The 254,594-nt window shown below is 38.4% G+C and overlaps 2 protein-coding genes and 1 long non-coding RNA gene across 5 annotated transcripts; 2 read left to right on the forward strand and 1 right to left on the reverse strand.

Moving 5' to 3' along the window:
* Positions 1 to 2,152: 2,152 nt before the first annotated feature.
* Positions 2,153 to 223,094, reverse strand: fax (failed axon connections). Of its 2 annotated transcripts, none has more exons than XM_067788871.1 (5): positions 222,274 to 223,094; positions 14,825 to 15,163; positions 12,150 to 12,493; positions 8,469 to 8,565; positions 2,153 to 5,331 (listed from the first exon to the last, which is right to left on the reverse strand). In XM_067788871.1, exons 1-5 carry the CDS (start codon positions 222,679 to 222,681, stop codon positions 5,278 to 5,280), a joined length of 1,242 nt encoding a protein of 413 aa, XP_067644972.1. In that variant the 5' UTR covers positions 222,682 to 223,094; the 3' UTR covers positions 2,153 to 5,277. The 2 variants fall into 2 exon arrangements, with proteins under 2 accessions (XP_067644972.1, XP_067644973.1); XM_067788872.1 differs by having other exon boundaries at positions 12,150 to 12,484; positions 222,274 to 223,092.
* An 868-nt stretch (positions 223,095 to 223,962) lies between these two features.
* LOC137233626 (uncharacterized) lies at positions 223,963 to 224,777 on the forward strand. The gene is made up of 2 exons (XR_010947518.1): positions 223,963 to 224,284; positions 224,343 to 224,777. It is a non-coding gene; the product is annotated as an uncharacterized lncRNA (long non-coding RNA).
* A 15,128-nt stretch (positions 224,778 to 239,905) lies between these two features.
* Positions 239,906 to 245,465, forward strand: LOC137253757 (uncharacterized). 2 transcript variants are annotated; one of them, XM_067791185.1, is made up of 6 exons: positions 239,906 to 240,067; positions 240,124 to 240,309; positions 242,889 to 242,944; positions 243,668 to 243,730; positions 244,215 to 244,427; positions 244,489 to 245,465. In XM_067791185.1, exons 1-6 carry the CDS (start codon positions 240,049 to 240,051, stop codon positions 244,654 to 244,656), a joined length of 705 nt encoding a protein of 234 aa, XP_067647286.1. In that variant the 5' UTR covers positions 239,906 to 240,048; the 3' UTR covers positions 244,657 to 245,465. The 2 variants fall into 2 exon arrangements, with proteins under 2 accessions (XP_067647286.1, XP_067647285.1); XM_067791184.1 differs by having other exon boundaries at positions 239,914 to 240,067; positions 244,486 to 245,458.
* The last annotated feature ends 9,129 nt before the right edge of the window (positions 245,466 to 254,594 follow it).

The following is a 254,594-nucleotide window of genomic DNA, read 5'->3' on the forward strand; positions in this document are numbered from 1 at the left end:
TTTGTAATAATTTTATATTTACTTTTATTTAAATAGCTCCTAACGTATCGTGCAAAAATGTATCAACGATGGCTAGCGTAGAAAATTGAACAGTTGATGCGATAGTTAGCGTATGGCAATACCACGATAAACGATAAACGCTAACGATCGGGTTTCACACGCTAGCATTTATTTCATAATATGGTATAACAGATTGCAAGCGTTTATCGTGTATCGTATGAGTTCATAATAGGGGTGAAAGTTGTTAAGAATTGTTTCGAACGGACGGTTGACACTAGGAGTCCATAAAAACTAGCACTTACATCATTTTTAATTGGATTTTCGAAAGCGTCAATTTGATTGTTGGCTAGAAATAAAGTGCAACATATGTTACGTGGATAATGTACTTTTATCAAAAGTAGAAAATTAGTAACGGATGCGACGAGTGATATGTAGCCTATCTGGCGTTTACCATGCAGTTTCTTCTTCGTACGCCAAGTAAGTAACGTTTTGCATCTGTCTAAGCCATAAGGCATTTTCTTACAGGGATGCTCATACGAATGAGAAATCGCAGGCAAAGAGGAATGGATTTACGGTTCTTTGTTTTTATTTACATTTTTAACAATGATGCCACTCCGAATAAAAATTCACGAAACTGAATATGGCGATTTTTGACATACATATCGAAGATTTTATAGTTTCATGATTTAATGCTGATTTTCAAAAAAAACATACCTTTCTCAACCAAATTTTTTCAAAAATATATATAACTGGTCCAAGCAAACAAGAAGTAAAAGAAAAATATACTTTTTAATTAAATTAACTAGTCAAATATTGTATAGCATTTAGGGCACAGTGAAAGCAGAATTTTCCTATAAAATTTGAGGAAATCCGATTTAAGATATGATAATTAAAATTACGGAGGGGTTAGGGCTTGTCTTGCATTTCGCACGTTCCAGGTTCTGTGTATCAGAATCGACCGATTGCGTCAAAATATCAAATTAATAAAAACATTTTTGAGTAATTTCTTTTGAAGTGGAAATAATATTTACCTTCCATCTTCGAAATATGTATGTATATATGTGTATATTAACACTAAAACAAATATTTTTAGCCCTTCCCAACATTTTTAGCAGTTGTGGGTCAAAATAAAGTTTATCGATATTTTTGGCACATTTTTTGTTCTGGCAACAATCACAGATAAGTGAGTGTTGCAGTAAACAAATGGTTCGTATCACATCATCTTTGTCGCAGGCACCTCTTTTATGCGCGCCTGGTGCAATTGTATAAAATGGGATGCGCGGCAAATGAATTTTTTATTGAATGCGCAAAAACTTCATGGATCTTTTTGACTGATTTGTGCTGAAGAAGTAGGCGCCCATAAAAAGTAGTAGTACTGGCGAGCCTGGTGCGGAGGGAGTGTGTTTCTATGTGAAATTCGCTTTTAACTGTAATAAGAAAAAACAAATTCGCCTGAAAGATTAGGCGCGCATAAACACTAAGCGCTGGGTTTTCAAGACAGCAAAAAATTGGTTTTAAAGGCAACAACAAATACAATTCGCTGTAGGAAAAAGAAACATCACGATGCGTTAAGGGACAATTAATGGTGACTTATAACCATAAAACCATAGCTAGATAAAACAGCTGATCGAACCTACTTTATGGAAATCAATGTAATCGATTAATGGTGCCATACCATAACGCTAACGCCATAACCATACCATAGCCAACCAATTGGGTTTTGGTTTCTCGCATTATCCATAACCTAAAAGTATTTGAGTTGGTGAATTTAATAACTTTTTGTAGATTTTATTCATTGTTTTGGATACGTTATGATTAAGAGACTTATTTTTATGGAATATGTTTGTAATTGTTTGCATTTTCTTCATTTTTATGAAATTTTAAAGATTTTTAGGTTAAGGCACACATCACATTGGAGATGGTTATGGATATGGGTATGATTACGACTATGGCGTTAGGGTTAATGAAGTTTAATTAGCCCTTTAAGTTTCACGTGACTTTGTTTTGTTTTTAATATAAGTATCAAAATAATAAATTATGATTAAATTGGATCTACATAGGTGCAAGTTTTTAGAAAAATTTGGACTAATAGTACTTACGTGCAACAAAAGCAGCAAAAAACTTTGTAAACATATTAACAACAACAATAAAATTTTTGATTAAGAAGCATATTTATTAAATAAGATTTATGTTATATATGTTTATTATATAAAACACTGAGCTACAATAGAAATAATGTAAAAACTTATAACATAACCTTTGATACATAATCCATAAAAATACTTGAATATTCTACAATTACATATTTTTTTACCGTCATGTGGATGAAAAATACATACAATGTACTCTGTTCTTATACTTTCATGAATATTTTGTTGTTTTCTTTCATTTTCATGCTTTGTTTATTTTGTGTTTTGTTTTTTTTTTCGGTTTCTTAATTATCAGTTAATTTAATGAATTTTTTAAATGTTTTTTATGTTTATCGGTGTACGCTTCAATTTATACGCAGATCATGTTGATGTTACATACATATGTATATATGTATGTATTTTATTTATTTATTTAATTATGTGTATATATATACCGTATATGTATATATGTATATATATAAACAAATATATAAATATATATCTAATGCGAATGATTTAGTTGCGTGTATGTAATGTATGTATGTATGTATATAATTATGTATGCAGCTTCATTTTTAAATTTATGTTTGCATGCGCATTAGGGTGGGTAAATTTTTTGTTTTCCATTATAGCAGGATTTTAATTGCTTAAAAAACTAGCGCCGTTGACGCTGATAAAGCGTCTGCGCAGTTTTTTTTAGCAATCAAAAAGCTTTAGCGCTTTCATTGGAGCATGAAAAAAATCGACCCACTCTACTGTGCGCACTGGAATAAATATGCGTTAAGAAATAAGGAAGCCAAAGCCAATAGTGCAAACAAATTACATTTTGTTTTACGTATGAGTTTATTTGAAGTATGCATGTATGTATGCATTCGTGTATGTGTGTTTATTTATTTATGATGGCTTATGAAGTGCTAACGTTTTATAAATGCTCATTTATGTTTGTTTATTTGTTCGTTTGCTCAAATATTGTATGTATGAAAACGAAGTGTGGTTGTTATTATTGTAAAGTAGTTCATAAATTTTTAACTATTCATATGTACTAGGGTGGGTCGTATAAAAAAATTTGTTGGTTCTTATCTTGAGATGGAGTTCGTAGTTTATGAAAAAAAAATTTTAAATAAAAAGATGTTTAATGCAAAAAACTGCTTATTTAGAAAAAAAGCAATTTTATTTGTATAGGAAAGAAATTCTGTTTTCTTCGTAGAGTTTTTGGGGGCATATTGCATTGTAAAAGGCACACTTAACATTAGTGGTTTCATCAATATTTTCGATCCAGTGCAGGAATTTCCTAAAAACCATAAAAAGCGGTTAATAGTCGCTAAATAGAATTGATTCAAGTTCTTAAACCCAGCTTTGACTTTATGTGCGATCATTGGTTGCTGAGATATCGATAATCAAAGACAAGAGTGTTCTTTTCCATTTGACCGATTTATCGGCGAGAAGTGAACGTATCATCAAGACGTGCCAAAAATAAATTAACGCTAAGTAAATAAGTTAGCTGATCCTTATAGTAATTAAACAAAAAAAAAAAAAAAAAAAAAAATGTTAACCTTTTTTTTTATCCCTTAATTTTTTTCAGTAGTGTATTTTAAAAAAATATGTTTAACGGAGCAATATCATATTTCCAAGGAAAAAAATTTAAAATTTCGACAATTTAAAAAGAACTTAACTTACATACATACATACATAGTATATGCATATTGCCGTGACAGACGATTTTAAATTGAACAATAAAAACAAGAAAAAATTATCTGCTAGAAACATCTGAACCCTTTTTAATTAACATTTAAACTAAAATGGCACTTTTTGTACTAAAATATATATATTTCAAAACTTTTGTATTTTTAATTGTGTACCAATTTAACGCCATTGATTTTTTATTAAGAAGAGAAAATATAAAAATAAGTTAAAGGATATCAAAAAAAATAAAAAATTGATTTAGAAAAATATACACGCTGACTTTGTGAATTAAACGTTGCAGTAGTTCGATGGCCTTTTTTTAATTTTGTTATTATGCTGTTTGAAACTAAAAAACTTGTTTTTTGAAAAAATACTTAATTGCGTCTCAGCCTGTCATGTCGAAAGGCAGTTAAATTTTATTTCAAAACTAAGTTTTTTTTTGAAAGCCTTGCGTTTTTATTTTATTTCCTAGACCTATGTATCTGCAAAAAAATTTAAAATTTTTGTTTTGAATTTTTCTTTTTAAACTTTTAAATGGCCGCAGTTGGTTGTTTTCACAACTTTTTTAAATTGTCTTACTTAATTTTTTACTCCTTAAATTTCGTTAATTGTTCAATATATGTAGTAAACACTTTAATTTTCTTTTCATATAAACTACAAAGTCCATTTCGTGCTAAGCTATTTTTTTTATTTCGCTCCTTCCTTCTAAGTACTTATGTATTTTATGTGTATAGGCATGTTTTTGTATGCATGTACATATGTATTTCGAATTTTGAGTATTTTTTTTATAATAATAGTTTTTAAGTTTATTTTGCACAATAATGATTTTTCTTTGATTCTCGAAATAACTAATAACTCTTGAAGCAGCGTTTTATTTTTACTTTTTCTTTTCTTCCCTGCTTCTTCTCTTCCTACTTTCCATCCTTTTCTTCTACATACTTCTTTCTCGTTTTAGTCAACATTCAAAACACAATGTTTATTATACGATACAATTTTCATTACATTTTTTTTCATATTTGCACACAAATTAAAATATAAAATATGTATATTATATAGAAACATAAACTTAATTACATTTAGGCTTAATTGCATCATTTTTTTTTATTTTTGTTTTAATTATTTTTTTTTTTTTTCATTTGGAAGTAAACAATATGTGTATAATTATACAATAATAATAATAATAATATTAAAATGAGAAAGAAAAACGAAAATTTAAAATAAACAATGAAAAAATAAGCAGTTAGAACCATCTTTCATCGTCAGAAGTTATTTCGCTTTTAACTAATTGCAATGTCTTATACATTATGTATAATTTTTTCTTTAATAATTTTATACTAATCGTAATATATAAAAAAGGTTTTCTTTTTCAAATTTTTTTTATTATAATTTTGTGTGTGTGATTATTATTTTTGTTATTAAATGCATGTCCTTTACAGTTGTCCTAAGCTTACGATAATCGATATTCTTACTGTGTTTCTTCTTTCTCCTTATTCTCCTCTGTGATTTCCTTTTCATTCGACTGTAATGAGAGTTTTGATAAAAGATTTATTAGCTTTTATTTTTGGAATAATTTTGTTGTATAGTTCCGTATATTCATACGGATGACGTACTAAGACAGCTGGTAAACCTTAACTTTTCCTATTCTAGCGGAGGACCTGATGAAATTCCATCTATTGTGCTGAATTCCTGTGCAAATGTTAGAGATAAGAGGCGATTATGGTGGGTCTTAAGTACATCCAGCTCTACCAGATGGATCGGTTGCATGCTTAATGGCAAAAAGATTACTTGGGGCCTGTACGAGGCCACAAAATCAAGCACGCCGCAGGGCGAGGTATTGTCAACTCTGCTGTGGACACTGGTCATCAACCAAATGCTCAGGTGGTTCGTGGAGAGACCCGTCAAACTTACGGCGTACGTTGTAGTTACCATAAGTGGAAAGTGCCTACCAACAATTAGTTCTTTGATGGATCGGGCGCTTCCGGATATACAAACCTGGGCATCTAATGTCGAGTTGTCGAGGAAAAGCTCAACGTTGAGGAGAGAGTGAAGAAGGCTTCGACGGCACTTTATGCATGTAAAAGATGTTGGGGTGTACGTGGGATCTATCGCCCTCTCTCTCATTGGATATTTACAGCGATTAAAAAGCCCGTCCCATACTATGGAGTCCTTGTTTGGTGGACGGCCACTCATACTTAGCGTAACGGATGCTCTGAAAACAACACCAACAGCTGCATTGTATGCCATTCTGCACATCCACCTGTAGACCTGGTGACGAAGAACATATCGTTAACAACTGCAACGATACTCAATGCATCGAGGCAGCTTGAACGCAGACCATATGGCCATATTAGTATAGCGTCATCAAAAATTTGGCGGACATACTACCTACTTCCCTACCTGCTCTACGTCACGATAGAGTTGCTTTGCGCAAGGGCGCTCAAATGGCAGTCGAGGCGATACATGAGTATACCGATGGTTGTAAAGTTAAGGAAGGAGTAGGGTCTGTGGTGTACTGCACTGATCCCTAAATACACAAGCCCTACAAGCAGTCAGATCACTATAGTAATTCTCAAGCGGAAGTGAAGGAAAATAGCTTAAACTACAGCCGCGCCAAGCAGCAATTAAGGCTATAATCTCTCGTAGCACAACATTTAAAGTGTAAGCAAACCCTAGAAAAAGTCGGAATAAATATACATCTATATGGGGTCTTTGGGCATATGGGAATTTATGGAAAAGAAAAAAGCGGATGGGCTCGCTAAACACAGTACATCGTTCGAAGCTTGTACAGTAGACGTTCTAATCAGATTGTGCGAGATTAAAAGAAGGCGAGAGCTGCACATGATCGACCAAGCAAAAAAGGGTTGGAACCAAGCGAGGGGCTGCAAGGTGTAGAAAATCATGTGCAGGTCTTATAACCTAAAATTAACAAAGTTACTCCTATCATTTAAAATTGGGGGACTGTAGGTTCTTGATGGGTATTCTGACTGGACACTTCCATCTGGCGTCACAGGCTTGTCAGTGATAGCAGATGTAGGAAGTGTGGGTTTGAGGAGGAAACGATCGATGACGTTTTGTGTTTCGTGCCCGTCGCTCGCAAGGCTAAAACCCCAGCTTTTAGGAGTGGCACAGCTATCAGATCTAGAAGCAGCAAGTAGCAAAGGTCCTAGGAAGCTTTTGGTATTTTTCAAGAGGACGGTATTATTTTATAGCATAGATCCTGGTTTCTGATAGTGTTTTTTATTTCTTGGGGGGTGTAAAGGCCTAGAAGGTTGCATGTGGTCAAAGCAAAATTTTCGGGCTTGTACCTTTGTGGTGCTTGTTACAAGAACGTACCGGATCTGCATCCGGCAAAGGACCATCAACATCGATAAGGCCTTCGGGGAGTGTCCTTATCGCTACAACAACAACAACGGGAGTTGCGTGCAAAAACTGACCTTTTTTGAAAATTACGTTTCGAGATTTTCGTGTTTCACACATTTGAGGTGTGATATTATTTTTGTTGTTGTAGTATTTGAAATTTTTTTTTAATATATAGTATATTTCTAACATAATCTTTCCAATGTATATTTTGGCCAAATCCAGTATAGATGTTACCAGGGGCGGAAACTGTTATTCCTTTTATAATATAATTCCGTGCAAAACTATTAATTTTGGACTTTTAATATATTTGGATCAAGATAAAAATTTGTTTCGGATTTTTATTACCTGAGTCCGATAGAACTAGTTAAACTCGGACTATTAAAAATAAAAGTCCGGAAATAAAAGTTAAATCCGGACTTTTACTTTTTAAGGCCAAAATAAAAGTCCGGATTTAACTTTTATTTTTAAAAGTCCGAGTTTAACTAGTTCTATCGGACTCAAAAAATAAAAATACAGATTTTACTTTTATATGTGGACTTTTATGGAAAAAGTTCCAAAAATAAAAAGGATGCATGATTCGACATGATATTGCTATAGGGATACCTGGGAACTCAAACATTTTCACCTAGGACAATTTTTTGACCAGGACTTTTTCGACTCCGAAAAAAAATATTATTTTCCCTCCCTGGATGTTACCGTTTTGCATATAACATAGAAGCAACACAGAAGCGAAATCGTGGGACGTTAATATATGTAGCTGATATGGGAAAGCACACTGTATGGGAGCGAGAGTAAATTTTTTTAAATTTTAGTATTTCATTATTTTTTTAAGAGCAAAGCAAAAAACTCGCACAGAGCTTTATATTCTTCGTTGGCACGAAGTCAGTTTCAGAAATATGTATACAAAAAAAATATTTGGTGTGGGAATTAAACTGGACCTCTTCTTCGTATTGAGCTGTTTTACGGAAAAAGGGTCCTTCTGCCCTTGATCCCTTTTTGCACACAACTCTTCAATTGATAATCAGAAATGAATTTCAGAATATCAATTGTAACATTTCGAATATCAACCCGTAATTTAATATGAGTCGGAACTTTCTGAATATAAACTGAAAACATTGAATTTTACTTTTGAACATAACGAGCATTTCATGGAAAATTATAAATTTTCACCGATTTTCGAATTGCTCCCATTATTAATTTTCAATGTAAAATCTTGAATTTTTTCTTTTGTTCTGTTGCCCATTTGACATAAAAACAAACTCAAAAAACAGAGTGTTAAAAAATGTTCATTCATACCTTATCTTTTTCCAACTCCTTCTCATTCTTATCGGAATCATTTTCTTGCTCGTTTGATTTCTCGGGTTCACCTTCTTTGCCTTCCTTTGTTTCAGGCCTAATTAAAGCGCAAATAAAAAAGTCAGTTCCAGATTTTTTTTTATTTTAAAAAATAAATAATTTTTTATTTAAAAAATAAATAATTTTTTATTTAAAAAATAAATAATTTTTTATTTAAAAAATAAAAATAAATGTAAGGCGCGATAACCTCCGAAGAAATTTTAGGCAGAGCTTCCTTTTTACTTACAATAAGTAATAACATGATTAAACTCAAAAAAAGAAAACATAGATAAAATGAATTAATAATTAAAACAATTTAATAATTCAAAATATTAAAATACACAGTTAAAATAATAATCTCATAGTTAAAAAAAATCAAATAATTACAAATTAAAATTAAATAAAAAATTCAAATTATTAGAAATAACCAAATAGAAACTAATTAAATAATTTAAAAAATCGAATATTCAAAAATAACCAAAAAGCTAGAAATAATAAATTAATGAACAAATATGTATTAAAAAATAGTCCAATAAGTACAAGACACCAGCAAGTAATTACATAATAAAACTAAAAAAAAAAATGAATTTAATAAATAAAACATTTCATTTCATTTATTTGAGTCTATGGTTACAAAACCTTATATTGAAGTTTATAAACCCAAGGAAAAGAATCAATGGAACCAGTTATTATCATCTTTAATTGGCGCTTAATGGCTTAAGCGATTTTGGACGTTTCGTAGCAAGACACGCAAGCTATCCCCGTTTCGCGAAAACTGACGCCAATTGAAAGCACTAAGCGAGGTCAGGCCTTCCTCCGCCTACCTCTCCGGACTCAGTGTAGGTTTCCGCCTTCCTCTGTTTTCAAACTGCGGTGTCGACTAAAATGCTTTTTTAGCCGGAGCGTCACGGATATAGACGAATTGCATTTCTCAAAGAAAAAAGAGGACCAACTATCCAAATCTGCTTTGGAAGATGGCTTCAAATGATTAAAGATAATCAAATATTTGAAAATTATGCAATAATTAACAAGTAAGGAAGGCTAAGTTCGGGTGTAACCGAACATTATATACCCAGCTGCCAAATTACAGCTTGCAAAACTTTTAAATTACCTTCTTTTAAAAGTCCAAAAATTTTACTAATTTTCTATTCTGCGTCATAAGATCAAACCACCTACCAAGTTCCATCGCTTTATCTGTCTTTGGTAATGAATTATCGCACTTTTTCGGTTTTTCGAAATTTTCGGTATAGAAAAAGTGGGCGTGGTTATAGTCCGATATCGTTCATTTTAAATAGCGGTCTGAGATGAGTGCCCAGGAACTTACATACCAAATTCCATTAAGATACCTCAAAATTTACTCAAGTTATCATGTTTACGGACAGACGGATAGACGGACGGACATGGCTAAATGAATTTCTTTTTTCGCCCAGATCATTTTGATATATAGAAGTCTATCTCTATCTCGATTAGTTTATGCCGTTACGGGGTACCGTTATGCGAACAAATATAATATACTCTGTGAGCTCTGCTCAGCTGAGTATAAAAATTACCAAATTTGATTGAGAGGAATAAGGTTGAAGCAGGATTGATTTTTATTTCTTACCATTCGTTGCACGAAAATATACGTAGGTTTTAGCAATCTTATAGTTTTTAACGTTCATTTTATTGTTGTGACTTCACAATCCGCGCAAACCATAAATTCCGTACAAACCGTGCACCGTTTACACCCCTTATATTTTAAACTATGCCGCCATTGTGTAGTGGTAGCGCGCTCCGCCTTCCACACCAAGGGTCCTGGGTTTAACTCCCGTGCTAAGTAACATCAAAAGTTTAGAAAAAAGTTTTTCTAATCGGTCTCACCCCTCGGAAGTTATTTGGCAATCACTCCGCCATGTGTATTTCTACCATGAACAGCCTCTCGGTCGGCATAAAGCATGTAGGCCCCGTACCGCCAATTTGTAGGAAAAAAATTAAAAAGGAACACGACAAAAACTAGAAGGGAAGCTCAGCCTAAATCTCCTCGGAGGTAAATCGCGCCAAGTATTTTTTTTAATATGTATAATTAAGAGTTATCAAACAATTACAATAGATAAATACTTAACCATAACGAAATAATTAAAAAAAACTAGTAATTAAAATAATCAAATATTTGAAAATAATTTAATAGTCAAAAATAATAAAATAATTGAAAATGTTTAACAAATAAAATTTCTATAAAAAAATAATCAAGTAATACAAGTACAGCTTACGATTTCTCGAACTTTTTCGAGAAGATTTCTTGCGCGTCTCGCCTTCTCGCGAGATTCTCGAATCTCGAATGCCTCGTAAGGCTCGCGAGCTTCTCGACATTCAATTTAATCAATTCATCGGCTGTTTTATATAGAGCTTATGATTTCTTCTGTAGCACAAGCCACAACTAAAAACACCAAAATGTATAGAATACTGCCAATGCAGCGACTGAATTGCGTTAAATGTCATTGAGTTAAATGTCATTGGAAAGCAATATAATCCACAAAAAATTCACAAGTAAAAAAAAACCAAGGGGCCTACTCTGTATTGCGATGCGAAAGGCAGTGCGATGCGAAAATAAATTGCGATGCGAAAGGTAATTGGAACTCTGTAGCGCTATCGCATCGCTAACAATGTCGCTTTTTTATTTTTCGCTAATTTTTTGCTTGAGTATGCATCACTGACCAAACTCAAAGAAAGAGAACAAAAGAAACAAGGCGATTACAATTTCGGCAAACGATTAATTTTTGTTGAACAAATTAAAAAAAGGATTCTGTAGCATTATGGAACGATTTAAATGAAGAAAGGATTGATTTAAATGAAGAAATCCTCCCAGTTCAGAAATTGAACTGGAAGAAGTGAACGTGATAAATACAGAAAACGTGGAAAATCATAGAATGGGAAATATTGCTAGTTGTATCAGAGAACAAATAAAAAATGACATGATTTCAAATAGAAATGCTTTATAAAAAAGTGGTTTCGATTTAATTGTTATTTATTTATGCATTTTAAGTCCACTAGGATTACAAATTGTTGCTTTTGTGTTTGTTTTGTTTTTTGAGTTGTCCTATATATTTTTAAATGAATATAAAGATATCAATTTATAAAATCATCAATTAATACTTACATATTTGAACAATGCGAATGCCTATTACTTGTAGCAAGAAAAATGCGAAAATGAATGCTGTTTGACATTCGCTTTCGCTTTACAGAGTGCCGGCAATGCGAAAAGGGAGAAAAATTGCGAATGGGCAAAATGTGAATGCGAAAGTCAAAATATACATGCGAATGTCAAGATACAGAGTACCGATTTTGCGATTTCGCGTATTTTTTCTTTCGCATCGCAATACAGAGTAGGCCCCCAAGTGTATAAATACTGTCCAAACAGCAATTAAGTTTATGTGGAGAAGCTCGCGAGATTTACGAGTACTTCGAGATACGAGAATCTCGCGCGAAGTCGAGTTCTCGATTTCTCGGGTCTCGAAAATCTCGCTTGTGTTCGAGAAGATATCGTAAGCTCTAATTAAAAGCACTCAAATAATTGACTAAGCAAAAATAATCATCCATATATATTTGTAAGTACAAATATTTCTTTCTTTCTGTTAAATAAAAATAAAATAATAAAATACTTACTCTGGCTTTGGAATATGTGCATTCAAATCCAATTTTGTGCAAATCTCATCCCAATCGGGGAAACATCTCTCCTTCATTCGTGACACGTGCCCAACCAAATTAGGACATTTTTCGGTCATGAAATCTCTCAATGGATACGTGATATCTTTCGATAAGTAATGCAGCTGCGATAATATTGCAAATGCAACAACATCCAATGTGGTTGGCTCATCACCAAAGAAGAATGGTTTACAATCCAACATTTCGCTTAATACTTTCAAATCGTTCTTGCCAAATTCTTCAATCTCTTCGGGGCTGTGTACACCGATGCCATGTGCCTTCAATTTTTTTGAACCCTGGAACCACTATTTATGAAAAATCACCATATTGCTAGATTATACAAATGGGGTGGTGGGTGGATTTCATGTTAAAAATAATAAAAATCAGCAAAACATTTTAAAACTTTTAAAAAATTACTTAGCTAACAAAAAAAATGCAAAAAGTCACGAAAACTCAATGATCTACAAAACTGCATACTCAGAAAAATTCTACAAATTCTAAATTTTGCGTAAGATCTTGGGCATTAGTTTATATTAATTTTATTACATACTTGTATATGTTTTTATACAAAATTTTTAATTTTGCTTAGGCAAAACTAGGTGAATATTGCAAAAACATAGGAACGAGTGTACTTTTTTGCTGATTTTTATTGTTTGTGGTTATGATATGAGAAGGCGAAAAGCCATTTCATTTATAATATGCATGGGTTGTATAAAGCATGGGAAAAGCCAATTGAAAATATAGTGCAAGCGTACGCAAGTTAAGTGGCTAATTGTAAATAACTAACTTTTTAATAAAGATTTTTTTTTGCTTTCTTTATGCATTCATATGTGTTAGGATCGATTTTTCAGTAGTTTGCCAAACTAAGTTTGCTTAAGCTCCAGGTAGACTACAAAGCAGTTTTGCAGTCACAGTTTAAGGCCACCTTTAGGTTGGGTTTTTTGTAGACTTTGTTTTTAAACGGTTTTATTTAGCTTGACTTGACAGGCTGGCTGGCTGGCACGAATTTTGTAATTGAAATTTAAGTAACTTCCCGATAAGCTATAAGCTTGAAACTTGGAATATAGTTCAGAACTATGCAATAATAAGAAAAAAAATTCCGATAGGTGGCGCATGGATGGAAATATTTAAAAAAATCGTATTTGTGGTCCGATTTTTTTCATATTTGGAACACATAATACATAAATGAATAGAAAGGGACCTATGAAAAAAAATCACCGCTAAATGGCGCAAGGATCGAGATATTCAAAAAATCCTGTTTTTGGCCCGATTTGGCTCATATTTGGAACACATATTACATACAACAATAGAAAGAGACCTATGAAAAAATCGCCGCTAGGTGGCGCAAGGATAGAGATATTCAAAAAAAAACGTATTTGTGGTCCGATTTGGCTCATATTTGGAACACATAATGCATACATGAATAGAAAACGGCCTGTAAAAAAAATCGCCGCTAGGTGGGGCAAGGATCGAGATATTCAAAAAAATCGTATTTGTGGTCCGATTTGGTCCATATTTGGAACACATAATACATACATGAATAGAAAGCGACCTATGATGTCCGATTTGGCTCATATTTGGAACAAATATTACATACAGTCCGGTAGAAGTGACATCAAAATATTTTAGAGTTGGAGGAAGGACAAGCATACGTGGCGCAGAGTCGAGTAAAGTCTTTGGAAGGATTATGTATTTCGGACTTAGATTGTAACAAATTGTCCTGAAAGAGTCCTTGGAATAATGCCTAGAGAGTTACAAACAAGCATACATATAAGTGAAGCTGATATAAGCGTTTTAACAATGCCCTTATTTGTTGAGAACGGTGTGATTTTCAAGTTGAGCCACAGTTTCGAAACAACGTTCCAGAAGTCAGAAGTATGCTAGTTATCAACATGAGCTCTAATGTCAACAAATTAAATGGGTGTTACAACAACAATTTTAATGCCATTTCGAACGAATGTAAATAACTGATAGGTTAACTAGAGTTCAAAGGGCCAATTGAACTTCCTTAACCCTAACGCCATAGTCGTAACCATACCCATGTCCATAACCATCTCCAATGTGATCGTGAAAATTTCATAAAAATGAAGAAAACGCAAAAAATTACAAACATATTCCACAAAAAATAAGTCTCTTAGTCATAACGTATCTAAATCTACAAAAAGTTAAAAAATTCACAAACTCAAATATTTTTAGGTTATGGATATGGCGAGAAACCAAAACCCAATTCGTTGGCTATGGTATGGTTATGGCGTTAGCGTTATGGTATGACACCATTAATCGATTACATTGATTTCCATAAGGTAGGTTCGATCAGCTGTTTTATCTGGTTATGGTTTTATGGTTATAAGTCACCATTAATTGGACGCGTAGTTTAAAGGACAAACTGAGTTAAACTTGTACTGAAAAACGGGGCATTAATTATGCATTTTATGACTAATGTATATATTTCGTAATTAAATATAAGTAAAGCTGTTATTGAACTGCTCCAAGAAAATGTTCTTATCGAAAAAAATATATGTTTTATGGTGTGTATGATAGATATTCTTATTATTTTAAAACAAAGTCAATTCAACTCCAGCCATGATTAGTATACTACCTAAAAATATGATTGTGATATTTTTTTTTTTACAAACCTTTCGGCCGAAAGTAAATTTGAATACGAAATTCAATATTGAGTTTGGCCAACGTAGTCCAAGTGCATGTTGTAAATTCACTTTATATCCTTTCAGTACATTATCGGGATATTTGGCGCGCCAATAGAAAATTATCCAAATTAGATGATTCTCCAACATAGCAATCATGGCATATGAAACATTTCTTTGCTCTGTTGTTAGAGCAGCATCCAAATTTTTTTCATATCGTGCTGATAACTCCTTAATAATAATGGCTGAGTCAGCAATTTCCTCACCGTTCAATTCGATAAATGGCAATTGTCCCTTCTTCGAACGAAAACGCATTTTGTGATCAACATTCTGTAAGTAGAAAAAAGAACAGATAATAATTATTGAGATTAATCGGGCAATTCACAAGAGTGTCGTAATCATGTATAATTTTAAGATTTGATTAAATTGGAATAAAATTTGATGAAAGCATAACACATACGTCGAATAGCGGACTTTGTGAACTGCCTAAAAATAAAATGAATGTTTAAATGTGTAAACATCTTTGCTCACGGTATGGGGGAATTCGGAATATAAACCTTAAGCATATGCGTAGTCTTTCTAAGTTTTATGCTAAAGGGGGATATTGGTAAACTGTATGAGGTTTAACAGAATGTGTAAGCGTAGGCATAATATGTGGTATTAGTATACTGTATGGAGTATTACATACAGAAAGAAAGAGAGAGAGAATGTAAGCGTAAGTGACGTCACTACACTGTAGCATAATGTGGGAACAAGGTACGTGGTGATTGATATGAGCGAAATCACACAGCAACTCAAGGCAAATACGTCACCTACAGGTAAATGTAAGTCTCTGAGCATATACGCAATTTTTATGCATGCATGTGCACGCAGAGATGCATACACTGCTATTTTGTTGGAAATAAAGAGCTAGAGATATAATGGCAAACATGAGCAAATAATTGATTTTTTTTTACTGTTACACAAAGTGTTTACAAAAACAAATCACTTTTCTTTTTAGGGTTATGTTGGTTATAACATTTTTGTACATTATTTGTTAGATTTGTGTGAATTAATAAAGTGCAAAGAAAGTGAAAGAAAATAATAAAATAAAATAAGCTAAAATAGATTAAAGTAAAATAAAATAAAACAAAAATAAATTAGTATGCAATGTGTAAAAGATTAAAATATGCAAAAAGAAGGCAATTGGGAAAGACTTCACAACAGGCATGACGTAGCTGAATGCGTTTACAACCATTTCAACTATCGTAGGGGTGCGAGTTCGACTCCCACTCCCGGGAGAAAAGGCTTTGAAGAGATTTACAAGGTATAATCGAAACAGCTGTCGCCTTGTCCGTCCTGATGTCACGTTGTTTAAATTTTTCCCAAATTATTAAATAAATTATAAAATTAAAAAATTGCTTCAAATAAATGTTTTCATACATTTAAAAAAAAAAAAAAAAAAAAAAAAAAAAAGCAATATGGGCAATCCCCGATTATTAAAAATCAAATAAATTAAATTAAATAAAACCGATTTTAAATTGTCCGTTTACATTGTAAAATTTTGGATTTATCATCAAAAAATCGTCGATATGTTATCAACATGATATCGATTTGTTTTCGGATTACTATTAATTTCTGTCGGCCACCGTGGTGTGATGGTAGCGTGCTCCGCCTACCACACCGTATGCCCTGGGTTCGCACCCCGGGCAAAGCAACATCAAAATTTTAGAAATAAGGTTTTTCAATTAGAAGAAAATTATTCTAAGCGGGGTCGCCCCTCGGCAGTGTTTGGCAAGCGCTCCGAGTGTGTTTCTGCCATGAAAAGCTCTCAGTGAAAACTCATCTGCCTGGCAGATGCCGTTCGGAGTCGTCATAAAACATGTAGGTCCCGTCCGGCCAATTTGTAGGGAAAATCAAGAGGAGCACGACGCAAATTGGAAGAGAAGCTCGGCCTTAGATCTCTTCGGAGGTTATCGCGGCTTACATTTATCTATTTATTAATTTCTTATCGGAATGCTATCAAAACTTGAACGATTTTTTACCAAAAAGTTATCGTTTACCTACTCAAAAGTTGTTGGTATATCATCAAAAGAATATCAATTTGTTTTCGGAAACTTATGGACTTAGATATGGAACCAAAATTTTTCGATCTCTTTTTTTTTTGTTAACGGTATGTTTTCGTTTTGATCACAACGACTCTTGGGTTTGTTATAAAGCAGATACCTCTAAAACTTCAAAATAAAATCGATGTCACATATATAGCCCATCGACAACAAGCCAATTGAAACGAATGAGAAGACGATGACAAGCTGATAACAAATCAGAAACTCGACAATAATAATTTCCTATCAATAATAAACCGATAAAAAAAACCCCAGCGCGCTAGGGAGCTTAGAACATAACCGCGGCAGGTATGCCTGTCGTAATTGGCGACTAAAATACCAAATTGATTTAAGGGGCAGCGCAACCCTTGCCAGGCTTTGCCAGCGCAAAATATAGCTTATCCAACCCAATTTTCAACCTTAACATCCTGTGGCGAATCCTCTTACTTTAATAGCCGAGGCTCTGGCGACCCCAAGATCCCCTGGGAGGGTGCGATGGCCTTGAAGGTTTCACGTGGTCATACCAAATCCTTCCCGAGATAGTCGGGCTGGTGCTTTAATGGTGCTTGTTACCGGAACGTGTCGGATCTGCATCCGGCAAAGGACCATCAACATCGATAAGACCTTCGGGGAGTGTCCTTATCGCTACAACAACAACAATAAATCGTCGGCATCGGTTGTTACCGATAAGAAGCCAATGAAGCTCTTTTCAAACAGCCCGAAACTATTAGTTTCTAGTAAATTTACCTCTGTTCTGATTTAGTTCCAACCACTGGCCGCGCTTTAGTCAACTTAAAAAAAAATTTTCCAGACGTACACCTGTATGTTTACACACCGAACTTCACGAGTACCTGGTACTCACGCCTTTTTTTTATAATTTTTTCGTAAACTATCTCTAAAGTAGGATGATGAGCGTCACCTGGCAAGAGGATCACAGCGGCTCAAAGAAAATTTAGATTTATCGTCAACGTATGTTTAAACTAAAACTCTTCCAACAAATTTTTTGGGGATAAGATTAGTCTGACTAAGGCAGAGATCGGCCATATCATGCAGAAAATCGTTATATGCCATTTTGGATTAAATTGGTAAGATGTTTCCATACAAGATACTCCAACAAATGTGAGAAAGCTCGAAGTCCCGCAAGCCACTTTATTAAATATTTGTAAAAAAAAAATTTATGCCTCTGCCTTTAATTTAAAATCAACATATTTTAGCATCAAAGATGCTAGAGCTCAAACAAAATCTTTATCTAACGTCTCAAATAAAGTTAGATATGCATATTTAATAAACAAACTTTATAAGCAAAGAATGCATTTATAAACCGATACAATCAAAACAAAAAAATATATATATATAAATATTTGCATAAATACTTCAGGCTATGCAGCAGAGTGCAAAATATGGGTAGGCTTCGTTAAAAAAGTGCGCATTTCCAATGCCATTTTTATTTATATTAGCAATAAAAAAAACTTTATAAGGTTTTCGAATTTCAATTCAACTCAAGTGCGCGCTTCTCAATATATGAAGGGCTCAGAACCAAAAGGATCTAAGTGAAATTTTTTTTAAAATTGAGTTATACCCATATTTGTATATTTAATATAGTGTCTATTTGTTGACAATGCGATCCAAGTCATTTTGGACATTTTAGTGCCATATATGTGCCAGGCCAAAAACGTACTAAATTTTACTGCATTAATGATTGGAGCCAAAAGGATCTAAGTGCGCTCCTCCAAGCAATACAATTTAAGTGCTCGGCCAAAAGAACATGTAGAATTTTTTCGAGTATGCAGTCTTGTAGCCCGTTTAATTTTAGTATAATAAAGTGCTAAACTTAAGTTCGTAGGAAGTCTGACTAATTTTTGGCATTTTTTTTTTTCTGGATCCAAGCGCACTTAGACCCTTTTGGCTCCAAAAATTGTTGCAATAAAATTTCGAACGTTGATTGCTCGGCCAAAATAACATTTAAAATTGTTTCGAGTATGCAGTTTTGTAGCCCGTTTAGTTTTAGTGTAATAAAGTGCTAAACTTAAGTTCGTAGGAAGTCTCGCTGATTTGAAAGAGGTGAAGAAGCCTCTCCCCTCCCTCGTCTGTGCCGCAGACTTGGGCTCAATACTTGACTAAAGTAAAAGCAGGCTTACATGAAAACACATCATCGTATAGTGTTTAGAAAGTCAGCTGTTATTACAAAAAATTTTCATCTAATTCGTGGTATCAAATTTACATATTTTGTGTGCTTACGACATTTTTGCTCAAATTACAGTGATATGAAATGAGTGAACTAAATAACATTATTTCCCAAAAATCAGCGAGACTTCCTATGAACTTAAGTTTATACTAAAATTAAACGGGCTAAAAAACTGCATACTTGAAAAAATTTTAAATTTTATTTTGGCCGAGCAATCAACTTTCGAAATTTTATTGCAACAATTTTTGGAGCCAAATGTGCGCTTGGATCCAGAAAAAAAATTGCCAAAAATCAGCGAGACTTCCTACGAACTTAAGTTTAGAACTTTTTTATACTAAAATTAAACGGGCTATAAGACTGCATACCCGAAAAAATTCTACATGTTCTTTTGGCCGAGCAATCAACGTTCGAATTTTATAGCAAACATTTTTGGACATTTTTGCAATAATTTTTGGAAATTTATAGTTATTTTCCATCTGCAGTAAACATCCTTGGAATTAGTTGACTAACCTGCATTCATTTAGACAGGAATCATTTCAAACGCATTTACCGAGAATTTGCAATAAGTAATTTACATTAACCTTAATTATCTCAATTCAACGTCGATGTTACTTAGATCCTTTTGGTTCTAAGCCCTTCAATATATTTTTCTATATGGTAAAATATTTACATATGTACATGTGGTAAATATATACCTACATACCTTTCTGTATGTAATATTGCGCCGCAAATCAGTAATGAAGGCTAAACAATTTAGTAGTTAGCAGTTTCCTAATAGGAAACAAGTAAGGATGGGACTGTTTTCGGCTATGCCGAAGACTTATACCTTTCATAAATGGGGCTGAACAATAATCTTATCCCATTCGTAATATTCAAATAATCGGCTGTATAAGATAAGAAATATATAGTGAACAGATGTACATACCTAAGCGATTTTTAAGATAAATATAAACTAAACAAGTAAGGAAGGCTAAGTTCGGGTGTAACCGAACATTACATACTCAGCTGAGAGCTTTGGAGACAAAATAAGGGAAAATCGCCATGTAGGAAAATGAGGGTTGGTGTCGAAATTCTGAATGTACAAAATTCTAAAAACAAAATTCTGCTTTCTAAAGTTCTGCTTTCAAAATTCTGTATTACAAAATTCTGTATTAAAATATAATGTTAACAATGTTAAAGAGGTCATGTAATATTTTGAAAAAGTGCGCCATGCACAGTAATTCTGCGTAGAACACCTTTCTGCATAGGCGGCCTTCGACCGCGCTTATAAAAAATAACCCTGGGCTACGCCATGCCGGGTGTGTGGTATAACCGTGGCTACCCCCACGGTGATGTCCTTCTGCGTAGTAAACCCTTCTGCGTATGCGGCCTTAGGCCGCACTTTAAAAGAATAACCCTTAGCCGACCCAACACCGGCTACGCCATGCCATGATTCCGGAATTTTGACTTCCAGAATTAAAAAAGCAGAATTTTTTTGCAATTTACAGAATTTTGTAATACAGAATAATGACACGCTCCCGGAAAATGAAGCTAGGGTAACCCTGGAATGTGTTTGTTTGACATGGATATCAAATCGAAGGTATTAAAGAATATTTTAAAAGGGGGTGGCCATAGTTCTATAGGTGGACGCCATTTCGAGATATCGCCATAAAGGTGGGCCAGGGGGATGACTCTAGAATGTGTTTGTACGATATGGGTATCAAATTAAAAGTATTAATGAGGGTTTTAAAAGGGAGTGGCCCTTAGTTGTATATGTGAAGGCGTTTTCGAGATATCGACCAAAATGTGGACCACGGTGACCCAGAACATCTACCGGGTACTGTTATTTTATTTATATATGTAATACCACAAACAGTATTCCTGCCATGATTCCAGGGGCTTTTGATTTCGCCCTGCAGAACTTTTTCATTTTCTTCTACTTAATATGGTAGGTGTCACACCCATTTTACAAAGTTTTTTCCAAAGTTATATTTTGCGTCAAAAAGCCAATCCAATTACCATGTTTCATCCCTTTTTTCATATTTGGTATAGAATTATGGCTTTTTTTTTGCATTTTTCGAAATTTTCGATATAGAAAAAGTGGGCGTGGTCATAGTCGGATTTCGCCCATTTTTAATACCAAGATAAAGTGAGCTCAGATAAGTACGTGAACTAAGCTTAGTAAAGATATATCGATTTTTGCTCAGGTTATCGTGTTAACGGCCGAGCGGAAGGACATACGGTCGACTGTGTATAAAAACTGGGCGTGGCTTCAACCGATTTCGCCCATTTTCACAGAAAACAGTTACAGTCATAAAAGCTATGCCCTTACCAAATTTCACAAGGATTGGTAAATTTTTGTTCGACTTATGGCATTAAAGGTATTCTAGACAAATTAAATGAAAAAGGGCGGAGCCACTCCCATTTTTAAATTTTCTTTTATTTTTGTATTTTGTTGCACCATATCATTACTGGAGTTGAATGTTGGCATAATTTACTTATATACTGTAAAGATATTCAATTTTTTGTTAAAATTTTACTTACATTTTTTTTTTTTTAAGTGGGTGTGTTCGTCATCCGATTTTGCTAATTTTTGTTTAGCACACATATAGTAATAGGAGTAACGTTCTTGCAAAATTTCATCATGATATCTTCAACGGCTGCCAAATTGCAGCAGGCAAAACTTTTAAATTACCTTCTTTTAAAAGTGGGCGTCGTCACGCCCATTGTCCAAAATTTTACTAATTTTCTATTCTGCGTCATAACGTCAACCCACCTACCAAGTTTCATCGCTTTATCCGTCTTTGGTAATGAATTATCGCACTTTTTCGGATTTTGGAAATTTTCGATATCGAAAAAGTAGGCGTGGTTATAGTCCGATTTCGTTCATTTTAAATAGCGATCTGAGATGGTACCCAGGAACTTACATACCAAATTTCATTAAGATACCTCAAAATTTATTCAAGTTATCGTGTTTACGGACGGATGGACGGACGGACGGACATGGCTAAATGAATTTCTTTTTTCGCCCAGATCATTTTGATATATAGAAGTCTATATCTATCTCGATTAGTTTATGCCGTTACGGATTACCGTTATGCGAACAAAATTGATATACTCTGTGAGCTCTGGTCAGCTGAGTATAAAAATAGATAGGTGAAGCCTCTAGCTGTTAAAATGGAGCAGAAATTACGAAAAGATAATTATCTGAACAATCGATTGTATAAGATATATACTATATATACCACCGATCTATACAATTTTTCCAGACAACAATATGTGCAATATACGAAAGCATACGGTGAAGTTTGTAGTTTCAATCAGATAAATTGAGGAAGATATAACAAAAATCCTCTTTTCAGAAAAATTGGTTGTATGGGGGATATATGCTATAGTGTTTCGATCCAGCCGGTTCCGACAAATATCTAATGGGACACCTAAATATACCCGCTCACCAAATTTTATCAACATATCTCAAAAATTGAGGGACAAGTTTGCATACAAACAGATAGATAGACATGGCTAAATCAACTCAGCTCTTAATTCTTATCATTTCGGTATACTTATTGGTGGGTCTATCTATTTTCCTTTAAGGACTTACAATTTTGAGATTCGTGACAAAGTTAATACATACCATTTCATTTACATGAAAGGTATAATAAATAGACGTACATATAGAACTTCACGAGTTTTTGGTACTCACGCCTTTTTAATCTCACTATAAAAATTTAAATTTATGCGGTGTGATGGTAGCGTGCTCCGCCTACCACACCGTATGCCCTGGGTTCACACCCGGGCAAAGCAACATCAAAATTTTAGAAATACGATTTTTCAATTAGAAGAAAATTTTTCTAAGCGGGGTCGCCCCTCGGCAGTGTCTGGCAAACGCTCCAAGTATATTTCTGCCATGAAAAGCTCTCAGTGAAAACTCATCTGCCTTGCAGATGCCGTTCGGAGTCGGCATAAAACAAGTAGGTCCTGTCCGGCCAATTTGTAGGGAAAATCAAGAGGAGCACGACGCAAATTGGAAGAGAAGCTCGGCCTTAGATCTCTTCGGAGGTTATCGCGCCTTACATTTATTTCTTTTTTTTATAAAAATTTAAAATAATTATTTTTGAGTGTCTTTTATCGCCCGCAAACGAAAAGTTATTTTTTGAAGTTTCTATTATGTTCGAAAAGTAATTTTTAGTTTAATAATTAAATTTAATCTTTAATATTTATAGTAATATATAAAGTTGTTTCGATCCCTGCACGCTATTTAGAGACGTACAAGTAATTTCCAAGTAGCTTAAAAATGTCAATCATGTTATATTAAAAAAAGGAAGTTCCACCCAAAATTTTTTGACGTATTTGGGGATTTTTGAAGTTTCATAATGTTTGTTGTTTTGCTAGTAGCGTTGCCATACCGCTGCTGATTAAGGATTGAGTCGCGTACCTGAAGCTGACCCCGCCGATGCGGACAACCGGTGGGAGATTCCCTGACATACCTAAGACATATTTATTGGCACTTCTCTCAACACAGGCTTGAACATGCATCCAGCCGTCTTCTATGTTGCGTCCTTTCCGAAACCCAAACTGCCTATTCGACTGATTACCCCCAATTAGCTCCTGAAGTCGCTCAACCATAAACCTCTCCAGTACTTTGCCAAGCATTGGAAGAAGGCTGATACCTCTATAGGATCGAGGATCAGACCTTATTTTGTCAGGCGACCTCAGGAGAACGACAACCCTAGCCGCTTTCCACTGGAGGTATGGGTACCTCCTTTGCAAGGGGGGTACCTGGACCTCTGCCCTAGGAAAGAACCCTTCAATTAGCAGCTCCGAACATTCCCTCCATGTTGATAGCGTTCTTTCGCCGACACGGAGGGAATTAACTTCTGTCTGGCGGCGACCCCTACAGATCTTGTCGACCTGACCTCAGTTCAAGTTTTCAGACACGAAGTTGCGCCATTCTTCTTCTTTTACTTCCACCATCATCCTCACGCATTTCCACACTTAGTTGACTCCTGAGCTGAGAATCGGAATCAATCTGCCGGGCGCGTTGAAACTGACGCCTCAGACGCCTGGCAGATCTCCTTCTTTTGGTTAGCTCATGCGTCGACCATCTGACACGATGAAATCGCTGCCTCTTCCACCTTTCAAACATGCTGTCATTGACCTGCCAGATACAAGCGTTTAGTAGGGCAATCTGCTCACCTACTGGAAGCTCTGCAAATACGTCGAGCGGTGTAGCAGTCACCTCCTGATCGACGTATAAACCGTACAGAGTCCAGTTTGCCTCGGCAGTACACCACGCCATTACAGGAAGCGTACCAAGCATATCCGATATGGTTCGGGGAGCGATCATAATTTGGATCCTTACTCTCCATCCGCAATTGAATACTCTCGCTGCTGACTCATTCATAAGAGTGACATCTATGTCTCTTACCCATGGGCCCATCGAATGTGTACCACCACTCACTCGCTTCGTTCACAACGTGAACGCGAGCGGTGAGTACCCACTCGCCCAAAGCTTCCCCCCGTCCATGACTAGCGTATCCAGGGGAGGCCCTGGATATTTTGCTATGCCATATAGGGGATACAGCATTGGCATCCATACATATGATAACTGGCGTGCTACTCGCGAGTAGTAGCACCGTATCGAGATGGTGGATATAGGGTTCCATGGGTTCACCAAACTTACAATATACGCTTGCAAAGATGGCTCTTCCAAAACATTCAAGAATCAACAACAAGCATTCATAATTCGGCTCATTCACCACAATTGCAGCATTACCCCGAAGATCGCAAAAGGACCTAAACCTTCCAGGGGACCTCTCACCACATAGATGTAAGAAAATAAATATTTATTTCTTTAATTTTTCAAATTTGAACTGAACTTTATTGACTCTGTTGACATTATTATTCTACACCTCATTACATATTTTATTATTTCGTAATTTCCTTTGTACGAAGTCCTTATGAAGAAGGTGGAATTTCCCAAAATCTTTTGCCTCTAAGCGATATTATTGACTATACGTCTACCTCCTCACTCCATTCTTTCCTTTGTTCTCGGGTGGTGGATTAACTGGTCCACTTGCAGAATAAGCACCTTTACCCGGATATGCCTGTGAAGTCTTGGTGCTACCACCACCAGCGCAAGCACATTTACTTAAAAGAGGACCTCTAAAACGTGCAGCAGTACCATCCCGTAGTTGATTAGGGTCCTTACCACGTTGAGAAGGATCCTTTGCAAGGTCAGTTTGGCGAGATGAAACCTGGTTCACCACCAACACCAAAGCTACTAAGGCAACTAGTAAAGTCGTAAGAGCTCTCATTTCTATTTAGAGACAAAGTTGAACGAAGTTAATATATAACTGTAAAAGGCTTGACAGCAATGGGCCTTTTATACGAAAAATTATGACTCCAAATTTTATACGCACAACAGAATTTACTTCGAAAAGATATAAAAGTATTGAAATATGTTTGTCTATTAATTAAGACTGGTTATTCAAGATTGCAAGATAACGAGCGAATTAAAGATTTAGCTTTAATTTTGAAGTTGTTTTTCTGATAACTTAAACAAACAACGTTTGCTTATTATTTATTCACATGACACAATGGAAACCTTAATTAATATTTTGTTAGCAATTGTTTTGTTCGCTTTTCAGTTCAATGAATAAATGAAACACTGATAAACATCACGTGGCAGCCAGATTTTATTTAGGTTTTAATAACGAATTTACTGCAAATCCTCTTATTTACATCCTTCTGCTAAGTTCGAATCACTAAACTATTGAATAAATAACTCCAATATTTAATAATGCATTTTTTTTTTTTTTATTTAATAATGCAAAACGGCCTTTATTGCTCGGCAGATAGCGTGCTTAACCGAAACTGATTCTCGCGCCTCTACTGTTGTCGCATTTTATACTGTTTGGTTTATTCGTTGACATTTCTAGGCGGTTCTGTTCTAGAATCTACTAGTTGGTTATCTGATATAAGTTTCTCAGCTATCGTGCCGATCAGACAAATCTCTCGATCTAAACGCCGCTAGCATCTCCAATTGTACCACTCTTCTACTTCGTGGTTTCCCAATTATTTGTATGAGGTAGATGGTATCACCAATCTTCTTCACAACTTTGTACGGGCCTTCCCAACTTCACCGAAATTTGGATGGAACACCTTTCCGCCGGTGAGGGTTGTATAACAGTACCAAATCTCCCGCCAAGAAACCTTCCGAATTATTGTTCTCATCGTACCTGCGTTTCATCTTACTACTCATTATCCTGGATCGTTCCCTCGCACTCTGTTGTTTGACCAATGAACTACTTCGCAGAGCTTGCGCTTGACGGATTGGCTTCGCATAATCAGTATCGTTCCCACGTTTCACAACAGTGGTGCGCCCTGGCTTGAAACTATACTTCTGGGAATTTCTTTCCTTCGTTTTCGTGCGTCCCTTTGGTTTTGTCAATGCCAGTGTTTCTATCGCAGGTACTTTTGATTTCGACCTTTACCGTTGCCTTCCGTGGTCTTTGTCGAGTCTTCTCCCTAGACTTGGTTATACTCGCCTGTGGCCGTACGCAACCTTGCTCCAGGTAATGGCTTTACTCTCCTATTGACCAAATCAGATCGGATAAAGGAGTAAGATGCGCCCGTATCTACAGTCAGTACACGCTCCTTGTCATCCAGCTTTCCTTTGACGGCAAGACTGCTCGATTTTCTTCCAATTTGCGAGATAGATATCACAGGACATTCAACAGCTGGGGCTAGCTCTTGATCTTTACATCTGGCACGCTCTTGCTCATTTCCTCCAGCTTTGTTATTAAGTCCACTCATGCTGTTGCAACCACTAGGATCAAGATCGCAATGAGGTGCAATGTGACCGGGCTTCCCGCATTTGAAGCATTTGATACTCTCTCACTCCGCTTTTGCGATCCTTTCAGCGCCTCCAATATTGCGTCTACCCACTCTGGCCTTTCTACTTCCACACGGCGTGCTTTGAAAACTGGCTTACACAGAAGCGACGCTGTTTCCTGAATCAGAGCTTGTGAAACCGTTTCTGCGAATGTTGGCTTTGGGTTTGCGTATGTAGCTCGCTTTGTTTCGACGTCCCGTATGCCATTTATAAAGCTCTGAATCTTTACCCTTTCAGTGTATTCGACGGGTGCGTCCGCATTCGCTAAATGTGCCAGCCTTTCAACATCCGACGCAAACTCTTGCAATGTTTCACCAGGCCTCTGGAAGCGTTCAGTAACTCCATTTGGTATATCTGTCTCCTATGCTCAGTTCCGTATCGTCTCTCTAGAGCACCCATCAATGCTTCATAACAGTTCCGTTCACCCTCTGGAATGGTTTGTAAAATCTCAGCTGCAGGCCCTTTCAATGTCATGAACAGTGCAGCAACTTTATCTTCAGCATTCCAGTTGTTCACTGCTGCGGTCGTCTCAAACTGTAGCTTAAAGACCTGGAATGGAACAGAACCGTCAAAGGATGGTGTCTTTACCTTCGGATTGCTTGCTGAAACAGCTGGCCGATTTAGTTGTAACTGCTCCATACGAGCTTTCAAATCATCTACTTCTGCCTGAAATTGCGCCATTTTTTCATCCTGCGCTTCCAGTTTTGATGATACCTGTTCCAAAATTTCTGCCGACATTTCAGATATACGCGCCTCTTGCGCTTCCAATTGAGATACCATATATGTCTTTTGGTCTTCCAGTTGAGATGACACTTGCGACGTCATTTCTGAAATACGTGCCTCCTGTGATTCCAGTTGGGATGCTATATATGTCTTCTGTTCTTCCAGTTGAGTTTCCATCTTGGATGTAATCTGTGTAGACATTTCTGACATACTCGTTTCTTGTGCTTCAATCTTCGATGTTATACGTGTCTCCTGTGGTTCCAGTTGGGATGCTATTTGCGACGACATTGATGTTACTGTCGATGTTTGTGCATATATTGCAGCCAATATCGTGTTCAAGTCTGTGCTCGTAACTGTCTGCGATGTTTCATTTTTCTCCTCCAATTTTGTTGTCTCATCGCCATCAAGATGAAAGACATACTCTTCATGCTGGGCATACTCTACGTTAATTCCTTCTAATTCCATTGCCTATAGTAGTCGTTCCTGAAGTTCTAGTATAATTCCGATTGTATTCAATCCACGGCTCTCAACTCCTTCTTCAGTTGCTGGATTTTCAATTCACTTAACTTTGCCATATCCAAGTTGTATTCGAAATCTCCAGAATTTATTCAACAATTCCTCTTATGACACCAATTGTAACGAATTTACTGCAAATCCTCTTATTTGCAACCTTCTGCTAAGTTCGAATCACTAAACTATTGAATAAATAACTCCACTCTTCAATAATGCAAAATGGCCTTTATTAAAGTACTTCACAATAATACTTATACTTCGCTTACTGATAGCTTGCTTAACTCAAACTGATTCTCGCGTCTCTGTGGAGATTTAAACCACGTTTTAATTTATAAAAACTTTAAACTATATTTATTAATACGCCTTGATGTATGCGTCTATTTTATTTTTTTATTTTTCACAACAATGAATATTTTTGAAAATTGAAAAATCAATATTGAAAATTAAAATATTGATAATACATTTAAAAATTACAAAGTTCAAAGTAACTAAAATGTAAAGTTAAATAAAAATAATAAGAACCCTACATTCCTTTTTTATTTTTCACAACAATGAGAATTTTTGAAAATTGAAAAATCTATTGAAAATTAAAATATTGATAATACATTTAAAAATTACAAAGTTCAAAGTATCTAAAATGCAAAGTTAAATAAAAATAATAAGAACCCTACAGCCTCTACTGTTGCTGCTTTTATACTGTGTGATTTCCTCGTTGCATCTTCTAGGCGCTTCCAGAATTTACTTAGTTACTGGTATATAATTATAACTACAGATGCATGTGTGTAGCTCTTATATGCGCGTGCATTTGTGAGCGACACTTCCACAATTATAATTGCATACTTTAGGGAGCATCTCAGATAAGATATCTGTATGTGTTTGTGCGTTGCTTCTCCGCTGCGTGTACGTACATATGTGTAGACATAATGACTGAATTAGTGATGTGTATCAAGTCACTGCTTAGCATCGGTTTAGAGATGACAGTACCCCTTAGTGTGGCTAATATTCGTAACAATATTTTGTGCAGAGTAAGTACAGTTACCATGTGCCATAGGTCTATGCTCAGCTAGCTTGGGACGAATTGAATTTTTAGGTAATCAATGGTCTAAGGTCACAAGATCAGTATTTCTCCAAATTTCCCGCTTTATCAGACTATCCCACTTTACATTCTCCTAAAGTTACTTCACAGCACTGCTTTCATGAGGTCAACAGAAATGTTGTTACTGTGTGAAAACTCCCGGAATGTTTGAACTTGATTACATTGTTGGCCTGAACAAACGCGCTGGGAGTTCTGCCTTGTCGGTATTAGATAAAGAACCAAACAAGTGGGTCTTGTGGTAAATAGAGACAAGACTTGCTTAATCCAAGATCGTTATATTCGCGCCTTGGAAGTCACTTCACTGTTGATGTAAATTCGAGATTGTGAAGGATTTCGTCTATTTGGTAACTAGCATTAGCAGTAAAAACAATGTCAGCTTAGAAATCAAACGGATAATAACTATTACCGACAAATTGGCGCCAGTTATCACTAAACAGAGATAGCAGGGGGACTTGTTAAGAAACGGCCAAAATCAAATCAAAAATGATGATGATGTTCCGGATCATTCCAAGTTTTTCAATGTACTGCCAATAAAAAAGAGTTTCACCTCTTTTAATATTTTAATTCACACAAAAAAATAAATTGCAGTGCTTACACTAATTTTGGAGTCAGCGCTGTTGCTCGTATTGGTTAGATTAGGTTGTTTTGCTGCGCTTGCCCGAAAAGAATCTTTTTAGGACGGTCACACTCTTGTCAGTGTGTCACGTGTAAGGGATGGTTGCATCTGACGGGGTGTTCTGGGCTAGACCACGTAACCCGACGTCCTCGTATCTTTTACAAATCTTTTGTGGCTCCTTGCTGTTCACGCCCAAGGGCGTCCCGTAGTCTGCGCATGTACTCTATTTGATCCCGACATCGGCCGCAGGGACATTGTCCTGGAACGTCAAGGCATATCTGTCCGGTCAGGCGATGTATATTTAGAAATCATCAACATCTACATCCCTCCTGTCACCTGTTGCCCCAGTGGATACTGCTCTGACATCAGCGCACAACTCACTGGCTATAATCGCATTATCTTAGGCGATTTCAATGCCCACCACGATCTACGGCATTCTAACCTACAGGCGGACAGCAGGAGTGAGATGTTGGCGGACCAAATAGAAGAAACGACGTTCTGCACGATAAACCGAGACGCCCCCACTCGTATGGTATGAAGCTGTAAACTGCATCAACTGGCAGCCGATGGTAACATTGGCATCCGACCACCTACCCATACTGATTTCGCTCGGGCGATCTGCCGACTTCATGACCACTGAAAAACGCATTTTCATCAATTTTAAGAAAGGAAAGTGGACGATTACAAAACTTATACTGACAATCGTTTTGCTGCCCTTCCTATTCCGACTGATGCCCGCCAAGGGGTGCGTGATTTCCGCAAGGTCATTGAATCCGCTTCGGCTCGCTTCATTCCCGCCGGAAGAATTCCGGAAATCCGACCACATTTTCCTGCGGAGGCCGCAACTCTAGCGAGAGAACGTGACCTTATAAGATAGTACGACCCCGGCGACCCCCAAGTAAGGGATATAAACCAACGCATCAGATTGCTAGTGGATGAACACAAGCGGGCGAAATATAACCTCTCTGCCGGTGTAGGTAAGCTTTGGTTCACCGTAAAGTCCCTATCGAGCCCGGCTAAGCACAATGACAAAATCTCCATCGCCTCTGGCGATAAAGTGCTGTCGGATGGGAAAAAATGCGCGAGCGCTTTTTACTGACAATATGTAATGCCTTTTACGGTTGAAAAAGTCAGACGGCGGAACAACAGACGCGCACACAAGCATAAATACAGCGCGTCCCCAATTACCATCACCGCCAAAGAGGTTGAATATGCCATCGTTCATGCTAAACCATCTAAAGCAGTAGGCCCAGACGTCATAGCAATGCCGATGCTTAAAAAACTTGGCAAAGAGGGATTTAATTATCTAGCGCATGTCTTGAATCTGTCCCTGTCCACTTCGTCATCCCCGAAAAATGGAAAATGGCCAGGATGGTTACGCTGTTAAAGCCTGGGAAACCACATACGAGATTCTTATCGTCCCATTTCTGCCCTATCGCCAGTAGCCCAGACACTTGAAGCCATTTTGCTTCCCTATTTCACTGCAAATTTGCGTCTTGCCAATCATCAGCATGGATTTCGTAAACTACATAGCACTACCACCGCGCTAAACGCTATTAACATACAAATAAATTGTGGATTAAATCAAAACCTCCACCATAGGACAGTGCTCGTTGCGTTAGACCTGTCAAAAGCTTTTGATACGGTCAACCACAGAATGTTCCTGCAAGATCGGGAAGGGTCCTCCCTTCCCCCAAGTCTCAAAAGGTGGACCGCAAATTATCTGTCTGGTCGTCAGGCATCGGTGCAATTAAGGAATATAATATCCAAACCAAGAAGAATTAAATAAAGGGTACCACAGGGTCAACTACAAGATAACGCAAAATTACAATAACAATAGTAACAGACTATCTCTCAACAACAATAATAGTGAGCAAAGCTACAGCAATAATAACAGAGAACTTGACTACAACAACTACAACAGTCATAAATTTAGCAGCAACAATGGTGCTCAAAATTTCAACAACAATAGTCATACACAATTCCTCGGCAATAACATTAATGGACAAACCTACAACAGCAATGACATACAACCTTTTTCCAACAACAATAGAGCTTTCCAGCCGCATCAAAATTTTTCAGCACAGTCGAAGCGTAGTAATAATAACAACAGACAACCATTAAATAATTTTCAACCAAACTTTTATGATAACCAAAATCATGAAAATTCACTAGTTCAACTAATGGAGGTAGGTGTTAACGAGAATTTGCAAAATTTTCAATATGCCGGCGAAGAAAACTATCCTATATAGTGTGACGAATATTCACATCACTAAGTGATACTAGCATCCCTAATCAGATACTAAGCAGCCACTTGTATGTACGTAAACAAATCAATCATTTACACATGTACATACAAGGCAGCAGAGAGATATTCACAGCTTCCGTTTGGAATCGGCATAAAACATATGGGGAAATCCGCCAAACTTTGGTTGTCGGAAATTTCGTATATTTGCCCCATGTACAAACATCAATAACTTTCCTTGCGTGAATATTCCAAGATGAGGCAATTGATGGTATACCACTGTGGTGTAAAGAAAAAATGAAAGAACGGTATGAAGTAATAAAAGTAAAATTGTAGCTGTGCCCACAAAAAAACATGCTCCTGAAAAAAATTTACGCAACCAAGTGCTTCCACTTTTCTGCCTCTACCTTCAAAACTGAAAGGCGCACATCGTATTTGAAACCCCAGGTATTTTTAGGCCCTGATAGGCTATTATCGTGCATAATCCAAATTTGACTACTCAGTTGCCTCAAAAAGCCATAAACAAAAAAATGGTCAATATTGAAAAAGACAAAAAAAAAGTATCGCTACTTTGATTGATGATAGTTTTGAGTATTGGAGGGGTACATAAATTTTGCTCATACTTTTAGAATCTCCGTCTCAAAAACAACATTCAGTTTAAATTCCATAGCGTTTCAGCGATGCCTCAAAATTTTATCGAAAAAATTCAAAAACAAAAATCAAGGGTATCGCTTGAAAAAGTGTAAAAATCGACGTTTTTTACGTTTCGAAGTTCTGCAAAAACTTACTATCAATTTTCTTGATTTTTAAAATCATCAGATCGGATAGTCTAAAGGTCAATCTCCTTCTACTTTTTTCTGGCTTTAAGTTTTTTGCCCGTGTGTAAAACCCGAGTATCCAAAAAAGTTAAAGTTTTGGCGATTTGCCCATATACATATGTCCCATCTGCCAAGTTGTAGGGAAAATCAAAACGGAGCAAGACGCAAATTCGAAGACAAGGTCGGCCTAAATCTTCGTGGAAATAAATAGCACCAAGCACTAATTATTATTTTTTCTTTTTAATTTTTTATGGTTAATGCGTCAAGCGTAATACAAATTCTAAATCAGTTAAACAAATAGCTTTTGTTCTACCAAAATAACAAATAAAAGATTGTTATGTTTATTCCAGCAAAATTAAATTAGTGTGTATATTCTATTATTTTTCAAAGGAAAATTTAATTGTGCTTAATTGCTCGTTTCTATATTTGTACAGTTGAATTGTGTGCAATATGACCGTATTTTTAACCCTTTCACGCATATGGACCCGGTGTCGCATAAATATTTCCTTGTATAGCGAGAAGGTTAGCAATATTTTACAAGTTTTTTCGTTAGAAGTTACTTAGGTTAGGTTATGTTGAACTGGCCGGTCCGTGATGACCTCACATAGACTGAATGAGTCCGTAGTGTTACCAGAAGTTTTGTTTTAACGACCAAACTGAAAAAAACCTATCAAAAACCAGGACCTATGTTATAAAATAACTCCGCCCTCTTAGCAAACACTAGAAGCTTCCTACGACGTAAGCCATTTGCTGCTTTTAGATCTGACGCTGTATCACTCCTAATAGCTGGAGTCTTAGCCTGGCAAGCGCAGGGAACTAGCACTTCCTACATCTGCTATCACTGACCAAGCCTCATTTAAAGGCATGTGACGACAGAAGGCAGTGTCCAGTCAGAATACCCGTCATGAGTCTAAAGTCCTCTCTTTTTAATGATAGAAGCAACTTTGTTAGTCTAAGGTTGTAAGACCTACACATAATCTTCGACACTTTACAGTCCCCCGCTTGAACCCACGCCTTTCCCGCTTGGTCGATCATGTGCATCTCCCGCCATCGCTTAATCTCGCCCAGTCTAACTGGGACGTCTACGGAGCAAGCTTCAAGGGATGCGCCCTTTTCAGCTAGTTCATCCACTTTTTCATTCCAATCTATTCCCATATGCCCTGGGACCCAATATAAATGTATGCTTCTCCCTGTCCCGATTCTCTCCAGAGACTGCTTACACTCTTTAACACGCATTTAGATACTGTGCTATGCGAGATTATTGCCTTAATTGCTGCTTGACTGTTAATATAAAAGTTAACACGGTTGCAGCTTAAGCTTTCTCTTCCAGGGTTTCTACTGCTTTGGTTACGACTAATATTTCCGCTTGGAAAACGCTACAGTAATTCGGCAGTCTGTAGGATCTGTTTATTTACGGATCAGCACAGTATACCGCAGACCCCACCTCTTCCACTACCTTGGAACCATCTGTGTACACATGTATCGCCTCGTCCACCATTTGAGCACCCCTGCGCCAACCGTCCACCTGTATTGGGGCCTTAAGATCTCCCTCGAAGCGCAGATAGGGAATCACGTAGTCTGTTCGTCTTGTGATTGATGACGCTATACTACTATGTCCATATGGTCGGCGGTCAAGCTGCCCCCGTGCAGCCGTCGGGGTTTTTTTCAGGGCTTCCGTAATGCTAAGCATTGATAGTCTGCATACCCCCTCTAATTTTTTGAGGTAGGTTGTTTTTTTGTGGCTTTCCACCAAACAAGAACTCCATAGTATAGAATAAGGCTTACAATCGCTGTAAAAACCCAATGAGAAAGAGAGGGCGATAAGCCCCACGTACACTCCAGCATTCTTTTACATGCATAAAGTGCTGTTGAGGCCTTCTTCACCCTCTCCTCCACGTTGGCTTCCATGACAGGTTGCTGTCTAGGATGATTCCTAGATTTTTGTGCAAGGTTTCTCCTGTATGGTCACCGCTCCTAACTTAGGCGTGGTCCAATTTGGGACGTTGTACCTCTTTGTAAACAAGACCATATCCGTATTCTCCGCGGTGACTTTCAATCCGACATTAGATTCCCAGGTATGAATATCCCGAAGCATCCGATCCATTAAAGAGCTAATCGTTGGAAGGCACTTTCCACTTATGACAATTGCAACGCCTGAGCAGTTGGTTGATGACCAGCGTCCACAGCAGAGGTGATAGCACCCCTGCCTGCGGCGTGCCCCTGTTTACTGATTTCGTGACCTCTAAACTAATATAAAAGAGATAAAACAATTCCTTGGTATGACATGGTACTATAGAAAATATATACGGGACACGCAAAACTAGCTTACCTCATGGTTCGATTTTTAAAGAAAAATGCAATACTTTTGAAGATACACATTTTTAAAAGCTTTTAATACTTTAAAAAACTTATTACAAGTGAACCCGTCTTGCAGCCACCAGACTTCAGTAAAGAATTTGTGCTTACAACCGATGCGTCTCAGTTTGCGATTGGCGCTGTACTTGGCCAAAATAATCATTCTATTTGCTATGCATCTCGCGCTTTGTGTGATCATGAGATAAGATACTCTACCATTGAAAAATAAGCTCTGGCTATGGTATGGGCTGTAAAGCATTTTAGAACTTATCTTTACGGACGAAAGTTCATTATACAAACAGACCATAAACCACTTACTTGGCTGCATAACCTAAAAGAGCCCAATATGAAGCTACAAAGATGGCAGATTCTTCTAAATGAGTATGACTTTCAAATACCTTACATAAAAGGAAAAGAGAATAACGTGGCAGACGCGTTAAGTAGATATTTTGAGCAATACAATAAAAATAGTGAAGTGGTTAATATGTACAATAATATTGAGGACAATAAAATGGAAATTACCGACGAAAAGTTTGGTAATATGGATACAATGTCTGTAGATACGGTACACAGTGCACTTGAGGATAATCTGTACTAATATATATTTTGAAAGCCGTTTTTTTCTGGACCGCAAAGCTCGAGAACGGCTGAACCGATTGAGATGAAATGTTTAACATAGATTTGGTGGTGGCTCGACATAGTTATAGGCTAAAAAAACTGCAAAAGGTTTAGAAACGTTTTTAAGAAATCGACCAAAATGTGGACCAGGGTATCCCTAAAATGTGGTCATGTGATATGGGTATCAAACAGACCTGTTAAATTTGAATTAGCAATTAGTAATCAATTAATTATATGCCTATTTTAATGGTCAGTGATTATTTCAATTGTTTTCCGTAAAAAGCAATTAATAATTGATTACCATTAGAAAAAATCAAAAAAAAAAAAAAAAATCATGATTTTTACCGATTATTGAAAAAATCAAAAAAAATCTAAAATAATCAGAAAAGGCCTTTTTGATTACTTTGGATTATTTTTGATTTTTTCGATTACTTTGATTTTTTTGATTATTTTTTTTTTGATTGATTTTTGATTATTTTTAATTATTTTTTTGCTTTGTTGAAAGAAAAATTCTCGTTTGTTGCAAGCACGGAATAATTTCTACATACAAGTACATTTTAGGATGCAATATTAAATCGTAACCGCTTATCGAGGCAAATATATACATGCAAGATATAGGGCGAATGGTAAATGAGCGTTGATCTAAACATATTCTCCGGTAAGTATGTATATACACGTGCATAATTTGCTACACTCATTATATAAAATAATAACGATGCCCTTATGGTTCATACTAAAGTCAAGCCAATTTTGTTTTGTATACAAAATTAATATATCCACTATTTTGGATCACGTTATGGCTATGCACTGATTGTTTTGTACATACAAGTACATTGGGGGATGTACCGGTATATCGTGAGCGCTTATCTAGGCATATGGGTACATATGTATGTACATACTAGAGGTTTACGCCGGTCACTTAATCAGCGGCGGCGGCGTGGCCGGCGCGCCGACAAAGTGATCGGCGTAAACCGCTGAATTGAATGGCTGGACTTCAGAGTATCACATTGTCCACAACTAATGAATATGGAAACATACTACTGACGTCAATGGTATTTTTGACGATCTGAAACAATATCATTAACTTGCGGATAAGTATCTGGGAGTCTTGTAAAGCGAAAATTTAAAAAAATAATATTTGGAAAGGTTTTGTTTATATGTATTTAAGGAAGTCGACGTTTCGGCAATTTCGGAGATTGTTCAAAAAATTTCGGGTAGCTCCTTGCGGAGAGAGGGAGTAATACTTAAAATGGTCACACTTTTGTAGCGTAGTTTCACCGAAGGAGATGTTCTGGGCTAACTCTAATACAGGTCGTCGCCACGATTTCTTTACATCATTTGTCATGCACAAAGGCGACTTGCGGTTGCTATCAATTATCTACTAATAGTCATGACTCTCGTGGCACAGTTTTAACGATTAGCATCAATGCTGGCTTATTGTTGATCGCGCCAAAGGGCGCCTTCAGTTTTTTCGGCTGTTTTTAAGAGCTACAAGCCCGACCATCGGTCGCTATCACGCATCCTGGCCCTTAAACCATATGCCAGCACAGAAGCCATAGGACTGCGACTTCGAACTCATACCTTCGTCTACGTCACTTTCCTAGAAGTTCTAGGTGTAGCTCCAAAGACTTTCTAACGGATGTTTTTGTCGCGCTATGCTTCCGAGTTACACCAAAAAAAAACATCTTGAAACCTTAGGGAGCAACTATTCGGTCAAGGATACCGCCCTCGAAATCATAAGTAGTCTAAGTGAATATCATTACGTAACTCATAGGTGAAAATCGTATAATCCTTGGCGCATCTATATAATTTAAACTTTACAAGGACCGTGGATAAAAGTTTAAAAATGTAGACCAAAATTTGCAGACGTTTATGTTCGATACATTGACCGCAATAGTCTTCGTTTCCGGACTTATGATATAAGAGCTCATTATGGATGACCGCCTTCAGTTTTCAGACAAGTTCGACTATCCCCTACGTTAGGGTAGTAGAAAACCCGGTAATTTATTCGACTGTCTTGAGAAAGCTTTTGCTTCACCACTTTGAGTGTTCTTGCGAAGGACAAAGCCTCACCTGGTAAATATATGTGCCTACGTATTCACATATGTAATAGGAGCTGAAACGTGTAGGTGATATTTAAACATGGTTGATAGGTTCATATCGAATGTGATTCACTCCAAGTGACTAGTTGGGGATAGGGCCGCCAACTTTAGGAAATGTCAAACCGGGAGACGTGGATGTTGAATGATGAAGTGTGAAAATCAAAATTAAGATTTCAAACGCTATTGTATAGTTAAGCAAATAAAGTGATTTTTCAAACCCTTCTCATACGTAATGAAGATATATGCAACTTAAGTATAAGCTGAGAATCATTTCAAAGCATAATTCAAACCACTGGAGCCTACTAAAGGAGTTTGCATCACTGATTTCGCTTATTCTTTCAGCCAATCGGGATATAAAATTGGGCACCTTTTTTGGGTAACTTGCTTTTTTAACAACTTGAGGACAATTTGAAAACATGGTCGACTTGGGACATTTTATTTAAATTCAGTGTACTTTATTCTTTTAAAAAATTATGCGAAGTGAGCATTTAAATTTTTCTTTAAGTGTTTTGTTTTAATAACTTGGTGAATTCGGTGATACGAAATCCGTGTTAAGCTGGCATTGAAATCGCCTGTTTTCTCAAATAACTTTTGAACGGTTAGAAAGTGTTAAATTTCGTAATTGAATTTTTATAACTGGCAGTGATGCGCATCCCTTGATACCCCTTTCGACCATATCGCACCAATTTTCGAGATGAACAATAAATGGCCTAGACAGTCTAAAAAGAGTAGAAAATATAGTAACGCGCCGAACGCCGCCGCCGCGCCGATATTTTTCACATTCGGTGGCGGCGTGCGAAAAACGTTGCAAATCGGCGGCGTATACCTCTAGTACATACCCACCTACAAATTATCGTGCCTATAAGTGTTTACGATGAATACCTGGGGAGTGCGTATTGTTTTATGACAAAACAATATGCTCAAACAATATGTATGAGTAATACTACTTAGGTTGATAGCTTCACTTCCAACTGGACCGATCCTCTAAGTTGAAATTCATCATCATGATTAGTTGTCTAATCAAAGGTTGTTATATCCCAGATAAATTTATTAACATATGTCCATGTACATTAGATTAAAACTTCTTTTTATTTCTTTATGATTACGTCTAGGATATTTTCTATAAAATCTTAAGTTTTGCATAGTGAGCCATATTTTTAGTATTAACAACGGAAATTACAGAAAAGTGAAGTTTCGTCCCAATCTAATGTACAGGTAGAAAATGTAAATTTTAGTAATTTCATGTTATTTTTTATTAATTTTATATATATGTGACCCGGCCTATGAAAATGTGGCTTATGACTAAAAAAAATATTTCCACTTTTCTTCTGTTGCACAAGTTGATGTTTTAAAATGAAGTGGTGATGTTATGAAATGTGCATCTAATTAGTAATTATTTGCATCTAATTAGTAATTATTTGCATCAATTAAAAATTGTTTCATTAAATTAAAATTGCCAAAAATAACGATAGTCCGATGGAAATCAAAACTTAAAAGAAAGTAATATAAGAGGTATTTATGTATATTCATTATCTAAAAGTTGTTTTAGTCATTATAACAAATTTGCATTTGCTGTCAATAAAGTCAAGGTTTCGAATGAAACATCCGACAAAGACTGACGCCTTGGACTATTTATAATTCCTGCAAAGGAAAATAGTCGCTCAACAGGAGAAGAAGAAGCTAAAGGCGTGTTGAAGAGTTTTTGCAGTTTCTTTCAACGCACTTCGTGTTTTCCAAATGTCCATGCTAGCACATGAATCACTCAGACAGCTATACAGCTCATTTTGTACCAAATTTTTCAGCCCGCCTTTTGTTGGAGAACAATGCCCCACACTGGCGATGATATTAAACCAATATTACTACAATAAAGCGAGCAATATGATAAACTTTGATTACAAAACAATCAGTACATATCCATAACGTAATCCAAAATAGTGGATATATTAATTTTGTATACAAAACAAAATTGGCTTAACTTAAGGATGAACCATAGGGCATCGTTATTATTTTATATAATGAGTGTAGCTAATTATGCACGTGTATATACTTACCGGAGAATATGTTTAGATCAACGCTCATATACCATTCGCCCTATATCTTGCATGTATATATTTGCCTCGATAAGCGGTTACGATTTAATATTGCATCCTAAAATGTACTTGTATGTAGAAATTATTCCGTGCGTGCAACAAACAAGAATTTTTCTTTCAACAAAGCGGAAAAATAATCAAAAGTAATCAAAAAAAAACCAAAAAAAATTAAAAAATAATCGAAAAAATTAAAAATAATCAAAAAAAGGCCTTTTTGATTACTTTTTATTTTTTTGATTACATGATTTTTTTTTGATTATTTTTTTAATTAATTGAAAAGTAATCATTAAAAATAGAAAATAATGGCAAGTAATCATTAAATGGCGTTTAAAGAAAATAATCAATGGAACGGCTAATCATTACCATTACTAATCATTATTTAACAGGTCTGGTTTACACACATTTTACTTTTGTATATGCAATTAAAAATAAGTCGGATGTTTTTAAGTCAATGAAGGAGTACGAAGCAATATTATCAGCAAAATTCGACTCTTCAATTTCGAAATTAACAGTTGATCAAGGACGGGAGTATTGTTCGAAAGAACAAGAAGCTTGGTATAAGCAAAAGGGCATTCGGGTTGAACCAACGATTGCGTATAGTCCTCAACAAAATGGTGTTGCGGAACATGAGTTGAAAAAGTTAGATTGTTGTTTGAAGCCAATATGCCGAAACGGCTGTGGTGTGAGGCTGTGTATACAGCGGTTTATTTAATCAATCGAAATCCAACAAAATCATTGGATAAGTCAATAACGCCTTCGGAGATGTGGTATGGTACTAAGTCGGATGTTAGTAAATTTCGAGTTTTTGGTTGTAAGGCATACGCATGGATACCTAGTCAAAAACGAAAGAAATTAGAAAAAGCCGTAAATCAGTTTTGGTTGGGTATCCTCCAAATGGATACCGACTTTGGGACATAAATGCGCAGAAAATTTTCATTGCTCGTGACGTAAAGTTTGACGAGAATGTTTCCCGTTTGAAAAAGAAATATCTAAGGAGACACAAAATGAACAATTGTATATCAGATGCAGCCATGAGCGAGAAGGGGATGATGATAATGATGTCCTCATGGAGGATGGAGTTTTAAGTAATGCAACTACAAGTTCTGAAAATTTAATATGCGATGAAAGCCAAGTTGAATCTGATGATGAAAAAGAAGAAGCTAACGATTCATATGGAGATGTAATAAATGAGGATGATATCGTAGTTGTGCTCCCTTAGTATAACAGTGAGTCTCTGCCTGAAGCTTCTGTAAGACGTAGTGAACAGGAGCGCCGGCGTCCATGTAAGTTTATTGATTACTTTACTGGGTATAGAGCAACTTCTGTTGCTTGTATTGCAACAGATCATCCCGAAGCTTATTCAGAAATCGCTAGTAGGAGAGATGCTGCAAAATGGATGGAGGCCGTTAGGGATGAGCTGAAGTCAATGAAGAAAAATTAAGTCTGGGACGTAATATATCCACCAAAAGGTGTAAAACTACTCAAGACAAAATGGGTATTTAGAATAAAGGACGATGAAAATGGTTTACCAACGCGCTATAAAGCACGTCTTGTGGTAAAACGTTTCCTACAAAAAGAAGGGATTGACTACTCGGAAACCTATGCTCTTGTTGCAAAACTTACAACGATACGGGTTGTACTGGCAGTTGGTGTAAAAGAAAAATTATTGTTTAACCAACTAGATGTAAAAACTACTTTTTTACATGGTGATTTGAATGAAGATTTGTATATGGCAATACCAGAAAGGGTTGACGCGGAGTCAGGTAAGGCATGCATACTCAGAAAATCTCTTTATGGGTTAAAGCAAGCTCCAAGATGTCGGAATCAGAAGTTTAACAAATACTTGCTGCAGCTTGGCTTTACAAGGTCAAATCAAGAGTATTGCCTATGCACAAAATTTTCTAGTGATTGGTAATTATATGTATGTTGATGATTTACTTATTGATTGAAAAGAAATTTCCTCAATTAACTGGTTAGAATGACCTTAAGCGAGAAATTCGAAATGTCTGATTGTGGAGAACTAAAATTTTTCCTTTGCATAAAAATTGAAAATTTCAGTGATCATATTGAGTTATCACAAACCGCAACTATTGACAAAGTATTAACAAAATTTGGTATGGCAGATTGTAATCCTGTGAGAAGTCCAATGGAAAAAGGATTGCAGCTATTACAAAATAATGAACCAGATAATCTCGATAAACCTTTTAAAGAAATGTTGGGAAGCCTTATGTATACAATGATGGGCGCAAGACCTGATATCTGTTATCCTGTTGGATACATGGGCAGATATCAACAAAATCCAACGGAGGAACATTGGCAGTGTCTTAAAAGAATTTTAAGATATCTTAGAGGAAGTAAGGGAAACAAATGGGTATTTAAGAAAACTTCAGATAAACCTCCTATTGGATTTGCGGATGCAGATTGGGCTAGTGATGCAACAGATCGTAAATCAGTTAGCGGATATATATTTCAAGTATATGGGTGTATTGTTTCATGGTCAAGCAAAAAGTAAGTAACTATTTCTCTCTCCTCAAGCGAATCAGAGTATGTTGCCTTAAGTGCGGCTGTAACAGAAGCTATTTGGTTACATGGTTTGCTGAAAGATTTACAACAAGTTAATAATCAACCAGTTGAAATATTTGAATAAAATAGAGGCTGTATTGGAATGGCGAATAAATTTGATTCAAGAAAAGCTAAACATATTGATATAAAGCACCATTTTATCAGAGATGCAGTTAAAAAAGGCTTAGTAAAACTGATTTCAATACCTACAGAAGATCAACTTGCAGACATATGCACAAACGCACTAGATGCAATTAGAATGAAGAAATTATGTTTCAAGATAGGATTGCAAGATTGAGAAGGGGTGTTGAAATTAAAGCAATTTTTGCTTTTTCAATTTTGAATAAAAAATATATTGTCATATTTTTTCATTACGTGATTTTTCTAGTGCGTGTTAATACATATTTTCTTCAATAAATTTTAACTGTGTAATAGAAAGTTAATAGTTAAACAAAAGATTTTGATCTACCAAAATAACAAATAAAAGGTTGTTATGTTTATTCCGGCAAAATGAAATTAGTGCGTATATTCTATTATTTTTCAAAGGAAAATTTAATTGAGCTTAATTGTTCGTTTCTATATTTGTACAGTTGAATTGTGTGCAATATGACCGTATTTTTAACCCTTTCACGCATATGGACCCGGTGTCCCAAAAATATTTCCTTGTATAGCAAGAAGGTTAGCAATATTTTACTAGTTTTTTCGTTATAAGTTACTTTAAGTTTGGAGAGGTTGAACTGGCCGGTCCATGAGGACCTCGCATAGACTGAATGAGTCCCTAGTGTTACCAGAAGTTTGTTTTAACGACCAAAATGAAAAACCCTATCAAAAACCAGGACCTATGTTATAACTCCGTCCTCTTGGCAAATACTAGAAGCTTCCTACGACCTAAGCCACTTGTTGCTTTTAGATCTGACAGCTGTATCACTCCTAAGAGCTGGAGTCTTAGCCTGGCAAGCGCAGGGCACGAGCACAGAACGTGCTCGTTCGTCTCCTCCTCCAACCCGCACTTCCTACATCTATGACTGACCAAGCCTAATTTAAAGGCATGTGACGCCAGAAGGCAGTGTCCAGTCAGAATACCCGTCATGAGTCTACAGTCCTCTCTTTTTAAGATGTAAGACCTACACATAATCTTCGAAACTTTACAGCCCCGCGCTTGAACCCACGCCTTTCCCGCTTGGTCGATCATGTGCACTTCTCGCTTTCGCTTAATCTCGCCCAGTCTAACTGGGACCTCTACGGAGCAATCTTCAAGGGATGCGCCCTTTTTAGCTAGTTCATCGCCTTTTTCATTCCCATCTATTCCCGTATGCCTTGGGACCCAATATAGATGTATGCTTCTCCCTGTCCCGATTCTCTCCAGAGACTGCTTACACTCTAACACGCATTTAGATACTATGCTATGCGAGATTATTGTCTTAATTGCTTCTTCACTGTCAATATAAAAGTTAACACGGTTGCAGCTTAAGCTATTCTCTTCCAGGGTTTCTACTGCTTTGGTTACGACTAATATTTCCGCTTGGAAAACGCTACTGTAATTCGGCAGCCTGTAGGATCTGTTTATTTCCGGATCAGCACAGTATACCGCAGACCCTACTCCTTTCACTACTTTGGAATCATCTGTGTACACATGTATCGCCTCGTCCGCCATTTGAGCACCCTTGCGCTAACCGTCCACCTGTATTGTGGCCTTAAGATCTCCTTCGAAGCGCAGATAGGGAATCAGGTAGTCTGTTCGTCTTGTGATTGATGACGCTATACTACTATGGCCGTATGATTGGCGCTCAAGTTGCCCGGAGGCACCGAGCCTGGTTGCAGTTGTTAACGCTATGTTCTTGCTACCAGGTCTACAGGTGGAATGTGCAGAATGGCATACAGTGCAGCCGTCGGGGTTGTTTTGAGGGCTCCCGTAATGCTAAGCATTGATAGTCTGCATGCCTCCTCTAATTTTTTGGGGTAGGTTGTTTTTTGTGTGGCTTTACACCAAACAAGAACTCCATAGTATAGAATAGGGCTTACAATCGCTGTAAAAACCCAATGAGAAAGAGAGGGCGATAAGCCCCACGTACACCCCAGCATTCTTTTGCATGCATAAAGTGCCGTTGAGGCCTTCTTCAACCTCTCCTCCACGTTGAGCTTCCATAACAGCTTACTGTCTAGGATTCCTAGATATTTTGTGCAAGGTTTCTCCTCTAGGGTCACCCCTCCTAACTTAGGCCTGGTCCAAACCCTCTCCGTAATATTAGTAGTTTCGTAACAAATTCATTTGATATACATTTCAATTTCAACAGAATCGAGAAATCTTTCGCTCCATCAATAATTTTCATCGGCAGGCAAGAAATAGCTTCAGGAGGACATCGCGATTCTGGTCCTATATCCCGCGAGACTCCTCCCCATAATGATGGTAACTTCAGATCTTTATTAAGATTTCGGATGAATGCTGGTGACCAAACATCGAAGCAGCATTTACTTCAAAGTGTCACATTGAAAAATCAAAATCGTGCCACATCTTACAAGAGTCCACAGATTCAGAAAGAACTCATCGAAATTTGCGGGCACATAATTCTTGAAAATATTGTTGCAAAAATCAACGCAAGCGAATGCTGCACTATACTCGCAGATGGGACAACCGACATTAGTGGCGTGGAACAATACTCACTTTGCTTCGTTATACTGAAAAAACTGCAGATGGTATAATTTTGAGAGAAGATTTTCTACAGTTCATCCCGATTGAAGATTGCACTGGTAGAGGACTTGCTTCGTCATTGATAAACATTTCAAAGAAGCTGAAGATCAGCCTGGAGTTTTTGGTTTCTCAAGGATACGACGGTGCAGCTGCAATGAGTGGAGAATATAATGGTTGTGCTGCTGCAGTGATGGAGAAGTATCCGTCTGCACTTTATGTACATTGCGCAAGCCATTCCTTGAATTTGGCGGTTGGTGAAGCGTTCTCCATTTCTCTCATAAGAAACTGTTTTGGGTCCATAAAGCAGATAATTTCTTTCTTCAGACCTTCAGCAAAACGCGCGTCGAAACTTTGAATAATTCAACAAAGAAAGAACGTTTGAAGCGATTGTTTGAAACAAGATGGACGGAAAGACTAGATGCTGTGATCTGCTTCAAAGAAATGTTTGCTCCCATTTATTTTAGTTTAGAAAAAATTCATGACTGTGGAAACGCTGAAAGTTTTAGAAATGCGTTCAGTTATCTACACACTTTGAGGACTGGAGGATTCATTGTGGCAATGGTTGTTATTAAAGAAATTTTTTCTTTGGCTCAACCATTAACCTCTTACCTTCAAGGGAAAAGTGTTGATTTTCTGCAGCAGTTTCAGCGGCTGATGATCTGGCTGTTTTGTTGAAAGAAATGAGGGAAAAGGCTAAGTCAAAGTTCAAAGAAATGCTTCTTGATGCTAAAGGATTAGCTGAATCTATCGGAGAGAAGATTGAAGTTCCTAGGATTGTGGGTCGTCAAAAAAATCGAGAAAACTACGAAAACAGCTCAGTAGGAGAATATTTTCGCAAATTAATATTCATCCCTTTCATCGATCACTTCATATCTTCGGTGTCTAATAGATTCATCAAGCATAAAAACACATTGTCTATTACTGAAAATGTCATTCCCGATAAATTGGTCAGAAAAGTTGTTGAAAACGTAACTGAAACTGTCGAAATAATAATGGATCAGTGGCCAGCACTTACTGGGACAGCGGTATCTATGGTGAAAAATGAAGTCCTACTATGGAGACAACGTTGGGTTGGATCAGAAGAACGCTCAAAGACATTCATCGACCCATTAAATCTTTGTAATGAAGAACTGTTTCCACACGTTTTCAAGTCTTCGAAGATTGGAGCCACGTTAGCTGTAACCATTGCCAGCAGTGAACGAAGTTTTTTAACCTTGATGCGTTTGAAAAATTGGATAAGGAATTCAACCGGAGAAGATAGGCTGAATGGACTTGCCCTATTAAGTATCAATAGAAATATTTATATCACATTGGAAGAAGTCATTGGCCGACTCGCTCAAAAACAGAGGAAAATCAATTTGTAATTTTGCTTTTTACCATTAATTATGACAACATTTTCAATAAATGGATCACTGAATAAATACAATACTATTTCCTCCCAATAACATTATTCCACACAATAAGTACTTATCATCACTTAACAAAATTTTAATTTTAAATTTTGTGGCCCCCTCCCCGAATAATTCTTTTTCTACGCCACTGCGGCACACAGTGCACTTGAGGATAATCTGAAGTATATTTTTATCACAGAAAAAAGTTTAAATTTTTATAAAATCATATATATTCAGCTATGGCGAAAGTGAAAATTTTTTTTATAAAAATCATTAACAAAAAGTGCCAGACTCATATAGTATTAACAAAAGATTCGAATTTAAAAGAGATCATGGGAAGAGTTTTGATAAACAATGGGACCATGTGTATTTTTTGTGAGGATGATGAACTATTTACGAAGTTTCAATATATATATGCAAATTTTTTTTTAATAAAAATCTCACTTAGTACAAGTCAAATCACGTTTGAAAGGAAATCACAGACAAAAATGAAATAATAACAATAATACAAAACGATCATTTGCGTTATAGCCACAGCGGTATACAAGATTTTTTTACCCCAAATTGTACAAAATAATAACATACGTAATCAATAACTGTCCAGTTTGTCAAATCGCAAAATATGACAGAAATCCAGCAAAAATTGCATACCAAGTCACTGAAACTCCTACCCATTTTAATGATATAGTACATATCGATAGTTGGTTTCCATATATAAATGTAATGTATCAATAATACAATTCATTCGACAACAAAGAAAAGACCCATTGATTTTATTATAAAAAATTTTGATAAAGAAAACATTGAAACACTATGTAAAACGTATGAAAAAGAGAAAATGGAAAGAATTGAGAAGATTAACCAAAAAAAGGACCGAATACCTACTGAACAAGTAGATAATATTGTATCTAGGTAAAAATAAACCCAAATACAAAAAACTGATTACTTATAGTAAAAATGGAAATTACGTTACTGATACATCAAATAACCGCAAAACTAAATATTATAAAAAAAATAAATAAATGTAAGGCGCGATAACCTCCGAAGAGATCTAAGACCGAGCTTCTCTTCCAATATGCGTCGTGCTCCTCTTGATTTTCCCTACAAATTGGCCGGACGGGACCTACATGTTTTAAGCCGACTCCGAACGGCATCTGCAAGGCAGATGGGTTTTCATTGAGAGTTTTTCATGGCAGAAATACACCCGGAGCGATTGCCAAACACTGCCGAGGGGCGACCCCGCTTAGAAAAATTTTTCTTCTAATTTAAAAACCTTATTTCTAAAATTTTGATGTTGCTTTGCCCGGGGTGCGAACCCAGGGCATACGGTGTGGTAGGCGGAGCACGCTACCATCACACCACGGTGGCCGCTCAATGTAAACGGCGTTACAAATATCAAAATTAAAAGTTAATAAAATTATGTTAAAAACAAGTAAGGAACCGAACATTATATACTCAGCGTGAACTTCAATTGTACATTTCATTTCAGATAAATTACTTTTCTACATAACACGTGGCACCGCCCGTTAAAAAAAAAATAATGTCTCCACATTTCCTCTTACAATAAAACTTGATAAGTGAAATATCATTGATTCAAAACTATTTTTTGCTAAGTTATAACTTATTATTCTAGTCTACGACCCTTTTCAAAATCTTTTATATAAAAGTTGCCGTGGTCTTTAGCCGATCCCGTCCATTTTTACTAGAAATATTTTCTGCTATAAGGCAAATATGTGTACACAATTTCGATATGTTAATTTTTCTTCGAGTTATGGCTCCCTATAGTAAAGGCAACCTCTGTCGAATTTTGTTACGATATGTTTAACGATTTTTGATTTATGATTATTTAATAATATTTGTAAAATTGATTTAAAAAAATTTTTTTTAATTTTTATCAAGAGTCTCAATATCAGTCAAAATGTCAAATTTCAACATTCTAGGTGTATTATTTACTAAATAATTTTTCTTCGAGTTATGGCTCCCTATAGTAAAGGCAACCTCTGTCGAATTTTGTTACGATATGTTTAACGATTTTTGATTTATGATTATTTAATAATATTTGTAAAATTGATTTAAAAAAATTTTTTTTAATTTTTATCAAGAGTCTCAATATCAGTCAAAATGTCAAATTTCAACATTCTAGGTGTATTATTTACTAAATAATCAGGTTTTCTTGTTTTCCAAAATTTTAGATAATTAAAAAGTGGGCGTGATTGCCATCCGATTTCGCTCATTTTAATACCAATCTATTCTGGGTTCAGATAATCTTGTGTACCAAATTTGGTGAAGATATCTCAATATTTACTCAAGTTATCGTGTTAACGGACGGACGGACATGGCTCAATCAAATTTTTTTTCGATACTGATGATTTTGATATATGGAGTCTATATCTATCTCGGTTCCTTTATACCTGTACAACCGACCGTTATCAAATCAAAGTTAATATACTCTGCGTGCAAAGCATGTTGAGTATAAAAACACACCAATATTCTTTCTTTTATCGTTGTTTTAATTTTAATTTACGAGGCCCTAAATATCTTGTGGGTGGAGCAGTCACATACTAATTCTTCTACTACCAACAACTCTTAATGTTACGGTATTTACTCTCTATTCTTTTTATTTGTTAGTACATAAAATTCATTTACCACTTACATATTTCTAGATTAAGCTCTTTCATTACAATAACAACAACATTGTATTTACTCATTTTTATTACAGTTTTAAGTTATTAATACTACAACAAGAACAAACTCCCTTGCTACTCTATTTATTGTACATTTAAGTTGTCATTGTTAATACATAGTTATATTTTTAAAATATACTCGATCATTAATAAAGTTACCTTCGTCAAGTAAGAACTATCTTTTCTATATATATATGTACAAGAAAGTGGTGTTAGTTACTATTTATAACTCAAGAACGGATGAACGGATTTGGCTGGAAATTGGTGGAGATGGCTTAGAACAAGGAGACGGACAAAGGGATACTTTTTATCCCGTTCTGGCTAGGGTCTTGAGATCAAAACGTGGACCTGGGTAATCCTGGGATGTGTTTGTACAATATGGGTATCCAATGGAAGATGTTTATGAGTATTTTGATACGGGGTATTTTTCGTACCGCTGGATGACTAGGGTCTCGAGATATAGGCCAAAACGCGGATCAAAGTAACACTAGGATGTGTTTTTGTATTATGGGTATAAAATTGAAGCTGTTGAATTGTGCTTTAGTACAGAGTATTTTTTATACCGCTTTGTGACTAGGGTCTCGATATATAGGCCAAAACGTGGACCCGGATACCCCTAGAATGTGTGTGTAATATGGATATCAAATGAAAGCTGTTGCTGAGAGCTTTAAAGCAATATTCATTGTGATATTCGATTTATTCGCATCAACCTGGCAAAACTGATAAATATGCATGTGAACCCGAAATAAAGACATGAATTAATAATACCCACATACCTATTTACATACGTCCTATTCGATTTGCCTGAAATTTGGTATATAAATTTGCCTATATTAGTTTTTACGATCCTTTTTCCGGGAAGTAGACCAGAGACGGACTGGGACTGGGATTAGGACTAGGACTGGGACTCGGAATGGGACTGGAGAAAAATACATCCCACCCTCTGGGACTGGCAATAGGGATGAAGAAGAATGAGAAGAACTTGAGAGAAGGGGAAAGAGGGAAGGAGAAGGAGACTGAGAAAGAGAGAGAGTGAGACGAAGATAGAGATAGATGAAACGAAAAAGACGGAGGGAGGAGTGAATAAAAGGATTAAGAAAAAGTGAAGAGGGGACAGGGCATAGTTAGAGAGAAAAAGCTTATTAAAATGTATGCAGATAGACCAAATTTAGGGCAGAACAATGTCTGCCGGGTCTGCTAGTATTATTATATAAACGTATTGAAATATGTATGTTTGTCTATTCATTAAGAATGTTTATTTAAGATTGTAAGACAATGAGCAAATTAAAGATTTAGCTTTAATTTTGAAGTTGTTTTTCTGATAACTTGAAGAAACAACGTTTGCTTATTATTTATTCACACGACACAATGGAAACTTTAATTAATATTTTGTTAGCAATTGTTTTGTTCGCTTTTCAGTTCAATAAATAAAGGAAATACTTATAAACATCACATGATAGCCAGATTTTATTTAAGTTTTAATAAACAAAATATTTTGTGCAGAGTATGTACAGTTAACGTGTGCCATAGGTCTATGTTCAGCTAGCTAGGGACGAATTAAATTTTTAGGAAATCAATGGTCTAAGGTCACAAAAATCAGTATTTCTCAAAATTTCTCGCTTTATCAGACTATCCCACCTTACATTCTCCTAACGTTACGTCTGAGCACAGCTTTCATGAGGTCAACAGAAATGTTGTTACTGCGTGAAAAGCCCCCGGAATGTTTGAATTTGATGATATTGATAGTGTTGGCCTGAACAAATGCGCTGTAAGCTCTGCCTTGTCGGTATTAGATAAAGAACCAAAAAAAGTGGGTCTTGCTGCAAATAGAGACGAAGTAGTTGCTTAATCCAAGATCGTCGTATTCGCGCGCTTTGGCAGTCACTTCACTGTTGGCGGATGTGAATTCGAGACAGTGAAGGATTTCGTCTATTTGGTAACCAGCAATAGCAGTAAAAACAATGTCACTAGGAAATCAAATGGATAATAACTACTACCAACAAATTGGCGTCAGTTATCGCTAAACAGAGATAGGAGGGGGACTTGTTAAGAAACGGCCAAAATCGCTTAGGCGGTTAAGCGCCAATATATGATGATGATGTTCCCGATCATTCTAAGTTTTTCAATGCACTTCCACTAAAAAACAGTTTCACTTCTTCGAATCCGTCCTTTGGGGCATTCTTTTGTCTACCTGCGGACTTAGAAAACTAATTAAATGTTTTTGAAATCAAAAACTCTATTTCGCTCGGAAGCAGTTTCGAAGCAGATGAAACAGCCAATCAAATCGAGTGGAACCATAACGATATTAGGTTGATGTTACTTTAATAAAGTTACTACGCCTCGATTTCTGCCTCCCATAATGCAAGCATTATCTGCTCCTTAGCCCTCAAATTTTCAAAATCTAGCTCGAATTCATTCACTGTTCTAAAAATAAAAAGAGCTAAAAAATTTCTGAAAAAAGCTTAAAGCAAAATAGCAAAAAAGCTAAAATGCCAACACTGAGCATGAGATACAACTGTTCTAGAAGGGATGTTCGTGAAACATCTAGACCTTTGGAGAAATGGGCAAACGAGGTAACCGAGAGTATAAAAGTAGCGCAATCTGAAGAATCAGTTATCTACATATTTGATTTAAACACGCTTTGGTGAATTACGTGATAATTGTGAAGTCAAGTTGTAAATAAAGACCGTTTTGCCATACTGAATATTGGAGTTATTTATTCGACAGCTCAGCGATTCGAACGTTAATAGAAGGTGCATAGTAATCAGAAATTCCCAAAATTCGTTACAACAGGGCTAATCACATTCACGACGGCGGTGTAGCCGCCACATCTGCCATATTATTTTTACACATGTTCTTATGAGTGTCGTTATTTTCAGCGCGACAGGGCTGCACTGCAATCAATCACGAAAGCCGTTGTAGCCAGATTAAACCTAATTCTGTTTTCGGGAAGCGACAATGAGTGGCGTCCTTTTTATTTTGTCAATAAAAACTAAAATAGAAGTAAACAACCGATAATAAAAGCTAAAATCATTATTTTGGACTCTTTTTTTTAAATAACTGAAAATGTTTTTCTAAATTTTTCGCCACTGTTTGCTGTAACTTACATTGGTGGCTGCCGCTTTCAAAGTAATCAAGAAGCCAATGCTTGGCTACGGTTGTCGTCCAGCTTTGCTTTATTGTGGTTGTGGTCTGTAGACGCCATATTAAATATGATCAGCCCTAATATTATAAGACTGTTTATAGAATCCCCCAGCGGGTTAGGGGGATCAGAATATACCCGCGGTAGGTATGCCTGTCGTAAGAGGCGACTAAAATACCAGATTCAAGGGGCTGTGTAGCGCAACCCTTCAGGTTGCCAACGCAATATATAGCTTCTCCAAACCCAATTGTCAACCTCACCTATCCGCGGCGTAACATGTTTCACTAACAGACGAGGCTGTGGAGCTTGGGGGTGGGGAGGGAGGGATGGCCTGAAGGTTTCATGTGGCCATATAAATCGTTCCCGAGATGGTCGGGCTAGCACCTTAATGGTGCTGTGTTACCGGAGCGTACCGGATCTGCATCCGGCAAAGGACCATCACATCGATAACACTCCCCAAAGCCTTCGGGGAGCAACCTTATCGCTACAACAACAACACAACAACGGCCAGCAATAGAAATTGTCAAACTGGCGGTAGGTAGTTCACCACATTACCTAGTTCAAAATTAGCAAAAAACGCGGTGTTTCCTTAAAATTTCACAAAAAAGTTATTAAAAACGTTAAAAAACAATTAAATTGAGGTTAATATACCAAAACAAAATTTTTCTAGCGTTGGAATTGACGAATTTCAAGCCACATTTCCTCAGTGGTGAATGACCTACCCGTTTCCCACTATACGTTCTATTGGCGGTTCGCTCTCTGGTTTACTATAAACAAAAATTCTGCACCTTTAAAATTTTATGCTGTTCCCAAAACGCCCTATTTGAGAATATGTTTCTAAAATCCTCTATCTCAGAATTTGTTTCAAAAACGCCCTATCCGAGCTAAATTCAATTTGAGGTGAGCTTAGCTATTTATGAAAAAATTCAGAGATGGCGTTCTTCAACCGAAATCTGAGATAGGAGGCTTTTGAAATACATAGTTCTCAGATAGGGCGCTTTCGAGCTGGCAGACGAGATAGAATGATGCTCCATGCAGCCGTTAATTAGGTTTTGAATTCAAATATTTCTTTTTAAAACGGTTTTTTTAACCTTGACTCTGTGTAGCGAGCGTTTCGAATTTTGTAATTGAAATTTAAGTAACTTCTCGATAAGCTACATGTTTGAAACATGGAATATAGTTCAGAACCCGATGACAATGCAATAATAAGAAAAAAACTCCGATAGGAGGCGCATGGATCGAAATATTTAAAAAAATCGTATTTGTGGTCCGATTTGGCTCATATTTGGAACACACATTACATACATTAATAGAGCGATATATCAAAAAAATTGCCGCCATGTGGCGCAAGGATCGAAAAATCGCATTTGGGGTCCGAGTTGGCTCATATTTGGAACACATATTACATACATGAATAGAAAGCGACATATGAAAAAAGTCGCCGGCAGGTGGCGCAAGGATCGAGATAGTAAAAAAATCGTATTTGGGGTGCGATTTGGCTCATATTTTGAACACATATTCCATACATTAATAGAAAGCGACCTATGAAAAAAAATCGGCGCTAGGTGGCGCAAGGATCGAAATATTTCAAAAAATCGTATTTGTGGTCCGATATGGCTCATATTTGGAACACATATTACATACATGAATAGAAAGCGATATATCAAAAAAAATTGCCGCCATGTGGCGCAAGGATCGAAAAATCGCATTTGGGGTCCGAGTTGGCTCATATTTGGAACACATATTACATACGTGAATAGAAAGCGACATATGAAAAAAGTCGCCGGCAGGTGGCGCAAGGATCGAGATAGTCAAAAAATCGTATTTGGGGTGCGATTTGGCTCATATTTGGAACACATATTCCATACATTAATAGAAAGCGACCTATGAAAAAAAATCGGCGCTAGGTGGCGCAAGGATCAAAATATTTCAAAAAATCTTATTTGTGGTCCGATTTGGCTCATATTTGGAACACATATTACATACATGAATAGAAAGCGACATAATAAAACAAATCGCCGCCAGGTGGCGCATGAATAGAAAGCAACATATGAAAAAAAAAATAAAATAAAATTTTAGTTAAACGGTTTTTTGAAAACAATACTTACATTAAGTAAAAATAATACTAAAAGATAGAAAATAAATTAGGTTGGCCCTAGGTACTAGTCATCACACTCCTCATCAATGTAGGGCACTGATCAGACAAATAAATAAAAGTAAACCGCTCATATATTCACAAATCATATTGTCATATATGTATAAGTAGGACCAACTGAACCTTAATCAGGTTACGCTACACCTCACGTTTTTAGAAATTTCACGCGCCTAACGCTTTTTTTTATTTGTCTGTTCAACGCCCTGGATTGATGAGGAGTGTGATGACTAGTACCTAATACCTACCTAATTATTTACTTTTAGTATTATTATTACTTACTGTAAGTACTGTTTTAAGTAAAACCGTTTAACTTAAATATTTTTTAAAATTATTTTATTTCTGACAATTTTTTCTTTGTGTGCGAAATAACAAGGGCATGGATCTTTGAGATGAAACAGTATTGTAACGAATTTAGGGAAATTGCGCTTTTTCCACCTTCTGCTAACGTTCGAATAGCTAAACTGTTGAATAAATAACTACAATATTCAATAATGCAAAATGGTCTTTATTAGACTACTTTGAGGGTACTTCACAATAACACTTATACTTCACAACCAATAACGTGCTTAAATCAAACTGATTACTGTCTACTCATCTTGTGCTGCTTTTATACTCTCTGTTGCCTTGTCCGCATATTTCTCCAAATGTCTAGATGTTTCTCCTTCTAGAATCTACTACTTGGTTATCTATATGCACGTGTATTTGTAGTTTATAGCCTCTCGCATAGCCTTATGCGTGTGTATATGTGAGTGCTACTTAGGCTGATAATTACATGTGTTTGCGAGTATCTCTTCGTTGCCTTGTATGTACATATGTGTGTAAATGATGATCGATTTGTTTACGTACCAAGAGTGGCAGCTTACTTTATTGTTGTTGTGCCTTTATTTAATAGCCGCTTAGTGATGTGAGTATCACTTAGTGATACTAATATTCGTCACAGTATGAAATAAAATAGTTGCAAAAGTCCGCTTTAAAATTTCAACTTTATTTGCTGTGTGCTTTATAACTGGAACATGGTAAATTGTCCTTTTGAGCTCTGCTGTCGTTTTCACGCAGCCGTGTTTTCAAAGTTGGGGAAACTAGGAGCTTTCTTTTAGTCTACTACATAGCACCACAGATTTGAAGCATTGAGGTCAAAGTTCACATTTCTCCTATAGAGCACTTGGGATCTTTTTTGGTGATCTCATTATAAAACTGATAGATATGGAATAAATTTTTCGCTACAGGACATTAGTAAGCCCACGAAAAGAGACCTAACAGATCGACTAAACCTATTTTCGAATTTATAGGGAAAAACCTTAAAACCTTCAAATAGGGTTGCGCTATACTTGGTTATATTTGTAAATTGGATCAAAGTATTTTAAAGTTATTCTTTTCGACCGCCATGACACCCATGCATATCACAACATATATGTATGTCCTATTAGATTCTTCTCTTCCATCAATAGGATCCCCATTTTTAAAAGTAATTATTGGAAATAAGAGTAGCTCACTCAGAGATCTCCCATCTCAGTTTTCATGAGCGATTGTAAAATAGCATGCGGAGTGTGATCGGCAATCATGTAATTCACTTGGCCATGCTTATACATCCAGGGCCAGCGAAAGGCGTGGATATGGTACGTAGGACTAACCACCCTGGAATTAGAAAGGTGGGTAATTACTCACCCAAAAACTCATCATGGGTTAAATGAATTTGAGTTTTTATGTGTTCGAGTTGTTCGTCCTTCTGTCCTTCTTATTCCATGGTGGGTAGGACTTTCCAAATATACCTATTCATTTTGATGTGACGATTCTGAATTCGCTCTCAGATTGGAATTGTCGGTCTTAGTTCAGCTCTAAGCTGCAAAACCGCTCAATCGCTAATAATTTTTAGCGGTTTTCCGAACTACGGCCAAACCACAACGCGTTAGGCCAATCAATATCAGATTCGCCAACTTTTAGCTGAGAGATTTTTTCTGTATCTGACCCCTTATAATATCTTAAAACAAATATCTTGAAACAAAAAAAAAAAACAGTTCAAGTATGGAGAATACAGGCCACACCACTTTTTATATTTTTATTTTTTAAGCACGAAGATGAAAAATGTTAGTGTAGGGTCCGATTTCAAAATGGCCGGAACGGAATCTACATATTTTATACCGACTACGAGCGGCAGCTGTAAGCCAGATGCAATGTCACAGAGAAGCTTTTCAGAGCAGAAATACACTCGGAAGTGTTTTCCAAACCACTGCGGAAAAAACTTTTCTAAATATTTGATGTTGTTTACTAGGGACTTGATCTCAGAACCTTCGGTATGGTAGGCGGAGGACGGTACAACCACGACGGGACATCATGACGGGAGATTCGTTGTTGATGGTCAGTCTCTTATAACTGTAAATGTGCCCGTTAGTTTGGAGTTCAAAGCTTAAAACTGGAACTCCCTAATGTACCAATGATCACACACGTATGAATGTTTGAACTATTTTCGTCCATTGTGCTAATAATCCTAAAACAATATCATAGATAAAGCGAAGTTGTTGTTGCCACATTCTCCTGCTCAGGGAAGGTATCGAACCCAATCCGAGACCTGTGCCTGATCCCGGTCCAGAGAATTGGTTTTGCTGCGTTTGCCCGAAAAGAATCTTTTTAGGACGCTCACACTCTTGTCAGTGTGTCACCACGATGCTCCCAAAAGGGGCCTACCTCAATTGAGCAGCTCCGTGGGCTATCTGCTCCCCGCGGTACCACTTTAGAGTCTTGGTCTGACTTTCGCAGCCGAAGCCATTTCCGGTTGAGTATCCACCTACTCCGGACCAGCCGCCTAGGGGTGAGGTGGGATTAGAACCACGGACACGCACGCAATTACTCCCCACGATCGTCATTGGTGATCCGCCGTCTCCTCCGTCTAGGAGTGACATCTACGTCACTCTTACCCATGGGCCCATCGAATGCGTACCACTCAATCGGTTCGTTCACAACGTGAATGCGAGCGGTGAGTACCCACTAGCCCAAAGCTTCTCCCCGTCCATGACTAGCGTATACAGGGGAGGCCGTGGATATTTTGTTATGCCATATAGGGGATACAGCATTGGCATCCATACCTATGATAACTGGCGTGTTACTCGCGAGTAGTAACACCGTATCGAGATATTGGATATAGAGTTCCATGTGTTCACCAAACTTACAATATACGCTTGCACAGATGGCTCTTCCAAAAGACCCTCAATGCTCACACATATTCCCCAGTCAGCGCATTCAACAATCACCAACAAGCATTCATAATTCGGCTCATTCACCACAATTGCAGCATTACCCCGAAGATCGCAAAAGGACCTAAACCCTCCAGGGAGACCTTTCACCACACAGATGTAAGAAAATAAATATTTATTTCTTTAATTTTTCAAATTTGAACTGAACTTTATTGACTCTGTTATTCTAAACCTCATTACATATTTTATTATTTTATAATTTCGTAATTTCCTTCTTTTTTTTAATTTAATTTCCTTTGTACGAAGTCCTTATGAAGAAGGTTGAATTTCCCAAAATCTTTTGGCTCTAAGCGATATTATTGACTATTCGTCTACTTCCTCCTTCCTTTATTTCCTTTTTCCTTGGGGTTTGATGGTGATCCAATGAATCCGCTAACATCTGCGCTTGGAGGCAATTTTGGTAATCCGTCATTTTTACCATCTTTATTACTTTTACCATTGCTATCACTAAGGCATTTAGTTAATAAACCACCTCTAAAATGTGCAGCAGCACCATCTCGTAGTTGATTGTCGTCCTTACCACGTTGAGAAGGATCCTTTGCAAGGTCAATTTGGCGAGATGACACCTGGTTCACCATCAACACCAAAGCTACTAGGGCAACTAGTAAAGTCGTAAGAGCTCTCATTTCTATTTACAGACAAAGTTAAACGAAGTTGAATATATAACTGTAAATGGCTTGACAGCAACCGTCCTTTTATACGAAAAATTATTACTCCAAATTTTATGCGCACAAAAGAATTTACTTGGAAAAGATATAAACGTATTGAAATATGTTTGTCTATTCATTAAGACTGTCTATTTAAGATTGCAAGACAATGAGCAAACAAAAGATTTAGCTTTAATTTTGAAGTTGTTTTTCTGACAACTTGAAGAAACAACGTTTGCTTATTATTTCTTCACACGACACAATGGAAACCTTAATTAATATTTTGTTAGCAATTGTTTTGTTTGCTTTTCAGTTCAATAAATAAAGGAAATACTGATAAACATCACATGACATCCAGATTTTACTTAAGTTTTAATAAACAAAATATTTTTTTGAGCTAGCTCAATGGTCTAAAGTCACAAAAATCAGTATTTCTCAAAATTTCTCGCTTTATCAGACTATCCCACTTTACATCCTCCTAAAGTTACGTCTGAGCATTGCTTTCATGAGGTCAACAGAAATGTTGTTACTGCGTTAAAAGCCCCCGGAATGTTTGAATTTGATGATATTGATATTGTTGGCCTGAACAAACGCGCTGTGAGTTCTGCCTTGTCGGTAGATAAAGAACCAAAAAAAGTGGGTCTTGCGGTAAATAGAGACAAGACAAAGTACTTGATTAATGCAAGATCGTCATGTTCGCGCCTTAATTCACACAAAAAATAAATTGCAGTGCTTACACTAATTATGGAGTCAGCGCTGTTGCTCGTTGTATTGGTTAGATTAGGTTGTTTTGCGGCGTTTGCCCGAAAATAATCTTTTTAGGACAGTCACAATCTTGTCAGTGTGTCACGTGTAAGCGATGGTTGCATCGGACGGGATGTTCTGGGCTAGACCCCGAAACCCGAGGTCCTCGTAACTTTTACAAATCTTTTGTGGCTCCTTGCTGTTCGCGCCCAAGGGCGTCCCGTAGTGTGCACCTATAATCTATTTAATCCCGACATCGGCCGCAGGAACAGTGTCCTGGAACGTCAAAGCATATCTGTCCGGTCTACCCTGACATCAGAGCACTGCTCACTGGTGATAATCGCATTATCTTAGGCGATTTCAATTCCCACCACGATCTACGGCATTCTAACCTACAGGCGGACAGCAGGAGGGAGATGTTGGCGGACCAAATAGAAGAATCTGCACTATAAACTGAGACACCCCCAATCGTATGGTAGGAAGCTGTCACAGTTCGCCAGATTTATCAGGACTAATAAACTGTGTCAACTGGCAGCCGATGGTAACATTGGCATCCGACCACCTACCCATACTGATTTTACTCGGGCGATCTACCGACTTCATGACCACTGAAAAACGCACTTTCATCAATTTTAAAAAAGGAAAGTGGAATGATTACAAAACTTATACTGACAATCGTTTTGCTGCCCTCCCTATCCCGACTGATGCCCGTCAAAGGGAGCGTGCTTTCCGAAAGGTCATTGAATACGCTTCGGCTCGCTTCATTCCCGCCGGAAGAATTTCGGAAATCCGGCCACATATTCCTGCGGAGGCCGCAACTCTAGCGAGAGAACGTGACCTTATAAGATAGTACGACCCCGGCGACCCCCAAGTAAGGGATATAAACCAACGCATCAGATTGCTAGTGGATGAACACAAGCGGGCGAAATATAACCTCTCTGCCGGTGTAGGTAAGCTTTGGTTCACCGTAAAGTCGGATGGGAAAAAATGCGCGAGCGCTTTTTGCCGACAATATGTAGTGCATTCTATGGTTGACAAAGTCAGACGGCGGGCCAACAGACGCGCACTCAAGCATAAATACAGCGCGTCCCCATCACCGCCAAAGAGGTTGAAGATGCCATCGTTCATGCTAATTCAGCTAAAGCAGTATGCCCAGACGGCATAGCCATACCGATGCTTAAAAAACTTGGCAAAGAGGGATTTAATTATCTAGCGCATGTCTTGAACCTGTCCCTGTCCACCTTCGTCATTCCCGAAAAATGAAAAATGGCCAGGATGGTTACGCTGTTAAAGCCTGGGAAACCAGCTAACATAGGAGATTCTTATCGTCCGATATCTCCCCTATCGCCAGTAGCCAAGACACTTAAAGCCATTCAGCTTCCCTATTTCACTGCAAAGTTGCGTCTTGCCAATCATCAGCGCGACTTTCGAAAACTACATAGCACTTCCATCGCGCTAAACCCCATTAACACACAAATAAATTGCGGATTAAATCAAAACCTCCACCATAGGACAGTACTCGTTGCGTTAGACCTGTCAAAAGCTTTTGATACGGTCAACCACAGCATGTTCCTGCTAGATCTGGGAGGCTCCTACCTTCCCCCAAGTCTCAAAAGGTGGACCGCAAATTATCTGTCTGGTCGGCAAGCATCGGTGCAATTCAGGAATATAAATCTAAACCAAGAAGAATTGAATAAAGGATACCACAGGGTCAACTATACAATATGATCTAGGAATGTACTTCCAGGGGGTTTTACTTCATTATTTTACGTATATATTTGATTGTAACATGATGTAGGCAGGGTGCATTTATTTTGATTTTTACCGATGGCCAAAAAGGCAAAACGTTCTCCAGAAAAAATTTCGATTATGCAACAAGTAAGGAAGTCTAAGTTCTGGTGAAACCGAACATTACATACCCAGCTGTACACTTGAAACACTGTTGTTGTTTGTTTTGTGTGCTTAATAGCAGGGCCGAAACTCCTTTTATAATATAACTAGCCTTTACCCGCGGCCCCGTCCGCAAGGAGAAATTTAAATATATGGGCTATTCGCGTTAGCCTGCTTATCAAGTTATCTGTTTAAAATTTTGTTTTCTGTCTAATGCATTTTATTTTTGTAATTGAGTAAAAAAAAGAACTAAATGAGCTGATAACCTGATAGGATCCCAAATGATCCCGAAATTATCCAGAAAAAGCTACGAAATGACCCCCACGCTATCGTGGACGGGTCCCGAAAACCATCCAGAAATGCCCGAAAGGGTCTCCAAAAGCCGAAATGACAACGACACGATTCTAGACGTATCCAGAGAACCACACAGAAATGATCCCTGAAGGTGTTCCAAAATGATTCCGAAAAGGTTCCGAAATGAGCCTGACGGGCTCCCGGGCGGATCTCAAAAACCATCCAGAAAATATTCAGGAAGGGTCCCTAAATTATCCCGACATACTCCAGAAAAAGTTCCGGAATGGCTCCGAGGCGATCCACGACAGACCGCGAAAACCATACAGAAATGATTCCGGAAGGATCCCAAAATGATCCCGAAATAGTCCGGAAATGACCCAGATGGGATCCCGCACAGATCCAGAAATGATCCCGGAAAGGTCCAAAAACTATCCCGGAAAAGTAACAAAAAATCCCGAAATAGCTCCTACGGCATCTCGGACGGATCCAGAAATGATCTCGGAAGGGTCCCAAAATGATCCCGAAATGACCCTGATGGATCCGGCAAACCATCAAGAAATTATGCCGGAAGGGTCCCCAAATGATCCCGAAATAATACAGAAAAAGTCACGAAACGACCCCTAGAGGATCCCCAAATGATCCCGTATTAGCCCCGAAAAGGTCCCGAAATAACCCCGACGGTATCCCGGACAAATCCCGAAAACCATCCAGAAATGATGCCCGAAGGGATCCCAAATGATTCCGAAAAAGTCCCGCAATGATTCGACGGGGTCCCGAACGTATACCGAAAACCATCCAGAAGTGATGCCGGAAAGGTCCTCAAATGATCACCTAATAGTCCCCAAATAACCCTTAAAGGATCCTGGACGGATCCATCCAGAAATGATCCCGATATAGTCCCGAAGAAGTCCCGAAATGACCCTGACGGGATCTAGAACGCATCCCTAAATGACCCTGACGGGATCCCGGACAGATCCCGAAATCCATCCAGAAATGATCTTGGGAGGGACCCCAAATGATCCTGAAAAAGTCCCGCAATAATTCCGACGGGATCCTGAACGGATACCAAAAACCAACCAGAAGTGATGCCGGAAAGGTCCTCAAATGATCACCTAATAGTCCCAAAATGACCCTGACGGCATCCCGGACTGATCCCGAAATCCATCCAGAAAAGATCTTGGGAAGGTCCCAAAATAATCCCGAAATAGTCTCGGAAAAGTCCAGAAATTACCCTGACGGGTTCCCGGACGAATCCTGAAAGCCATCCTTAAATGATCCCGAAAAAGTCCCGAAATGATGCCGGAAAGGTCCTCAAATGAGCTGCTAATAGCTCCGAAAAGACCCTGACGGGATCCCGAACGGATCCCGACAACTATCTAGAAATGATGCCGAAAGGGCCCGCAAATGATCCCGAAGGGATCCTGAACGGACACCGAAAACCATGCAGAAGTGATGCCGGAAAGGTCCTCAAATGATCATCTAATAGTCCCAAAATGACCCTGACGGCATCCCGGACAGATCCCGAAATCCATCCAGAAATGATCTTAGGAAGGTCCCAAAATGATCCCAAAATAGTCTCGGAAAAGTCCCGAAATGACCCCGACGAGATCCCGGACGGACCCCGAAAACCATCCAGAAATGATGCAGAGATAGTTCCAAAATGATCCCGTATTAGTCGCGAAAAATTCCCGAAATGACCCCGACGGGATCCCGGACGGATCCCGAAAACCATCCAGAAATGATGCCGAAAGGGTTCCCAAATGATCCCGTACGTCGCGAAAAAGTCCCGAAATGACCCCGACGGGATCCCCGACGGATCCCAAAAACCATTCAGAAATGATGCCGGAAGAGCCCCCAAATGATCCCGAAAAAGTCGCCAAATGACCCCGACGAGATCCCGGACGGACCCCGAAAACCATCCAGAAATGATGCTGGAAGAGCCCCCAAATGATCCCGAAAAAGTCCCCAAATGACCCCGACGAGATCCCGGACGGATCCCGAAAACCATCCAGAAATGATGCCGAAAGGGTTCCCAAATGATCCCGTATTAGTCGCGAAAAAGTCCCGAAATGACCCCGACGGGATCTCCGACGGATCCCGAAAACCATCCAGAAATGATGCCGAAAGGGTTCCCAAATGATCCCGTATGTCGCGAAAAAGTCCCGAAATGACCCCGACGGATCCCAAAAACCATCCAGAAATGATGCCGGAAGAGCCCCCAAATGATCCCGAAAAAGCCGCCAAATGACCCCGACGAGATCCCGGACGGACCCCGAAAACCATCCAGAAATGATGCCGAAGAGCCCCCAAATGATCCCGAAAAAGTCCCCAAATGACCCCGACGAGATCCCGGACGGATCCCGAAAACCATCCAGAAATGATGCCGGAAGAGCCCCCAAATGATCCCGAAAAAGTCCCCAAATGACCCCGACGAGATCCCGGACGGATCCCGAAAACCATCCAGAAATGATGCCGAAAGGGTCCCCAAATGATCCCGTATTAGTCGCGAAAAAGTTCCAAAATGACCCCGACGGGATGCCGGACGAATTCCGAAAACCATCCAGAAATGATGCCGGAAGGGTCCTCAAATGATCGCGAAATAGTCCCGAAATGATTCCGGAATAGTCCCGAAAATGTTCCAAAATAACCCCGACGGGATCCCGGACGGATCCCGAAAACTATACAGAAATGATCACGGAAGGGTCCCAAAATGATCCCGAAATAGTCCCGAAAAAGTCCCGAAATTAAACCGACGAGATACCGGACGGATCCCGAAAACCATCCAGAAATGATGCCGAAAGGGTCCCCAAATGATCCCGTATTAGCCGCGAAAAAGTCCCGAAATGACCCCGACGGGATGCCGGACGAATCCCGAAGACCATCGAGAAATGCCTAAAGAGTCCCAAAATAACCCCGAAAAAGTCCCGTAATGATCCCGGAAACCATCAAGAATTTATCTCTCGAAGGTACGCAAATGATCCCGAAAGTACCCCGACGGGTTCCCGGACGGATCCCGAAAACCATCCAGAAATGATGCCGGAAGGGTCCCCAAATCATCGCGAAATAGTCCCGTAATGATTTCGGAATAGTCCCGAAAATGTCCCAAAATAACCCCGACGGGATCCCGGACGGATTCCGAAAACTATACAGAAATGATCCCGGAAGGGTCCCAAAATGATCCCGAAATAGTCCCGAAAAAGTTCCGAAATTAAACCGACGAGATCCCGGACGGATCCCGAAAACCATCCAGAAATGATGCCGAGAGGGTCCCCAAATGATCCCGTATTAGTCGCGAAAAAGTCCCGAAATGACCCCGAAGGGATGCCGGACGAATCCCGAAAACCATCCAGAAATGATGCCGGAAGGGCCCTCAAATGATCGCGAAATAGTCCCGAAATGATTCCGGAATAGTCCCGAAAATAACCCCGACGGGATCCCGGACGGGTCCCGAAAACTATACAGAAATGATCCCGGAAGGGTCCCAAAATGATCCCGAAATAGTCCCGAAATTAAACCGACGAGATCCCGGACCGATCCCGAAAACCATCCAGAAATGATCCCGGAAGGGTCTCGGTATGACCCTTACGGGATTACAAATAAGGTGAAGCTAATTATAAACTGTATGTGCCAGATACCAAAAACTATTGATTTAGGAGAAAATTTATATTGAGTTATAACAACTTATAGATTTTACACCAGAGGGAGGGATAAAGGGGGGGCCGGAGTGTGTCACTGCTTACTTTGTAAGCCCTCGACTTATTTGACCCCTTGAGTCTGTGATATTGGTGAAGGCCAGTATACGTAAAGTTATAATGTGTAAAAATTATTAAAAAGTAATTGCTCGAAGGGGTCGTGGGACCCCCACCCATCTTTCCATGTTCGAAAAAAATTTCGCCAGTAGACTACTGTCTGTGTCCCAAATTTCATCAAAATCTGTGTAGCCGTTCTGGCGTGATTCAGTCACAAAGACGAAAAAATATAATAATTAAATTATAACTGTTCCTAGGGGGCGGTGACCACGCCCCTTTTGAAAAATATATAGCTAGTAGATCCTTCTAGACTATTGGCTATATGTGTGCAAAATTTCATCCAAATCGGTCCAGCCGTTCTTGCGTGATTGAGTCAGAAAGACAAACGTCTGGACAAACATCCAAACATCCAAACTTTCCCATTTATAATATACTAGCCTTTACCCGCGGCCCCGTCCGCAAGGAGAAAATAAAATATATGTGCTATTCACGTTAGCCTGCTTATCAAGTTGTCTGTTTAAACTTTTTTCTGTCAATGTATTTTATTTTTTAATACAGTAAAAAAAAGAACTAACTGAGCTGATGGGCACGCTTACATGAATAGAACAATACACTTTTTTCGAATTAAAAAAAATACATTTTGTTTCTAAGTTAAATTAATTGATATGACAGTGGTGAAAGAATTACTACTCATAGAACAAAGGAGTGAAACTACAATTAGCTAAAACCAAAAAGAAGTTTTTAAATGAAAGCAGTGTTGCTTTTTCGGGTATTTAGTTGGTTAAAATATTACAAAAATTTTAATTATAGTTGTAATAGTTCGTTACAGGATTCATTTAAAAATAGAACGAAAAAGCTGTGATATATTAAAGATAAAACATACCGAATTTTAATTACGAATAATTTGCCGTAAATCCACGGCCATGTGTGCTGAATTACCGGTTTCGAAGAGACCTAAAATGATCCCGGAAGTGTCCCTAAATGACACCAAATAGTCACGAAATGATGCCGACGGGATCCTGGACAAATCTCGAAAACTATCCAGAAATGATGCCGGAGGGTCCCAAAATAATCCCGAAGTAGTCACGAAAAGTGCCGAAATGACCCTGACGGGATCCCGGACGGATCCCGAAAACCATCCAGATTTGATTCCTGAACGGTCCGCAAATGATCCCGATATAGTCCGAAAAAACTCTGACGGGATCCCGGACAAATCCCGAAAATCGCCCAGAAATTATCCCGGAGGAGTCCCAAAATGATTCCGAAATAGTAGTCACGAAAAAGGCCCGAAATGACCCTGACGGGATCCCGAAAACCATCCAGAAATGACTCTGGAGGGATCCCCAAATGATCCCGGAAAAGTCCACAAACCATCCAGAATTGATCTCTGAAGGTTCCGCAAATGATCCCGAAATAGTCCCGAAAGTCACGAAAAACTCAGACCCATCCCGAAAATCATGAAGAAATTATCCTGGAAGGGTCCCAAAATTACCCCGAAATAACTCCGACGGGATCCCGGACAAATCCCGAAAATCATCCAGAACTGAGCTCTGAAACGTCCGCAAATAATCCAGAAATAGTCCGGAAAAAGTCCCGAAAAAACTCCGTCGGGATCCCGGACAGATCCCGAAAATCACCCAGAAATTATGCCGGAGGGGTCCCAAAATGATTCCGAAATAGTCCCGAAAAAGTCCCGAAATGACCTTGAGGGGATCCCAGACCGATACCGAAAACCATCCAGAATTGATCTCTAAAGGGTCCGCAATTTATCCCAGATAAATTCGCGAAAAAACTACGAAGGGATCCCGAACAGATCCCGAAAATCATAGAAAAATTATCCCGGAAGGGTCCCAAAATGATCCCGAAATAGTCCCGAAAAGGCGCGAAATAACCCTGACGGGATCCCGGACGGATCCCGAAAACCACCCAGAAATGATGCCGGAAAGGTTCCCAAGTTATCCCAAAATAGTCCCGAAATTACCCTGAAGGTATCCCGGGCGGATCACGAAAACCATACGGAAGTGATGGCGAAAGGGTCCCCAAATGATCCCGCATTAGTCGCGGGTTCCGAAATGACCCTGACGGGATCCCCGAAGGATCCCGGAAACTATCCAGAAATGATGCCGGAAAGGTTCCCAAGTTATCCCCAAATAGTACCGAAATTACCCTGACGGTATCCCGGATGGATACCGAAAACCATCTAGAAAAGTGGCCGGAAGATACCCCAAATGAAAAAGTCCTGAAATGATCCAGACGGGATCCCGGACGAATCCCGAAATCTATCCATCTAGGTACCCCAAATGATCCCGAAATAGTCCCGAAATGACCCCGCCGGGATCACGGGCGGAACCCGAAAAAGTCCAGCACGGATCCCTAAAACTATCCAGAAATGATGCCGGAAAGGTCCCCAAATAACCCCCTAATAGTCCCGAAATTACGCCGACGGAATCCCGGACGGATCCGGAAACCATCCAGAAGTGATACCGGAGAACCCCAAATGATCCCGCTAAAGTCCCAAAATGACCCCGACAGGGTCCCGGACGGATCCCGTAAACCATCCAGAAATGATGCCGGAAGAGACCCCAAATGATCTCGCAAAAGTCCCAAAATGACCCCGACAGGATCCCGGACGGATCTCGTAAACCATCCAGAAATGATGCCTGAAGAGACCCCAAATGATCCCGCAAAAGTCCCAAAATGACCCCGACAGGATCCCGGACGGATCCTGAAAACCATCCAGAAATGATGCCGGGAGAGACCCCAAATGATCCCGCAAAAGTTCCAAAATGACCCCGACAGGATCCCGGACGGATCCCGTAAACCATCCATAAATGATGCCGGAAGAGAACCCAAATGATCCCGCAAAAGGCCCAAAATGACCCCGACAGGATCCCGGACGGATCCCGTAAACCATCCAGAAATGATGCCGGAAGAGACCCCAAATGATCCCGCAAATGTCTTAAAATGACCCCGACAGGATCCCGGACGGATCCCGAAAACCATACAGAAATGATGCCGGAAGAGACCCCAAATGATCCCGCAAAAGTCTCAAAATGACCCCGACAGGATCCCGGACGGATCCCGTAAACCATCCAGAAATGATGCCGGAAGAGAACCCAAATGATCCCGCAAAAGGCCCAAAATGACCCCGACAGGATCCCGGACGGATCCCGTAAACCATCCAGAAATGATGCCGGAAGAGACCCCAAATGATCCCGCAAAAGTCCCAAAATGACCCCGACAGGATCCCGGACGGATCCCGAAAACCATCCAGAAATGATGCCGGAAGAGACCCCAAATGATCCCGCAAAAGTCCCAAAATGACCCCGACAGGATCCCGGACGGATCCCGAAAACCATCCAGAAATGATGCCGGAATTGACCCCAAATGGTCCCGAAATGACACCGACGGGATCCCGGACGGATACCGAAAACCATCCAGAAATGATGCCGGCAGGTACCCCAAATTATCCCGAAATAGTCCCGAAATGACCCTGACGGGATCGCGGACGGATTCCGAAAACCATCCAGAAATGATGCCGATAAGGTCCCCAAATGATCCTGTATTAGTCGAGAAAAAATTCCGAAATGACTCCGACGGGATCCCGGACGGATCCCGAAAACCATCTAGAATTGATACCGGAAGGTACCCCAAATGATGCCGAAATAGTCCCGAAATGACATCGACGGGATCCCGGACGGATCCCGAAAACCATCCAGAAATGATGCCGGAGGAGACCCCAAATGATCCCGCTAAAGACCCAAAATGACCCCGACAGGGTCCTGGACGGATCCCGTAAACCATCCTGAAATGATGCCGGAAGAGACCCCAAATGATCCCGCAAAAGTCCCAAAATGACCCCGACAGGATCCCGGACGGATCCCGTAAACCATCCAGAAATGATGTCGGAAGAGACCCCAAATGATCCCGCAAAAGTCCCAAAATGACCCCGACAGGATCCCGGACGGATCCCGAAAACCATCCAGAAATGATGCCGGGAGAGACCCCAAATGATCCCGCAAAAGTCCCAAAATGACTCTGACAGGATCCCGGACGGATCCCGTAAAGCATCCAGAAATGATGCCGAAAGAGACCCCAAATGATCCCGCAAAAGTCCCAAAATGACCCCGACAAGATCCCGGACGGATCCCGTAAACCATCCAGAAATGATGCCGGAGGAGACCCCAAATGATCCCGCTAAAGTCCCAAAATGACCCGACAGGGTCCCGGACGGATCCCGTAAACCATCCAGAAATGATGCCGGAAGAGACCCCAAATGATCCCGCAAAAGTCCCAAAATGACCCCGACAGGATCCCGGACGGATCCCGTAAACCATCCAGAAATGATGCCGGAAGACACCCCAAATGATCCCGCAAAAGTCACAAAATGACCGCGACAAGATCCCGGACGGATCCCGTAAACCATCCAGAAATGATGCCGGAAGAGACCCCAAATGATCCCGCAAAAGTCCCAAAATGACCCCGACAGGATCCCGGACGGATCCCGTAAACCATCCAGAAATGATGCCGGAGGAGACCCCAAATGATCCCGCAAAAGTCTCAAAATGACCCCGACAGGATCCCGGACGGATCCCGAAAACCATCCAGAAATGATGCTGGAAGAGACCCCAAATGATCCCGCAAAAGTCCCAAAATGACCCCGACAGGATCCCGGGCGGATCCCGTAAACCCTCCAGAAATGATGCCGGAGGAGACCCCAAATGATCCCGCTAAAGTCCCAAAATGACCCCGACAGGGTCCCGGACGGATCCCGTAAACCATCCAGAAATGATGCCGGAAGAGACCCCAAATGATCCCGCAAAAGTCCCAAAATGACCCCGACAGGATCCCGGACGGATCCCGTAAACCATCCAGAAATGATGCCGGAAGAGACCCCAAATGATCCCGCAAAAGTCCCAAAATGACGCCGACGGGATCCCGGACGGATCCCGTAAACCATCCAGAAATGATGCCGGAAGAGATCCCAAATTATCCCGCAAAAGTCCCAAAATGACCCCGACAGGATCCCGGACGGATCCCGTAAACCATCCAGAAATGATGCCGGAAGAGACCCCAAATGATCCCGCAAAAGTCCCAAAATGACCCCGACAGGATCCCGGACGGATCCCGAAAACCATCTAGAAATGATGCCGAAAGAGACCCCAAATGATCCCGCAAAGGTCCCAAAATGACCCCGACAGGATCCCGGACGGATCCCGAAAACCATTCAGAAATGATGCCGGAGGAGACCCCAAATGATCCCGCTAAAGTCCCAAAATGACCCCGACAGGGTCCCGGACGGATCCCGTAAACCATCTAGAAATGATGCCGGAAGAGACCCCAAATGATCTCGCAAAAGTCCCAAAATGACCCCGACAGGATCCGGGACGGATCTCGTAAACCATCCAGAAATGATGCCGGAAGAGACCCCAAATGATCCCGCAAAAGTCCCAAAATGACCCCGACAGGATCCCGGACGGATCCTGAAAACCATCCAGAAATGATGCCGGGAGAGACCCCAAATGATCCCGCAAAAGTCCCAAAATGACCCCGACATGATCCCGGACGGATCCCGTAAACCATCCAGAAATGATGCCGGAAGAGAACCCAAATGATCCCGCAAAAGGCCCAAAATGACCCCGACAGGATCCCGGACGGATCCCGTAAACCATCCAGAAATGATGCCGGAAGAGACCCCAAATGATCCCGCAAATGTCCCAAAATGACCCCGACAGGATCCCGGACGGATCCCGAAAACCATACAGAAATGATGCCAGAAGAGACCCCAAATGATCCCGCAAAAGTCTCAAAATGACCCCGACAGGATCCCGGACGGATCCTGTAAACCATCCAGAAATGATGCCGGAAGAAACCCCAAATGATCCCGCAAAAGTCCCAAAATGACCCCGACAGGATCCCGGACGGATCCCGAAAACCATCCAGAAATGATGCCGGAAGAGACCCCAAATGATCCCGCAAAAGTCCCAAAATGACCCCGACAGGATCCCGGACGGATCCCGAAAACCATCCAGAAATGATGCCGGAATTGACCCCAAATGGTCCCGAAATGACACCGACGGGATCCCGGACGGATACCGAAAACCATCCAGAAATGATGCCGGCAGGTACCCCAAATTATCCCGAAATAGTCCCGAAATGACCCTGACGGGATCGCGGACGGATTCCGAAATCATCCAGAAATTATGCCGATAAGGTCCCCAAATGATCCTGTATTAGTCGAGAAAAAATTCCGAAATGACTCCGACGGGATCCCGGACGGATCCCGAAAGCCATCTAGAATTGATACCGGAAGGTACCCCAAATGATGCCGAAATAGTCCCGAAATGACATCGACGGGATCCCGGACGGATCCCGAAAACCATCCAGAAATGATGCCGGAGGAGACCCCAAATGATCCCGCTAAAGACCCAAAATGACCCCGACAGGGTCCCGGACGGATCCCGTAAACCATCCAGAAATGATGCCGGAAGAGACCCCAAATGATCCCGCAAAAGTCCCAAAATGACCCCGGCAGGATCCCGGACGGATCCCGTAAACCATCCAGAAATGATGTCGAAAGAGACCCCAAATGATCCCGCAAAAGTCCCAAAATGACCCCGACAGGATCCCGGACGGATCCCGTAAACCATCCAGAAATGATGACGGAGGAGACCCCAAATGATCCCGCTAAAGTCCCAAAATGACCCGACAGGGTCCCGGACGGATCCCGTAAACCATCCAGAAATGATGCCGGAAGAGACCCCAAATGATCCCGCAAAAGTCCCAAAATGACGCCGACGGGATCCCGGACGGATCCCTAAAACCATCCAGGAATGATTACGGAAAGGACCCAAACTGACCCCGAAAAAGTCCCGTAATGATCCCGGAAACCATCAAGAATTTATCTCTCGAAGGTACGCAAATGATGCCGAAAGTACCCCGACGGGATCCCGGACGGATCCCGAAAACCGTCCAGAAATGATGCCTGAAGGGTCCCCAAATGATCGCGAAATAGTCCCGAAATGATTCCGGAATAGTCTCGAAAATGTCCCAAAATAACCCCGACGGGATCCCGGACGGATCCCGAAAACTACACAGAAATGATCTTGGAAGGGTCCCAAAATGATCCCGAAATAGTCCCGAAAAAGTCCCGAAATTACCCCGGCGTAATCCCGGACCGATCCCGAAAACCATCCAGAAATGATCCCGGAGGGTCTCGATATGACCCTTACGGGATTACAAATAAGGTGAAGCTAATTATAAAACCATGTTAATAAGGCAGCAGGCGCATTGGAGCGAATAAAAAGTTACATAGAAACATACAGGTAAAGCTAATAAAAGCGTGCTAATAAAAACAATTGATGGAGGGCGGATGGCGGGAGTAGAGGAGAGGACCACTGATCGTTCCTCGAAAATTGTCTAGATCTCGTTCTGTATGTACCAGATACCAAAAACTATTGATTTAGGAGAAAATTTATATTGAGTTATAACAATTTATAGATTTTACATCAGAGGGGGAGATAAAGGGGGGTGGGCGGGCGGAGGATGTCACTGCTTACTTTGTAAGCCCTCGACTTATTTGACCCCTTGAGTCTGTGATATTGGTGAAGGCCAGTATACGTAAAGTTATAATGTGTAAAAATTATTGAAAAATAATTTCTCGAAGGGGTCGTGGGACCCCCACCCCTCTTTCCATGTTCGAAAAAAATTTCGCTAGTAGACTACTGTCTGTGTCCCAAATTTCATCAAAATCCGTGTAGCCATTCTGGCGTGATTCAGTCGCAAAGACGAAAAAATATAATAATTAAATTATAACTGTTCCTAGGGGGCGGGGACCACGCCCCTTTTCAAAAATATATAGTTAGTAGATCCTTCTAGACTATTGGCTATATGTGTGCAAAATTTCATCCAAATCGGTCCAGCCGTTCTTGCGTGATTGAGTCACAAAGACAAACGTCTGGACAAACATCCAAACATCCAAACATCCAAACATCCAAACATCCAAACATCCAAACATCCAAACATCTTCACATCCAAACTTTGCCATTTATAATATATATTAGATACTAGCCTTTACCCGCGGCCCCGTCCGCAAGGAAAATTTTAAATATATGGGCTATTCGCGTTAGCCTGCTTATTATCTGTTTAAAATTTTGTTTTCTGTCTAATGCATTTTATTTTTGTAATTGAGTAAAAAAAAGAACTAAATGAGCTGATAACCTGATAGGATCCCAAATGATCCCGAAATTATCCAGAAAAAGCTACGAAATGACCCCAACGCTATCGCGGACGGATCCCGAAAACCATCCAGAAATGCCCCGAAAGGGTCTCCAAAAGTTCCCCGAATAGTCCCAAAAAAAACCCGAAATGAGAGCGACACGATTCTAGACGTATCCAGAGAACCACACAGAAATGATCCCTGAAGGTGTTCCAAAATGATCCCGAAAAGGTTCCGAAATGACCCTGACGGGCTCCCGGGCGGATCTCAAAAACCATACAGAAAATATCCAGGAAGGGTCCCTAAATTATCCCGACTAACTCCAGAAAAAGTTCCGAAATGGCTCCGAGGGGATCCACGATGGATCGCGAAAACCATACAGAAATGATTCCGGAAGGATTCCAAAATGATCCCTAAATAGTCCGGAATTGACCCAGATGGGATCCCGCACAGATCCAGAAATTATCCCGGAAGGGTGCAAAAACTATCCCGGAAAAGTAACAAAAAATCCCGAAATGGCTCCTACGGCATCCCGGACGGATCCAGAAATGATCTCGGAAGGGTCCCCAAATGATCCCAAAATGGTCCCGAAATGACCCTGATGGATCCGGCAAACCATCAAGAAATTATGCCGAAAGGGTCCCAAAATGATCCCGAAATAATACAGAAAAAGTCACGAAACGACCCCTAGAGGATCCCCAAATGATCCCGTATTAGCCCCGAAAAGGTCCCGAAATAACCCCGACGGGATCCGGGACAAATCCTTAAAACCATCCAGAAATGATGCCGGTAGGAATCCCAAATGATTCCGTAAAAGTCCCGCTTTGATTCCGACGGGATCCCGAACGGATATCGAAAATCATCCAGAAGTGATGCCGGAAAGGTCCTCAAATGATCACCTAATAGTCCCGAAATGACCCTTAAGGGGTCATGGACGGATCCGATAAACCATCCAGAAATGATCCCGATATAGTCCCGAAGAAGTCCCGAAATGACCCTGACGGGATCTCGAACGGACCCCTAAATGACCCTGACGGGATCCCGGACAGATCCCGAAATCCATCCAGAAATGATCTTGGGAGGGACCCCAAATGATCCCGAAAAATTCCCGTAATGATTCCGAGGGGATCCTGATCGGATACCGAAAACCATCCAGAAGTGATGCCGGAAAGGTCCTCAAATGATCACCTAATACCAAAATGACCCTGACGGCATCCCGGACTGATCCCAAAATCCATCCAGAAATGATCTTGGGAAGGTCCCAAAATTATCCCGAAATAGTCTCGGAAAAGTTCAGAAATTACCCTGACGGGTTCCCGGACGAATCCTGAAAACCATCCAGAAATGATGCCGGAAGAGCCCCCAAAATGATCCCGAAAAAGTCCCCAAATGACCCGACGATATCCCGGACGGATCCCAAAACCATCCAGAAATGATGCCGGAAGAGCCCCCAAATGATCCCGAAAAAGTCCCCAAATGACCCCGACGATATCCCGGACGGATCCCGAAAACCATCCAGAAATGATGCCGGAAGAGCCCCCAAATGATCCCGAAAGAGTCCCCAAACGACCCCGACGATATCCCGGACGGATCCCGAAAACCATCCAGAAATGATGCCGGAAGAGCCCCCAAATGATCCCGAAAAAGTCCCCAAATTACCCCGACGAGATCCCGCACGGATCCCGAAAACCATCCAGAAATGATGCCGGAAGAGCCCCAAATGATCCCGAAAAAGTCCCCAAATGACCCCGACATACTCCAGAAAAGGTTCCGAAATGGCTCCGAGGGAATCAACGACGGATCGCGAAAACCATACAGAAATGATTCCGGAAGGATCCCAAAATGATCCCGAAATAGTCCGGAAATGACCCAGATGGGATCCCGCACAGATCCAGAAATGATCCCGGAAGGGTCCAAAAACTATCCCGGAAAAGTAACAAAAAATCCCGAAATGGCTCCTACGGCATCCCGGACGGATCCAGAAATGATCTCGGAAAGGTCCCCAAATGATCCCAAAATGGTCCCGAAATGACCCTGATGGATCCGGCAAACCATCAAGAAATTATGCCGGAAGGGTCCCCAAATTATCCCGAAATAAAACAGAAAAAGTCACGAAACGACCCCTAGAGGATCCCCAAATGATCCCGTATTAGCCCCAAAAAAGTCCCAAAATTACCCTGACGGGATCCCGAAAGGATTCCGAAAACAATACAGAAATGATGCCGGAAAGGTCCTCAAATGATCCCCTAATAGTCCCGAAATGACCGTGACGGGATCCCGACAACTATCCAGAAATGATGCCGAAAGGGTCCGCAAATGATCCCGTATTAGTCGAAAAAAAGTCCCGAAAGGACCACGACGGGATCCCGGACGAATCCCAAAAACCATCCAGAAATGATGCCGGTAGGTATCCCAAATGATCCCGAAATAGTACCGAAATGACCTCGTCGGCATCCCGGACGGATCCCGAAAATTATCCAGAAATGATGCCGGAAAGGTTCCCAAATGATCCCCTAATAGTCCCGAAATTACCCTAATGGGATCCCGGACGGATCCCGAAAACCATCCAGAAATGATGCCGAAAGGCTTCCCAAATAATCCCGTATTAGTCGCGAAAAGTTCCCGAAATGACCACGACGGGATCCCGGACGGATCCCGAAAACCATCCAGAAATGATGCCGAAAGGGTTCCCAAATGATCCCGTATTAGTCGCGAAAAAGTCCCGAAATGACCCCGACGGGATCCCGGACGGATCCCGAAAACCATCCAGAAATGGTGCCGGATGAGCCCCAAAATGATCCCGAAAAAGTCCCCAAATGACCCCGACGAGATCCCGGACGGATCCCGAAAACCATCCAGAAATGATGCCGGAAGAGCCCCAAAATGATCCCGAAAAAGTCCCCAAATGACCCGACGATATCCCGGACGGATCCCGAAAACCATCCAGAAATGATGCCGGAAGAGCCCTCAAATGATCCCGAAAAAGTCCCCATATGACCCCGACGAGATCCCGGACGGATCCCGAAAACCATCCAGAAATGATGCCGGAAGAGCCCCAAAATGATCCCGAAAAAGTCCCCAAATGACCCCGACGATATCCCGGACGGATCCCGAAAACCATCCAGAAATGATGCCGGAAGAGCCCTCAAATGATCCCGAAAAAGTCCCCAAATGACCCCGACGAGATCCCGGACGGATCCCGAAAACCATCCAGAAATGATGCCGGAAGGGTCCTCAACTGATCGCGAAATAGTCCCGAAATGATTCCGGAATAGTCCCGAAAATGTTCCAAAATAACCCCGACGGGATCCCGGACGGATCCCGTAAACTATACAGAAATGATCCCGGAAGGGTCCCAAAATGATCCCGAAATAGTCCCGAAAAAGTCCCGAAATTACCCCGGCGTAATCCCGGACCGATCCCGAAAACCATCCAGAAATGATCCCGGAAGGGTCTCGATATGACCCTTACGGGATTACAAATAAGGTGTAGCTAATTATAAAACCATGTTAATAAGGCAGCAGGCGCATTGGAGCGAATAAAAAGTTAGATAGAAACATACAGGTAAAGCTAATAAAAGCGTGCTAATAAAAACAATTGATGGAGGGCGGATGGCGGGAGTAGAGGAGAGGACCACTGATCGTTCCTCCAAAATTGTCTAGATCTCGTTCTGTATGTACCAGATACCAAAAACTATTGATTTAGGAGAAAATTTAGATTGAGTTATAACAATTTATGGATTTTACACCAGAGGGGGAGATAAAGGGGGGCGGGCGGAGGGTGGCACTGCTTACTTTGTAAGCCCTCGACTTATTTGACCCCTCGAGTCTGTGATATTGGTGAAGGCCAGTATACGTAAAGTTATAATGTGTAAAAATTATGAAAAATAATTTCTCGAAGGGGTCGTGGGACCCCCACCCCTCTTTCCATGTTCGAAAAAAATTTCGCTAGTAGACTACTGTCTGTGTCCCAAATTTCATCAGAATCCGCGTAGCCATTCTGGCGTGATTCAGTCGCAAAGACGAAAAAATATAATAATTAAATTATAACTGTTCCTAGGGGGCGGGGACCACGCCCCTTTTGAAAAATATATAGCTAGTAGATCCTTCTAGACTATTGGCTATATGTGTGCAAAATTTCATCCAAATCGGTCCAGCCGTTCTTGCGTTATTGAGTCACAAAGACAAACGTCTGGACAAACATCCAAACATCCAAACATCCAAACATCCAAACATCCAAACATCCAAACATCCAAACATCTAAACATCCAAACATCCAAACATCCAAACATCTTAACATCCAAACTTTCCCATTTATAATATATATTAGATATATTAGATATTAGATTCCTTGCAAAACTATTAATTTTGGACTTTTAATATATTTGTATCAAGATAAAAATTATTTTCGAATTTTTATTTTTTGAGTCCGATAGAACTAGTTAAACTCGGACTTTTAAAAATAAAAGTCCGGAAATAAAAGTTAAATCCGGACTTTTATTTTTTCAGGCCAAAATAAAAGTCCCGCTTGATGAAAAAGAAACGGCTTATCCGAAACAAACAATTTTTTTTAATTCGGATAAGCCGTTTCTTTGTTATCAAGCCGGACTTTTATGTTGGCCTTAAAAAATAAAAGTCCGGATTTAGCTTTTATTTCCGGACTTTTATTTTTAAAAACTAAATATTATAAAGCTCAATGTAAACGGCGTTATTTAAATTAAAAGTTAATAAAATTGTGTTAAAAACAAGTAAGGAAGGCTAATTTCGGGTGTAACCGAACATTATATACTCAGCGTGAGCTTCAATTGTACATTTCATTTCAGATAAATTACTTTTCTACATAACACATGGCACCGCCCGTTTAAAAAAAAATGTCTCCACATTTCCTCTTACAATAAAACTTGATAAGTGAAATATCAACGATTCAAAACTATTTTTTGCTAAGTTATAACTTATTATTCTAGTCTACGCCCCTTGTAAAAATCTTTTATATAAAAGTTGCCGTGGTCTTTAGCCGATCCCGTCCATTTTTACTAGAAATATTTTCTACTATAAGGCAAATATGTGTACACAATTTCGATATGTTAATTTTTCTTCGAGTTATGGCTCCCTATAGTAAAGGCAACCTCTGTCGAATTTTGTTACGATATGTTTAACGATTTTTGATTTATGATTATTTAATAATATTTGTAAAATTGATTTAAAAACATTTTTTTTAATTTTTATCAAGAGTCTCAATATCGGTCCAAATGTCAAATTTCAACATTCTAGGTGTATTATTTACTAAATAATCAGGTTTTTTGTGTTTTCCAAAATTTTAGATAATTAAAAAGTGGGCGTGGTTATCATCCGATTTCGCTCATTTTAATACCAATCTAGTCTGGGTCCAGATAAGCTCGTGTACCAAATTTGGTGAAGATATCTCAATATTTACTCAAGTTATCGTGTTAACGGACGGACGGACATGGCTCAATCAAATTTTTTTTCGATACTGATGATTTTGATATATGGAGTCTATATCTATCTCGGTTCCTTTATACCTGTACAACCAACCGTTATCAAATCAAAGTTAATATACTCGGCGTGCAAAGCACACCAATATTCTTTCTTTTATCGTTGTTTTAGTTTTTATTTACGAGGCCCTGAATATATTGTGGGTCGAACAGTCACATACTAATTCTTCTACTACCAGCAACTCCTAATGTTACGGTATTTACTCTTTATTCTTTTTATTTGTTAGTACATAAAATTAATTTACCACTTCCATATTTCTAGATTAAGCTCTTTCATTACAATACCACAACATTTTATTTACTCATTTTTATTACAGTTTTAAGTTATTAATACTACAACAAGAACAAACTCTCTTGCTACTCTATTTATTGTACATTTAAGTTGTCATTGTTAATACATAGTTATATTTTTAAAATATACTCGATCATTAATAAAGTTACCTTCGTCAAGTAAGGACTATCTTTTATATATATGTGACCCTGACTATGAAAAGGTGGCTTATGACTCAAAAAAAAGAAAACTACTAAGAAACTGAAGAAATGCATTGTTTATCTTTAACAGCTGTTTCTCGCAATTTCTTTTTTGAGTTATAAGCCACCTTTTCATAGGCCGGGTCACATACATAGATAAAAGAAAGTGGTGTTAGTTGCACTATTTATAACTGAAGAACCGATGAACCAATTTGGCTGAAAATTAGTGGAGATAGCTTAGACGGACACTTTTTATCCCGTTCTGGCTAGGGTCTTGAGATCAAAATGTGGACCTGGGTAATCCTGGGATGTGTTTGTACAATATGGGTATGAAATGAAAGATGTTTATGAGTACTTTGATACGGGGTATTTTTCGTATCGCTGGGTGACTAGGGTCTCGAGATATAGACCAAAACGTAGACCCGGGTAATTTTTATAGAATATGGATAACAAATGAAAACTGTTGATGAGTGCTTTAGTAGAGGGTATTTTCCATACCCCTGGGTGACTAGGGTCTCGAGATATAGGCCAAAACGTGGATCAGGTAACACTAGGATGTGTTTTTACATTATGGGTATCAAATTGAAGCTGTTGATGTGTGCTTTAGTACAGAGTATTTCTAATACCGCTGGGTGACTAGGGTCTCGAGATATAGGCAAAAACGTGGACCCGGATACCCCTAGAATGTGTGTGTAATATGGGTATCAAATGAAAGCTGTTGCTCAGATAAACCAAATTTAGGGCAGAACAATGTCTGCCGGGTCTGCTAGTATTATTATATAAACGTATTGAAATATGTTTGTCTATTCATTAAGACTGTTTATTTAAGATTGTAAGACAATGAGCAAATTAAAGATTTAGCTTTAATTTTGAAGTTGTTTTTCTGATAACTTGAAGAAACAACGTTTGCTTATTATTTATTCACACGACACAATGGAAACTTTAATTAATATTTTGTTAGCAATTGTTTTGTTCGCTTTTCAGTTCAATAAATAAAGGAAATACTTATAAACATCACATGATAGCCAGATTTTATTTAAGTTTTAATAAACAAAATATTTTGTGCAGAGTATGTACAGTTAACGTGTGCCATAGGTCTATGTTCAGCTAGCTAGGGACGAATTAAATTTTTAGGAAATCAATGGTCTAAGGTCACAAAAATCAGTATTTCTCAAAATTTCTCGCTTTATCAGACTATCCCACCTTACATTCTCCTAAAGTTACGTCTGAGTACAGCTTTCATGAGGTCAACAGAAATGTTGTTACTGCGTGAAAAGCCCCCGGAATGTTTGAATTTGATGATATTGATATTGTTGGCCTGAACAAATGCGCTGTAAGCTCTGCCTTGTCGGTATTAGATAAAGAACCAAAAAAAGTGGGTCTTGCTGTAAATAGAGACAAGACCAAGTAGTTGCGTAATCCAAGATCGTCGTATTCGCGCTTTGGCAGTCACTTCACTGTTGGCGGATGTAAATTCGAGACAGTGAAGGATTTCGTCTATTTGGTAACCAGCAATAGCAGTAAAAACAATGTCACTAGGAAATCAAATGGATAATAACTACTACCAACAAATTGGCGTCAGTTATCGCTAAACAGAGATAGGAGGGGGACTTGTTAAGAAACGGCCAAAATCGCTTAGGCGGTTAAGCGCCAATATATGATGATGATGTTCCCGATCATTCTAAGTTTTTCAATGCACTTCCACTAAAAAACAGTTTCACTTCTTCGAATCCGTCCTTTGGGGCATTCTTTTGTCTACCTGCGGACTTAGAAAACTAATTAAATGTTTTTGAAATCAAAAACTCTATTTCGCTCGGAAGCAGTTCCAAAGCAGATGAAACAGCCAATCGAATCGAGTGGAACCATAACGATATTAGGTTGATGTTACTTTAATAAAGTTACTACGCCTCGATTTCTGCCTCCCATAATGCAAGCATTATCTGCTCCTTAGCCCCTCAAATTTTCAAAATCTAGCTCGAATTCCTTCAATGTTCTAAAGATAAAAAGAGCTAAAAATTTTCTGAAAAAAGCTTAAAGCAAAATAGCAAAAAAGCTAAAATGCCAACACTGAGCATGAGATACAACTGTTCTAGAAGGGATGTTCGTGAAACATCTAGACCTTTGGAGAAATGGGCAAACGAGGTAACCGAGAGTATAAAAGTAGCGCAATCTGAAGAATCAGTTATCTACATATTTGATTTAAACACGCTTTGGTGAATTACGTGATAATTGTGAAGTCAAGTTGTAAATAAAGACCATTTTGCCATACTGAATATTGGAGTTATTTATTCGACAGCTCAGCGATTCGAACGTTAATAGAAGGTGCATAGTAATCAGAAATTCCCAAAATTCGTTACAACAGGGCTAATCACATTCACGACGGCGGTGTAGCCGCCACATCTGTCATATTATTTTTGCACATGTTCTTATGAGTGTCGTTATTTTCAGCGCGACAGGGCTGTTTTCGAGAAGCGACAATGAGTGGCGTCCTTTTTATTTTGTCAATAAAAACTAAAATAGAAGTAAACAACCGATAATAAAAGTTAAATCATTATTTTGGACGCTTTTTTTAAATAACTGAAATTTTTTTTCTAAATTTTTCGCTACTGTTTGCTGTAACTTACATTGGTGGCTGCCGCTTTCAAAGTAATCAAGAAGCCAATGCTTGGCTACGGTTGTCGTCCAGCTTTGCTTTATTGTGGTTGTGGTCTGTAGACGCCATATTAAATATGATCAGCCCTAATATTATAAGACTGTTTATAGAATCCCCCAGCGGGTTAGGGGGATCAGAATATACCCGCGGTAGGTATGCCAGTCGTAAGAGTCGACTAAAGTCGCCGGCAGGTGGCGCAAGGATCGATATAGTCAAAAAATCGTATTTGGGGTGCGATTTGGTTCATATTTGGAACACATATTACATACATGAATAGAAAGCGACATAAAACAAATCGCCGCCAGGTGGCGCATGAATAGAAAGCAATATATGAAAAAAAAAATAAAAAAAAATTTTAGTTAAACGGTTTTTTGAAAACAATACTTACATTAAGTAAAAATAATACTAAACGATAGAAAATAAATTAGGTTGGCCCTAGGTACTAGTAATCACCCTCCTCATCAATGTAGGGCACTGATCAGACAAATAAATAAAAGCGTCGGTCGCGTCAAATTTCTATTGACAGTCAACCGCTCATATCTTCACAAATCATATTGTCATATATGTATAAGTAAGACCAACTGAACCTTAATCAGGTTACCCTACACCTCACGTTTTTAGAAATTTCATGCGCCTAACGCTTTTATTTATTTGTCTGTTCAACGCCCTAGATTGATGAGGAGTGTGATGACTAGTACCTAATACCTACCTAATTATTTTTGTTGCGGCAAAGGAGCGTTGCGACAGATTACCTTGGCAGATGCGGGTGGTAGATGGCTTGGAGGCAATGTTGCGGGTGGTAGATTATTTCGGGTGTGGACTGTATAATGCGGTTTTTTACTTACGCAAAATATCCGGCTGCAACTGATAAAATGCTGGCGTGATGTTGTGCAGTGAATACCTTGACGTGTACAAATAACTTTCGGTTAGTTTGTGCGAAAGCACTCCAAGTGAATATAATACAAAATGATATTGCTCGATTAGCACTAACAACTTTATTTAACTATATAATTCGATGGTTTCACAATTTTTCAATTAATTTAGTGGCGGGCGGTGAAAAAATGGCACGTTTCAATCTTGCATTTGCTAGCGAATTCAACCAAAATATAACAAAACGTCGAAATCCATTAGTTGCTGAAGGCAACTAATGGGCACTACTTTACCGGCACAAATGTACTGCCTTATCAGCAGATAATCAATCATAGCGCCTAATTGGGTACAATGCATTGCATGATTCATCATACCGCCGCCCTTGAATTATCTGTGCATGTATACAAGATAGGTTCAACTAAAACTTATGAATACTTACATGGCGTTTGAAACTTAATATTGAAAAATTCACAAATTTTAATTTCTTTAAATATTCAAACGTTACGTTAATTTAACAACAGTTCGATCTTTAAATAGATTTCAAATTTCATTAAATATGCAAAATTTACTTTAATTTTACAATGACTAAAACTTCGAACAGACTTCACATATTTAAGTTTACTTATAATTAATTATACAAATATAATTATAAAGCTGGATGTCACAAATATAAAAATTTTTCTTTTTTTTCCAAATTTCGAACTTCAAAGAATGTGGACTTAAAAAAAATATTAAGTTTAATTATAGTTACTTAAATATAATCAAACAGATTGATAATTATAAATTTTACAATTTGTATTTGCGATATACATATATATACATATGCAGAAGAATTCTTAGTTAGATGCATACCAAATGTGGATGTAATTGTGCAACCCAGTACGACTCGCAGAATAGATCTCCTTTGGTAGGCAGAAGGCACAATCTGTTTATAGGTCGCACGTATTCCCCATTACTTGTTCTCACTGTTACGACTCGCACATTTCCATCGTTCCCAGGGTGACAGTGAATTACCCTAGCAAGCGTCCACTTTGTAGGTGGAGTTCGTTCATCAAACAGCGCGACAACATCTCCTTCTTCGTAATTGCGTGAAGATTTGAGCCATTTCGTTCGGCGTTGCAAGTTTAAAAGATATTCTTCTCTCCATCGGTGCCAAAAATGTTTTCGTATTTCGGAGATTAGGTGCCATCGTTGAAGTAGATTTCCACAGAACCCTTGACCCTCAGGTTCTGGGATCGACTTCAATGGCTCACCGATGAGAAAGTGACCAGGCGTTAAGGCTTCAAGGTCGGTCGCGGTAGTTGGATTTGCGCATAGAGGGCGCGAATTAACGCATACCTCAACTTCAGCTAGCAATGTACTGAACTCTTCGAAGGATAATAAGCTCCCCTCAAGAATGCGTTTAATGTGGTATTTTACGCGCTTTACACCGACTTCCTAATATCCACCCATATGTGGCGCAGTTGGTGCGTTGAAATGCCACTCGATGTTGGAGTCGGCGAAAAATGCTCGTAGTTTATCATCTGCCATACACTTCTGATATCTCTCCCGAAGTTCTCTGTCAGCGCCAACGAAGCTCGTGCCATTATAGGAGTACATGGCCTTACAATACCCTCGACGACTGATAAAACGTTTGAAAGCATTGAGAAAGGCGGCCTACAAATTCCAAGTGCATTGCGCCCGTACACATGCAGATCAACGAGCAAATGTAACCTTTCGTGGACTTTGACCCTCTACCATGTGCAAATTTATACGTGTATGGACCAGCAAAATCTACAGCAGTTCGTGTGAAGCAGCGAACATACGTAGTACGAGACGGCGGCAGGTCGCATATCGACTGAACGGAAGTGTTGCGGTTCAAGCAAGTACATTTAACACACTTATGATATACGCTTCTAATTAGATTGCGGGCGCCAATCACCCAATAGCGATGCTGTAGAACTACTGCCATTATGCGAGGCCCTGCGTGTAGGGTATACTGATGTATGTCAGAAATGATCAATTTCGACAGCGGAGCGCTTTTAGGTAAAATGATAGGATGCCTTGCATCAAGCGAGACGTCTGCTGATTTTAGACGACCTCCAACCCTCAAAACACCAGACGGATCAAGATACGGTTGCAGGCGCAACAAGCTACTTCGCAGGGGGATGGGTTTTTTCTCCCTGCAATGAAAAATTTCGTTAGCAAAATAAGTACGTTGAGTATACTTAATCAATCTTAGTTCGGCCTCGGCCAATTCCTGACAGTTAGGGGTGCCACTCGTTCGTTTAGGCGTGTGATTCCTTTTGGCGCGAGTATTGTGTGTAAACCTTAGCACATAAGCCATAACCCTTCGTAATTTTGAAAACCTAGAATATTTAATTATGACTGACCAAGTGTCCTCGGTTACTGTAATATGAACGGCGACCCTTTTACGTAGGCCCAGGTCAGTTAAATGCGGTTCTTGCGAAGCTTGCTTCCAAAATTGATCTTCGCCATGCAAAAAATTTGGACCAGACCACCACAACTGATGTTGAACGAGTTCTCGAGGTGTTATGCCTCTCGATGCACAGTCTGCAGGGTTCTGTTCGGAGCGTACATGTTGCCAGCACTCAGACGGTAAAACTCCTTGAATATCGGCCACGCGATTTGCGACGAACGTTTCCCATCTGCTACTGTGATTTGACCGTTACTATGGACTGTCCGTGCGTAGATAACCGCGGCGTAAGCTCGTTCGGACGCATCCGAAAAAACGTGCAGTTCGCTTGATGACTCAGAGGCGTTGCAACCTACCCAACGAAGCACTTTCAGCTCGGTTAAACTTTGTAGCTCAGAGCGATGTTCAGACCAACGTGTTGCAATTGTTTCCGGTACGAGCTCATCCCAACCAACCTCGGCGCGCCAGATGTCCTGAAACCATATTTTAGAATTAATCGTAGTGGAGGCAAGCAAGCCCAACGGATCGAAAAGCGTGCTAGCGTCCGACAGAAATGCTCTCTTCGACAAAATTTTAGGCCGTTTCTTGAGGTTGATTGCGAAAGTGAAATAATCCTCATCCGTATTCCAAACGAGACCTAAAGCGTGCACATCTTTCCCTTCAGCAAGGTAGTGAGAAATATTTTCCGAAGCGCTGGATATCCCGTTCCTTAGCGGCACGCAATTTGAAGCCCACTTGCGAAGTTCAAACCCACTTTCGAGAAGTATTTCGGAGACATTTTTTTGCAGCAACTGCAGCTCATGCTTACTTGAAGCACCGGTCAACAAATCGTCCATATAAAAATCGCGTTGAATGACAGCCGCAGCCTTTTCGCAATTACTTGATGAGTACCGTATACTTTCTTGCAGCGACTTGACGGCCAAATGAGATGCGGCAGCGACGCCGTACGTCACCCGTAGCATTCTGTAATCTTGGATTGGATGTGACGGATCACTTCGCCAAACAATCCGTTGCAGGTCGATGTGCTTCGGTGAAACACATACCTGCCGGTACATCTTAGCAATGTCAGCGGTAACGGCATACGGGTGGGTACGGAAGCGCAGAAGAATGGATACCAAGGTTTGTTGCAGTTGCGGACCAACAAACAGTGCATCGTTGAGCGAGTACCCAGTCGATGTCTTAGCGGACGCGTTGAATACGACTCGCAATTTGGTCGTAACACTCGACTCCTTTATAACAGGATGGTGTGGCATGTAGAAGGTCGGACTTGTCGTTGCGGATGCGGCTTCCATGTGATTCATGCAGATGAGCTCCTGCATAAAGTCGTTGTATTGCAAACGTAAATCAGTATCGGCGGCAAGCTTCCTCTCTATACGTAAAAGATTACGAACTGCCTGGTTCCTAGAGTCTCCCAACGGTACCTCAGATTTTAACGGCAATTCGACGACGAAACGGCCATCTGGAGATCTTTTATGCGTTTCCTGAAAATGCTGTCGCAAAATTGTTCCTCCCTAGTTTCGGCAAAATTAATGCATTTACTGAGTAGCAATCATTCGAAAAGTTGGACAGAAGCGAAAGCGAAACCTGACCTCTAGCGCGCCCTCCTTGAGACGAACCAATACCGGTGATGATAGCAGCAGACGATTTCCTCGGTAAGCCCAGACGACGAACGCACGACTCAGTCACGAAGGAAGCGTGCGACCCAGAGTCAAACAACAGACGAGCTTGCTGAAAGCGACCAGCACAGTCTCGAATCCTTACCAGAGCAGTAGCCAGCAAAATTGTCTTACTCGTAGATAATGGGTCAGAATCGGTTTTTAGGCACGAAGATACAGATTCAGGGGCGGGTTTGACTGCCGAAGAAGTGGTCGCAGAAAGAGCGGTTGTATCGTTCCCTGAAGTAGTACCTGCGTCGGCGTAGTTCGAGCTGGTTTGCTTGGTTTCGGCGGAGTTGCTGATGTTGGATGCGGCTGGAGTCCCATGGAGTAAGGTGTGATGGCGTTGGCGACAAAGGCGGCACGACGACGAACTATTGCAACGAGGCTTAAAATGTCCCGAGCTCAGACAGTTCAAACAGAGACTCGAGTCCTTCACAAATTTTGTTTTAGCGGTGGCGTCCAGACGACTGAATTTTTCGCAGCTATAAATCTTATGATCCCCCTTGCAAAAAGGGCAACTAGCCGTATTCTGGGTGGATGTGGCATGAAGAGATTTGGTGGGCTTGGTAGCAGTAACAGCTTTGCTTGGCTGTACCGGAGTAGCTGCCGATAGCATCGAGAGTGATCTGCACCTAATTTCTAAAAATGTTACTAGCTACTCGAAAGTTGGGGGTTCGTCGCTAACAAGTGACAACTCCCATTGCTTCCTGGTTTCGAATACGAGTTTACCTACTACTTCATGAACGAGCCAGTCGTCCCAGAAATCGACGGGTCGGCCTAACGCTTTCAGTTCACGTATGTGCTGCTGATATGGGTTGAGGACACCTTTTACTGAGCTGGCGGTGTCGCTTGTTGCTTTGCGGATATCGGCCATAGCTTTGAAATGCGATTCGACGATGACGCGCATGATCTTGAAACGCGACATAAGCAAGTCCCATGCCTCCTTGTAATTTGCATCACAAATTTGGAAACCGCTGACGACTTTTAAAGCTTCACCCTTTAAGCAACTCCGTAAGTAGTGCATTTTCTGTCCGTCAGACAGCGCGGTATTACTGTCAACCAGTGAACAGAACGAGTCGTAAAAGCCTACCCATTCAGTTGAGTCGCCTGAAAATGTGGGTCGCTCCATTTTGGGTAAACGAATGGAGGCAGACACGGTTGTAGAAACATTTGTTGGTCGGGTTACATTCGGGGATGAGGCTTCGGTGTGACACTTTTTGGCACGGTTAAAATTTGCTAAGGCCATAGCGTACCAAGTCTCGGCTTGAGTTCGTGTACTCTCTTCCACTGCAACGTTATCGGCACCACAAGCGACGTCCACCTCATCCTGTGCAGCGTTGAATCGAACCCACTGTTCGTCCATGAGTTTCAAATAACTCTCAACTTGGTCGGTATCTAACAAAAATGTACCATCCATGCCTTTTGTCATGTACCTTTTTATTGCGTTCAACGCAGTCCCGTGTTTTCACAGAGGCTGACATTTTTGTAGTTGTTGTTTTAGTTTACAGTACTTGCAGAGCGAGGAAAAAAACAAATTCTATAAATGTACGTATGTAACGCTATTCGTAGAATGCCGATTTGTTACAAAAAAAATGCGAAAATGTAACTTTTGTATCAAAATTGCATGGGGGTATAAACGTATAAGCGGAGTCTGCTATTTAGTATTGAATGCTCGCTTAGAGGGCAAATGACAGTCGAATAGAAATGGCTTGAATTGTTGGTATTTTTCCAAATATGTATGCGTAGCGGGCGAAAAAAAATTAAATTGATTTGTAAATTTTCCAACGGAATCAAATATGCGATGTATATATAAATTAAAAATATTAAAATTGCGAGCGATGCGGGCGATCCGGCTCGAAGGACCAAAAAAATGTTGCGGCAAAGGAGCGTTGCGACAGATTACCTTGGCAGATGCGGGTGGTAGATGGCTTGGAGGCAATGTTGCGGGTGGTAGATTATTTCGGGTGTGGACTGTATAATGCGGTTTTTACTTACGCAAAATATCCGCCTGCAACTGATAAAATGCTGGCGTGATGTACTGCAGCGGATACCTTGACGTGTACAAATAACTTTCGGTTAGTTTGTGCGAAAGCACTCCAAGTGAATATAATACAAAATGATATTGCTCGATTAGCACTAACAACTTTATTTAACTATATAATTCGATGGTTTCACAATTTTTCAATTAATTTAGTGGCGTGCGGTGAAAAAATGGCACGTTTCAATCTTACACTTGCTAGCGAATTCAACCAAAATATAACAAAACGTCAAAATCCATTAGTTGCTGAAGGCAACTAATGGGCACTACTTTACCGGCACAAATGTACTGCCTTATCAGCAGATAATCAATCATAGCGCCTAATTGGGTACAATGCATTGCATAATTCATCAATTTTCTTTTAGTATTATTATTACTTAATGTAAGTACTGTTTTCAGTAAAACCGCTTAACTTAAATAATTATTTAAAATTATTTTATTTCTGACAATTTTTTCTTTGTGTGCGAAATAACTAGCGCATTTCAGGGCTTGGATCTTTGAGATGAAACATTAATGTAACGAATTTAGGGAAATTCCGCCTTTTCGACCTTCTGCTAACGTTCGAATCGCTAAACTGTTGAATAAATATCCAATTGCACTCACAAGCCAGAAGATCTGGTGAATTTTCGGAATATAATACGGTTGCGAAGTATTATAAGAAACTAATCAAAATTAGAAAAATTAAGTATATGGAGAAAAATATTGCCTTAAATTCTTCTGATAGGAAATTAATGTGGAAACACCTCAAGCAAGCAGCAAACTTAACTGAGGTGCGTGACAATATCCTGACAGTGATTGTAAATGGTATAAGATATGAAACACCCGAGGATATAGCTCAAGCATTGAATTCCTTCTTTGTTGATAGTATTGGTGACATAAATCGAGAAATCGAAACTTTGGATAGTGGCGACAGTGTGCAATACACGGTTAGCACATGTCTGAAATTCCAAGAAGTTACGGTTGATGGTGTCATATTGGTAGCTAAAAGGTTAAAAAATAAAATCGGAGGAACAAATTTACTATCAGAAGGATTCGGTGTCTTACATGGGACATTTCTATGCGGATATCATAAATAAATCATTAGTAGAGGGAATAGTGCCTGACGCATGGAAAATATCAACAATAGTGCCAATAAAGAAGGTAAAAAATTCATTAAAGGCAGAAGATCTGAGACCGATCAACACGTTGCCGAATATCGAAAAAATTCTAGAAACAGTAGTAAAAGATCAGCTCATAAGTTACTTGGAAATAAATAAAATACTAATTAAAGAACAATCCGGTTTCAGAGAAAGCCACTCTTGTGAAACGGCTTTAAATTATGTAATATAGAGTTGGAAAGAAGAACTAAATCAAAAGTAAAGTATACTTGCGGTTTCTATCGACTTGAAGAGAGCATTTGAAACTATAGACAGAAATATAATGATTAAAAAATTAGAAAAAATTGAAATTAGGGGCAACGAGCTGCAGTGGTTTCAGAGCTTTTTAGGTAACCGAAGACAAAAAACAGCCATTGAGTCGGTTGTCTCGGAAGAGGTATTGACAGGAATTGGATTGCCACAAGGATCGGTTTTGGCACCGGTCCTATTTAACATATATATAAATGATATATCTTCGGCGCTAAAACATAGTTAAATAAGGCTGTTTGCGGATGACGCACTGCTCGAAGTAAGTGAACTTGATATCATGTTAGCTAGGAGCAAAATGCAGGAAGACTTGAACACCCTATACAGGTGGCTTAGTAACAATAAGCTTAAACTTAATGTTAATAAAACCCATTTTATGGTCATATCTAGAGCGATGAATAAGGAATCTTGTAATATCGAGCTAAAAATAATGAACTCAAACATTAACGAAGTTAAAACTTTCAAGTACTTAGGGGTTCAGATTGATAATAAATTAAAATTTAATGATCATATTGATTATATAGTTGCCAAAATAGGCAAGAAAATTGGCTTTTGGAAAAGGTCATGCAAATTTATCAGTAGAAAATACAAACTGAAAGTGTATAAATCCATCATAGAGCCGCATTTCATATATTGTCACACAATATTCTTTATGGCCAATGTAACTCAGGTAGATAAGCTACAAGTTATGCAAAATAAAGCTATGAGATTTATATTAAACATGAGGTATGATACTCCCATTAATAACATGATAGAACCACTAAACTGGTTGAGTATAAAACAGCTCATATTCTACCACAGTATGAAATTTGTATTTAATATTAAGCACGGTAAATTACCAACATATCTCAGCGAAAAGCTTAGATATGTAAATGATGCACATTCATACGTAATCAGAGAAAACAATAATTTTAGATTACCTCTTTTCAAAACAGAAGTGGACAAGCAAAATATATTTTATAAGGGCCTGAAATATTTCAATGAACTTCCTAATCACATAAAAAGTAGTAATAACTTCAATACCTTTAAAAAAAAGTTTATTGGAGCATTGTAAAACCCTTCCAATAAGATAAAGTTTTTTTCTTTTATTTTTTACATGACATACCGATACTGGAGCGCGAAAAGGGAATGGTAATACTGGTAGCAGCAAAATACAATGCACCCGGCCCTAAGGAAAAGAAAATCAGTCGCCACCTGTAACTCCAGACAGTTCCAACAATAAATGTCGATGGAATTCGGTATTTTCAGCCTATATTTACTGTTGCTGATCGGGATCACTCGCATTCCGACAGCATTAATATAACAATAAAATTATATGATGTGTAACCAAAATAAGGTCAAACAAAAGTTGGAGCAGGGGGATTGGAAACACGTCATTTCAACCTCCCAATATATTTTGAGATGTGCTGATCGGAATCTTCATGCGTTCCGACAGTGTCTTTACTAAACAAAGTTGAGGGGTGATTGGGTACACTTCAATTTCCAACATCCAAAGACATGTTTAGCTGTGTTGATCGGAGACCAATACATTCCGACAGCTTAAAATACAAATATAATTGAAAAATATAAGTTCCAAATTTTGTTGCCTAAAGCTGGGAGCCCTGGAGGATTGGAAACGCGTCCTTTCCAACCTTCCTTAAATGACTGGCTCCCAGACTCGTCCGTTTGTTACGCCAGTAAATATGCTGATCGGAATCACATGGCATTCCAACAGCATATTCAATAGAAATAAATGATATAATAATGAATTGTACTTAGTAGTTTAAGTTTTAGGCCTAAACAGCCGTAGTAATAATAAAAAATAACTCCAATATTCAATAATGCAAAATCGTCTTTATTAGACTACTTTGAGGGTACTTCACAATAACACTTCTACTTCACAACCAATAACGTGCTTAAATCAAACTGATTATTGTCTACTCATCTTGCGCTGCTTTTATACTCTCTGTTGCCTTGTCCGCATATTTCTCCAAATGTCTAGATGTTTCTCCTTCTAGAATCTACTACTTGGTTATCTATATTCATGTGTATTTGTAATTTATAGCCTCTCGCATAGTCATATGCGTGCGTATATGTGAGTACTACTTCGGCTGATGATTACATGTGTTTGCGAGTATCTCTTCGTTGCCTTGTATGTACATATGTGTGTAAATGATGATCGATTTGTTTACGTACCAAGAGTGGCAGCTTACTTTATTGTTATTGTGCCTTTATTTAATAGCCGCTTAGTGATGTGAGTATCACTTAGTGATACTAATATTCGTCACAGTATGAAATAAAATAGTTGCAAAAGACCGCTTTAAAATCTCAACGTTATTTGCTATGTGCTTTATAACTGGAACATGGTAAATTGTCCTTTTGAGCTCTGCTGTCGTTTTCACGCAGTCGTATATTCATAGTTTGGTGAAACGAGGAGCTTTCTTTTAGTCTACTACATAGCACCACAGATTCAAAGCATTGAGGTCAAAGTCCACATTTCTCCTATAGAGCACTTGGGATCTTTTTTGGTGATCTCATTATAAAACTGATAGATATGGAATAAATTTTTCGCTCCAGGACATTAGTAAGCCCACGAAAAGAGACCTAACAGATCGACTAAACCTATTTTCGAATTTATAGGGAAACAAGTAAGGAAGGCTAAGTTCGGGCGTAACCGAACATTACATACTCAGTTGAGAGCTACGGAGACAAAATAAGGGAAAATCACCATGTAGGAAAATGAACCTAGGGTAACCCCGGAATGTGTTGTTTGTACGATATGGGTATCAAATGAAACGTGTTAATAAATATTTTAAAAGGGCGTGGGCTTTAGTTCTATAGGTGAACGCCTTTTCGAGATATCGCCATAAAGGTGGACCAGGGGTGACTCTAGAATTTGTTTGTCCGATATGGGTATCAAATGAAAGGTGTTAATGAGTATTTTAAAAGGGAGTGGACCTCAGTTCTATAGGCGGACGGCTTTTCGAGATATCGCCATAAAGGTGGACCAGGGGTGACTCCAGAATTTGTTTGTACGATATGGGTATCAAATGGAAGGTGTTAATGAGTATTTTAAAAGGGAGTGGGCCTTAGTTCTATAGGTGGACGCCTTTTCGAGATATGGGCTTAAAGGTGGACCAGGGGTCACTCTATAATTTGTTTGTACGATATGGGTATCAAATGAAAGGTGTTAATGAGTATTTTAAAAGGGAGTGGGCCTTAGTTCTATAGGTGGACGCCTTTTCGAGATATCGCCATAAAGGTGGACCAGGGGTGACTCTAGAATTTGTTTGTACGATATGGGTATCAAATGAAAGGTGTTAATGAGTATTTTAAAAGGGAGTGGGCCTTAGCTCTATAGGTGGACGCCTTTTCGGGATATCGTTATAAAGGTGGACCAGGGTTGACTCTAGAATGCGTTTGTACAATATGGGTGTCAAACGAAAGGTGTTAATGGGTGTTTTAAAAGGGAGTGGGCCTTAGTTCTATGGGTGGACGCCTTTTCGAGATATTGCCATAAAGGTGGACCAGGGGTGACTCTAGAATTTGTTTGTACGATATGGTTATCAAATGAAAGGTGTTAATGAGTATTTTAAAAGGGAGTGGGCCTTAGTTTAATAGGTGGACGCCTTTTCGAGATATCGCCATAAAGGTGGACCAGGGATGACTCTAGAATGCGTTTATACAATATGGGTATCAAACGAGAGGTGTTAATGAGTATTTTAAAAGGGTATGGGCCTTAGTTCTATGGGTGGACGCCTTTTCGAAATATCGATATAAAGGTGGACCAGGGGTGACTCTAGAATTTGTTTGTACGATATGGGTATCAAATGAAAGGTGCTAATGAGTATTTTAAAAGGGAGTGGTCCTTAGTTCTATAGGTGGACGCCTTTTCGAGATAGCGCCATAAAGGTGGACCAGGGGTGACTTTAGAATTTGTTTGCGATATGGGTATCAAATGAAAGGTGTTAATGAGTATTTTAAAAGGGAGTGGGCCTAAGTTCTATAGGTGGACGTCTTTTCGGGATATCGTTATAAAGGTGGACCAGGGTTGACTCTAGAATGCGTTTGTACATTATGGGTATCAAACGAAAGGTGATAATGAGTATTTTAAAAGGGAGTGGGCCTTAGTTCTATAGGTGGACGCCTTTTCGATATATCGCCATAAAGGTGGACCAGAGGTGACTCTATAATGTGTTTGTACAATATGGGTGTGAAATTAAAGGTATTAATAAGAATTTTAAAAGGGAGTGGTGGTAGTTGTATATGTGAAGGCGTTTTCGAGATTTCGACCAAAATGTGGACCAGGGTGACCCCCAACATCATCTGCCGGGTACCCCTAATTTATTTATATGTAATACCACGAACAGTATTCCTGCCATGATTCCAAGGGCTTTTGATTTCGCCCTGCAGAACTTTTTCATTTTCTTCTACTTAATATGGTAGGTGTCACATCCATTTTACAAAGTTTTTTCCAAAGTTATATTTTGCGTCAATAAACCAATCCAATTACCATGTTTCATGCTCATTTGGTATAGAATTATGGCATTTTTTTCATTTTTCGCAATTTTCGATATCGAAAAAGTGGGCGTGGTCATAGTCGGATTTCGGCCATTTTTTATACCAATACAAAGTGAGTTCAGATAATTATGTGAACTGAGTTTAGTAAAGATATATCGATTTTTGCTCAAGTTATCGTGTTAACGGCCGAGCGGAAGGACAGACGATCGACTGTGTATAAAAACTGGGCGTGGCTTCAACCGATTTCGCCCTTTTTCACAGAAAACAGATATCGTCCTAGAATCTAAGCGCCTATCACAAGGATTGGTTGTTGCACCATATCATTACCGGAGTTGAATGTTGACATAATTTACTTATATACTTTAAAGATATTAAATTTTTTGTAAAAATTTCACTTAAAAAAAAATTTTTTTTTAAAGTGGGCGTGGTCGTTCTCCGATTTTGCTAATTTTTACTAAGCATACATATAGTTATAGAAGTAACGTTCCTGCCAAATTTCATCATGATATCTTCAACGACTGCCAAATTACAGCTTGCAAAACTTCTAAATTACCTTCTTTTAAAAGTGGGCGGTGCCACGCCTATTGTTCAAAATTTTACATATTTTCTATTCTGCTTCATAAGTTCAACCCACGTACCAAGTTTCATCGCTTTACCCGTCTTTGGTAATGAATTATCGCACTTTTTCGATTTTTCGAAATTTTCGATATCGAAAAAGTGGGCGTGGTTAAAGTCCGATATCGTTCATTTTATATAGCGATCTGAGATGAGTACCCTGGAACCTACATACCAAATTTCGTCAAGATACTTCAAAATTTACTCAAGTTATCGTGTTAACGGACGGACGGACATGGCGCAATCAAATTTTTTTTCGATCCTGATGATTTTGATATATGGAAGTCTATATATATCTCGATTCCTTTATACCTGTACAACCAACCGTTATCCAATCAAAGTTAATATATTCTGTGAGCTCTGCTCAACTGAGTATAAAAACTTAAATCCTTCAAATAGCGTTGCGCTATACTTGGTTATATTTGTAAATTGGATCAAAGTATTTTAAAGTTATTCTTTTCGACCTCCATGACACCAATGCATATCACAACATATATGTATGTCCTATTAGATTCTTCTCTTCCATCAATAGGATCCCCATTTTTAAAAGTAATTATTATAGTATAAGAGTAGCTCACACAGAGATCTCCCATCTCAGTTTTCATGAGCGATTGTAAAATAGCATGCGGAGTGTGATCGGCAATCATGCAATTCACTTGGCCATGCTCATACATCCAGGGCCGGCGAAAGGCGTGGATATGGTACGTAGGACTAACCACCATGGAATTAGAAGGGTGGGTAATTACTCACCCAAAAACTCATCATGGGTTAAATGAATTTGAGTTTTTATGTGTTCGAGTTGTTCGTCCTTCTGTCCTTCTTATTCCATGGTGGGTAGGACTTTCCAAATATACCTATTCATTTTGATGTGACGATTCTGAATTCGCTCTCAGATTGGAATTGTCGGTCTTAGTCCAGCTCTAAGCTGCAAAACCGCTAAATCGAGAATAATTTTTAGCGGTTTTTCGAACTACGGCCAAACCACAACGCGTTAGGCCAATCAATACCAGATTCGCCTACTTTTAGCTGAGAGATTTTTTCTGTATCTGACCCTTATAAAATCTTAAAACAAATATCTTGAAAAAAAAAAAAACAGTTCAAATATGGAAAAAAGACAGGCCACACCACTTTTTATATTTTTATTTTTTAAGCACGAAGATGAAAAATGTTAGTGTAGGGTTCGATTTCGAAATGGCCGGAACGGAATCTACATATTTTATACCGACTCCGAGCTTCAGCTGTAAGCCAGATGCAAGGTCACAGAGAAGCTTTTCAGAGCAGAAGTACACTCGGTGTGTTTTCCAAACCACTGCGGAAAAAACTTTTCTAAATATTTGATGTTGTTTACTAGGGACTTGATCTCAGAACCTTCGGTATGGTAGGCGGAGGACGGTACAACCACGGCGGGACCTCATGACGGGAGATTCGTTGTTGATGGCCAGTCTCTTATAACTGTTAATGTGCCCATTCGTTTGGAGTTCAAAGCTTAAAACTGGAACTCCCTAATGTACCAATGATCACACACGTATGAATGTTTGAACTATTTTCATCCATTGTGCTAATAATCCTAAAACAATATCATAGATAAATCGAAGTTGTTGTTGCCATATTCTCCTGCTCAGGGAAGGTATCGAACCCAATCCGAGACCTGTGCCTGATCCCGGTCCAGAGAAATGGTTTTGCTGCGTCTGCCCGAGAAGAATCTTTTTAAGACGGTCACACACTTGTCAGTGTGTCACCACGATGCTCCCAAAAGAGGCCTACCTCAATTGAGCAGCCCCGCGGGCTATCTGCTCCCCGCGGTACCACTTTAGAGTCTTGGTCTGACTTTCGCAGCCGAAGCCATTTCCGGTTGAGTATCCACCTACTCCAGACCAGCCGCCTAGGGGTGAGGTGGGGTTAGAACCACGGACACGCACACAATTACTCCCCACGATCGTCATTGGTGATCCGCCGTCTCCTCCGTCTAGAAGTGACATCCACGTCACTCCTACCCATGGGCCCGTTGAATGTGTACCACTCGGTTCGTTCACAACGTGAACGCGAGCGGTGAGTACCCACTAGCCCAAAGCTTCTCCCCGTCCATGACTAGCGTATACTGGGAAGGCCGTGCATAGTTTGCTATGCCATATAGGGAATACAGCATTGGCATCCATACCTATGATAACTGGCGTGCTACTCGCAAGTAGTAGCACCGTATCGAGGTATTGGATATATATACGCTTGCAAAGACGGCTCTTCCAAAAGACCCTCAATGCTCACACATATTCCCCAGTCAGCGCATTCAACAATCACATTCATAATTCGGCTCATTCACCACAATTGCAGCATTACCCCGAAGATCGCAAAAGGACCTAAACCCTCCAGGGAGACCTCTCACCACACAGATGTAAAAAAATAAATATTTATTTCTTTAATTTTTCAAATTTGAACTGAACTTTATTGACTCTGTTGACATTATTATTCTACACCTCATTACATATTTTATTATTGTATAATTTCGTAATTTCCTTTGTACGAAGTCCTTATGAAGAAGGTTGAATTTCCCAAAATCGTTTGATTCTAAGCGACATTATTGACTATACATCTACTTGCTCTGTCCTTTCTTTCCCTTTTTCTTGTTTTCTGTTTTCGTAAGTGGTCCAGTATGTTCAACATGATCACCGCTACCATCTGAGTGTCGAGGTATATTTCGTATTATTTCATCACCACCTTTATCACCACTATCATCGCTAAAACATTTACTGAAAAGACCACCTCTAAAATGTGCAGCAGTACCATCTCGTAGTTTATTATCGTCCTTGCCACGTTCAGAAGGATCCTTTGCAAGGTCAGTTTGGCGAGATAAAACCTGGTTCACCATCAACACCAAAGCTACTAGGGAAACTAGTAAAGTCGTAAGAGCTCTCATTTCTATTTAGAGACAAAGTTAAACCAAGTTGAATATATAACTGTAAATGGCTTGACAGCAACCGTCCTTTTATACGAAAAATTATTACTCAAAATTTTATGCGCACAAAAGAATTTACTTGGAAAAGATATAAACGTATTGAAACATGTTTGTCTATTTATTAAGACTGTTTATTTAAGATTGCAAGATAATGAGCAAATAAAAGATTTAGCTTTAATTTTGAAGCTGTTTTTCTGATAAATTGAAGAAACAACGTTTGCTTATTAGTTATTCACACGACATAATGGAAACCGTATTTAATATTTTGTTAGTAATTGTTTTGTTTGCTTTTCAGTTCAATAAATAAAGGAAATACTGATAAACATCACATGACAGCCAGATTTTATTTAAGTTTTAATAAACAAAATATTTTGTGCAGAGTAAGTACAGTTATCGTGTGCCATAGGTCTGTGCTCAGCTAGCTCAATGGTCTAAGGTCACAAAAATCAGTATTTCTCAAAATTTCTCGCTTTATCAGACTATCCCACTTTACATTCTCCTAAAGTTACGTCTGAGCATTGCTTTCATGAGGTCAACAGAAATGTTGTTACTGCGTGAAAAGCCCCCGGAATGTTTGAATTTGATGATATTGATATTGTTGGCCTGAACAAACGCGCTGTGAGTTCTGCCTTGTCGGTATTAGATAAAGAACCAAAAAAGTGGGTCTTGCTGTAAATAGAGACAAGACGAAGTAATTGCTTAATCCAAGATCGTCGTATTCGCGCCTTGGCAGTCACTTCACTGTTGACGGATGTAAATTCGAAACTGTGAAGGATTACGTCTATCTGGTAACCAGCATTAGCAGCTTAGAAATCAAATGGATAATAACTATTATTTATTTAAGTTTTAATAAACAAAATATTTTGTGCAGAGTAAGTACAGTTACCGTGTGCCATAGGTCTATGCTCAGCTAGCTCAATGGTCTAAGGTCACAAAAATCAGTATTTCTCAAAATTTCTCGCTTTATCAGACTATCCCACTTTACATTCTCCTAAAGTTACGTCTGAGCATTGCTTTCATGAGGTCAACAGAAATGTTGTCGGGGTCGCCAGAGCCTTGGCTGTTAATGAAACAGGATTCGCCACGGGTAGGTGAGGTTGACAATTGGGTTGGATAAGTTACATAATGCGCTACACAAGAAACCACTCATCAGTAAACATCAATTAAATAGATGCAACGCTGAGACTTAGAGCGTCGAAGATTATTATAGAATCGCATTCTATATTCCATTCCTTGATGCATTCATAACTCATATCAAGAGCCGTTACATGAAACACCAACTAATTTTCGAAAATTTAGGTGTTTTGTTCCCCAAAAATGAATACAACTCTGAAAAATGCAATAAACTGCATGAATTTTATGAAAGTCTTGTGAATTGTTCAAAACCGAGGTTGCAATGGAAGTCAAAATGTGGAGAAGGCGAGTCGATAATCAGAATTATAAAAACGTGTTTGATGCCCTTGGGATGGGTACAATTTTGATAATTACCTACAAAATTTGTATGCTATATTTCTTATTTATCTTATTTTTTGAGATGGTGAATCCAAATGCTTTCGAACATGTAAATAAGATATTGCGCATATTAGCCTTTCTACCAGTTTCGACAGCAACACCAGAACGCACATTTTCTGCCCTCAAAAAGTTAAAATCATACTTGCGGAGTACAATCAGTCAAGAGCGTTTGAATGGACTCGCCTCATTGAATATCCGTATTGATACACCACTTTCGGTAAACGAAGTACTAGAAGAGTTTTTTCGTTCGAACTTTATTGTAACACTTTTTGGTAGACAACGTTTTTGGTTTTTCCATCTTTCGTGTAAATGAATAATGACGATGGTTTGCCTACTTGTGAGCAAGCTACAAACAATTGTCTATGAGAAAAAATTGGGTATTCTAAATTATTACCGCACATTTGTAGAGACTACCCTTGCGCCTTATTAATTGTCATAGCGAAGGCAAGGCGAATAGGGAACTGCAAACGTTTGAAATCGAATGGTAGATCCGTCGGAATCAGTGGAATTTTGGGTATCAAAACGTCTTCTCCTTTGTACTTTCCTTTCAAAATTGTTGCTTCGATAACGTTACCATTAGCTTCTTCACAGTGAGTCTGGCACCGTTGCAAAGTCGTGGCACATTAATGTTGCGCAGCATAATAAGCGGTGCTCCAATTTTTAATCGCAAATTATGAGGTGCAGGCCTGGCAAATCGAGTGAGTTTAAGAATTCAGTTGGATAATTTACGACATCATCTTGATCAGTAATAGTGTCCATTGACTTATATGCAGCTATGTCACCAGGTATTTGATCCAGAATAGCTGAATTTATATCATTTACGTCCTTTTTTTCCCATAAAATTGATTTTTCGCTGAGCCAATCATAGTTTTTGTAATGTTGAACTATGTTTGGAAGTACACTCTGTATCAATGCCTCTTTAGACTGTGCAAAGGTGCAGGAATTGTTAGGCTATGTAATCATTCCTGTTGGATTGACAGACATTTGGTCATTTCCAATTTTCAGTAATTGCTGTGAAAATTCAGCTGCTGACGGATGGGGGGGAACTTTTTTGTATTGACTTTATAAAATATATAATACTAATCTACATAGTAATTTCTTCACACAACGGATTTTTACTAATTTTTAATTTTTATTGCTTTTTTACGTTATTATTACAGATTAGTAGATTAGTATTATATACTTCGTTACAGTCAATACAAAAAAAAGGTTCAAGTTTTGACCTATATCTCAAGATCCTAGAAATTTTTTTAAATTTCTTTTGCTAAGGACCTTCCCTTTTTGATCCCTATAATATGAAGCGACCACCGTGGTGTGATGGTAGCGTGCTCCGCCTACCACACCGTATGCCCTGGGTTCAAACCCCAGGCAAAGCAACATCAAAATTTTAGAAATAAGATTTTTCAATTAGAAGAAAATTTTCCTAAGCTGAGTCGCCCCTCGGCAGTGTTTGGCAAGCGCTCCGGATGTATTTCTGCCATGAAAAGCTCTGTGAAAACTCATCTGCCTTGCAGATGCCGTTCGGAGTCGGCATAAAACATGTAGGTCCCGTCCGGCCAATTTGTAGGGAAAATCAAGAGGAGCACGACGCAAATTGGAAGAGAAGCTCGGCCTTAGATCTCTTCGGAGGTTATCGCGTTTTACATTTATTTTTTTTTTATTTAATATGAAAAAGAACGAATAAAATTGGCCTCGTATCGGCCCCAACACATGGACAGGAACGAACATCATTTTATTTTTATATATGTATATAGATGTGTTTAAAGCTTGAATATGCAGCCATATTTTACTGACCGATTTTGGCACGAACCAATTTTCATGTCATAAAAAGTATATTAACTTTGATTGGATAACGGTTGGTGTCACACAGAGTATATTAGCTTTGATTGGATAACGGTTGGTTCTACAGGTATAAAGGAATCGAGATAGATATAGACTTCCATATATCCAAATCATCAGTATCGAAAAAAAATTTTTTTGAGCCATGTCCGTCCGTCCGTCTGTCCGTTAACACGATAAGATAACTTGAGTAAATATTGAAATATCTTCACCAAATTTGGTACATGAGCTTATCTGGACCCAGAATAGATTGGTATTTAAAATGAACGAAATCGGATGATAACCACGCCCACTTTTTATATATATAACATTTTCGAAAACACAAGAAACCTGATTATTTAGTATTATAATAAATAAAAATTTAAAATGGGCGTGGCACCGCCCACTTGTGATAAAATCAATTTTACAAATACTATTAATCATAAATCAAAGATCGTTAAACCTATCGTAACAATATTCGGCAGAGAGGTTGCCTTTACTTTGAAGAAAAATTAACGAACTCGGTTAAGGACCACGCCCACTTTTATATAAAAGATTTTTAAAAGGGTCGTAGACTAGAATAATAAGCTATAACTTAGCAAAAAATAGTTTTGAATCAATTATATTTCACTTATCAAGTTTTACTGTAAAAGGAAATGGGGAGACATTTTTCTTTTAAACGGGCGCTGCCGCGTGTTATGTAGAAAAGTAATTTATCTGAAATGAAATTTACAATTGAAGCTCACGCTGAGTATATAATGTTCGGTTACACCCGAACTTAGACACCTTTACTTGTTTCGTTATAGGTTACTTAACGTTGTCTGAATGAATACATCCGAACCGATTTTCATTAAAGTGTTTATTTTTGTGTATTTCTACTATGCAAAGTTTTTCAGTGAAAATGCATCTTCCTTGCATCAGCTTCCGTTTGGAACCGGCATAAAACATATATGTCCCATCTGTCAATTTGTAGGGAAAATCAGAAGGGAGCAAGACGCAAATTCGAAGAGAAGTTCGGCCTAAATCTTCGTGGAGATAAATCGCGCCAAAACACTAATTATAATGCGTCAAGCGTAATACAAATTCTAAATCAGTTAAACAAATAGCTTTTGTTCTACCAAAATAACAAATAAAAGGTTGTTATGTTTATTCCAGCAAAATGAAATTAGTGCGTATATTCTATTATTTTTCAAAGGAAAATTTAATTGTGCTTAATTGCTCGTTTCTATATTTGTACAGTTGAATTGTGGTATTAATTTCATATAGGCTAAGTGATACGTGTACCTACAATATGACCGTATTTTTCACCCTTTAACGCATGTGGGACACCGGTGTCCCAAAAATATTTCTTTGTATAGCAAGAAGACTGTCAATATTTTACTAGTTTTTTCGTTATAAGTTACTTAGGTTAGGTTAGGTTGAACTGGTCCATGAGGACCTCACATAGACTGAATGAGTGCGTAGTGTTACCAGAAGTTTGTTTTAACGACCAAACTGAAAAACCCTATCAAAAACCAGGACCTATGTTATAAAATAACTCCGTCCACTTGGCAAATACTCGAAGCTTTCTACGACTTAAGCCATTTGCTGATCTATCAATCCTAATAGCTGGAGTCTTGGTCTGGCAAGCTCAGGGCACGAGAACAGAACGCGCTCGATCGTTTCCTCCTCCAACCCGCACTTCCTATATCTACTATCACTGACCAAGCCTAATTTAAAGGCATGTGATGCCATCATGAGTCTACAGTCCTCTCTTTTTAATGATAGAAGCAACTTTGTTAGTCTAAGGTTGTAAGACCTACACATAATCTTCGACACTTTACAGCCCCGCGCTTGAACCCACGCCTTTCCCGCTTGGTCGATCATGTGCACCTCTGGCCTTCGCTTAATCACGCCCAGTCCAATTGGGACGTCTACGGAGCAAGCTTCAAGGGATGCGCCCATTTCAGCGAGTTCATCCACTTTTTCATTCCCATCTATTCCCATATGCCCTGGGACCCAATATAGATGTATGCTTCTCCCTGTCCCGATTCTCTCCAGAGACTGCTTACACTCTTTAACACGCATTTAGATACTGTGCTCTGCGAGATTATTGCCTTAATTACTGCTTGACTGTCAATATAAAAGTTAACACGGTTGCAGCTTGAGCTTTCTCTTCCAGGGTTTCTACTGCTTTGGTTACGACTATTATTTCCGCTCGAAAAACGCTACAGTAATTCGGCAGTCTGTAGGATCTGTTTATTTACGGATCAGCACAGTATACCGCAGACCCTATTCCTTACACTACTTTGGAACCATCTGTGTACACATGTATCGCCTCGTCCGCTATTTGAGCACCCTTGCGCCAACCGTCCACCTGTATTGTCGCCTTAAGATCTCCCTCGAAGCGCAGATAGGGAATCACGTAGTCTGTTCGTCTTGTGATTGATGACGCTATACTACTATGTCCGTATGGTCGGAGGTCAAGCTGCGCCGAAGCACCGAGCCTGGCTGCAGTTGTTAACGCTATGTTCTTTGCTACTAGGTCTGCAGGTGGAATGTAGAGAATGGCATACAGTGCAGCCGTCGGGGTTGTTTTCTGGGCTTCCGTAATGCTAAGCATTGATAGTCTGCACACCCCCTCTAATTTTTTGAGGTAGGTTGTTTTTTTTGTGGCTTTCCACCAAACAAGAACTCCATAGTATAGAATAGAGCTTACAATCGCTGTAAAAACCCAATGAGAAAGGGAGGGTGATAACCCCCACGTACACTCCAGCACTCTTTTACATGCATAAAGTGCCGTTGAGGCCTTCTTCACCAAAATGCCGTTTTTGATTACTTTTGATTTTTCGATTATTTTTGATTTTTTTGATTTTTTTTTTTTGTTTTTTGATTATTATACTCAGTTGAGCAGAGCTCACAGAGTAGATTAACTTTGATTGGATAACGGTTGGTTGTACAGGTATAAAGGAATCGAGCTAGATATAGATTTCCATATATCAAAATCATTAGGATCAAAAAAAAATTTTATTGAGCCATGTCCGTCCGTCCGTCCGTCCGCCCGTCTGTCCGTCCGTTAACACGATAACTTGAGTAAATTTTGAGGTATCTTGATGAAATTTGGTATGTAGGTTCCTGAGCACTCATCTCAGATCGCTATTTAAAATGAACAATATCGGACCATAACCACGTCCACTTTTTCGATATCGAAAATTTCGAAAAACTGAAAAAGTGCGATAATTCATTACGAAACACGAATAAAACGATGAAACTTGGTAGGTGAGTTGAACTTATGACGCAGAATAGACATTTGGACAATGGGTGTGGCACCGCCCACTTTTAAAAGAAGGTAATCTAAAACTTTTGCAAGCTGTAATTTGGCAGTCGTTGAAGGTATCATGATGAAATTTGGCAGAAACGTTACTCCTATTACTATATGTATGCTTAATAAAAATTAGCAAAATCGGAGAACGACCACGCCCACTTTAAAAAAAAAATTTTTTTAAGTCAAATTTTAACAAAAAAATTAATACCTTTACAGTATATAAGTAAATTATGTTAACATTCAACTCCAGTAATGATATGGTGCACCAAATTACAAAAATAAAGGAAAATTTCAAAATGGGCGTGGCTCCGCTCTTTTTCATTTAATTTGTCTAGGATACTTTTAATGCCATAAGTCGAACAAAAATTTACCCATCCTTGTGAAATTCGCTAGGGGCTTAGATTCTGGGACGATAACTTATTTCTGTGAAAAAGGTCGAAATCGGTTAAAGCCACGCCCAGTTTTTATACACAGTCGACCGTGTGTCCTTCTGCTCGGCCGTTAACACGATAACTTGAGCAAAAATCGATATATCTTTACTAAGCTCAGTTCACGTACTTATCTGAACTCACTTTGTATTGGTATAAAAAATTACCGAAATCGGACTATGATCACGCCCACTTTTTCGATATCGAAAATTACGAAAAACGAAAAAAATGCCATAATTCTATACCAAATACGAAAAAAGGGATGAAACATGGTATTTGGATTAGTTTATTGACGCGAAATATAACTTTGGAAAAAACTTTGTAAAATGGTTGTGACACCAACCATATTAAGTAGAAGAAAATGAAAAAGTTCTGCAGGGCGAAATAAAACCCTTGAAATCTTGGCAGGTATTACATTTATATATAAATTAGCGGTATTCAACAGATGATGTTCTGGGTCACCCTGGTCCACATTTTGGTCGATATCTGGAAAACGCCTTCACATATACAACTACCACCACTCCCTTTTAAAAGCCTCATTAATACCTTTAATTTGATACCCATATCGTACAAACACATTCTAGAGTCACCCCTGGTCAACCTTTATGGCGATATCTCGAAAAGGCGTCCACCTATAGAACTAAGCCCCACGTCCTTTTAAAATACTCATTAACACCTTTCATTTGATACCCATATCGTTCAAACATATTCTAGAGTCACCCCTGGTCCACATTTATAGCTATATCTCGAGAAGGCGTCCACCCACCCGGCCCACTCCCTTTTAAAATACTCATTAATACCTTTCGTTTGATACCCATATTGTACAAACGCATTCTAGAGTCACCCTGGTCCACCTTTATGCCGATATCTCGAAAAGGCGACCACCTATACAACTACCACCACTCCTTTTTAAAACCCTCATTAATACCTTTAATTTGATACCCATATCGTACAAACACATTCTAGAGTCATCCCTGGTCCACCTTTATGGTGATATCTCGAGACGGCGTCCACCTATAGAGCTAAGGCCCACTCCCTTTTAAAATGCTCATTAACCCCTTTCATTTGATACCCATATCGTACAAACAAATTCTAGGGTCACCCCTGGTCCACCTCTGTGGCGATATCTCGAAACGGAGTCCACCTATGGAACTATGGATCACTCCCTTTTAAAAGAATCATTAACATCTTTCATTTGATACCCATATCGTACAAACAAATTCTAGAGTCAGCCCTGGTCCACCTTTATGCCGATATCTCGAAAAGGCGACCACCTATACAACTACCACCACTCCTTTTTAAAACCCTCATTAATACCTTTAATTTGATACCCATATCGTACAAACACATTCTAGAGTCACCCCTGGTCCACCTTTATGGTGATATCCCGAAAAGGCGTCCACCTATAGAACTAAGCCCCACGCCCTTTTAAAATACTCATTAACACCTTTCGTTTGATAGCCATATTGTACAAACACATTCTAGAGTCACCCCTGGTCAACCTTTATGGCGTTATCTCGAAAAGGCGTCCACCTATAGAACTAAGCCCCACGCCCTTTTAAAATACTCACTAACACCTTTCGTTTGATACCCATATTGTACAAACGCATTCTAGAGTCACCCCTGGTCCACCTTTATGCCGATATCTCGAAAAGGCGACCACCTATACAACTACCACCACTCCCTTTTAAAACCCTTCTTAACACCTTTCGTTTGATACCCATATTGTACAAACGCATTCTAGAGTCACCCCTGGTCCACCTTTATGGCGATATCTCGAAAAGGCATCCCCCTATAGAACTAAGCCCCACGCCCTATTAAAATACTCATTAACACCTTTCGTTTGATACCCATATAGTACAAACAAATTCTAGAGTCAGCCCTGGTCCACCTTTATGCCGATATCTCGAAAAGGCGACCACCTATACAACTACCACCACTCCTTTTTAAAACCCTCATTAATACCTTTAATTTGATACCCATATCGTACAAACACATTCTAGAGTCATCCCTGGTCCACCTTTATGGTGATATCTCGAGAAAGCGTCCACCTATAGAGCTAAGGCCCACCCCCTTTTAAAATACTCATTAACACCTTTCGTTTGATACCCATATTGTACAAACGCATTCTAGAGTCACCCCTGGTTCACTTTTATGGCGATATCTCGAAAAGGCGTCCACCTATAGAACTAAGCCCCACGCCCTATTAAAATACTCATTAACACCTTTCGTTTGATACCCATATTGTACAAACAAATTCTAGAGTCAGCTCTGGTCCACCTTTATGCCGATATCTCGAAAAGGCGACCACCTATACAACTACCACCACTCCTTTTTAAAACCCTCATTAATATCTTTAATTTGATACCCATTTCGTACAAACACATTCTAGAGTCATCCCTGGTCCACCTTTATGGTGATATCTCGAGAAGGCTTCCACCTATAGAGCTAAGGCCCACTCCCTTTTAAAATACTCATTAACACCTTTCGTTTGATACCCATATCGTACAAACACATTCTAGAGTCATCCCTGGTCCACCTTTATGGTGATATCTCGAGAAGGCGTCCACCTATAGAACTAAGCCCCACGCCCTTTTAAAATACTCATTAACATCTTTCGTTTGATACCCATATTGTACAAACGCATTCTAGAGTCACTCCTGGTCCACCTTTATGCCGATATCTCGAAAAGGCGACCCTCTATACAACTACCACCACTCTCTTTTAAAACCCTTCTTAACACCTTTCGTTTGATACCCATATTGTAGAAACGCATTCTAGAGTCACCCCTGGTCCACCTTTATGGCGATATCTCGAAAAGGCATCCACCTATAGAACTAAGCCCCACGCCCTTTTAAAATACTCATTAACATCTTTCGTTTGATACCCATATTGTACAAACGCATTCTAGAGTCACTCCTGGTCCACCTTTATGCCGATATCTCGAAAAGGCGACCCCCTATACAACTACCACCACTCTCTTTTAAAACCCTTCTTAACACCTTTAATTTGATACCCATATCGTACAAACACATTCTAGAGTCACCCCTGGTCCACCTTTATGGTGATATCTCGAAAAGGCGTCCACCTATAAAACTAAGCCCCACGCCCTTTTAAAATACTCATTAACACCTTTCGTTTGATACCCATATCGTACAAACACATTCTAGAGTCATCCCTTGTCCACCTTTATGTTGATATCTCGAGAAGGTGTCCACCTATAGAGCTAAGGCCCACTCCCTTTTAAAATGCTCATTAACACCTTTCGTTTGATACCCATATTGTACAAACGCATTCTAGAGTCACCCCTGGTCCACCTTTATGCCGATAACTCGAAAAGGCGACCACCTATACAACTACCAACACTCTCTTTTAAAACCCTTCTTAACACCTTTCATTTGATACCCATATCGTACAAACAAATTCTAGGGTCACCCCTGGTCCACCTTTGTGGCGATATCTCGAAACGGAATCCACCTATGGAACTAAGGATCACTCCCTTTTAAAATAATCATTAACATCTTTCATTTGATACCCATATCGTACAAACAAATTCTAGAGTCAGCCCTGGTCCACCTTTATGCCGATATCTCGAAAAGGCGACCACCTATACAACTACCACCACTTCTTTTTAAAACCCTCATTAATACCTTTCGTTTGATACCCATATTGTACAAACAAATTCTAGAGTCAGCTCTGGTCCACCTTTATGCCGATATCTCGAAAAGGCGACCACCTATACAACTACCACCACTCTCTTTTAAAACCCTTCTTAACACCTTTCATTTGATACCCATATCGTACAAACAAATTCTAGGGTCACCCCTGGTCCACCTTTGTGGCGATATCTCGAAACGGAGTCCACCTATGGAACTAAGGATCACTCCCTTTTAAAATAATCATTAACATCTTTCATTTGATACCCATATCGTACAAACAAATTCTAGAGTCAGCCCTGGTCCACCTTTATGCCGATATCTCGAAAAGGCGACCACCTATACAACTACCACCAATCCTTTTTAAAACCCTCATTAATACCTTTAATTTGATACCCATATCGTACAAACACATTCTAGAGTCACCCCTGGTCCACCTTTATGGTGATATCTCGAAAAGGCGTCCACCTATAAAACTAAGCCCCACGCCCTTTTAAAATACTCATTAACACCTTTCGTTTGATAGCCATATTGTACAAACACATTCTAGAGTCACCCCCGGTAACCTTTATGGCGATATCTCGAAAAGGCGTCCACCTATAGAACTAAGCCCCACGCCCTTTTAAAATACTTATTAACACCTTTCGTTTGATACCCATATTGTACAAACGCATTCTAGAGTCACCCCTGGTCCGCCTTTATGCCGATATCTCGAAAAGGCGACCACCTATACAACTACCACCACTCCCTTTTAAAACCCTTCTTAACACCTTTTGTTTGATACCCATATTGTACAAACGCATTCTAGAGTCACCCCTGGTCCACCTATGGCGATATCTCGAAAAGGCGACCACCTATACAACTACCACCACTCCCTTCATTAATACCTTTAATTTGATACCCATATCGTACAAACACATTCTAGAGTCACCCCTGGTCCACCTTTATGGTGATATCTCGAGAAGGCGTCCACCTATAGAACTAAGCCCCACGCCCTTTTAAAATACTCATTAACATCTTTCGTTTGATACCCATATTGTACAAACGCATTCTAGAGTCACTCCTGGTCCACCTTTATGCCGATATCTCGAAAAGGCGACCCTCTATACAACTACCACCACTCTCTTTTAAAACCCTTCTTAACACCTTTCGTTTGATACCCATATTGTAGAAACGCATTCTAGAGTCACCCCTGGTCCACCTTTATGGCGATATCTCGAAACGGCGTCCACCTATGGAAATAAGGATAAATAAAATAAATAAATGTAAGGCGCGATAACCTCCGAAGAGATCTAAGGCCGAGCTTCTCTTCCAATTTGCGTCGTGCTCCTCTTGATTTTCCCTACAAATTGGCCGGACGGGACCTACATGTTTTAAGCCGACTCCGAACGGCATCTGCAAGGCAGATGAGTTTTCACTGAGAGCTTTTCATGGCAGAAATACACCCGGAGCGCTTGCCAAACACTGCCGAGGGGCGAACCCGCTTGGACAAATTTTCTTATAATTGAAAAACCTTATTTCTAAAATTTTGATGTTGCTTTGCCCGGGGTGTGAACCCAGGGCATACGGTGTCGTAGGCGGAGCACGCTACCACCACACCACGGTGGCCGCCAATAATAATGAAATAAGGATCACTCTCTTTTAAAATACTCATTAACACCTTTCGTTTAACACCCATATCGTACAAACAAATTCTAAAGTCAACCTTTATGGCGATATCCCAAAATGGAGTCCACCTATAGAACTATGGCCCACTCCCTCTTAAAATACTCTTTAATACCTTTCACTTGATACACATGTCATACAAACACATTCCAGGGTTACCCACGGTTCATTTTCCTACATGGTTATTTTCCCTTATGTTGCCACCATAGCTCTCAACTGAGTATGTAATGTTCGGTTACACCCGAACTTAACCTTCCTTACTTGTTTTTAATTAATTTTCTGCTTTGTTGAAAGAAAAATTCTCGTTTGTTGCATGCACGGATTAATTTCTACATACAAGTACATTTTAGGATGCAATATTAAATCGTAACCGCTTATCGAGGCAAATATATACATGCAACATATAGGGCGAGTGGTATATGAGCGTTGATCTAAACATATTCTCCGGTAAGTATATACACGTGCATAATTTGCTACACTCATATAAAATAATAACGATCCCCTATGGTTCATCCTTAAGTCAAGCCAATTTTGTTTTGTATACAAAATTAATATATCCACTATTTTGGATCACGTTATGGCTATGCACTGATTGTTTTGTACATACAAGTACATTGGAGGATGTACCGGTATATCGGCGTAAATTGCTGAATTGAATGGCTGCACTTCAGAGTATCACATTGTCCACAACTAATGAATATGGAAACATACTGCTGACGTCAATGGTATTTTGACGATCTGAAACAATATCATTAACTTGCGGATAAGTATCTGGGAGTCTTGTAAAGCGAAAATTAAAAAAAATTATATTTGGAAAGGTTTTGTTTATATGTATTTAAGGAAGTCGACGTTTCGGCAATTTCGGAAAGATTGTTCAAAAAATTTCGGGTAGCTCCTTGCGGAGAGAGGGAGAAATACTTAAAATGGTCACACTTTTGTAGCGTAGTTTCACCGAAGGAGATGTTCTGGGCTAACTCTAATACCCGTCGTCGCCACGATTTCTTTACTACATTTGTGGCTACATGCTGGTCATGTACAAAGGCGACTTACGGTTGCTATCAATTATCTACTAATAGTCATGACTCTCGTGGCACAGTTTTAACGATTAGCATCAATGCTGGCTTATTGTTGATCGCGCCAAAGGGCGCCTTCAGGTTTTTCGGCTGTTTTTAAGAGCTACAAGCCCGACCATCGGTCGCTATCACGCATCCTGGCCCTTATACCATATGCCAGCACAGAAGCCATAGGACTGCGACTTCGAACTCATACCTTCGTCTACGTCACTTTCCTAGAAGTTCTAGGTGTAGCTCCAAAGACTTTCTGACGGATGTTTTTGTCGCGCTATGCTTCCGAGTTACACCAAAAAAAAAACATCTTGAAACCTTAGGGAGCAACTATTCGGATTTGCATTTGCTGTCAATAAAGTTAAGGTTTCGAATGAAACATCCGACAAAGACTGACGCCTTGAAGTATTTATAATTCCTGCAAAGGAAAATAGTCGCTCAACAGTTAACAGTTGATCAAGGACGGGAGTATTGTTCGAAAGAACAAGAAGCTTGGTATAAGCAAAAGGGCATTCGGGTTGAACCAACGATTGCGTATAGTCCTCAACAAAATGATGTTGCGGAACGTTTCAACAGAACATTAGTTGAAAAAGTTAGATTGTTGTTTGAAGCCAATATGCCGAAACGGCTGTGGTGTGAGGCTGTGTATACAGCGGTTTATTTAATCAATCGAAATCCAACAAAATCATTGGATAAGTCAATAACGCCTTCGGAGATGTGGTATGGTACTAAGCCGGATGTTAGTAAATTTCGAGTTTTTGGTTGTAAGGCATACGCATGGATGCTGTAGGGTTATCTACTTTGTAAAATATACTTTAATTTTGTAAATTATTTTTATGTTATATTACTTTTAATTTTATTTCAAAATGAAAATTTTCTAGTTAGTTAATTTTAAAATTTTTAAAAGTGAAAATAAATTTATTTAAATATATAGTTTAACACTATATATTTATGGCGATCCTACAATCGAACCAAAGGAATTATATAAAAACAATTTTTCGTGTTATTTCTTAACGACTTTTCCTTAAAACTGATCCATCTGTGATGACAACATGCGAGAAATTCATTCAACAAAATGAAGGTCGCTATGGTGTGCGCCTGAATTGGAATGTGTGGCCATCGAGTCGAATCGATGCGGAGCGCTTGGTTGTGCCGCTAACATGTCTTTACCAGTCAATTAAGGAACACCAGGATCCACCGCCTATGCAATATTCGATAATGTAACACGTCAGTATAGAAGAAACTGGGACATTTCTGGACTAAGAGAACAATGTAAAGAATTTGATGTCGAAGAAAATTATCAGATATATGTATATGACTCCGTTGCGTTCAAATTAATTAACCAACTTTTTGGAATACTTATTTGTTTCACGGCTGCTACAATTTTATCTCCTAATGTATGGACAACGACATTATCACGTTCTATTTGGATCTTACATTCAATCTCAATATCAATTTATGATTTTAACTCCAGCATCTACCTGCCCTCAACATTTGGTGAGCAATTTTGTTCAAAATTTAACATTTTTTGAAAAATAGTACATATACATATATATTTTTTTTTTTTTTTAATAAAGTTCGTTGTCTAAATCTTTCGTTGAACCAATTTATAAACAAAATATTCAGTATATATTTTAATACAAATTATTGATAAAATTATTAAATATATACAAAAATGTAATTCATTTTTCTAAATTATAGTTTCGTTGAGTACATTTTAATTATGTACACTCCTTCTCCAGTTTATTTTCAAAAATATTTATACACAATCATTATCATTTTACAACAACGACATACAAACTCCACAATACAAATAGATTCATATTCAAATAATAATCTCATTTTCAATTCGAAAATAACACAAATCACTACAAAACAAAGCAGTAACTTTGATTTTTAAAATAAAATCAAACGAATTTTTACAATTTAAAAAAATCTCTAAAGATTTCTTAAAATAAATTTTATCGACATATTTTCCAAATATCAATTATTTCATATTGAAATTAAAATCATATAAAAACTCAATATTAAACTCATTAACATGACACGAATCATTGACAATTTCATATCACCCTCAAACGAATTAAGGAATCAACTTTTCATTCCTAATCAACAACTTGGACATGCATTATGAACATATATTCTGCATAATACAAGTTTTTAATTTTTTAATGATTGTACACACAAAGTTGCCATCTACTATCATTCAACCTCATTATAATTTCTTCAAAAAAATTATTATAATTGACAATATTTTACAAACAGCTATTAAGTAATTTTTAGCCTCAACAACATAGCAATAACACAACCAAATATTAATATACATAAAATATTAATACAACAAGTAAACAATAACAACAACTAAAAATCAGTTATCAAGTACATCAAATCATCAAAAAATTGAGTACTTACATCAATACCAACGTAAACATAATACAATTACATAAACATTTTTTCAAAATTCTGACAATTAAAAAACAAAGCATTACAATATATCTACAATACAAAATTCAAACGTTTTTCAAACTACAACAAAAATTCTTACAGTAATCAATATACACTGTAAATTAACATTAAAAATAATAAATTTTTCGTTTCACTGGAGGGGGAGTATATGTAGGGTTATCTACTTTGTAAAATATACTTTAATTTTGTAAATTATTTTTATGTTATATTACTTTTAATTTTATTTCAAAATGAAAATTTTCTAGTTAGTTATTTTTAAAATTTTTAAAAGTGAAAATAAATTTATTTAAATATATAGTTTAACACTATAGATGCCTAGTCAAAAACAAAAGAAATTAGAAAAAGCCGTAAATCAGTTTTGGTTGGGTATCCTCCAAATGGATACCGACTTTGGGACATAAATGCGCAGAAAATTTTCATTGCTCGTGACGTAAAGTTTGACGAGAATGTTTCCCGTTTGAAAAAGAAATATCTAAGGAGACACAAAATAAGCAATTGTATATCAGATGCAGCCATGAGCGAGAAGGGGATGATGATAATGATGTCCTCATGGAGGATGGAGTTTTAAGTAATGCAACTACAAGTTCTGAAAATTTAATATGCGATGAAAGCCAAGTTGAATCTGATAATGAAAAAGAAGAAGCCAACGATTCATATGAAGATGTAATAAATGAGGATGATATCGAAGTTATGCTCCCTTAGTATAACAGTGAGTCTCTGCCTGAAGCTTCTGTAAGACGTAGTGAACAGGAGCGCCGGCGTCCATGTAAGTTTATTGATTACTTTACTGGGTATAGAGCAACTTCTGCTGCTTGTATTGCAACAGATCATCCCGAAGCTTATTCAGAAATCGCTAGTAGGAGAGATGCTGCAAAATGGATGGAAGCCGTTAGGGATGAGCTGAAGTCAATGAAGAAAAATTAAGTCTGGGACGTAATATATCCACCAAAAGGTGTAAAACTACTCAAGACAAAATGGGTATTTAGAATAAAGGAGGATGAAAATGGTTTACCAACGCGCTATAAAGCACGTCTTGTGGTAAAACGTTTCCTACAAAAAGAAGGGATTGACTACTCGGAAACCTATGCTCTTGTTGGAAAACTTACAACGATACGGGTTGTACTGGCAGTTGGTGTAAAAGAAAAATTATTGTTTCACCAACTAGATGTAAAAACTGCTTTTTCACATGGTGATTTGAATGAAGATTTGTATATGGCAATACCAGAAGGGGTTGACGCGGAGTCAGGTAAGGCATGCAAACTAAGAAAATCTCTTTATGGGTTAAAGCAAGCTCCAAGATGTTGGAATCAGAAGTTTAACAAATACTTGCTGTAGCTTGGCTTTACAAGGTCAAATCAAGAGTATTGCCTATGCACAAAATTTTCTAGTGATTGGTAATTATTATGTATGTTGATGATTTACTTATTGATGGAAAAGAAATTTCCTCAATTAACTGGTTAGAAAGACCTTAAGCGAGAAATTTGAAATGTCTGATTGTGGCGCAACTATTGACAAAGTATTAACAAAATTTGGTATGGCAGATTGTAATCCTGTGAGAAGTCCAATGGAAAAGGATTGCAGCTATTACAACATAATGAACCAGATAATCTCAATAAACCCTATAAAGAAATATTGGGAAGCCTTATGTATATAATGATGGGCGCAGGACCTGATATCTGTTATCCTGTTGGATACATAGGCAGATATCAACAAAACCCAACGATATTAAAAGAATTTTAATATATCTTAAAGAAAGTAAAGGAAACAAATTGGTATTTAAGAAAATTTCGGATAAACCTCTTATTGGATTTGCGGATGCAGATTGGGCTAGTGATGCAACAGATCGTAAGTCAGTTAGCGGATATATATTTCAAGTATATGGGTGTATTGTTTCATGGTCAAGCAAAAAGTAAGTAACTGTTTCTCTCTCCTCAAGCGAATCAGAGTATGTTGCCTTAAGTGCGGCTGTAACAGAAGCTATTTGGTTACATGGTTTGCTGAAAGATTTACAACAAGTTAATAATCAACAAGTTGAAATATTTGAATAAAATAGAGGCTGTATTCGAATGTCGAATACATTTGATTCAAGAAAAGCTAAACATATTGATATAAAGCACCATTTTATCAGAGACATGCAGACATATGCACAAAGGCACTAGATGCAATTAGAATGAAGAAATTATGTTTCAAAATAGGATTGCAAGATTGAGAAGGGGTATTGAAATTAAATCAATCTTTGTTTTTTGAATTTTGAATAAAAAATATATTATCATATTTTTTCATTACGTGATTTTTCCTGTGCGTGTTAATACATATTTTCTTCAATAAATTTTAACTGCGTAATAGAAAGTTAATAGTTAAACAAAAGCTTTTGATCTACCAAGAGGTTGTTATGTTTATTCCGGCAAAATGAAATTAGTGCGTATATTCTATTATTTTTCAAAGGAAAATTTAATTGTGCTTAATTGTTCATTTCGATATTTGTACAGTTGAATTTTGTGCAATATGACCGTATTTTTAACCCTTTCACGCATATGGACCCGGTGTCCCAAAAATATTTCCTTGTATAGCAAGAAGGTTAGCAATATTTTACTAGTTTTTTCGTTATAAGTTACTTAGGTTAGGAGAGGTTGAACTGGCCGGTCCATGAGGACCGGGCATAGACTGAATGAGTCCCTAGTGTTACCAGAAGTTTGTTTTAACGACCAAAATGAAAAACCCTATCAAAAACCAGGACCTATGTTATAAAAAAACTCCGTCCTCTTGGCAAATACTAGAAGATTCCTAGGACTTAAGCCACTTGCTGCTTTTATATCTGACAGCTGTATCACTCCTAAGAGCTGGAGTCTTAGCCTGGCAAGCGCAGGGCACGAGCACAGAACGTGCTCGTTCGTCTTCTCTTCCAACCCGCACTTCCTACATCTACTATCACTGACCAAGCCTAATTTAAAGGCATGTGACGCCACAAGGCAGTGTCCAGTCAGAATACCCGTCATGAGTCTACAGTCCTCTCTTTTTAATGATAGAAGCAACTTAGTTAGTCTAAGATTGTAAGACCTACACATAATCTTTGAAACTTTACAGCCGCGCGCTTGAACCCACGCCTTTCCCGCTTGGTCGATCATGTGCACCTCTCGCCTTCGCTTAATCTCGCCCAGTCTAACTGGGACGTCTACGGAGCAAGCTTCAAGGGATGCACCCTTTTTAGCTAGTTCATCCACTTTTTCATTCCCATCTATTCCCGTATGCCTTGAGACCCAATATAGATGTATGCTTCTCCCTGTCCTGATTCTCTCCAGAGACTGCTTACACTCTAACACGCATTTAGATACTATGCTATGCGAGATTATTGTCTTAATTGCTTCTTCACTGTTAATATAACAGTTAACACGGTTGCAGCTTAAGCTATTCTCTTCCAGGGTTTCTACTGCTTTGGTTACGACTAATATTTCCGCTTGGAAAACGCTACTGTAATTCGGCACCCTTGCGCTAACCGTCCACCTGTATTGTGGCCTTAAGATCTCCCTCGAAGCGCAGATAGGGAATCAGGTAGTCTGTTCGTCTTGTGATTGATGACGATATACTACTATGGGCGTATGATTGGCGGTCAAGCTGCCCGGAGGCACCGAGCCTGGTTGCAGTTGTTAACGCTATGTTCTTGCTACCAAGTCTACAGGTGGAATGTGCAGAATGGCATACAATGCAGCCGTCGGGGTTGTTTTCAGGGCTCCCGTAATGCTAAGCATTGATAGTCTGCATGCCCCCTCTAATTTTTTGGGGTAGGTTGTTTTTTGTGTGGCTTTACACCAAACAAGAACTCCATAGTATAGAATAGGGCTTACAATCGCTGTAAAAACCCAATGAGAGAGAGAGGGCGATAAGCCCCACGTACACCCCAGCATTCTTTTGCATGCCTAAAGTGCCGTTGAGGCCTTCTTCAACCTCTCCTCCACGTTGAGCTTCCATAACAGCTTACTGTCTAGGATTCCTAGATATTTTGTGCAAGGTTTCTCCTCTTGGGTCACCCCTCCTAACTTAGGCCTGGTCCAAACCCCCTCCGTAATATTAGTAGTTTCGTAAAAAATTCATTTGATATACATTTCAATTTCAACAGAATCGAGAAATCTTTCGCTCCATCGTCGAAACAATAATTTTCATCGGCAGGCAAGAAATACCTTCAAGAGGACATCGTGATTCTGGTCCTATATCCCGCGAGACTCCTCCCCATAATGATGGGATTAATGCTGGTGACCAAACATCGAAGCAGCATTTACTTCAAAGTGTCACATTGAAAAATCAAAATCGTGCCACATCTTACAAGAGTCCACAGATTTAGAATGAACTCATCGAAATTTGCGAGCACATAATTCTTGAAAATATTGTTGCAAAAATCAACGCAAGCGAATGCTGCACTATACTCGCAGATGGGACAACCGACATTAGTGGCGTGGAACAATACTCACTTTGTTTCCGTTATACTGAAAAAACTGCAGATGGTATAATTTTGAGAGAAGATTTTCTACAGTTCATCCCGATTGAAGATTGCACTGGTAGAGGACTTGCTCCGTCATTGATAAACATTTCAAAGAAGCTGAAGATCAGCCTGGAGTTTTTGGTTTCTCAAGGATACGACGGTGCAGCTGCAATGAGTGGAAATGGAATGCTTGTGCTGCTGCAGTGATGGAGAAGTATCCGTCTGCACTTTATGTACATTGCGCAAGTCATTCCTTGAATTTGGCGGTTGATGAAGCGTTATCCATTTCTCTCATAAGAAACTGTTTTGGACCCATAAAGCAGATAATTTCTTTCTTCAGACCTTCAGCAAAACGCGAAGCTATTTTCAAGGATGCCGTCGAAACTTTGAATTATCCAACAAAGAAAGAACGTTTGAAGCGATTGTGTGAAACAAGATGGACGGAAAGACTACATGCTGTGATCTGCTTCAAAGAAATGTTTGCTCCCATTTATTTTAGTTTACAAAAAATTCATGACTGTGGAAACGCTGAAAGTTCTAGAAATGCTTTCAGTTATCTACACACTTTGAGCACTGGAGGATTCATTGTGGCAATGGTTGTTATTAACGAAATTTTTTCTTTGGCTCAACCATTAACCTCTTACCTTCAAGGGAAAAGTGTTGATCTTTCTGCAGCAGTTTCAGCGGCTGATGATCTGGCTGTTTTGTTGAAGGAAATGAGGGAAAAGGCTAAGTCAAAGTTCAAAGAAATGTTTCTTGATGCTAAAGAATTAGCTGAATCTATCGGAGAGAAGATTGAAGTTCCTAGGATTGTGGGTCGTCAAAAAAATCGAGAAAACTACGAAAACAGCTCAGTAGGAGAATATTTCCGCAAATTAATATTCATCCCTTTCATCGATCACTTCATATCTTCAGTGTCTAATAGATTCATCGCGCATAAAAACACATTGTCTATTACTGAAAATGTAATTCCCGATAAATTGGTCAGAAAAGTTGGTGAAAACGTTACTGAAACTGTCGAAAATACAATACTATTTCCTCCCAATAACATTATTCCACACAATAAGTACTTATCATCACTTAACAAAATTTGAATTTTAAATTTTGTGGCCCCCTCCCCGAATAATTCTTTTTCTACGCCACTGCGGCACACAGTGCACTTGAGGATAATCTGAAGTATATTTTTATCACAGAAAAAAGTTTAAATTATTATAAAATCCTATATATTCAGCTATGGCGAAAATGAAAATTTTTTTTATAAAAATCATTAACAAAAAGTGCCAGACTCATATAGTATTAACAAAAGATTCGAATTTAAAAGAGATCATGGGCAGAGTTTTGATAAACAAAGGGACCATGTGTATTTTTTGTGAGGATGATGAACTATTTACGAAGTTTCAATATATATATGCAAATTTTTTTTAATAAAAATCTCACTTAGTACAAGTCAAACCACGATTTAAAGGAAATCACAGACAAAAATGAAATAATAACAATAATAGAAAACGATCATTTGCGTTATAACCACAGCGGTATACAAGAAGTTTTTATGGAGTTAAAAAGCAAATTTTTTTACCCCAAATTGTACAAAATAATAACATACGTAATCAATAACTGTCCAGTTTGTCAAATCGCAAAATATGACAGAAATCCAGCAAAAATTGCATACCAAGTCACTGAAACTCCTACCCATTTTAATGATATAGTACATATCGATAGTTGGTTTCCATATAGAAATGTAATGTATTAATAATACAATTCATTCGACAACAAAGAAAAGACCCATTGATTTTATTATACAAAATTTTGATAAAGAAAACATTGAAACACTATGTAAAACGTATGAAAAAGAGAAAATGGAAAGAATTGAGAAGATTAACCAAAAAAAAAGGGACCGAATACCTACTGAACAAGTAGATAATATTGTATCTAGGTAAAACTAAACCCAAATACAAAAAACTGGTTACTTATAGTAAAAATGGAAATTACGTTTACATCACATAACCGCAAAACTAAATTATATAAAGCTCAATGTAAACGGCGTTATTTAAATTAAAAGTTAATAAAATTATGTTAAAAACAAGTAAGGAAGGATAAGTTCGGGTGTAACCTAACATTATATACTCAGCGCGAGCTTCAATTGTACATTTCATTTCAGATAAATTACTTTTCTACATAACACGTGGCACCGCCCGTTTAAACAAAAATGTCTCCACATTTCCTCTTACAATAAAACTTGATAAGTGAAATATCATTGATTCAAAAATATTTTTTGCTAAGTTGTAACTTATTATTCTAGTCTACGACCCTTTTAAAAATCTTTTATATAAAAGTTGCCGTGGTCTTTAGCCGATCCCGTCCATTTTTACTAGAAATATTTTCTGCTATAAGGCAAATATGTGTACACAATTACGATATGTTAATTTTTCTTCGAGTTAAGGCTCCCAAAATATATATATATTGCTAAGTCATAAAAGGGGTGGTGCCACTCCCATTTTAAAAAATTTTAGTGTTTTCCAATTTAATGTTATAATTTAATTTAGAAAGTAAAATTCTATTGATATAAAGCACTTTTTTGCAAAGATATAGCTTATTATTTTCGTCCACGACCCTTTTAAAATCTTTTATATAAAAGTGAGCGTGGTCCTTAACCAATTTCGTTAATTTTTCTTCAAAGCATTCCTTATAGTAAAGGCAACCTCTGTCGAATTTTGTTACGATAGGTTTAACGATTTTTGATTTATGATTATGTAATAATATTTGTAAAATTGCTTTAAAAAAATTTTTTCAAATTTTTATTAAGAGTCTCAATATCAGTCCACATGTCAAATTTCAACATTCTAGGTGTATTATTTACTAAATAATCAGGTTTTTTGTGTTTTCCAAAATTTTAGATAATTAAAAAGTGGGCGTGGTTATCATCCGATTTCGCTCATTTTAATACCAATCTGTTCTGGGTCCAGATAAGCTCGCGTACCAAATTTGGTGAAGATATCACAATATTTACTCAAGTTATCGTGTTAACGGACGGACGGACGGACATGGCTCAATCACATTTTTTTTCGATACTGATGATTTTGATATATGGAAGTCTATATCTATCTCGATTCCTTTATACCTGTACAGCCAACCGTTATCAAATCAAAGTTAATATACTCTGCGTGCAAAGCATAAAAACACACCAATATTATTTCTTTTATCGTTGTTATTAAGCGGTTTTATTTAGCTTGAGTTGATAGGCAGGCCGCACGGCCTTTGTGAACGAATCTTGTAATTGAAATTTAAGTAACTTCCCGATAAGCTACAAGCTTGAAACTTGGAATATAGTTCAGAACCCGATGACAATGCAATAATAAGAAAAAAATCGCCGCTAGACGGCGCATGGATCGAGATATTCGCAAAATTCGCATTTGTGGTCCGATTTGGCTCATATTTGGAACACATAATACATGCAAGAATAGAAATCGACCTGTGAAAAAAATCGCCGCTAGGTGGCGCATGGATCGAGATATTCACAAAAATCGTATTTGTGGTCCGATTTGGCTCATATTTGGAACACATAATACATACAAGAATAAAAAGCGACTTATAAAAAAAAATCGCCGCTAGGTGACGCAAGGATCGAGATATTCACAAAAATCGTATTTGTGGTCCGACTTGGCTCATGCTTGGAACACATAATACATACAAGAATAGAAAGCGACCTATCAAAAAAAATCGCCGCGAGGTGGCGCAAGGATCGAGATATTCACAAAAATCGTATTTGTGGTCCGATTTGATTTGGTCCATATTTGGAACACATAATACATACATGAATAAAAAGCGACCTATGATGCCCGATTTGGCTCATATTTGGAACAAATATTGCATACAGTCCAGTAGAAGTGACATCAAAATATTTTGGAATTGGAGGAGGGACAAGCATACGTGGCGCAGAGTCGAGTAAAGGCTTTGGAAGGATTATGTATTGAGGACTTAGGTTGGAACAAATTGCCAGGAAAGAGTCCTTGTAATAATGAGTCACTAAATGAACTAAATAGAATGAGAAATAATAGGCAATTAAATAAAGACTAAAAGCTTGAAAATAAAATAATTAAAAAAAATGTTTAAGTTAAACGGTTTTATTGAAAACAATACTTACATGAAATAATAATAATACGAAAAGCTAGAAAATAATTAGGTAGGTCCTAGGTACTAGTCATCACACTCCTTATCAATATAGGGCGTTGGTCAGACAATTAAATAAAAGCGTTGGACACGTCATATTTCTATTGATAGTCATAAGTAAAACCAACTGAACCTTAATCAGGTTATGCTACTCCTCACATTTTTAGAAATTTCACGCGCCCAACGCTTTTATTTAATTGTCTGATCAACGCCCTAGATTGATAAGGAGTGTGATGACTAGTACCTAGGACCTACCTAATTATTTTCTAGCTTTTCGTATTATTATTATTTCATGTAAGTATTGTTTGCAATAAAACCGTTTAACTTAACATTTTTTTTAAAATTATTTTTTTAGTTTTAATTTACGAGGCCCTGAATATCTTGTGGGTGGAGCAGTCACATACTAATTCTTCTACTACCAACAACTCCTAATGTTACGGTATTTACTCTCTATTCTTTTTATTTGTTAGTACATAAAATTAATTTACCACTTACATATTTCTAGATTAAGCTCTTTCATTACAACACCACAACATTTTATTTAAATAAATAAATAAATAAATAAATGTAAGGCGCGATAACCTCCGAAGAGATCTAAGGCCGAGCTTCTCTTCCAATTTGCGTCGAGCTCCTCTTGATTTTTCCTACAAATTGACCGGACGGGACCTACATGTTTTATGCCGACTCCGAACGGCATCTGCAAGGCAGATGAGTTTTCACTGAGAGCTTTTCATGGCAGAAATACACCCGGAGCGCTTACCAAACACTGCCGAGGGGCGACCCCGCTTAGAAAAATTTTCTTTTTATTGAAAAACCTTATTTCTAAAATTTTGATGTTGCTTTTCCCGGGGTGAGAACCCAGAGCATATGGTGTGGTAGGCGGAGCACGCTACCATCACACCACGGTGGCCGCCTTTGCTTGCTACTCTATTTATTGTACATTAAGTTGTCATTGTTAATACATAGTTATATTTTTAAAATATACTCGATCATTAATAAAGTTACCTTCGTCAAGTAAGGACTATCTTTTATATATATGTGACCCGGCCTATTAAAAGGTGGCTTATGACTCAAAAAAAGAAAACTACTAAGAAACTGAAGAAATGCATTGTTTATCTTTAACAGCTGCTTCTCGCAATTTCTTTTTTGAGTCGTAAGCCACATTTTCATAGGCCGGGTCACATACATAGATAAAAGAAAGTGGTGTTAGTTACACTATTTATAACTGAAGAACCGATGAACCGATTTGGCTGAAAATTGGTGGAGAGATAGCTTAGAACCAGGAGACGGACACTTTTTATCCCGTTCTGGCTAGGGTCTTGAGATCAAAATGTGGGCCTGGGTAATCCTGGGATGTGTTTGTACAATATGGGTATGAAATGGAAGATGTTTATGAGTACTTTGATACGAGGTATTTTTCGTATCGCTGGGTGACTAGGGTCTCGAGATATAGACCAAAACGTAGAACCGTGTAATGTTTATGGAATATGGATAACAAATGAAAGCTGTTGATGAGTGCTTTAGTAGAGGGTATTTTCCATACCCCTGGGTGACTAGGGTCTCGAGATATAGGCCAAAACGTGGACCGTGTACCCCTAGACAGTGTTTATACAATATGGATATCAAATGAAACCTGTTGATGAATGCTTTAGTACAGGATAGTTTTCATACCTATTGGTGACTAGGGTCTCGAGATATAGGCCAAAACGCGGATCAGGTAACACTAGGATGTGTTTTTACATTATGGGTATAAAATTGAAGCTGTTGATGTGTGCTTTAGTACAGAGTATTTTTAATACCGCTGGGTGACTAGGGTCTCGAGATATAGGCAAAAACGTGGACCCGGATACCCCTAGAATGTGTGTGTAATATGGATATCAAATGAAAGCTGTTGCGCAGAGCTTTAAAGCAATTTTCATTGTGATATTCGATTTAGTCGCATCAACCTGGCAAAACTGATAAATATGCATGTGAAGCCGAAATAAAGACATGAATTAATAATACCCACATACCTATTTACATACGTCCTATTCGATTTGCTTGAAATTTGGTATATAAATTTGTCTATATTAGTATTTACGATCCTGTTTTCCGGGAAGTAGACCAGAGACGAACTGGGACTGGTATTAGGACTACGACTGGGACTGAGACTCGGAGAGGGACTAGGACTCGGAATTGGACTGGAACAAAATACAGACCACGCTCTGGCACTGGCAATAAGGGATGAAGAAGAATGAGAAGAACTTGAGAGAAGGGAAAAGAGGGAAGGAGAAGGAGACTGAGAAAGAGAGAGTGAGACGAAGATAGAGAAGAATGAAGCGAAAAAGACGGAGGGAGGAGTGAATAAAAGCATTAAGAAAAAGTGAAGAGGGGGAGAGGGCAAAGCTTATTAAAATGTATGCAGATAGACCAAATTTAGGGCAGAACAATTTCTGCCGGGTCTGCTAGTATTATTTTATAAACGTATTGAAATATGTTTATCTATTCATTAAGACTGTTTATTTAAGATTGCAAGACAATGAGCAAACAAAAGATTTTGCTTTAATTTTGAAGTTGTTTTTCTGATAACTTGAAGAAACAACGTTTGCTTATTATTTATTCACACGACACAATGGAAACCTAAATTAATATTTGGTTAGCAATTGGTTTGTTTGCTTTTCAGTTCAATAAATAAAGGAAATACTTATAAACATCACATGACAGCCAGATTTTATTTAAGTTTTAATAAACAAAATATTTTGTGCAGAGTATGTACCGTTACCGTGTGCTTTCTTGCGTTATCAGACTATCCCACTTTCCATTCTCCTAAAGTTACGTCTGAGCACTGCTTTCATGAGGTCAACAGAAATGTTACTGCGTGAAAAGCCCCCGGAATGTTTGAATTTGATTATATTGATATTGTTGGCCTCAACAAACGCGCTGTGAGTTCTGCCTTGTCGGTATTAGATAAAGAAGCCTGAGTTGTGGCCAGTCAATGTGACGATCTGCCACTTCCGTTTTTTTCAAAAAGACGCAAAACTACAACAGCGGACTTAGTTCATAGTGTCAATCAGATGCCATGCAAATATATCAATATCTTTTTTCAAAATGTTTCTGGCCTTAGAAGCACCTATTTAGTTCTTTATTGGAGTATGATGTATTTGTCATCATTGAGACTTGGCTGAATAGTAATTTCTTAAATGCTGAATTTTTTGATCCTAAGCTTTATCATTATTCCCGTAAGGATAGAGATGCAACAAAGACTGGCCTAAATAGAGGAGGTGGTGTGCTGATTGCCGCCCGGTTCGGTCTCCAGGCCTCGCTTATTTCTTTAACTGTTAGTGACACGCTTCTGGGTCAACTGCTCATTTGTGCTTCATACATTCCGCCGTCCAGCCCAGAAAGTATTTATAAGGCTCATGTAAATAATATCTTAAATGTTAAGCGAAGTTTGGGAGAAACCCAGCTATGTGTACTGGGGGATTTTAATTTAAGTAATGTTAGCTGGATCTCTCTTGAAAACAATCTCTATTTAACTCCTACTAATATTAACAGCTCATGAATCGTATCTTATCGATAATTTTGGCGGGTTGGTTTATCTCAAATTAGTAGTTTCCATAATTCTTTACATCGCACTCTTGATTTAATTTTTGTAACTAACAATATTAGTTTTGTTATCTCGGAACCTGCGTCTTCAAATTCGCCACCAAACTTGCATCACCTGCCCTTAAAGCTTTAAATTCAGTTCTTTGAGTATTTCTGTATTCCTACATCAAATATGAAAACATCGTTCAATTTTCGAAGATGTGATTTTAATCGTTTAAATTCTGCTTTACGTGGAGTTGATTGGGATGCTATGCTTGGCGAAAGTGAAGTTGGAAAGCCTTTCAATGTATTTAAAAATGAAATTCATAATATTTGCGAAAAAATCGTACCGGTATATAAAAAGAAAATTTATAAATCTCCCTGGCACCATAGTGAGCTCAAACATCTAAAGAATTTGAGAACCAAGTTCTTTAAAAAATATAAGTTTACTAATCAGCGTCGATTTTATGATTTGTTTATTGTTTATAAGAAAAAATTTAACAATCTTAATAAGTCTTTATATGCTCAGTACGTCAGAAATTTTGAGGTAAACATCAAGAGCAATCCGAAGAACTTTTGGAATTACATAAACTCCATGAAGAGCGTATCTAGCATACCGACATCAGTATGCTACAATAATATTATTGCCAACTCTGTTAATGAGGCTGCTAATCTCTTTGCTGACTTCTTCTCGGCGAACTTTATCATAGATAATGATTTAACTATGGAAGATACAGATAACATGCACAAGTTAATTAAGTCTTCCTCCGCTAATAATTTTGGGTCACTTACTCTCACTGAGTCTGCCTCAGTTGAGAGTATTATAAAACTTAAAAATTCCTCCAGAACTGATGTTGACAATCTTTCATTTATTCTATTGAAAAATTGTCCTTCGCTAGTACGACCGTTAATGATTATATTCAATAAATCATTGGCATCGGGTATTTTTATTGATGACTGGAAACAAGCATCCGTCACTCCCATTTTTAAGTCTGGCAACAAAAGTAACTGTTCTAATTACAGCCCTATTTCAAAATTGTCTACAATTTCGAAGCTTTTTGAATGTGTTGTCAATGACAAGCTTTACTTTAGTATTAACCACCTGATTTGCGCCAATCAACATGGTTTTGTCTCGGCCAGATCCACATTAACGAACCTCGCTGTCTTTTCTGAGGATTGCTACGCGGCATTTGTGCGGGGTTTTCAGGTTGATACTTACTTAGACTTCTCAAAGGCATTCGATAAAATTTCTCATAAAATTTTAATTGCGAAATTAGCTTGTTATGGGTTCAACTCTACGTTCCTACAGTGGATTAAATCTTACCTGCACAACAGAAGTAATGTTGTAAATATTGACGGTGTTTATTCGAAACCATTTTGGGCCACCTCTGGAGTGCCCCATGGCAGTATTCTGGGCCCTTTACTATTTATCTTGATCATTAATGACATTAGCTCTTGCTTCTTATCTACCAAATTTCTGCTTTATGCTGATGATCTCAAGATCTATTCTGAGATCAGTTGTTATAATCTCGTTGTTCTTCAATCTGAGATTAATAAGCTTTACATCTGGTGCGTTAAGAACCGTCTTTTTCTTAATATAAGTAAGTGCCACACTGTGACGTATGGTAAACTGCTGAGGCCACTTCATACCTCCTATCATATTGCAGACACTTTTCTTCGAACGATTCTTGAAGTTAAAGACTTGGGGGTATACTTCGACTCAAAGTTTAATTTTAACACTCACGTCAGCTTCACAATTTCTAAGGCGCTTGCTGAATGCTTGCTTTTTTCAGACGCCATTCCGCAAACTTCTCTGACCCCTACACACTCAAAGTTTTATATACGTCTTTTGTGCGGTCCAAACTTGAGTATGCGGCTTTCATTTGGCGGCCTTACCACGCAGTTCACATCAACCGCCTGGGGCGGGTTCAAAAAATCTTTATGCGCTTCGCGCTTATTTCATTACGATTATCTGAACCGATCCCATCTTATGAGTCTCGATGCCAACTAATATCCTTACTATCCCTAAACAATCGCAGAATCCTTTTGGCCTCGTTTTTCATTTTCGATCTTTTCACGGGCAAAATTGACTGCGCGTTGCTTCTTGAAAGACTATGCTTAAATACTCCCTGTAGAAACCTCCGCCACTTTGAAATCTTTCTCATAGGGCTGAGTAGAACTGTTTATAGCTCAAAAGAGCCTATTAACAGAGCCCTATCAGAAATTAATTGCTTCTCAAGTGTTTTGGATATTGATTTCTCCGACTCAAAATACGCTTTTCAACTTAAACTAAACAATTACTTAATCTGTAATAATATAAATTCTTTTTGCTAGTGTTTTCCATAGCTTAATATAAGCTGGTTTCTGTAATTTAGTCATAAGTGTCTGTACTAAACATTTGTTACTAGACTAAATAAATAAATAAATAAAAAAAGTGGGTCTTGTGGTAAATAGAGACAAGATGAAGTACTTGCTTACTCCAAGATCGTCGTATTCGCGCCTTGGCAGTCACTTCACTGTTGACGGATGTAAATTCGAGACTTTGAAGGATTTCGTCTATTTGGTAACCAGCATTAGCAGTAAAAACAATGTCAGCTTAGAAATCAAATGGATAATAACTATTACCAACAAATTGGCGTCAGTTATCGCTAAAGAGAGATAGCAGGGGGACTTGTTAAGAAACAGCCAAAATCGCTTAGGCGATTAAGCAACAATAAATGATGATGATGTTCCCGATCATTCTAAGTTTTTCAATGCACTCCCACTAAAAAACAGTTTCACTTCTTCGACTCCGTCCTTTAGGGCTTTCTTTTGTCTACATGCGGACTTAGGTTAGGTTAGGTGGTAGCTGCCCTGATAAGGATAGCTCACTTGGACAACATGAAGGTCCGTTGTGATGCCACATACACAAAAAATAACGGTGACTTAGATCTAGCTACTTAGAGAATAGTTGGGTAGCAACGATAAAGCTCCGAATGATGCCGATCTCAACTTTGGATAAATCCTCGGGAGATCCAAGTGAGTCGCGACCGAAGTACTTTCGCCTAGTTCTGGCAAAAGTTGGGCAATCAAGCAGAAAGTGATTTGGCGATCCCACCTCATCATCCTCCATACAGCTGCAGCAGGATGGAGTTTCCAGTATATTGAGACGTACCGCATGGATACCCATGTGACAGTGCCCTGTCAAAAACCCCAATGACCATTGATAGGTGAGCCTTGGTGAACCCAATTATTTCAGCAGACCTCCTGCCATCCACTTTCGGCCAGAAAGATCTTGCTTCCCTGCAAGACGTGGTGTCCGTCCAACGTTTGCTGAGCTGACTCGAGGCCCAGCTATGGAGAAGCAATCCACAGGTGGCCAGCGGGATCCCGAAATCCGTACAGCCATCTTGCGGACTTAGAAAACTAATTAAATGTTTTTGAAATCAAAAACTATATTTCGCTCGGAAGCAGTTTCGAAGCAGATGGAACAGCCGATCGAATCGAGTGGAACGATAGCGATATTAGGTTGATGTTACTTTAATAAAGTTACTACGCCTCGATTTCTGCCTCCCATAATGCAAGCATTATCTGATCCTTAGCCCCTCAAATGTTCAAAATCTAGCTCGAATTTCTTCAATGTTCTAAAGATAAAAAGAGCTAAAAGTGTTCTGAAAAAAGCTTAAAGCTAAATAGCAAAAAAGCTAAAATGCCAACACTGAGCATGAGATACAACTTTTCTAGAAGGCATGTTCGTGAAACAACTAGACCTTTGGATAAATGGGCAAACGAGGTAACCGAGAGTATAAAAGCAGCGCAAGCAGAAGAATCTGTAATCTACATATTTGATTTAAACACGCTTTTGTGAAGTACGTGATAATTGTGAAGTCAAGTTGTAAATAAAGACCATTTTGCCATACTGAATATTGGAGTTATTTGTTCGACAGTTCAGCGATTCGAACGTTAATAGAAGCTGCATAGTAATCAGAAATTCCAAAAATTCGTTACAATAGGGCTGATCACATTCACGACGGCGTGGTAGCCGCCACATCTGCCATATTATTTTTACACATGTTCTTATGAGTGTCGTTATTTTCAGCGCGACAGGGCTGCACGGCAAACAATCACGAAAGCCGTTGTAGCCAGATTAAACCTAATTCTATTTACGGGAAGCGACAGTGAGTGACGTCCTTTTTATTTTGTCAATAAAAACTAAAATAGAAGTAAATAACAGATAATAAAAGCTAAAATCATTATTTTGGCCGTTTGTTTAATAATATTATAAGACTGTTTATAGAATCGACAACGACGGCCAGCACTGGGGGTAGTAATTCACCACATTACCTACTTCAAAATTAGCAAAAACGTGGTGTTTTCGTTAAAATTTCACAAAAAAGTTATAAAAACGCGAAAAAACAGTTAAATTGTGGTTAATATATCAAAATAAATTTTTTCTAGCATTGGAATTGACGATTTTCATGTCACACTTCCCCAGTGGTGAATTACCTACCCACGTTTTGATGGTTTACTGTTTCCCACTATTCGTTCTGTTGGCGGTTCGCTCTCTGGTTTACTATAAAAAAAAAAATTCTGCACCTTTAGAATTTTATGCTGTTTCGAAAACGCCCTGTTTCAGATATTTTTATAACCCTCTATCTCAGAATTCGGCTGAAGAACATCCTATCTCAGAATTTGTTTCAAAAACGCCCTATCCGAGCTAAATTGAATTTGAGGTGAGCTAAGCTGTTTATGAAAAAATTCAGAGATGGCGTTCTTCAACCGAAATCTGAGATAGGAGGCTTTTGAAATACATAAGTTCTCAGATAGGGCGCTTTCGAGCTGGCAGACGAGATAGAATGATGCTCCATGCAGCCGTTAATTAGGTTTTGAATTCAAATATTTCTTTTCTTTTTTAAAGGGTTTTATTTAGCTTGGCTCTGTGTTGCGAGCGTTACGAATTTTGTAATTGAAATTTAAGTAACTTCCCGATAAGTTACAAGCTTGAAACTTGGAATATAGTTCAGAACCCGATGGCAATGCAATAATAAGAAAAAAACTCCGATAGGGCGCATGGATCGAAATATTTCAAAAAATCGTATTTGTAGCCCGATTTGGAACACATATAACATACATGAATAAAAAGCAAAATATGGGAAAAAATAATAAAGAAAAACTTTAGTTAAACGGTTTTTTGAAAACAATACTTACATTAAGTAATCATAATACTAAAAGATAGAAAATAATTAGGTAGGTCCTAGGTACTAGTCATCACACTCCTCATCAATCTAGGGCGTTGATCAGACAAATAAATAAAAGCGTGGCTCGCGTCAAATTTCTATTGATAGTCAACCGCTTGGTTTTATATGTAAATTGGATCATAGTATTTTAGAGTTATTCTTTTCGACCTCCATGACCTCCATGACACCCATGCATATCACAACATATATGTATGTTCTATTAGATTCTTCTCTTCCATCAATAAGATCCCCGTTTTTAAAAGTAATTATTGGAAATAAGAGTAGCTCACTCAGAGATCTCCCATCTCAATTTTCATGGGCGATTGTAAAATATCATGCGGAGTGGGATCGGCAATCATGAAATTCACTTGGCCACGCTCATACATCCAAGGCCGGTGAAAGGCGTGGATATGGTAGGTAGGACTAACCACCCTGGAATTAGAATGGTGGGCAATTACTCACCCAAAAACTCATCATGGATTAAATGAATTTGAGTTTCTATCTACGCGTTCGGAATAAGATGTGTGGCTAATTACTCACCGAAAACCTCATCATGGGCTAAATGAATTCGAGTTTTTATGCGTTCGACTTGTTCGTCCTTCTTATTCCAGGGTGGGTAGGACTTCCCAAATATACCTTTTCATTTTGATGGGACGATTCTGAATTCGCTCTCAGATTGGAATTGTCGGTCGCAGTTCAGCTCTAAGCTACAAAACCGCTCAATACCAAATTTGCCAAGTTTTAGCTGAGTGATTTTTTCTGCATATGACCACTTATATAAAAGAAAAACAGTTCAAATATGGAAAAAAGACAGGCCTCAGCATTTTATATTTTTTTAAGCACGAAGATGAAAAGTGTTAGTGTAGGGTCCGATTTCGAAATGGGCGGAACGGGATATACATATTTTATGCAGACTCCGAGCGGCAGCTGTAAGCCAGATGCAATGTCACGGAGAAGCTTTTCAGATCAGAAATACACTCGGAGTATTTTCCAAACCACTGCGGAAAAAAATGTTTTCTAAATTTTTGATGTTGCTTGCTAGGGACTTGAACCCAGGACCTTCGGTATGTTAAGCGGGGGACGGTACAACCACGGCGGGACCTCATGAGGGGAGATTCGTTGCTGATGACCAGTCACTTATATCTGTTAACGTGCCCGTTAGTTTGGAGTTCAAAGCTTAAAACTGGTACTCCCTAATGTACCAATGATCACACACGTACATATGTATGTTTGTTTGATCTATTTTCGTCCATTGTGCTAATAATCTTAAAACAATATTGTTACGAATATTAACAACACTTAGGGGTACTGTCATCTCTAAGCCGATGCTAAGCAGTGACTTGTATGCACATAACCAAATTAATCATTATGTCTACACATATGTACGTACACGCAGCGGAGAAGCAACGCACAACGACATGCATATATCTGAGATACTCCTGAAGGTATGCAATAGTTGTGCAAGTATTACTCACAAACACACGCGCATGAGCTATGAGAGAAGCTATAAAAATTGTGCATCTATAGTTATAGCTGAGAAATTTATAGCAGATAACCAACTAGTAGATTAGCGCCTAGAAGATGCGAACGAGAAATCACAGAGTATAAAAGGCAGTGGCAGTGGTTGGTGGCCACCGTGGTGTGATGGTAGCGTGCTCCGCCTACCACACCGTATGCCCTGGGTTCACACCTCGGGCAAAGCAACATCAAAAAATTTTAGAAATAAGGTTTTTCAATTAGAAGAAAATTTTTCTAAGCGGGGTTGCCCCTCGGCAGTGTTTGGCAAGCGCTCCGGGTGTATTTCTGCCATGAAAAGCTCTCAGTGAAAACTCATCTGCCTTGCAGATGCCGTTCGGAGTCGGCATAAAACATGTAGGTCCCGTCCGGCCGATTTGTAGGGAAAATCAATAGGAGCACGACGCAAATTGGAAGAGAAGCTCGGCCTTAGATCTCTTCGGAGGTTATCGCGCCTTACATTTATTTATTTTTTTTTTTTTTTATAAAAGGCAGTAACAGTAGAGGCACGACAATCTGTTTTTTTTTAAGCAAACTATTGGTTGTGAAGTATCAGTGTTATAGTGAAGTACTTTAATAAAGGCCATTTTGCATTATTGAATATTGGAGTTGTTTATTCAACAGTTTAGCGATACGAACGTTAGCAGAGATTTAGAATAAGCGGAATTGCAGTAAATTCGTTACAATTGATGTCAGAAGCGTAATTGTTGAATAAATTCTGGAGATTTCGAATATAACTTGGACATAGCAAAGTTAAGTGAACTGAAGATCCAGCAACTGAAGAAGGAGTTGGAGAGCCGTGGATTGAATACAACCGGCATTAAACTAGAACTTCAGGAACGACTACGACAGGCAATGGAATTAGAAGGAATTGACGTGGAAGAGTATGTCTTTAATCTTGATGGCGATGAGACAACAAAATTGGAGGGGAAAAATGAAACACCGCCATAAAAAGAAATGTGTTTGCCATTGACACAGACCTGAACATTATATTCATATTCATATTCAGTTTATTCAGTCTATGATTTACAGACAGATTTAGAGACATCCGAAGAGATCGGGATGGCATCAATATTAAAAAGGGTAATGACGAGCGGAACATGATGCCTATCAGGTTCCCACAACGGAAAAATGCTTTCAGAGAGGCTAAAAATAGAATTCTCATCAACAAAAACAAGATCTAAAAGCTTAGCAAGTGCATTAAATACATTATTAATTTGAATGAGATTATAACTTAAGAGGCTACCCATAAAATTTATATAAAGGGTACGCGTAACATTAGCCGGAAACATAATACCATTATTTTGGAGATCTAACCAAGTAAAATCGGGTAAGTTAAAATCCCCGAGAATACAAAAATGAGCATCACAGTTAGTTTCGCAAATATTAACAATGTTTGAAATGTGAGAGTTATATATATAAGCTTTCCGCACTATTTGTTGGAATATAACATACACAAATGAATGTAGATCCAGCGGAACCGATTATGCGAACACAGAGTTGGTCAATTAACGAATCATTGTGTTAAAAGTTGATATTCCGAGTAGCGTAGATTTCTTTTTATGGCGATAAGAACTCCACCTCCTTTTCGGTGCCCAGTCTTTACAGTCCCTGTCTTTCCGAAAGGTAAGAAAAAGACAAGGATCAAAAAACTCTTCGTCGAAAAAGTCACTATTCAGCCATGTTTCAACGAGGACGAAAACATCATACGTTACTAACAGAATTTCTTTAGATTTTGTGTGCATACCACCCATATTTTGGAAGTAGCATTTGAGGGAGGTATCATCCACAATAACAGGAACATTAAGATAATTATTAGGATGTGATCCAATTGCACTACATGTCGCTGAATTTACCTTGGAATAAACGAAATGGCCGAACAATAATATCAGCCGGCCACACATTTGGATTCAAAATTTTGTCATAGAAGGCCGTAGTAACTCCAAGCTTGAAATTCACGCTCTCTAAACTATCCAGCGGAACACCACTTTTTATTAACTTGCAGCAGGATAAATGGCTCCGGTCAACACCGGCATACTTCGAAACATAATCAATGACGTTCAATTCAGAGACAGTTGGTTTGAATGAGGAAACATGCAGCCATTTCTTCTTAACAACAACGAGCTCAGCATTTTCATTACGGCCATAAACGCCCCTGATGCCCCTCAACTCATTGCCATTATTGACCCACACAGTGTTATTATGATTGTAGGGAATAGTAGTAAGAGGCGCAGAGGTAACAGTAGCAACACGAATAGTAGCAGTATCACTATCAGATGGGGTGGCCATGCAACTAGCATAAGATAAGTTGTTAGACGGCGCGACTGCGGGCGTAGAGGAAACAGCAGATAGAGAGATAGTCGAGGTAACACTGTCAGCTACGGCAGAGTTGGCTATGCTATAGATTGGAGTAAACGTCTTAGAGGCATAAATACTGTCAACAGTGCCAAAAATACTCTTTGTGACCGAATCTATATCAGCTGTATTTTTAATAGACAAGTTAGACAAATGGAACAATGTATGTAACAACGTTGAAAAAATAACCAGAGAGGCTGACTCAAGCACAAATCGATTATTAATAAATTGATTGTTTAAATATCAAATTGTTTTATAATTTCATGCATTTGTGTTACACAAAATTGATTGTATCAAGTTTAAATTTGCAATTAGTAATTCGCAATACACAAATTAAACAGATAGAGCAAACGAAAAACAAAGGCACAGAGCTCGAGTAAAAACACGTCCGTACACGGCAAAGACTGTTGTTGATATATGCTGCAATATCGGCACAAATGTCCGAAATGTCATCACAAATATCCACCAACATGTCATCACAATTAGAATCCCAGGAGAACCGTATAACATCCAAGATGGAAGCACAGGAGACACGTATATCCGAAATGTCGTCGCAAATGTCATCTCAGCTGGAATCTTAGAAGAACCGTATAACAGCGAAGATTGAAGTACAAGAGGCACGAATATCCGAAATGTCGGCGCAAATTTCAGCACAGATATCATCGCAGATCTCTGCTCAACTGGAAGAGCAAGAAGGCCGTATTTCCCCGAAGTTGGAGGCGCAAGATACAAAAATTTTACAGTTTGAGGAAAAAATCGAGGCCGAGGTGGATGCTCTGAGAGGACGTATTAAGCAGTTGCAACTAAATCGCCCAGCAGTTTCAACGAGTAATCCAAAGGTAAAAACACCATCCTTTAAAGGTTCTGTTCCTTTCCAGGTCTTTAAGCTACAATTTGAGAAGGCCGCAACAGTGAATCACCCAGCGGGTAAGGGGGTAAGAATATACCCGCGGTAGGTATGCCTGTCGTAAGAGGCGACTAAAATACCAGATTCAAGGGGTGTGTAGCGCAATATATAACTTCTCCAAACCCAAATGTCAACCTCACCTATCCGCGGCGAATCCTGTTTCACTAACAGACGAGGCTCTGGCGACCCCAAGCTCCTCATGGAACTTGGGGGTGGGGAGGGAGGGCATGGCCTGAAGGTTTAATGTGGCCACATAAATCGTTCCCGAGGTGGTCGGGCTAGCACCTTAATGGTGCTGTGGTACCGGAGCGTACCGGATCTGTATCCGGAAAAGGACCATCACATCGTTAACACTCCCCAAAGCCTTCGGGGAGCAACCTTATCGCTACAACAACAACAACAACCGCAACAGTGAACAACTGGAATGCTGAAGATAAAGTAGCTCTACTGTTCATGGCATTGAAAGGGCCTGCAGCTGAGATTTTACAAATCATTCCAGAGCGCGAACGGAACTGTTATGAAGCATTGATGGGCGCTCTAGAGAGAAGATATGGAACTGAGCATAGGAGACAGATATACCAAATGGAGTTACTGAACCGCTTCCAGAGGCCTGGTGAAACATTGCAAGAGTTTACGTCGGATGTTGAAAGGCTGGCACATTTAGCGAATGCGGACGCACCCGTGGAATACACTTAAAGAGTAAAGATTCAGAGCTTTATAAATGGCATACGGGACGTCGAAACAAAGCGTGCTACATACGCAAACCCAAAGCCAACATTCACAGAAACGGTGTCACAAGCTCTTATTCAGGAAACAGCGTCGCTTCTGTGTAAGCCAGTTTTCAAAGCACGCCGTGTGGAAGTAAAAAGGCCAGAGTGGGTAGACGCAATATTGGAGTCGCTGAAAGGATCGCAAAAGCGGAGTGAAAGAGTTATCAAATGCTTCAAATGCGGGAAGCCCGGTCACATTGCACGTCACATTGCAATATCATAGATCAAGCGAAGTTGTTGTTGCCATATTCTCCTGCTCCGGGAAGGTATCGAACCCAATCCAAGACCTGTGTCTGATCCCGGTCCAGAGAAATGGTTTTGCTGCGTTTGCCCGAAAATATTCTTTTTAGGACAGTCACACTCTTGTCAGTGTCAGGTGTAAGCAATGGTTGCATCGGACGGGATGTTCTGGTCTAAATCCCGAAACCCCACATCCTCGTAACTTTTACAAATCTTTTGTGGCTCCTTGCCGTTCACGCCGAAGGGCGTCCCGTAGTCTGCGCCTATAATCTATTTGATCGCGACATCGGCCGCAGGGGCAGTGTCCTGGAACATCAATGCATATCTGTCCGGCCAGGCGATGTATATTTAGAAATCATCAACATCTACATTCCTCCTGTCACCTGTTGCCTCAGTGGATACTGTCCTGACATCAGCGCACTACTCACTGGCGATAATCGCATTATCTTTGGCGATTTCAATGTCCACCACGATCTACGGCATTCTAGCCTACAGGCGGACAGCGAGTGTAAGTTTTACGTAAGTACTTGCCGACGTCGGCCTAACCTCACGGATGCACCAAGTACACGAGTCAAAGCAGGTTTGACCAGCCCCCAAGGCTCGCTTACCTTGGTACCAGTCGAGTGGACACACCATCACCTTGATGGGGTTGGAAGCCTATCCCTCCCAAAAGGGGTCTACCTCAATTGAGCAGAAACGGAGCAAGCTCCGCGGGCTATCTGCTCACCGTGGTACCACTTTAGAGTCTTGGTCTGACTTTCGCAGCCGAAGCCACTTCCGGTTGAGTATGCACCTACTTCGGACCGACCTCCTAGTGGTGAGGTGAGGTTAGAACCTCCCACACATTCACGGGCACGCACACAATCCCCACGATCATCATTGGTGATCCGCCGTCTCCTCCGCCTAAATACCTCCAAAGCATGCCTATTGAGCAAGTCAATAGTCCGACTAGTGGAGAGCGCCCCACTTACATTCACCCTTTCCCCTTCAAAACTCATTCCCCAACTGCCCATATCCCTGATGTCCGAGTACTCCGGACACTTACACAACACATGCACCCAGTCCTCACGCAACGCACCACATACACACCCCTCCGATTCGCTCAAGCTACTCTTATGCAGGAATGCATTAAGAGGAACATGACCCGTTAGCAGAAAGCCCAGACTCAGATTAAATGTGAAGTCTGGACTTTCCGCCACAAATGAAACGTCCCGGATGTACTCGTACGTTACCCTGCCGTTGGGACTATTGTCCCAACGCTCCTGCCACTTCCCTCTAACCTCCCCTTCTAACCGACGGTTATCTGCCAACGATCCACTCTCCACATTATCGTGGCGGCCCATTCAGCCTCCAACAGCGGCAAAATTGCCCTTCTTCTCAGCCTGAAAGAAACAGCAAGCTGTTTAAATATCAGGTCGAGAGGGGGTGCACCAAGAAGCACCTGCGTCGCATCCGTTGACACGGTACGACACAAGGGCAAGCATGGGAGCATCATGCACCTCTGTATGCTTAGCACGCGACTCACACCATGAGCAGTCATGACCGTTCGGTACCATATGGCGGCCCCAAAATTAGCGCAGGCTACGAATAGGCCACGATATATTGTACGAACGGCGCGGCGACTCAAGCCCCAGTCACTCCGAATGAGGCGCCGTAACTGCCCCGAAACATTTTGCATCCTGTCCCTGACAGCATCCAAGTGTGGTAGGAAGTTCACCCATTGTCAGCGCCAGGTATTTGACTTGAGTCGCATACCTGATGCTGACCCCGCCGATGCGGACAACCGGTGGGCGATTCCGTGACAATCTGCCCTTAAACAGCATCGTGACGGTTTTGTCCACCGAAATCTCTACTCCCACGTGAGCGCCCCAACCAACCACTATTTCACATAGAGACTCGCTGGTGGGCTCAACGCTGGCGCGAGAATCCCCCTCTACTAATAAGAGGTCATCCGCATATGCGCAGAATTTGCAAAGATGCTCGAGTTGTCTTAGCAGGGAGTCCATCATCATGTTCCATATATATGGACCAAAGATGGATCCCTGCGGACAGCCTCGAGCCACTTCCCTTTGCACACTTTCACAGGTACCAACAACAGAAGCTCGTCTGTCCGAGAAATAGCTCCGTCAAAGAGCGATTTCTGGGCAGCCGAGTTCCACTAACCGTTCCATAACCCTGTCCCAACGCAGGAAGTCAAACGCCCGCTTGAAGTCAATAAATATGCCTAAGACATATTTGGCACTTCTCTCAACACAGTCTTGAACATGCAGCCAGGCGTCTTCTATGCTGCGTCCTTCCCGAAACCCAAACTGCCTATTCGACTGATTACCCCCAATTAGCTCCTGAAGTCGCTCAACCGTAACCCGCTCCAGTACTTTGCCAAGCACTGGAAGAAGGCTGATACCTCGATAGGATCGATTAGCCCACGCCATTACAGCAGGCATACCATAATTGGGATGAAATTATGGTAGCTTAACCCCTCAACCCCCCCCCCCCCCCGCCCCCTCTTCATCCGCAATTGAATACTCTCGCTGTTGCCTCATTCATAAGATTGGCATCTATGTCACATGTCACTCTTACCCATGGGCCCATCGAATGTGTACCACCACTAACTCGATGCGTTCACAACGTGAACGCGACCGGTGAGTACCCACTCGCTCAAAGCTTCTCCCCGTCCATGACTAGCGTATACAGGGGAGACCCTGTATATTTTAATATGCCATATAGGTGATACAGCATTGGCATCCATACCTATGATAACTGGCGTGCTACTCGCAAGTAGTAGCACCGTATCGAGATATTGGATATAGGTTTCCATGGGTTCACCAAACTTAAATATACGCTTGCAAAGATGGCTCTTCCAAAGCAACCCCCGATGCTCACACATTTCCCCAGTCAGACGTATTCAACAATCAACAACAGGCATTCATAATTCGGCTCATTCACCACAATTGCAGCATTACCCCGAAGATCGCAAAAGGACCTAAACCCTTCAGGCAAACCTCTCACCACAAAGATGTAAGAAAATAAATGTTTATTGCTTTAATTTTTCAAATTTGAACTGAACTTTATTGACTCTGTTGACATTATTATTCTACACCTCATTACATATTTTATTATTTTATAATTTCGTAATTTCCTTTGTACGAAGTCCTTATGAAGAAGGTTGAATTTTCCAAAATCGTTTGGCTCTAAGCGATATTAGTGACTATACGTCTACGTCGTCCCTCCTTTATTTCATTTATTCTTGGGTTTTCCCTTGGGTTTTCCCTTGGTTGTTGGTGGTACAATTGGTCCACTTTTAGAAGGATAACCACCACTACCTGAATATGCCTGTTCAGGCATTGGCTTAAAGTTACCACATTTACTTAAAAGAGGACCTCTAAAATGTGCAGCAGTACCATCCCGTAGTTTATTATCGTCCTTGCCACGTTGAGAAGGATCCTTTGCAAGGTCAGTTTGGCGAGATGAACCCTGGTTCACCATCAACACCGAAGCTACTAAGGCAACTAGTAAAGTCGTAAGAGCTCTCATTTCTATTTAGAGACAAAGTTAAACGAAGTTGAATATATAACTGTAAAAAGCTTGACAGCAACGGTCCTTTTATACGAAAAATTATTACTCCAAATTTTATGCGCACAAAAGAATTTACTTGGAAAAGATATAAACGTATTGAAATATGTTTATCTATTCATTAAGACTGTTTATTTAATATTGCAAGATAATGAGCAAATTAAAGATTTAGCCTTAATTATACTCAGTTGAGAAGAGCTCACAGAGTATATTAACTTTGATTGCATAACGGTTGGTTGTACAGGTATAAAGGAATCGAGATAGATATAGACTTCCATATATCAAAATCATCAGTATCGAAAAACAATTCAATTGAGCCATGTCCGTCCGTCCGTCCGTCTGTCCGTTAACACGATAACTTGAGTAAATTTTGAGGTATCTTGATGAAATTTGGTATGTAGGTTCCTGGGCACTCATCTCAGATCGCTATTTAAAATGAATGATATCGGACAATAACCACGCCCACTTTTTCGATATCGAAAATTTCGAAAAATCGAAAAATTGCGATAATTCATTACCAAATACGCATTAAGCGATGAAACTTGGTAGGTGAGTTGAGCTTATGACACAGAATAGAAAACTAGTAAAATTTTGGACAATGGGCGTGGCACCGCACACTTTTAAATGAAGGTAATTTAGAAGTTTTGCAAGCTGTAATTTGGCAGTCGTTGAAGATATCATGATGAAATTTGGAAGGAACGTTACTCTTATTACTTTATGTCTGGTTAATAAAAATTAGCAAAATCGGAGAACGACCACGCCCACTTTTTAAAAAAAAAAATTTTAATTCAAATTTTAAAAGAAAAGTTAATATATTTACAGCATATAAGTAAATTATGCCAACATTCAACTCCAGTAATGATATGGTGCAACAAAATACAAAAATGAAAGAAAATTTCAAAATGGGCGTGGCTCCGCCCTTTTTCATTTAATTTGTATAGGATGCTTTTAATGCCATAAGTCGAACCAAAATTAACCAATCCTTGTGAAATTTGGTAGAGGCTTAGCTCCTAGGACGATAACTGTTTTCTGTGAAAAAGGGCGAAATTGCCCAGTTTTTATACACAGTCGGCCGTCTGTCCTTCCGCTCGGCCGTTAACACGATAACTTGAGCAAAAATCGATATATCTTTACTAAACTCAGTTCACGTACTTATCTGAACTCACTTTGTATTGGTGTAAAAAATGGCCGAAATCCGACTATGACCACGCCCACTTTTTCGATATCGAAAATTACGAAAAATGAAAAAATGCCATAATTATATACCAAATACGAAAAAAGGGATGAAACATGGTAATTGTATTGGTCTATTGACGCAAAATATAACTTTAGAAAAAAACTTGGTAAAATGGGTGTGACACCTACCATATTAAGTAGAAGAAAATGAAAAAGTTTTGCAGGGCGAAATCAAAAGCCCTTGGAATCTTGGAAGGAATACTGTAGGTGGTATTACATATGTATATAAATAAATTAGCGGTACCCGACAGATGATGTTCGGGATCACCCTGGTCCACATTTTGGTAGATATCTCGAAAACGCCTTCACATATACAACTAAGGGCCACTCCCTTTTAAAACCTTCATTAATACCTTTAATTTGATACCCATATCGTACAAACACAATCTAGAGTCACCCCTGGTCCACGTTTATGGCTATATCTCGAAAAGGCGTCCACATATATAACTAAGGCCCACTCCTTTTAAAAAAACTCATCAACACCTTTCATTTGATAGCCATATCGTACAAACAAATTCTAGAGTCACCCCTGGTCCACCTTTATGTCGATATCTCGAAAAGGCGTCCACCTATAGAACTAAGGCCCACGCCTTTTTAAAATACTCATTAACACCTTTCATTTGATACCCATATCGTACAAAAAAATTCTAGAGTCACCCCTGGCCCACCTTTATGGCGATATCTCGTAAAGGCATCCACCTATAGAACTAAGGCCCACTCCCTTTTAAAATACTCATTAACACCTTTCATTTGATACCCATATCGTATAAACAAATTCTAGAGTCACCCCTGGTCCACCTTTATGTCGATATCTCAAGGCGTCCACCTATAGAACTAAGGCCCACGCCCTTTTAAAATACTCATTAACACCTTCATTTGATACCCATATTGTACAAACGCATTCTAGAGTCAACCCTGGTCCACTTTTATAACGATATTCCGAAAAGGCGTCCACCTATAGAACTAAGACCCACTCCCTTTTAAAATACTCGTTAACACCTTTCATGTGATACCCATATAGTACAAACAAATTCTAGAGTCACCCCTGGTCCACCTTTATGGCGATATCTCGAAAAGGCGTCCACATATAGAACTAAAGCCCACGCCCTCTTAAAATACTCATTAACACCTTTCATTTGATACTCATTTCGTACAAACAAATTCTAGAGTCACCCCTGGCCCATCTTTATGGCGATATCTCGAAAAGGCGTCCAACTATAGAACTTAGGCCCACTCCCTTTTAAAATACTCATTAATATCTTTCATTTGATACCCATATCGTACAAAATAAATTCTAGAGTCACCCCTGGTCCACCTTTATGGCTATATCTCGAAAAGGCGTCCACCTATAGAACTTAGGCCCACTCCCTTTTAAAATTATCATTAACACATTACATTTGATACCCATATCGTACAAACAAATTCTAGAGTCAGGCCTGGTTCACCTTTATGGCGATATCCCTAAATGGCGTCCATCTATAGAACTATGGCCCACTTCCTCTTAAAATACTCTTTAATACCTTCCATTTGATACACATGTCATACAAACACATTCCAGGGTTACCCTAGGTTCTTTTTGCAACATGGTGATTTTCCCTTACTTTGTTTCCACAGCTCTCAACTGAGTATGTAATGTTCGGTTACACCCGAACTTAGCCTTCCTTACTTGTTTGGAAGTTGTTTTTCATAACTTGAAGAAACAACATTATTTATTCACACGACACAATGGAAACCTTAATTAATATTTTGTTCAATAAATAAAGGAAAGATAAACCTCACATGACAGCCAGATTTTATTTAAGTTTTAATAAACAAAATATTTTGTGCAGAGTAAGTACCGTTACCGTGTTCCATAGGTCTATGCTCAGCTATCTAGGGACGAATTGAATTTTTAGGTAATCAATGGTCTAAGGTCACAAAAATCAGCGTTTCTCCAAATTTCTCGCTTTATCAGACTATTCCACTTTACATTCTCCTAAAGTTACGTCTGAGCACTGCTTTCATGAGGTCAACAGAAACGTTGTCACTGCGTGAAAAGCCCCCGGAATATTTGAATTTGATGATATTGATATTGTTGGCCTGAACAAACGCGCTGTGAGTTCTGCCTTGTCTGTATTAGATAAAGAACCAAAAACCGTAGGTCTTGCGGCAAATAGAGACAAGAGGAAGTACTTGCCTAATCCGAGATCGTCGTATTCGCGCCTTGACAGTCACTTCACTGTTGACGGATGTAAATTCGAGACTGTGAAGGATTTCGTCTAATTGGTAACCAGCATTAGCAGTAAAAACAATGTCAGCTTAGAAATAAAACGGATAATAACTATTACCAACAAATTGCCGTCAGTAGAGTTGTGCTTTTTCCTTCATTTCAGAGATTCGATTCTTTCGTTCTTTTTCTGATGAACGAACAAGTTGTTCTTTTTGTTCATCTGTTCCTTTTTGTTTTCAAGCAAATTTGTTCACTGCTGTTCGTACCCGCGAAAAAAGCCATTAAATATATAGGGGGGTGTGTATGGAGCAATGCTTTGTGTAGGTATATTTAAATGTGTTATGAATAAATAAGTTAATATATAAATGTATAATTAACTTCAAAAAAAGTTACAAATTTCGGAAGATCCAGGAAATTGAAAGAGTACAGACACAAATTGTAAATATGAACTTTTCAAGTTTAATAAATGTAATAATTAGTTTCTTACAAAAGATGTTTTTCATTAATGTATACAGTTTCGAATATATAATTTGATCGGACTAAAATACAAAGGAAATTAAACATAAACGTAGATGAAATCGCTTACATATTATTATGTGAAAAAGTTAGTTGTGACAATTTTTCAGGTAATAAAGGGGTTCTTCTGTCGTTAATAATTTGACCAGCGACTGAAAAAATTCTCTCGCATGGTACAGAAGTTGCAACCACACACAGTCGTTTCATAGCAAAGGTATGTAAGCGGGGATATATCTTTTTCCGCTTACACCACCACTTCAATGGATCATTTCCTCTACTAATATATTGCTCGTTTAAACACTTATCAAGTTCTCGTGTTGCTGCTACGGTTTTATTCGTCGAAGAGGTTATCAAAGCAAATTCAGACTCATACTCGTCAGAAATGCTCTGGCCCGGCTGAACAGTGCCCACGTTCTGTTGAAATATTTCAACTTCTTGAACCGTGGTGCTTTCTGTTTGTTGCATTGATGCAAATTTTTTCTTAAAGTCGTCTAATGCTTTTTTGTATGCAACCTCATTCTTAAAACCATGTCTTTTGAATCGAGGGTCGCGTATTGTACTCTCTGCTTATAAAAAGGTAGTTTTTATTTTGGAAAAAACGTGTCAGCATCTCTGATTGTAATGCTCTTAAGACACCACCAGCATGATTGCCTTTCGCTACTATTTTAAGAACCTGAGGGTCAATTAACTCTACTTTGCGAGTTGGAGGTGGCCGCTGAATAAAATTAGTAATTATTTTTTGGCCAGTAATAGATACCATCGCAGAACTTGACGCTGCCTGCTGAGGATTCAACGATGATATTTCTTGACGAACGGCTTTATCTTTAAATGCCGGGCCAGATTACTTTGTGAGCCACCTGAAATGCTCAATGTAGATTTTCAATAAATGCACTTTCCACTTTTCCCGTCTTCGCAAACAATAAAGTGGTTCCAAATCTCAGAACGCTTTCTTTTTGCAGCCATGAAAAATATTTTAATTTTATGTTTATTATAAACACATAAAAGAAAATTTTTCAACATAACTGTATCTTATAAGTTATAACTGCAGAACACAAGTGTTGTCAAAACATTTTTAGAGAATTATTTGTTACCACACATATCTTTTTGTAGCAGTGCCACACATATCTTTAGTGTAAGTGGCATCATCGACATTCGTGTTCACTATGAAATTCTACGTACATATATGTATGTATGAATTTACAATGTTCGCGAACGAGAAGAGAGAAAGAATAACATTAAATAAAACGAACTAAAAGAACAAATGAACTAAAAGACCAAATAGAACCGAAATCGAAGATCTAGTTCACTTGTTCAGTTGAGAGACCCGGTCAATTGAACAAGTTCAGAACGAAACGAACCAACTCTAGCCGTCAGTTATCGCTAAACAGAGATAGCAGGGGGACTTGTTATGAAAAGGCCAAAATCGCGTAGGCGGTTAAGCGCCAATAAATGATGATGATATTCCCGATCATTCTAAGTTTTTCAATGCACTCCCACTAAATGAAACAGTTTCACATCTTTTAATATTTTAATTCACACAAAAACAAATAAATTGCAGTGCTAACACTAATTTTGGAGTCAGCGCTGTTGCTCGTTGTATTGGTTAGATTAGGTTGTACTGACCGATCAATAAAGACCTCACATAGACTGAATGTGTCCATAGCGTTACCAGAATTTGTTTGACGACCAAACGGAAAAACCCCAACAATTTGGTTAATTAATTTACAGTGCTAGCCAGGAATTGTAAATAACATAGAAATAGTAACAATAGAATTAACAAGTAAATAAAACAATACAACAATAATAATAGTAAAAATAAAAACAATAGGGGGAAGGGAAAAAAGAAAAACAAGATGACGAGATAATAAATTTTAATTAGCAAAAATACAGAAATTTTTTCTGCTTAAAAATCATTATTATTTGTCTTAGTCTTGCGGGAAGAGCGTTCCAAATTGTACAAAATAATAATATATGTACGTAACCAATAACTGTTCAGTTTATCAAATCGCAAAATATGACAGAAATCCAGCAAAACTTGCATACCAAGTCACTGAAACTCCTATCCATTTTAATGATATAGCACATATCGATAGTTGGTTTCCATATAGAAATGTAATGTATCTAATCACTATTGATAAATTTTCGAAATATGCTACTTTTCACAAAATAAATGATAGAAATTGGGTGGCCATATGAGAAGCTATTAATCCGCACATACTTTATTTAGGAAAAATTAATAAACTAATATTTGACAACGACCGATGTATATTGCATAGCGCAGTACGTTTATTTTTAAAAGAGCAAAATATCGAAACGCACACCACTACAGCGTATTACAAAACCGGAAACTCAGCCATTGACATTAAATGAGCCTTTAAGCAGGGCGGATTAACCCTCAACGGGGCCCTAGGCAACCTTCACTTTGGGGGCCCTTTTTTCACGTCCGTTCCCTTCTTTTTTCGATTAAAAAATACAAACTTATATCTTTCATACAAATTTTATTGTCACAATGTAATAATATCAATAAAATTACTATCTACATTTTAAACATGTCGTTTTCTACATTTGTTTTCGGCAAATTCATCAATTATATAATCAATATCGATTTTGCTCAATAAATCTGACTCAATGCAAAGTATACCTAACATCTCGAGTCGCTCTTGTCGCGTTGTAGCTCTTTCAGCAGCTTTGATTCTTTTTAATTACGAGAAGAATCGTTCGGCAGAACAATTTGTGATCATTAATGTTAAAAAATCGGAAGAGTTATGTTTGTGCTAGGAAATACATCGGCTAATTGATCTTCCATTAGAATCTTATACAAATGACTATGAGTTTTTTGTGCATCAGTGTATCTGAAGTTCACGTAACTTTGGAATTGTTTCATTTCAATGAAAAATTCTTCCAAATCTCTAGAATAAAAACGAACTAAATTATTTATAGCTTCGTGGAGGTCTCCATCACTTAGAGAAAAGCTGATGGGAAATGCAAATCGCTCTGAAACTTCCATATACACTTCCGCACGTCGGTTGATTTTACTGTGAAGATTGTCGATGATTTCGAGTACACCTTTTGTCCTAAAATCATCGCGAGGCGAAAATTCTACTTCTGGAGCATTTCCGTCATTAGGTTGGTTTTTTCTACGACGAGTACGTTTTACGATTTCTGTATAACCTACACCAGGTAACAATTGTTTTGTTTTTTCCTCGAAATCATTGAACCTTTCACGGAATGAAACTAAACTCTCTTCTAACAATCCGTACAAAAAACCACACGTTTGCAAATCTGCTTTTTCACTTTACAATGACTTACTCACTGAACGCATAGCAGTCAAAATAGAGTTACATAAAACCAACATGAAACCAAATTCGAATTTTTGCATTTTATTCGCGATAAACATCGCCTCATAACGAGTATCAGTATTTTGTGATTCATCATCAGCACTGATTTCTAGAGCCTCTAATATAATATCAAATGAATCGTAAACTGCATTCGTCTTATTCGAATGTGCTTCCCAGCGTGCAGTTGACAATGTGTTCAAAGTTTTCTCATTGTTTATTTTATTTTTTAATACGCCCCAACGAGAGGTGGAAGTGGAAAAAAATTATATAATGTCTGCATAATGGCGAAAAAATCTACTGCATAAAAACAGCACTTAACAACATGCTCTCCAAACAAATTAAGGGAATGCGCGGAACAGGGAATATAGATCGCAATCTCATTCAAACTCAATATTCCTGCTTGCACACCTTTATACTTCCCGGACATGTTTAATGCATTGTCATATTATTGTCCTCTACAATTTTGAATAGCTAAACCACAGTCTTCAGTAAGAAACTTTAAAGTTTGATTCGATAGACTTTCACCAGTATGACTATCCAACTGAAGAAAATTAATAAACCTTTTTTATTATTCAATATACTGTCCTTTCACTTCGATACACTTCTTTGCACGCTCATGCAATTTGTGAAATGAGTCGGAAATGTCCTCTTTAGGAACCTTGTATAGTTTGTCGGTCGTCACCTTTTGAATTTATTTATTTGAGTAAAATTTATTTTCACTTCTGATTATATTGTTTTTAACTCTCTAGAATTTTATGTTTGTAAGAAAATTTTAGAAGTATTTTTCATTTTTCGGGGCCCCCTAAAATCGGGGCCCCAGGCAACTGCCTATTCTGCCTACCTAGGGCCGGATTGCCCTGCATTTAAGACTGTTAGAAGTTGAAAAAGAACCTAAAAGCTAACAATTAGACGAACAACTTTTTAAAATGTTCACTTGTTATAATAATACAATTCATTCGACAACAAAGAAAAGACCCATTGATTTTATTATAAAAAATTTTGATAAAGAAAATATTGAAATACTATGTAAAACGTATGAAACAGATAAAATGGAAAGAATTGAGAAGATTAACCAAAAAAGGGATCGAATACCTACTGAACAAGTAGATAATATTGTATCTAGCAGAGATATAGGTAAAAATAAACCCAAATAAAAAAAACTGGTTACTTATAGTAAAAATGGAAATAACGTTACTGATACATAAAATAACCGCAAAACTAAATATTATAAAGCGCAATGTAGACGGCGTTACAAATATCAAAATTAAAAGTTTATAAAATTATGTTCAAAAAACCCCAATAATCTTTGTTTTATCGTAGTTTTAGTTTTAAATATCTTGTGGGTGGGCATTCTCCTACTACCAACAACTCCTAATGTTACGGTATTTACTCTCTACTCTTTTTATTTGTTAGTGCATAAATTCTTTTACCACTTACATATTTCTAGATTAAACTCTTTCATTATAATAACAACAAGATTTTATTTACTCATTTTTATTACAGTTTTAAGTTATTAATACTACAACAAGAACAAACTCTCTTGCTACTCTATTTTATTGTAGATTTAAGTTCTCATTGTTAATACATACTTATATTTTTAAAATTTACTCGATCATTAATAAAGCTACCTTCGTCAAGTAATTACTATCTTTAATATTATATAAACGTATTGAAATATGTTTGTCTATTCATTAAGACTGTTTATTTAAGATTGCAAGACAATGAGCAAATTAAAGATTTAGCTTTAATTTTGAAGTTGTTTTTCTGATAACTTGAAGAAACAACGTTTGCTTATTATTTATTCACACGACAGAATGGAAACCTTAATTAATATTTTGTTAGCAATTGTTTTGTTTGCATTTCAGTTCAATAAATAAAGGAAACACTGATAAACATCACATGACAGCCATGTGTCCCCACATGACACCAACCATCTCTTCAATTGTTATGTGGAACCGACGCCTCTAACATCCAGCTCACTATGGTCCACCCCTATTGAAACAGCAAGTTTCCTTGGACTTCCGTTAGAGGACATTGATGACAATTTTTGATCGGTTGCACCTATTGGATGGGGCGAAGACTGCTACAGCAACAACAACAAGTGTAGTAGAATGCATAGAAGCATTATACATATATAGGTAGCCCTTTTTATCATAAGCCACTGACAACTGAAGTTCCGATTCAGTGATTACCAGAGGATGCCAGGCAGTGGATATAATTTAAAAATAATAAAATTCGATTAATTCGCGAATTTATGCAGATGTAAGAACATAAATATTTATTTCTTTAATTTTTCAAATTTGAACTGAACTTTATTGACTCTGTTGACATTATTATTCTACACTTCATTACATATTTTATTATTTTATAATTTCTTAATTTCCTTTGTACGAAGTCCTTATGAAGAAGGTTGAATTTCCCAAATTCTTTTGGCTCTAACCGATATTATTGACTATACGTCTATATCCTCACTCCTTTATTTCCGTTTTTCTTGGTTGTTTTTGGTAGTGGAATTGGTCTACTTGCAGAAGGAATATCACCGCTACCATGATGTGCCTGTGGAGGCATTTTGTCAATTTTATCACAAGCAAGACAGTTAAGACATTTACTTGGAAAACCACCTCTAAAATGTGCAGCAGGACCATCTCGTAGTTGATTAGGGTCCTTACCAAGTTGAGAAGGATCCTTTGTAAGGTCAGTTTGGCGAGATGAAACCTGGTTCACCATCAACACCAAAGCTACTAAGGCAACTAGTAAAGTCGTAAGAGCTCTCATTTCTATTTAGAGACAAACTTAATTGAACTTGAATATATAACTGTAAAAAGCTTGACAGCAACGGTCCTTTTATACGAAAAATTATTACTCCAAACAAAAGAATTTACTTGGAAAAGATATAAACGTATTGAAATAGGTCTATTCATTATTACTGTTTATTTAAGATTGCAAGACAATGAGATTTAGCTTTATTTTGAAGTTGTTTTTTATACGATTTTCTGATAACCAGATATGGTTCACGTTTCATTGGACCACGAGGAACGCGTGCTTATTATTTATTCACACGACACAATGGAAACCTTAATTAATATTTTGTTAGCAATTGTTTTGTTCAATAAATAAAGGAAACACTGATAAACATCACATGACAGCCAGATTTTACTTCAGTTTTAATAAACAAAATATTTTGTGCAGAGTAAGTACAATTACCGTGTGCCATAGGTCTAGGCTCAGCTAGCTAGGGACGAATTGAATTTTTAGGTAATCAATGGTCTAAAGTCACAAAAATCAGTATTTCTCATAATGTTTCCCTTTCTCAGATTATTCCACTTTACATTCTCCTAAACTTACGTCTGAGCACTGCTTTCATGAGGTCAACAGAAATGTTGTTACTGCTTGAAAAGCCCCCGGAATGTTGGAATTTGATGATATTGATATTGAGTTCTGTATTGTCGGTATTAGATAAAGAACCAAAAAAAGTGGGTCTTGTGGTAAATAGAGACAAGACGAAGTACTTGCCTATTCCAAGATCGTCACTTCACTGTTGACGGATGTAAATTCGAGACTGTGAAGGATTTCGTCTATTTGGTAACCAGCATTAGCAGTAAAACAATGTCAGCTTAGAAATCATACCAACAAATTGGCGTCAGTTATCGCTAAACAGAAATAGCAGGAGGACTTGTTATGAAACGGCCAAAATCGCTTAGGCGGTTAAGCGCCAATAAATGATGATGATTTTCCCGATCATTCCAAGTTTTTCAATGCACTCCCACAAAAAAAACAGTTCCACTTCTTTTAATATTTTAATTCACACAAAAAAGTAAATTGCAGTGCTAACACTAATTTTGGGGTCAGCGCTATTGCTCGTTGTATTGGTTAGATTAGGTTGTACTGACCGGTCAATAAAGACCTCACATAGACTGAATGTGGCCATAGTGTTACCAGAATTTTTTGACGACCAAACGGGAAAACCCCAACAATTTGGTAAATTAATCTACAGTGCTAGCCAGGAATTGTAAATAACATAGAAATAGCAAGGGAAGGGAAAGTAAGAAAAACAAGATGACGAGATAATACATTTCCATTAGCAAAAATACAGAAATGCTTAGATTCGGCTTACAAATCATTATTGTTTGTCTTAGTTTTGCGGGAAGAACGTTCCAAAGGCGTATAGAAGTAACGAAGAACTGCCGTCCAGAGGTTAGCAAACGGTAGCTTATGTGCGTGAGAATAGGCACTGATCTCGATGAATGAAGAAACGTAAGCCTCCGATAAAAGTAGACAATCACGTTCCTTTGTATATATAATTTTGTGAAGGATAATCAGTGTTTTAACTTTTAAAAGATTGCGAAAAGAAATATTTAGCAACCTTTCAGCGTGATATGAAACGTGGTGAAGTCTTTTCAACCCAAATGTCCAGATCTAGCAATGTTATTGTAAGCAAGATTAAATTTATTCATATACACATAGTCATAATTTGAGTAAATCTCACATCCATAAAGGAGCGTAGGTATTAGGTACGCTTTCCCCTCGCGTAGGGCGGGCATCATGCCGTGATGCGAGGGCTTAGTCGCTGACCACGGGACTATGCCACCCAGTAGGATGCAGGTTCATATGGATCTCCATGACTGCGGTGGCCTAGTCCTAGGGTGAGCGATGACCAAGATCTGCCCCCTACCAATCCAGGGTGTTATGCGGCACCGTGCCCATTGGATGGTTTGCAGCCGGGAGGTTAATCTGGCTGTATTTGTACGGAGCCTCTCTGACACCGGGCCGCCTCAGGGTGTAGAAATGGTCTTACCGCGGTAAGGGGCTCTGCCGCGGCGGACGACACTTTTCCCCCTTTCAACAAGGTGATCCTAAGCTGGCCTTGTCTAGCAAGGGGTCGTACGAACAAGATGAACAAGAAAAACAAACAAAAAGAAATAGATACTTCGTCCTCCTCCACAGGGATAAGGACAACAGCATTGGCATCCATACGCCCTAGTGAACGAGGGAGGGCTGCCAATGCTACCAATGCTAAAGGGAAGAGCGACTTGGTGGGCTTCGGCACTAGTATGGCGGCGAAGGGAGTTGCGCTGGCAACGGCGAACCCTGATGCGCCTGCTGTTGCCGGACACCGACCAAGCGCCGGAACTGCAACCATTTTTCCCACGGCTGTGGCAGGGGTCTCTGGACCTGGCCACTCCGAGTCAAGGGAAAACGGGGCCGCAACAGCTACTTTAACCGGGGGAGCGACTGCGTTGGAAACGACGGGTCGGCTCCCCATGGACGATAAGAGGGCAACCTCAATTAACACAGTCTTAGGTGATCGGACGGGGGCAAGCACCAGTATGGCGGTGAAGGTTCGGTGTTCTCTGCCAACAAGCGCAACCCCATATAAGCGTCAAAGGTCTGATGAGGATATCAAGCCACCGCCGAAAAGGACCGAGGGAATGACCGTGGTGCAATCCCTAAAGACCAGTGGCCGTACGTCCGGAATGAAATCGGTAACGCCGTTCTCGACGTGCTGATGGAGTCTCCGGGTAGTCCGCCGCGAGGTTCTGATGCAGGATGGTACCAGGGCCAAATCAAGGTACTCGCTTGCGAGGACGCAAGGTCTGTTGCGCTGTACAAGGCAGCAGCCGCAAAGCTGGGACAAGTCTATCCCGAGGCGATTATCGAGGTCGTCGACTGGAAGGACATTCCGGCTCGGCCAAGGGCCAGGGCATGGGTTCCAGCAGTTCCAGCAGAACCTGAGAGAATTCTCCCAACACAGGACTGGAGTGTCATCCAAGTCGAGGACGCTGTAGGACCTAGGAGACAGGTCGTGTTAGCCCTGAATAAGGAAGCTCTCGAGCCCCTTAGACGGAGCAAAGGAAGAGTGTTTTACGCCCTCGGCGAGGTCGTAATTCACGTATACCGTGGGGACGCACAGCGCGCATCCCTTTCGAGTGCCTCTTTGGACACGGACATTGAGGCACCCGAAGTGGAAGCGGAAATCTCCGACGCCGAAAGCCTGGTTTCCGCCACGTCAAATTGCGCAGGGGCTCTGGGCAATTTGTCTATGGAGGATACTCTGCTGGATAGCGACGGAGAGGATCCCAACATCACGGTGATGGAGGCAGGGGAGTCTGAGGCGACGTCGAAGTGGTCCTTATCCAATAACCCTGAGTGAACAACTCAAGGATTTGCGGATTGGGGGCCATTGGGTTCAAGCTCATCCGAGCTGCAGATGAAGGTAAAGTGATAACATGCATTTTAGTAAAGTCTGAGCTAAATATCTTTCTCTTACCTAATTATAGCAATGGTGACGTTACAGCGGCCAGCTTGACAAGCGGAGGCAACCAATTAACGCTAGCCTCCGTTTATATGCCGTACGACGCAGAGGAACCTCCTCCGCAAAAGACGGTAAAGGATCTGGTGACCGACTCAAGCAAAGGCCATCTGCTAATCGGGACAGACGCAAACGCCCACCACGTGCAGTTGGGTAGTTCCGACATAAACACTCGTGGTGAGTCACTTTTTGAGTACCTTTTAACAACTAACCTTGTAGTTTGCAATGTAGGTAATGAACCAACTTTTATTACTAAAAACCGTAGAGAGGTTATTGACCTCACTATTTGCAGCGAAAGCGTCTATGGGTGGGTTAAAAAATGGCGTGTTCATGAGGAACATTCCTTTTCAGACCACCGGTATATTGAAGTAATGTTAGAGTTCTTCGTCGATCAGCCCATTGCGAGACGTAACCCACGTAATACAAACTTGGAACTACATAATGAGCTGTTAGCAAGAGAACTGTCAGAACTGCCCCCACAAAGCCCATCATCAACGATGGAGCTAGAGGGTCTGGTAGAAACCTTCACATCGGCATTCTCAAATGCCTTAGAACAGGCCTGTCCATTGCCAAAACCACGCGGTAAGCGCAAACCTCACTGGTGGTCCCATGATCTGGACCTACTTCGTAAATCCTGTAGAGAACAGTTTAACAAAGCCAAATTCTTTGATAACGGGTCACAATGGCTAGAATACAAGGACAAACTAAGGACCTACAAGAAAGTCCTGAGACAAGCGAAGAGAACTTCATGGAGAAATTTCTGCACTGGAGTCGAACGTGTCGTTGACACATCCAGACTACGGTGCGTGCTTTCTAAGACGCAAACAGCTATTAGCTTTCTGCGGAGACCGAATGGTACCTGGACCAGCACAGAAGGGGAAACTCTAGAGCTGCTCCTGGACACACATTTCCCGGGAAATATGACCAACGCACCGGAAGTACCTGCAGCAAACCAAGCTGTGAATATACCCTTCACTGAGGAGAGGGTGAGGTGTGCAGTCAAAAGTTTTAAACCTTTTAAGGCTGCTGGACCAGACGGGATTGTTTCCGCTCAACTTATCTACTCTTTGGAGTTATCAGCCAACTGGCTGAGGCACATATATACCGCTTGTTTGGCTATGAACTATATTCCGTGTGCGTGGAGGAGCGCCACGGTCATATTCATTCCTAAGGCAGGCAAAGCCTCTCACTACGAGCCGAAGGACTACAGACCTATCAGTCTTTCATCCTTCGTACTCAAGACCCTAGAGAGAATAGTTAGCGATTTTCTCACTACAAGCATTGATAGGAATCTCATTTCGGGCTATCAACACGCGTACACCAAAGGTAAATCTGCGGAAACTGCGCTACACAGCCTAGTCTCTACTATAGAAACATCCTTGTTCGAAAAGGATTATTGTCTTGTGGCCTTCCTAGACATTGAAGGAGCATTCAACAATATAAGTCCAGACGCCGTTAACAATGCTTTAACTGATCTGGACGTAAATAGACCCCTAGTGGGACTGATTGATCAACTGCTCAGGGGAAGGAAAGTGCTTTCCTCACTGGGAAAGGTTGATATAACACGATTTGTCGCAAGGGGCACGCCCCAGGGTGGTGTCCTTTCCCCTTTACTATGGAACCTAACGGTAAACTCGCTATTAAGAGATACTAGTTGGGGAAGCGGGAAGGAGGTGGCATATGCTGATGACCTAGCGATTGTCTACAGAGGCAAGTTCCCTCAAACTGTATGCGACTTGATGCAGGTAGCATTGCGAGAGGTTTCCTTGTGGGCTTCCCGATGTGGACTCAGCGTCAACTCCGATAAAGTAGAGCTTGTCTTATATACCAAACGATACAAAATACCATCGTTGAACCTACCATAGATGAATTTCATATCAAAGGCTGAAAAAAACGTACATTTTGAACCCGACCCCCTCATAATTTGATGAAATTTTGCATGGGGTTACATCTTACCCACCCAAACACAACCTCATTTTTAGAAATTGCATTTTCGAAAAATTGTGGGCGTGACAAAGTATCGAAATATCCGAAAATATTAGAAAAATTACGATAATAGGTACTTTTAAAGTGTGATTAAACTTCAGGCACGGCTACGAGAGGCAATGGAAGCAGAAGGAATTGATGTGGATGAGTATGTCTTTTATCCTGATGGGGACGGGACAACAAAAATTGAAGAGAAGAACGGAAGTCCGAGTCCAGTCGCAAGCAGCGAGAATAATGCGATATTGGCTTTGTTATCACAGATATCGGCAAAAATGGAAACCCAGGAAACACGCATAACAGAAATGTCATCACAAATATCCACAAATATGGCATCCCAACTGGAATCGCAAGAGACACGCATAACATCCAAGATGGAAGCACAGGAGGCACGTATTTCAGAAATGACGTCGCAAGTGTCATCTCAATTGGAAGATCAAAAGACATATATGGCATCTCAATTGGAAGCGCAAGAGGCACGTATATCTGAAATGTCGGCAGAAATTTTGGAACAGGTATCATCAAAACTGGAAGCGCAGGATGCAAAAATGGCTCAATTTCAGGCAGAAGTAGATGAATTAAAAGGTCGTATGGAGCAGTTGCAACTTAATCGGCCGGCTGCTTCAGCGAGTAATACGAAGGTAAAAACTCCATCTTTTGACGGCTCTGTTCCTTTCCAGGTCTTCAAGCTACAGTTTGAGAAGACCGCAGCAGTGAACAACTGGAATGCGGAAGATAAAGTTGCTGCACTGTTCGTGGGATTGAAGGGGCCAGCAGCGGAAATCCTACAGACGATTCCCGAAGGAGAGCGGGACAATTATGAAGCATTGATGGCTGCTGTAGAACGACGTTATGGAAGCGAGCATAGAAAACAGATATTCCAAATTGAGTTGCAAAACCGCTACCAAAAAGCAAATGAGACATTGCAGGAGTTTGCTTCAGATGTTGAAAGGTTGGCTCATCTCGCAAATGCGGACGCACCCGTGGAATACACCGAGAGGGTAAAAATCCAGAGTTTTATAATTGGCATACGAGACGTGGAAACGAAGCGAGCTACATACGCGAACCCAAAACTGACATTTGCTGAAACGGTATCACATGCATTGACTCAGGAAACTGCCTCCCTATTGAGTAAACCAGCATATAAGGCTCATCGTGTAGAAGTAGAAAGGCCAGAATGGGTAGACACAATTTTGGAAGCACTGAAGGGATCACAACAGAAAAATACCGGAGTTATTAAATGTTTCAAGTGCGGCAACCCAGGTCATATTGCACGACATTGCAGCACCGGGGCCAATAGCTCCAACAATGTGGGTGGCCGTAAACGCAGAGCTGAAGGAGATGAGCAAATCTCCAAGTCCAAGTCGTTAAACTAAAGCGAGTCAGCCGAAAGGGGCGACAGCTGGCTCCCTCAATTGAATGCCCCATAATCTCTATCTCACAAATTGGAAGAAGGTCAAACAATCTTACTGTCGGAGGACATGTGGATGGAAAGGAACGTTTACTGACTGTAGATACGGGTGCATCTCATTCCATCATTCGAGCGGATTTAGTCAACAAGAAGATAACACCATTGCATGGAGCAAGATTGCGTACAGCCACTGGAGAAGACAGCACGGTTCTAGGAGAAGTATCATGTGAAGTCGCAATTGGGAACGTCACGGTAGTACACAATTTTATAGTGGCAGAGATTGTTGACAAAATCATAATTGGACTGGACTTCTTAATCGACCAGGGCATCAAGATCGACATGCAAAGCAAGACGATGCGATATAAGAACATGGATGTACCACTTAGTTTCGGCTACGAGAGAGGCTACAGCAGTAAACGAGTGCTGGTGGAAGAGAGTCAGCGAATACCACCAAAATCCGAAGCAGTCATCTGGGCAAAGGTTGCTGGAGATTGTGGGACAAACAAATTGTGGGTTGTCGAAGCAGCAAACAAATCAGCAATGAACATACTTGTAGGAAAAACCCTGGCTATGACAAAACAAGATGGACGTATTCCGGTAAGAGTACTCAATGAGTTCAATTCACCACTCAAACTGACTACAGGAGCTATTTTGGGAAGATGCCAAGAGGCTGAAGTAGTTATTAACTGTGAACAGCTCCAGGAACACGTTTCAGCTAGTAATACTAGTCTTTCAAATGACATCACGGCATGGACGCAGGGGCTAGAGGAAGCATATCAGAGTAAGGCAAAACAACTGCTCCTAAAGTACGCGAACATATTTGACCAGGATGGTTCTAAACCAGGCCGCACCAACGTTGTGAAACATCAAATTGACACTGGAGATGCGAGGCCGATCCGTCAAGCTCCACGTAGTGTTCCACTGGCGAAGCGGGAAGTTGTGAGTCACATTATACAAGAAATGAGCGACAGCGGCGTCATCGAACCATCAGCTAGTCCCTGGAGCTCACCGGTAGTACTTGTAAAGAAGAAGGATGGAAAAATGAGGTTTTGCGTGGACTACCGGAAGTTGAATGACGTTACGAAAAAGGATAACTACCCATTGCCAAGAATTGACGACACTCTGGACTCGCTCTCTGGTACGAAATGGTTTTCCACACTGGACTTGAAAAGCGGCTACTGGCAAGTGGAGGTAAAGGCGGAAGACAAAGAGAAAACAGCCTTCAGCGTCGGAGATGGTCTTTGGCAATTTACAGTAATGCCCTTTGGACTATGTAATGCACCAGCTACTTTCGAGAGACTCATGGATCAGGTATTGAAAGGACTATATTGGAAAACATGCTTGGTGTACCTGGACGACATCATCGTATTGGGCAAGAATTTCGATGAACATCTTAAGAACTTGGAGGAAGTTTTCCAAAGAATAGCTGGCGATGGTCTGAAGTTAAGTCCCAAAAAGTGTGCGCTGTTTAAAAAGGAAGTAAATTATTTGGGTCACAAGGTAACGAAAGAGGGCATCTGCACTGCGAACGAAAAGATAGAGGCTGTAAAGGATTGGCCAAGACCACAGAACCTACAAATTGTAACGAATTTGCTGCAAATCCTCTTATTTGCAATCCTCTGCTAAGTTCGAATCACTAAACTGTTGAATAAATAACTCCAATTTGTAATAATGCAAAATGGCATTTATTAAAGTACTTCACAATAACAAACTGTGCAACGAATAGCTTGCTTAATAACCACACTGATTGATAGCTCAATGAAACTCTACTATTCAAAATAACACTGCTATTGCTCGCTAGATATCGTCCTAACCAAACTGCTTGAACTCAAATCAAACTGAATTACTTCTTACTCACTTGCCCCGCTTTTATAGTTTACGCTGCATACTTCTAGGCTCTTCGATTTCCAGAACTTTGCTACAAAATCGCCAGCCACAACTACGTGCACAAATTATTGCCCTCTCTTGTGACCACTGAGATAAGATATATGCATGTGTTTGTGCATTGCCGCTCCGCTGCTCGTATACGTACATATGTGTAGACGCAATTATTTATTCGTTTATGTAGATACATAAAGATTGAATTATTGATGTGAATGTTTGTAGTTTACAGTCTCTCGCGCGCACATAGGCGTATAAGTAAATGCATCTGTGTGTGACATCTCTCTGGGCTGCCTTATATATGTGTATACTTGATTTGATTATTAACGTAAATACTGCTTGGAATGGCCTTAGCATCGCCTTAGTGATGGGATAACTTAGTGATGGTAATATCCGTGACAATATATAACATATCTGAAGAAGGGTGTTTTTTTTTCTTTTTTTAATTTATTTAAGTAAATGCATCTCTTGGTTACTTTCTGATATTTTGATATCACGCGTAAACTAATCAACCGATTTCAAAAATTTTTATACCGTTAGAAAGGTATTAAAATCCTCTTTGAAAAAATACACTGTATTTCAGTGGGGTGCACCCCAGCTAACATCAAAACAACGGCTCGAATACTTCACGTACAAGGAAAAGGTCGGCGGCTCAATGTACTTGAGAACATGGAAATATACAAGTTAAAAACATTTGACGGCAGGATAATAAACGAACAAACCAACACTATCTCTGACGAAATATTTGAACCCTTAAAACTAGTTTACAAAAAACAGCACAAGCCAGAAGGTACAGCAACCAAACACGTAACAATGAACAAGCAAAAACGAAAAATTTACCAAACGGCAAAAATCACCGATTTCTACCTACCTCAACCTACCGCTTAGCTAACAAGCGGTATGTCTAGATACCTACAAAAACAACCCTTGGAAAAGGTAACAATTCATCGTTGCCGTATTTGCGAAAGTTGTCGCTTTAAACTTAAGGATGCTATCAAGATTGCTGATAATCAGCGTCCTACTGAAACGGAAAGTGAAGAGGCACAAGAAATCTTGACTAGCGGTGAATTGTATCAAGAATATAAGGAAGTTCCAATATGCAGCAGCTATACTAAATCACTCGAACGCAACGAACTCGTCGACAATATAAATAAGCATGTTATTCCTCATCTTGGAAGCCATCCATCGCCAATGAAGCGAAAATATTTAGAAAGGGATTCATACTGCAAAAAAAACACAGCAAATTGCGCAAAGTATTTCGGATTCACTTGGAGGTGGTTCACTGTCAACTTTATCAGAAGACCTAAAGAAGATCAAAGCTTACTACGAATAAATTTTGGAGAACATGAAATATCAAATCGAAAACTGCTCAAATAATTTGGATAAGCAAAAAATATTATCTCTATTACCAAACACCATGACATCTAAGGAAATTAAAGACATTTTTGGGCATGATTTATCTTACGAATTGATAAAAATTAGCAGATATACAAAAAAATAAAACAAAGTTTTCGGACGTCAAACGCTCTAGCATGGACAGGCGTAGTTTACCTGAACAAACTAGTAAGTAAGCAAATATTCAGAAAGTCAGCAGTATGAGCAGCGCAAAGTTGTATATTAAATCTAAATAAATAAAAATAAAAAATTAACTTTGTCAAGTGTATGTCTATTTATTGTGCGTGTCTGAAAAATTTGATAATACGATTCTTGTTCGAATCTATTAGAATACTTAGTCATAGTATCTGTATCTGTATAACTTCCAAAGTATAGCTAGGTACCATTTTTGTCACACAATAATAGCAAAATAAAAAAAAAGTTAAAAGAAAAAAAAAAACACCATTCTAGTTTTTATATTAAATCGACCTTTCTAAAAATTTTTTTTTTAAATCGCTTGGTCTTTGAAGTGTTTTCCCAGTTTGAAAAAAAAATATGGAAAAAAATTAAAAAAATTTTTTTTTCAGTGTAATATAGAATCTTTACAGTATATGTTTTCAAAGGTGATTTTAATACCTTTCTAAAGGTATAAGAATTTTTGAAATCGGTTGATTAGTTTACGCGTGATATCAAAATATCAGAAAGGAACCAAGAGATGCATTTACTTAAATAAATTAAAAAAAAAAAGAAAAAAAAACTCCCTTCTAGTTTTCAGATATGTTATATATATTAAATCTACCTTTCTAAAAAAAAAATTTTTTTTTTTAATCGCTTGGTCTTTGAAGTGTTTTCCCAGTTTGAAAAAAAAAATTTAGAAAAAAATTAAAAAATTTTTTTTCTTTCAGTGTAATATAGAATCTTTACAGTATATGCTTTCAAAGGTGATTTAAGTACCTTTCTAACGGTATAAAAATTTTTCAAATTGGTTGATTAATTTTTCGCGTGATATCCAAATATGGGAAAGTAACCAAGAGATGCATTTACTTAAAAAAATTTAAAAAAAAAACCCCATTTTAGTTTTCAGATATGTTATATATATTAAATAGACATTTCTAAAATAAAATTTTATTTTTCAAAATCGCTTGAGCTTTGAAGTGTTTTTTCAGTTTTAAATTTTATTTAAAAAAATTTTTTTTTCAGTGTACTAAAAATGTTTACAGTGTATTTTTTGAAAGCTTATTTCAATACCTTTCTAATGGTATGACGATCTTTGAAATCGGTAAAGCCATTCCGTAGTAATCACACTTTAAAAGTACCTATTATCGTCATTTTTCTAATATTTTCGGATATTTCGATACCTTGCCACGCCCACAATTTTTCGAAAATGCAATTTCTAAAAATGAGGTTGTGTTTGGGTGGGTAAGATGTAACCCCATGCAAAATTTCATCAAATTCTGAGGGGGTCGGGTTGAACGCATATTGGATTTGATATGAAATTCATCCATAACTAAATGGGGTGCGCCTAAGCCTGGCAGATAAAGCGAAATTTCTAGGCGTAGTTCTAGACAAAAAGCTGAACTGGAAGGACAACGTTATCCAGCGACAAAAGAAAGCGTACATTGCATTATATACGTGTAAAAGAGCCATTGGCAAAAAATGGGGACTCACCCCCAACATATGCAGATGGATTTATACCGCGATTATCAGACCCATACTGCTGTATGGGGTAGTCGTATGGTGGCCAGCCTTGAGCAAGGCGTCAAACCTAAACTTGTTGGGTAAAGTCCACAGATCCAGCATGATAAGCATAAGCGGGGCTCTAAGAACAACGCCTGGCGAAGCTCTTCAGGTCATTATTGACATCCTTCCATTGCATCTGGCTGGTCATCAAGCAGCGGCAACGTCAGCCCTGCGTCTAAGGGAGTTGTCGTGTTGGAACACCAAGACCACAGGACACTCAAGTATACTAAACAAATACAGTTTTCTCCCTCCTAGCACGGATCGCTGTGCGACCACAACAGTTGCGGAAACCAACTTTAAGATAAACATACCCAGCAGGGATGACTGGACGGAGTCGGATAAGTGCCTTGCTATGAGCAACAGCATATGCATATACACGGACGGCTCCAAGCTAAACGGTAGAGTTGGAGGTGGAGTATAATCAAGGGACCTTGACCTCCAGCTCTCATTCAGACTACCCGACCACTGCAGTGTATTCCAGGCAGAATTTGCAGCCATAATGGAAGCCGCAGCTAGGATAGGGACATACAATGTCGGCAAAGAAATTTTTATCTTCAGCGACAGCCAAGCTGCCATAAAATCTCTGGGCTCCCACTCGTTCAATTCTGAACTAGCACTAAACTGTCGCCGATCTCTTCAAGAGATGGCTCAACAGAATCGTGTACACCTCACATGGGTCCCTGGACATAGGGATATCGAGGGAAACTGCATTGCAGATGAACTCGCTAAGCAGGGTACAACCAAGTAGGTTCTTCCTGGACAAGAACGCTTAGGTATGCCCCTGTCCACATGCAAGCTAATGCTAAAAGAGCACATCTACCGTCAAGCCGACGAAAGATGGCTACAAACACCGGGGTGTCGAACATCGAAAGAAACCTGGCCTAAATGGGATCCTAAAAGGTCCCATCACGTGTACAACCTAAGAAGGGATACAATTTCCACACTTTTGGGGGCACTAACGGGTCTTTGCCTCATAGGTAGGCATGCAGAAAGGCTAGAAGCGCCTTATCGTCGTTGCTGTAGGAGTTGTAAAGAGGATGAGGAGGAGGAAACGGTGGTTCACCTCATTTGCAACTGCCCAGCACTAAGCGGAGCACGGCAGCGCTTTCTGGGAGCTCCATTATTTGATAATATGAGTCAGGTTGTGGAGCATGATGTCAATGACCTGGTAGCTTTCATCAGGTCCTCAAAATGGTTCGAAGAGGAAAGGTAACGGTGTTTTTCGTGGTATCACAACGGAACTAATACTACTGGCCTAAGTGTGCCCTCGGGCAGCCACCCCAACCTAACCTAACCTAGGTACGCTTTCGCTAGAAGTAGTCTAATATGTAGGGGAGTGAACTCTGTCTGATCATCAACAGATGTCAAGGTACGAATCGTGTTCCACTCGACCGACTGAACTGATTAGACAAGGGAACAATAATCAATGTTTCTAAAATACCGATAGGTCAATGAACAAGGTTTGCTTGACGTTTGAAAGTCGTAGATTAAGAATATTAGGTCATGTTTAGAAAAGCTACAGGCAATTAGTTGGGTATAGTGAAGCACTCTCTGAAGATCATTCACGAAGAATAAATCTAAGAGTGAGGAGCTTGAGCTTGTGAAATGCGTTGGTAGAGTATAGTTGGTGGGAAAGAGTCCCAGAGATTCCATACTCAGTTTCAAACTGACATCCCCAAGCAAATTACTATTAAAATCACCAGCGATGATAATAGTATCATAACTCATTAGTAGCGGTTGAAGAAAATCAAAGAGATCCGAAAAGTTTACGTGGCGATTTGGTCTGTATACGCAGCCGATAAGAACTTTGTTGTTATTCTCGGGAAACACATCAACGAACACATATTCAACAGAATCACCAGGACTAGAACTGTAACACAATTTACAGGACAAAGCACTTTTAACATAAGTATATCGCAACACCACCACCATGACCACTTCGATCAGCTCTGAAAAGTTGGTATCCATTAAATTTCACTAGATCATTATTATGACAAGAAGAAAACCATGTTTCAGAAATACATATGATGTCAATATTGGAACCTTCAGACATACATCTCAACTCCTCGAGCTTTTTGAAAAGACTTTGCGCATGTATATGTACAAGCTTTAGACCTTTAGCTTGCCTACTGGCTATGCGCGACAGTGCATTTAAGCAGTTCTTCGAGCTCGACAACTCACAACCGGAACCCAAATTATAATAGACAATAGGGTACATGCATTTCAATACAATTCACTAACGACACCATGTTCAACCATTTTGAGACATTGCAAGCCATGGAAAAAAACAAGAGATGGAAAGATAAAGAAGAAATAGAGTGGTATACCGAATGCGATACATAGATTGAGAGGGTCAATTTGGTCCTTGGTGGTATTCCTGAACGGTGTTTGAATCCAGTGCGCCGTCTTCTCGAAAGGAATTTTCATTTCCTCCAAGGCCATCAAGAAAATTTAGGTCCGGTACAGCTTCGGGTAGGTCGTTGGTTTTACGCTTCACTTGCACCAAACCCCTTTTTATGAAAACCGAATAAACTTTTTTTTTTTCTTTTTTTAAAGCGGATAGCGGATAGCCTTGAAGATTTTATAATTTTGCTTTGACAGCGATGCGTTTACAAAGATCGGTGCATCGGAACTTATGCCCACGTGAACTAGTCGCAGCCCTTTGAAATTTGTATCACTTTTGTTTTGGCGCCTGAACGTAGAAATTGATGGCAGCAATTTATTTCTATCAGCCGGCGATTGAAATTTAGATAAAAACGTTTTTTTAGTGGGGGTGTTTGCATGCTTAAAGCGAAGCACATATGGTGATACATGCTGGTTAAATTGTCTCCTTCCTGAGAGGGTATACCATGGACTCGAACGTCGCATGCAGCATTTTGGCTTTCTTGCTTTGATAAGCTCTGTTTTATGTCGGCTATCTCGCTTTCAAGGCGTCCGATGCTGTCAATAGAGTTTTTCTGGTATAGGTAGGTTTTACGTTAAACTTGCGACAAATCTGTAAATCCGCCAAATGAATGCCAACAGTGCCATACAGAGTTAGGCAACGTGCATACTCGCATGCATAGTAAATACAGCACACTGGCGTACACAAATTATCTTTATTCACATTTATTTATTCTTAATTGATAAGCATTGTTAGAACGAGACATACCGTATCTTCTACCTATTTATGGATTATCGACGCATTGCGATACGCGTTTGAATGTTAAATATATAAGTATGTACATAACTATTCGCTTTACTGAATTTGATTTTCGACCAATAGCAAAAACAAATACACAAACATACATACATACAATGTACATATAAACTTATTTTTATGTCAGTATGTTTAAAAGGCAATTTACAAATTTAACTGATTAACAAAGGAAACGCCATAATTGGCAAAATGTGAAAACAGAAACGTAGGATAAACAAGTAAGGAAGACTAAGTTCGGGTGTAACCGAACATTATATACTCAGCTGCCAAATTACAGCTTACAAAATTTTTAAATTACCTTCTTTTAAAAGTGGCCGGTGCCACGCCCATTGTCCAAAATTTTACTAATCTTCTATTCTGCGCCATAAGCTCAACCCACCTATCAAGTTTCATCGCTTTATCCGTCTCTGGTAATGAATTATCGCACTTTTCGGTTTTTCGAAATTTTCGATATCGAAAAATCGGGCGTGGTTGTAGTCCGATTTCGTTCATTTTAAATAGCGATCTGAGATGAGCGCCCAGGAACCTACGTACCAAATTTCATCAAGATACCTCAAAATTTACTCAAGTTATTGGAACCTACGTACCAAATTTCATCAAGATACCTCAAAATTTACTCAAGTTATTGTGTTTACAGACGGACGGACATGGCTAAATGAATTTATTTTTTCACCCAGATCATTTTGATATATAGAAGTCTATATCTATCTCGATTAGTTTATGCCGTTACGGATTACCGTTATGCGAACAAAGTTAATATACTCTGTGAGCTCTGCTCAGCAGAGTATAAAAATGTTGGAAATTTGAGTTTCAAGTTTGGTTACACATGAATTAGGGTGGTCTAAAACACAAGAAGTACCTATACCCTAACTTAATTTAAGAAACGTAAGACTGGGGACTATTCGATTGTTGTCTTTATGAAATTTTTCTTAGCTATCTGTAATAAAATATGCGTAGACAATTACGTTGTCCTAAGTGCATCCTTTACATTTCTGCCAACTAAATGTAAGCAGACATTCCACTGTGCATCATGTCAGTGCCCCTTATTAAATTTCTTTTTTTTACAAATAGCCTGGTGTTATGTTATTACTCAAATGCTCATGCCGCCCACTGTCAATATTCTTCTTTTGGCGGGCATATTCTGTTGTACTTTCCATTTCCTTGCATATGGCAAAAGATGTCAATGTGGCAGAGATGAACGGTTTTACACACACAAACAAAATCATTTCGCAAATGAAAACCCAGTTCAATGTGAACACAAAAGTTTTAACCGACAATCATAGTTTGCTTTGCGTGTAAATGACCTGAATGCAATCCCCAGCAAATGTTTTAAAAAAAAGAACAATTTATATCTACATATGTAAGCAGAGTGGGTCAAATTTTGTAGGGCCCTAGGTTAGTTTGATAGAGCGTGTATGGGACCGTCACACAGTGTGGGCAAATTGAACATTTCGTTTCATTAATCTTTGCAGGTTATAGTTTTTAACTTGGTTTATTTGGGAACAAGCATTAACAGAAACAACAACGCCAGCTTTGAAATCCAGCGAAAATCACTTTTGCAAATAAATGTAAAGTAAAGTCGTCTCTCTGCAAACGAAAAGCATGCTCTGCAAGTCGCTTATTGTACCCTTCCTGATATATGGCGCACAAGCCTGAACACTGACAACAGCTTGTGTGGCGGATCTGGGAGTGTTCGAGAGAAAAGTTCTTCGAAAGATTTACGGACCTTTATGCGAGTACCGAAGAAGAATTAAAACAATTATGAGAATGAAAGATGATGCTCCGGCCAAAAAGGTATTCTTATCGGAACCCGCTCCAATGAAAGGACCAGGTGGAAAACGATTTAAATTCCCTGGGTGTTAGCAATTGACTCCAGCCCAATAAAGAATCGACTGGCGCGACACAAAAAATTTCAAAATCGATTAAAAATTACGACCTGCAAGGATTAATGAAACAAAATGTTTACTTTGTGCCCGCTGTCTGCCCCACACTTCCACTTTTCTCATAATTTTTACATTGTGAATGCCATCAGTAAGTGACGGGAAGGGGCACGTTCGTCCCACCATGCTTAAACACGGATTGGAGATAAGGCCTATTTTTTGCAAAAGGTATCGGAAACAGCAAAAAAAAGAACAAATAAAAAAATTTATTTAAAAAAAGGGGCACTACATTATTTTGTTTTGGACTCCAAGATAGAAAAACTGGCGAAATTTTATCGGAACATCAAATTACAAGAACAATTTCGCACAAGAGAAAGCGAGACCAATAGTCCCTCAAAATAAATGAATTTGACATGTTATTGTTTATATTTCAAATTTTATTTTGCATCAACTTTTTTCACAATAAAAACAATGCACATAACACAGCGATCTCTTGGTTTACTTATTTCTCAAAATGTTCAATATCATGATTGAATTTCTAGAAGTTTTTTCTCCAATGATGACAGAGCTTTGACACTCCCAAATTTAAACATCTGGATGGGTTGCTTAATTGATAAAGAGTTATGTTTGCTTGGTCATTCCTTCAGGGTGTCTTTGAAGAAAGCCGTACATCAGAATTTTATTAAAAAATACACTATTCAAAATTTGTTTCAAAAACTCCCTCTCTGAGCATAAGTTCAATATATTTTGACATAAGAGGGAGTTAATGAAAAGTATTCTGATATAAGGCGTTCTTAAACTTAATTCTGATATAGGTCGTTTTTGTGACAAATCCTGAAATGGGAAATTTTTTAAAATATTTTGAAATAGGACGATTTTGAACAGGCAGCCGGCATGGGTGATACTATTCTCAGTAGCCGCAATGAACTGACAAAAAAAAATGGATTATTGTCTTAGAACTTTATATTCCGGCCTTGACTTTGACAGAAGAGTTAAGCTTTTGTGCGGTCCTGCTACACAGAGAGTGTTCATCTTTTTATTCTTAAATTTCGGAAAGCTCTTTTCCTTTAAGTATTCATGGCAGTGTTCCGGAAAACCGTTAATTTAGAATATTCGAAACACGTTCGTTTGATACTACCTCACGAAGTGCCAATATTCCAAAAAAGTATATACATAATATTTAAAATATAAACAGATTCCACAAATTCTTAAGGAATGAACAAGTTAACACGCTCAATGAGTACATTTCGTTATGGCATCTCCATTTTTTACTAACGAGCCGAACCCGTGCGCATCTTGCGCAACCAATATAAAAGTCTCTTATCTAATATCAACAGAAATCAGCTGTTAAATCAATCAATTGAAATTGTGCTACAATCTGGCGTGTGGTAGCAACTGCCGGTAATGTAGTACAAATATTCACAATAGTTCCATAGTACAAATAGATTTCTTTGTGTGCTCACAATCGTTTATTTTTAACAAATTATTTTAATAAAATATAGCTAAACAAAAGCACTACGACCAAAATTGCCCAAAGCTCGCTAATAGCCCGAATCTCCATTTTTACAGCCAAAACTTTATTTATAGGTTTGGAATCCAAATAAATTAGAAATAATATATATGATAAAAAACTTATTTACCTAGGTTTACGCGCTAAAATTTCAAGCTGAACGCAATACTCTAATTTCAGGTTTGACAATTTGAGTAGTTTAAGAGGCTTGCTCATTGGCTCATAGCATAGCAGCGAGTTGTTTCTGTGACGAGAGCTGTGTTTGACTCTTTGATTGTAAGCGTGATTGCGAATGGGTAGCAGATGCTGTCATAGTCAGTCAGCCACGGTTATTCCTTCCCCTAGCTATCGCTGAAGCTTAATGTGATCTTTCAAAAGCTGTGACAAAAACCAAGGTACATGAATATTATTGGACAACTCTAAACAGCAAATTCTGAGACCGGGTACATTGACATGCCATATGGCTGCCAGCGACTTTGCCAAAGGGTATCCATATATGAATGCATGTACTATCCGTCCCTGCATTTACATATGTATGTATAGCTAACGAGTGCATTGGCACTACCATCCACAGGTATAACAACAATGCTAACAGTCATTAATTCGGTTATTGTCATTTGAGATGTTGAAGGTGTGTTCCAATGCTCCGCTGTTTCTTGTACTTCGTTGTACGACTATTACTACAGTTGCATTAGGAATTAACTATATGGAATTTTCTCGTGCAAGGTAGAATGATTTGTGTTCTTGTTATAACATTCTCAAGGCCGTGCAAGAAATTGTTATGTTTTAGCCACAAATATTTACCACATATGTACATACATACTAGAGATATACGGCGCCGATAAACGCCGCCACCGCCGCCGGTTTTCGCGGAATTTAGCTCAATACTATATTTTCTATTAATTTAAGACCGTCGAGGCAGTTTATTGTTCATGCCGAAAATTGGTCCGATATGGTCGAAAGGGGTATCAACGGATGCGCATCACTGCCAGTTATAAGAATCCAATTGCGAAATTTCACTCGTTCTAACCGCTCAAAAGTTATTTAAAATAATAGGCGGTTTCTATGCCAGCTCAATATGGATTTTGCAACACCGAATTCACCAAGTTATTAAAATAATTATTAAATAAAAATAAAATAAAAAAATTTTAAGCACTTCCTTTATATAAATGAACAAAAATTTTTAAATTTTGACACAGAAATTGTAAAAATATTTACGAGAAGTAAAAATATAAAAGTGGAGCACACATTACTTGAATTGGAAAGTTGGTAAGAAAGGAGATATTATTAGTCAATCAATTGCGCTCCACCTATATATTTTTACTTCTCATAAATATTTTTGCAATTTCTATGTTAAAATTTAAAAATCAAAGTTTACAAGGATATGTCTTTATATAAGGAGACATTTTTCCCTGATTTTTGTGTATTTATCTAAATGTTTAAAATTTTTGCTTAAAATCTCTTTATTTTATTTTTATTGTCTCCTTTTCTTATATTTTTCTCGGTGTCTTAACCTATCTGTTAAGTTTTACGCTTGTAGCTCAATGAGAACTTACATAAAAATCAATCCCAAAATTCCCTCCGTTTCGTTTGGATTTTTCTAAATATGTCATCCCGTGCGCCCCCTAGTGAATCTTTTTGTATCGTGTCATCGGCTGCCATCGACCTCTGTATTAAGTTTCAAATTTCAAGTCTCTAGATCATCAAGAAGTTACTTAAAACCCGGTTTCAAATTTCCAAATTATTATCTAATTTTTTTGATCCGTGCGCCACCTAACGAAATTTTTTCTCCTTTTGTTCCTTTGTCACGGTGTCTTAACCTGTCTCTGAGGTTTCATGTTTGTAGCTCAATGAGAAGTTACTTTAAAATCGATCTCAAAACACCAAATTTCCAAATTCTTATCTAAATATTTCGATCCGTGCGCCACCTAACGGAATTTCTCTCCTTTTCTTAAATTTTCTCGGCGTCTTATCCTATTTGTGAAGTTTTACAGTTGTAGCTCAATGAGAACTTACATAAAAATCAATCCCAAATTCCCTCCGTTTCGTACGATTTTTCTAAATATCTCATCCCATGCGCCCCCTAGCGAATCTTTTTGTATCGTGTCATCGGCTGTCATCGACCCCAAAATTAAGTTTGAAATTTCAAGTCTCTAGCTAATCGAGAAGTTACTTAAAAGCTGGTTTGAAAATTTTCAAATTCGGATCTAAATGTTTCGATCCGTGCGCCACCTAGCGGATTTTTTCCTTTTGTTGCATTTTCACGGTGTTCTAACCTATGTGTAAAGTTTCTTAAATTACTTAAAAATCGATTGCAAGATTTGTATGAAAAGCGGACAAACATTCAACCGACCTAATATAAAAGAAGTAAAAAGCAAGTTATACAAAAATTCCATATCCTTATTGACTAAAAGAATAAGCGAAATCGGTGATGCAAAATCCTTAAGTGGGTTCCAGGGGTTTAAATACTCCTTTGAAATGATTCTCACCTCATACTTACGTTGAAATGTACAATGTACGTATGAGAAGGGTTTGAAAAATTACTTGGCCTTATATTCAAACCTCTGTTGTTTATTTTCGAAACTATAAAAGAACGTCTGAAATGTTTTTTCATACTTCATCATTCAATACCCAAGTCTCCCGGTTTGACATTTCTTAAAGTTGGCGGCCCCACCCACAACTAGTCCCTTGGCCTACACTTTACGGCTCCTGTTACAAATGTGAGTGCGTAGACACATATATTAACCATGTGAGGCTTTGTCCTTCCCAAGAAGGCTCAAAGTGGTAAAGCAAACGCTTTTCCAAAACAGTTGAACAACCTAACATAGCAGGGTCGGAAAACTGAAGCTACGCGGTTGTTCGTAATGAACTATTATATCATAAGGGCAAAAAACAATAGTTTGGACTGAGCATATAACCGTATCATCTTTCAACTTAAAATCGGTCGACTTTCATTCTAAAATATGGTTTTGTTTTAACGCAGACTATTCAAATCAATGTTTCGAGCACAAACGTCTGCAAGTTTCGGCCTGCATTTTGGAAATTTTATCCAGTGTCCTTGTACAATTTAAATTATGGAGATGCGCCGAGGATTATACGATTTCCACTCATGAGTTACGCAAATATATCCACTTAGACAGCTTATGATTTCAAGGGCCGCCGAATAGTTACTCCCTAACGGCAGCATAGCGCGAGAAAAACGTCTCTCAGAAAGTCTTCGGAGCTACACCTAGAGCTTCTAGGAAAGTGTCGTCGACGAAGGTATGGGATCTAAGTCGCAGTCCTATAACTTATGTGCTGGCATATGGTGTGAGGGCCAAGAGGCGACTGGTGGTCGGGATTGCTACTGTTCGTACTTCGGAAATTGTAACTCTTAAAAACAGCAAAAAAAAACTGGAAGCACCCTTTGGCGCGATCAATAAAAGACCAGCAATGATGCTAATCGTTAACACTGTGCCCCGAGAATCATGACTATTAATAGGCTATTAATACCGGCCGTAAGTCGCCTTTGTGCGTTAACGGAAAGGAGGCACAAATGACTTAAAGATCTCGTGTCGACGACGAGTATTAAGTAGGAGTTAGCCCAGAACATTTCCATCGGTGAAACTACGCTTTGCCCGAGACATACAGACAAAAGTTTGACCTTTTTAAGTATTTCTATTTTATTCGGCAGATTCAGCAGTACCAGTCCCTTAGAACAGGGTTAGGTTCGGTTAGGTTAGGTTTTTAGCGATCCGCGACATTTTGAGGCAAAAACCCGGCTCTTATCGAAATGACCAAAACGTCGGTTTCCTTAAATGCATATTAACAAAACCTTTCCTAAATATTATTTTTTTAAATAGAAAAATCAAGTTTTTTTTTTTAAATAGGTACGCCGGAGCGTCGCCACGCCAATATACAATGGATCCTGCGCTGCCGCCGCCGATAAACTGTGCATCCAATTTTCAAATGTTTTCTTTAATTAAAAAAGTTTGAAGAGATAACCAACGAGTCTGATATCGAAATTTGTATTTTTTGTATAGAAATTTATATTGAAAAGTAGGAAGAAATTAGAAAATTCACAGAAACTCTATTATCCTGCTCCTGAAAATAGATGTATTTTTTTTTTGATATCAAAAACGCGTTAGAAAATATTTTTTACATCCAGGTAAGGTTAAGTTGAATTGACCACTTAGTGACGACCTCACATAAACTGAATAAGTTCATATAGTGTTACCAGAAGGAAGTTTGCTCAGCGGCCAAACTGGGAAAATCTATCGGAAACTAAGACCTGTTTTTTAAAATAACTACGTGCATGGCAGGGAATATAGTTGTAAAGATGGAGATTCGGGCTGTTAGCGAGCTTTGGGCAGTTTTGGTCTTAGTGCTTTTGTTTAGCTATATTTTATTAAACTAATTTTTTTTAAATAAACGATTGTGAGCACACAGAGAAATATGAACTGCATTATCGGCAGTTGACCCCATACGCCAGATGACAGCACAAACTGTTTGATTGATAGAACAGCTGATTTCTGTTGATATTTGATGAGAGACTTTTATATTGGTTACGCAAGATGCACACGGGTCCGGCTCGTAACTTATAAATTATAAGAAATTAAATAAAAGTAAACTTATGCATTTAACAATTTAAATTGAATCAGAGAGAATATCAAACTATAAAATATCAGGTCAAATAAGAAAGTATCAGGCTATTTAATGCAGGAAGCGAATATTCGATACTTATACATTTATACAAGTCATTGTAGTGCGCACACCAAATCCGCAGAGGTTCACTTTTTGCGAAGTTTAGGCGGCATAGCGTTAAAATAAAAGGCACGTAGTGTCTCGACGTCCTAGCGAGAACAGCGAAATTAAGCCGAGCTAGCAATTCGGAAGGGTCAATCTCACCGATGACCAACTTATGGATGAACAATACCACAAGTAGAATTCTAAGGTTTCAAGAGAAATAATAATTAAAAAATAAGAAAAATAATAATTAAAATAAAATTTATTAAAATTAAATTTAAAAACCCAAATAAAATATAAAAATGAATACATGTACATACATTTGCATGTATACATTTTCAGTTAAAAATATACTTAGATAAAAAAGAAACACAAAAAACTTCAATAAATAAAAAAATTAAAATATAAATATTTCATTAATTTCAATGAATGTTAGCTGGAAACATACCTACGTAGTAATTATAAAAACATTATCAGCCCAATTCTAAACGAAAATTCCGTGCGAGTTTTTTCCCTTCTCCCATTCCTCGTATTCTAAATAAAAATTCCTTGAGAGTTTTTTCACTTCTCCCTTTCCTCCTATTCTGAACAATGTTCGAAAAAGAGGAAACCGGTTATGGGAGAAAAGTAGGTATTATGAATGTGAGGGGGAGGGAGATTTCTTTGCCATTTCATAGGAGTTTTTTCACTAGTTAAATTAAAGGGAATGCATCAAAATAGTTAAAGGAAATTGGTTCTTTTAAGAAAGAACACTTATTTGTACAAATTTGCGCTAAAATATGTATTTACATTCTACCACAATATTCTCACTGTTAATACAACAACAGCAACAATATTCTTTATTTTAAGTCGAAAAGTATATCATAAGCAACGGAAGAGCTCTTTGTATATTTGATGCATCCATCCAGAAATTGCGCAAGGATTTTTAAAGAAGGCTTAATTAGATTTTGGCATATGGCGAAAGGCGAACTCAACTCGACGTGGCCGCCAGAAAATTGCTTTGCAGAATGAAAGCAGGTAACTCCGGCGGATTTGTGTTAACCCGCCGTCTTCTTCTTATGCTCCTCTGTTGATGTTGCTGTGACACCAATTCATTACTCATTTCAGTGTATACCACATGAAATGCAATAATGTGCATTGTTTATACCTTATTTCTTAATTTCAAACAAATTCGCAACAATAATTAAACTTTTCAATTTTTTAAACAAAATAAGAAATGCGCAACGAAATTTCAATTGACAAAACATCTGACTTCGAAAATTCGAAATTCCTATTCCCCAATTTTTCTTCTCCCTAGGAGAAAAGAATTGGAGGAATTTTTCCGCGGGAATAAAAAAATCCGCGAGAACAAAATTCCGTGACAATATTTAGAATTGGTCTGTATATAAAAAGGGCACAGTCAGAGACTGCTTCGCAACTTTGCTCATCCTCTTCTCGGTGAAAACTGAAGTCTCAGCGTTAGCTCCCTTTAGTATCATCGATTAAGCTGGAGTCTGATTGTTATCTCTTTTTAGCTTATTAACACTTGTGCCTTTGCTTCTCAAGCCATTATTGCCTTCCTCTTCCTGTATTACAGCTTTTGAGGTACATGGCTTTCCAGTACTTTTATTTCCCTCTTCGATCCGCTTTGCAGATATTGAGGTTTGGTTCCTGTCATTCCGGCTAATTCGCTTCCTGGTTCTTGGACTGGAGCGTTTACCCTCCCGCTTCTGCCTCTTAAAAGCAGGTTTGTCAGGTTTCAGCCGATCGCTATCTGTTGCCTCTAGGGGCTTCTTCCTCTTCGATGCGATTGCAAAATTGAGGGTTGCTCGCAGCAAAGCTTTCGTCTGTGAGTCGTCTTCGACCACTGGGCTCAAGCGCTGCATAATTCTTAATGCAGCTCGATATTTTGAGAGGGTTCTCTTAAGTTCCCTATCTCACTGTTCCCGTTCTAACCTTAATTCTTTGTCCGAGCTAGTATGCCGCTCCTTTACCGAGCGCACTGACTGCACACTATCATCGCTATCCGCGTCGGAGTCATCGCTGATAGCGATTTGCTCTTCTCCGGCTTCCGACGTCATCATCACCTCTTCCTTCGCATCCTTACATTCTCTTGCAGTTTTTGAGTTCATCTTGGTCTTAGGCGGGCTCAGCGGTCTAATGTTAAAAATGGGGATAAAACCCGTCCGCCAAAACAGTGCCCCTTATTGTGGTAAGGCCATCATTACTTCGCGAGGCGGCCCGGCATCGGAAAGGCTCCGTTCAAATACAGCCGAATATATCCGCTGGCTGCAAATCGTCCGCATAACACCGGTGATTAGGGATTATCACATATACTATAATTAATTTTAATATAAACAAATTATTAAAAATAGGGATAAAGAAACAGCATGTCCGGATACTAGAATTGTGCGGTTGTTAACTATTTCTAGTAACCGGACACTTTGTCCGGATTGTGGAAAACACTATTAAGCATTTTTATTCCAGTATCCGGACAGGTGCATTTACAAAAATATATATGTACATATTTTCACAAATTTTAAACTGTTATCACGTATTTTTGTCAATTATTTATAGAATAACAGTCATTTGAAACACTTTTTCCAACCAGTTATTAGTGAAAACTCACCTGATAGAATTGAAGTACAACTAGCAAAAAAATTTAAAAGTACTTCACTTCACACACGTAAACTAAAAGTGAAACAACAAAGCTTCTTTTAAAAATAAAGCAAAAGGCAAACTGCGAAACCGTTATAAATGAGTGGCTTCTTTCAATGAATTTTTCGAATTTTAAAATAAGTCAACGATTTGCTTATTTCAAACGATCAAAGTGAAAAATGTCCGGTTACTGGTACATCTACCCTACATAAGTACGTACCAGAAACGATATAATATAGGGACATTGCATAGACGAAAAATCGTGTGAGGCAAGCTTCGCAAAATTCTAGTAGGTCACATTCACCACTTACCACAGCAGAATTTGTTAAACTACCACTGTCTGTATTTGTTATTTAATAATTATTTGTGCACTTTTTATTCAGGTAATGTGTTCAGAATTTTAACTTTTACTCTCTAAAACTCCAATCAGTGTATTTCTGTGCTTAAATTATGTTAAAAATTGTGTTAAAATTTTTGGTGTGGAGAAAGTGACCTACTAGAATTTTGTTACGCTCCGCTGCTTTCCACCGAAGTTCGCGCATGCAATATCTTTATATTCAAAAATTTTTGTACGTACTAAACACACATACATATTAGGGCTATGAACTGCATCCGGATAAACCAAATATTCGAATAACCGAATAGCTAAGCAAAAAATTCGGCTATCCGGATTCATAAATGGGAAATACGTAAACGGAAAATCCGGATATCCGTATGGCCGGATACTGGAATATAAAAGTTGTATATCTGCATATCAGAATTGAACGAAGCAAATATCGAAAAATTATTCACAAAATATGTTTGTAGATTATTAAATTAACGTCAAAAATTAAAAAGCTACAATTTTACAAACAAGTGAAAATAAGAACAGTGCCATTTGTTTATATTGTGCAAAAACGCTGTTAATTGATTTAAATGACCCACGAATACATATATTGTTATTAATGTTAAATAAACATACATATATGGTACATCAATTTGTTGCTTTCACTGGATATCCAAAAATACGGTTATTAACCCGATCTTCATAAATCCGGATATCCGGATAGTTTCACAAACGAATATTAACCGGATATCCATGCCGTCCGGATTTTATCCGTGACAACGGATATCCGGATATTCGAATATGCGGATAGTCCCAGCCCTAATACATACGTACATATGTGCATCCATAAGTATATGCCTACACAAATTTCAAAAGTCCAGATATACATACATATGTATGTATGTACATATGTACTACATACATATATGTACCTAATTTAATCTCAATAAAAATTATTAAAATTTAAAAAGAATATATGAGATAAAATTAAAAGTCGATAATCATCAAAGCCAAGGCAGGGAGGAATGAATGTAGGTGGATTATCTCTTGTAAAGTAAACTCAACACAAACTCTCTCACAATTGCATTATCCTTAGATGTCACTTAAACCTCCCGATTCATCTGTTCCATAAAATACAAGAAATTCTCTCTGCACAGCCAGAGCGCGAGCAAAGAAAGCAGGCTTTTCGCCTGCTTTTCATACTTACTTATATACATATCTATAAATGTATTATCAGCCCATGTGTATGGGTGTGGTTGGCGTTTTTATCATTTTCCAGAATTTCAAAACCGACTCGCAACAGGGTTGGGCCATAAATTTCCAATGATACACAATTCAAAGCACCTACATACATATCTAAGTATGTATCCATCCAATTACATACATATAAAACCACTTTAAAAATATATTTGTCATACATACATACATACTTACATTTACAGAGTATATAAGTAAATACAAATTTTATAGAACGCCTTAACTGGCAACAAGAATTTTTCTTTATTAATTCATTGCGCCAATTAAGCATTTGCATTCCCATTGCATTCTTGTAGTTAAATTTTTTTTAATTCACTTAATAATATGTCCATGTTTTTCTTGAGTAAGACAATAACACAAAGTTTCGTCGCATAGCTCTTGTGTGCACTTAATCCAGTGAACAAGGCTTATAAAATTATTGTTATAATTCAGATTATAGTGCCGAGCAGCATATTGAGCTTTTCGTTGCAGCAAAACTTCTACATATATACATACAGACGTACATGCATACTTTCAAGGGCGTAACTAAGGGGTACAGGAAGTGGGGGACGCGCGCAGAGTATATATAACGTCCCCACGTAGGTTAGGTTAGGTTGAACTTGCCGGTCAATAAAGATCTCACATAGACTAAATGTGTGCATGGTGTTACCAGAATTTGTTTGACGAACAAAACGGAAAACCTCTAATTAGACACCAGGACTTATGTTATGGAACAACTTCATTCTCTTGGCAAATACTATAAGCTTTCTAGGACCTAGCTTATATGCCGCCCCTGGAGTATTGAGCTCGGGAGAGCAGCACACGAACACAGAACGTGCTCAACCGTTTCTTCCTGCAGCTCGCACTTCCCACATCTGTTGTTACAAACGAGACCTAACTTATAAGCATGTGACACCAGAAGGCCCTGTCCAGTTAGTATGACCACGGTGAGCCTCAAGTCTTATCTCTTTATAGATATGAGCAACTTTGTGAGTGCTGCACCCTACTTTATCAGCTCGTCGGCTTTTTTGTTATCTTATATCCCTTTATGACCAGGAACCCAGTGTAGATGTATGATCCGGCCTCAGCGAAGTTTCTCCAATGCTTCTTTGCATTCCAGGACACTTCTTGATGAGGTACTGTTTGAGGTTATTGCCTTGATCGTCGCCTTACAATCAATTTATATATTGACGTGATTGCAACTAAGCAGGCTTCCTCCAGAATTTCTTGTGCTTTCCTTTGGGGTCAGTAAGTATTGATAAAAAGTTCTAGTTCGCTACCACAGTATTAGTTCGATAGTAACTAGATTTTCCTTAATTTCTCAAAAACCGACGGTTTCCGTTTTCATACTTAATATTTGACATATACATATGTATTTGGCAAATATGCCATCTACACAAAAAAAAACTGCGACTACCTTTAAGGAGCTTTGACTTTAAGTATGCCGTCTTTCCCCTCAGTTTAAAGCCTTCCCTTACGTAAACACTATACCGCATATTTATAAAAGCAAATTGGCAGGAAAAAGATTCTACTACGGGATTTATTTCGCTACGAGCCTGACCCGTGCTCATCTTACGCAACCAATATAAAAGTCTCTTATCAAATATCAACAGAAATCAGCTCTTCTATTAACTTACAGCTTGCGATGCCATCTAGGGTATAATAGCAACTGCCGCAAATCAATTAAAACATACAGCTTGCGTAGCCATCTAGCGTACAATGCAGCTTGCGCTGTCATCTAGCGTAATGCAGTGGAAATATTCACAATAGTGCCATAGTACAAATAGATTTCTTTGTGTGCTCACAATCGTTTATTTTTAACAAATTATTTTAATAAAATATAGCTAAACAAAAGCACTACGACCGAAATTGCCCAAAGCTCGCTAATAGCCCGAATCTCCATCCTTACAACCAAAACTTTATTTAAAGATTTGGATTCCAAATAAGAGCGAAAAAGGGACCAGTATATAAAAACAGCAATTGGAAATAATATATGTATATGATAGATTCTAGATAGTACAATTAAACAATGCGAAGCCTAAGTCCAAGATAGGGCAATTTCGAAAAAATTCAAAATGGGTTTTGTAATACAATCTGTGGAAAAAGCTATCGGTAAAATATTTCGAGTAATCAATCGCCTGGATCACAACTATGGGTATACCAGTTTCATGTACCTTATAAAGTACACCATAGGTCTAGACAGACCTATACACTTTTTTAAAATAAGTTAAAAAATAATGTGATGAAAACAGTAATTTAAACATTTATACTTTACTACTAAAACAACACTTTTCTCAACTATACATAAATATAACGGTATTTTTTATAAATTTTCTGCAGTAATGCGGCTTTGCCTTTTGTGCCTTTCCAACAAAAACTATACGATTTTGTGACCACACTTTAGCACAGTAAGAAAGCAGCTGGGAGAATATATCTTTGAAACTGTAACAATTTTTATTTTTCTTGGTCTATGTACCGTTGATTTTCAAAGTAAAGGCGCATAGAAAGTCACGAATTTTATTGATTTTACACTAATAATCTTATAAGTCTGGCTGGACCTTTGGTGTACGGTTAAGGTATAAGTTTTGAAATTTTGTAATAAAATCTTAATTTATAAGTATTGTTACGAATATTAGCAGCACTAAGGGGTACTGTCATCTCTAAGCCGATGCTAATAGTGACTTGTATGCACATCCATAAATCAATCATTATGTATCTACATAAAGAAATCAATCATTATGTATGTACGTACATATGCACGTACACGCAGCGGAGAAGAGATGCACAAACACATGCAAATATCTTATCTGAGATGCTCCCAAAAGTATGCAATTGTAATTGTGGAAGTGTCGCTCACAAATACACGCGCATATGAGAAGCTATCCACGTGCATCTGTAGTTATAATTATATGGCAGTAACTAAGTAAATTCCGGAAGCGCCTAGAAGATGCAACGAGGAAATCACAGAGTATAAAAGCACCAACGGTAGAGGCGCAAGAGTCAGTTTTGATTAACACGCTATCTGTCGAGCAATAGTGGAGTTATTTATTGTGAAGTACTTTAATAAAGACCATTTTGCATTACTAAATAGTGGTGTTATTTATTCAACAGTTTAGTGATTCGAACTTAGCAGAAGGTTGCAAATAAGAGGATTTGCAGTAAATTCGTTACAATTAGTGTCAGAAGAGGAATTGTTGAATAAATTCCAGAGGACGAGAAGATCCAGCAACTGAAGAAGGAGTTGGAGAGCCGTGGATTGAATACAACCGGCATTAAACTCGAACTTCAGGCACGACTACGAGAGGCAATGGAAGCAGAAGGAATTAACGTGGAAGAGTATGTCTTTCATCTTGATGTCGACGAGACAACAACAAAAATTGGAGAGAAAAACGAAACATCGCAGACAGTTACGAGCACAGACTTGAACATGATATTGGCTGCAATAACTGCTCAAACATCGACAGTGGCATCTCAACTGGAATTGCAGGAGACACGTTTAACATCCAAGATGGAAGCACAGGAGACACGCATTTCAGAAATGTCGTCACAAATGTCATCTCAACTGGAAGAACAGAAAACATATATGGCATCTCAACTGGAATCGCAGGAGACACGCATAACATCGAAGATTGAAGCACAAGAAACGCGTATTTCAGAAATGTCGACACAGATTACATCAAAGATGGAAGCACAACTGAAAGAACACGAGACACACATAACAGTATAACTCGAAGCGCAAAGGGCGCGTATATCATCAAAATTGGAAGCGCGCATGGACTAGAAAATAACGCAGTTTGAGGAAAAAATCGAGGCCGAGGTGGATGCTTTGAGAGGTCGTATACAGGAGTTGCAACTAAATCGGCCAGCTGTTTCAGCAAGCAATACGAAGGTAAAAACTCCATCTTTTGACAGCTCTGTTCCTTTCCAGGTGTTTAAGATTCAGTTTGAGAAGACCGCAGCAGTGAACAACTGGAGTGCTGAAGATATAGTAGCTGCACTATTTGTGGCATTGAAAGGATCTGCTGCTGAAATCCTACAGACTATTTCCGAGGGAGAGCGGAACAACTACGAAACATTGATGAGCGCTCTAGAGAGGCGATACGGAAGCGAACACAGGAAGCAGATACACCAAATAGAGTTGCAAAACCGCTACCAAAAAGCTAATGACACTTTGCAGGAGTTTGCGTCAGATGTCGAAAGGCGTGCACATTTGGCGAATGCCGACGCACCCGTGGAATACACCGAAAGGGTAAAAATTCAGAGCTTTATAAATGGCATACGGGACGTCGAAACGAAGCGAGCCACATACGCAAACCCAAAGCCAACATTTGCAGAAACGGTATCACATGCATTGACTCAGGAAACTGCCTCACTATTGAGTAAACCAGCATACAAAGCTCATCGTGTGGAAGTGGAAAGATCAGATTGGGTAGACACAATTTTGGAAGCACTGAAGGGATCACAACAGAAAAATGCCGGAGTTATTAAATGTTTCAAGTGCGGCAACCCAGGTCATATTGCACGTCATTGCAGCACTGGTACCAATAGCTCCAACAATGTTGGTGGACGTAAACGCAGAGCTGAAGGAGATGAGCAAATCTTCAAGTCCACTCAATCGTTAAACTAAAGCGAGTCAGCCGCAAGGGGCGACAGCTGGCTCCGTCAATTGAATGCCCCATAATCTATATCTCGCAAATTGGAAGAAGGTCAAACAATCTTACTGTCGGAGTACATGTGGATGGAAAGGAACGTTTACTGACTGTAGATACGGGTGCATCTCATTCCATCATTCGAGCGTATTTAGTCAACAAGAAGATAAGACCATTGGAGCATGGAGCAAGATTGCGTACAGCCACTGGAGAAGACACCACGGTTCTAGGTAAAGTAGCATGTGAAGTCGCAATTGGGAACGTCACGGTAGTACACAATTTTATAGTGGCAGAGATTGTTGATGAAATCGTAATTGGAGTGGACTTCTTAATCGACCAAGGCATCAAGATCGATATGCAAAGCAAGACGATACGATATAAGAACATGGATGTGCCACTTAATTTCGGCTACGAGAGAGGCTACAGCAGTGAGTGCTGGTGGAAGAGAGTCAGCAAATACCACCAAAATCCGAAGCAGTCATCTGGGCAAAGGTTCATGGAGATTGTGGGACAAACAAATTGTGGGTTGTCAAGGCAGAAAACAAATCAACACCGAACATACTTGTAGGAAAAACCTTGGCCATAACAAAACAGAATGGACGTATCCCGGTAAGAGTACTCAATGAGTTCAAGTCACCACTCAAACTGATCAGAGGAGCTATTTTGGGAAGATGCCAAGAGGCTGAAGTAATAATCAATTGTGAACAGCTCCAGGAAGAGGTTTCAACTAGCAATATTGATCTTTCAGATGACATCATGACATGAACAGAGGGACTAGAGGAAGACTATCAGAGTAAGGCAAAGCAACTGCTCCTAAAGTACGGGAACATATTTGACCAAGATGGCTCCAACCAGGCCGCACTAACGTTGTGAAACATCAAATTGACACTGGAGATGCGAGGCCGATCCGTCAAGCTCCACGTAGTGTTCCACTGGCGAAGCGGGAAGTTGTGAGTCAAATCATACAAGAAATGAGCGACAGCGGCGTCATCGAACCATCAGCTAGTCCATGGAGCTCACCCGCGGTACTTGTGAAGAAGAAGGGTGGGGAAATGAGATTTTACGTGGACTACCGCAAGTTGAACGACGTCACGAAAAAGGATAGCTACCCATTACCAAGAATTGACGACACTCTGGACTCGCTCTCTGGTACGAAATGGTTTTCCACACTGGACTTGAAAAGTGGCTACTGGCAAGTGGAGGTGAAGAAGGAAGACAAAGAAAAAACAGCCTTTAGCGTCGGAGATGGTCTTTGGCAATTTACAGTAATGCCTTTTGGACTTTGTAATGCACCAGCTGCTTTTGAGAGACTCATGGATCAGGTATTGAAACGACTGCATTGGAAAACATGCTTGGTATACCTGGACGACATCACCGTATTGGGCAAGAATTTCGATGAGCATCTTAAAAACGTGGAGGAAGTTTTCCAGGGAGTAGCTGGCGCTGGTCTGAAACCAAGTCCCAAAAAGTGTGCGCTGTTTAAAAAGGAAGTAAATTACTTAGGTCACAAGGTAACGACAGAAGGTATCCGTACAGCGAAGGAAAAGGCAGGGGCAGTAAAGGATTGGCCAAGACCACAGAACTTGCATGAATTAAGAAGTTTCCTTGGGCTGTGCACATATTACCGGCGATTTGTACCAAACTTTTCCAGCGTAGCCCATAGCCTGCATGAACTTACAAGAAAAAATAAAGCTTTTGAATGGAAGAAGGAGCAAGAGGTGGCTTTCCAAGAGCGTTTGTGCACTGCCCCAATGTTGGCATATCCGATTCCAGGAGCAACCTTTATTCTAGATACAGATGCGAGTGGATATGCTATAGGAGGCGTTTTATCACAACTGGTCGATGGACAGGAGAAGGTAGTTGCATACTACAGCCGTTCGATTGGGAAACCAGAGAGCTGTTGGCATTGGTAGAGTGCATTAAACATTTTCACAAATACCTCTACGGCCAGCGATTCCGCGTCAGGACAGATCACGCAGCGTTGAAATGGCTTCTGCAGTTCCGTAATCCAGAAGGACAATTGGCACGGTGGATCGAGCGGCTACAAAGCTATGACTCTTCCATTGAGCATCGGAAAGGTAGTACCCATGGGAATGCCGAGGCAATGTCACGAAGACCATGTAGTTTGGAATGCAAGCGCTGTTCAAAGGCCGAGGCTAAAGAAGACATTATAGATGTCCGGTTAATGGCTATAACGTGTACAGATGAATGGGACAAGGAACAACTAAGAAAGTGTCAGCTAGAAGATACAGATCTGTCACATGTTATGCAAGGGCTCGAACGAAACAAAAGACCAAATAGAGAAGAGATGTCAGCAGAGAGTCCCATTGCGAAGTCATATTGGGCACAGTGGAACAGTTTAGAATTGATATCCGGTTGCTTGCATCGAGTAAGGGAGAGTGAGGATGGTCAATGCAAGAAGAAGCTGATAGTTGTTCCCAGAAAGAGGATTCCTGACGTGCTCAGCGAGCTGCATAATGGTCCAAGCGGAGGTCATCTTGGAATCATGAAGACGCTCGAGAAGATTAAACAGTTCTATTGGGTTGGTTGCCGTCAGTCGGTCACTGAGTGGATTGCGAACTGCGAGATTTGCAGCAGAGCGAAAGGGCCCAAAAACCCGAAGTCATGGCCAGATGAAGCAATATAACTCAGGTGCGCCATTTGAAAGGATCGCTATGGATGTCGCAGGTCCATTTCCTACTAGCAACTGCGGAAACAAATATGTACTGGTGGTTATGGATTATTTCAGCAAATGGCCAGAGGTATACCCAATCCCAAATCAAGAAGCGGAAACAGTAGCAGAAGTGTTTATAAACAATTGGGTTGCAAGGTATGGTGTACCAATGGAGTTACATTTTGACCAAAGCAGGAATTTCGAATCAGCTGTGTTCCGGGAAATGTGTAAATCATTGGGAATTCGAAAAACACGGACAACTGCATTGCATCCTCAGTCCGATGGTATGGTAGAACGATTCAATAGAACATTGGAGGAGCATTTAAGGAAAGTAGTAGACAAGTACCACAAGGAGTGGGATACACATATATCATTATTCTTGATGGCTTACCGATCGGCAGTGCATGAGACAACGGGCCAAACTCCCGCAAAGGTAATTTTTGGCAACGACCTTCGACTGCCAGCTGATTTGAAGTTTGGGATAGATGCCGATGCAGAGAGAAATGTCAAGAAATCGACTGGTGTCTTGGAAGAAGAGCTGAGAGAGATATACGATCTTGTAAGGCAACGATCAAAGATTATGAGTGACAAGATGAAAGCGAGGTACGATAAAGCAATTAATTCGGAAGGGTTTCAGGAAGGAGATTTGGTGCTGTTATACAACCCACAACGAAAAAAAGGTTTGTCCCCGAAATTGCAGTGTAATTGGGAAGGCCCATACAAAGTTGTAAAACGGATCAACGATGTAGTGTACCGCATACAAACCATTGGCAAACCACGAACCAAAATGAAAGTGGTTCATTTGGAAAGGCTGGCAGCGTTTAGAACAAGAGATTTGTCTGATCGGGACGATCAGACTTAGGTGGAGGGCAGTGTTACGAATATTAGCAACACTAAGGGACACTGTCATCTCTAAGCCGGTGCTAAGAGTGACTTGTATGCACATCCATAAATCAATCATTATGTATCTACATAAACGAATCAATCATTATGTATGTACGTACATATGTACGTATACGCAGCGGAGAAGAGATGCACAAACACATGCAGATATCTTATCTGAGATGCTCCCAAAAGTATGCAATTGTAATTGTGGAAGTGTCGCTCACAAATACACGCGCATATGAGAAGCTATACACGCGCATCTGTAGATATAATTATATGGCAGTAACTAAGTAAATTCTGGAAGCGCCTAGAAGATGCAACGAGGAAATCACAGAGTATAAAAGCACCAACGGTAGAAGCGCGAGAGCCAGTTTTGATTAAGCACGCTATCTGTCGAGCAATAGTAGAGTTATTTATTGTAAAGCACTTTAATAAAGACCATTTTGCATTACTAAATAGTGGTGTTATTTATTCAACAGTTTAGTGATTCGAACTTAGCATAAGGTTGCAAATAAGAGGATTTGCAGTAAATTCGTTACAGTATTTTAAAAAGAATTTTGCTTTAAAACTGCAGATAATTTATATCTTGAGGATATCGTTGGATCTTAGATTTGTAGCTTTACCATTCTGTAAAAGAAATTTAGTTAAAGTTCGTATAGGTCTGGCCAGACCTATGCATAAGCATAAGAGTTAAAATGAAAGTTGATATTTTCCAAGCAGATATTTATGGTGTCGTTCGGAACTGTTGAACAAGGGGATAAAATCGTAATAGAAGCAAGATTTTTAATGTCGGTCTGGTTTGGAACCAACGAAATAGTACCAACAAACGAACTAGATCCAAACCATATATGCTCACAAACATGAGAATGACGATATATTGTGTATGGCCTTAAAAAGTATGACCACATCTCTACATGGAGGTGCATAGTTCTAGGATGCAGTATTTTTATACTCAACTGAGCAGAGCTCGCAGAGTATATTAATTTTGTTCGCATAACGGTGACCCGTAACGTCATAAACTAATCGAGATAGATATAGACTTCTATATATCAAAATGATCTGGGCGAAAAAAGAAATTAATATAGCCATGTTCGTCCGTGCGTCCGTCTATCTGTAAACACGACAACTTGAGTAAATTTTGAGGTATATTAATGAAATTTGGTATGTAAGTTCCTGGGCACTCATCTCAGATCACTATTTAAACTGAACGAAATCGGACTATAACTACGCCCACTTTTTCGAAATCGAAAATTTCGAAAAACCGAAAAAGTGCAATAATTCATTACCAAAGATGGATAAAGCGATGGAATAGAAAATTAGTAAAATTTTGGACAATGGGCGTGACACCGCCCACTTTTAAAAGAAGGTAATTTAAAAGTTTTTCAGGCTGTAATTTGGCAGCTGAGTATGTAATGTTTGGTTACACCCGAACTTAGCCTTCCTTCCTTCTTGATTATATTGTTGCACGAAACTGTATATTTTTTTTTTTCAAACTTATTGGCGCATAATCATAGTCAAAATAAAAAAGATTTTAAATTTAGTTGCAGCTTTTTGACATAATTTTCTATGAGCTATCTGTCAAAAAAGCTGAAACTAAATTTAAAACCTATTTTATTTTGACTATGATTATGCGCTATTGAATTCAAAACACCAAATTATGTTTACGAAAAATTACAATTTTCCAAGTCTTCTAGACACCGCAAGCTAATAATAACACGATATTTATATTTGTCCTCATCGAGGCTGTTTTTTGTTACTGCTGTAAGGCTCTGGAACTATATTCCTGATTCTCTCAAGGTTGATATGGGTAGGAGCAACTACAAAAAAATAATTCATCGTTACTTCAATTCAGTGTGATTAATGTGGTTACAATATAATTTCATCTACATATATTCTATTCTTTCTTTTAATTTAAAATTATTTATTTTGTTTTTTAAACTTGCCGATGTACTTAAAAAAAACCTTTTTCTTACAGATACAACCACTATGTTAAATAAATAGATAAATATTTCTTGGTTTTTTGTATTACATTTGCATATGTACATTAGACTGGGTCGATTTGTATGGACGAAAGTTAACCTATATCGCGCAATTGATTTTTCTATAGGATTTGGGCTCAGGAAAAAAAGTTCCACTACTCATACCCAAAAAAATAATTTTTGAGCCTGCAAAATTTCAACGATTTTTTCGATTTTTTATACATTTTTTCATTTTCAAGGCTCCAAATCAATTTATATGTATTTTTTTCGTGTCAATTGGCAAATGCAAAATTGGTAAATGCAGTTTTTTGAAAAAAAAAATTTCTTTTATGGAGATTTAGAAGAATTTTGGTCGAAAAATCGATTTTTGTTTTGCAGGCTCAAAAATTATTTTTTTGGGTATGCGTAGTGGAACTTTTTTCCTGAACCAAATTCCTATCGAAAAATCGATGGAGCGATATAGGTTAACTTTCGTCCATACAAATCGAGCCAGGTTAATGTACATACATGTGTTGGAATTTTTGCCAAAAACCATAAAGCAATTTATACAGGTTCAAATTCACTTCCCAAAAATCCCGGGAGGCAAAAGTTCCCGAAAATCGTCATCTCCAGTGGGGAGATTACTATGTAGTATCGATTTTCTACTGGAAAGGTATGTACGTGTCAAATTGCAAGCAAACTGGATAGTTTTTTTCGGAGTAAGCACGAATGGTTTCCAAACTAGGTGCTCGAGCGCCTTCTTCCAAATAAATTTTACTATGACTATATCCTTCCTCCAAGTTCAGGCAATGATTTGAAGAAGTTTTAGTCTTAAAGAAAAAATTTCAAACTGGATACGCGGCATATATATTTATGTTTGAGTCACTAACTAACTGGGCACCAAAGGATGTGTAACTATTTTTGGGTCTTTCAAATGGATCTTTCATTTGCTTCTATTGCTGGGTTCCGATCGAAATACCTTCTGATCCGGAGCATCTTCTTTCCCTAGCATAACTTTATTTAGCCGGCGTAGCTCTTAGGTTTTTAAATCGCAGAACCATATAGCCCATTTTTTAATCTTCTTCGTTAACATCACTATCACTGCATCACTGGGCCAATGTTTATCTCATATGATTTAGACAACGCCCATTATTCCGAACAATACATCACGACAGGTCTGATATGAGGATTACATATAGAGCGTAATTTTGGTTTGCTATTTCGAATAAAAATAAAGCCCACACTTCACAAACTTTTTGCTCGGCCAATTTTATGATAACCTAGCTACGCCCATGAACGCATGCACGAGGTGTACGAGAGTGGGCGCGAGAGTGCCGACGTCAAAAATGATCGCTCATTACAAGGCATGAGCGATGTACATAAGGAGCTATAGTAGAGGAGCTGTTGATAGCTTATGCTGGCGAAACGACACCAAAATTTATACATACAAAGTGTTTCCTTTCACACATTCGCATACATAGACGCGCATATAAATGAATACACACATATATAGATTTTATTCCAGTGGATTCCAATCCTCTTTGTTGTCTATATTTCCAAGAGGCACGCCGTTGTCGGTAGCTGCTCAATCGCAGTTTGTGAGTAGTCAAACTGCATAAACGCAATATGCGAAGTCACATCGTTACACAAAGAAACTCATGTATACACACAACCAAAAATGAAAGCATTTTGTGTTTGCATGTCGTACAGATTTTTTTCTTTAAGTGCATAATTGCACTGTTAGCGGACAAAGAGTTTGTGACTCATTTTCCCACCACCCCACCCTTTTTTAAATTTTATTAAATGCTTTCCGTTTTTTCTTTTCTTTTGCGCTAGCGCGTAAATTTCACTGTGTAAACACGCTGTTGAAGAGTGAAACCAACCAACATATTAACGGCGACTAAGCCAGTTCTTCGAAAGGCCGGTGCATTACACCGTACCATAATTTTGGTAGGGGGACACTTTTGATGTCGCCCCAGGTTGCTTCACTTTCTGTAGATGTGAAGCCCTTTCCACTTTTCTTCTCGTATACTTTCACTTTTCTTTTCATATTACCTACTCTTTGTTCTTCTTCTCCCTCTTCATCTCTGTCTATGTTAATAAATAAATTGAAATTATCTATTTTCTTGTATGAGGCGTGGTCTCGGTCTAACTCACTTTCCCAAGATGATAAATAACCAAATTTTCCTAGATTGTCCCTTACATTGCTTCTAATTCCGTTTTGCTTTTTGTTCACCCCTCCTCACTTCCCTCCCCATTCCACTCTCCTTCTGACCATAAATGTACATAATGTATATTGGCCCCTAATGTTGGTAAGATGAGAAAATAACTGATATTTCCGGTCCTCTAAAAACAATAAGGTAGGTCAAGTCATTTCTTGATTTTGCCCTTCTTTTCTCTTCTATCACCAGCGAGTGTCGTTAGCAATACTTTCTTAGCCAAGGAATTTTCATTTGTTCACATAACGGAAAATCCGGCTGATGGCTGCAGATTTCCATATTATAGGAGGCAAACTTCTGCAGTAACAATAATAAGATGGTACTTTAGTTAGAGAGAAATTATATCTAAAATACTCCAAACGTCGAACAAAAACAGATTTTGCAAGCAGGATTGTTTTTCAGGCGGGAGTAGTAGCTGTGACTAAATCAGTCGAAACATTAGAGAAAATTGCTTAAACTGCAAGGGTGTAAATTTTTACATCGACAATCATAGCGGAACCAGAAACAGGCGAGCGCCGGAAATCAGCTGATTAGTCCTTTTTAATATGATTTGGCACTTCAACTTCCGGCGCAGTACGATTTTGATATCAGTCCATCGACTTAAAAAAACAAAGTGCATTAAACTTGTATATAAGTGCTGCCACCTTGCATGGAAATCCGTGGCAATAATCGGGATAGAAGGAAATATACATCCAAATTGGTTCCCTGGGCATATGGAAATGAAAAAGCGGATGACATTGTGGATAAAACAAGTGTGATAGCTTCTGCATAGACGTCAAAATTACAAATAGAATGGAACACCTGATTTTTATTTGACTATCGCTTTCTCATTCTGTATCTCTTTCTATCAACCGCTGAAGAAAGCTGACCTTATGCGCCGCCATATTGAACACTCTGTCAAAACGCTGCCAAAATGCGAAAAAGTAGCCACATTGAACATCCTGTCAGGCAGTTGACGGATAAGATATCACACTTGTTTTATCCACAATGGCGAATCCCAATCAGATTGGGGAAAGAAATAAAGGCGAGCGTTGCGCATGATCGACCAAGCAGGAAAGGCGCGGAACCAATCGCGGGGCTGCAAAGTGTAGAAGATAAGGTCTTACAGCCTTCGACTAACAAAGTTACTATTATTATTGAAAAGACAGGACTGTAGGCTCTTGATGGGAACTCTGACTTTGCACTCCCTTCTCACATGACATGTTTTTAAATTGTTGGTTTTGCATTAAAAAGTGAAATTTTCCGAAATAATTTGATGTTAGTTGTTTCGTTTGGTTTGTTGGGCCAGGACATAACCACTGAGTGGGCCGGTCACCCCAATTCCTTCCAATTTTGTATAAGAAGATTCATTTATTTGTAGCAGTCTAATGTGCTTAGCTACATTTTTACACACATATGTAGATATATATGTACATTAGGGTGGGTCGATTTATTAACCGATATCGCGCCATCGATTTTTCGATAGGATTTGGGCTCAGAAAAAAGTTTCACTACGCATACCCAAAAAAATAATTTTGGACCCTGCGCAATTTAATTTTTTTTTACTTTTTTCCACTTCGATTTTTAAGGGTTTTTTCATGACCTACGAAAAAAATGTTCATGTATACCCTGTCCGACCCAAAACTGTCCGCTAAAAACGTTGTCGAAAAATATATTTTTTTTTTGTTCAAAACTTTTAGCGGACATTTTTGGGTCGGACAGGGTATACATCTGAAAATTTTTTTAGTAGGTCATGAAAAAAACCTTAAAAATCAAAGTTGAAAAAAGGTAAAAAAAATGAAATTTCGCAGGCTCGAAATATATTTTTTTGGGTATGCGTAGTGGAACTTTTTTCCTGAGCCCAAATCCTATCGAAAAATCGATGACGTGATATCGGTTAACTTTCGTCCATACAAATCGACCCACCCTAATGTACATACTTATGTCCCAAAGCGCGTACGCTTGCACTCGGCCCTGCGATGGGTTGTAGTCGCGTTTTTCGTTATTGTCTTCTCTGTTTATGAATTTTTCCGGCCGGCGAAGACGATTACGATAGTAACAATAAAAATTATATGGTTAAATATATACATATCTACCTACACATGGTGTATGTATATGTACAGTTGCGGTCAAAATATTAGTAGTGCTTGTGGTTCATTTAATTTTAATTGGGCAAGAATTTGGCTTGAAAACATACAAAGGCTTAATAAAAGGCCCTAATACAGCAGCAGTATCTTATAAAAAGGCATTATATACTTTTGGCCCATAAGCCTTATAATTAGAATTGTATATTATTCCCAATGGTTTAAATTCCTTATGTAAGCCTTATTTTATGAAGGCTATATGCCTTATAAATAACGTTATCTTTCAGATAATCCATATGCGTGATTACATAAGTACAGAAAAATAAGGTGTGTTATAAGGCGTAAACAACTAATATTCCTTAAGGGCTGGGCAAGTTGCCATAGTCATTACAACATAGTCATAATCATATTTTTACCTACCCATATCAATTTGCATCGGTTGTTGGTGATTTAACCTAAAATATGTGATAATTTCATAAGAAATAAGATAATGCTAAACTTACAAACAAATTTCACAACTAATAAGTACCTTTTCAAAACGTATCCATGACAAAAAATAAACATCAAACAAGTAAGGAAGTCTAAGTTCGGGTGAAACCGAACATTACATACCCAGCTGTACACTTGAAATGCTGTTGTTGTTTGTTTTGTGTGCTTAATAGTGTTACAGGGCTGCGCAATAATACATATACATATGGTTCTATTCTGAAATAATTTTTCTTAGAGTTATGGTTCCCGAAACGTAGAAAATTGCTTAGTAATAAAAGGAGCGCTGCCACGCCCATTTTTTTAAATTTGAAGTTTTTCCTATTTATTATTATAAACCCACTTGGGAAATGAAATACGATTGATATAAAGCTCTTTTTTGAAAAGAAATAGCTTATTTTATTCGTCCACGACCCTTTTAAAAATCTTTTATATAAAAGTGGGCGTGGTCCTTAACCGATTTCGTTTTACTTTTGCAATGCATTCCTTATAGTAAAGGCAACCCCTCTACCGAATTTTGTTACGATAGGTTTAACGATTTCTGATTTATGATTAATAATATTTGTAAAATTTATTTTATCACAAGTGGGCGCCACGCCCATTTAAAATTTTTTTTTTTAATTTTTATCCAGAGTCTCAATATCAGTCCACACGTCAAATTTCAACATTCTAGGTGTATTATTTACTAAATAATCAGATTTTTTGTGTGTTTCCAAAATGTTATATAATAAAAAGTGGGCGCGGTTATCATCCGATTTCGCTCTCTTTCAATACCAATCTATTCTGGGTCCACATAAGCTCGTGTACCAAATTTGGTGAATATATCTTAATATTTACTCTAGTTATCGTGTTAACGGACAGACGGACGGACGGACATGGCTCAATCAAATTTTTGTTTCGATACTGATGATTTTGATATATGGAAGTCTATATCTATCTCCTTTATACCTGTACAACCAACCCTTATCCAATCAAAGTTACAATACCCTACGTACAAGTACAGCTGGGTATAAAAAGTTAATGAATTCACCAAATGAAATATTTATAGGTAATGGATATGGAGAAAAACAAAAAACCAATTGGTTGGTATGGTATGGTTATGGTATGGCACCATTGACTAACAACATTGATTTCCATAAGCTTGGTTGGGTCAGCTGTTTTATACGGATATGGATATGTCAACTCGGCCAGGGATTTGTGGATTAAAAGGCCCATTGCTGATACTTAGCATAGACTTGACTTGACGTGGCGTAAACTTGGTAACTTAGTCACGATTATACTCCACTTAGCATCATAATCAGCTGTTTTCCAGGTTTGAAATTTATTTTTAAATAAACGTCCATTTGTATGAGAAAATATCAAAATGAAATGGCATCTCAAAATGTAAACGTTACTTAGAACTTACATAGAAAATCAAAATTCAACAGATTTCTAAGTCAAGTTAAGTGTTGCTAAGTTTTGAGTAATCAGTAACATGCAATGTTCATTTAACAGAACTGTAAGTGACAGTTCTCAAGTCAAGTCAAATCAAGTCTATGCTAAGTATCAGTAATGCGCCCTTAACTTAAGGCCTGATGAAATAAGCCTTTTGGCCATATTAAATAAGCCTTATATAAGGTTCAAATTTTTTGCTGGGTATGTATATCTACATATATACATACATATAAAAATTTTCAAAATGCATTTATTTAAACCTCAACAAATTTAGAAAAAAATTGCTAGATTTTCTCACACATTCTTCGCATGTCATTTACCCAAAGAAAAAAATGTTTGGCTTTCATCAATTTAATTGGAATTGATGAGTAATTTTGAATACATTTTAAATTGACATGCGATAACAATGCATGCATAGAAACCATATCACCAAAAACATTCATCCCTTACGTACATTACAACCCCTAAACAAATTATTCACAGAGGCACTCCGTTTTTTATCAAGCGAGTGGATTTATTAAGCCTACAATCGAATATAACAGCAAGAATAACAAAAAAAAAAGATAAAAATAAGCACCAAACGAAATGAAAGACATTGAACAGCAGATTAGTTTGCCATTACTCATATTTTTGTTGTACAGTCGATGAAAAACCAGAAAATTGTGTACATTGTACAAAAAAAGAATATATTTTCTGCATGTAAAATGCAAGTAAAATGGAAGCAAATAGGCAACGAGCGGGTAATGATACGTTCATATAACCCCATTGTATTTCTGTAACTGAATCTAAGCTTGAGAGTAATAAACGATTCATATTTTTTTGTACGGTGAAGTAATGAAATAAATAACATGTACTTGGCGCGATTTTTCTCCGAGGAGATTTAGCCCGAGCTTCTCTTCCAATTTGCGTTGTGCTCCTTTTTAATTTTCCTAACATTTTTTATGCCGACTCCGAACGAATCTGCGAAGCAGATGAATTTTCACTGAAAGCGGATAATAAAACAAGTAAGGAAGGCTAAGTTCGGGTATAACTGAACATTACATACTCAGCTGCCAAATTACTGCATGTAAAACTTTTAAATTACCTTCTTTTAAAAATAGGCGGTGCCACGCTCATTGTCCAAAATTTTACTAATATTCTATTCTGCGTCATTTTGGTAATGAATTATCGCATTTTCCGGTTTTTCGAAATTTTCGATATCGAAAAACTGGGCGTGGCTATAGTCCGATTTCGTTCATTTTAAATAGCGATCTGAGATGAGTGCCCAGGAACTTACATACCAAATTTCATTAAGATACCTCAAAATTTACTCAAGTTATCGTGTTTATGGACGGACGGACGGACATGGTTGAATGAATTTCTTTTTTCGCCCAGATCATTTTGACATATAGAAGTCTATCTCGATTAATTTATCCCGTTACGGGGTACCGTTATGCGAACAAAATTAATATTCTCTGTGAGCTCTGCTCAGCTGAGTATAAAAAGTGCTTGAGCGTTTTCTTATGATCTTAATACCGAGCTTTAGGCGGAAATTAAAAATTCCATACAAAAAATCGCGCCCAAGAAATGCTTAAGAGGAACATATTTCTGCTACCTTTTTCTAAAGATATTTTAGCAAACATGTGCAGGGGAGCCCTGGTTCTTCCAAGAAATATAGGTGCGTCTTATTATTTTTTGACCAACCGCCCCGTGATAACACAGTCGGTCAAATACTAAGGGTAACAGTGGCTGTATTTATGAGTTTTTTTGAAAGGAATTTGCTTTTAAATTTGAGCACAAGTGTTTTTTCCTTGCTTGGTGTATTCTCTTTAACTTATGTGTATTTTCAATTCGAATTTGCTAATTTTTAACAAATTTTCCTCTAATGCATTGCTGCATCTGACCTTTGTGCTTGCAGGGAAGTGACGCCGCTTCACATAGAGCAGAGAAATAAAGGAAATGTCAAAATTGCTATTGGCTACTACTATTTTTCACACAAGAAATATATACGAAATTGTTCTTGAGCATTTTCTTATGATCCAAATCGATAACTAAATAACTATACTACCCATATAAATTTTCTCTTTGATAGTCGGTAACATAATTTATAAATGCTGATTTTATTCCTTGATCTAGAACCGTCTCTAGGGTGTCTTCTCTAGATGGAAGCACAAAACAACAGAGAAACGCAGATAATAATCTTGTTCCTAGACATGGGACATATGAGAACGCCTAGATTAACTAATGTGGATTTATTGTAAACTAGTGCATGTGTAAACGTTGGCTTAGAGATGATGGTTGTATATAAAGCTCGGATGTTGATATAAAAATAAACTAAATTAAAATTCAGGACAAACGGCTATACCGTAAAAAGTCCATTTATGTGTGCTGCATTTCAAAAAAATTAATTTATTTTTAACACGCTTATATTAGCTTCGCTAGTATGTTTGTAACTCTCTAGGCTAGGTGCGAAAAAGGAGAAAATAGCGTTTGCGGTAGCACTTTATAATAATCTTATTAGATCTGTAGGTCATATATTGGTATTACTTTATAACGAGCCGGACCCGTGCGCATCTTGCGCAACCAATATAAAAATCTCTTATCAACAGAAATCAGCTGTTCTATCAATCAATTAAAACAGCTTGCGCTGCCATCTAGCGTATGGCAGCTACTGCCGGTAATGCAGTGCACGTATTCACAATAGTCCCATAGTACAAATAGATTTCTTTGTGTGCTCACAATCGTTTATTTTTAACAAATTTTTTTAATAAAATATAGCTAAACAAAAGCACTACGACCAAAATCGCCCAAAGCTCGCCAACAGCCCGAATCTCCATCTTTACAACCCAAACTTTATTTATAGATTTGGATTCAAAATAAGATCGAAAAAAGGGTCCGTACATAAAAACAGCAATTAGAAATATATATATGATGATTCTAAAGAATCTTTCGAACCTGCAAATTAATATGTTTTAAGCAGTCTAATCTAGGTCTGTATTTGTGTGAAATAAATATTCCGTTCTGCTCTGCTCTGCTCTATTAATCCTTTCAGAAATTTCTTTGACATTTCATCAGAGATGTAGTTTCACATATCCATACATATGTGTATGTATGCATGTAGATATGTACAAATGTATGTTTTTAAACTCTCACGCATGGCATGATTCAGTTGCTTAATAACCCATGCTTTACTGTACAAATTCTTCTCATTTATAGTTGTTTTTATACTCAGCTGAGCAGAGCTCACAGCGTATATTAATTTTGTTCGCATAACGGTACCCCGTAACGACTTAAACTAATTGAGATAGATATAGACTTCTATATATCAAAATGATCTGGGCGAAAAAAGAAATTCATTTAGCCATGTCCGTCTGTCCGTAAACACGATAACTTGAGTAAATTTTGAAGTATCTTAATGGAATTTGGTATGTAAGTTCCTTGGCACTCATCTCAGATCGCTATTTAAAATTAACGAAATCGGACTATAACCACGCCCACTTTTTCGATATCAAAAATTTGAAAAAACCGAAAAAGTGCGATAATTCTTACCAAAGACGGATAAAACGATGAAACTAGGTAGGTGGGTTGACCTTATGACGCAGAATAGAAAATTAGTAAAATTTTTGACAATGGGCGTGGCACTGCCCACTTTTATAAGAAGATAATTTAAAAGTTTTGCAAGCTGAAATTTTGCAGCTGAGTATGTAATGTTCGGTTACACCCGAACTTAGCCTTCTTTACTTGTTAATATTGTCGCTGTTGTTGTTGTATGCCTTTCAAGCGTGTTTGCGTTCAGAACGGGGTGGAGTACTCATTTAGCAAATACGTACTTACATACATTTTTATTTAGCACTGACGCATCGTTTTACTACAGCTACTCACAATAAAGTTGGAGCTTGGCGTATGTATACCTACTACCTTCTGAAGTGATTCGAAAGGAAATTTACAAAAGTTCACCACATAATTCCGCTTATTTGAAACCTTCTGTTAACGTTCGAATCGCTAAACTGTCGAATAAATCGCTCCAATATTCTGTATTGCAAAATGGTATTTATTAGATTATTTTGGGGTAGTACAATTATACTTCACAATTATACTTCACTTCGCAACTGATAGCGTGTTTAAATCAAACTGATTACTGACTACTCAGCTTGTGCTGCTTTTATACTCTCCGTTGATTCATTCGCATATTTCTACTAAAGTCTAGAGGTTTCGCCTTCTAGAACTGCTGCATCTCCTGCTTGGTAATTGAGCTACATACATATACATATGTATGCGTGTATGTGTGAGTAACAAACTTTGGCTGATGACTACATCTGTGTGTGAGTTATCTCCTCGTTGCCTTTTATATGTGTGTGTAAATGATGATTGATGTGTTCATGTATATACGAGTGGCTGCTTCATGTCTTTTATTGTTGCGTGATTATTTATTTAGTATCAGCTTAGTGATGCTAATATTCGTCACAGTATGTTGAAAGATTCTTGGTAAAATATGTATATTTACATATACCCAGCATGTACTTGCACACAAGGTTATTATAACTTTGATTGGATAACGGTGTACGTAATAGCTTAAAGATATAGAGATAGAAATAGACATCAAAATTAAAAACATCAAACAAAGTTTTGATTCAGCAATATCCGTCCGTCCGTTAAAAAGGTAACTTGAGTAAAAAATTAGAAATATTTACGAAATTTGATATGCTGGCTTATCTGGACCCAGAATAGATCGATATTGAAAATTGGCGAAATCGAACGATAACCACGCCCACTTGTTCGATATCGACAATTTCACAAAATGGAAAAATTTGATAATTCCATATCAAAGACGAACTGCGAGTATATGACGAACAGAAATTTGGTAAAATTTTGCAAAATGGACGTGTCACTGTCCACATTTGAATGAAGAAATTTGAATGTTTTTCATTCCGTTGAAGATATCGTGTTCAATTTTGACACGGAAGTTGTCCTTGCCACTATATGCACATACACTTTATCGAAATTAACAACATCGGCGTCCAACGCCCCCTTAAGAAAAACAGGTTTCAAAAAGTGGAAAAAACTCGATAGATCTTTAACAAACACGGATAAAGTGATGCAATTTAAACGTGGATTGACTATATGACGAAAAACAGAAATTTGGTAAAATTTTGGAAATAAGCGTGGCGTAACCCACATTAAAAGAAAATTTAAAATTTTTTAAGCCGGTGAAGATATAATGGCATGGATGTTGTCGTTGCTATTATATGCACGCCATGTGAAAATTAACAAAATCGGTTGACGTCCACTATTAATTAACAAAACAAATTCAAAGTCGAACGGTAACAAAAAAAATTTTACACTTTTTCGGTATATGTATAACTAAATTATACGGACATTTCACATCAATAGTGAAATTTAAAAAATTTTTAAAATTGGTGGGAAAAGGTAATCTCTTTAATACTATTATTGCATAATTCAAACGAAAAACGAAATTTGGTGCAAGGATTGTTTTTATGACAAAAATTGTTTCTTGTAAAAACTGGCGAAATCGGCTGAAAGTCATGACCGCTTTATATACGAAGCCGTACGTTTTCCTTTACATTCGACCAGTAACACGATAGCACGAATTGAGACATCTTAACCAAATTTAGCTTATCTGAACTCAAAATATATTTGTATTTAAAAAGGCCTAAACCAGATAATAACCAGGCCTACTTTTTCGATTTAAAATACTGGCAAAGTGTTGAAACTTAGCAGGAGGATTAGTTTCATAATGCAAAATATAAATTTAGTGAAACTTTGAAGGAGAAGAAAACTTAGAGGATGTCCACTCTTTTGAAAAAAGTTTCATAAAGTTTTAACTATCACAAAATCAGCTAAATATTTATGACACATATGTAACTACAAGCCTCTCAGTGAAAGCTCATCAACATGTAGGCCCCAACCCGCCAATTTGTGGGAAAAATGAAAAGAAGCACGACGCAAATCGGAAGAGATGCTCGGCATAAAACCTCTTCGGAGGTATATCGCGCCTTGTCTTTATTTATTTTAATTTTTAACAATAATATGGATAAGTACATAAGTGCCAAAATACGAAAATTAAAAAAAAAAACATGTAATAACCAAGTCGAACAAAAAACGACCAAATTTTACGATATTTGACAAGAACATTGTTTTCATGACAATAACTGCTTTCCGTATCCTAAATATATTCATACGAGCGGGACCCGTGCGCATCTTGCGCGACCAAATATAAAAGTATCTTATCAAATATCAACAGAAATCAGCTGTTCTATGAATCAATTAAAATACAGCTTGCGCGCCATCTGGCGTGTGGTAGGAACTGCCGGTAATGCAGTGCAAATATTGACAATAGTGCCATAGTACAAATAGATTTCTTTGTGTGCTCACAAACGTTTATTTTTAACAAATTATTTTAATAAAATATAGCTAAACAAAACCACTACGACCAAAATTGCCCAAAGCTCGCTAATAGCCCGAATCTCAATCTTTTCAACCAAAACTTTATTAATAGATTTGGATTCCAAATAAGAGCGAAAAAGGGACCGGTACATAAAAACAGTAATTAGAAATAATATAAATGACAAGAGCATACACTGGCTACATAATGTTCGGTTTCACCAGAACTGAGACTTCCTTACTTGCTTCTAAGTACTTTAGTGTTCAACTACTGGATGTACATATATATATATAAATATTTAATGCAACGGCATACAGTAAGAACTATGGCGATAAATGACTATTGGATATGGAAAGTAAAAAATGCTGTTTTGAGTTCAAAAGCTATGAGAAGTGTTGGTGATTGTAACAGTGTTGGGGTGGTGTTCGAAAGACGTCAGTGCCAGTAAAGTGGCCGTCACTGCTGTCAGTTAATTATGTTCCCTTTTCTTTGTCCCGCCTTGTTTCAAAAGATAACGCATTGCGCACAAGGGACAAGCAGCCCATCAATAAATGCATGCATAAACAACAACATATGGATACATATTTTCAAAAATTCATCACATGTACATATGCATATATGTATGTAGGGTAGTTGCACCTATGACCGGATAGGTATAGAGCAGTACGTCCCAAAATTGTTAGTTCCAAATAAAAAAACCGTTGCAAAACTTTAAAATTTAAATCAAATTAGACATTTAGGAAGTTTGAGCTCTTGCCTTCAAGCTGTACGTTGGACTGAGTAGGCAATTGAAAAGTAAAGTCCTCTCAGGACGAACAAGAATCCAGCTCTATTAATCTTTTATCACATCTGTCTGATGTATGGCGCAAAATCATGGGCAGTGCAATATCCGGCATTGAAAAATTTCATTATTAGTAAATCACTAAGATCTAGGGCTTTGTGTTTTTGTTACTTTAAAAAATTAAAAGAAACTTAAAGAAAGTCGACCATAATTCAGATACTGAACTTATTAAACAGAATTTTAACCAAGAATGTATGTGTTTTCCAGAAGAATGAGTGTACTCCTACCTCCTCTGGCCCATTAGTCTGTCTACATTATTTCTGGGCTCATGTACTAATTTTTGTCAACGTGGCTGACTGAGAAATTATCAATGTACCTGTCTCCTATCCTTATCAGGCAGCCATAGTCTCAGAGCCGATAAAAATATGCCACGACGTACTGAAATGTGTACAGATGTTGTGTAGTAGCCTATTCCCGCCGAAAGCATTGCGTGTCGTGCAATACTAGGCAAGAATTGTAAGTAAACTGGGGAATACGTGCTATAGTTCTAGCGTACGCACTTACTTAATTCATTTATCCAAACGGAACTACGTCAATCGGTGGTAGACGCACTATGGTACCGCCCAAGCAGAGAGTTTTGAACTTCTTTAGATTTTTTCAGCTTCCATAAGTGTAGATCACCACGTTCGCTGTTTTTTTCCTTAGCGGAGCGAGGGTCCTTTCTTGTAAAGTTCCTCTATGTACAGTCTGTAGTGTTAGTAATTTTTCTGGTCAAGTTAGCGAATTTTTCTAATGCCTAATTTAAATCACGCAAGTAATCCAGCGACTGACGCTCCTTGTTGGATGGCAGTAAGAGACTAAGTGCAGCAATGAGAGTGACCCCAAATGATTGAAGCGGTTGTAATGCGCAACCATTTCAAAGGGTTGCCAGCGTAATTAATAGCTTCTCCAATCCAATTGTCAACCTCCGGCAACGGAAAATCAACATCGATAACACTTCCCAAAACCTTCGAGAGTGTTTTTATCGCTACAAAAACAACAACAGCAGACACTTTGAGCGAACACATTTAAGTTAACGGCCACATTACCCTTGACGCTGTCGTGTCCAATACGATGACCGTTCGTCTGTTTGTAGCACGATTAGATATACGACAGGCAAAACGATAACAGCGAAAACGGTGTCAGAAACAAAGGACGAGAACAAAGACAGTTGCTTTCGTGCAGTTGACGAACAACGTAAAGCTAGACGATACAAGAATACGTAAAGCTGCAGTTATGCGCCGACATGTGTAACGTACGTATACGTATGCCCTACGTACACACAATTTATGCCCGTAGTGACAACGAGGAAATGTTGTCATTCAGCCCAATAACGCAATCCATCGTAGACTGTTTTTTCAGGATTCGTAACATTGCTACGGGGGATTGTGTGATTGAGCTGTTTGTTTTAAATATTTTTCGCGTTTCGTTTCGTTTCATTCTCCGTTGGCAAGAACTTGTCTTAGAAAATTTCAAATAAACGTCAAAAGTTTACGTTCCGAGTGAATTCAACGATGCCACTGTACGAATTTCGAAATTACTTATTTACTTTCGGAGACGTTCGGAAAACGGTCAAATTGCATAATAGCAATTGCGTGATTGGGCTGATTATCCTGTTTGAATGCATGCTTATGGTAACATCAACTTTTTCTATTTTAATTTTTGATGTTGTAAAATACTGGAATTAATATTAAATAAGTATAAATAGTTTATATATTTATAATCTGCACTTTTACATAATTATTTCGAATTATTTCCACAATATTTCAAACTTTAATTAGGTGTTTTTGCATAAAAACTGCAAACGGTCAAAACTTTGTGCGCAGAAGTTTACTAGGCAACTCTGTCTAGTGAGAGAGCGATCATCTGACACGTTCTTACGGAAAAAATTTAAATTGTTTTGATTTATACGTTCCGGGCTACGTATGTACGTGCGTTGAACGTCGGTGAGTTTTCGTTTACACTGCACATTCATAAGATAGGTCGTGTCAGCTGACACGTTTTTTTGTACGTACGTTCGTGGGTAACTGCAGCTTAAGCTTCAGAGTCCTATTAGCAGAAGATATCACCTACGCACGTATCGTTCGTTAAGCTTCTCGTACGTCAGATAGAGGCAGTAAATGTCCATTCTTTGCTGCATAGATGAATTGATTTGTGACACTTTGTTTCGAGAGAGCGCTGTTAAAATGCACATTTTTTATAACATTTGTCAACGATGCCACTCCAAACAAAAATAAATAGATCTGAATATGGGGATTTTTGACATACATTTCGGCTATTTTATAGTTTCAATCATTTAATACAATGATTTTCGAAAAATATTCATTTCTTTAAACTTATTTTACAATAATATGACTAGTTCGAGTTAGATATAAACAAATCTAAGTAAAATTTACATTTTAATTTAATTAATTAGTCAAATATTGTAACGCATTTAACTAACAGTGAAAACCAAATCTTCTTTTGAAATTTGAGTAGATCGGACCTAGGATATAATAGTTAACATCATTTAGCAGATAGGGTTTACCTTACATGTCTGACGTTCCAGGTTCTGTGATCAAAACAGGGGTGCACCTTAACGTTAAGCTAATCGTTTATCAAAAAATTTCCACAGTTTCCGTTGAAACACTTCGAAATATTATCGATAAAGAAATTATCAAGATAAATTGTATCTCGTTTTTAACCGAAACGAAAAGCTTTCGTTAACGTTAAAAACGTTAACAAAAACGTGATACTTTATGTTTGAATTGTGCTGGCAATGCTATAGCCATGGTGAAGCTGTAAGGTGTCAACAGCGAGCGGACATACACACACAAACTCCATGTAATTTGTTTGTGTAATTCGTTGGTGGTAATGTCAAAAATACTTTGCGAAATGTTCGTACTGTCAAAATTCATGAGAAAAGTTGTAATCAGTTTGGCTAATGCTTTCACCTTTAATGACTTCGCCATCAATCAGCTTTGCCAGCATAGTTTGAAATTAATAATCAACATAAACGATTTGATTTCGTTTTGATATGGCAGAAAACGAAACGAAATCATTTCGTTAATTTGACGTTCTTAACGTTAATAAACGAAACGAAATGACTTTGTTTCGTTTATTAACGTTAATTATCGTAACGAAATGATATCGGTTCGTTGGTTAAGCATGCCTGGATCAAAATCGACTGGTTTCATCTGGACTTCATATTTACAAAACCTGTTTTAGTGATAACTTTTGAGTGGGAAATAATATTTACCCTTCGCCTTCGCCCTAAATATATTTACACTAAAACAAGTATTTTTACCTTTTTTTCCATAATTTTTGAACGCATTTCTACAGTTGCAGTTCAAACTAAAGTTTACCGAAATTTTTTACCCCTTTTTCGTTTTAGCTGGCACATTTTTTGTGCTGGCACCCGCTTTAGCTGGCGCGGGGGATTTATCTGTGATTGTTGCCAACACAAATTTGAGATATATCCCTCGGAGAGCGAAAAAAATGAGAGCGTAAACAAATGTTTTGTATCAAATCATCTTTGGCTTCAGAGTCCTATGAGCAGAAGATAGCGCCAACGCAAACAGATAGAGGCAGTAAATATCCGTTCTTTGCTGCATTTACCCTATTTATTTAATAAACTCATCATGACCGTTACATTTCTTGGCTTTTATGTATTGTTATTTTTATAAATATGATCCATTGCAGTAGTATACCGGCTACCAATTAAGCGTATGACAAATGCATGTATGCATATATACGATATACTTTTTATACTCAGTTGAGCATAGCTCACAGAGTATATTAACTTTGATTGGATAACGGTTGGTTGTACATATATAAAGGAATCGAGATAGATATAGACTTCCATATATCAAAATCATCAGTATTGAAGAAAAATTTGATTGAGCCATGTCCGTGCGTCTGTCCGTTAACACGATAACTTGAGTAAATTTTGAGGTATCTTGATGAAATTTGGTATTTAGATTCCTGGGCACTCATCTCAGATCACTATTTAAAATGAACGATATCGGACTATAACCACGCCCACTTTTTCGATATCGAAAATTTCGAAAAACCGAAAAAGTGCGATAATTCGTTACCGAAGACGGATAAAGCGATGAAGCTTGGTAGGTGAGTGGAACTTATGACGCAGAATAGAAAATTAGTAAAATTTTGGACAATGGGCGTGGCACCGCCCACTTTTAAAAGAAGGTAATTTAAAAGTTTTGCAAGTTGTAATTTGGCAGTCTTTGAAGATATCATGATGAAATTTGGCAAGAACGTTACTCCTATTACTATATGTATGCTTAATAAAAATTAGCAAAATCGGAGAACGACCACGACCACTTAAAAAAAAAAAATTTACGTCAAATTTTAACAAAAAATTTAATATCTTTTCAGTATATAAGTAAATTATGTCAACATTCAACTCCAGTAATTATATGGTGCAACAAAATACAAAAATAAAAGAAAATTTCAAAATGGGCGTGGCTCCGCCCTTTTTCATTTAATTTCTCTAGGATACTTTTAATGCCATAATCCGAACAAAAATGTACCACTCACTTTGTATTGGTATAAAAAACGGTCGAAATCCGACTATGACCACGCACACTTTTTCGATATCGAAAATTACGAAAAATGAAAAAAATGCCTAATTCTATACCAAATACGAAAAAAGGGATGAAACATGGTAATTGGATTTAGTTATTGACGCAAAATATAACTTTAGAAAAAACTTTGTAAAATGGGCGTGACACCTACCATATTAAGTACAAGAAAATGAAAAAGTTCTGCAGGGCGAAATCAAAAGCCCTTGGTATCTTGGCAGGAATACTGTTCGTTGTATTACATATATAAATAAATTAGCGGTATCCGACAGATGATGTGCTGGGTCACTCTGGTGCACATTTTGGTCGTTATCTCGAAAACGCCTTCACATATACAACTAAGGGCCACTCCCTTTTAAAACCCTCATTAATAACTTTAATTTGAAAAAAGGCGTCCACCTATAGAAATAAGGCCCATTCCCTCTTAAAATACTCATTAACACCTTTTATTTAATACCCATATCGTACAAACAAATTCTAGAGTCACCCCTGGTCCACCTTTATGGCGATATCTCGAAAAGGTGTCCACTTATAGAACTAAGGCCCACTCCCTTTTAAAAAAAACTCATTAACACCTTTCACTTGATACCCATATCGGACAAACAACATTTTGAGGCACCCATGGTCCACCTTTATGGCGATATCTCGAAAAGGCGTCCACCTATAGAAATAAGGCCCATTCCCTTTTAAAATACTCATTAATACCTTTCATTTGATACAAACAAATTCTAGAGTCACCCCTGGTCCACGTTTATGGCGATATCTCGAAAAGGCATCCACCTATAGAACTAAGGCCCACGCCCTTTTAAAATGCTCATTAACACCTTTCATTTGATACCCATATCGTACAAACAAATTCTAAAGTCACCCCTGGTCCACCTTTATGGCGATATCTCGAAAAGGCGTCCACCTTTAGAACTAAGGCCCACGCCCTTTTAAAATACTCATTAACACCTTTCGTTTGTTACCCATATTGTACAAACGCATTCTAGAGTGAACCCTGGTCCACCTTTATAACGATATCTCGAAAAGGCGTCCACCTATAGAACTAAGGCCCACGCCCTTTTAAAATACTCATTAGCACCTTTCGTTTGATACCCATATCGTACAAATAAATTCTAGAGTCAGGCCTGGTCCACCTTTACGGCGATATCCCTAAATGGAGTCCACCCATAGAACTATACTCCCTCTTAAAATACTCTTCAATACCTTCCATTTTATACACATGTCATACAAACACATTCCAGGGTTACCCTAGGTTCATTTTCCTACATGGTGATTTTCCCTTATTTTGTCTCCATAGCTCTCAGCTGAGTATGTAATGTTCGGTTACACCCGAACTTAGCCTTCCTTACTTGGTTAGTTTAAGTTTTGTGTGTGTCCATTCTTATCAGCGCAACGCCATCAATTTTTCATGTAAACTTTGTAAACTGAGAAAAAATAATTTAATAAACATCCCGTCCGTGTCATTGTATCATAATTGAGTCTCATTAAAAGCGATAGGAATTTCAAGTACAAATACATAACAATTCCAAATAAAAAGTTGCTATTGAAGAATTACTTCTTTATCTCTATGCGCTTCGATCAGCAGAATCTTGATTGCACACACATATATACATATGTATGTACTTTTACTTAAATCAAATATTTTTATGTTCAAACTTCCCTGCAAAAAATCGTACGATTAATCCCTAAGGAGAGCGGTCTGCGATTGATCTATTTTGTACATATTGGGGTATAATTGATCTCCTCTAGTCCCTTTTGGCTATATTTGGCATCAGTCAGTTTGAAATTTTTGTAGCCAATTGAAAAAAAAAAAAACAGCAACGAAATTAATAAAATAAAAATATTAAATGTGATTGAATAGAATTACTTAAGACCTAAAATACTAGGATATCCGTAAGAACAAAGAGGATATGTCCGACAGTACCCGTACAAAGAGGACGCGACGAACAATACCCGTAAGGGAATAACGGAGAGTAGAAAAAGGATCTGTCGGAAAACACCCGCAGGGGTACAAAGAGGGCGCGTCGAACAGTACCCGAAGCGGCACAAGAAGGAAGTGTCGAACAGTACAAAAAGGATCTGTACCCGTAAGGGTATAAAGGACCAGTCCGAAACTACCAGTTCAGGCATTAACAGGTACAATTGGGCTCTCCATAGGACATGATCCAACAAAAGGGCTCACTCCAAACCATATAAAGAGATCTGAACTGGCTATAGTCGCATATTCCTTTGCGACTCATCCCGGATTCATCTTAGACTAATCGCATTTTTTGCAAGGTTATGAACATATGTATGTATGTATTTGTATTTGGTTTGGCTTAACTAATAATCTAGTAGCGGATGTTGACATCGGCTTGCTCAAATTCAATACAAAAATTTCGAACAATACAAGAAAGGGAAATTTATACAATACGATATGAATCATGACAAAGTACATACGTACATATGCATGTGTATACTTACGTACATATATGTATCTATTGTGATAAATTATTTTTGAAGATCCCCTGACTCATGTAATACCCGATGGGAGCAAATTGACACTGTTACTCTCTTTGTTTACTTGCATACATTAGGTTGGAGCAAATTATGCGACCGAAATTTGGATATTGGTTTTTGGCTTTCTATAAAAAACTCTTGAGGTGCCAAATTTTAAATTTCCACAAAATATTTACAAGAAAATTCATTGGAAATCCCGTATTGCAATTACGTGATGCAATGGCTCCTACGTTCAGAATCTTACCGAATTTTGAGGTGTCCATTGTGGAAACAAGGAACCCATATGCACCGACGCTGACTCAGATGTCTGGTTCACGATTGGATCAAAATTTGATGATAAAAAAGCGGGAGCTGGCATCCATGGGCCGAACTTCAACAAGTCGATACCAACGGGCAACTACCCCACTATTTTTCATGCAGAAATCCATGCAATAGAAGCTTGCGGTAGAGAATGTCTACTAAGAGGCTTTTACTCAAGGAGTATCCTCATTATGTTATACAGCCAGGCAGTCTTATATACCTTGCAGTCTTACACAATTACTTCTAAAATAGTGGATGAATGCATTGGAGTTCTAAATGATCTAAACAAGGTTTTGCTATGATAGGAAGCATCAGGGATATGAAGGTAATAAACAGCCAGACTACGTAGCTAAGCGGGTTGCTTTAGCAGCATTCTTGGGTCCAGAGCACTTGTGTGGACTCACAAAGGCACACACTAGAGAAACCATAAGTAGCTGGCAAACAAAGCAGTTCAGACAACACTGGATTAAATGCCCTGCGCAAATCAGGCGAAATTGGTTATACTACCAGCAACGAGAGTATCAGACTAACTTATTAATATAAGCAGAGAGGACCTACGAACTCTCACTGGATATAGGCCACTGTAGTCTGCGATATCACCTAAGTAAGTTTAATCTATCAGATTTACAAATCTGTCGCTTTTGTGAGCTGGAGGATGAAACGCTGGTTCACATTCTATGCGAATGCGTGGCTCTGGTAAGGCAGAGACTCTCCCATCTAATGGCGTAACTCTTAATTCTTTCGTTATATGAAGTAAAATGCCTGACGAGATACTTGAATAATTATAAGCCTCCACATATAATAATAGGCTGAAAGTACGTGTACACATTAAAGCTAGCAACACTTATGTAGAAGATGACGAAGAGCTATCTCACACACCCAGATGTCATATGACAATAGTCATAAGAACAAAGTACCGAACGCTGTGAGTGTAAGTTTTTCTTTAAAATTATCTGATGCCTTTGCATAATACTTTGAGTTGTTCGCTGTTGAATTGACAAATGAAATCAGTTTTTTTTAACAACAAAATTTGTGAAATTAATTGAGAATCTGTCATTTTTACAGAATAATATTAACTTGAGACCAACAGTTTGTCTTCTGTTGAAATAATTAAACAAATTTCATTTCTTGACAAAAAATCGGTTGATTTGACCATAAAGCTAACAATTTTACTGATTGTCTCTTAACTCAAGAACGACAAAACTGATTTATTGATTTTTTAGCTTTATTTCATATATGCCTCAATCTACGAAAAAATGGGATTTTGGGCCTTACCTTTGTGTTCGAAATCCTGATTTTATAAACTCGACTAGACTGACAATTTAAAATCTGTATAACAAAAATGATATTCAACTTTTCAGTGTAGTTTGCGCCGTTGAAATTCAATTTCGCCCTAATGTATACGTATGTGTGCATAGGTCCTACATATGTGTAGTATATGTTTATATACATACTTACGTATGTGTGTACCTATTTGCTGTCAATGACCGGAAAACTAACTTACTACAATTCAATTTTAATCAGTTCAATTTCAAAATTGTTATTAATTCGTTAACACAATTATCTTACAATACATTTCTTTGGAATTTATTTCTTCCCTATAGAATTTTCGTTATTAATCAAACATTGCTTAATAATTTAATTAAGCTTTTGTCAAACACATTTTTGTAGAATATTCTATTGTCTTGATACATTGTATGATGTTGTGGTTCCGAGTGTTTAAAAAATTGGGCTTTCAAGTTCCCGGGCATATACATACATATTTTGTTTGACTAGTTATATTTCCGGTAGATAAAATAACAAAGAAAGAAAATCGCCCAGAAAATCAAGCCACTTAAAGGCAGCTTAAGTACACCGAAATAAATAAAGCTAGTAAAATCAAGAAATCATGTTTGTTGTTTCTGAATTAACAGACACCCAGTAAAATTTATCGCTCTAGCTGCACGGGAGCTGAACTCGAATCTTCAACATGCATACCAGTGTAAATGCAGATGCCTTTAACCACAGCCATATGAATGCCTCGCTGCTCGCTTTGAAATTGGTCTCTAAGTATTGCCTTTGTTCCTATTCCTTTTATTCACCTGAGTGGTTAAAGGCATCTGCCTTTACACCGGTATGGATGTTGGAGATTCCAGTTCAATACTCAGCTCCCGAGAAGCTAGCTGATGAAAAGTGAAATTCTGAAACATGTCCTAGTAACCATCGCCGTTTGTAAACTTTGCAATATTTCTCTAATATCAATAACAAAACGATGGTATAGAGCAATATGAGCAAGTCTCGCTAATTAAATACAGATGATCGTTCCATAGTTGGTCTCACGTTAGCAATATTCTGCAAAAATTACAGATTCTCTATCAATCTAACTGATTTTTCTGTTAAAATAACTGATTTCAGTAGTCATTTCCACAGCGAACAACTCTCAATATTATGCAAATGCATCAGCTAATTTTAAAGAGAAACTTACGCTCACGCCTCTCATTGCTCCTTTAACTATCGTGCCACAAAAGACCGCTGATATCACAGACAGCCGCTGTTATTCTAATGTTTACGTAAATCTGTGATTAAAACAGTTTTCATTCATATTCTATGTTAGTTAAAGTTAGGCGGCCTCGGGGTTCAAGACCTGGAAAAGCAGCATCAAAATCTTTACAGAAACGTTTTTTCAATTAATATCTTTTTTTCTAGCAGGGATGTGGGTTTCATTTGATGAACTCTTTTTTGTTGATTACACTGTTGAAGCATTCAATTCAGAACCAACAATTCGTGCAACGTTGACTCAACAGCGTGTTGGGGGCTTATAATATACCCGCGTCAGGTATGTCTGTCGTAGAGGCGACTAAAACACCCAAATGATTCAAGGGGTTGTATAGTGCAAGCCTTTCAAGGGGCTACTAGCGTAATTTATAGCTTCTCCAACCCAATTGTCAACATCACCTACCCGTGGCGCATTCTGTTTTTTTAGCAACCGATGCTCTGGTGACCCCAAGTTCCTCATTGAAGTAGTGGGTGGGGGAGGCATGGCCTAGAAGGTTCAATGTGGTCATATTAAATCGTTCTGGAGATGGCAGGGCTTGTACCTTAATAGTGCTTCTTACCAGCACGTACCGGATCTATATCCAGCAAAGTACCATCAACGTCGATAAGACTCCCCAAAACTTTCTGGGATTGTTTTTATAGCTAAAACAATAACAACATAGATAAATATTGACAGAAATGTCGGTTGAATTGGCCCGTAATTTGGTAGATTGTAACAGGTTTTTTCTCTCAGTGTATTTGCGTAAGCTCAGAAGGATTCTATTTTCTACATTTTGCATTAATATAACATTTTTGGCTCCAAAATTCATTTATAGGTATTTGATACTGTGGCACTAAAAAAACTAAAAATGTTAAACAAAAAGAAAATTGTTTTTTAAAGTTTTTCGTACGATATGCTACACTATAAAAGTTTCACATTTCATATTTTTGCTTGGAAGTCATATTCTACGTTGTTAATCAATTTATATACTAAAACATATCTTCTTGTTGCAGTTGTTGTAACGTCAAACTTTTTTTGCCGTTTAAAAGTTTAGATAAAAAGGACAAATGTGTAATTGATATTTTAATATAGATCAGGGGTGCTCCGCATATTTAACTAATGGATCAAATAGCAATTTATATCCTTTGTCTTGACTGAAAAAATATAAGGCAGACGGAAGAGCAGTCAAACTATTGTGGCGAATATAAGCAATTAGACACATCACTATGCCGCTAATAAAGTATGTAAATGCTGTACATCCAAAGGGGATAAAATTTAATTTAATTAAAACGCACTTACTACTGAGCAGCGTCAAAAATTCGCTTGGAGTCATTGCATCAATGAGCTACCATTGAGCTGGCACTGGCATTGGCGCTGGCGCCATGCAATTTACATACTAAAATTGCGCGAATGCCCAGGCTTATGACTTTTTTAATCCAGATGGTGAAAACGAAGCAGGAGCAAAACGTATGGTGAGTTCCTCCCAGATCCGTTCTACTGGTTATACACCTACCACTCTACTATGCTCCCTCTTATTAATTTTATTATCTTTGTTGTTATACATAGGACTTAGGCGGTTATTCCTTATCACCATTTAACGAAGGTTGGAATTCGGGGGAAGGTTCATATCGCGAACACCATAAAAAATTTGAAAATTCTTGGCCCCCATCATGTGAAACAATCCGTGATCGAAAGAAATTTTTTAAATCGCAATAGCTCTGAAATGGTTAATCGAATTAGAGAAATATTTGAAACGGTTGCTATCAGTACTCATTAGATCCATAACTTATTAACTATTATTTTTACGAATCTTTTGGCTGTTTCTTATTTATCGTTTGAGTGAAATTGATTTTCGCTACGTGATCGTATAGCTCGATAGGGACCCTGACTCCGAATTCAGATTCAACGTTGCGAAAGCCTTTATAAAATTATAGGCTGGTTTCTGGGTACAACATCCCTGTAAAAAATTGTGCGATTAATCCCTAAAAAGATTGGGCTCCGATTGATATCTTTTGTCTGCATTTGGGCATAATTGATCCCTTTTAGTCCATTTCGGGTACAGTTGGGATTAAGTCAGTTTGAAATCTATGTAGCTCATTTTAAGAAATATTATAAAAACGGCAACGTAATGAGTAGAATAAAAAAGATGACAGGGGATTGAATCGAATTATTCAAGAAAAATGCCTAGCCTTATACCGAACCTAAATTACTAGGACTTAACGACTACGCCAGAGTTAGGGTAAAATTTTCGGAGAATATTTTTTATTCCATTTTGAAAAGCGGGCGAACGGCTTGCATCAAATAGATTTGGTGGCTTGGAGAATAATTAGTCTCTTCATAGGACATGCTCAAAAAAAGGGAACAAACAGTTCAACTCATTGGTCGCATACTCCTTTGCGACTCATCCTGGATTCATCCTAGACTAATCGCAGTTTTTGCAGGGATATGGCGGGATGTGTCGGGCTGTGTGGTGCAATGCTGTAAATGTGGATTTACACAAACAAGTTGTTCTCTTCATTGTTATCTTAAGGCGCTCTCAAAAAGAATCAACGCGATTAAAGCGTTTATGTGAATCCGTTTAAAGTTGCATTAGTTTATTTTATACACTTAGGCCGGTGTTTTCAGTCCGAGTTTAAACTCGTGTTAAAGTTGACTAGAGTTTAATCCTGCCATTTCGGCCGCTTAAGCTGAGATGAGCGTAAAAATTTTATGTTATCGATCAAAATGGCAAGGTTAAACTCTAGTTAACTTTAACTTTAACTAGAGTTTAAACTCGCACTGAAAAACCAGGCATTAAGATAAATATGTGCCCAAAAATTTATTTTGCTAAGCGCCATAACCTCGTTGAACCGGCTCTGCGTATAATCGATCTAATTTAGTTGAATACTTTTGCGGAAAACGAGTTATAAATATGTATGCATGTATACAAATATGTATTTACACGTATATAAGCATGCATGCACATACATGTACATGCATTTCTATGCACGTAGATATTTATGATGCATGCCTAAAAGTTACTTGACTTCTATATGTACATATATTGAACTGTTTTATGTCCCCTGGTGCGACTGATCCTTAATTACATTGTACATTAGGATGTTTTATTTTTAGGCTATAACATTTCATAAACATACATACTAAGGCATCGAATTCGGAAGATCTTTTGCAATTCCGCGATTTTGAGCTTTGAAAATGACGATCCCGGGATTTTTCGGGATTATCCATATAGTTATTTCTGAATTTTGAGTCAAACCACAAAAAAGCTGAATCGACATAGATTTTTTTTTTTCAATTTTTGAGGTTAGGACCGAACCACGATATTTAGGACAATGCATTTTGATGCGATGAATCTGAATCCATCATCCCAATAAGCCTAGTTACTATATCCAAGTAAAACGAAAAAAAAATTTATAAAATCGTAAGCGATTGAGCGTACTACCGTTAGGGCCTTAATTGAAGCTGGAGGATAAAGAATTATATATCAAACTCAACTAAGAAATGAAGGCAGACCACACCTACACTTTTACTATTTTCATATCTTTCAAATCAAATGGTATATTAAGTTTGGTCCGAAATCGAAAATTGGTTAATCCTTAACGGCGAAGAGATACACCCACCGATGAAGCTGGGTAATCCGCTTGTCTACTTGAATGCAAAATTGGCCTTCAATGTTTGAGATATGTTGATGAAATTTTGTGGGTTGGTATATTTTGGTGTCCGATTAGACATTTGTGGGAACGGACCGGTTCGGGCCACTATGGCATATATCTTCCATACAACCAATGTTTCAGATAAGAGGATTTTCGCTATTTTTCCCTCATTTTCACAGTTAGAAGCCTGAATATTCACCGGATGCTTACAGGTATGGCAAGCATTGTAGGCTGATACAATTATTAAGATCGGTGCATATATACATGTGTGTATAATATACATATATCCCATACAAATCGATTGTTCAGATGAGAGCACTTTCGCAATTTCTCCCTGATTTTAACAGCTTAAACCTTGAATTTTCACCAAATGTTTACATACATACATATGTATATGGCATACGTTATTTTCTGGAAAAATCGTCAATATCGGTTATATATATAATATATATCCCATGTAACTGATTTTTCAGATAAGGGGGTGTTCGTCATTTTTTTTCTCGTTTTACGCGCTAGAAGTCTGAAATTTTAACAGATCCTTTCATATATGTCACGTCCTTACTTGTTTGAATCCCATAAAATATATCATCATTTTTGAATTCGGTTCATTTGAATAATTTTTAGAAGAATTTGATTTACAAGAACCGTAGACAAATAGATAACCTAAAAATAAAACACCCTAATGTTCAAGCATAGGTAAATACAAAAGTACTATTAGCATATAACAAGTTCTTTGTTATAAGTAGATATTTGCATTTCAATTTAAACAATTGTTTGCACCTGACTTTAAAAATGCATTGTACCTATTTATTTGCTTTGTTATTATTTTTTTGCTTTTTTTTTTTTTTGTTAATTCCAAATATAAAGCGCTGCAGACTAGCATTTTCAGTTTTCATACAAAAAAAAAAAAAAATTGCTAAGCCTTGAACATAGAAATGACATATGTACATATTTACATAAATAAAAAAATATTTCCCACGATATGCTCTGAAGAGATTTTAGGCCGAGCTTCCCTTCCAATTTGCAACGTGCTAATTATTTAATTCTTCCTACAAATTGGCCGACTCCAAACGGCATCTGCAAGGCAGATGAGTTATTACTGAGAAGATTTACATGCATGGCAAAAATACACTCGGAGTGCTTGCCAAAACACTGCCGAGGGGTGACCCGGTTTAGCAAAGCTTTCTTCTAATTGAAAAAACCAGGCTCTAAATTTTTGATGTTGCTTTGCGCGGAACGTGAGCCCAGGATCCTCGGTGTGGTAGGCGGAGCAAGCTGAGAGGTTAAATTTAAAGAGATAACGTTACCACAAACAAACAGTTTCGGGCTTTTTGAGAAGAGCTTCGTTGGTTTCTTATCGGTAACAACCGACACCGACAAGTTCTTGTTTTAATATCGGTTTATTAATGATAGCGAATTATTGTCGTCGAGTTTCCGATTTGTTATCAATTGATGACAAGCCTCGTCCTCTAATTGCTATCTTATCGGTTTCGTTATCGAAGGGTTACATATGTGACATGGATTTTAAGTTGAAATTTTATAGGTATCTGTTTCAAAATAAATCGAAAAGTCGTCGTTACCAAATCGATAACATTCCGTTAAGAAATCGATTATAAGTCCATACATTTTTGATAACGAAATCGATAGATTTTCGATAACACGCCGATAACAAATAGGTAACACTCCGATAACAAATCTCCAAGTTTCTGAAAACTAATTGATATTCTTTTGATGACATATTTATAACTTATCGGTAAGTAATCGATAACTTTTTGATAGCAAAACGTTAACTTTTTGATAACACTCCGATAAGAAATTGTTAACAATCCAATAAAAAATTATTAATAACAATCCGATAACATATCGATGATAAATCCAAAACTTTACGATACTAAAAGGATAACTCGTTGATTAAAAATCGATTTTATAGAGTTAAAATTTTTTTTTATTATTATCTTTTAGCTTTGCTCAAAACATTTTTGTGAAAAAATGTTTTTTTTTTAAATCTTTGACAAGAGCCCATAAACTTACAAATAATTAAAACATCTACAGATTTTGCTTCTGAATTCTCCCATTTGTATTCACTAGCAGTCAATTTTCTTGATTGTGGAACCCTCGCTATCCCATGTGAAATTCCTGCGCACTGGCCTACAAAACACACACATACATACGCATCTCATAATAACTTTATTTAAAAACTAAAATTCCTGTTTTTATGCACCACGTACTCACGTACTCGTATGTACATACATATGCATGTGTCTGGGCCTTGCCCACCACCATTATAGAATAATGAGCGCTTAGAGACTCAAAACATTGCACTGTTCAGCAGCTTATGTTGCGGGGCATAACAAAATAATGAGTAGCACTGAGTGCCTTTGTGTATATGAGAATATGTGGGTGTGTAATAAATTGCATACATAGCCGGCTAGTATAGCCACACTGGAAGTGTGGTGCTGCTTCCAGTCTGAGCAACTGGAACTCATAGCAACAGAGACAATGTTCCGCTCAGCGCAAGGAGAGGAGTACATGTTTGTGTATGTAACAAGGAACAGGGCAAGGCAACTGCCCTTTTTTCCAGCCAGCGGAAACAGTGTATTTGTGTGAGAATATTGAATATGGCGAGCAAGTTTCGAATAATCCGTGGGGGTATGAGACATAGAGTATATGCGGTGGCGGTATTAAAGTAAAGTAGGCATCTACGTACGTATGCATATACATATATCCATACATAGTGTGTGGATATGTGTATCACCATAAGTATATTTTAAAACATGGGTGTAGCCAAAACCAAAATTAAAAGAGGACAAATTTGCTGCCGCTAAATGTAGTGGCGTGGAACTCGACGGGATTCAAGGGGTTGCCATGCAAAAATCGCGAGTACATTCATGTATGGAGTACTCGCTATGGACAAAGCGAGTGCTCCAAAATTAACCACAATTCACACAAAAAATATGGTCCAATTAACACTGCGATGTCCTAGGACTGGACCATATACTCCAGCTCAGCATTACATCAGAGTACCCAGTGTGACACAATTAACATTGCGATGTCCTAGGACTGGACCATATACTCCAGCTCAGCATTACATCAGAGTAATCCATGGAGTACTACAGTATGACACGCGTGGACCACATGATCTAACGATTTTTGCAGGGTGATAAGCGAAATTCATAGCTTCCGCAACCCAATTGTAAACATAACCTACGCGACGCGAACCCTGGAATAAGAATAAGGAATAGGCAAGAAACGACTTTTGAAAACCGCAATATAGACAGGTAACGAGAAAGTTCACAAAAAATGTAAGCTTTAGTGACAACGGCGGCCGCTGTGGTGTGGATGTAGCGTGCTACGGCTACGCTCGCCCCACAAATTTGTATATATATATTTTTTTCGCCCTATTCACTCACGCCTTTCTGTCCCTGCTTTTTTCTTCCTATAAAAGCGTCTCCTTCCTTTCTCAACCCACGGCATTGTTCATCGTACCAATTGTTTTTCCATGGTCGGCTAGTTGCAAAATCACTCGCAGTCTGTTGCGATTGCAGCATTTCGACGTCTATGTAGCTTTCCTTGTGTTTTTTGTTCCTTGGCTTTAGCCGCACAGAGGCAGGCGCGTAATTTGAATGCGACGAGATAGCGATCGATAGAGTTGATGTTAAGTCCTCGAACCGTGCTAACAACACTGGAGGCATGCCGTCCGTCTATCACAGCGTGGTCGATCTAATTACGTGTATTTCTATCAATGGGCAGCCATGTACCTTGATGTATATTATTATGCATGAACCTAGTGCTGGATGTGACCATGCTTCGAGCACCGACAAAGCGATCAGCCTCAGTCAATTAGGCAAGGTTTCATTTTGTAGACTAAATTTTCAGACCGTGGGCCAAAAACACCACTCTGTTGTTAAAGTCGCCAAGTTAGACTTCTATATTTTGGCAGGGACAGCGCTCGTATGTGCGTTCTAAGCATTCATAGAAAGCATATTTCACTTCCTTACTCCTCTGTCGGTACATGGACGCAGCTGAATATATTAACAAATTTTGCTTTTATTCGGATAGCGCCGAGGCGTTCGTCCATAGACGTGAAGGTCAGTACTTGTCAACAAAGTCTCCCTCCCACTACGAATCCGCCGACACTCATATCGATGTCAGAATTTTTAATCGTTCTCCTCCTTGCTTCCTCTATCGCATTTCTGGAATGGAGGTGATGTCGAATTTTGCTTTGACGAGGCCAACAACCAGCCGGGCATCTGCACCAATCCCATTTAGGGAACGGACATTCCAGCTACATGCCCTCAAATCATTTTCCTTGAAACGTTTGCCATGATCGTCATCAGTTAAGCGTTGTATTATTATCCGAGGCTTGTTTTGATTTTTCATTGATGCGTGGTTTGACGCGGCGGGTCCCAAGCCCAGCGTACAATCCGCTCAGCGGCGATGAAAATATTATTTGTACGTTTATATAGCGAGCCGCTTGATCCAAGGCAGACGCCGGCCTTATGGTGGACAGACGCTGCCGATGAAAATCCCCAAGCTAGCCCTTAAACTGAGTATGTTAAGAGTGGCTTAGCCAGGTTGTCCCATTCTCACATTAGCTCACCACTAAAAGGATGCTCAGTGGCTGCCCAGAGGATACTTGGCCGCAAGCCATCGGAAGAAGTGAGCTGCTTGAACCGCATGCAAAAGAATCGCTCTGGCCATTCCCCACTTGCGTGTCATGAAAAGCTTTTCAGTCAAAAATGATCTGCCTTGCAGATGTCGTTCAGACTCGGCGTAAGATATGTAGGACCCGTCCTGCCAATTGGGAGAAATTAAATGTATGAGAAATTAAAGGGCACGACGCGAATTTGAACATAAGCTCTCCCTAAAATCTCTTCGTAGGTTATCGCGCCTTGAATTTTTAAATTAATGACGTAATTTCCCACAGTTAATGTAGTAAGGTAAAAGTCTTAAATTTCTTTGTTTAGTGTTACATGTAATTTGTTCTTTGCTATTTTGAAAAACTAATTGTTTTTTTTTTTTATTCTTATTGTTTTTGAAAAAATAATAAACAGAAGTGCCCTTTAAAAACCAAGGAAAATTGGTGAAACGTCGTCATAAGGTCAAGAAAGCTGCTAAAACAACAGCAGTAGTTGATCGAGAAAGTCGAACGGAAATATCTTGAAAAAGGATAGAGGATATTTCTCCATAAAATGTGCGTCAAGCTGCTAGCAGAAGGAAATATATTTATCAAAAAAAATATTGCCAGGTGGTTCTAAAGTCGAATTTTAAACAAACCTCTTTGTTATAGTAGCATTTAAGAATTTTACACAGACTTCAATTTCTTAAAAATCATGAAAATAGCTATTACAGTGAAATAATTTTCTTAAAAATTTAATTTTTTCTTTGGTTACACGAAGAGTTTTCTTAAGAATATATAAATTTGTATTAAACAAATAAAATCAAATATGCACCAGTCACGGCAGTGGTTTTTTAGTCAAGGTCTTCAATTTCACAGTCGATTGCTCTAGCCACAGAGCTATCTAGTACATGTTACTATTGTGAGAAACATTCAATCAATTTTTTTTTTTTTTGGTATGAAAAAATTTTCCTAAAATGATTGAAAAATGTATACAAAAATAAGAAATTCTGAGTCATTAATTTAAAAAAATAAATATTGTGTACCTATCTGTCATCGCAGTTGATTTCTAGTCGAGGTGCTCAACTTTACAATCGACTGCTTCTATTCACTGAGCTAACTCGTACATATATGTAAATATTGAGAGAAATATTCAATTTTTCCCTCAAATTAATAAAAGTTTTATACAAAAACTAGAAATTCTAACTCATTACATTGAAATTTTCCTCAATTAAAAGAAAATGTTTTTAAGTAATGTTTTCCTTATTTTTGGTAAGATTTTTTTTTTCTGAGTGTGTTATTAAATATAGAAAAATGGTAACTAAACATTTTTAATGAAAAGGATATAATCACATAAGATAATAATATAGTTATTTTTCAAACATCTTGGAAATTGTCCCTCGCCTTGGCTACGCCCATGGTAGGGATATGTGTATGCATACGAAATACGGTATTACCCTACCTAAATCGTATGTGATTTTGTTTTCAAATTTTTTAAATTGGTATCTTAAACTGTTTTATGTGTGGATTATATTTTCATTTTTTTAGTTTGTTTGATTTTTTACCTTGTTTTTGTATATGCGGTAGTATGAATACTTATGGGTGATATACATACATATAAACATATGTGCATATAGTATATGTGTATGTAATTATATATGTTTTGTCTTACCTCGTACTTAAGACCTGCCAGACGTAGCCAGGTTTCAACTTTTAAACAATATGGAGATAGCGATGGCAACAAAGGAGTGCGGGAAAATTGATACAGATATATAACATCCTTCTCAAAGTTCGTTTTATGCACATTGAACTTAGGTGCTGGTTCGGCTTTGCTGTTAGTAGCTGCTGCTGTAATAGTAGCATTGTTGTCTCCTCCATCTTTCTTTGTATCATCAGCGGCCGACGCCTTTGTGTCGTCGCTGGCTTTCTCCTGTGTGTTCGCTGTATCGGCACCATTGCTTTCAGCATTATTCTCCTTGGTAGCTGATTCTGTAGCGGTTGTTTCTGGTTTGGTTACAGCCGCCGCCTCTTCAGCAGCCTTATTTTCAGTGACTGGAGTCTGACTTACTTCGGATGCCATTTTTTTCTATGTTAGTTTTTTTCTTAGTTATTTTTGTTTTATTCTTTTTTTGTTTTAGTTTTTACTAATAACTTACTTTTGTGATTTTTTCTTTGAATTTCCACAAAATTAATTATAATTCACTATAAGATCTTTGTATATCCCAATTTTTATCTGGGATAAGTAATGACTTTCCACTGCAAACGTTACAGCACTAAGTGTACACACAATGGAATAAACAAGTATATGTATACTACATATAAATATAGACAGCTTAAAAAATCCTTATGTACTACTACTTCACTTAAAAAGTCACAAAATGCAAAATCGGCACGACCACACACACCTTTTCCCGACGAAATCACAAACAAAACTGAAAGAGAAAAGAGAATTCACTTTGATAAACCTCAGTTCAAGTCGTAAGCAAACTAGTCGCCGCAGAAAAAGTCTATTCAATGTGTATAAATGCAAAATTTTCCTACCTTTCCAATAACTTTCCAGTGAAAAAGTGTATACATGAAATGCAACTCAAATTTAGTATCTACTTTCCATTTAAAATTGCGGAAAAATAGTTTTATGCAACCCTTAGTTACATACGTACAAAATGCGACCTTTGTCTTACAAATATTATATTAAAACGCTTAAGTCAAAATTATTGAATCTTATAATAAAATGAATGTATGTGTGTGTTTGTGTGTTTTATAGGCGTCCAAAGTACTCAACCGATTTTCACAAAATGTTCAGGGTAGACTCACTTGGTCACTGGCTACATAAAATTTTGAAAAAGTAAGCGGTGTCAGCCCCTGTAAGGAAATGTTCAAATTCGCTATATCTCCGCATTATTCGAAGCAGGTATCCAATATTTGGTATAGAAATTCTACATTTAACAAGTAAAGGTGTCTAAGTTCGGGTGTAACCGAACATTATATAGCTCATTTGCTGCAACGTCGTCATAACTCAAAAAACACAATTTTCCAGGAGACCCATTCAAAGATTTTAACTGCCATATGTTGCACATATAAAGGTATATTTTCATTTTTATAACACGTGCAAAATTTTTAGCTGATCACGAAGATTTTTTTATACAACATAAATCACGATATTGGGTATGTTTATATGTTATTAACTCAAAAGTCATGTTTTTTGAGTTATGACGACGTTGCAGCAAATGAGCGATATACTCAGCGTGAGCTTCAATTGTACATTTCATTTCAGATAAATTGTTTTTCTACGTAACACGTGGCACCGCCCGTTAAAAAAAGGTATCCCCATTTCCTCTTACAATAAAACTTGTGCCCCTATTACCGTTTACAACTCAACTTAGTTGGGTTGTAATTAAAACAACTCAACTTTAATACAACTCAACTCCTGTTTGGTATTACGAATTACAACTTATTTCAGTTGAAATTGAATTGAGTTGCCAACTTCAGAAAGTGATGATTTGACAGATAAATAAACAGCTGATCAATTTGTGGCAGAAATTTAAGCATTTTCAAATGTGATTTTTTTATTAATATTATATGAAATCTATTTTATAATGACAAAAATGTTGGTGATTGACATTTCGCGAATACGGAAAACATTCGCGTGATCATTCCAATCCCTTGGAACTACCAAGCACCAAGTAAGAAAATGTTTAAGTGACAAACAAATAATGTGTTTCATATGAAGTTATTTTTCAGATTTGAAAGGAAGCATTTTACTCAGTACTAAACAAAATTAAGGACCATTTCCGCATACGCGTTCGTATTTTAAAATTATGCGCCATACTCCGATTCCTTGCTGACGGCAGCTATCAAATATGATGTGGAAATGATTTTGGTGTTGGACTGGTTTTAGATATTATTGAGGAGAATATTTGTGTGAAGTAGATTAAAACCCAAACAGAAAAAACTGTATTTTACTCAAATAGGATTCCCAGGAGTAGTGATAAGTATCAATGGGACTCGCATATTTATTTCACCTATTTTGGCTGCATCCGAACTGCGGCCAGCCTCGTCCAACTAAAGTCAAAAAGTTATTCAATGTAATTCGTTTAAACGTTGTTTTTTTCTAGAAATGTGTACAAAATTGTTGATTATTGTTTGATTAAAAAAGGTTTAACTACCGGCTTTAAATTTTTTGCTTTTTTTTGGTAACGTTTTATAAGCCCGTGCACCATCTAACTCTTATCAAAGGTGGTATCAAAAGACGGGTTTCCATCTCCGTTTTTAGGATTCGAGAGCGGAAATTAAAAATGTTATTTCTTTTGAAAGATATTTACAAAGACCCACAAAATGGCCCGAGAGAGTACGAAATATGAGGCCCGTTCCACAGTTTTTTTTGCACAGAACATCTTTCTGCGTTGGCGGCCTTTGGCCGCGATTCGTAAAAATAACTCTGGTTGGGTCCAACACCTTTCTGCATAGCTGTGTACAAAAAATCTGGCAAAATACAACAACCACATGAAATTAGATTTTATTAGAAATACAATTTTTAATTTTTGTGGTAATTCTTTACGACAGCATGACACTGCTAATACGTGTCCAAAAATATCGAGAGAGGTATTAAACGATGCGTATTGGCATCAGTATTAATAATCCGAAGGCGGAAAATAAAAATTTTAACTCCTTCAAAAGATATTAAACAAAAACCGAAAAAAGACAACAACATTACAACAACCACATGAAAATCGCCAACTTCAACTACAAATATCTCCGGACAAGAGATAAAATGTTTCTTTTCCGCCTTCGGATTATTGTTCTCGAGATTAATACGCGTCTCGATATTTTTGGACGCGTATTAGCAGTGCCATGCTGTCGCAAAGAATTACAATTTTTGTTTTCGGATTCTTAAATCGGAGGTCGAAACGTGTCTTTTGATATCAACTTTGAACATCTTTGTTAAAAATTAGGTGGTGAACCGTCTTCTAAAACGTAACATTTTATCAAAACAACTGCAAAATTGCATGAGACAACTGCTAGTAAGCAGTTGTAAGATTTTGACGTCTTTGACAACTACACCAACACAAGGTTGTAAACGGCAATGCCACAAAAAGTTGTAAGACTAGACAACTCAACCGAAATTTTTTTTGACAGGTTGAGTTGTAATCTGTAATACCAAATTACGAAATTTCAACTCAACCAGAGTTGAGTTGTAAACGATAATAGGGGCATTCATAAGTGAAATATCATTGATTCAAAACTATTTTTTGCTAAGTTATAGCTTATTATTCTAGTCTACGACCCTTTTAACAATCTTTTATATAAAAGTGGGCGTGGTCTTTAACCGATCCCGTCCAATTTTTCTACAACTTTTTCCTGCTATAGGGAAAATTTGTGTGACAAATTTTATTACGATCCGAAATTTTTTCTTCGAGTTAGAGCGCCCGAAACATAAAAAATTGCTTAGTCATAAAAGCGGCGGTGGTGCCACACCCATTTTCAATTTAGAAAGTAAAATTCTATTGACACAAAGCTCTTTTTCGCTAAGGTTTAGCTAATTATTTTCGTCTACGACCCTTTTAAAAATATTTTATATAAAAGCGGGTGTGGTCTTTAACCGATCTTGTCCATTTTTCTAGAAATATTTCCTGCTATACGGAAAATTTGTGTACCCAATTTTATTACGATCCGTTAATTTTTCTTCGAGTTATGGCTCCCGAAACATAGAAAATTGCTTAGTCATAACAGGGGCGGTGCCACGCCCATTTTTAAAATTTGAATTTTTCCCTATTTATTGTTACAAATCCACTTGGGAAATGAAATACCATTGATATAAAGTTCTCTTTTGCAAAGATATAGCTTATTTTATCCACGACCCTTTTAAAAATCTTGTATATAAAAGTGGGCGTAGTCCCTAACCTATTTCGTTAAATTTTCTTCACGGCATTCCTTATAGTAAAGAAAACCTCTCTACCGAATTTTGTTACGATAGGTTTAACGATTTTTGATTTATGATTAATAATATTTGCAAAATTGAGGTTATCACAAGTGGGCGGTGCCACGCCCATTTAACAAAAAATTTCAAATTTTTATCAAGAGTCTCAATATCAGTCCACACGGCAAATTTCAACATTCTAGGTGTATTAATTACTAAATAATCAGGTTTTTTGTGTTTTCCAAAATGTTATATATATAAAAAGTGGGCGTCGTTATCATCCGATTTCGCTCATTTTCAATACCATTCTATTCTGGGTCCAGATAAGCTCGTGTACTAAATTTGGTGAAGATATCTCAATATTTTTCGATACTGATGATTTTGATATATGGAAGTCTATATGGGGTATTCCATCCCATTTCGACCAATTTTGAACCCGACCCCTTTAGAATTGGCTGAAAGTTTTTCTTCTTTTTCTAGCTTTCGAAAGACGTTTTTCAGAATTTTTTCATCCAATTCAAAAAAAGAGATGAATTTTTAAAAAAACACCGTTTTTGTTTTCAAAATGCTATAACTTTTTCAAAAATTTACCGTTTGGGATCTTTTTTTATTAAATTTGTTTTTAAATGTACTTTTCGGAAAAAATACAAAAAAATGTTTTTGATAAAGTTATAGCATTTTGAAAACAAAAACGGTATTTTTTTAAAAATTCATAACTTTTTTTGAGTTGGATGAAAAAATTCTGAAAAACGTCTTTCGTAAGCTAGAAAAAGAAGAAAAACTTTCAGCCAATTCTAAAGGGGTCGGGTTCAAAATTGGTCGAAATGGGATGGAATACCCCGTATATATTCTGTATACGAACTTATTTAGGTGGAAGAGGTAGAAGAGGTGAGGGTGGAAGTGAAAGTGCGAATGAAAGTAGAAGTGAAACAAAAACTTGAATTCGCTATATATAGGGCATATACAATACGACCGCCGTGGTGTGGTGGTAGCGTGCTCATGGGAATGAGGGTGGGAGTGTTAGTGGGAATGACTTCGTGAGTGAGATTGAGAATTAGAAGGGAGTGGAGAGGAGAATAAGGAAAGGACACTAATAAGAAGGAGAAACGGAAGAAAAAGGAGTAAAGTATAGTCTATTCGATGATATAGATAGTGATACAGGGAACGGAAGTCCACTTCTTAAATATAGGGCAGGACAACGTCTGGCGGGTACGCTATTTAGTTATAAATTATATACTTATTTTTATAGCCAGTACTAGCGTATATGTACATATTGTAACGAATTTTGAGGAAGTCCGCTTATTTCAAACCTTCTGCTAACTTTCGAATCGCTAAACTGTTGAATAAATAACTCCAATATTCAATAATGCAAAATGGTCTTTATTAGACTACTTTGAGAGTTCTTCACAATAACACTTATACTTCACAACCAATAGCGTGCATAAATCAAAATAGTCATGCCTCAGCTTGCGCTGCTTTTATACTCTCGGTTTCCTCGTTCACCCATTTCTCCTAAGGTCTAGTAATTTTGCGAACTTCATGTTTGGTTACCAGGCATATACATGTATATTTGTAGTTTGTAGCCATATGCGTGGGTATGTGTACTACTTCGGCTGATGATTACATGTGTTTGTGAGTATCTCTCCGTTGCCTTGTATGTATGTCCGTAAATGATTTTTGCTTTGTTTACGTACATACGAGTGGCTGCTTAGTATCAGCTTAGTGATGCTAGTATCACTTAGTGATATTTCGTCACAATACGTATCTACTATAACATATTTGCTTACCTCTAAAAGGATAAGAATAAATAACTTCTTATGCAGATCTAATTCCAAATCCGTTTAAACATTAAAAAAAAAACGTTTTATGCTGCTAGTTCATAATTTTGTTTAGTAAAAACCACCTTATCTGTCCCAGCCAGATTAACAGTAACAAACCTAGCAATTTTCTCGGAGTATTGGTATATGGGATTTAGGAGGAGAGTTCAAGACGATGCAATATATCCTCAACAAACACAGAAGTAAGGCAAAGATACCTAATTATCAAACCGAGAAATTATAGTTTTCCAATCGAACTCTAATGTGTTTTTCCGATGGTATCCTAATGTGAATTGAATTTTCAGTAGTTCTCAAATCATTCTAGACTGGATTAGTAGTGCAGTTTTCTACCAACTTTCTCGAGTCAAGATTACACAAACTATATAACGTGCCTACAGAAATATTTTCTAATGTTAGAGATTGTGTTTGCTTGACCCAGATTTCTCTAAGGCTTTCGACAAAATTTTCCATATAATCTTTATCACGAAGCTAGCCTGTCATGGTGTCCACTCTAGTTTTCTGCATTGACTTAAGTCTAACTTTTATAACAGAATTAATATTGCTAAAATTGACGGAGTTTACTTTCAAACGTTCCTGGCTACTTCAGGAATGAATCAGGGCAGTATTCTGGGCCCTCAGGGTAGTATACTGTTTATTGTTGATAGAGAGTATTTTTATCGGAACCCGCCTATGAAAGCAGAGGAAGTGGGCGGCCCCCACTCTGTTGGAAGGACCAGGTGGAAAACGCTTTAAATTCTCTTCATGTTACCAATTGGCGCCAGCTAGCGCTGCGAAGAAGCGACTGAGATTCCTTGTTGGACAGCCAAACCATTCAAACGGGTGAATAAGAAAGTTCTTGTTTTTCAATGCCGGTGAACTGAAAATCTGTACATTTGGTGCGTAAGGAACCATTTCGTCCTCAATAAAAGTGATGGTCACACTGTGACATATGGCAAACTTCTTAGATCATTACGATTGGGCGAGATTAAAAGAACGCTAGATTAAGAGAAGGCGAGAGTTGCATGTGATCGACCAAGCGGGGGAAGCGTTGACCTAATTGCAGGGCTGCAAAGTGCCGAAGATCACGTGTAGGTCTTACAACCATAGACTAACAAAGTTACTCCTATCATTAAAAAGAGACGATTGTAGACACATGACGGTTATTCTGACTGGACAGTGCCTTCTGGCGTCGCATGTCTTTAAATAAGGCGTGGTCAGTGATAGCAGATGCAGGAAGTGCGGATTTGACGAGGAAACGATCTAACGCGTTTTCTGCTCGTGCCCCAGCTATTAGGAGTAATAGAGCTGTCAGATCTAGAAGCAGCAAGTGGCATAGGTCCTAGAAAGCTTCTAGTATTGTCCAAGAGGACGAAGTTCTTTTATAACATAGGTCCTAGCTTTTAATAGGGTTTTTCAGTTTTGTCGTCAAACAAACTTCTGGTAACACTGCGGACTCAGTCAAAATATGTGAGGTCCTCACACCAACACGCAGGTTTTGACAATCTGAACAAAGCTATGTTATTGCTGTAGAGATGAGCCAACCATATAGTTGAACCATGGTCAGCAGTTGGAAAATTTAAAATTATTTTCATTGCGGAAAACGTCATGGATATTAGACCAAACCAATGAATGAAAAAAATAAATTATAAAAAATATTAGGAGCGTGAAATTTCGAATTTTGAAAGTTAGTACCCAAGAATGTTTTGGGGGCTAACTTCCAAAAACAAAGAAATCACGTTTTTGCTTATGGCTGGATTTCTTAAAAAAATTGTTTGGTTCGATACCTAGCCGATTGAAACAATTACGCTTTAGTCATAAACAAACTGCCCAAATAATAAGTAAATTAGTAAAAACAAATCCAAAACAAAAAGCTAAAAAGCTAAGGCATTATGTCATGGCGCCATTGAACATAATCTTTGAGCGAACATAATTTTTGTTGATACGTTGCAAACATGTTTCAGTCAGTTGAGTGATAGAAATTTTGTTTTATGAACTATGAGTTGAGCCAACTGCCATGAAATAATTATCCTTTAATTATAAGAAAAATATCTTCTGATTATTTTCGGCCTTAGATTTATAAATTTTAAATATTTAACGAGCTCGGGGCCATATACATATATATTCAGATTAAAACCCGGATAGATTTTATATATATGTATATATTTAAAATTTTATTTAGTCGATATTTCGACCTCAATCTGAGGTCATTCTCAAGACTGTAAAAAAACAAACATGAAACATTAAAATCATAAATAATATAAAAACCTATTTATAAACTTACACTCTTGGGTGTAGCTTGTCGACTAATTTAACAATATTAAACATAAGTACAAGAAGGCAATATAACCGAAAAAGTAAACATCCAAAAAATATACAGTAATGGTAAACAAATTTTTACACAAACAGCAATACATTAAACTAACTAAATAATAGGCGAAACTCTCATAGTGCTCTCCTGTTGCTCCTGTTGATCAGTTGGCGGTATGCCGACGCGCATTTTTCCGTATCTGCTTTGTAGTTCATTCGTTTCTCTCTCGGTTCGTTAATAATAAACAACATCTCAAGTGTGTATCTTTTGTTGTAATGCTTCTCCTGTTGCATTATTGCTACGTTCTCAAAATCTGGAGTGTGCCCGGTTTCTCTGCATTGCTGACTTAAAGCTCTTTTGTTTTCATTAGGGTGGTCGCGATTTTTTAAATTTGATTTATGAGCGGAAATCCTTGTTTTTAATCTGGACTTAGTTGTACCAACATATACCTTCGGGCATACGTAGGACCCGTCATTTTTACAAGGAATCCGGTATATAACGTCCGATTTGTCATATTTTTCTATTTTGCTTTTTGTATTACTGAATATTTTCTGGACGGTATTATTATAAGTAAATGCTATTTTAAATCTCTCACGGTCATACATTTTGGAATATTTCATTCTATTTGATAGCCCCGGAACATGCGTGGATGTCTTATATATTTTATTAGTTTTGTCATTAAAGGTTTGATTGGTGTTAGCTTTTGTAAAATAGTCGTGAATATAGCCTCTTATTAGACCTAAAGGAAAATCGTTGTCTTTCAGAATTTTCGTAATGATTTCTATATTTTTTCCATGGTATATCGTATCACTGATTGATAAAACTCTCTTGATAAAGTTTTTGGCTGTGTTGACTATGGTTGATTTGTCGTGCTTTGAATAAAAATTTATCAATCTGCCCGATGCAGTGGGTCTTTTGTACCAATCAAAGGATAACTTATTATGCTTTCTTACTACCAGCGTATCTAGATATGGTAGTAATCCATCTTTTTCAATTTCAAATGTAAATTTGATAGTTCTATTGTAGCTGTTTAATAGATTTATCATGTCTTCCACTGAATTCGTTTTCACAATGGCAAACAGATCGTCAACATATTTTGTTAGCAAACGGGGCTTTTGAGACGCATCCTCTTCAAATTTTGTTAGCAATTCCTCCATTACTATGTCTGCTATGACCGGCGATGCCGGTGACCCCATCGGCATTCCTACACGCTGTTCATATATTTTATTGTTGACTTTAAAATACCTATTTTCTTTAATACAAAAACGCACGACTCCCAAGAACAGTTCTTTGGTCAGAGTTGTATGGGGTTCTATCAGATTCCATTTGGACGATATAATTTCCAAGGCATGATCCACAGGAATACTGGGAAATAGCGAAACAACATCGAATGATACTAGACTCTCATCATCAAATATGTGCGTGTCTTTTATTTTATTCTTGAATTCAATAGCGTCTTTGACATTATATTTTGATGATTTCGTAATATTTTTGAGGACGTTAACAACATATTTACATAAACTGTACGAAGGGGAGTTAACAGACGAACAAATGGGTCTTAGGGGAACTCCTTCCTTGTGGATCTTTGGGAGACCATATAATCTTGGCGCGTTAGCCGTTTTACTCAAAAGTTTATATCTCTCTTTTGTATCTATCATTTTATTCTTGAATAATTTCTCAACAATTTCATAATTTTTTTCTTGTAACTTATTGGTAGGGTCACGCTTCAAAATGCGATATGCAGAAATGTCATTAACCATTTGCTGCACCTTCATTTCATAATCTGATTTTTTCATCAAGACTGTAGCATTACCTTTGTCGGCATTCAGAACCAATAAGTCGTTGTTCTTCTTAAGGAACATCTTTGCCGATTGTAGGGTATCTAAAATAAATCTGTCACGCTCACTGATTTTCGGTTTTTTTAAGTGATCCCTTATTAGTGAAGTAAAGTTATTTCTCTCAATTTCTTGCTGTTCCTTGTCTTGGATGGTCTGAATACAGTCCTCTCCGTCTGCTATTAATTTAAATAGTGGGAACTCTTCATTTATCTTTGGTAAAGAGACCTTGGGACCTAAAGAGAGAAGCCATTGGCTTCTAATAAGGGATCACTTAAAAAAACCGAAAATCAGTGAGCGTGACAGATTTATTTTAGATACCCTACAATCGGCAAAGATGTTCCTTAAGAAGAACAACGACTTATTGGTTCTGAATGCCGACAAAGGTAATGCTACAGTCTTGATGAAAAAAAAAAAATCAGATTATGAAATGAAGGTGCAGCAAATGGTTAATGACATTTCCGCGCTGCGAAGAAGCGACTGAGATTCCTTGTTGGACAGCCAAACCATTCAAACGGGTGAATAAGAAAGTTCTTGTTTTTCAATGCCGGTGAACTGAAAATCTGTACATTTCGTGCGTAAGGAACGATTTCGTCCTCAATAAAAGTGATGGTCACACTGTGACATATGGCAAACTTCTTAGATCATTACGATTGGGCGAGATTAAAAGAACGCTAGATTAAGAGAAGGCGAGAGTTGCATGTGATCGACCAAGCGGGGGAAGCGTTGACCTAATTGCAGGGCTGCAAAGTGCCGAAGATCACGTGTAGGTCTTACAACCATAGACTAACAAAGTTACTCCTATCATTAAAAAGAGACGATTGTAGACACATGACGGTTATTCTGACTGGACAGTGCCTTCTGGCGTCGCATGTCTTTAAATAAGGCGTGGTCAGTGATAGCAGATGCAGGAAGTGCGGATTTGACGAGGAAACGATCTAACGCGTTTTCTGCTCGTGCCCCAGCTATTAGGAGTAATAGAGCTGTCAGATCTAGAAGCAGCAAGTGGCATAGGTCCTAGAAAGCTTCTAGTATTGTCCAAGAGGACGAAGTTCTTTTATAACATAGGTCCTAGTTTTTAATAGGGTTTTTCAGTTTTGTCGTCAAACAAACTTCTGGTAACACTACGGACTCAGTCAAAATATGTGAGGTCCTCACACCAACACGCAGGTTTTGACAATCTGAACAAAGCTATGTTATTGCTGTAGAGATGAGCCAACCATATAGTTGAACCATGGTCAGCAGTTGGAAAATTTAAAATTATTTTCATTGCGGAAAACGTCATGGATATTAGACCAAACCAATGAATGAAAAAAATAAATTATAAAAAATATTAGGAGCGTGAAATTTCGAATTTTGAAAGTTAGTACCCAAGAATGTTTTGGGGGCTAACTTCCAAAAACAAAGAAATCACGTTTTTGCTTATGGCTGGATTTCTTAAAAAAATTGTTTGGTTCGATACCTAGCCGATTGAAACAATTACGCTTTAGTCATAAACAAACTGCCCAAATAATAAGTAAATTAGTAAAAACAAATCCAAAACAAAAAGCTAAAAAGCTAAGGCATTATGTCATGGCGCCATTGAACATAATCTTTGAGCGAACATAATTTTTGTTGATACGTTGCAAACATGTTTCAGTCAGTTGAGTGATAGAAATTTTGTTTTATGAACTATGAGTTGAGCCAACTGCCATGAAATAATTATCCTTTAATTATAAGAAAAATATCTTCTGATTATTTTCGGCCTTAGATTTATAAATTTTAAATATTTAACGAGCTCGAGGCCATATACATATATATTCAGATTAAAACCCGGATAGATTTTATATATATGTATATATTTTAAATTTTATTTAGTCGATATTTCGACCTCAATCTGAGGTCATTCTCAAGACTGTAAAAAAACAAACATGAAACATTAAAATCATAAATAATATAAAAACCTATTTATAAACTTACACTCTTGGGTGTAGCTTGTCGACTAATTTTACAATATTAAACATAAGTACAAGAAGGCAATAGAACCGAAAAAGTAAACATCCAAAAAATATACAGTAATGGTAAACAAATTTTTACACAAACAGCAATACATTAAACTAACTAAATAATAGGCGAAACTCTCATAGTGCTCTCCTGTTGCTCCTGTTGATCAGTTAGCGGTATGCCGACGCGCATTTTTCCGTATCTGCTTTGTAGTTCATTCGTTTCTCTCTCGGTTCGTTAATAATAAACAACATCTCAAGTGTGTATCTTTTGTTGTAATGCTTCTCCTGTTGCATTATTGCTACGTTCTCAAAATCTGGAGTGTGCCCGGTTTCTCTGCAATGCTGACTTAAAGCTGTTTTGTTTTCATTAGGGTGGTCGCGATTTTTTAAATTTGATTTATGGGCGGAAATCCTTGTTTTTAATCTGGACTTAGTTGTACCAACATATACCTTCGGGCATACGTAGGACCCGTCATTTTTACAAGGAATCCGGTATATAACGTCCGATTTGTCATATTTTTCTATTTTGCTTTTTGTATTACTGAATATTTTCTGGACGGTATTATTATAAGTAAATGCTATTTTAAATCTCTCACGGTCATACATTTTGGAATATTTCATTCTATTTGATAGCCCCGGAACATGCGTGGATGTCTTATATATTTTATTAGTTTTGTCATTAAAGGTTTGATTGGTGTTAGCTTTTGTAAAATAGTCGTGAATATAGCCTCTTATTAGACCTAAAGGAAAATCGTTGTCTTTCAGAATTTTCGTAATGATTTCTATATTTTTTCCATGGTATATCGTATCACTGATTGATAAAACTCTCTTGATAAAGTTTTTGGCTGTGTTGACTATGGTTGATTTGTCGTGCTTTGAATAAAAATTTATCAATCTGCCCGATGCAGTGGGTCTTTTGTACCAATCAAAGGATAACTTATTATGCTTTCTTACTACCAGCGTATCTAGATATGGTAGTAATCTATCTTTTTCAATTTCAAATGTAAATTTGATAGTTCTATTGTAGCTGTTTAATAGATTTATCATGTCTTCCACTGAATTCGATTTCACAATGGCAAACAGATCGTCAACATATTTTGTTAGCAAACGGGGCTTTTGAGACGCATCCTCTTCAAATTTTGTTAGCAATTCCTCCATTACTATGTCTGCTATGACCGGCGATGCCGGTGACCCCATCGGCATTCCTACACGCTGTTCATATATTTTATTGTTGACTTTAAAATACCTATTTTCTTTAATACAAAAACGCACGACTCCCAAGAACAGTTCTTTGGTCAGAGTTGTATGGGGTTCTATCAGATTCCATTTTGACGATATAATTTCCAAGGCATGATCCACAGGAATACTGGGAAATAGCGAAACAACATCGAATGATACTAGACTCTCATCATCAAATATGTGCGTGTCTTTTATTTTATTCTTGAATTCAATAGCGTCTTTGACATTATATTTTGATGATTTCGTAATATTTTTGAGGACGTTAACAACATATTTACATAAACTGTACGAAGGGGAGTTAACAGACGAACAAATGGGTCTTAGGGGAACTCCTTCCTTGTGGATCTTTGGGAGACCATATAATCTTGGCGCGTTAGCCGTTTTACTCAAAAGTTTATATCTCTCTTTTGTATCTATCATTTTATTCTTGAATAATTTCTCAACAATTTCATTATTTTTTTCTTGTAACTTATTGGTAGGGTCACGCTTCAAAATGCGATATGCAGAAATGTCATTAACCATTTGCTGCACCTTCATTTCATAATCTGATTTTTTTTTTTTCATCAAGACTGTAGCATTACCTTTGTCGGCATTCAGAACCAATAAGTCGTTGTTCTTCTTAAGGAACATCTTTGCCGATTGTAGGGTATCTAAAATAAATCTGTCACGCTCACTGATTTTCGGTTTTTTTAAGTAATCCAACATTATCAGTGATTTGCACCAGATGGCGCAACGCTGAATAAATATGGTTGGTAAAAAGGAATAGAAGTAGCAAATTTGCCAGTCAAACACACCACCGCTGTATAGCTAAATGGTTAGCACAGCATGCCTAAAGCGTACTGATGATGAAGGCTTAGCACCCTTCGAAATGGATCTATCTGCGCAGCTATGGCAGGTTGTCTGAAAAATTTTCTACTTACTATTCCAAAAACAAAAATACAATTTTTCAAATTTAGAAAAATTAAAAAATAACAATAATTATCATTAGAAAAAAATTATTGTTCTGGCCTTGAGCTCGAATCGAACCTTGAATCATTTATCAACAGGCCGATAAAAACAAAAAACAATTGTTAATAAACCATGAGCACTTGGGAATGTCAAACAAAGTAATTGACAATAAACAAAAATCCAACATTATCAGTGATTTGCACCAGATGGCGCAACGCTGAATAAATATGGTTGGTAAAAAGGAATAGAAGTAGCAAATTTGCCAGTCAAACACACCACCGCTGTATAGCTAAATGGTTAGCACAGCATGCCTAAAGCGTACTGATGATGAAGGCTTAGCACCCTTCGAAATGGATCTATCTGCGCAGCTATGGCAGGTTGTCTGAAAAATTTTCTACTTACTATTCCAAAAACAAAAATACAATTTTTCAAATTTAGAAAAATTAAAAAATAACAATAATTATCATTAGAAAAAAATTATTGTTCTGGCCTTGAGCTCGAATCGAACCTTGAATTATAAGAAAAATATTTTTTAAACTTCACCATCAAGGCCAAGGCGAATCTATACCAGGTGGTGGCAAAGCAAATTCCATCAACTCGCCGTGCAGATGAATGTCAAGTCAAAAGAAAATTTTTGTAGAAAAATAATAATTTCCAATGCGACTCTGTATTGATAAAAATCAACTTTGCTTATATTGATACTTTGCGGATATGAATACTTGGAATTTACTCATGTATATTAATACTATGCAGATATCAATACTGGGAATTTAAAATTCTAGGAAATATTAATATTCAAATTATTTTTATGTTTGATGTTGTCAAGTATGTATTGTAAAAGAATGTGTCAAAGTTAGTTGAAATAAAGAAATCAATTCAATAGGTTATGGGCCCAGGCACGGAGGCTCCGCAGTTTTAAAGTATTATTTATCGTTCACGAGTAACACATACATTTGCATACAGTCGTAACCCTACAAGACGCGTGAGCAGAACGCTGATGTGTTCACCAACACATTCACACAAAAGTATTGCGATTACTAATACATACAAACTTGGTGTTGTTAATTTTTTTTTCATGTTTGCCCGAAACTGTGCGTACCTGTCCATAAATAACTCAATTTGTGTTCCCTTGCATTATTTTCGGTCAGTTTTGCGAACACGAGGACGATATTTGGAGGATATCAGAACAAAGCTATTATTTTCTAAAACGCAAGACTTAAAATTTTCAAAGCGCGACGGGATTTTTAAATTAATTAATTAATTAATAAAATAAAGGTTAATATAATAAAAAAAAATATGAAAAGAAGGCATTTTGCTAATTGCTTATCGAAAGAGAAAAAGCTCTTTGACGATAACGTTAAAATGTTTAAAGAACTTGAGAAGTCCTCTCAAGATAAAGTGCAAAATGTTGCTAATTCTTTGGAAAGTGTTGCTAATCCTTTGGAAAGTGAGGCTAATCCTTTGAGTAGTGAGATTTTGCAAAGTCAGTGTTTGCCAGTTGATAGTGTTCGAAGTGATTGTGATGAAAGCGTAGAAGAGTGTTTAGGTGCCCAAAGTTATTATGTAGAAGAGGGTGCAGGTACGGATCTGAACGACTTGCTAAGAAGTTGGGCCATAGATTTTAAAGTTGCTCATAATATTATAGACGGACTTCTTCAGGCACTCCAAAAGGGTGGGATAAAGGATGTACCGTTGTGTGCCAAAACTCTTTTAGACACCTTTCGAGAAAAAGTCAGTGTAGAATCTATGTCAAATGGTGAATTTTTGTACTTTGGTATACAAGACCAACTAGTTTCTAAACAATTTTCATTTTTGGAGGCACAAGAAGAGGTTTTAATTGATGTGGGAGTAGATGGTCTCAAACTTTTTAACAGTTCAAGTCGAGTTTTATGGCCTATTCTTGGAGCGCTAGTACATTTTCCTAGTGTTGATCCTTTTGTTATAGTTAGCTTCTCAGGTTTTAAAAAGCCTGAAAATATTAATGATTTTATGGCTAAGTTCGCTTCAGAGGCAAAATCCCTGCGAGAAAACGGTATTGCTGTCGGTCCCAATAAAGTGTTGTTAAGATTTGATGTGCGTGTGTTCATTTGCGACTCCCCAGCTAGGGCGTTTGTTAGTGGTGTTATGTCATTTAATGCCAAACATGGATGCCCCAGGTGTCATATAGGGGGTGACTGGGATGGGAAAGTATATTTACCCACAACGTCTGGTATACCCAGGACGGATATAAGTTTTGAGAAAAGAGATCATGTGTCTTACCACAGTCCTCAATTCAGGCAACAGAAAACCGTTTTAGAAGATGCCGGCTTTAAAATGGTTTCTCAGTTTCCACTAGACTGTATGCATTTGGTAGATTTAGGTGTCGTAAAAAGGTTTTTAAAAAGTTTGAATAGCGATGCAAATATCCGAAAGATAAATGAAAATATTAAATTTATTTCGAATTACTTTCCGTCTGAATTCTGTCGTACTGCGAGAAGTTTAGATGAAGTTAGTCGGTGGAAAGCAACGGAATTCAGACAGTTCCTGCTATACACAGGCATTTTTGTTTTAAAAGACTGCATAAGTAGTGAGTTGTACTTCCTTTTCCTACTACTACATACCGGCATTCGACTTCTTTCAAGTGAAAGGTCGTTTAGGTCTGAGGCTGATGTTGCCCAAGATATATTAGAGCATTTCGTCACGCAGTTCAGTATAATGTTTGGGAAGGAAAGCGTTACTTTCAACATTCATGGTTTATTACACTTGTCAGAATGTGTCAAAGATCTTGGTCCTTTAGATTTCTTTTCTGCTTACAGGTTTGAAAATTTTATGCAATTTTTAAAAAAGATAGTAAGAAAACCAAATCAAATATTGCAACAGCTGTTTTTAAGGTTGAAAGAAAGGCAGGATGTAAGTTCATCGATTCACAAACCTTCCAAGCTATGCTCTTTCGATATTGATTTAAAGAAAGATAAAGACTGTTTTTGTTATAGCAAAAAAGTCGGCCCTATAAAGGTAGTAGAACTTGTAGGGTCAGGAGAATTGGAAATAGTGCAATGTACTGTTTTTCGGAAAACGCAAAATTTTTTCGATGTATCTGTTAGCTCCTCCGATAGTTTAGGTATTGTTGTTGCAAGTGAGCCAAGCTTAAATTTGGTTGATTTAAAGAGAGAAGATCTTGATTACAAGTACTTCTGTATCCCTCAGGAAAGCAAATTTTTGCTTATACCCCTTCTTCACCACCTATTCCATGAGTTTTCCAATTAAGCCACTTTTTCCTAACCCTTGTTTCATAAACTTTCAATAAAGTAACACTTTCCACACTTTCGAATAAATAAATCTTAAAAATATAATTAAAACGTATCCTTTAGCATTTGATTCTAAAGTTTTTGAAGAGTCCAGTTACAAGAAGTGCAGTTATGGAATCTACAAATAATGGTAAGAAAATCTCTTGTACATGATTTGTACATAAGTTAACTTTCAATAATTTTCAGCGAATTCTTTCAATAAAGTGTTTGCAACGAATATACGTTTTAATGAGGTTACATCTGAAGCCGAAGGTGCTGCCATTTCCTCAGCAGGAATGGTAGTCGATCAGGCTGAAGGACTGCTACAAGGATATCAGGCTGAAGATGTTGGAACCAACCAAATTGAAGTCAACCTGGCAGGACCTAATGGAGGTAAATTTTTTAAATTTTTATTTGGTTGTTTTAAACCCCCCTTCTAGAGTACTACCTTTCGTTTATACACAAATCATTTGCCCACATATAGTTAAAAATCAAATATCCCCATGTTATTTGTAGGTGAAAACAAAAATCGTGATAAACACCACTTAACTTTAAAATTAAAAGCTTAAATGTTGATAGACCATCTCTTTGAATGTCCTTAACCATATTTTCACTATACCAAAAGAGAAAGCTTTATATTTATACATTTGCACATCGATTGCTGCCCTATCGCAGAATGGGATTGCACACCGACCTATTTCAGACTTATTTTTTAGAAAACAGATAATCCAGATGTAATGTTTCTATATTTTTCCATTGTCCAAGCAAAGAAATGATTGCCAAGATGAAAGCTCCATGTAATATCATGCCAGAAGTTACATTTACAAGTATAGATGCACCCTTTAATACAAAGACGGGTATAATATCCAGGTGTAACATGATAATTAAATTTAATAGCGCAGGATTGAATAAAGGGCCCTCTGGTTTAGCAAAAGAATTCCCACATTGCAACAATTCATAACTGGAAACATTCCCCGACATAACGTCGCTGCACTTTCCACCACTATTAAAGCAGAACCAGATATAGTAATCACAAAGAAATTTGCTATGTAGAGGACCCCATTGCGGTAATTCTTTACTTTAGCTCACAACTGCTACAACTCGACCCCGTTTTGATCCCAGGACCATGAATCCGAAAGCGGAAATTCAAAATTTTATTTCTGTCAAAAGATATTTCCAAAAAACCAAAAAATGGCCCCGAAGCACTGCGAAACCGGGGGTGGGATCCATATTTTGGTAGTAGTGCAGTTTACGGTACCCACCCTAAAGTTGGGCTAAGATTTTCGAGTGAGGTATTAATCTCGAGAACAAATGTGGTTGTTGTTGTGTTTATACATTGTGCATCACCGTGGCGGTAGCCACGGTTATACCACCCACCCGGACTTGGCATGGCGTAGCCCAGGGTTATTTATTATAAGCGCGGCCGAAGGCCGCCAACGCAGAAATGTGTTCTGCGCAAAAATACTATGGATCCCACCCCCGGTTTCGGGGGGGCCCGGGGTCTTTTTTTGGTTTTTCGTTAATATCTTTTGAATGGATAAAAAAAAGGTAATAGTCTAGTTGAGGGGTCGACTGCTAATACGCTACCAAAAATATTGAGAGAGGTGTCAAAAGACGCGTATTAATCTCGAGAACAATAATCCGATGGCGGAAAAGAAAAATTTTATCCATGTCCGGAGATATTTGCAGTTGAAGTTGGCGATTTCCATGTGGTTGTTGTTGTGTTAGTACCCCCAAAAAAAATTGTGCATCACCGTGGCGGTAGCCACGGTTACACCACACACCCGGACTTGGCATGGCGTAGCCCAGGGTTATTTTTTATAAGCGCGGCCGAAGGCCGCCAACGTAGAAAGGTGTTCTGCGCAAAAATACTATGGATCCGACCCCCGGTTTCGGAGGTACCCGCGGGTCTTTTTTCGGTTTTTCGTTAATATCTTTTGAACGCGTTAAAATTTTTATTTTCCGCCTTCGGATTATTAATACTGATGTCAAGACGCGTCGTTTGACACCTCTCTCGATGTTTTTTGACGCGTATTAGCAGTCGACCCCTCAACTAGACTATTACCAAAAAAAAGTTAACTTCCGCTTTCGGATTCTTGATCTAGACGTGAATACGCGTCTTTTGATACCTCACTCGAAAATTTTGGCCCAAATTTCGGTGGGTACCGTAAACTGCACTATTACCCATATTTTTTGCGCAGAACACCTTTATGCATTGGCGGCCTTTGGCCGTGCTTTTAAAAAACTACTCTGGATGGGTCCAACACCGGTTTGGAGACCACAACTATATCCGCGCAAAACACTTTTACCCACAGTTTTTCTTTTGGGTACCACAAAATCATCAAAACAACAATCACATGAAAATTTTCAAATTTGTTTGCAAATATCTCAAACGAAATAAACTTTTGAATTTACGCTTTTGGATTCGTGATCCTGGATCCAAAGCGCGTCTTTTAACACCTCTCCTGATATTTTTGGACGAGTTTTAGCAGTTCTGAGCTAAAGTAAAGAATTACCGCCCTTGCTATCAATTCACTGCACTATTTATTTATTTTGCATTATAACAAAAGTTTTTTGGGCTTGAGAACTGTCTCACATCCAGTTTGATATGGGTTAGAGTTATTTAGTTACTCTATACACCAAGTTAATCACCAGTAAAGTTTTTTTCATTCCTAAGTGTCTTTTAAACTTGCACGAATATTTTAGCCAAAGGTAGATATGTGCAACAAAATTAACTTGATCAGCTGACTTCTATCGTTTTCAATGCCCCAACAAGAAAGCTATCAGTTAGGTAGCTGTGATGTATATTACATATTGCGGTACATAAAGTTAGTTGAAGCTTTTTCGACAGATAGCCAATAGAAAATTATGTCAAAAAGCTGTAACTAACTTTTAGTTCTTAACTAAGTTTGACTATGAATACGCCCCATTGTTTTGTATAAGATATTAAACATATATTATTCTTTTTATAGATGTGCTGAGAGTTTTGATGGAGATTATTTATAAGATGGATCAAATTGAACAGAATGTAAGAAGTAGGGTAATAGGAGACGGAGGAAAAATAGCATTAAAATTCAGAATGATTTTGTATTTAACTAGATATTTGTATTTTACAATATTCATGCAAAGTACTTTTTGTATTCTTTAAACCAGGGATGCACCTTAACGTTAAGCTAATCGTTTATCAAAAAATTTCCACCGTTTCCGTTGAAACACTTCGAAATATTATCGATAAAGAAATTATCAAGATTAATTGTATCTCGTTTTTAACGGAAACGAAAAGCTTTCGCTAACGTTAAAAACGTTAACAAAAACGTGATACTTCATGTTTGAATTGTGCTGGCAATGCTATAGCCATGGTAAAGCCGTAAGGTGGCAACAGCGAGCGGACATACACACAAACTGCATGTAATTTGTTTGTGTAATTCGTTGGTGGTAATGTCAAAAATACTCTGAGAAATGTTCGTACTGTCAAAATTCATGAGAAAAGTTGCAATCAGCTTGGCTAATGCTTTCACCTTTAATGACTCCGCCATGAATCAGCTTTGCCAGCATAGTTTGAAATTAATAATCAACATAAACGATTTGATTTCGTTTTGATACGGCAGAAAACGAAACAAAATCATTTCGTTAATTTGACGTTCTTAACGTTAATAAACGAAACGAAATGACTTTGTTTCGTTTATTAACGTTAATTATCGTAACGAAATGATATCGGTTCGTTGGTTAAGCATGCCTGCTTTAAACTTAGCAACGTACACTCAGCTATAATCAAAGCGTACTAATGAAAATGGTGGAGGAAATAAAGCAAGATGTATGTATTGTTTTTATTCAATTAATTTTACTTTTCGCTTCAATTATTCTCTAATGGCTTAGGCTTTTTTGTGTATATACAAATCTTTGCTATGCAGAATATTAGTTTCATTCGCCTAACGATAGATTACTTACTTCCTACTTAATTGGCGCTTAACCGTCTAAACGGTTATGGCCGTCCAACAACGATAGATTATTATTTTAAATATACAGCCCAATTCTCAATCCTTTTCCCGGGGAGATTTCTCCCGTTCTCCATACAAAAATTTGCCATTCTCAACCATTTTTGTATGGAGAACGGGCAAAATCTCTCCGGGAAAACATTGAGAATTGGGCTGATAACGAAAAAAGGTACCGACCATATATCAACCAAACTACTTTGTTGCTAAAGCTCACATCTGAGCATATAATATTTTGTAACACCGATTTTCAACTCGTTTCTTGTTAATATATATACTTCAACAATAAACCTTCATTTTAAACAGGCGGTACCGAAGAGTGAAGTTTTGGCGCAACAGCACTTAATGCGAGAGTGCAAGGTGACGCTGAAGAAGGTGGAAAGCTCTGTGTGCAAAATTACTGGGGAAGTCAGAGACAAGTACATGGATGAAGTTGCCAGCGCATTGCCTCTCCAGAATGTATTAGAGGTTCTAAGGGTAGAAGAAAGATTGAAGGTAGAGGAGTATGCTGTAGCAATGGTAATTTGACCCAAAAAGTTATCTTTTACCATAATTTAATTTCGCTTTCATACTTTAGAAGGCTCATATGTTCAAAATTAAGGGCATTTCAGAGGACATACCCCGAGTAGTTAAAGACATTTTTTGTGACACGTTGATGGAAGAGTACAACTGGGCGGGAGCAGCTGGAAAGAAAAGTCTCCAAAAGCTTTCCTTGTTCGAGACATTTCTTCGCGGTAAGATGTTATAAAGAGAGATGTATTATAGATTTGTTATGGAAACGCATTTACGATGGAATCAGTAAGGAAGGCGGTCGGCATGATGTGTTGGTGCACAGTGGCTAGTCATTGTCGGCTGGGGCGGGTCCTTGCCAACCTTACTGTTCCTGCGCCATAAACAGAGAAATGTTCCTATCATGCCTATTAAAACGAGCAGCTGTCAAATTCAAAAAACCTGGCAGAAGCGCAGAGACCGACTCAAAACGCTTATCAATACAAAATAAAACAACATCCGGCTGAACCGGATGTCACGGACAGACCGTTAACATTCCAAAAATTTAAATTCAAATTCAAAAAAAAACTGACGCAAAAAATACTACCGAACCGGACATGGCCGGTTACTAACGCTGAAAATCAAATTCAAAAAAAAACCGCTGAAAAACCAAACAATAACGAAAAAAGCTGAAAAAATTAAAAATAAAAAGAAAAGGGCCGAATATACATAGGGGGCGCCGCGGGTGGTGTTGCGACGCCCGGTGCTTTATCCCACCCTCAAATAACCATGGCCACCGACGCACCTGTATTTCGGTGGCCCCTTACCTGTATACCTTAGGTGCCCTCTAAAAGAAAGGAGACCTCAGCATTCCCATTTACAATTTAGATTTATTGACAGTTCATACTAATTAATAACTTATGCATTAAATTTTTAGGATTCTATCGAGAATTTCTAAGTTTCACATGTGATGCTAGAGTTTACGTTTATTCCGAATTACATTTACATCGCATACAATTATTCGGATTCAACTCCTTATATGTCTTACAGCCTAGTGGTTTCGTATATAGTGTAGAAAATATTTTGAATGTACTAAATATCTTTTGGTTTTTAATTACTAGTGCAATTACATTAAATTCATTTTTATGTATTTCATTTAATTTGGGGAATTCTTCCTCTTCTTCCTTTTTTTTTTGTGTGCAAGGGTTCATTCGCGACGTTATTTGAAAATACAAAAAAAAAACGTCTGAAACGAGTTTATTGTTCCGGGTTCAAAAGGACATCGCTCCCCAACCCCTGTTGCATCTAGGTTATAACTCTCGCAGAAAGGCTTATGTCGCTAATGTGTAATGCATTACCCATTTACATGGCTTTCGCAGGTAAGTATAAAAAAAAATTTATGGTTCCGAGTGACACATTCAAATATGTAAGGTATTATATATATACTAGTGACACTATTCTGTAACTCGACTGGAATAAAATTATCTGCAGAACTCACACTTTCATAATTCTGGTTTTCTATTTCTTGACTGTATTGACCTTTCACAAGCTTTACAGAACAATGGTTCTTATTCGCAAGATTGCAGGACGGGTTTTACATTGCACTTATCCGACGGGTCAACAGAGTTAAGAGCACCAAAGTGTCCGAATGCATATACCGTACGTTCGAATCGAGTTACAGAAAGGGGTCTTTAGGTTCATTAAGCGTGCTTGGAATGAATTCCAAAAATTTGAAACGATAATCTGTAAGTGACGAATTTTATCACTTCACATAGATACATAATACAATTTCACCGAGTTGGAACGGACTCACCCAGTTTCAAACGTTGTTGTTGTAGTTGGTGTTGGTACTGTTGTTGTTGCTGTTGCTGCTGCTGAACCTGCTGCTGCTGAGTGTGCGTATGTTGCTCAGATGTTGCTGGCTGGCGTTGATGAGGTGTGATTATCGTGCCATTAGGTAGAATGTTATAGGGCAATGCTTGACCATTGGACACCACCCAATATTTGCTCAGCTCGTTTAGATGATGGTTTTGCGTTTGTTGTTGCAATTGTAATTGTTGCAATTGTTGTGTATCATTAATATGTTGCTGTGGTGAATGGCGCTGTGTTTGTTGATATGTCACTCTAGGAGTGGTACGTCTGGCGTCTTGGCATATGACGGTGCCGGGGTCACTGGATATGGTTGGTGCTATTGCAGTTGGTGTGGATGGAAATGACACCGCTAAGCCAACACCACTATTGCTAAGTTGAGGAACCGTGTATATTACGTGGCAATCGTTGGGAATATTCCAACATTCCCGCGCTCCTCGCATACGCGGAGAAGGCAACGCCGATGCCTTCCAATTACTATTTATTAGTATTCACGATGTTCGGGAATTTAGCACGTCCTGAGAGTAGGTTAAAACGGTTTCAACGTGGCCACCGGCTAGCTGACTTCGTTTTTAATTGAATTCACTCATTTCGGAGACAATTTTCGGGTTAAAACGTTAAAATGTAAACTTCCCGTATGTAGCTCCTTAGCCTTTCAAAATTTGGCTATGTATATAAGCACGGCTTTGAGGAATTCCGAAAATACGATGAACATATGTAGAGGAGTGTTTTACGATTGCTATAAACCGCCCAAATTTTGATGGTGAACTATCTGTATTTGAGAACGCGCTCGTCAGTTCCACCAACTATATGTGGATGCACTTAAGTATCCTGTAATTTTTCACTTGACCACTTTTTGGTCACGAGGGTTGTGTGCTCTACCGCTTCAGACCGCCAGCAAAAAGGAAAAGGAAGTTTTTTCTTCCTCGGAAACTCGTGGTGGTTTTTTTTTCCTTTCTTTTTTCTTTTTTTTTCCGTCTTCTAGTGATGGCCGGTCTGTCTGTTCCTTTCTTTTTCGATATTTTTCATCGCAACCCTTTCCACATCGCTAGGTGTGTTCCCGTGAACACGCTCCCAAGTGGGTCGTAGCCGTAGACCGTAGCAGCAGACCGTAACAAACCTGCTTCGCTTTGAAGACCTGACGATGAAGCGAACAGGGAACCGGATCATCTGTGGGAAGCTATTGCCAGGGATCTCCGATGACAAGCAACGTGGGGCACGACTCACCCCTGAGATAAGAGTCTCAAAGTCCTACTACGAAGCTAGCCGGGCAACATGGGTCCATCAAAAAAAGTTAAGTCAAATTTGGGAATTAATTCTGTTTCCTAGTTTAAAAGGGCTTTGCGGCAATTAGACATTTGTTATGGAGAACTCGTCCAAACTCCGAAAGGTTTTAGTGGTTATCGCCCCCACAAAAGGCAAGACAAAAAAAATTTTCGTAGACATTTTGGTAAAGGAGAACTCGTCCAAACTCCGAAAGGCTAGTCCGACCTAAGCGTGGACTGCCAGGGTGTTCACGGTCCTCGGTGAGTACGCGTGTGAACAACCTATGAGGTCAGTGCTCGGGGAGAATACTGGGCGAGATGTCCCCGACCGCCAAAACGCCCAGACAAAAAAAAGGTCCAATTGGTGGGTGTATAAAAAAAATCAAATTGTAAATTGGCAAAAGAAACGTTTTCTAGTTCATTGCGGGCGAATGTCCGACGCGTGAAAGCGACCTATCAATTTCCCGTTTAGGTCTTCGAGATCATACAATGCGTTGCCTATTTTTCGAAGCACGCGACACTTCAGGTATTTGGGTAGGAATTTGGCATTAATGCCCTGTTTAAAATTACTTAAGGCAAAGTTTCTCCGAAAAACTTCCTGACCTTCCTTATAGTTGACGTGTCTAGAGCGCTTGTTATAGGTGGTTACTCCCCTATCTTTGGCCTGATCTAAATTTCTACGGATCTGCTCACGAATGTTAGTCAACTTGTCAGCTCGGCTTACTACCTTGACCTGGTCTTCTCGAAGGCTGCCGAGTTTCCCTAAAATGTTGTACGTTGAGGCATGTTGGACCATGTTTTGGCCATATAACGCAAAGTATGGAGAACACTGAATCGCTGTATGAAAATCACTTCTCAAAACTGACAAAATCTCGGGTATATGCTTATCCCAATCAGTATGGTCAGATTTATCTTTTAGGAAAATCCTAATCTTAGAAACAATTTCTCTGTTGACGCGTTCGGATGCGTTCGCTTGGGGAGAATATAGCCCCGTCCTCACGTGCGTCACCCCGTAGTTTGCAAAAAATTGGTTCATTTCCTTAGAGATAAACTGTTTACCATTGTCACTGTGAATAAACTCAGGGACCCCTACAGCCGGAAAAATTTCTGAAGCGAAGTAATTTATAACGTTAACAGTGGTAGCTCTCTGCATGGGCTTTAGCCAAACGTATTTTGAAAAATGGTCTAGTACTATGAAAAGAAATTGATTTCGCCGCTTAGATCTCGGATACGGCCCTAGAAAGTCGCAATACACCCGCTGAAATGGCCTTTCGGATTCAAAGGCACTCCCTATAGGTGGTCTCGACTGCTGATTGGTGGGTTTTACCGTTTTGCAGGTGTCACAACGCTGGACGTAGTCCCTGACGTCCTTAGCCTGCTGCGGCCAGAAGTACTTCTGCCTAACACGTTCTAAGGTTTTCAGCCATCCGCCATGGTAACTCCGGTTAGCGTCATGCGCTAATCTCACTGCTTCCTCAGTCAACCCTTTTGGCAACCATAAACGCCACAGCGAGTCTTCTTCCCCTTCCATCCCCTTACGAAACTTAACTCTTTTGAAAATTACACCGTCCACCACTCGTAAATCCGGAAGTGATTCCTCGTTTTCGGTGACGGTCCGAATTAAGTCTAAATACTCCTTGCTGGCAAATTCGGGAGAGACTAAGTCTATTTCTCCGGGTGTGGTAGTGAAAGTTAATTCGTCAACGTCAAAACGCGACAGCGCGTCTGGTACTACATTCAGGGTGCCCTTACGATGTTCCATTCTAAAATCGTATCTTTGCAGTAAGAGTGACCATCTCGCCAACCTCCCGCTCAAGTCCTTTTGTGTCATCAACCACTTGAGACTGGAGTGGTCCGTAATAATCCGAAAAGGTAATCCTTCGACATAGGGTCGGAAACGCTTCACGCTAATTATGGCTGCAAGACATTCCAGCTCGGTTACTGTATAATTGCGTTGAGCATTATTCAGCTTTTTCGACACGAATGCGATTGGATGCTCAGCGCCATCATCATCGACCTGAAACAATACTCCGCCAACACCTATTTTGGAAGCGTCACATTGTATCACGAATTCCCTTGAAAAGTCTGGTTGGGCCAAAACAGGGGCGGAACTCAAAGCTACTTTTAGTTTTTCGAACGCCTCTATAGCTTCAGGAGTGAGTTTAAACGGGCCTGCTGACTTGCGGAGACAGTCGGTCAAGGGACCTGCCAAGTCAGCAAAATTGGTAATAAATGCTCGGTACCAATTCGCCATGCCCACAAACCTACGCACTTGCCGAGGGGATTTAGGGATCGGGAAGTTTTGTATTGCTTCTACTTTTCCCGGATCCACTTTCAGACACCCGCTGCCTATCAAATACCCTAAGTAGCGTATTTCCTTCTGACAAAATTTACTTTTTTCCACATTTATTGTCAGACCTGCATCTCTCAAACAGTTCGCCACTTCCGCTAGCAATTTTAGATGATCCTCAAAATTAGTGCTACATACCATCAGATCGTCCAGGTAGACAAAGACGTTCTCTCGCAGACGCGAAGGGATCGCCTTGTCCATCAGCCTACTCATAGTCTGCGGTCCATTGCACAGACCAAATGGCATCACCTTGAAGTGGTACAGAGGCCTCCCCGGAACTGCGAATGCTGTTTTTTCCTTCGAGGACTCTGTCAATTTGATCTGGAAGAACGCGTCTTTCAGATCAATGCCACTAATAAAATGCGTATCTTTCAGTCTGCTCAATAAGCCGTTGATATGAGGCAGGGGGTACGAATCCTTCTTAGTCACCGCGTTGACCTTTCTCGAATCTATGCACAGCCTGACTTTGCCTGGTTTCCGGACCAGTACTACAGGACTACACCACGGGGAGTTGGATTCTTCTATAACTCCTAACTGTAGTAACCTGTCTAGTTCTCTAAAAGCTTCGGCTTGCCTCGGCGGCGAAAGAGGAAAATGCTTGCTTTTTATAGGCACAGCATCACCGGTGTCGATGTGATGCTCCACTAATTTAGTTTGCCCTAGGCCTAACTTCTCGTACGAAGGAAACGTCTCGATGACTTTTCGCAATTCTGATTTCTGTTCTGGTGACAATTCATGGAGGTTAAGTTCCTCTTCCTTTTCAAGCCTAGTCTCTAAGCACTCTACGCTCGGGAATATTTCGGGAGCTAACGCAAATGCTCTCCAAAAATCGACCCCGAAGTATGCTTCTTGGAGCAACGAGGGAACAAGGTAAAAACGAATAATCTTTGTGATATTTTTAAAAGTGACCGGTAGGGATACTGAGCCTAAAATTTTTTGCTTGTTGCCGCCCGCGGTATATACGAACGCATGTAAGGGCTGATATTCGAAGCCGTTATCCTCTAGGAATTCTACTCCATTTTTCCCTAAGATGGAGACGTTGGCTCCCGAGTCTAACAACCCTACAAGAAAACTATTTTTAATTCTAGCCTTTACTAAAGGCCTTTCGTCCTCTGTAAGCGTTAACGTGGTGGTTTGCAGCAGTCTACGCTCCTGTACTCTCCGGTGGTATCTCTTCCTACACTTCAAAATATTGTCCGATACCGGATATTGGTCAAAAATGGTATGTCTCATTTGTTCATACCTATCCTCCCTTTCTTTTAGGGTTGGGAAAAGTTGCGTTTGGCACGCGACATCCCTATGCTGGCGTCGCAGGATTTTGATTTGCTCGCCCATCGTGAAAGAGGACGTTCGACTCTCGGATTCAGAACTATTCGAATCGTCAGTACTATCGGGGAAGGTTATTATTACAGTCGAGGGTTCTTCTGCCAGGGTACTACTGCACCTCGGAAGCTCACCACCTCCATGCAGAGATTCGCCCTCTGGTTCAGCGCACGGGACGACGCCTCGAGCACTGGCTGATGTGGGAGCTATGAAGCCGAACGAGGTTCCCCCATCTTCTCGCTCGGGTACTGGTTTCCCTGCCTGCGATGGTCCCTAGGGCATTTAGGAGTGAATACACCCTTATACCCACATTTAAAACAAAAAGGACTTTTTATGGGTTCCTCGCAATATATATAGGAGTGCCCCATTCCCTGGCAATTCCAGCACTGGATTCCCGAGTAGTCCGGTCTTCTGCTGCGTCTATATTCCAGCGCCTCTATCTGCGGATCTATCTCGCCGTTCTCGCCTTCCATCGTCATGTCCGGGGTTGTCACGCGTGCCTCGCTTACATGCCGTCCTGGGTAATTGGCTCCCAGCAGCTTGCTCTCTTTCACCACTTGTTCACCTCGGCGTGCTACATCGCGCAGATCATGGAGGTTCCTTACGTCCGCATTAAAAAGCATTAGCTTAAGGCTACTGTTGACGTTCCTTTTTATTATGTCAATCAGTAGAAGCTCTGACATCGGCTCCCTTAAGCGCGCGTTCAAGGAGATTATGTCCGCGTGAAACACGTCATAACACTCACTTGCCTTTTGCTTGCGCATGGAGATCTCCATCATGATCTCGTGGTCCGTTTTCAAGGTGCCAAACTCTCTCTTTAAGGAGTAGCACAAAAAGGCATATGTCGCATTTGGGTTTTGTTTTGTGAACAGCCAGTACCATTCTTCGGCTCGTCCCGAAAGGAATAAGTGGAAACTGGCCATTATTTGTTCGTCAGGGCATTGTGTGCGCTCACACAAGGTGTTTAATTTGAAGAGGAAATCGCTTACACTCCCAGTGCCGTCGAATGCGATTTTCCACTCCTGCGGTTTTACTGTTATGCTGCTTGGAGTCGGGTACATTGGCGGTACTACCGATGGCAATGGGTTACGGTCCATCCTGCTTGCGTTCCTGTGTTGCTGGTGTGCTTGCTGCGTGGATTCGAGAGCGGCGTTGAGCTGGGCCATGTTGGCTCTAATTGAGCCCATCTCTCTCCGCATTTCCTCCTGCGAAGCCTGGAACAGTTGGTGTAGCACGTCCACCCACGAGCCTCCACGAGTGGCTTCGTCCTGCATTCCTAGGAGGTTCGCCTGATCGCTGGTAGCGTCCCCAAAATTTCCAACCTCTTGATTTGGTGGTAAGGCACCCGCTCCATCTGGTGCATAGTTCGACACATTGGTCATTATCCCCGAGATGTTGTGTGTGTTTAGCAGCGATGCATTTAAATTGCTGGTGCTTACAGGTATGTCCAGTTTGTCGCGGTCGTCGTTCGGGCCCGAGCCTATATGAGTCCCCGCGGGATTTCCGTAGGATCCTCCTACTGGGGTATGCACCACCAAAGGACGCCTTGCTTTCGAAAAAGCCCCCCTATTAGCACCGCCCCGGTGCTGGTTCCCTCGTAAACTGCCCGCACTCTCGAACGGAGTGTTCCGGCCCGTTTGCCCGTAGGACTGGTTACGCGACATAATCCGTTAAAAAAAAATTCTTTGTCAAATCCTAGTATTCGGAAAAAAAAAAACTTCTGTTCCCAGAAGATGGTTTGTTAAAGGAGGAAAAAAAAGTTTATATATCTATATATAAAAAAATTGTGCGAGAATTAAGGCAATCATTTATCAATGATCGCACCAAAATAGAGAAAAAAAAAATTCAAAAGCTGAAAGGAAAACGGTTAGTTATCTATAAATTTTATATGAACAATGTAGGTGGTGATGGGAACGCTGACATCCCATCACTAGAAGGCAGTAGGCTAGGCAAAAAAAAATTTAATACAAACACATTCATACTTGGCCCTAGTGCTCCCAACCGCAATCGAGGGGGGTCTTAAGGCCCCCCCTCCGAGTTGGGTTGGGGCCACCAGGGTCCGCTCCAGGCACACACGAGTAGGTCTCAACACGCCCAGCCGCAACGCAGGGGCAGTCTCCAGGGGCTTGCCCCTGGGACTGGTTGGGGGTGTTGAGGCCTCCCGTCCATTCTCGCTGGACACCCCTCCTGCCTCCGCCGCAATGGGTGGAGCGGTTTCGAAACCGCTCCCCCAGTCTGGTGGGACCGGAAGGGGTGCCACTCTGAATCCCAGCTCAACCCGTCACAATCCAGGTGGCACTATGTGTTGCCACCTGAGACGTGGGATGAGCTGGGGTCCTACAACACATACACTCACACACTCATACCAAGACGATACAAAATTCGGCAAGGAGACAAAAAAAACTACTTTACAACAAAATTTTAAACCCAATTTAGCGGACATATAATTTTCCATAGCCGACTGCGGACAACATTCCGGAAACACAAAAACCCACTTACAAAAAAAAATCAAGTGCGTTTAGCACTACCTCACTGGGTGAAATACAAAAGTCCGGAGGACAAGACGTTCAGTCCGTGGCTCCTTCCGCTACTGCCCCCAATGACCAGCCCGGACAACCTGATCCGTCTAACCATCCCACCGCAACGTAGGTGGCAGCTCTGTGGCTGCTCACTCGGACTGGTGGGATGGTCAACCTCACAGGTTGACCCGACTGACCCTCGCGGTCAGCGCTTCAGGCGCCACGTTGGGCGCCATCTGTTATGGAAACGCATTTACGATGGAATCAGTAAGGAAGGCGGTCGGCATGATGTGTTGGTGCACAGTGGCTAGTCATTGTCGGCTGGGGCGGGTCCTTGCCAACCTTACTGTTCCTGCGCCATAAACAGAGAAATGTTCCTATCATGCCTATTAAAACGAGCAGCTGTCAAATTCAAAAAACCTGGCAGAAGCGCAGAGACCGACTCAAAACGCTTATCAATACAAAATAAAACAACATCCGGCTGAACCGGATGTCACGGACAGACCGTTAACATTCCAAAAATTTAAATTCAAATTCAAAAAAAAACTGACGCAAAAAATACTACCGAACCGGACATGGCCGGTTACTAACGCTGAAAATCAAATTCAAAAAAAAACCGCTGAAAAACCAAACAATAACGAAAAAAGCTGAAAAAATTAAAAATAAAAAGAAAAGGGCCGAATATACATAGGGGGCGCCGCGGGTGGTGTTGCGACGCCCGGTGCTTTATCCCACCCTCAAATAACCATGGCCACCGACGCACCTGTATTTCGGTGGCCCCTTACCTGTATACCTTAGGTGCCCTCTAAAAGAAAGGAGACCTCAGCATTCCCATTTACAATTTAGATTTATTGACAGTTCATACTAATTA

This window comes from Eurosta solidaginis, chromosome 5, assembly GCF_040869045.1.
Source record: "Eurosta solidaginis isolate ZX-2024a chromosome 5, ASM4086904v1, whole genome shotgun sequence".
Lineage (NCBI taxonomy): Eukaryota > Metazoa > Arthropoda > Insecta > Diptera > Tephritidae > Eurosta > Eurosta solidaginis.

Bases quoted from the DNA above. Each gene is read 5' to 3' on its own strand.
- fax (XM_067788871.1), bottom strand. From the start codon at position 222,681: ATGGCATCCGAAGTAAGTCAGACTCCAGTCACTGAAAATAAGGCTGCT. The intron at 15,164-222,273 runs GTAAGACAAAAC...TTCTACTTACAG, and splicing joins TGGCAGGTCTTAAGTACGAG to AATGTTGATCACAAAATGCG. The intron at 12,494-14,824 runs GTTTGTAAAAAA...TTTCATAAATAG, and splicing joins AATTTACTTTCGGCCGAAAG to TGGTTCCAGGGTTCAAAAAA.
- LOC137253757 (XM_067791184.1), top strand. The intron at 240,310-242,888 runs GTAAATTTTTTA...TTCTTTTTATAG, and splicing joins CCTGGCAGGACCTAATGGAG to ATGTGCTGAGAGTTTTGATG. The intron at 244,428-244,485 runs GTAATTTGACCC...TTCATACTTTAG, and splicing joins AGGAGTATGCTGTAGCAATG to AAGGCTCATATGTTCAAAAT.